General features: G+C 41.8%; 9 protein-coding genes and 1 long non-coding RNA gene across 22 annotated transcripts in view; 5 read left to right on the forward strand and 5 right to left on the reverse strand.

The window, feature by feature from the left end:
• Positions 1 to 1,184: 1,184 nt before the first annotated feature.
• On the reverse strand, positions 1,185 to 13,292 carry xkr5b (XK related 5b). 3 transcript variants are annotated; one of them, XM_030415086.1, is made up of 13 exons: positions 12,907 to 13,292; positions 10,707 to 10,796; positions 10,484 to 10,589; positions 10,177 to 10,343; positions 8,888 to 9,021; positions 8,637 to 8,715; positions 8,234 to 8,403; positions 7,767 to 7,878; positions 7,040 to 7,207; positions 6,758 to 6,948; positions 6,568 to 6,633; positions 6,275 to 6,455; positions 1,185 to 6,139 (listed from the first exon to the last, which is right to left on the reverse strand). In XM_030415086.1, the coding sequence occupies exons 1-13, from the start codon at positions 13,013 to 13,015 to the stop codon at positions 5,430 to 5,432; spliced, it is 2,283 nt and encodes a 760-aa protein (XP_030270946.1). In that variant the 5' UTR covers positions 13,016 to 13,292; the 3' UTR covers positions 1,185 to 5,429. The 3 variants fall into 3 exon arrangements, with proteins under 3 accessions (XP_030270946.1, XP_030270945.1, XP_030270947.1); XM_030415085.1 differs by having other exon boundaries at positions 6,550 to 6,633; XM_030415087.1 differs by lacking the exon at positions 12,907 to 13,292 and adding an exon at positions 12,108 to 12,560 and having other exon boundaries at positions 6,550 to 6,633.
• Positions 13,293 to 15,154: 1,862 nt separating this feature from the next.
• eva1ab (eva-1 homolog A, regulator of programmed cell death b) lies at positions 15,155 to 27,064 on the reverse strand. Of its 5 annotated transcripts, none has more exons than XM_030413395.1 (5): positions 26,651 to 27,064; positions 26,149 to 26,235; positions 18,811 to 18,974; positions 17,408 to 17,770; positions 15,155 to 16,471 (listed from the first exon to the last, which is right to left on the reverse strand). In XM_030413395.1, exons 3-5 carry the CDS (start codon positions 18,911 to 18,913, stop codon positions 16,359 to 16,361), a joined length of 579 nt encoding a protein of 192 aa, XP_030269255.1. In that variant the 5' UTR covers positions 18,914 to 18,974; positions 26,149 to 26,235; positions 26,651 to 27,064; the 3' UTR covers positions 15,155 to 16,358. The 5 variants fall into 5 exon arrangements, with proteins under 5 accessions (XP_030269255.1, XP_030269253.1, XP_030269257.1 ...); XM_030413393.1 differs by lacking the exon at positions 26,651 to 27,064 and adding an exon at positions 26,429 to 26,555; XM_030413397.1 differs by lacking the exon at positions 26,149 to 26,235.
• An 11,521-nt stretch (positions 27,065 to 38,585) lies between these two features.
• itsn2b (intersectin 2b) lies at positions 38,586 to 73,801 on the reverse strand. 3 transcript variants are annotated; one of them, XM_030413906.1, is made up of 41 exons: positions 73,456 to 73,801; positions 64,488 to 64,561; positions 63,562 to 63,654; positions 63,358 to 63,421; positions 63,064 to 63,251; positions 62,621 to 62,851; positions 61,993 to 62,050; positions 61,675 to 61,811; positions 60,099 to 60,162; positions 59,372 to 59,509; positions 59,154 to 59,236; positions 58,156 to 58,418; positions 57,907 to 58,056; positions 57,596 to 57,736; positions 56,856 to 56,943; positions 56,407 to 56,546; positions 54,412 to 54,492; positions 53,875 to 54,056; positions 52,914 to 53,728; positions 52,472 to 52,593; positions 52,121 to 52,375; positions 51,793 to 51,989; positions 51,024 to 51,079; positions 50,242 to 50,408; positions 50,071 to 50,101; positions 49,842 to 49,963; positions 49,291 to 49,387; positions 48,989 to 49,183; positions 45,933 to 46,054; positions 45,714 to 45,820; positions 45,149 to 45,332; positions 44,896 to 44,994; positions 44,684 to 44,767; positions 44,470 to 44,553; positions 43,794 to 43,856; positions 43,147 to 43,296; positions 42,939 to 43,057; positions 42,752 to 42,834; positions 42,582 to 42,665; positions 41,979 to 42,152; positions 38,586 to 40,990 (listed from the first exon to the last, which is right to left on the reverse strand). In XM_030413906.1, exons 2-41 carry the CDS (start codon positions 64,492 to 64,494, stop codon positions 40,842 to 40,844), a joined length of 5,667 nt encoding a protein of 1,888 aa, XP_030269766.1. In that variant the 5' UTR covers positions 64,495 to 64,561; positions 73,456 to 73,801; the 3' UTR covers positions 38,586 to 40,841. The 3 variants fall into 3 exon arrangements, with proteins under 3 accessions (XP_030269766.1, XP_030269765.1, XP_030269767.1); XM_030413905.1 differs by having other exon boundaries at positions 61,993 to 62,089; XM_030413907.1 differs by lacking the exon at positions 54,412 to 54,492 and having other exon boundaries at positions 61,993 to 62,089; positions 73,456 to 73,797.
• A 345-nt stretch (positions 73,802 to 74,146) lies between these two features.
• Positions 74,147 to 81,614, forward strand: gcfc2 (GC-rich sequence DNA-binding factor 2). Its single transcript, XM_030413908.1, has 18 exons — positions 74,147 to 74,695; positions 75,206 to 75,307; positions 75,659 to 75,898; positions 76,098 to 76,346; positions 76,444 to 76,541; positions 76,708 to 76,853; positions 76,980 to 77,163; positions 77,718 to 77,841; positions 77,954 to 78,005; positions 78,199 to 78,296; positions 78,495 to 78,694; positions 78,797 to 78,941; positions 79,240 to 79,361; positions 79,845 to 79,921; positions 80,238 to 80,304; positions 80,434 to 80,580; positions 80,717 to 80,853; positions 81,120 to 81,614. Exons 1-18 carry the CDS (start codon positions 74,374 to 74,376, stop codon positions 81,250 to 81,252), a joined length of 2,643 nt encoding a protein of 880 aa, XP_030269768.1. The 5' UTR covers positions 74,147 to 74,373; the 3' UTR covers positions 81,253 to 81,614.
• Positions 81,615 to 85,679: 4,065 nt separating this feature from the next.
• LOC115580819 (saccharopine dehydrogenase-like oxidoreductase) lies at positions 85,680 to 94,916 on the reverse strand. The gene is made up of 12 exons (XM_030415489.1): positions 94,428 to 94,916; positions 92,681 to 92,793; positions 91,897 to 91,977; positions 91,082 to 91,211; positions 90,888 to 90,937; positions 90,656 to 90,786; positions 89,713 to 89,830; positions 88,854 to 88,973; positions 88,688 to 88,744; positions 88,473 to 88,584; positions 88,100 to 88,181; positions 85,680 to 87,083 (listed from the first exon to the last, which is right to left on the reverse strand). The coding sequence occupies exons 1-12, from the start codon at positions 94,624 to 94,626 to the stop codon at positions 86,993 to 86,995; spliced, it is 1,284 nt and encodes a 427-aa protein (XP_030271349.1). The 5' UTR covers positions 94,627 to 94,916; the 3' UTR covers positions 85,680 to 86,992.
• A 42-nt stretch (positions 94,917 to 94,958) lies between these two features.
• Positions 94,959 to 100,425, forward strand: tfb2m (transcription factor B2, mitochondrial). The gene is made up of 10 exons (XM_030415487.1): positions 94,959 to 95,133; positions 95,687 to 96,040; positions 96,709 to 96,892; positions 97,069 to 97,160; positions 97,597 to 97,750; positions 98,130 to 98,278; positions 98,610 to 98,699; positions 99,011 to 99,061; positions 99,160 to 99,302; positions 99,431 to 100,425. The coding sequence occupies exons 2-10, from the start codon at positions 95,759 to 95,761 to the stop codon at positions 99,618 to 99,620; spliced, it is 1,335 nt and encodes a 444-aa protein (XP_030271347.1). The 5' UTR covers positions 94,959 to 95,133; positions 95,687 to 95,758; the 3' UTR covers positions 99,621 to 100,425.
• A 667-nt stretch (positions 100,426 to 101,092) lies between these two features.
• cnsta (consortin, connexin sorting protein a) lies at positions 101,093 to 123,149 on the forward strand. Of its 3 annotated transcripts, XM_030415485.1 has the most exons (14): positions 101,093 to 101,446; positions 102,441 to 102,581; positions 105,223 to 105,311; positions 105,580 to 105,966; positions 107,027 to 107,739; positions 110,671 to 110,701; positions 111,986 to 112,072; positions 112,624 to 112,705; positions 114,200 to 114,221; positions 114,484 to 114,550; positions 115,557 to 116,110; positions 116,633 to 116,818; positions 118,036 to 118,189; positions 119,874 to 123,149. In XM_030415485.1, exons 3-14 carry the CDS (start codon positions 105,299 to 105,301, stop codon positions 120,080 to 120,082), a joined length of 2,505 nt encoding a protein of 834 aa, XP_030271345.1. In that variant the 5' UTR covers positions 101,093 to 101,446; positions 102,441 to 102,581; positions 105,223 to 105,298; the 3' UTR covers positions 120,083 to 123,149. The 3 variants fall into 3 exon arrangements, with proteins under 3 accessions (XP_030271345.1, XP_030271346.1, XP_030271344.1); XM_030415484.1 differs by lacking the exon at positions 102,441 to 102,581 and having other exon boundaries at positions 101,094 to 101,446; XM_030415486.1 differs by lacking the exons at positions 102,441 to 102,581; positions 105,223 to 105,311.
• Positions 123,150 to 125,854: 2,705 nt separating this feature from the next.
• smyd3 (SET and MYND domain containing 3) lies at positions 125,855 to 207,267 on the forward strand. The gene is made up of 12 exons (XM_030413421.1): positions 125,855 to 126,082; positions 143,636 to 143,699; positions 143,780 to 143,887; positions 144,838 to 144,895; positions 145,147 to 145,298; positions 188,574 to 188,641; positions 193,161 to 193,263; positions 194,109 to 194,219; positions 196,881 to 196,968; positions 197,544 to 197,718; positions 206,592 to 206,700; positions 206,989 to 207,267. The coding sequence occupies exons 1-12, from the start codon at positions 125,922 to 125,924 to the stop codon at positions 207,097 to 207,099; spliced, it is 1,308 nt and encodes a 435-aa protein (XP_030269281.1). The 5' UTR covers positions 125,855 to 125,921; the 3' UTR covers positions 207,100 to 207,267.
• Positions 207,268 to 215,410: 8,143 nt separating this feature from the next.
• kif26ba (kinesin family member 26Ba) overlaps positions 215,411 to 279,521 on the reverse strand; it is an 88,497-nt gene continuing 24,386 nt past the window's right edge. The window contains exons 3-28 of one of the 3 annotated variants that reach the window (XM_030413910.1): positions 274,288 to 275,001; positions 263,499 to 263,689; positions 254,980 to 255,187; positions 240,773 to 240,988; positions 240,003 to 240,096; positions 235,602 to 235,747; positions 235,036 to 235,152; positions 233,318 to 233,504; positions 231,727 to 231,976; positions 227,713 to 227,884; positions 226,652 to 226,984; positions 226,383 to 226,559; positions 225,748 to 225,883; positions 225,347 to 225,581; positions 225,150 to 225,245; positions 224,833 to 224,960; positions 224,100 to 224,279; positions 223,622 to 223,929; positions 222,737 to 223,343; positions 221,698 to 222,626; positions 221,290 to 221,561; positions 220,869 to 221,027; positions 220,558 to 220,772; positions 218,385 to 218,653; positions 217,302 to 217,449; positions 215,411 to 216,730 (exon numbers count right to left, since the gene is read on the reverse strand). In XM_030413910.1, the coding sequence (XP_030269770.1) occupies positions 216,582 to 216,730; positions 217,302 to 217,449; positions 218,385 to 218,653; positions 220,558 to 220,772; positions 220,869 to 221,027; positions 221,290 to 221,561; positions 221,698 to 222,626; positions 222,737 to 223,343; positions 223,622 to 223,929; positions 224,100 to 224,279; positions 224,833 to 224,960; positions 225,150 to 225,245; positions 225,347 to 225,581; positions 225,748 to 225,883; positions 226,383 to 226,559; positions 226,652 to 226,984; positions 227,713 to 227,884; positions 231,727 to 231,976; positions 233,318 to 233,504; positions 235,036 to 235,152; positions 235,602 to 235,747; positions 240,003 to 240,096; positions 240,773 to 240,988; positions 254,980 to 255,187; positions 263,499 to 263,689; positions 274,288 to 275,001 (6,636 nt within the window). In that variant the 3' untranslated portion in view covers positions 215,411 to 216,581. Of the gene's footprint in view, positions 216,731 to 217,301; positions 217,453 to 218,384; positions 218,654 to 220,557; positions 220,773 to 220,868; positions 221,028 to 221,289; positions 221,562 to 221,697; positions 222,627 to 222,736; positions 223,344 to 223,621; positions 223,930 to 224,099; positions 224,280 to 224,832; positions 224,961 to 225,149; positions 225,246 to 225,346; positions 225,582 to 225,747; positions 225,884 to 226,382; positions 226,560 to 226,651; positions 226,985 to 227,712; positions 227,885 to 231,726; positions 231,977 to 233,317; positions 233,505 to 235,035; positions 235,153 to 235,601; positions 235,748 to 240,002; positions 240,097 to 240,772; positions 240,989 to 254,979; positions 255,188 to 263,498; positions 263,690 to 274,287; positions 275,002 to 279,521 lie in introns of all 3 variants that reach the window. The other 2 variants (XM_030413911.1, XM_030413909.1) reach the window with 2 other exon arrangements.
• Positions 226,465 to 227,587, forward strand: LOC115580066 (uncharacterized). Its single transcript, XR_003983813.1, has 2 exons — positions 226,465 to 226,583; positions 227,349 to 227,587. It is a non-coding gene; the product is annotated as an uncharacterized LOC115580066 (long non-coding RNA).

Genomic DNA, 279,521 nt, shown 5'->3' on the forward strand with positions numbered 1-279,521 from the left:
GTTTAGGGGGCATCTCGGGCCTCTGGGTGAGAGCCAAGTAGGCAAGCTAAGCAATGACAATCCATGACCCAGTGACCTTTGCTATATCTCTTTAAACTCAAGCCAGTAAGTCACTTATCTAGTAATGAAGTCGTCTAGTTATCAAGAAGGTCGCTGGTTCATATCAAAGTGTCTTTGAGCAAGATAGTGAACACCAAAGTTGGCACCTTGCATGGCAGCCATCAATGTATGAATGTGTGTGTGAACGGTGAAAGTGACAAGTGCAAGAACAGGAACTGACGGACAAGAATAATAGTTCAAAAACAAAAAAATACATTTAAAACATAGCGGACAGAAAAATAATGATTAAAGACAATGAAAAGCATAAAGCAAAATCAATTGTTTACATATTTGAAGATAGTATACATTTATTTACCCATCCCTTCCCTTCCCAGCTTCCTTAATGGTCTAAACCTACACTCTAATTAATTATCATAAACTTGTCTAAATATAATATTGATTTCTTTTTATATTTGTCACAGAAAAATGTAAATTAATTATTAACATATTTTTATCAGCCATATTAATCTTAATCATAGTGACCAGTTATCTTTTTTTCTTTATCTAAATGACATATTTTACAAGAGAGAAGAAGTAAACCCTGTCAGTCAATCATACATGTATTGCACAAGTGAATCTGCCTTTTTGATTTTATATTAATGGATTTAAATACAGGTAACGTGAATGCACGCTGGAATATAAAGCGTACAACCTTCTTTTGACTTTTATTTCTTAATTTGACAAGTAACTTGTGATTTGTAGATGATGGACAATAGATACTGCTGAGTCATGCTGTGGATCACTGACCACTGCTGCTTTCTCTTCCCTTTATTAGTCCGTCATCTGACTCTCAAAATGATGAGATGGGACAAATACTGTAAGCACAGCACACAAACATCAGTCATTGATTTGCAAAGCAAGTTGTGCAAGAGCTGATCCTCATTTTAAATTACATGTAATAGTTCAACTAGTGTAAAAAAAATAATCTGCTTGGGGTCATGTATTGTGCCATCATGGGAGTATACTATGAACAAAAGAGTCGGAGCAGAGGTGATGATTATTGCCCCTGGCCACAGTCGCAGGTTAATCCAGTCCTATGAAAAGTGCATTGTGTTTACTGCAACAAACAACACATCAATCGGAGCTTGGATCATGATTTATGACTTTATTTTGTCACATCGATAGCACAGTTAATGACTCACTAACACCGACCACAGCTGCTCTGTGGAGATCCTTGCAGAGATGAGGTGACGCATGTTGATAAATGGAGGCCGTCCTGTGACTAAGTGACGTTACACTCAATCAGCAAACTAACTCAAGTCTGTCAATGAAAACTATAAACTGTCTCTAAACAATTTCACAAGTGAAAACCTTGAAACACTGCACTGTGGCTGTCCATGTGTCTCGTAACAGCAACTGTGACCAAATATAAAAAAGAACGTTTGAAAAAATACAAAACGAGTCAAATAAGAAACACAAGCAAACGTTCTCATACACGTCAGGTACAGAAAGCAAAGCGTATACTTCTAATATAAAGCAACACACACACGGAGACAAGCTGCAGTTGTCTTTCTACAAGGCAAAGCTGATTCATGATCAAGCCAAGGCATCGTCTAAAGCGTGAGCGTGGATATTTTCTAATAACTGCACTGAGATACATTTCATTAGCTGGCTTATTGCTGCTGCATACACGTACATTCCAGCGTGTGCCCTCATGTACTGTAATGTTTATGTGTGTGTGAGTAGTTACAAGTGCTTCTTTCTCTAAAAGGAATAGATACAATTCTCTGGATGTCTGTATGAACGAGTAACATGCAGTGACTTCTTTCAGCTCAATACAGTTTGATAAAGCGGTTCTGCCGAAAGCATCTTTTTCTCTGTACTTTGTACCATGAATCCATTTATAGTCTCGAAAATGCTGCCCGTGTTTTATCACCAAACATGAGCAACACAACCATTTGACTGCTCATTACAGATAAAGACCTTACTTTATAATTATATTTGTTTAGAAAGAAAGAAAGAAAGAAAGATTAAAACATAGTTAAATAAAAACAGAAAAATTAAAGACAGACAATCCATGGAAGACATTGTTAATACCACAATCTGTAATTACAATCAGATTTCACTTCTTGAAATAAATAATATATAACATAACATAATAATGTCATTGACAATCTTGAAACTCATAGCAGCACATTATCATTTTACTTGTATGCAACATTTTTTACCCTGCAACCTCTGTAGTCTCATTCTTTCTGGTAGCTACATTGTCCAAAATGTTTCATACTGATGAACAAAGGCTCAAATACCATAAAATAAGCAGTTATAATTTCTCCCTGTCACTATAAAAGATAATAGAGCTTTGCTGGAAGGAAATTCAGTTTCACTGAGGTAGGAGGCTCAATTAATGGATCGGCTGATAGCCTGTGAGTTTGTGGACTTTACAGGAGAATATGGTCAATAGTCTTTTAGAGTTAGAGCTATTAATTTTAGATTATGTCTACATTAGATTTCCTCCAGTGATTTAGTGTTGTACTGTTGCCTGTAAAATACAAACATGGTGACACACATCAAATTTCATAGTTAGTGAATGAGGCTACCAAGGTTTGTTAAGCTTTAATGTTCTGGTGTAATGTTACATGTTTACTCTGATGGATTGTCTATATCTGATGACATTTTCCTCTACAAGAAGGAAACCAAGCCTGCATATTGTGAATTTAAAAAAAGCAGCTGGGTACACAGTCACCTTTGATGACACTGTACTACTATTACATGTTTAAAGGTGCAATATGTAAGAATTGGCTATCTGTCAGATTCGCACACCCAGCAGATTAACATATTATCACCAGAGTAACTGCTAACTGCTGCTACCTGCAGCTGTCATTAGCTAGTTAACTCAGATACAGTAACTGTGCAGCTAGCATCCTATTAGCTAACTCTGTCCTGACTGGGAGCTCGGAGCACCAGGTGACTGTTGTGTTGTTTGCACTGATAACAAAGGAGTTTTGGATTCAGAAACAGTGCTGGGAAAGCAGGCAAGGGAAGCTCAGCAATACTCAGTAAACACGACCGCACTGGAGCCGAACATGGTCTCTGAGCCCAACAGAGTCCAGTTTGATGAGATGATTTACCTCGGCTTTTACCAGGACTCTGAGGACACCATGGGTTCAGGTGGGCACAGGAAAGAGAGGGAGGTTGGACATCAGTCAGCACAATCCTCTGCAGGACTGGACTATACTACTGGACCATCCCCCTCTTGAGATTCAGGTGGTATTATGAAACAAGGTGGGCCAGAGCTAGCTTGTTAGCATGCTAACATCATTAGAGATCTCTGCAACGCAATACATAGGTGTCTTGGACATACCGTCCAAACTCTTGTTTCTTTGCATTCCCCTGATAAAATCAGCTTTTTTTTAAAGTATTAAATGAAAATCCGTACATACTGCACCTTTAACTGTCTTTACAAGGCTGGTACATAGTTTCTACATGTGCCTTTAAGCTTCACTGACAACAGCTCGCCGGCTGTGTGCTGTTCAATAAAAGTAATGAAATTAAATGGAGTGCCAGTGGTCCAAAAACAATGTTAAATGCTTATAACTAGGCTAGCAGACACGCGGTAAATCATTTATAAATCATTAAGTAAAAATCTAAAATTTAAAGCCGACTGGGACCACAGCAATTTGGGCTGAGCCAGAAAAAAACACTGCGGGTGGTGAGGTATCTTTAAAGTCCCTCCCAGCATACAGAGGTTTGTTGCCATAGCAACTCAGATCAACAGTACACACAACTGGTACCGACATACATCATACTTAATTATTATTCAAACACGTCCCTTCTTTCATCAATTGAAAAAATAGAACGTCAGAGGTGTTCAGAAAATCTTCCTCCTCTTTCCGGAGACAGGAACATCGATTTATTACGTCTGTTTGTCCATCCAGCCAAATCCTGATTACATACTTTATCAATTTCAAGAAGAGTATGAGGGTATATGGGGAATTCTGGTTATTTACATTTTAAATAAGCGATTCAAAGCATTTCTGCAGGTCATAAACAAAGTAATTAACAAACATGTAAACTTTATGTTTTGAAATCAAATATCTGATCACTAAACTTTCCTTTTTTAAAATGTCCCTTTGATAAATTCACATGTTATAATCGTAGTGTGGGCTACAGAATATCATGCTGTGATATGCTGAATAACTGAAATTACTGCAGCTACAAAAAGACAAAAGCATAACGGATCCTTTATAAAATGTTTTTTTACCTCAAACGTTTACTTTTTGTCATTTTCTTATCCGATAGTTTCATGAAAATAAAGACATCAATTAATGTTTTTGACTATTTTAAAGACTGAAAATACTGAAAATGTGTGTAAACACCAACCATGTACTGAAGTGTACACACAGTGACGGACTGACTGAGTGGATGAACGAGCGGCTTCCTGAAAACATCATCTAAAGCATTCGCTAGCTTAATAACATCAACGACTTTGAAGGTATACTATGATTTGCACAAGTGCGCATTATTTATTTATTCAATAACAGATCTTTGCCTTCATTGGGTCAGACTAATTTTAGAAAAGAGTGGCGTTACAGGAGATTCCGCTCAGCAGGCAGGCGGACACCATGTTTGATTATTGTAAACTGGTTTAATCACCTGGTTCATTTGGAAGATTCAAATGATTGTTTATGCTTCACAATTTTAAATATAATCATCATGATTATTGAAATAAATCGTTTGTTCCTTTATGTCGCTGACTCTGCTGCCTGAGATAAGCAAGAGACTTGACTGCATTCAGTTTTCTGTCAAGTGTAAAGGTTCATTTTAATGAATGAAAGTGGTGCCCCACGTTCATTAGCACCTGTGATTGTTTATCTATTATCTTTTTGATGAGTAACCCAGACCCAATCTCCTGTTAATACTGATCCATAGTGTAGTGATTTGTTTTATATCAAATGGTTTGAAAGAACTAAAAAAATACAAAAACTCCCCTCGCTCCAGATTCCTTACAGATGTTTTAGTCACTGCTAACTTCCTCTGATGGCCTCTTCGATCACCTGCCAACAGGAGCTTCACGGTACCATGCAGGGAGATTCATACTGTTACACAAGGACGAATGAATACTGCTAAATTTGTTAACTAGACTGGTTAGCAAATGTTTTGTCACTGTGCACCAATGCATCTCCATTTTTCATGTAAGGGGAAAACATTAATAAAAATCTCTACTGTAGGACTGATTCAAATGAGCTGAGCTGAAGATGTCTCCTAACTCCCCACCAAGCCTTCCCCAAGTTAGATGATGTATGAATTCATGTATATTATTAACTGCTATATTGAAAAAGATATCATTGCCCACCCAGGATTTCCCTTCCCCTGTACCCCTATCCGCCCTACACCGCCCTCTCTCGACTGTCCACAAACTGGACAATCTGTTTGCGAGCGTGAGAGATGACTGGAGTGAGTGGAACGATCTGACCACCAGGAGTAGTAGCTCCAGGAGATGAAGCACCAGGAGATGAAGCACCAGGAGTGGAAGCAGCGGGTGTCGAAGCAGCGGGTGTTGAGGCCACTGGCGTTGGAGCTGCAGATATCGAATCTCCAGGTGTCGAAGCTCCAGAAGCAGAAGCAGCAGGGGTTGAACCACCAGGGGTTCCACCTGGTGTTGTACCGGGAGTGGCAGGGATGACAACAACAGGGGCCAGGCCTGGACTCTCAGCTCCGGCCCGAGGCTCCAGTCGCGGGGTGGATGTGACAAAACGAGCCTCCCTGATCCGGTAGGGACTTCTGTAGGTGGAGATGGGCGACAACTCGGAGCCCCAGCCAAGATAGCTCCCACTGGAAGGAGATTGTGCATCTGCGCTGAAGTACAGCGTGGTGCTGGACTCTCCAGGTAATGCTGGTTTCTTCTCTGGAGAACCAATCAGGAGAGGAGAACGTCGCTCGGGAGACCAGCCTGGAGTCTTGATGTCCAGGGAGCCCACGGAGGATGACGCTTCGGTCAGGGTCCCAGCGTTGCTGTCAATGTGGCGGAGGCTTCCTTGTAGTTGCGGAGATGAGGGAGTTGGTGAGCCGTAAGCAGCACTCTGAAACTCCTCTTCACCTTTGGAATTAAATCACATTGGATTAAAAGGAAGTACCATACTTGAGGTGTGACGACTAGGGCACTAGTCATAATAAATGAACTGTTTTCTTGTCTGCAATAAGACTGTAAGTGAGGGTGAGGTGTTTTTCTAACCTCTCTCTGAGGGTGGGGCGCTGGAGTCTTCTTCTGCAGTCTCTTCAGGAATGACCTCCTGGACTGGGATGATCTCTGGAAACCGTCTCATATCCTGGATGCTTGTGGGAGGAGCTTTTCTCACTGGCCTTGCTACCACAGTGTTTAAAGGTGGCTTTGGTGGCGGCACCACCTCTTTCACCTGTGAGGTAAGACACCCAGATGAGCCCCAGACTGCAGACTTTACTGTATTTTTAGAGGAACATATTGAGGGATAAATTGAACAGAGATCTTGCCTCTGGAGTCTGGGTCACCTGCAGTGGAGCTGGTTGAGGAGCTGGCTGTGAGATCTGAAGAACCGGCGGTTGAGCAGGTGTAAACTGACAAGAAACACAAAACACAAATGCTAGGAAAAACAGGTTAATGAAGTAGATATCAGACGAGATCGAGATGTCTTCATACTAATGCCAATGAGCTTGATATAACAACAGGGACACAACAAACCCGAGGGACACGGAAGTCATCAGGGGAGTGAACTTCTTCAGACAGACCCATGAGACCAGCCAGTCCTCCCTCGCCATATGACGACCAGATCCTAGTTACATCCCCCGTCTTCATGGCCAAGCGAATCAGCAGCCAGTGGTGATGTTTCCAGCCTTCCCATTGGATAGGGAGATCCATGAGGGTCCCACCGCCTGAGTAGATTGACAAAAATGGTCAGATAGATAGATAGATAGATAGATAGATAGATAGATAGATAGATAGATAGATAGATCTTTAACAGACCAGACAGTGTCGCATGGCGATGGAAAGTGGGTGAGACTTTCTCCTCCAATGACAGTGCAGATCCACGCTCCATGCAGGCTCCACCTATCCCCCTGTGGCGAATACTTTGGAAAATCTCGAAGGACTTCGGGTGGAGGAAACGATAGTACAGCACCAACGCTATCACTCCTGGAGACAGAGAGAGAGAAGGCCTTGGAACAAAGCTGTGCACAATCGGTAAACCCACATGCTAAACACCGTAAACATCTTAATGGCTTCACATTAGCGTGTTAGCATTATTTTCTATGAACCGCTGTGCCACACTGCCTAGCTAGACTCTTAATCTAATCCCATAATGTGTGGCTGTGTTTCTCACAGTGTTGGTGTTGTTCCAACATCATAATTAATGTTGCTCGAGGAACACCATTTCAACTTAGTCTACATTGTGTCTGACTGGATAAAGTAAAGGACTTTCATCGGGAGATTGGGGTCTGTTTCACTCTCCTGTCACAGTTTGGTTAGGTTTAGGCATCAAAAATTCTTAGTTTGGGTTAAACAGACCACTCAAGGTATAAACACATGTCAACTACTCCATATGCATATTTTTCCAGTCTTTTCCCAAATCATAAAGCTGTGACATTACAAAAATCTGATTGGTCAGCTGCAGTTATTGCCCTGAAGCATCATTAATCATGATATTTCAGGCACAACACCAGCGCAGCGTTATCAAATCGTGTATGTGTCTCACCAATGAGGAAGCTGCAGAAGACCGCAGCTGGGATCCCCACAGTATCCCAGGACACCATGGTAAACAACCACGAGGACGCCAGAAGAAGAAAAGCGTTCTCTAAGAACATGGCCTGGAGAAGAATGACCAAAAACAGAGGAAGATGTTTACCCTTTCCCAAAATATTGTCCCACAGTCTTGTAGTTTTTTATTCAGCGTTTTGATTGTTATTGAACTATTGTCGTGTCAGCATCTCAGATATGTGAACGTGAAGATTTTCATCTGCAGATGAGAATATTTGGTCGTTAAAATCCAAAGGTTAGACTGTATATGTTTTATCTCATAAATTGTTTTTCTTTATTCAAAATAATTGTTTTTAGAGTCTCACATGTTGTGTGTCTGTGTTTCTGTTTTTATCAATGGTCCTGCCAACAACTGACACACAAACAAACAAACAAACACACACACACACACACACACACACATACCAGGTAGAAGCCAGCCATGCGGCATCTGGATTGTCCATACTTCACATTGAGGAAAAGGAAGATGTGAATGGCTCCCAGGACGAGGTTGAAGATCCTCCATCGACTAGTTGAGCGTATGATGTCAGTTTGCTGGGACACCATCCAGAAAGTTGCCCCCAGCCAGTGCACGCCTGGCACACACACACACACACACACAACCAGTTAAATATTTAACCTTTCATACATACATAAACATACTCTTTCAGTCGAAACTGTAAACTGAACAGTAGAGGAGGGGAATCATGACAGTGTGTCATCACCACAAGATTTGGCTGTAAACTACATTGACTAGTATTCTTCTCAGAAACTGAACTGTTTGTCAGATTCAACAGTTTGAAGATGAAACTTTGGCATCCAGACTTACCCATGACTCCCAGGATCCATTGTTTGAAGATACGTGTGAAGAGCATGAGAATGGCACATCGAGATCCCAACATACCAACCTGCAGACGGAAAAAACAGATCTGTCACACAACAGCCCCACACTATATTGATCCCGGATATATATATATATATATATATATATATATATATATATATATATATATATATATATATACATATATATATATACATGCCAGCTCCATATATAAAGGGTTGTTTAAACATGCCCACCCTCCACACCAGTCGACAGAGAATGGCAGCGGGGGTCATCTGTAGGTGTCCTGGTCTGATGAGTGAACAGGCTCTGGCATAGAGGACCAAGGCCCAGGCCAAAGACAGCAAACACACCACAAAACAAACTGAGGCTGGAGGGGAGAGAGAGCAGGAAGGAGGCGGACAAGAAAAGAAATGTGAACACTCCCATACATAGTAATGGTATACATGAACCACTGTTTACCCATGGTAAGGTGCGCTTGGCGTGTGCCTCCTCTCTTGTGTCTCGCACTGCGTGTTTCTAGCAGTTGCACCACATATTCCATCAATTTCATTTAACCGTTGGTTGCGCAGGCAGCCCTGCTCCACAGGTGCGTCACGCTGTTTGGCCAAAGACAAGCTTTTCCAAGTAATTTGTGAAGCAGCTGCACCTGTAGCAACACCACGTCTGTGTATAATCGGGGCTTAATCTGTAAAATCGAACCACACTAAGGTTAGGATGAAATACTGAGAGCTCTGCACTGAGACAATACAGACCGTTAGAGGAGCCAGCTCGCCCATTATTGTACAGTACATCTTGTGGTGTTCATGTAATGCAGGAAGTGATAAAGTGGATAAGCAGTCCAATTCCTGCCCATGTATTTTTAATCAGGGTGGAAATATTCTTTACCACGTACAGAACCAATTAAGAACTAATACAGTAGATGCCACTTTAAAAATGTAGTGCATGCTATCCTGAGGTGTGAGGACCACCGGGTGTCCCTTGAAAGCTTCCCACATGATGTAATAACTCATTCTCTGGCCACTTGGTTAAACAAAACCTTTTTAAAAAAAGTTCATATGTTAGCAAAGAGTATCATTAACATCTAAAATCTAAAGTTGAATCTTTACTCTGTTTCAGCTGTTCTGGTCTCTTCATACTCCTGAGGTAACCATCACTATGAGCTCCATAAAGCAGAGGAGAGCTGCAGAATCGGGTAATAATTATCTGGTTCATCACAACAAAAGACCCCTTTCAGACTGCAGCCTTGTTTTCACATTATTTTGTAAATAAAAAAATATTGATTTTAACAGTTTTAGATATATTTTGTTATCATTATGTTGTGCATGTTTGAGTAAGAGTCCTTCAAAATAAAATGTTTGGTAACATTCCCTCTCTGGAAAGTTGTTTCTTCATGGACTGCTGATTATTGTTGCACACGGTACATATATTTCACTACCACACACACAGATTAAGGGCGCCGTTTCAGATCTTATTGCCCTCGTACACTTTGCTTTCTACATTCCCATGTTCGGTCTCCCCGTACCTGGAGACTTGATTCCTATGTCAGTACAGATGAGCACATAGCACTGCAGCAGCGTCTGAGGGAGGGTGACCACCAAGGCCTCGAACAGACGTAAGGCGGAGCAATCGGCCTGCTGCATGATCTCAGCGTACACGTCCTCGTTGGGCAGAGTCATGCACTCCAATAGCCTGGATAGAGACACAAAAGAGAGAGAAAGAAATGCCACAGTAAACACCTTTTTTTATCATCATAAACATCAAATGTAAACAAACCTTGGCAAACTTTTACTGGAAACTGTCTTTCCTGCACACACACAAGGATTGCCCACCTTTTGAATAGCCCCAGGTGTAGTATGTGTGTCCAGGTGAGAGACTTCCTGCGTATGCCTCCATCTGACAGGTACCACAGATAACTGAGCCACTGAGGACCCCAACCTGACAGACGACAAGACAAATCTAAATAAAATATCTGTCCGTCTCTGTAACCGAGCTCCACCGACAACACGTTTCTGCTGTAAATATAGATTGATGTCTCGTTGTTGTTCGTCTCACCTGGCAGCAGGAACAGTGCAGTGAAGCCAGAGAGATAGGCATAGCAGTAGTTGTGACCCACCCACAGGTAGTACACGAAGCAGTAGATCACTGAGGAGAGAGACGGGTACAAACACAGACGTAAACTCAATGAGCAGTCAAATAAATGAGAAATGTTATGAACTCACTGACAGAGTGGACTGCTACGATTCAAATCCAGAGATCTTCTGTCTGCTCATGATGCTATAGACTGCTGTGATATCTCTCACAATCAACTGGCCGCTGATCAATCTGTATCAGGTAAATCACATTGTATATTTGGACGAGCCTCACCTGACACCTGCACAGACAACTGTATGACAATAAAGCAGATACTATAACTACAGAACAGATTGTATTTTGTATGATACTGTTTATGTTGTGATGTTAAATAAGAAGCCTTTTAGCTCGTATCTTACATAGATACTAGATTTTGGGGGCCGATGCCGACATCAGGGAGTAAAAAATTCCAATAACAATATATCAGCTGATATTCTTATACACACTTAATACATAAATAAACACATATTCTTTTTGCTGGATGATTTACAAATACATGTTCATGTCCAAACTGACATCAGTGCACTGAAACAGTAAACTTGTATATTGGACAACATACACGATACAGATATATATGAAGCTGTGTTTACATGGACCATAATAACCACGCAAATTCTTATTCTGATCAATTGTATTTGGCTGGAATAAATATATGCTTTCTCTGCATGTGTTTGTACGGAAGAGGATTAGGGCCACATGTGAATTTTTTTTGTAGTTCTGACTTCAAAGTCAGAATTCTGAGAAAAAAGTCAGAATTCTGACTTTAATCTCAGAATTCTGAGAAAAAAGTCAGAATTCTGACTTTAATCTCAGAATTCTGACTTTTTTCTCAGAATTCTGACTTTAAAGTCAGAACTACAAAAAAAATTCATGTGTGGCCCTAATCCTCTTCCGTATGTTTGCCTCTTGTGAGGGAAACATAAGAGTTGCTCAAATGCAAATTTTGTTCCCAGAACACAATCTTAATAACTGTATTAACAGGCAGAGCTCTTCTTCTGTTATATTTACAGTAGCTAAGACACTCTGCAGCATACAGAACAGACATCATGGCACAGGCCAACAAAGTTATATTCTTTCTACTTCAGGGCACTTAAAGCCACATCTCATCAGATAATTGTATTAAGCTTCCATGTAAATAGCTCAGCTGGAACCTCGATGTCTGCTGCCGGATATGTTAGTTAGGCATCTTATGAACGTCCATAATATTTCAAATGACCTCTGTTCTGCATCCTATGTAAGGTTTGTTGACAACAAGAGTGCTGCCCCCTCTCCTCTCCTTTTCCTTTTTCAGCCTTTCTTCCCCTTTCCTTTCTTCTTCATTACCTTTTTCTTCCTCTCTTCTCCTTTCCTTTCTTCTTCATTTCCTCTCCTCTCCTCCCCTCCTCTCCTCTTCTCTCCTCTCCTACAGTCTCTGCTGCCCCAGCTCTGCAGCTCTGCCCTCCTCCGTTCCTCCACTCATGTAATCTGAACCGTTAAATTGCTAAACAGGCGGGCTGTCCTGGCAGACTAGGCCTCCATCATGGGGTACGCCCATCCCCTCGTCCATTCATGCACCTCCAAAAAAAAAAGGGCGCTGAATTTGTGACAACATGGCCCCGGTTTGTTTTGAGATCCCACAGAAGGCTGAAATGCTGCAGCTGAGAAGATGGAAACTCAGGAATGAGTCTGCAGTTTCTGCTGCACGCAGGATTTCATAACATGCAGCGTGTAAAAATAGGAAAGAGGCGCACTGGTGCTGACTGCAGACTGCTCTGACTTTATAATTCATGACAACACACACACACACACACGCACACAAACAGCTGACACACAGGTACAACTTTATACGTTCGTATGATTGATGCGGATGATTGAACACAATCATCTGAAACATTCTGTCTCACCTACTGTCTCCTCCATCCCACACACACACAGACACGCACGCACACGTACGTGCGGTGGCCGCGCACATGCGCGCGCACGCCAATAAAGTCAAATAACACAAACACGCACCAGCACATTAAAATCACACTGTCAATCACACAACACTCACACTTCATTATTAAACGTGCACGGTGTGTGTTTGTGTTTGTATGTGTGTGTGTAGGTGTGAGTGTGTGTGTGTGTCCCAGGTAGGACTCACGTGCCGTCCTCTCTGCAATGATGAGAAATGCGGTAAAGGCGAACACGCAAACTTGGCAGCACGGCATGCAGGCGCCTCCATTGCTCGGAGTCGCCGAATAATCCCTCATGGCGGGTGGAGAAGCTCAGACTGGCGGTGCGTGTCTGTGTGTGCAGGTCCGCAGGCCGCTGTTGTTCTGGTCCTGGGCGGGAGTCGGTCCAGCTGCGGCAGCCTCCTCTCTCCTGCTCCGAGTCCCCGTCCCAACGTCACCGCCCGTCCCGTTAAAGCGGCAGCGGTGCAGCTGGAGGAGGAGAGACGGTCCAGACACACACAGACCTGGTGGTCAGCCCAGACATCAGACTCATATATCACAACTACAGACGATTCCTCACATGTTGTCTTTATGTGTGTGTTTGAGTGTGTGATCAGTCAATGACATCGTGGCTTTTCTTATGTTGTAGTATAACAAGAACACAATAGGCTGGAATGTAACTTAATACACCTGATTAAACAAATAGAAAAGCACACATCAGTCACACAAATGCTCATTTATGTATGTATCAGTTTATCTGACAGGGACAATACATGTATGCATTATTACATCTAATTAAAATGCAACCAATGGTCTTCTAAATGTGGCTCATCTGCAGTCCTTCCCCCTGGTTAGACCTCTGAGGAATAAGACACATGATGCATCACTGCCATACAGACAAAAACAAAAGATAAAACAGTTGGAGACGATTCTAAAATGAGAGATTTATAAAATGTCCAAAGCTTGAAAATTACTCTTTTGTTGAGGTGTTGCAATGGTGACATTTTTTCAGCCCCTGAGCTCGTTTGTATAATGACAGCATATAGTTTCACAGCTGATTGGGGTGGCCTGGCTGCAGACAGTCAGGAAACAATATTTTCAATCAAAAAAGTGAGATCAAAATGGTTTCTGTAACAAACAAAACTCATAATGACAATGTTGTGTCTTGAAAAGTACAGATGTATCTGACGCTGTGATCGAACCCTCTCAAAGAGCACATAGTGTAGAAACAAGTGATGGGGAGCCGAGTGACTGAGACAGAGACACCATTCACCGTGTTACATTACACTGTAGCAGCAACGTGATTTTGAAGCTGATATTTTAAGGTAAAAAAAAGTTACACACTGTTGCTTTAAGTGACTTAACTTATTCATTAGTGATTATATATCAGAGCATTTAACTTATTCTTATGGTGAGTACATTATTGATTATGAATAATGACGCGTATGAGGATTACTCTGTAGATTGAATGGCTGAATGAGTGAGAAAACCCATATGTTTAAATCATTCTGCCTCTGAGTCTTTACAGGTGTTATCATAATAACATGATTGGTTTTATTTGGACTATTCATTCATTTATCTATTCATTTTAATTTAATTTACCAGATTGATTATTTCCTCCTCCTTTACTGTTGCTTTTGACCTTTTACATGTAGCATCTACTGTACGGTTCACGAAGTGCAGGGGCACCTCATGGACACCAGGGGGAGTCTGACTCCAGTATTTCATAATGGTGATATTGAATAAATAATAGAGTTCATTGATAAAACAGTTTGTCGTCTGTCACTGCAGAGATGGAGTTGCTTTGTTCCAGCACATATAAAAGGTCACATTTGAGTATGTGGAAAAGTGCGACTGTAACTTCGACTGGTTGGCAGGAGCTTCGACATTGTGGTGTAAGAAATTTGCCACAATTCCTCAATGTAATTCTAACAAACATCCAACCAAACAAAGGATTGTATCTGTTTATGTGTGCTAATGCTTCCCAGTATGGATCAGTGTTACTTACTCTGGACTCTTCATCATGTCCCCAAGTGATGTTTCATGCTTCCTGCAGGGCGACTGCAGCTCAAAGGTCCATTTGGTAATATATTGTTATCATAGACGCTGAATAAAGGCAGGTTTGAGTGGAATAACTAACATGTAACATACTTAAGCTGTCTTTACCACTCTGATATGGTCCCTTGCTTGCTGGGTGTTGTACTGTGGCTCTCCTGTCTGCCACGGGGCATCACAGTATACTCCCTTACCTTGCACTCTCAGCCCACAGTACTCTGAGGTTTTGGTTCTGACTTGGTGTTCTTATTGCAATGGTGTGTAATTTATCCCAGACTGTGAACCTGGTTAACAGGAATGTCCACTTTAATGTATAGATCCATTTGTCCGGAAGGCGAGCTGTTTGTGTACAACGAACCCAAAGACTCTCCAAAACTGTTAAAAGAAACGTGAGCCACTATGTTTGATTTTAATAAGGGACTTTACTCATTCATATGTACAGAAAACAAAAGTTTATTTATGTTTTCTCTCAGCTCAAAACCTGAGCCAAATAAAGAAAGGCAGCATGATCCTGTCAGACATGATGACCTGCCGTCCTGATGAGCAACAACACCTGCAGCTGATGAGCTTCCAGCCTGCAGATGAAACCAACAGACCTGTCAACTTAAAGGGTAACACCAACAATTTTTAAAGCCGGGTCTTGAAAGGGGAAGATGAATGCGTGGAATAAAAAAAGTAGATACCTCTGAGTCTTCTGTCTGCTTTTCAGACCTGGTGCCTACATTACCCAGAATGCATCTTAGCCACTGCACGACATCACTGAAGGCATTTTATTAAAAGGCTCGATGCTACTTTTTCACACATGCAGTATCACTCCCCAGGACTTGTAAACACACTTTGAAGGGGACAAATTGGTGGAGTTACCCTTTACAAGACACATATTTAATTAACCATCAGCGACATTTTTGTGTCCTTGCTAAAAGTGCATTCACTTTATTCGGGGATGCAGAATTACAGCAGTAAAAGCACCAATATGTTTAAAGAGTGAATATCTCTCTCCTCTTCATTCTTTTGTATGATTCACGTATTCCTTTTTACTACTCGATTACATCAGTTTTACACGTTAAAAAAGGGGTGAGGAAAGTGCAACAACACCAATATTTGAACCCACCTACACATCACGAGCAGCTGCAGCAGAATGTTTCTCGTTTTTCTAAAAAGCACCTGTTTAAGATTTAAAAAGTTTAAAATCCCTTGTAGAATCTCCTACCAACAACAACTTTACACAGATGTTATATATCGCAGTGTTTGCTCTGCAGGTCCTTTGCGTTCTCACTTGTTGGGCTCTTTGGAGCGCGTGGACGTTCCTCTTGCAAACACTTCAGCGTCATCCTGTGTTGAGTGCTGCGCCGTCATAATCAGCCAACTCGCATGTTTTCCTGGTTGTTTACACACTGAGGGAGGACCGATCCAGGAGAACTGTCAGTATGAATTTGATCTGTAAACGTCTCTTTGGTGCGGTGCAGACAGCGCCCCCGAGCCCATGTTTTATGTTCCTTTCATCCAGTGTTTTTTTTTTTTTCTCTTTTGATTATCTATTCATTCTCCTTGGACTCGCCTGTTTCATCTTCATGTCCCTCTGATTATCTGCCCGGCTGATCACATGTCAGTAATATCTGTTGAGGCTCTGGGTGACTGTACTGATGTCTGGCTGTCCGTTCATCCAGATCTCGCGGAGGATCCTTTCGCGCTCTTCTAGCCGCTGGGCCCGGTCCAGCTCTGATGATACACACAGAAAAAACACACACACAAGCACAAAGAAGGGTTACAGCGCGACCACACGCTGTCCATGCATCTAACCATCAAACTTATACTGAGTAGACTTTCTGTTTCAAAGCTTGAGCTGACAGCAGTGTGTACAGTGTGCGTATATGAACGTCCACTGACACATTATTATGTATGGAAATGAAAAATTGCACCTTGTGATTCCTCTGATTTTGACACCGAGCTGTACAAATGCTTTAAAACTATCCAGTGGGCAGGATAAAGTGCCGGCAGTTAGCGTTTCTGCAAACCACGGATACGTTCACTTTTCCACTTGGCAAAGACTACGTACCTTATTGACATTTCTTCCAAACGTGGCACATCACGGTCACGTTACATGATTATTAACAGACTTTAAAATTGGGGAAGTGGAAGGGAGTGGCAGGCAAGAAGGTTTCATTTCAATATTTGTTAATGTGCAACCACTGGATACTTTTAAGGAGAGATCGGTACATCTGTCATCTTGTTTGTGGTGACCAAAACAGGTATTTTAATCCAAAACATTATCTTTTCCTGAACCTAACCAAGTGTTTTTTGCAGCTAAGCCTCACCAGACCACAAGTACTGTGTTGTCATGAGAAAAATTTTTAAAATTTAACAAAGAGAACAGTACAGTTTCATCATATCCTTGGTTTTCAGAGACATTGACTGCTAAAATGTATCCTGCTGATTGGGCTGTTCAAACTACTCTCCAAAGACAGATTTAAATACCTGTGTGGAACATTTTTTATAAAGATTTACAACTAAGATCTTGTATTTGACTCACATATTGTAGTTTTTACTGCTCTGCAATGTTCAGCTCATGGAGAAGATTAACTGGTGGCTGTTTTAATGTTTGGATCTTATGGCATTAATGTGAGTCACGGGTCTTCATGTGTGTGTGACAGATACCCTCAGCTGATGTAAACATGGTGGCGTTCAGCAGAGCTCTCTCAAAGCGCCTGCGTCTCCGTGCCGACAGGTCAGACGTGTCATCCCACTCCTCTGATTCGCTGTCCCCAGCAGGCCCGGTCCCTCCCGAGGTAACAACAGCAGTGCTGTCTGGATTACTGTCAATGGGCTGATGGACGGGACAGCCGTGATGGCGATGGTGGTGATGCCTGTTCCTGTGGCGGTGGTGAGGGTGAGCGTGTTTACTGTTGCCGTAGCGGCAGTCTGCTCGACAGTGTATCTGGAAGACGATGGCGCAGAGCGTGACAAGAAGGCCGACGCAGACACCGCCCAAAAACACCAACGCTGTCCTCTCGGGCTGGTCTGAGAGGAAGAGAGGAAGAGGAGAAAAATGATGCAAAGTTTTTAGTGAATAAAAATGGTGGCATACTTAAAGGTTCTATAAAACATTCACTGCCTCTAGATGTCGCACTGGAGCGCCAGCGTCAAAGACCGAGACCATCGGGCACGTCAGCCACACCTCCAAACCAGACACAGCCTCTATCATCATATATCACCTCTAGTCTGAGTGTTGTCAGTGTCCTCCTTTTGCGAGGTGACGTTGTCAGTTATGAATTTGCTTTTCACTGTGTGAGAAAATGAACGTTCGAAAACTGTACATTTTTACAGCTTTTGGGAATTTCTAGAGGTGGCAAACATGCTGGATGCCGAGACCTCAACATCATGCAAATAAGGAGTGGGTAACGTGTCACAATGTCTCTTGCAACACAACAATCCCAGGCCTTGCGGTGTTGAAAATCACATGTTTTTATAATTGCCTGGTACTCCAGGCACGGCTGCTTACATGGCCAATTAATAGGAAGTGTGGTAATGACTGATCCTGTGAGCCGTTTTCCCACGATACATGTATTAGTTAAGTACTGATGATACAAAGCCAATTTCTGGACCTGCTGAGTGACCTAAATCCAAGTAATATAACTTAGCTTGTTTAGATATCCTGCCAATCCTAGCTGCCTATAACACAAAGTAAAACTATGTTTTGATTAATTGTGAATGCCTTCAGCTGTGAACTGCACTCTGTCATCTTTACCTAATAAATGTAGTAGGGGCTCACAAGCACTAACATGTATTTACGTCCCAAAACAATGAACAGAGAAGCTCAGACTACAGCAAACACACACTCAGAGGGAGTCTGATGTCATTCTCTGCCCAGGATGTTATCACTCCACTACATCTTTACACAGCAGTTACTTATATGCTGCTTTATTACTGTTAAAAATGTCTAATGTTAAACCTTTTGACCCTCGACTGCTGTTCCGTCTTCCTCTCCTCGTCTCCTTGACCTCACAGAGTATAATACTGAACATACAGTCACACATGACCATTTCTCTAATTGGACCTACCTGCAATGAAGGTGTAAGCTGCCAGTAAGTTGCTAAGCAGGGCCATCTCCTGGGAGACCACCGCCACCTCCATATTTGGGCTTCCTGTCGTTGGCGCGCTCATGATTTGACAGCTTGTCGTACTCCCCCTGCAGAGGTCAGCGGAGCTTCATGACTCCCCTCGGCTGTAGGTGTGAGAAGTGGAGGAGAGAAGTGATGGAGGGTCAGAAACAGGGAAAAGAAAGAGAGAGGGAGGAAGTGGAGCAAAAATAGCAGATAAGGAGAATGGGGAAGAAACATGAGTGACAGTTTTAATTACCAAATCATCCTTCAGGTTTAATTAATAATGCAAACATGCAGGGAATCTAAAAACAGGTCAGCTTGAGCCTCCTTCCGCCTGTGACCTCTCAATAAAAACATGAAAATGTACATTTTAGTTGCATAAAAACAATGTACCTCTTAAATGAAATGATAGTGATCCTGTTATGTTGTTCTTGTGAACCAAACCTGCTCATAAAAATGATCCAGACAGGCTCTATGCTTCAGTGCTGTAGTATATCAATCATTCCTATTCATCCACAACTCAAGCATCTCTTCTTTGACAACAAGACGAGTTAATTATCGAGTACTGGAGCCTTCGACGCCTCACCCCTTAATCTATACATCACTTCTCACTTTCCCCCGCGTTACAAACATGCCTGAGCTGTGAGCCTGCAGGGTTTGGACCAGAAGACAACCATGAGGCATTCATACCTCAGACGACCTGATTTCTTCCCTTCAGTTATGTGCCAATATTTGAATTTAAGATCACACACACAGTCATTTAGTAATGTATTCACATGCAAACAAACATACTTTAATGATGTCATGTATAAAAAACTCTGAGGTTTTGTAGTATCAATACAACCAAGTTTTTTAACTTGGTTGTACTGATACTACAAAACCTCAGAGTCAACTTGACAAGGGTGTTTGAAAATACAGGGAAATTAAAATGAGATATCAAAATGAGCTGTGATCAACGTTTTACTGGGAACAGAAAACTGCCAAAGACTTGAATTATGCTGAATTCATGGAAACATTTTTTGGCTTTTGTTGGATTCATTTTTTAGTGTTTGTGTTGCTCCAGAAAATGATCAGTGGACTACACAACTTCACCCGACATTCCATCAGCATGGAGGTGACTAGATAATGACTTAATGTCCATTTTTGGGTGAACTTTTTCTTTAAGGGATTTAAAAACACTTTTTCTTTGGTGGCTGAGAACAACAACTCGTTGGTATAGCTTGCTTAGAGACTTCCTCTGGACTCTGCACACACTCTGTGCACTAAAGACAAACATACACATTTGTCACATCACATCATTCTTTCACTTTATAGCACTATACTCAATTATAGTGTGCATTGTGTGATGTTAATGTAAAGATACAAGTATGGGTGCACTCTACACTAACAGTAGGACTACCCAAACAGGAAGAGTCAATCTCTGGGACACTCTATCTCAACCACTAGGTGGCAACAAACAGCCGGCAGCCAACTTAACTCTTTACAGGTTGCAGAGTCACACAGATCAAGACAGCTTACCTTCCTGGTGGACACACACACACACACACACACACACACACACACATAACCACATATACACACAAAGTCACAATGCAGATGTGAAGCAGCTGTCAAAGACGAGCTGGTGTCATGGACCTGGAGTCGAAAAAACCCAAACAGACAGTGCTGTTTCAGAGCTTTAGAGTTTCTCCTTGCTGCTCTTTCTCACTCTGAAGGGTCTTAAGGCTCTCAGACTGTAAACTTCTGTTTTTGGCTCAAAAAAGGGGGAACAAAATCACATTAAACAAATAGAACATGAAAATGTAGTCATTTCGTCAATTCGCCCTCTTATGCTGATGGAAAGTCGGGTGAAGTCTTGTAGTCTGTAGTTTCTGGTGCGAAATAGCAAAAGTGGTTTGCAGCATTCTTGTAAACAACTGAAGTGGATGGGACAAGTTTTATAACGGAGAACAACAACGGAGAAAACACACAATGGCTGCACACAGCTTGTCTTGTGGTCAAGCTCGAGCTTACACTTTCAGCCGAGCAGCTAAGATTTGAGCTTTGGAAAGAGTGCAAATAACATCCTTTATACATCAGCTCAGATTACACCAGATGGGCTGTACTGAGCATTTTTATTAATTTTTTTTGTTTTGTTTTTAATTGTTCTATTACATTTTAAAACAAGTCCCCATCTACTTCAGGTGTTTAGGAGAATGCTACCACGCTGTTTTGCTGTGAAGCTCCAGAAATGTTTCGTGGACTACAATTTTTGGATGAATCCGTCCTTTAAATCATTGTTTTGCTTGTTTGACTCCAGCATGTTGATTTTAAATGAAGTAGTCTCTGTTTTTAGATCCATTCAGGATGAACAGTGAAATGTACTAACAAAGCTACAATCTGTACAGTTTTTATTAGGTGTGGATGTGAACACACTAAAGATGACGATACGGAGAGGGTGTTTACATCCTTTATTAATCTGCGGAGAAAAAAAAAATCTATTTCTAAGGACAAAACTAAGCCTTTAAATAGCAGGACATATATTTTTAGCCATCCTGTCAAGTTCTCATTCGGCTTTATTGAGCTGAAAACACGACAAAATAGATCATTCGCCGTGGGTGTGGACGTGAGTTATCAACTTGTTCCAGGAACAAAAACACCAAACCATTTATTGTCTACACTCGCGTGCAGCACCCAGGTTAAATGTAGAGTAGACAAATAGCTTTATACAGTATTGTGTCTAGACATGTAGCCCCACTCCCAGGCTGGAACTCCCCCATACACACTCAGGATTATACCTTTAGTGTGCACGTTACTTATTGATGGTTCTGATACTAAATGTAGAGCACCTTCAGCTCCACAGGTCCAGACTGTCTGATGGTAGAGAGAGATGTCAGAGGGGAAATGGATTTTAAGAGAGCTGAAGAACTGGAGAGGATCCAGGAAGATCCTTCATCCTCTGAAAGGAGAGGAGGTTCGGGAGGGAAACAAGATGAGCAAAGAAAGAGCTGTGTCTACTGTGCTTCTTTTACTTTTTCTAACTTGATCTGATTAGATTTAGGCCTCCACAGTCTCTTCTCTTTTATCTTATAGAACGCCTCCCTGAGCATTTTTTTGTACTCCAACTTACAAGAGTTTAAATATACAAACACATTATGTTTTGAGGAGTTTGACTCGATGGGCAGCTGTTTTAATAAGTGATGATAAAGAACATGAATGAGTGGTTCGAGACCTCGCCACACAATGAACCTGACACGATGATTGGCATGCATAAAAGTTCACCCAGATATGAAAATTCAATCATTATCCCCCATGTTGACTGAAAGTTGGGAGAAGTTTTGTCATCTACAAAACATTTCTGGAGCTTCACAGCAAAAATGAGCAGCATTCTCCTAAACACCTGAAGTGGATGGGGGGAAAAAAAATTTAAAAGGCTCCATGCAGCTTGTCCGGTATGACCCAAGTCTCCAGATACTCAGAGATTCCAAATGAAATTGAATGAAGACATTATTTACATCCTTTTTCAGATTAAGTCTTCATTGTGGTCTCAGAGCTACAAGTGTTGACACACCTCCCGTTTAAAGTGGGTGCACAAGCTCGAGACTTCATCGAGGGTGTAAAAAACACCTTTTCAAATCAATTTGGGATCTTGTGGCTTGCGGAAACTTGCGCTGGACGAGCTGTACGGAGCCATTTAATGTTTACGTTCAGTCGATTTATTACATTTTAGCAGAATGTGGCGATGCTGTTTTGCTGTGGTGCTCCAGAAATGTTTTGCGGACTACAAAATGTTGAATAGATTATGACTTCATTTTAATTTTTGAGGGAACTGTTCCTTTAATCAAAAAAACTAAACTAAGGACACATTTCTGCTACATTAAACAAAGTCATCCCTCTTACATTTGTTAAATTTGTCGGTTATTAGGTAGTTTTACCTCTTTTATACCTCTAAAAAACAGGGGAATGAGGGCTGCGCACAGTCTAAACCTTGACAAAGTGTGAGAAACTGATTTTGCTTTGTTTTATTCGTCTCAATCCAGACAGGTTGGGAATAAACTCATCTCAGCCAGTTCACCAATTTAAACACTCCCTCTTCTTATGCAAATGAGCTGCTATTGCTCAACAGGCGGGCAGAATGAGGGCGTTTATATTATCATCACTTATTGGATTAACTCAAGCATTTTCAGTCCCCTTCAAGCATTCTTAAAGATAAATGAAAATCTGCGTCCTAAATGACTTTAATGCACTTTGTCTGCAAAATTGTAACATCTGAGTTCAGCGTCATCTGCACATGTGAGTGACATCCCAAATCTGTGAGCCGTGCTCGAAGCGTGACGCTATAATTACACCGAAAAATTTGTGAAGCCCCTCGGCGAGACCTGTATCACTGACAATCCTCACTTAAGCTTTGTGACGTTCTCCTCCAAAACTTTTGAATCCCTTCTTCCAAATAAAATTACACTGTGCGGATGTGAGTGTTAATCCCGTGTGTGGAGTGTGGGTCAAAAGGGCACAGGCAATTTTTTTCACTTTTTGTACATCTTTTTAATTTCATAAATGTGGTCGTGATTTCCCCAGCTGACAGCTGTGAACACATCTCATTACGCATGAATGTATTCTCAGTGACGGCTTATGAGCTTTCTGCCACATTAGACTCTTTATTAACGATTGCAAACGGGCCTAATTACCTCATGAAGACACGGCAGACTTCGTGACAAACAACTGTGGATGTATTGTTCTGTGAAAACAGGATCTGAATGGCTTAAAAGACTAAAATTGAAGTATAAAGGAGTACTTTCCGTGCTGTGGAGCTGTGAAGACATGGCAGAAGTTTAAAACCCGAACAGATAAAAAATGGATGATGCTTTCAGAGACGATCAAACTGGCCTAATTTCTACGGATGTTTTCTGTGAAACAGAAGGCGCAGCACTCTAACTCTCACCTGTTAGTACAACCTGAGATCACACAGACGAGCAAATCTGCATTTAGCCTGTCACGGTTCTAAAAAAAAACACGCGCTTACTGAATACAAAAGTTTTCCTCATCCTTGCGTGCCCCTTAGCATAACAACTCCCCTCAGGCCTTTAATTATGTTGCAAACTTACAACACAGTCAGAAAGCAATGCATCAGCACAGGCAAGTGCGAGAGCAAACAAACAACAGATAGCATGACATCTCAACACAACCGAGCACAACACAACCTCCGAGCTATTTCTAAATCCACTGACTGTCAGGGTCATTTTGTGATGCTGTGTGTAAATCCTGCAGGACATGGCTGCCCTTCTCTCTCCACTCCCCCCATCCCACCCCCCCGCTTTACTCTTCGTTTTCTGTCCGTTGGATGTGACAATTTGGGTGACAGCAAAAAGCATGTCGTCACAAATAATTCATCGTTTTGTAAATTAAGCATCGATTCAGCACCTCTTGCAGCGGTTCTCATGAATCACGCTCCTTTTTTGTTCCACGACTGCAACCTTGTAACATCTGCAGACAAGTACAAGCAGAGGCCACGTGAAAAAAGGAGCCTGAAACAGATTTCCGTCAGTGTCACAACAGGTAAGAGGAGTGAATAATCCCGCTGCGGTTTACTATCCGGCAGCTGAACATCAGTTATATAATGACATTAGCATGAGACAGTTGGCCTGCAGCCAGCTCATTACAGCCCGTTGCACTGTGTCCAACAGTCTAGACAACAAGAGCTGTTTACTCTGATGACATGACAACTGTAGATCTATCTGTCTATCTATCTATCTATCTATCTATCTATCTATCTATCTATCTATCTATCTATCTATCTATCTATCTATCTATCTATCTATCTATCTATCTATCTAGCCAACCGTCAGCATACAGTTGGCTTAGCTGAGCATGAAGACGAAGAGAAGAAAAGGACAGCAGCTACTAAGACCGCTAAAGCTCACAAATAACGATCTGCACAAGGACCAACGAGATAAAACGATCATTTCCCAGTATACAGGGTTACGTGACGAACACGTTACGACTGAATAGTCCGGCTAATAATGCCCCTTTAAAAGTGATAAAGTTGACATTTACCGAGCTTTGGTTTTGGCGCGGCCTCAATAAACAGGGTGCATTCAGTTTATTAGGCTCGACTAGCTAAACTAATTATGTCTGATATGCAGTCAGGCAGTAAATCCCCCTTCATAAAGGTTATAATGTTTAGTTTGTGTTGGAACAATTTCAGATGTAATGAATCAATTTGATGGTTGTTCATAGGCTGTTGTTTGTGGTTTGTGGACTCAGTATTAGATAGTTAGTTTCTAGTCTTTATGCTAAGCTAAGCTTTGCTTCATACTTACCGTGCTAACGTTTAGTTTTAGCTCAGTGTACCTAATAAACTGGCACCTGAGTGAACACGTTAATTAGTGAGCGTGTCACCCTCTGTCAGGCAAGCTGTTTCCAACTGCTTCCTGTCTTTATGCTAAGCTAAGCTAACCCACTAGCAGTTGTTGCTTTGTTTTACTGTACAATCATGAGTTGTATTATACAGCATTAATTTTAGCTAGGTGTTCCCTGATAAACTGTACGAGATGTTAATCATTGAACTCCAGAAGTTATGGAATAGGTATAAGATACTTTTTTTGGCCAAAGTAATTGTGATTCGAAATATGTTTTAAACTCAGCAACACATATTGGGATAACTTTACCTTACACATTGTCATGAAAAAGAAAAATGTCCTTAGTGAGGATATTATCCTGGTAATTGAAATTCACCACAATCAACCCGATTTTCTATAAAGTCTCTGATCGTGCCAACACTACTTTGTTACCTTTGGTCAGGCTAACTGTTTCCCCCCTGTTTCCAGTCTTTATGCTAAGCTAACCTAATTAGCTGCTGGCTGTCTACCGTACAGTCATGAGAATGGTATCAATCCTCTTGTCTGATTCTCAGAAAGAAAGCAAACAAGGGCATTTTTCCAATTGAAACACGTTTTAAACTACATGATGCACTAACGCTAAAAGTCTACAGAAAATAAAGAAAAATGGATATGCACATGGCTGCTTGACCAAAGATCCAACATGTCAGCAGGAAATGCGAAGTACTTTTCCTTTCCCCCTTTTTTTCATAGAAACTGATCTTCCTCCCACTTTTCTATTCCGGGTCTGTGCAATCTGGCCAAAAATTCTTAAATGCCACAATTGCTCTTTGTCCTCCTCCATGTGGTTAAGAGGTCTATGTGGCTCCTCCGCCTGTTACAGCTCAGCTCACACACACACACACATGCACACACATGCAGGAGATACACTGTCGCTCTTCTCACACTTCATCCACACACACTCATGACGCTTCCTAACCGTATTTCTTCCTGTCTGTGATCCTAATGCAATGTGACACTACTGGCCTTTCCCCTCAGCTGCTCCACCGTTACTATCTGTCATGACCTGCAGACAGACAGGAGAGGGGGAGAAGAACACAGACTTAAAAAAATAAAATAAGAGACAGAACCGGAGCAAGAGAAAGTGAAAATGATCGAGACGGAGCAAAAGAAAGGAAGCACTTAAACATCTTTAACATCATTACTGTCTATGTGCATTCCTCACCACATGAACATGCAAACACACCGTATATACTTACATTAATGCCAAGATCCCATCTGTTTACTCCTCTTCTCTCCTCTCCTCTCCTCCTCTCCTTCCTCCTCTCTCTCCTCCCTTCTGCTCTGGTCCTCTCCTCTCTCCGCTCTGTCCTCCTCTCCTCTCTGCTCTCTCCTCCCCCTTTTCCTCTCCTGTCCTCTCTTCTATTATCTCTTCCCTGCTCTTTGCCTTCCCCTTAAAAAAGAAAAAAAGAAACACTCACGGTATAATTATATGTGTAAATCTTCCAGTTGTCAGACGAGCCTGTGCGCTCCTCTTCACTTTCTTAGACGCAAATTAAAAAATTCAGTCATTCTCGCCTTCAGTCCTCCTTCAGTCCTGCCTTCTGGAGGAGCAGCAGGAGGGTTGTTGCTCGGACTGTTTCACACAGCGCAGCTCTCGGATATTCCATTTTTTTTTTTTCAGGTTGCTTTTCAGAAAGAGAGGCAGAGGTCAGGTCTTCAGGGCAGAAACGTGACATAAAAGCCACAGACAGGTCGGCCGAATCTCTCTCAGCCAAACGTCTGCTCCTCTCCCTCTCTCAGGCTCTCACGCACACTTTAACAAGAGCGACACACACAGTCACACACGTGCACATAGTTGTAAAACGCAGATTCGCTGCCTCTGTCTCCACGGCTCCTCTCTCTCTCTCTCTCTCTTTCTTTCTTGAGTGCAGAACCGCTCAACAGCAAGAGGAGAGAGAGAACAGAGTGAAGGGAGTAGAGAGGGAGGGACGGAGCGACAGAAAAGCAAACTGAGTGCCTCACGGTTCACATGGGAAAATGTTTTTCACGTGTAAAGCTGGAAAAGAAAAAGGTTATGTAAATTAACCACATGTTAAATGATATTTTCAGCGGTGTTTCACACAGAACAGAAGCTCATCAGGGGAGCCCTTAAAACCTGTGGCTACCCAAACTGGACCTTTGTCAAAACCTCTAAAGATCCAGAGCGGACAGATTGGAAAACATGGTCATTCCTTATGTCGTGGGAATATCTGAGACACTCAAACCGACAAACAAGCCGAGGCAAAAACTTGTCCATCCTAAGGACAAAAGGCATAAACAGAGTAATGTAGTTTATGCTGTACAGATTTGTACATTGGTGAAGACAAAACAACCTCTCCATAAACAAATGGCACAACACAGGAGGGCCAGCTCCTCCCTTAAGACTCCACTGACATCCCAAGGAGAGAAATCATTCCTTTGAGGACAGCAACGCAAACATCTTGACCAGAGAAGACAGATGGTTTCTAAGAGGAGCGAAAGAATACAGCTATGTCAAACTGGAACGGACGTCTTTGAACAGAGGATGTGGCCGAAGACATGATTTATCACCCACCTACAATGCAGCACTGAGTTCTCTCCCCAGACATCTTAACAACCATTCACACCTGGACTCACCTAGCCTTAGCAACCCACACGAAGACCGGTTAAATCAACCACCCACAAGTGGCCCTAAAGACTCTGAAACTCAGAGCTCACATATGTCCTTAACGACTCTGTAAGGACACTCCCACACAGAGTTAAAAAGTCTGCAACTCTCCTCCAGGTAGTTGGAACTGAAGAAGCCTCTTGGATGAGAGGTGGAGTGTCTTCAGGAAACCGAAACAAGTCCAGTTGCCAATAGAAAGCAGTATCTGCCGATCCCGATATTGCTGATCACCGATCACAGTGTCAAATCCATAAATTCTTCTATATTGTTGTCTTGTGTAACTTTCATATATCTAATCAATGATTCTTCTTACACAACATTGACATTGTATTATTAAGTATAAAAATTAGGAGATGAGAAAGTATCATTAATTGACCACCGTTTTATTGCAGGCTGAGGCAATGTGCAATATTTCACACTCTGGAGACTCTCTTAGAGACAACTTGGACTCAGCTTACATAGAGTAACTGTAGATTACTAGTGGGCATGCATGCAGTCAGGGTGGGAATTTTGTAATTTTAGGGGCAAGTCCATTTGGCCTTCACTTTTTTTTCAGGGGCACCAAGGCCACATGACAGTCAAAGGCCACTGAGTAAAATGTGTTGATTTACCTTTCAGACTGATACCATAACATCCTACTTTATAATAAGACATGGATTGTGTATTAAAACATTGTTTTATACCAAAATCAAGTTAAAGTTACATTAGAAAGTAGTTTATGTTAAGTAGGGTTAGGGTGAGGTGATTTTTGTGACACCACACTGAATATTAGTGTTATTGAATATTTCTCCCAATAGAAATTCCCCCAAATTATGGAAAAGCAATTTTTTTCCAAACAAAAAATTGTAGAATAACCAGCAGGAGACCATTGATGTGTGGAGTGATTTTGGTGACACTACACTCTGAATAATAGTGAAGTTATTGAATATTTTTTGTAGTTTCTCTTTTCAGTGTTGCACTTTGTAGACGGTCCCTGCGCCCTCGTCTCACAGCCGGCTGACCATACAGACCAGAGTTAATGTCCAGACGCTCGTTTTGATTGACGTACGGTTGTTGCTCGTTGTCTTCCTTACTACGGTAGGAAAGAGCCGTCGTTTGTGTTTTAACAAGGTTTCACTTGTGAGTTATTGATCCGGGAAGTTCGAATCTGTGAATATATTTCCAACTTTACCGGACTAAATCCTACCACATAAGTCAGTTACGTATCATCGTTACGCTGCGCCCGCTCGCTGTGCTGTAAGTTTCGTTCTTCTGTTTTGAGACGCTGCTGCTGTTTGAGAGGCTTTCACGTGAGATCATCGTGATGATGAGACTCCACCTGCGCGAACCGCGGACTCACTGAAGTTACTGTGAGTGACTACTGTGCACTCAGGTGGCTGTAATTCAGGTCAAGCCCGCTACGCTGACCGGGCCAGGGGCACAGAGGCCACTGTGGCCGTACGATGAGATTTATTTTCAGCTGCATCAAGGCCAAAGTGAAATTCCCACCCTGCATGCAGTCAATGCACTGTCTGTCTCTATATTGAAACGTCATCTGATCGGCCTGATTTGATCTATTTTGAGAACTCCGATCAAAACCGATAGGGGCATTATCGGCCGATTGTGATCGGTTGCCGATCGATCGGTGCATCTCTAGTTGCCAACGATACAGCACCTAGAATTACCATCACCTAGAGGACTGAGAACCTTCATCAACATACTTTCACTTGAGATTCATTTTACACATGAAATATCTGAAAACCACAGTTCCCTATGTGAGTTTATCACATGTGAAACAGTTCTCAACATCTGATCAACATGTAGAAGTAAAATAATCAAGTGTATTGCGTAGCACTTTTTTAAAACCAAAGAGTTCCAAAGTGCTTTACACACAACAAATATATTAAAAAAAAAGGATTAACATCAGAATGGAAACCAGTGAAACTTACAGTCTTTGAGAAACAGATTCCAGAAGGGTTCTTCCAGATGGGTTGATGTTATACCTAGAACCATTTGCTTCTAATGAATCATTTTAAAAAAAAAAAAAAAAAGAGGCTTCTTTGTACGACTGAAGGACGTTTCCATTTCTCTGTAGAGCTTCTGTACAGGGTTCCTGGTCGGACCCTTCACAGGTGGTTTTCAGTACCACCCTTAATATATAATGCCGGGTTTACAGTTGAACCCTCTAAAAGGGTAAAAGGTCAAACCTTTATAAAAGTTTCTACTAAGAACCCATTAAATCTTTTACCTCTAAAAGCGTATGATAAAAATCTCCACTGTGCAGTTTCTATAAATAATTATATGCAGAGAGAGTGAGCTAAGTGTTGTTATGAGATTAGAGGAATTCACCTGCATGTTCACACACAGACGGATGATCACACGCCTGCTGATGTTGTTGTCTGTGTATGTGTGTTGTGTTCGCACGTCGCTCTCTCTGCGTGCTTGACTGAATTTTTATGGAAGTATGAGTTTGATGTTTCTGAGCCAGATCACCAGATTTCTAAAAATAACTTCATATAAGTTAACGCTTATGAAAGTTTTATCAGCCTACCTGTCATCTCGATGGGTTATTTTTGCGCTGATGTTACGCAACAGGAAAAGTCTGAGGGACCTTCCTGCTCCAGGTTAGCGGCTGACAGAGTTCCAGGACAACAGCTCTCAACAGAAAAAAACACGGTGTAAAGGTGTTCTTACAAATGCCAGAACTTTGCTTTTAGGTAGAATATCTTGCTGCTCTTAGTCCTGTTAGCTTGAGAGCAACTGGGGGAACTAACTGGGTTTTGCTTTTTCAGTCAGGTTCAGTTTGTCAAGGAGTTTTTTTACATTCAACTATCAGCAGCACGATGCATTTGAGTCCAAATAATAAAGTTTGGATAAAATCAACGTCAAGCTAGCAGCCATGTGACACTGTGGTGCTTTGAACAAAATGCTCTAATGTGTTTGCACGCAAACGCTTGTTAATAAGCGCTAAACATGAACTTAGGCTGCAGATGATGGGAGTGTCATATGTGTCTCAGGTAATTGAGCAAATGTCTAAAGCAAATACATCCAGGAGCTACTGAGACATTTAAGTCTGGACCAAAGTGTTGGGCCGAATAATTTTTTTAAAGTCCCCATGAAGTTAAAATCGTCGTTTAAGGTTTTTTTTCACTTATGTATCGCCCCAAATCTCACCTATACTCCAGTATCAGGCCCAACATGGCAAAGAAAGCCATTTGAAGATATTTGAATTTTATTCTAGAGTTTGTAACTTCCTGTAAAATCATAAAAAATGTCGATGACTCATCCTGCACTCGGGGGCGTATGTATGTCGCTGCCCTGGGTGTATAAAAAGCACAAAAACCCACCAATAACTTTATTGGTGAAGCGTAACACACATTTCACGCTATTGGCTGCTGCCTGTTTTTACAGGAAACGCGTAACTATGCTGAAGCAAATAGCAGTCGATTAGCCGTTTCATGGGGACTGTAATATATGAGCCCCCTGTCAAAGGTAGCTACAAAACATACCTATTAACTGCTGCTCACTATACTCTGCTGCAGCTATCTTCAGCTGTAGCAACTAGCCGCCATTAGCAAGTAGCTTGGTAAGTTGAGAAGTTTTTTGGCCCTGTTAGCTGACTGGCGTCTGCCTGGACCATGACATTAAATCATGGGGGAGACAGTGTTGGCTCAACTGGCTCCCAGTGAACACCGCTGGACCCCATACTGGGACTAAGCAAACCCCCGGGACTGACGGAGATCAGGTTGAAGATGGGATATAGTCCTAAGGCTCCAAGCACGACTGTGACTCCAGGGATGAGAAGACAAGGCAAGCAGGGACAGGGGAGGCATGAAGAGCAATATCAGAGAGCCAGGCGTCATCAGCAGTCAATACTTTAACATCTTACTCAAGTCAATTTTGCTGATGATACGTACGTACGTTTACTTGAGTAAGGTTTTGACTGCAGGACTTTAACATGTAGTGGAGTATTCATGGTTTTAATTAAGTAAAGGATCTGAAAACTTCCTCCTCCACTGTTGGTCAGCGGTGTTTCACTAAATTGTGAGCACTCTGCAATCAAACGCTTGCACAAATCACTAAATCAACATCTAGTACTAGAGCGCTCCTGTAGAGGTTATGAGTCGGTTATGAACAGATGATGCCATATTTAATATTACTCAAAAGATCAAACTGTGATACTGGGTGTGCTTTAGTCAGAGTGAAATCTCAGCACATTTTAACTCACTTACCGCAACACAATTACTGAAGAGAGAAGATTACCAGACATTACAGACATTCCCTCATGGTTGTTAAGGCCTTTATTGTGCTCTGGGTAGAAGACAAAGGTAGAAAACGGACGTGTTTCTTTATGAGATAGTTAACAGAGTACACGAGTAATCAGACACAGTCCCCAGGTCATCTGTGGAATAGTCTTCAGAGGATGCTGAACTATTTATTTTAGATTATCCATCAGTTCACTTTTCACCAACACTGACCATCTGTATCATCATTTCACTGGAGGCACCTTCACACTCACTATTTGTATTAATGTTTGTGTATAGTATGTTGAATCTAAAGTACAATGTGTACACATGTACTATACATTTTATAATATTGTATTTTTTATATTTTATGTTTATCGATCCCTCTATATTTTATTATTATTTTCTTAACTTTCATTTATTCTTCATCTATTATCAGTTAATCTCTGGAGAGCCAATCCATTGAACACTGTATTTTCTGCTCTGTATGTGACGAATAAAGAACCTCTGAACCTTTGAACCTTTGAACCGTTTGCACTTGTGAACCCAATGACTTGGGCCTTAAGATGTGTGCGAACAAAGGTATTAGTCAAATCGCAGATTATTGCAACGATGATATTCGTTTTAGTTTTTAAGGCATGAGACAAAAGATTGGAAATGATCCAAAACACTCAGACGCTTCATAACAACGACGCAAAACTCCCTCTGCCTGCCAAATCGGCCTTAAGCCGTCCTGAGGCAGGCAGCCAAATCTCCCGAATTTACCAAATTATTGTGGAATCTTCTTGGTTGGTGTCTTCAGTGTCTAAAGAAATTACAGTGGAAGACTGGCAGGATATTTGTTTACAAGCCCAGACTATAAACACTTGATTTAAATTACCTTGGTATAAATGGATAATGAGATTATACGTGTACTCTGGTTTTACTCCAAAGCATCAACTCTAATACATCTGATCTGTGTATCAGAGGCGGGATACACAAGGGCAGCTGGTTTCATTGGCTCTGGGGTCCAACTATACATCGAAGAAGATAATTATATTTTGTTTACATGGAGATCAACATAAAACATCTCTGTCAGGGAAATCTGTTAAAAGACCAAGCAAGCAGAGTGGGGTTGTTGGATTGTTGCAATGTCTCAAGTAGTAGTAGCAGTAAAGGGTAAATACTGTAAAAAAAAATAGTTTGCTTGAGCGACCACGCCTACACTGGAGACAGGAAGTGCACGACATTTCATACCATTGGCGCGGCTTATAATGGGTCATCTTCGTGATCTCTATCATATCTTTGTTGAAACCCAAGCTGAATAGTTTTGTATAGGTTGAATAAGAAGCTACAGTCACACTAGAGGCTCTGAAACCTCTAACGCTCTCACAATGATGATGCTAACATGCTAATGTTGAGCGGATATAATATTAACCGTGCCCACCATCCTCGTTTAGCACGCTAACATCTGCTAAAAGTTCAGCTGAGTGGCAGGAAATTCATTTTCCAGCTGTTTTTTTTAAAACCTCTTTATCGTCCTCACTTGTAAATAAAAATACACACACATCTAAACCCTGCTCTACATACAGAATGTACAACACACACACACACACACACACACACACACCATCCATAATGCATCGTTTTCTGCACCTCCGTCTCACTGCGATGAAATATTAAGACTGTTAACTCTGTGCAGTGTGTTCTGCGAGAAACTGTTGTCAGTCATCTCTGAAATGGCAAGGGACGGGAGTTGTGATTTTCAGGTGCTGGGTGCCTGCGTAACAGCCCAGTCTTTGCTCCACGAGCATTTCATTACATTATTCACGAGCTGAGGCTTCAGTGTGGGCAGTCCTGTCTCAATTCAATTCTCAAGTCCATCAGCAAAATAAAGGGCTAAATTCATTATATTTAACATGCATGGCAGTTAGAAATACGTGATTGGTCTTTGTTGAACACACCAACATTCTGTGGTGACATGTATGGGAATATGTTTACCCGAGAACAAAGAAAAATGCTGACATTGTTCTGTGATTTTGTAGCAACAGCTATCAGTTGATATTTTTCAACTTAAAGACCTGAAGATCCTTTAAACGGCAATAATCCATATTTCTGTGATAACTATACAACAATGTGTCAAACGCCAATGTGAAAACAATCTGATAATGTGAAAGAGTTTGTGAACGTAAAGAAAATGATCGCCTGAATCTGCAGCTCCCCCCGACAACAACAATCCTGTTTTGTTTCACTCTGACTAATCTAATAGGACTGTTTTCAGCTGCAGCAGGCAAAAAACGTTAAACAGGCAAAGAACAATATTGAGGAGCATTCAGCAGCTAAAGAGCCGGGATTCTCCTTCACAAGTTGGTAGCGACCAAACACGGAGCAAAAAGAGGTCTGCTAATCAGAAACATGACTCACAATTAACGAAAATGGTAATCTGTAAGTGCTGGATGTGTCAAACGAACGTCTCATCTCTTTATGAACAAGTTTTCACACATCAACTGAGTTTTTCCGCTGGCCGTAATTGCAGGATCAAAAATGTGTCACAAATCAAGCGTATCATTTTTATAAAGGCTCAGTCATTTTCTGATAGAGACAGGTGATGTCATTTATAGCTAAGAACACAAAATAGTGCATTTGTTGGTTCATCAGACTGAATGGCAGAAAACAATGACAGTAGCGATGAGAGAACATGTCGGTCAGTTTGGTAGTGTGGCTCCTCAATGTGTCAATGAATAAACTATACAATTTTAGTACAATTTCCAATATTTCCCCCTTACTTCACCAAACTGAGTCACTATCTTCAGTCCAGATTAAGTTTTTTCATTAAAACTTTATGATGAGGTTTAATAAAGCAGTTAATATTAGGTCCCTCAGCTTCAATCTTAAAATTCTCTCATAATAATGAGCCAGTGACCATAAATCTAATAATATAATATATTAATATGTAACACTAACAAAGGCCATTCAGCTGCACGATGACTGCTTTTATGTATGATACTTTCAGTTTGTTAAGTCGATGATAGTTTTATAGCTTTTTGAATGGTAAGGAATATTTTTGTTCTGTTTACTGAAAATATGATATTATTAGCTTTGCTTTGCTGTGGTGTTGAATGCTAGTCGGACGTGGAGCAGTGGTTTTACAGGTGGGTCGCCATTTTGTTTCTATAAAAATACATTTTTCAGATGCATTTTGGTGAGACACACGTCACACATACAAGTTTTGTTCGTCAAGCAAAGGATTTGCATGTTTCTCCCACTGCTCATATTATCATTCAGGACCTAACAGAACTTTTTTAATATCCTGATGAGCGATTGTTTCAGCAGCTACGTGTAAAAACCTCAGAGCATTTCTAATTTCTGTTTATTTCTGACAAAGGGAAGCGACCTGTCTGACCCCGTCTTTGAGAGGCACTCTCTTGTTTATTCCTCGTCTCTCTGTAGCTGCAGGCCACTCTGCTCCGTGTAGGTTTTTGTCCAAAAACACAGACCCCTCATTACTTTTGTGCTCTTTCTTTGTTTGCGTGTATGTGGGCATGTGTGCGTGTGTGTGTGTGTACGTGTGTTACATAAGACAGCTGTTCATGTGGCGGTAATCAAATCATTCCCATGACTGAGTCAAGTAGAAGTGAGGGCCTCTCAGACTCATCCTCCATGCACATGTCACTCCCTCTCCCTCTCCCTCTCTCTCTCTCTCTCTCTCTGTCTCTCTCTCTCTCTCTCTCCATATGTGTTTATTTTTCCCTCTGCCTCTGTTTTACTGCACTTTTCTTTTATACTTCATCTCACTCACCATGCCCCTTTTACCTTAACGTTTTGCTATTTCAGTTGGCTGTCTGCCTCTACACTCACTGTACATTTATTTATGAGGAAAAAAATCCTACTGGATGACCATTTATGAGTAATGATCTATTTTGACATGAGAATCATAAAGAATATATGAAGGACATATTAAAAGCAGAGCGCAAAATCAAACTTAAATTTGCAGTAAATACGAGTTTGCCTCAGTTCATCTGGTTTGTTCATTACTAAATGTTCCCCTGGTGTACAGGGAGAGTATCAGAGCTTTATTAATGAAATCAGCTGCCTGCTGTGACCCAGAACTGCTGAATCAAGTGGTGAGACGAAACCAAAACAGTTAAGTTTCTGGACAACAGAGGACAAAACAATGAGCAGCACAAACTCTCTGTGAGTTAGCCGTCGTATGAGTCATTGTTTATCAGGGCCGCTCATAAGGGTGAAGAAGGGGGCCCCAGCCGCAAGGGATAACATCCAAATTTTAGAGTTACTCACTGTTACTCATTTAAACAGTACAAATAAAACTTGCATTTATTGCTTTAGTAAAACACAAAAAAATAAAAATCAAACCGTGAGTTTTTGTGCGCGAAAGGATTTTCAGTCCAGTTCACCAACTCGTGTCAGTGCACAAGTTTGTTTGTCCAGAGTTTGTTTCTCGCTCTTCAAACCTGTTTGAAGGACAAGAGAGCGCAAACATAGAAAGAATATATTTTAAGACAGACCTGACGACGACTTTAAATCTGTTTACCGTTTTCATCTCTTCCAATTTCAGCTTTCCATTTATGAGACAAAATGAAAGCAGCACACAAAACGCAAAGCCTCTTAATTCAACTCAACCATATGTTCTCTCTTTCATTCTCTAATATGACTCTATATTTCTTTTAACTGGTTGCATGTCTCGTAGTGGTGCGACCTAACAGGTAGGAGGTCCACCATTACTCTCCTGCCTGTCAGGTCGCACTCAGGGATCGACACTTTTTGTCTGCCTTGGCGGCGGTGCGCCGGAGATCAAGCTCCAACGGTGAGTAGTTCAAAAACCTTCTTTTTAGTAAACTCTGCGTACACAAACAATGTTCTCAATGCTTGTGTTCATGTGTAGAGACCCTGGTGATACAACAAGCAAAGTTTCATGTTGTGTCGAGCCTTCTTAGAGTTAAAAAAAATTGCAATTTTGATGCTAGTGTACGAGTGCCCCTGCACCCCATTTAGCTTGCCCGAAAACGAAACTACGGTAAATCTTAAAAGTGCCTCTTTCATCATATTTATGCATTTACACAAAGGTTTGACTCATATTGAATCACAAATAAAGCCTTGGTTGCTTTTTGGCGAGAGTTTCACTTTAAGTGGATCATACTTGTGGTAGCAACACATCCCACAGATGCACAGATCAGATTGAGCTCATGTGGACACCACCTCCAACTCTTTGCTGCGTTCCTCAAACCATTCCTAGACAGTTTTTGTGCAGTGTGACAGGGTTCACGATACTGCTGTGAGAGGCCACTGCCATCAGGGATTACTGTTGCCATGAAGGAGCGAAGTGAATTTTGACCCATTTGGTGCCCCGTAAACTCAGTATGGGCACTGTGTGCTCTGACATCTGTCTATCATAGCAAGCATTGACTTTTTCAGCAATTTGTGCTACAGTAGCTCTTCAGTGAGATCAGAGGCTGGCCTTCGCTTCTCACACACATCAGTGAGCCTTGGTCCGTCGCTGTTGCTCACTGGTTGTCCTTCAGTTGAACCACTTTTGGTACCAACCACTGCATACTGGAAACACCACACCTAGACCTGCCATTCTGTTCACACTCTGCAGTCGCCCCTGTCAAAGTCACTGAGATCCTGACACATTTTTCCTGCTTCCAACACATTAACTTTAAGAACTGACTGTTCACCCTCTGGCAATTCAGTCCCACCTCTTGACAGGTGCTGTAATGACTAGATGATCAATGTCATTCACGTCACCTGACTGTGGCACGGTGTCACAGGGAGTTGAAATCGGCTGAATCGGGCGACTCGGCTATGTGTTGCTGAAGCGTTTCCAGAGCCACTCTGTGGTTACATAACCACTGTTGCTCCTGTGGACTTAGAGCCAGTGGAGGGTGAAGAAGGACTTAATGAGGTCTATTGGTGCGCACTGACAAGTCCACGCGGAGCTTTACTGACTCTGTGGCTGCTGGACATCAACAGAAACCATTGAAAAATATATTAACCGTTACATTTAATACGATGTTTTTCCTCGTTTCAGAGTTTATCTTTATCTTTCATCTAAGGTTTCATGATTTATTTACCAAATTGTGACGTTACTTAAATTACATAAAGTCACATGTTTGGTGCACCGGACAAAAGAAACAGTGTGTTCTTGTAATGTAGTGAAACAGAACCCTCTGTCCTCCCCTGGGCTCTCAAACATGTCATTTCTCCTCATTGTTGGCGACTTTCACAAAAGGACTGCATCATGATTACTGTGTTCCAACTCCACACAAAATAGAATAATAGAAAATAACAGCAAAGGACTTCTTCTGCTGTAACTGTGTTGGTAAGATGTTGTAATTAAGCACAGAAGGCTGAGGCAGTGCCTTGTGAGCCGTTTCGACGTTTTTGAAAGAAATTATAGGTTAGTCCGTTTAAGATTATATAGTCCGGCTGCTGGAGGTTTTCGCACTGATAGTTTACAGAAGTAAATGTCGCCTTTCTTTATGCAGCCAATAATTTAACAGTTTGTTCACTTTTAATGTCTTTATTTTGACTTAAGAAACCCTGATTCAGAGAGCGCCACATGGAGGCCAAAAGTGAGTACAAACAGCAGGTTACAGACTCCAGGCTGATCAGACAATGCGGGTTAGCGAGGCCATAAGCTCAGTTAGCACAGCAGCAGTCGAATGCAGAAGGCTGCGGAAAATAAAACAGTAAAACAAAAGACAAACTTTTAACATTCCTACACAGACGAGGAGGAAAGTAGTCCAGCCTATTTGCACATTTTCCACAAATTCTAAAAATAAACAAGGTTAATACAGGACTTAAAACGAGAGCTCTGTCGATTGAATAAGACAAATGAACAGAACACAAGAGAACAAAAACAGCAGGCCTAACTAAACAACTAGACACCTAGTCTACTTACAGTAAAACGCAATCATCGTAGGTGTTATATCGCCCTTCAACACATTATCGACATTGACGTCACACACACGTTCAAAACTAACCCAGTGGATACCAGCTGATTATCCAAGATGACACAGCAAGCAAAGTCGCTCCAAACCTTTGGATAGTCACACACGCATAAATTAAGAAATAAATACAACACTTGTTTTCCCCCGTTAATATCTGCTCAGAGTTTGAAAAGAGAAACAGAAAGAGTAAAAAGGAAGACACCAAAAAGTCTACCGACAACATAAATTAAAAAGCTTTTACACACCATGTCCTTGTAGAGTTTCCTCGGAGGATGTTTGTAACGGTCAACTTTTTTCGAGGCAACACAGACGGACAATATTGCCGTCAGGGAGGCGAGCGCTGGAGGATGAAGAAAAAATAAAAATCTCTCTTGCAGTGTAAAAGTGTAGAGAACCAAATATACAAGTGAGCGAATACTGTTTATTATTGCTGACAAGGTGCCAATCTGTGTTGCCTCTAAAGATTAACATCCCAAAGAACTGAAAAAAAAACAAAAAAAAAACAGAGGAAGGCAGGAGCAGCTGACTCAGCTGGTGTAGAAAGAACCGTTCATCGATACAGCTTTTCATACCTGTGCCATTTTTTTTGCACTTAATCTACTTGGCCTTGGCTAACTTTGCACACAAAAGAGAAAAAATAACCTAATAAATGTATCCCAAGAATCCCGTCAACACAAACATCATCCCAAAGAACTGGCAGATTTTAAAAGACTAAAAAAAAAAAAATGACTTGTATTAAGGCCAGAAGTTACGAGTCAACTCCAAAACTTGCAGCATAAAGAGCTCCCGAATGAAGATATCTGTACTTTATCTTAACTAAACATTAGGTCTGTTTATACTCCCAATGCATGCACACATTTGCACACACACACACACACACACAAACACATCCACATAACAGATGAAGAAAACACAGACTAACCCAGAACAATGTATCCTGAGATCTATAGTAGTAAACTGACTCCAGAACAGAGCTACTGACAAAAAAACATCTCATCTCTGTTGTCTCGAAATAATTTGTGCCGCTGTGCATCATCTACTGTTTATGATGCACTCAGAGTCGTTATGTTACAGATAAAACAGTCTGAGACAGTCGTGATCTCCTCTCCAACACATACATATTGTGTAAGCTGAGAGATAATACTTGTTACCTCAACTTTAACTTATTAAATGGCCTTGTTTGACCAGACTTGGCAAAGCTTGTCTCCATCACGGAATATTTAAAAAAAACCCTCGTTCTGAGACACAGAGCTGACAGTCTAGTTTAGTAGCATCGATAAGAATCTTTAGAATTACAGCTGTATTGCTTTATTAACAGTTTTATGATTACTGGCTTCTAAAGAGTCTTTCTCCAGTTCTTTCTGTCTAAATGTTATAAATTATTACAGCAGAGGACGCGGATTCTGCTTCACAGCACACTGCGTCTCCACTGTGGCTGTGCTCCTTCCTCTTAAGTGTACAGTACATATTGTGCAGGTGCAAACAGATGCACCAGTCATGCAACGCTTTCCCCCTCTCTCCCCTAAAGACTCCTATTGGTGGGTTGATGTGATGTCACTCAGGCCCTAATTCCTACTGGAAGATTCAGATGACATCAGACGAGGTATTATTAGTGCTGGCTGATATTAAAATATTAAGGCATGATGTGTGAGACACATTTCCGGTGTCTTGTTGCAAGGGAGCCCATCGGAGTTTCGTTAGGTGACGGAAAGCAGCTTTTCTTATTTGGTTATTCTGCATCTGGAGGAAGAGATCCTTATTTTCAATGCCTGTAGTAGACTCCATTATTATTTCAGTTCATCCTGCGTGGCTATTTGTTGCCAAAGAGCTGCAGGTCGAGGCGGACCCACACTTCCCCCGTAGGGACCTCGTGCAGCAGGAGACGACGTGTCACCGGTCCCTTGTTTTCAAACTCCTTCTTTATGGTTGCCACGGGAACCTCTGTTCGACCCAGAAAGTCTGATGTAAAAGAAGAAAGACAAAGACACATTTTAAAGGAATTATAATAAACATATACAGAGAGAGAGAGAGAGAATTAGAGATTAATTATTTTAGACATTTTATGGTGTACTAGTGATAAAACATCACACAGATTGACATGTTTTCACTCAGGATTTTTAGGTTTAGGTTAATTTAGAAAATAATCTAAGCAGACACACAAAATATTAACAGCCTCTCGTGAATGTGGTAATCTGAGCCTCTCTGTTCAGCCCTGGCATTATCGTCCGTCCTCAGTGCGTATGCCCCCACGAATTGAGGACACATTTGAGATCCGATCACTCAGACCACATTCAGAGGTGGTCTGAGCCACATGTGACCACATTCTTTAAGCAGTGTGTATGTGAATGTGCCCTGAACCACACTGAACGACCGCCTACTCAAATGACGTCCTCCGTGAAAGAAGAAGCAGCTACGAAAACAGGCAGAATGGATTACACGCTGTCTGATATCCATGTGGTTCACTGGAATATAAATTATTAGTCATACTTTTTTTGTGAATTTGGTTTTAAAAGCAAAACATTAAGTTGTGTCCAGCCTGTCTTCCTCTGTATCTTAAGTGCGTCTTACTTGCCATTTAGCAGCTGTTTGCAGCGATTCCACCATTTTCACTCAATCTATGAAAATAGCAGTAAACCTTTAAAATTTTAGAAATACAGTAAACAGTTTCAAATATAGTCTACTTCTTTGTTTCCTGTGGAGGAAGTCCCCAGACTCCCTTAATTGATCGTTACATTTCACAAGTGTTTGAGTTAGGAGAAACTTTAGAAACTTTTTGATAAGCTGTCTCTGAGAAATTCATAACTATTTGGGCCTCGTTGTTAATTCATCAATCGTGAGATCATATCACAAGAGGATCTACGACACTTGTGACTGGGCTATTCCAGGACAGATGTTGATTAGGAGAGAGGGCGGAGAAGACAAGGGAAGAGTTAAGCTGGTGACTGACCATCAGGTGAAAACTGGTCCCTTTCAAAGATGGTGATGCAGAGGACGTCCTGGTAAAGGTCTTTGATGTGAAACTGACAGTTGAAGTTCCACTTGGGGTTCAGCGTGTCGTTGAGCGTCCTGGATGTGAAGATCTGAGCTCCCATGGTCACTTCGCAGTAGGGGTTACTCTTACCTGGAGGACGACATGAAGGCAGGTGAGCAGAAGGCGCAAGTGCAGGTAGAGGAAAGGAGAGGAGGGTCGAGAAAGAGATGAAGAAGATCGAAAAGAGAACAGGAAAAGGGAGTGGGGGGATAAGAAAAATCGGAAAATGAATACAGATGAAAGGTTCAGCCACTCAAAAATGAAACAAAATTAACATTTTGCATTATGGAAGTATAACCAGCCTAGAGGTCACAGAAAGGCCTCTGACTGAGACTAATCTGATGAAAAAAGGGATGACAGGGCCTCATAATTAAATGTGGCTTCATCCCATCTTCATTAGGTATCCATGGAGCGGTGTGTTCACCATAACGCAGGGATTAAACATTTTGAGAACATGGTGTGTTTCTTAGTCCACTGAACTGTAAGGGCATCTTGTAACCTGCGTCTATCCACACTCACGGTTGGGTTTACACGCCTTGAGTTCAGTGGCCTCCAAGATGGTGACGAGGAGTCTGCCGATTCCACTAGCCTTCACAGAGCGAGCTGCAAACGCACACGCACACAAAGAGAGCAATTAACCCAGAGATCATCAAATCGGTTGCCATCGTCTTTAGAGTGCAGCGACAAACCTTGATAGGCCTTTTCCCTTTTCTTCTTTTCTGTCTCGATGAATTCTTCAGACGCAGCCTTGATCTTCTGAACCCACGCTGTCCTGGAAAACGCAAATGTAACACGGTAATCGTAAAGGCCACCAAACACACCAAAATTGTGTGTGTGTTTGTGTGTGTGTATGTGCGTGCGTCTGCATGCAGCTACCGTTCATTGATGTTGTCGGTCTTGAGTATGTAGACTCTATCGATGTGCGAGATGTGGAAGACGGGCTCATCGCTGGAGGGATCTGGCAGCTTCACCAGAACTTCATTTAGCAGCACGGGCTACCGAAAATAGACATTTTATGTTATTTTGGAAAGAAATACAAAGTACTGCCTCAAAAGAAGACATCAAAACTTTGTGTATGTCTTACCGGCTTGTACATCTTGAGCTGTACATTATTCTTGTTGCTGAACAGTTTATCAGGCCCGGACGAGGTGAACTGTTTAGACGCGTGGGTCAAAAGCAGGAAGTCATTGAAGAGGAAAGCCCAGAGTTCCTTGTTGCTCTTCACCTTGTTCATCTGAAAAGAAACAAGTGATATATACAGACATATTTTTTCTGATCAACGATAATGAAACAGTACAAGGATTTAAAAAACATGTTTTCTTGACATTTTTGCTTCTGTAAATTGTCTCTGCTCCACTTTCAGCTGCTCAGTAAAAATGGTGCCACTTTAGTTGACTGTTCAGCATCAGAAGACATTCAATTCACAAAACCCAAAAGTTTATATAACGATGTTATTCACAGTGGCGTATCAACCTTCCGTTGGGTTTCTGCTCAGATGAACTGGCTCACTGATCTCTACTGTGTAAGTTTTTACTCTCTGTAACGTGTAACCACGTCATCCTGAGATCTGACCCGCAGATGTTTCACATTTCATCTACCCTGTACTCCCCAGCCTGTCTGGTCTGTTTAACATTTAACATTTTTAAATATTCATTCAGTGAAACGAAAAAAATTATAGTCTTTTTCTGGAACAGACTCTGGTTTCCACAAACACATTGTAGTTTTACTCACCTTGCCGCTGTGGAGCAGCTTCCTTGGGCCCAAACAGTTGGTGAGAGAGTTAAAGACCAGATTCTGTTGACAGAGAGAAACTTTAGAGGGATATTTTATATGTTCTTTATATACAAAGATTCTCACTTATCAGACACGGGGTTTCTGCAGGTACAACAATTTAAATTTAAAGCCTTTTAGGACCTTTAAATTACAGATGTTGCTTTGCTTACTGGACTTGCAGGAGTGAATGTTGTTTTTGCTGAGTGGGTCACACTAATTTTGGTGATGCTCCCAATGCGAATACAAAACTTGACATAATGTTGCCAGTCATAATTTAACGTATATATTATTTTTGATGAGAGGAGATGACTCATTAGCCCAATCACCACATCGTGACACAGTAGCTGGGTATGCTTCAGTATTTAGTAGTTATTGCTTCCCTGCTGGTTTCCTTACATAGTTTTGTTAGGGCATGATCAGTACAAATTCTTCCTGTTTAAAGAGCAGACTGCAGACTAATCAAATATACAAAAGTAACATTAAATTCATAATGGAATCAATCTGAGCGATCGTTTTAAAACAAATTATATGTTGAACTTTTTAAGGAACCAGCAGAAACCCTGAAGGTAATCAAGCTGATAACTATTCAATCCACAAATAATTAACTTGATTAAATTATAAGCAAGCGTAATACCTCTGCCGCGCCATCACACTGTACGTGGTTCTGAATCCATTCCAGTCTGTCAGAGTTCTCCTTTTCTCTCACGCCCTCGTTTACCTGTTCAAAACAATTTGTCAGTAGAGAAATGATATTCAAAGACAAGACCCCGTCCACACAGAATAGAACAGAAAATAACCTCGACGTGGAGTCAAAGTAACAAATGAAGTCATAAATGAGAGAAACAAACCTGCTGACACAGTTCTTCAGCCCTCTCAAGAGCCTCTTTCAGAGGACCTCTGTCAGCGTGGCCCTCAGCCGTGCACTCCAGGATCTACACACACACACACACACACACAAACACACACACACACAAAATGTTCTTTTGTTTTAATTACACACAGTAAGGTTAGCATTTGAGGAGCTTAAAACACAGACGCGCCCATGAACACGATGGCCTACGTTTTTGATGTGCAGCGGGTAGCGTGTGATCCTCTGCATGGGTTTCAGCAGGAAGCTGGACAGCGGCATGCCTTTACACCTGTAGTCTGTGGCAATTTTCTGATGGGGATAAAAGACAAGGTTTAAACACACAGACAATCGTGTTTTCTAAATTGATTAATTGTTTAATTCTCTGCATTCATGAGATACAATCAGCAGCAATGTTAACTGTCCCCGTGGTTTCACATTTGATTTGGAGCCCTCTCCTTCCTACCTTGAGGAAGTTCTTAAAGTCCGGCTCGTTGTCGATGCGAGTCTGGAGCAGAGCGGCTCCGTTGATCTGACAGGAGCAGAAGCGGATGTAGGGCTGCATGTGGGACAGCTCCGCCGCCAGAATATCTCCGATCATCTGCACTGGCATGTTCTCCCCGCCCGTCTTCTTGCGAACACGTAGTGCCCTGCACACACATTGTGAGGAAGGTCAAATATTAAGGTAACCACTTCCCGTAAGTCTTTTTTTTTGTTACATTTATGTAATATAAAGGTTTATATAATATAATAATAAAAAAATGTTGTTCATTTTTTTTTTTTATCTGTCCTCTAACTTTTACGATGGTCGTTTAAAGAAAAAGGTGTAACATAAAAACAAATATGGCTGAAGGCTGAACTTAAAACTTCTGGAAACATCAGAGCGGTTCATTGCACAACTTGGGAATCTAAAGTCAGGCAGATGTGTATTTCCCTCACAGGCACGACATTAGAATATCTGCACTTGTATAAGATTCATACACTCATATCAGATCGACTGTCCTCTCTTAATCTCATTCAGCTCTATTTACTTGAGAAGTTTAGTGTTGCAGGCCATCAGTTCTTTCCAGTTGACGAAGATCATGGCCATCTCTGCATCCTTCACCCGGCCTGATTCTGACATAGGCTTATGGAAAACCTACACAAAAACACACACACACCAGTACAGGCATGAAGCAGTCAGATGGTTGCCTCACTGGATACTGTGTATATTCATCTATGATTTAGTCAGCAAGACACGTGTCTATCACCTCCAGCACTATCTGAAGGTCTTCCACGTATCTCTCCTCAGTCTGGATCAGCTCATGGATGTAACCCTGTCTCTTCTTCTCCTGGGGGCCCATCGAGTCCAGATTGTTCAGGTCTGCACACCCTGCAGAGGAGGAGGAACACACAAGAGGAAGGTTAGTGGTGATTGTTTTTTTTGTACAGACGCATTCAACCAAAATTCAAACCACTACTTAAACCACAGCAATACTTTAGCACAGCATTTACTGCCTCCTGCTGGACATATGGATGAAAAAACAAAACAAACATGGTGCTGCTGTTCTGGCACATAACTGACGCTTTCAGAAAGAACGAGTGAGACAACAAAGAGGAACAAGAAGACTATGTTAGTACACGCACACGCTCGCACACACACTTACCCATTACAGGGGACCCATTAGCCCATTGTGAGGGTCCCATATTCGCTGACAGTTCCCTCATCAGCCCTTCTCTTTCCTCTCCCTCATCGTCTGGCTCATCCCAAAGGTTTAGAAAGTTAAATCTGCTCTGTAAATCCATAGCTACGACTCCGATTTGTCGTCTCTTTATGTATTTTAGTTTGCCGCCTGCCTCCCTGTCTCTCCCGTCTCCTTCTCCGTCTCTGCTGTTATCTTGTCGTTGCTGTTATCCGACAAAAAATTCTCCTAGACCAAATCTGTTTGTACCAAAACAGGAAGGGGGATTCTTCCTTTTTTTCCTCACCTTTTGACACACAAAAAGCATTTGGTTTTTCCCCCTGGTTATCAGTGACTTCTGCCACTGAAATAAGTGCAGGAAATGGGGAATATTTTCAAGATACCTGTATGATCACAGCTCCTTTGAAGTAACCTGTTTTCTGAATTGAGCTGAGTGCAGGCGACTTGAAATGGTTAAAAAGGATGTTCATATACCGTATATCTGTCCATCTTAATCATTGTGTTGACAATACAAACACTACGTACGACACACACATGCACACACGTCGTTGAAGTGTAGACTGGTATTTCATTTCAGAACAATAAAACACTTTGTCATCTCAAATCAATCTTTATTTTTTTTACGTTTTACTTCAGAATCAGAAAATATATTAAGACACATCTTCAAAAATAATTACACTATCTTGTTCAGATATTGACATTATATATTGTGTCAAATCCATTGTGCTAACAGCCCCCGCTCCTGCAGTATGAACTCTTGAGGCAGCTTCCTGTCATTGTGGTTCACACCATGTTAGTGCAGCCTTTCACAGATCTGAGGCGGGTTTTTGGTAAACTGAAACCGATAAGCTTTGAATGAAATGCTCTTTAGCAGCAATTTGCTTTTTTTTTTTGCACAAAAGACAACCAAACTGTATTGTAGCATTTTGAATTCATCTTCTTGATGTCGCTGTATCTCAGTATTCATCAGACCGCGCAGCAGGACTCACAGAATCTCAAGTAAAGCTTGCATAGATTTGTTTTTTCTCCAGTTGTTGACAATGATGACTGTGATGTTATCTTTTAATCACTATGAACAGACTGCACATACAAAAACTTCGAGAGAAGCAGCAACAAATCAGCATTCAGTTAAAAGGTGCAGCAGCAGTTTGTGGCATCATCCCTGGAGGCAGAGTTTACGTCTGTCAGTGGCTTTGAAACAGTTAGCCATACGGTGAAGAGTCACTTCAAACCGTTCTTATATTCCTGATAACAGCCGACCCAATTATGGCTTTTAAACACGGAGGAAAAACTGTTAGCTTCTGTTTGTTTAATTTTCTGTCTCAATTAAGCTAAACAGAAGCTTTTCAAATGCGTAAAATCAAAGGCCCACTGCAAAATGGTTATAGTTAACAGAGTTCACATAATATAAAAGCAATAGGGAGGACTGAGATTTTAAAGCTACACCTACTGAACATCTGTTTAGTAGAGACCGACAAACTGATTTATTTTGAATATGCTCACCACTCATGTTTATGATCAATCCTGAACAGCCCTCCTGAACGTTCAGTATTCCTGATGAATGTAAAAAGTCAAATTGCCACGTCATGCCTTCATTTAAGCAGTTTTTAGTGCAGCAGTGCGGGGTCCATTTTATATCAAGATGTCCTTGTAGGCTTGCAGGTTAAAGAACGAGGCTTAAAAAGTGAAAGCAAAAGTTGCACATTGTGTCTGAATACAGACACATCTCTGAGGTGTGACAGAGAGAAATAGTGGGCTCTGTGTGAGCTTAACTCTCTAAATTGGAGAGTAAGAAGGGGGAAAAAAAGAAAAGGCAAAGAGGTGAAGAGAAAAGATGAGGAGAAATGAGGGTGACGTGGCATGAATATAATGGGGAAAATACAAAAGGGATGAAGAGACAAGCCACAGAGAGACCCACTATCCCTTTGCTTCAGATGTATTTTCTCATCAATCACATGATGATTCAGCATCAGTTCACGTCAAAAACAAAGATGGAGGAAATCACAAAAGGCACCAAAGTCTGAAACAACTCACAGAATCAGCCTTGAGAGTCATTACAAAAGTTGTTTCAGGTCCTGAGTCACACACAGGAAACACAGGACCTTCATTTTGTCAAACATACACATGTTCATTCTCTCTCTCTCTCTCTCTCACACACACGGACACAGACACAGTAATATTAGCTCAGTGGCAGAAGTTAGTAGACAGGCAGTCCAGACACTCTGCCCCTTCAGAGTAATGTGCAATAGTGCGTCTCTCTGAAGTCAGGAGTAGGAGAGGAAGAGGAGGTGGAGGAGGAGGAAGAGGACTTTCTACCACCCTAGAGGGAGAAAGAGACAGAAGCCGAGGAATGAAGGGATAGAGAGAGGGAAGAGCAGAGATCGGGTAGGGAGGGAGGAAGTGGGGAAAAAAAACAGAGGAAACAGTGAAATAGTCAGTGAGAAGAGAGGATATACAGATGACGAGATGGGCGGGTGGAGAAAACATCAATGGTGGCGGGTGGGGGTTGTATAGTTGAGCAGAGGATAAGTATTAGTAAATGGCTTAAAGCAACATGGACGAAGAGCGTCTGTTTTAAACGTGCATATTTCCCTTCATGAATGATGTTTAAGGGATTTACTTACACTGCTGGCTGGGGTCACAGTCCGCCGTGGTCATCTTTACATAATTGGTGGGGAAGAGACCGGTGGCGCCGTTGAGCTCTCCTTTCCACCAGTCGGGGTCGTTCTTGTCCAAAACGTTGATCAGCTGACCTTTGGAGAAGCTCATCTCGTCCCCGTTGGCGGCTGTGTAGTCGTAGATGGCGATCACCTGACAGACTGAGAGAGAGAAGAGGACCAGCATGTAAGTGAGAGTTGTCTCTTGCTCTACATTGCTTCACACCCCCTATCTTCACCTGACTTGCATAAAAGTGTGCGTGTGTTACCTGGTGGGGGTGCAGGTGTCGACTTGCCGCTGCTGGATCCCAGTATTTTGACATTAGAGGCAGGGAACCAGCCCTTTTGACGCTTCTTGCCACGGGCCTAGAGTCAGAAAAGATAATCACCAAAGAGTTATCTCATAATCATGGAACACGCAGTTCTCCAGCTGTGCAGGGGCTTCCATGCTTGGGGATCAGGAGGCGTAGAATAAATCTGACACGTTGCAAGCTAATAAAAAGCAGAATATACTGTTTATTTCTAAGACATTCCTCTAATTGTTCTGCTGGATTACTGACCTCAAGAGCCCCTTTAAAATGATGGAATAAATGGTTAAAATACTCATTAATAAGTAATAAGTAATTAATAAATGTTTGAAAAGGATAACAGTTATCAGTGACTCTCAGTCTAGTAGAGAAAATGTAAACTTGACCTGGCTGCTACAGTGATGTTAAAGGTAAAGATGAGTAGAGATAAACTGAATCAGTGACCCTCTGAAGTTATCTACAGTACTAAGGACCCACTGAAAATCCTCTGTGATCAGCAGCCGAACACTGACCTGCAGTTCTCCGAGCCACCAGCCAGAGGGGTTCTTGCTCAGGACGAGGATGAGCTGATTATTTTCAAGATTCAGCTGCTCGGGGCCGGTAGAGGAGTGAGCTCTGAGCACCTGGGCGATCTCTGCGCACACAAAAGACACAAATGCAACTTAAGAGTGCAGCAAATTGCAAAACCAGGCATTAGTGTTTTTATGCGAAAGTCACAGATGGTGACGGTGGTGAGCTTACCTGGCTTCTTCTTTCCAGACATGCTTGAAGTCTGAAAAAATACAAAAGCATCATCATTACAAACATGTAGAAGGACAAAAAACACAGAGTGAGAACAAAAGAACAGGAAGACCTTTCAACATAATGCAGTCCATCATAAATTGTATGTTAGTATTTGTTGAGTGGTCTTACATCAGCCTCTTTAGGTTTGACGTAGTTGCTGGGGAAGAGGCCTGTGCGGTCACCTATAGAGCCGTTCCACCACTCGCCCTCTCTCTTGCTCACCAAGATCGTATCTCCCTCTCCAAATGTCAGATCACCAGGCTCCGGAGACTCGTAGGTGTACAGCGCAACGAATTCTGGAAAGAAAAATAATTTATGAACATTAATGAGCAGTAGCTAAGGGTGCAGCTTACGCAAGGCCTGTTGCTAAGTTATGCTGACATTCACAACAAAGTCTGAATATACAGAGGATGATCAGCTACTTCATATGATTTAAAGGGAAATAAAAAAAAAATGTCATGTCTGCCCCTTGAACCACCTGAAAAATCATCTAGTTTAAAACATAAACTGGACAAACAGCTGCGAATAAGCGGATGTTGTGTGTAATAATTATTGTGATTCACTGGTTTATCGCAGACCATCTGCACAGAAGACATTCACAGATGGCAGTGGCTGACGTTTATCTGTTGTGTCACATCAATTTGTGTCTGATTTGCATCCTCTCCATTGGCCTCTAAGGCTGTGTGAGTATTGAAGTCAGTGGCTGGGTAGTTGTAAAGTGCTCTTAAAAGGTTTTTGAAGCAGTTGCTTAAAAAAGAAAATATTTTTCATGTGGAGGAAGGTTATATTTAAAGTTGCTTAATAAATTTGTAAGATTGAATTTGTGCTCTTCCAACGTTAGAGTAATTAGGAACTGAATGACTTGAATGACAGTACATTAGGCTGACATTTCAGAGGACACATTACTGTACCTTCAAGCTGCAGGCTGTCACCGGACTCTGAAGCATCAGGAGGGGGACTCTTCATGCTGCAATCACAGAAAGACCACATTACCATACACAGAATATATTACATCCACCCATTCATTTATCCAAGTGAAGTACGACCAAAACATTTTCCCTCCTGCCATGCCCTGTAGATTTGTGGTTGAAATGCCAGTAATCATACTATTCAAAAGTCCTGAAACAAGTTCTTATTTGGCCTCATCAATCTGGAATCTCATTTGTTTGGTCATCAGCCAAACTTTGTGATCAACGCAGAAGGCTGGGAAATGCGCTTGATTGACTGGAAAATCAAGAGCCTCTGTGAAACTGTTAACACAGCAGATTCCTCATTACAGAGGGGGGAAGGAAACATGTCCGTGGCCTAAATACCTCACATACTCAAATAGTTACCACACCTTTACACTCACTGACACACAGGCATTATCATGTGACCGATGCAGGTTTTCACTGATTTACCTTGAGATAAAAAGCATCCACACCGCCACATAATATATTGGTAAGGGAAGTGAACAGGTTTGTGCTTCAGGCTACAGAAGTTTACACAAGAAATATAATAGGTATGTGATGGATCATGACTTTGCGACTGTGATGAACAAGTGGTACAAAGGTAGTGTGTGGTTGGTTGTTTTTGTGTGAGGTAACGTTGCTCTACTTTAAAAATCAGTACGACTGAGTCTCCCCAGTGCCCCTACACCACTCCTCATCAGTGTGAAAGAGAATATGTGTGCAGACTCACTCTGAACTCTCTTCTTCTCCCATCAGTGTCACATATGTCTTGGGGAACCAGCCCCGTTCACCGTTTAGCTCTCCAAGCCACCAGTTTTCCTGCTGCTCTAACACCTGAATCACGTCGTCCTTATCGAAGTTCAGATGGTTGTCTGTCTTTGCTGTCCACGAACAAAGGGCCTGGGCTGACAGGTTACCAACCACCTTCTGATTAGGGCAGACATTGAGAGAGAAAGAAAGAAAACACTGTGTTCATACTGTGGTAATCAAAGGGTCGTAGATGGTAAAGCAGTAAAAGGGACAATTGTATAATCTGTTACACTATGTAAGCCTCTCACCTGTCCTTGTGTCTCAGAGGGTGCAGGGTTAGCTGAGTGCGTTGGCGTGAAGGCAGACTTCGTCCCTGCTGCCTTGGCAGCCTCGAGGGCACTGGAAAGTTGTGACTGGAGTGGCACTTTAGCAGCAGCAGCGGCAGTAATATTGGCCATGTCTGATGGGGCCACTCTCTCGACGTAGCTCTCTGGGAACCAGCCGATCTTCCCCTGCTTGCTTCCAAACAGCCAACCCTCTTCCCGCTCTGTTGTCTCATCGACCTGACAGGAAGAGACAACAAAGTAAAAGAGTGAAGAAGAGAAGAGTGAGTGGCCTGCAGTCTTTTGTCAAGCCCTTATAAAACATGATTTTCTCACCTCGATCATATCATCTGCGTTGAAGCTGAGCTCTTCGTTGTTCCGTGCAGTGAACGGGTAGAGCGCTTTGAAGGATGTGAGAGCTGCTGACTTCCTGTGTTGTGTGGCCCTGGGCTGCCCACCTAAAGAAGCACATCAGCGTTTTTAATGTGAACTGAGCTTCAAAATTTGTTTTATTACACACTGAGGACAGGACGTTTGAGGGCTTTTTTCTCAAACGACTCCCTACAGCCTCTCCCCGCCCACTCCATTTGCCCATCCACATGGAGGGTCCGCCATATCAAGTGCCATCTCAAAAATTTAGCCAGGAGTGGAAGTGGGCATCTCCAGAGAGACGAAAGTGTGTCCCAAATTTTTGCTGCTGCACCTGTGTGTGTGTGTGTGTGTGTGTGTGTGTGTGTGTGTGTGTGTGTGTGTGTGTGTGTGTGTGTGTGTGATTTACCCTTCCTCTCCTCCAGTCCTCTCAGCAGAGCCGTCAGTTTCTCCTGGATGTCCACCTTCCCTACTCCACTTGCCTGCTGCTGCTGACGAGATGCCTCCTCAGACCTCTTTTTCTCCTCCTCGGCTTTTCTCCTCTCCTCTTCCTCCTCCTTTCTCTTCCTCTCCTCCTCTATCCTCTTCCTGTCGGCGTCACGCCTCCTCCTCTCCTCCTCCTGCTGCTGCTGAAGCTTCCTCCTGTCTTCATCTCTCTTTCTCCTTTCCTCCTCCTCTTTCTTTCTCTTCTCCTCCTCTTCCCGCTTTCTCCTCTCCTCTGAATCTCGGACAGCTGCCTCGGCCGCCCTCTGTCTCCTCCTGTCCTCCTCCTCCCTCTCTCTTCTGCGCTCCTCCTCTCTCCGTTCCTCCTCTAGCCTCTTCCTCTCCTCCTCCCTTCTGCGTCGCTCTTCCTCCTCTTTCCGTCTTTTCTCCTCTTTCCTCCTCTCCTCCTCCAGTTTTCTCCTCTCTTCCTCTAGCTGCCTCCGCTCCTCCTCCAGCTTTCTCCTCTCCTCCTCCTGCCTGCGTCTCTCCGCTTGCTTCTGTCGCTCCTCCTCCTCTCTTTTCTTCCTCTCCTCTACCTCTCTTCTCTTCCGCTCTGCCTCCTCCTTGGCTCTGAGCTCTCGTTCAGCCTCTTCCTTGGCAGCCTGGATTAAAGCTTGTCTCTCTTTCTCCTCCTCCTCCCTCTTTTTGGCATCTCTCTCCTCCTGAAGTTTCCGAAGACGCTCCTCTTCATCCCTCCTCAGCTTCTCCTGCCACTGACGCTCTTTTTCCATCTTAATGCGCCTTGAGGACGGAAGGAAGACATTGACGGTATTTAGAACGTTTGTAGATTAAAATGAAAAGGTATGCTTTTGACATTTTACTTCATATTTCTTTATTTCAACATGACACTCAAATTTAAAAATAATTCTGCGTGAAAGCAAAAATACCTCTGAGCTTCCTCCTCCTCCCTCTGCCTCCTCTCTTCCTCCTGTTGTTTCCTCTCCGCTTCCCTCCTCCTCTTCTCCTCTTCCTGCTGCTTCTTCCGGACCAGCTCACGCCGTTTGTCCTCTTTGATGCTCCTTAGTTTCTCCAGTGCTGCCTGCTGTTTTCTCTGGCTCTCTCTGAGTTCCTGATACACAAATACACACAAAAACACGACTTTACTAGCAGAGTTAAAGATGTGTGATTGAACTGAAGAGTGAGTTGACTAAAGAGACATAATGGGCTGATGGAAGTACTGAACACACACATCATGCACAAACTCATAGCATGCACACAGGTGCCTAAACATTGAGCAATTTGTAGAAGGGTGTGAGAGACATAAATGAGAAAAAAACAAAGCGACATGACATACGATAAAAAGGTAAAGCCAGAGAAGTTAAAACAGCACTGACACAAGATGTGATGAAGAAATATATATAGAATAATGACCAATAACAGAGTGAAGAGGAAAGGAGAACAAAAAAGAGACCTAACGCGAAAACCTTTAGTAGGTAGAAGAGGTTACGGAGGCAGGCCAGCAGACAGAAGACAGCCTGAAGCATAGAGTCCTCAGCACCCACATACTGTAGAGTTGGGGGGAAAAGGGATGAGAGATGGGTGAGAGGGAAGAGAGAGGAAGGAGGAACAGAGGAGAGAAAGGAGGAAAGGAATCCAGCATGGGGAAAAAAGAAAGATCGTTTTCCAAAAGAAAAGAAGGGAAGAATAAAAGTTAATTACAACAAAGGGATGAAATCCGTGTCAGAAGGCAAAAAAGAAGATTATAATGGAGAGGAGTGATTAAAGGCGAAGGAGAGAAAAGATTAATCAAGGGCCAAGCTGTAGTAGTAAGTACAACCAAAAACAGGCATTACATGCTCAATTAATGCGTTAATCTTTTAAAATGTTGAAGTTCTACTCTTTCAAATTGAAAGTCATCAAAAACACAAATGTGTTACAGATAACACAGTGCCATAAAATGATTAGGCACATAAGATTTAAAGATGTGATCAATTACATTTCTGTGTAAAACAAAAGGAAAAATAATCAAAACTACAACCAGCTCTGGATTAAAGCCTCACACAAGAAGCACCGCCTTGTTCATTTTATCACAGGTGGAAGTCATTTTTATACCCTGCCTTATACTTTAAAACTTTAAATTGAGTAATTTATCCCGTTTGTATGTGATGATACTTTAAAGAATGAGTCCGGCTTCTACAGATGGAGATTTCAAAGCAAACGAGCTAGAAGTCGAATGACTACCTGCTAATAATGTGTTAAAGGAGTCATCACCTGGTTTTTTACATATCCAGTCCCTCTTGGATCACTTTGGATCAATTCTTAAAACTTATTAGAAAAAAAAAAAAAATTTAAAAATCAAACATAGAGCTTGTTCTGACACTTTTTCATACCACGACTTTCTCACGCGAGATTATGCGCGAGGTTTTGACCGGTCCGGATGTGCATTGTATTAATATGTAATGAGGCGCGCGTTGATTGGCCGCAGGAAGGACAGAGCCGGAATGGGGGGCGAGCCTGCATGCACACACAGACTCCAAAACATAAACAGCTCCCTGTCATGGCACACACACTAAATGACGAACCTTACGGAATTCAGGCATTTATGTACGAGCCAGAGTCGGAAACCGAACAGGAGAGTGAAGAGGCAGAGACGGTGGAAGAGACACGTTTACAGCAGGATGTCTCTGAATGGTAAATTCTTTTTTTTTTTTCCGTCTTACTTTTCATACTCGTGTTTTACATGTAAGACCTGAGTTTTAATGCTGGCGGTCACGATGTATGGCGTGAAAATGACAGAGAAATAAGCAGATTCGGCGTGCTCACTCTGGCTGAGGACGGCTGTGAGCCGATGCTTAATATGCAAGTAGCCTCCTGTGGTAACGTCACCACAGGAGCAGAGTCAAAATCTCGTACTTTAGGAACGCGCACTACTGTGCGCTATTCCTGTTCAGAAAAAGAGCCAAAGCGAAAAAAATAAGCCACTTTCAAACTCCAGCTTTTCAGGCAAGTTTCAACAGAGGTCCAACACCAATATGCATGATTTAACGAGAGAAATTGCGATTTCCGGGTGATGACACCTTTAATAATGTAATGTGAGGCAGCTGAAACGGCAGCAGAAATGTGGATTTGTGAAAAAAAAATGAACAGAGAAAGTGACTAATGGCCCAAACATTATGTTCCCCTGACACTGCCAGTCTCTCAACTGATACTACTACTACTACTACTACTACTACTACTACTACTACTACTACTACTACTACTACTGGTCTGTATTTCTCATACCGGATACAAAAGGAGTGTATGTATGTATACAAAATACACATAGTTCATATGAAGAGGACTTGACATAAAACTTAAAAAAAAAAATCTTTAAACTCCATGTTATACCAGGATAAAAAAGTTTCTATATGAATTTTCTATGTGAAAAGTGCCATGTAAAGCCATTTTAATCATATCAGACATGTAAACTCAGTTCTTACCTGCATGTCTTTGTTATACTGGTCCATATCAGCCAGTTTGGCAGCAGTTTCTTTCTCAAGAGCTTCCAGCTGTTCTCGCAGTTTCATACATGTCCCCTTTTTCTCCGTGGTGCCAATCTTCAGGGCGGACATGGCTGACACTAAGAACAAAATGAAACAAAGTTTGTTATGATATGAGGTAAGTTTACAAAGTGAAAGTCTTAAGAATTACAATCTCATTAATAGGTTTCCAAAACTTGTTTTAGCATACAATTTATATTTATATTATAATAATAAGGATACTTTCAACCTTTTTACATACTTGGTGTTTCTGTTTTGCAGCTTTCAATAACTGCACATTCTGTGTTACTATACTACTTAATGCAAAAGAAAACATCTATCCAACAGTCTATTCCCCAATCCATAATATATTGTTCCTGAACTCTATCATTGCATCCATCAACACTGACCAGGCATGTTATTCAGGCCCATGTTTTTGAGTTTCTCCGTCAATCTCTTCTGCTCCGGAGTCAGCTGGGACAACTTCCTCTGGAACTCCTAACCGAGAGGAAACGCATCAGAAGCAGCAAGAAATGCGTCATTGCAGGAAAATATTTGGGACAACGTGAATGTAAACAGTCTTAAGAAAGCAACAATCAATGATAACACAAAAAATTGTTCTAACCAATAAATGGCAATGCCACCAATTTTACACATTAGGGGATTTTATACAGAACGTACTGCTGCTTGTGTGAAAAAATAATATGTAGCCTTTTGTGGCTTTAGATGCAATCTGATAATATCCCTCCAAAGTTGTTATCTCTGGTTCTGCTGTATCAGTTTTGATATTTTGTTTTTGAACTGTCCATGATGAATCCAAATATGTAGACCAGTGGACTTCTTTTCTAAAACCTGGCACCTACAATACCCACAATTCAGCATGACATCACAGCAAGCAATTTATCAGATTACACGCAGCTTCCTCTGGAGCCACAAAAGGCTTTATGCCACCTCGTCACATAAGCAGTAGTTCTCCCAAAGTCCTGCAAACACACATAACTGTGTAAATGGGTGGTATTACCCTTTAATAACCATCATGGCTACTTGGGCATGAACAAAATGTGTTGAAAAACCCAGAACACACACACACACACACACACACACACACACACACACACACACACACACACACACACACACACACACACACCTCTAGCTGTTTCTGCAGGTTGATCATGTCCTGCTGTCGTGTCTCTATCCTTTGACTGGTCAGATCGAGCTCTGTCTTCTGAAGCTTCTTCTTGTTCTGAAAGTCACGAAGCCGGTCTGAGATCTGACGGTGCTTGTTACCCTGCATGAGAGAGACACAGACAGAGAGAATGGATGATTCTTTACAAACCCCCTCTTATGTGTCCTTGATGGATGAGACACAGCAGGACAGACGGAGGTAAATAGTGCATGACTACAGTTTTGTGCATGCAGCAGTGAAATAAAGCTCTACAATGTCTCTTCACCACTCACCACAGCCTCCAGCTCCATCTCCAGACTCCGTTTCTTCGCTTTTAATTTGATGATATCATCCTGCTCCTGCTCTTTCTTTATCTGGAGCTCTCCTCGCCGCCTCCTCTCCCACTCCTCCTTCCTCTGGCGCTCAAGCTCCCGCTGTGCAGCCTAGAATGAACCCACGCGGGACACTTAAGTGTAAAGAAACGACTCTATCCTGTGCCTATACAGGAAATTCATACTTCTCCATACAGCATATACCCTCACCTCTTTTCTCTCGATCTCTCTCTGCCGCTCTTCTTCTCTCTGCCTCTCCAGCTCCCTCTGTCGCTCCAGCCTCCTCTCCTCCTCTTTCCTCCTCCTCTCCTCGGCCTCCCGAGCCTCCTTCTCTCTCCTCTCTCGCTCCTCTCTCTCCTTCTGAGCACGCCGCTCCTGCTCCCTCTTCTCCGCCTCCAGCAGAGTCTGTCGTCTTTTCTCTAGCTCTGCATTTCCTCGCTCGAGGTTAGCTTTGAATTTATCCTCAAACGAGTCTGAAAATGGACAAATAAAGTTTTTATGTAGTTGGTGTGTGTTGACTTGGTCTTACAGTACATTTATAAACCTTTTATGAATGAATAAAGACCTTAAAAACTTATTTTAATCCAGTTTAGCTAAGTAATCTAAATATACCCCTAATTACTGATAAAGTATTTGAGCTTGTGTGTTTGAAAAGGATGACAATGGATAGTTTAAACACAAGCCTGTACAGACTTCTTTTAATAAATCTACCACAGATAAATAATGATAGACAGGATTAAGAGACTGGAATTGATGTTAAGGCGATGAAGGGGTTGTAAAATAGCTTCAAGCTGTGAACCTGATATTAAAAACACCTGATATATCCTTTAATTCTAGCTGCCACAACCTGCCTTGAGACTTTGTGAAAGACGATAGTGTGTACAAACCCAACACCGTAGTGCGCTGCCCCGCACTACTTACAGCCACTTCACTGGGCTTGACTAGCTGCAGTTTAGGATGTGTATGTTTATGCTATAAACACTGACAAGAGACTGACAAGATAAAACTATTATTATTATCATATTATTGCTAGTCAACTGCACAGACAAGATCCACACATTGATTGCACTTACTTGGTGATCTTACATTACTAGGTATCATTTCTGCATTACATTGTACAGAATATAGCACAAGACAAGAACTGAACATAATGCAGCAGTTAAACAGACTAAACTCTTAGGTCTAGGGTTAGTAAAGTGGGTACTTACAGTTGGGTCTGGCTTTCTGTGGAGGTTCTATTTCCAAGTCATTGATCAGAGCTGGAGAAGGGCTGGATCCATTCATTGTAGTCCTAGAGTACAGATTTTAAATAACTTGTTTGAAAGACTTGAAGTTTGAAGACTGCTGTGGTCCATGTTTAACATATTTAAATCTAAGCACTAACACGTACTGTACGGGGTAGATTGAGTCCTATGTGTCCACATACCTTTGTGAGGGTGGTACCAGCTCTGTTGGCAGTGTCAGCGGCAGTGGATGTCCACTCTTTGCCACGTCCACAAGATGCATTGCCAGAATAAACTCCTCTGCTTTCAGCTTGCCGTCCTTATCCACATCAGCTAGATTCCTGCAGGAGGGTTACAAATAGGAGGTGCAAGGTTTTTAAATTACTTTACTCTGACTCTATGACCTCTGATTGCAGTAAAATTACATACAGCATGTAAAGGTTCCTTCAGACAACTAGGACACACATTTGACCTTTAGAGAACCAAGAACTTCAGTATGATTACAACTTTCTGTCTATCAACTGTTTTCACTCCAGCTAAGTAACATTAGACTACTGAACATGCTAGTTAAGGTTAGAGACTAAATTTCTCAGTTACAGGAACAATATGAATACTACACCTTTATTTAATGAAAACAATCATTAGTTGCTGCCTGTACTGTATAAATACTGTATGAAATATTGGGAATTACAAAAAATCTTACTTCATTGTGTTCACCGATAATAGATACTAAGAGCAGGCTTTATCTGCAATCAAAGATTTCCTTAACAAAGAACTGGCTTATTGTCATACAGTGCCAGTGACAGTGGAATTAGGTTTCTTAAATATGGCTGCCAAACCTGACTTTGGCTCTTGAACACAAAAGTGTAGAAATCAAAAGGACATGTTCAGACACACACAGATACAGTACAAACACACAGATATTCCCACCAGATGGAAGCCAGCTGTGTCTGAGTCAGCATCGTGGTCGCCATGGCACCTCTCACCTGCTGACCTGGCAACAAGAGTGACAAATGTCAGACAAGCTGTACTGCACAGATGTGTGAGTGTGGTGAAGAGAGGATGAGGTCGTTGGGGTCAATGGGGTGTTTGGGTGTGTTTGGGTGTGTGTGTGTGTGTGTGTGTTATATGTAGAAAAGAACATTCATTCTGTTGGTTTGCATCTTTTTGTCCAACTTCTTTTGGCATAATAAGAGGCAATATGGGTCAGCAAAGTCTATGGGACAAATTGAAGTGCAACACATCAGGGGCAGAATGGTTTCCAAGGAGTTGTCTCTACTTCTATAAAGGCTCCATTCATTCAGCAGGAAGCGCTGAAAGTTATAGTGTTTCTGTTTGCTTCTCTTGTTGGATCTGAAAAGTCTCTTTTGAAATGTTTGGTGAAGTATTGAGGAAACATCCACAGGTAAGTTGATGTAACCACAATAAGTCACATAGAATAAAAAGTACATCCTGTCTCATGAAGCTTTATAGCGCAGTTTAAAATATTTGTTAAAAAATTAATCACAAAGTCTTATGCTATTGTATCTTATTACCGCTAGCACTTAAATCATAGCACTTATGTACTTTCAGTAGCCTTGATAAATAGCAGCTACTCTGCTCAGAAGAGGGCTTGAAAATTCTTTCTATTTTTTTCATTCAGACATTATCAAATGTAATATGTTGTGGTTTCTTTCTTGCGACAAATGTACTTATTGTAGGTTGCTTTGGACAAAAGCGTCTGCTAAATGTCCTAAATGGAAATGGAAATGTCTTCAAATGTAATAAGTAACATCACTTTGATGAAGTAACTAAAATAGTTATATTTCTTATAACATTTTTAACAGGGTAACTAGTAATCTATAACCTACTGCATAAAAACAGTTACACTATGTGTCAATATACTCTTTAAACTAAGATGTGTCTGGTGAACAGACTTTTTTTATTCTGATGTAAAGAGTAGTCTCAGGTTGAAAAGGTGAGATTTTTAACCCTCATTCATTTACCTGGATATTAGTGATGATAACCAAAGGACTTTGGTAGCTGTATGCTCTCTACTAAAGGATTAGACCAAGGGACAAAAATGGCAAAAGTCTCTGATGTAATTTATTTAATGTTCTGAACTGGTCATAATGTGCAAAGTCACACCGGGAGGAAATCATGTGCAAGTCTGGCTGAAGTGTGTGCATTGTTGTTTGACTGTATCACAGCTATTTCAAGAGAACAGGTCTAGCAAGGCTTGCAGTGACAGAACGAAAAACCAAATGCATAGTTGGCTGACTGTGTGTGTGTGTGTGTGTGTGTGAAGAAACTGCCCCATGCCTGAACACACCCACAGCCACCACTTCCTTAGAGTTAGCTAAGGCTTAACACCCGTAAAAAGAAAGAGGGAGGCAACCGTTATGAAATCATCGGTTGCTGTTGTTCATGAAGATCCACGCCTGCATTCCACACATACTTTGGTTTGATTGTTTCAAAATGACCTACACACTGACCACATACATGTACACGCTCACACATATCATACCAGTGAGGTATCCAATCATCTGTTTATCCAAGCTGTTGAACTGCTGTCTGTATTTGAGTCTGGAGGCATGTGGCACAGACCAGTCGCTGGGACCAGAAACCAGGGGGGACATCACAGAGGGGGACGAGGAAGCCGAGCTAAAAGACAAACAGCGGCGACAAAAACATGCAAGATAAGCTCACCAAGCTTCTGGAAAACAAGCGTGTTTTTGCACTTCAAAACAGCGACTGACAAGATAAATGGGGCACAGACTATGTGAAAGAGGAAACTGCTCAGTGCTTCCAAATATGTGTATGTGTGATCTTCTCCGTGTGTTACCTGATAGATCCTAGATCCAGCAGCGATGAGGCCTTGTTCATGCCACCAGTGGTTAGTCCTAGGGGAGAGGAGTAGGAGGATGCAGAGAAAGGTATGCCTGACAACATAAAGCACACACACACACGCATCCATTACACACTAAACATAAAGTCTTGATGCTGTCTTCCCCCCCAAAAAATACATATTCTTTCTTTTTTTTTTTACAGTTTTCAGAAAGGGGAGGGGAGCTCTGTAGTGGGTCAGTGATATACTGTCATTCAACCACAGCTGTAACCTTCTCAAGGACAGGGAGGCTATTTGTATGGAGATGGGGGAGAAAGTCCTGACTCTGCAAAAACAGGCCAGAAGTCATTCTTTTTACGTCCTTTTCCCATCAAACTACAGAAACATTTCATCATCGGCACTTTGCTGCAAACATAAACGAGAGCAAGGCACTGATGCTCAGTAGTTTTCATTCTAAAGGGTTAATAAGCAAAAGCAAAGTAAAAATAAGCATTTTGCAAGTGATAATGAAAGGACAGATGGATGAATTAAATCGTCTGTTTCTTTCAAAGCAGTGACAGATACACAATAGTACAGCAGAGGGAACGAAGAGGACAGAAAATAGATAAATAAAAATTGTCTGTACCAGTGGCCAGGGTTCCAGCTGGCATTGGCTGGAGAATTCCCATGGTGCCGTTTGGCAGGGTGGCGTTTCCCATGGTGGGCATCAGGGGCCTGCTGGGGGTTGTGACCATTAGAGGACTCATGCCCGTCATTGGTGTCAAAGTTGAAAGTCCAGGAGTTGCCATGGAGATAGGGGTCAACATGGAAAGGTTTGTCCCGGGCATCATGGACATGTTCGGCAGAGTACCCATACCTAGCAAACACACATAATATATCAGCCAGTTAGATGACACAGCAGTCAAAATGCATGTCTGGATCTAGTGGATAAAAAACCTTAAAGGAGCCACATGTACATCTTTTTTTACCTTATTTTTGTGTTGTGATTAAGGCTATGACACAATTTCACTTTTGGACAATTAAGTTCCTTATATTAACAGACATATAATAATAATAATAAATACACACCATAGGCTGGGTTGGTCAAGGATGAGGTGGGATTACTGAGGGTGGGAGCACGCACTGGAGGCTGCTTCATGATGATTGGCAGTGCTGATGGAAGCGATGTGCCCTGGAGTTTTAGTTTTATGAGCTTCATTGCGATAGAAAACTCCAACCTGTCCATCTTCCCATCTTTATTCATATCAGCCAGAGCCCTGAGAGACAACAGAAAGTCATCCAAGAGTGTTCAGATAATGTCCTTAATGAATACTTCCATCGCTTCAAAGTGTGTAAGAGTGTGCCTGTGTTTCCGCTTCTCACCATATCTCAGCCAACACTGAGGCAGGCAGTCCTGACTGGAGGAAAAACTTCCTAGCCTGCTCCCCTGCAGGAAGTGACAGAAAGGGAAACAGAGAAACACAAAGAGTTTCTAACAACTGAAGGATGCAAAGTCACGATGAAATTGTATTTTGATTGTGCAGGAGGAAAATCACTGTGGGCATGTGTGTGTATTAATGTGAGTACCTGAGACATAGCCCATTGATGGGGAGAGGGTCTCAAACTTCTGATCATGTTTGTCCCTCTCCTCTGGAGAGATCGCCCATACACTTGGACCACCTTAAGAAGAAATAGAAGAAGTCACATGGACATAATGATGTTAAAAGAAGAAGCAGGAGAGATAGGACAAAGCTAATACCATTAGATAAGTAGACCCAATCAATGCTGGCCACTTTTAAGAAGTGGAAGCACTTTGCTAAATAAACAGACTACATGTATTCAGGGCTGGGCAATATATTAATATTATATCCTTATCGTGATATTAGAGTATACATTGTCTTAGACTGTTATCCAGACCTACATGTATCTGTATATGAGAGACTTTTAGGTTCTCATCAGCAAACAGACTCCTTGAACAACTCGACGGCTGTTTTACCTTCACATCGTTTAAATAAATCACAGAAGTTTAAATTACACACAGACAACACTTAAATCCAAGCAAAGCAAACAAGCATACTCTTTTAATAGAAAAGTTGACCTCATCATAACAGAACATACAAGGTTCCCGCAACTTATGTCCTGCGACAGGCGCCATTAACAAAGCTGTTTTCAAAATATGGAAAGAAATGGAATAGACTTCAAAATGACCACAGAGCACAACAACAGCTAGAGGTGACCCGGTGCAGAGAAGGACCTCAGTCACACAATAACAACAATAAGATATAACTGATAAACATTGAACATTGCGTTTTCAGAGAGACACAGATTTGAGTGCACACCGCTCAAACTGCAAATTATTTTCTAGAACTCGCAAAGTGTTGGCCTTGGTACATCTGCAGGGCTGAAAAACACACGGCACTCTACACACGCACGCACATGCATACGCCGACTGTCTTCGGCCACCCCACCCCTCCTTTAGACACCAGCTCACACACAAACTGCAGTGGTCTTACCATTCATTTTTGCAGGTGGCAGAGTCAGAGAGGGGGAACTCCCGGCGGCGTCCTCAGCTACTGCTCGCAGCCATCTGCAAAACACACAGCCCAGTCATCAGTCAATACTGCAGCTAAGATGGGACAGTGGTGTCACTGAGAGGAGCGAGAGAAATCAGCAGAGAGCGAGAAACAGAGAGAGAGAGCGAGGGAGAGAGATTTTGGTCCGTCAGCAGAGTCAAACAGGGCTCCTCCTGTTCTCTTCAGGCAGGGGCACTCTGGCCACGTCCCAAAGCTTTCTAAACTACTGGGACATGTTCCAATACTATCCACACTGACTCTGTAGTGGCCAGGCACTAATACTACACAAGCTACACTGATAAACCTTCATAAGAAGACCTTTACACGTTCTTTCCATTTGAATACAACCTACTGTAAAGTGCCATGTTGGACCAGATTTAGAATCTGAAGGCAGCTGACAAAGGTTGTGTCACTAACTGGATAAAAGACCATCTGCTGTTAACAGCTTTGTAATTTTACATTTTATACTGAGGAAAAGTCATTAGATAAGTGACATGTCACCAACTTTTATCTACTATGGTTTTCCTCAAAATTTAAATATTCTGATATAGCGTTTTGTGTCGTCATTATTCATTCATTGGAAACATGTTGAGACAAACAACTTCATATAGGGGTCCCCGTCACAGCTCTGTGAGCCTGTACTTAGGCACAGTTGTGCAGGAGCTAAATGCTAAGCAAGTATAATATATACCATGTTTAGCAATTCATTGTTAGCATGGTCATTTACTAATTAGCACTAGCACAAAGTAAGACTGAGGTTGATAGGAATGCCATTAGTTTTGTGGGTATTTGGTCACAAACCAAACTACTTGACATATTAACATTATGTCCTGATAATGGCGCTACATTAATAAGTCAGGGCATCATCAAAGTGATAACAATTCATCCTGAGAGGGTTCCATCGCATAGTTAAGAAATCTAACTTAAAACAGCAAAAAGAAAACTATGGGGATAACCAGAGTAATTGCATTCCATCCTCTGTGGATCATGAACATTGGCACAAAATGTTGTCCCAGTCCATCAGAACGTTGTTGGGATATTTCACTTTGGGTTTTGGTCAGCATTGCCACCTGACTCTCTGTCACCCGTGACTTTCTTAATGTCTGTTGCTTCATGGTTTGAACCCAGTCTTGTTGAGTCATGCACACGCAAAGCCAGTGTGGAAATTGAGCTGCTGTTGCATAACAATAAAACTGCTTTCTGTAGCAGGAGGGCCCACTTCTTCTGGGTTCTATTCTTTGTTACATTTAGTGCGCAGGTGGAGATGTCTATGTCTGTATGTTTCTGGATTTTCTCAGAAAGATTTTATCAGCTGACAGCAAAAAAGATTTCTCATAACAAGGCTTTTAGCAGCGTTGTCATATGACAGAGCCAGCTTGCTCGTCAGCTTGAGAACTTTGCTGAATTATTGCTTGTAACGGCTGGTTCTGGGAGAGTTTGTGGTATGTCCAAGGGTAAATCTGCCGTCATATCACACATCGATTTGTGGACTACTGATTTGAAGCTTTGTTTGGCATCATCCTGCTATGCCTTAATTCCCCTCAAAATATTTACACTTAGTTTCTTCGCATCTCTGATCACCATCTTGTTTTTTTGGAGCCAGAAGTGACCATAATTGGAAGAGAGAGTAGAGCTGGGGAGGACATCTTCATTGGATCTGAATGAGAACCCAAGGAAAAGTCAGATCAAATGAGAAATAGGGTAAATTTCTCATAAGCTTACACACAATTGACTTCCCTTTTAAACCAGCGGTGTCGCCTCCTGCTGGCAGTGAGACAGAATAAAGGTTAAAGGCACTTTCACTTTGGCTTCACATTTCTGATCTGGAAAGCTGTGTCTGTATATTCATACAGCCTATGTACATCAACATGGTAAAAATACTAAACTGCGTGTCCACAGACTAAATGTACCATAAGGAGGCTTTGTTGTCAAAAGACCAGTATCCTAAATCATGCTGGGTTTGCCAGCATATATATAGGTCTCGTCTGTGACTGCTGCACTGTTCCAGTGTTGTTTAAATATAAAACAGTTTTTCGATGTGGGATGAATAGTGTGAAGGCCTGGATCAGCAGGTCACAGCCCAAGACAGATAAACAGAAGGCCACATCTGAAGTATTTCAGTGTGTAAGTGTATATATATGCAGCATCAAATAGTAAGCTGAATTTATTTGCATTCTCTTTTGGTCATCTTAGTTGGGGACACCATTTGTCAGATCATCATGTTGGTTCTTTAGCGTTCAAATTCACTTCATTTTTGGCGTGCTTGAGCACCTGCTTCCTCCATGATTATCTCTCTCCCATCAGCCAGTCAGACTCACATGATGTAGTTGGAGGAGGAAAAGGAGGAGAGAAATTCCAATCTTTCTGCTCAACACTTCCTGCCCGGTAACCCACAGCGACAAGCATTTCCCTGTCTAACGTCAGTTGACAGGAAGTGATCATGGATTTTGGCAGTGGGACAGCTTTGATGTCCCAGAACATATGAATCAAGAGTCAGAACAGGAGTCGGAACGGGGGCAGCACGAGAATAACAGATTGACGAGTGATTTTTGGGGAAACGAAATTACGGATCGCTGACTTGTCTGCTGATATGAGCTTTATGAAAGAGATAAAGAGGCCTGGTCAATGCTCTCACAAGGGCAGAGAACAGCGAGGGAGGGCTAATCTACTGGCTGCCATCTGTCGCTCTCCCAGACTCTCTCCTCAGTGTTTGCCTTATTCTCTTTCATTCTGCTCTTACTCCTTATGTGCTGTCTTTATCAAATATTGGAGTATGAATGTGTGTACATGGAGAATTCTTCCATTAACACTCTATTCTGTGGGAAGTAATGTTTGCAGCAGTCCTAACATACAACAAGACTGCAGTATTTGCAGTAGAAAAATAAAGGTTACCATTTAGTTTAGTACACGGCATACTTAACTAATTAGAAATACCACACTGATGATACAGTTTACATGCACATCATTAACCACGATACCGGACCTGAATTAAGAGCCATTTTTTTTATTTGTATGTCATACTGTACATAAACAATTTCAGCAAGGATCCGTCAGATTTGGTCATCAAAAAGTTTGAGCAAAATGATCAGACACATTTTTATACTTAAAGTGGAAACAAAATGGCATAAAGAAGCAAGATGGTGTCATGTGTCCATAGCCATTAGTTTGTGCAATAAACATTTACTTAATAATGACCTGCTAAAATGACAATCGTGTATATCGCCAGTTTAAATAATAAACATGTTAATCCTTACAGATACCTGCCAAGTCACATATTGTATACTACAAAAGTAAAAACAGTGGAGTTTTCAACAAACTACAGTGTGTAGTGTTAATACCGTTTCATCTAAAAGAACTTTGCTTGGATAGACAAACCATTGTATCTCGTCTTAATACTGTTTCAAGCACTTTTTTGCATATTGCTCAACATACCTATTTTCTAATACAACATTAGAGCGATAAGCTGACATTATGCTGCTGCCGTCTGGAAAAAAGATTGTGCTCCACACTCTGGTGTTGACTAATGACTAATAAATGAAACTTTAACTTATAACCTGTTTTAATCTTTATCTATCCACAGTATCAGCCATTCAGTTTTGGTCAGGCTCCAGTCATGAGAGTGTGACCTCTGGTAATGTAACACTAAAGGAATTACAATGAATAAATGAAAGACAGCACTGGATTGCTAGTTGTCAGGTTTACGGTTTCCAGAGAGACAGTGGAGTCTGACCTTTCCTAACCAACTGGACGACTGTTTGACCGACTGACCGACTGATCGACTGACTTGGCAGGCACAGGAAACTGACTTCAGTGGTGGACTCGGCTTTGTAAACCTCATGCAAATCCTTTCTGAAGGCTGCACCTACCCCTGAAAGCAAAACTACATTTTTAACTTCAGCTGTAATGCACAAGCACTAAAAGAAAGTTTGGAAAACGGACATAAGAATACAGGGAGGCCGCTGCGATTGACACCGTTTTCATAGTGTTTAAGTCCCCACCATTGACAAGGAGCCATACTACAAACATTTACAGACAATACAAAGGACTCCTTTTTTTTTTTTTTTTTTTTTTACATACAGGTTTGCATAATTTTCAAACGGGCTGGGCAATTTTCATAACTTCGGAAAAACCTTTCAAAGCACACTGTATAGACTAGACACTAGATCCTTGTAATGAATGAATGAATAAGAATGAATAGAGACTTGCAGCTGGAGGGTGTGTGTTCAAGCTTCTGTGAGAGCAAGAACTCAAGCAAGGCTTTGAGAATCATGTTACAGTGATATACCGTTTTCAAGGTATGCAGTGGAATAAAAACTGATTATCACACTGTGTACATTTGCTTTTCTTCAGTAACATATTTTTTCAAGTTACATTAAGTTTCATGTCTATCGGGACACATTTTGTGAAATTAAGGATTCATTGAACCCATTTCACTCTATTAAACATCACTGTAACTGATATTGTCCAAATCCACATACCATGACAACATAATAATTCTTCAGATGGTCATTTCATCCTGAAAATGTCATACAGTTGCAATCCTAGGTTGCGCCAATGTTGAGAACTGTGTACGCCCATCCTGGTGCCCACACACTTCCAGTAATCCCATTATTGTTGTCATCGACGAATACATAAATAGACATATGACCCATGTTAGTTCCCAACCTGTAGTTTTATGAAACAGCTTGTCCACAGTCATGCAGGTGGCGGAACACTGTGTAACCACACGGTGCATTTACCTACTAACAGCTGTCAGCAGTTAAACAGACAGTTACATTGATGTCTACCACATTAGATTGTATCACAGCACTGAAGAAATATCTATAAATATAATGACACCTTGACATTTTGGGATTTCTCTTCACCCACACAAGTCTGACTGGTCCATCCTGGGAGTGTGTTTGTGTCTGCATACATTACCCCTTTGTTCTGTGGTGTTCACTTAACCATACCTCACAAAAATCTCATTGGTGTATAAAATTAATTTCATTGGTCGCCATTTGGAACCGTTGTGCGTTTGCCTGACTTCCTCAATGCCATAGTTAGATAATGTTTTATCAACAAAACATTAGAAAAGGTCTTTGGGTTTATGTGAAGAGGCCGTATTCACACCTGATATTAACATTTAAAGTGTGTCTGCACATCCTATCTAAACAAGGAACAACCATGTAACTGCACTGTGTAAAGGTGCACATAACACATTGTGATCTAATCTCAGCACAGTGTGTGTGCAGTCTTTACAGCATGATCACATTCTTAAGGAAAAAAGTCCACCCAACAAGTTTAAAATGTCACCAACCTTGGCTCTTTCTGCAAGCTTCAGCATGCCAAAAGAAAAGCTACAAGCAGCAGCAGCAGCAGCAGCAAGCAAGCAAGTCTTCCCTCGCAAAAGATTATTCTAAACTGAATAAAACAAATGATTTAATAGTGCTACGTGATTACATCCATAGCATTGCCTTCTTGACCTGGGATGCCAAGGCCGACAAATATCAACCTACCTTGGCCATTACAGTAATTAATACTAATAACAATGACTCAGTCAGCCTAACTTCTTTAGGTCACATATTTTCACTGAACTACAAAAAATGATTGCAGTGAACATATTTTCAAGGTCAACATGAAGCGAATAAATCAATGCATGCCTGAAGCTTGGTGGTAAAAGACCCACCTCACTTCATCAGAGTCTGGTTTTGTCTTTTCACCTATGGCTTCGGCTTTATCTGTCCGACCTCACCAGCATCAGTTCTGCTTTGGTCCCCGTCTCAGAGACAGGGACATCTCCGTCTCTGCTTTAGTATATATACAACACAGAAAACTGTTGGATAAATAGCCTGGCTGTCGCTGACCGTAGCTGACTCAGTAGCAGCTTGGAACCACACGTCTTACTGTCTTTCTCTCACTCTGAGTCCATATGTCTGTGTCTGTGTCCCTACTGCTCTGTTTAGTGTGCACATGTAATACTGCACCTTGCTGCCATGTGAACTCTTTTCGTTTTTGGAGGAAATAAACACAACGAAGAACCAGACAGATGGATCAGACTGAGGAAAGGAGTCACTGATGTTTTTGATGAACCTTTCCTCCATTCTTTATCCCCCCACTTCCTCATTCCCTTGCTGTATCTATAACAGTCCTTTTTCCTCTCTGTCTCTATCTTTCTGTCTCTCCATGTGGCATCTATGTACAGTAAATCTAGCTACCCTACCAGTTGTGTGACCCTGACCTGTCCTCAACACTACTCTGTTCTGAAACAAGCACCGCCTGTTGTTCTGAGAAATGATTGATTTTCTGCCACCTCGCTCGCTGACCTCACACCAATGACATCAACTCCATCCACGACTCTCCATCTCCCCGATGACCCTCTCTGCCTCCATCTGTCTAATTGTTTCTGTATATAATAATCTGTCTCATTTATCAATTATTCTCCTCTCTACTGGTGTTGCTTTATTCCAAGTGTTATGACCATAGAGCTGAGTCTTTAGTTAGCCCTGTTAAAGTGGTATTTCAGACACAACCCTTCCACCCAGTCAGCCACAAACACCGCCCCATTCACCAGCGTTGTTCACACATTCAGAAAGTGCTGCAAAGGCCTTTTGGAGTGTTTCACATCGGGTTTGATTAACACTGGTTGCAGTGCTGGGTTTTGTTTTCTTAAGAGGCAAGGCATGCCTCTCCCTCCTTTAGTCTGCTTTGACCCACCCTGATTTGTCCATATATCAAAACGATATGACAGGACTGAATAAAGTTCTGTGATAAACTGCTATTTAATAGCATGAACTAGAGTTGAAACTAAATATCTGTAGTACTGCGTGTATATGTGCATGTGATTCCTCTGTCTGTATTTTTACTGTAGTTTTAATGAAAATATTAAGAAGGAGGAGATCAGCCTTCGAACATCTGCTGAATAAATTCTCTACCAGAGCAGCAGTGGGTCCGTCCAGAGGCTGATGTAATATTGTAAATGCTGCTCAAAGTCACGTGGCTGCACCCACAGCAGTGATGATCACTAGTAGCACGACGGCGATGAAGAAAACTGTCAACTCCAGCTAACTGTAATAATCATAATGCAAACAGCAACTCTGACCTTTCGTTCTACTGAAAGGCCTTAGGTGAGGCTCTGTACAGCTGGCACTGGCAGCCATTAATTGTTTTGCCTCGAGGATGCCTCAGCCGGGCGGAAGTTTGTGAACATGGAGGTCGAAACCCCATTGATCGGCTGAAGGGCGACCTCCCTTTTAAAAACATAATTAGAGTAAGTGAGAAACAACAAGGAAAGCCCAGGTTCAGCACTGAAATTATGAAGAGAGTCAAAGACTGTTTTACCTTACCTGCAGTGACAGAGAGCCTTCAATCTCTGTGCTAAACTGTGTACATACAACTGTGAATGTGTGTGTCAGAGCCCTGATACACAACCACACCTCTTTAACAACCAAACCCTCACCAACATTAACATCACTGTAACATTTTGCTGCCTTGAATACTTGTGGCAGCTGATCCTCCCCATCCTGTGGCAGGATAAGATAAAATCTTGAAGATTTGCCTTCCAAACTGAATCATTAGCCTGATTTCTACATCTCTCGCCTAATTGCATTTTCTAAGCAAATACTCTAATATGATTGCCTGGATGTCACAAGAATATTCAAGAGGCTTTATGGTATCAGTGTCAGGCAGCGACCACTTAACCATAAAATCTGCATCAGAATGGACGTTAAGATTAGCCTAAGCCTAATGATGTTGATAATGCATTGGTTGCTCTGTGTTTTAAATATTTAAAATAGAAGTTGACGGATATGTTTTTTTGAGGGCCGATACGATAGATTATTAGTAATCAACGAGACAGCTAACCCATATAGCTAACCAATAGTACTGTACTATGTACAATTTTGACATCGTTCACTTGAGTAATTACATTTTCTGCATCTTTATACTTCCACTCTACTTATGACTTGCAAACCAATTAGATAGTGTCGTGGTTGGGACATGGTAGGAAGCCACAGAGTGGTGACTACAGATAGAGAGAGGATGCTGCACCAAGTACAAAAATGTATTTTATCAGCAATCGGACACAAAAAACACTGATTACGTTAATCGGAATAAATTACCGGCTTCGATAATCCGTCATAGAGAACAAACTCCACTGCTGGTATTGCAACAAATTGAAAAATGTTAGACCCAGCTAAAATAAGCCAGTAAACCATAAACTATTCAAAAAAGTGGCAAAAACACTTTATTGTGGATTCCAACTCTAAGACTTCCTGGTTAACTTTCTCTCAATGATGTGAGAAGTGGTGCTTCACTTCAGTCAGAGCAAGAAAATCCATTGCGGGGCATCCCAAAATGGACTCAAAATCTCAAAATAAGGACACAAACCAAGCACTGTTACTCCATTATTGATATCAGATTCTGTTGGTCCATAATCTCAACCCAACATGAACGTCCCTGTGTGTCTGTAAGATATACTGATAGAGGAACATTCCCTGATCACTTGTCACCAGCCTGCCTGCAACCTGCATAACTAGTTTGAACCCAGAAGAGACTTTCCTGCAAATCAGCCTTTACAGCTCACTTTCCACATATAAGCTCGCCTTACTGGAGTAACTATCTATACATACCCAGCGTCCAAGTATTGATTATAACAAACATCTAATGAAGTCATGACCTAGCTAGCTAACCCTAACTCTCATCCCAGTCCCAGGTTGTGTTGATGAGGATCAGCAGAGAAGCATCACCGCCCTTCAAAGACACTTTTCTCTTCATTTCTGAATTAAATATCCAAAGAAATATTTACTGGCGGAATTACACAAAGTCATAAAGCTTACGTGAACCCCAAAAGCCATTTTTAGAAACATTACCGCGACAATATCAAACTTAACTTGCACTCATGCTTAGATAAGCAGTTTCGCTTGCCTACCTCTCTCTCCGCGGCCAAAAAAACACCCAACTTCCGAGCTTCTGAGCGGCCCGGAGTTCTCATCCAACCCCGCTGGACGCTTTTCCCGGACACACTGCGAGAGTTTATGATCCAAAGAAGGCGCCGTTTGTCTGAGAAATGCGAACGTTTCGCAGCGTTGTAACTCAGAGAACCTGTTGCTGACAGCTCGGTGTGTGTCGCAACAACAACATGGCTGACGCCGAGTGAGCGGTGGTGGCTGCGAGGCTCGGCTGCGGGGCGCTGTTAACGTCTGACCGTCCGCCGAGTGGGAGGAGAGGAGAGGGGAGGAGAGGCAGGGAGGGATACAAGTTGAACAGATGGAGAAGGAGAACAATTGATGGGAGAGCTGAGGAGGAAAAGATAAGGAAGAAGGCAACACAAGAACTACATAAACTACAGTCATTTATGTGTCGTTTGAAGCTCTGCCTTCTAACGTTAACGGCTGCCGAGGACTTAAGTTTTGTTTGTCACATGTCAGTGGAGAACAGATATTCCTCAACTCTGTAAATTCTAGCTGAAATTTTAACACACACATCGTCCGAGTCAACAACCATGTATTATTAATTTCTCCTGAATATTGTGCCTACTTAGTAGAACAGGTGGCCTTAATAAGGGTGGTCCGCTAAACTAATACATAGAAGGGCCAGCATTATAGTTTAATATTGTTTTGTGAAACAGTTTGAACTGATAATGGCGTTGAATAATCTGCTGAATATAAAATTGAAAGTTGCTAAGCTGATTTGACTTTTTTCTGGCTGTTCACTACATGGCCCATAGTGCTTTGCGGCTGATTTACGTTACATGTTTGCGCCTCTGTAAAACGTTTTCCGGCCGAACGTACAACGCTTTACTGCTAGTTTACAAACCCAGCTTCCACCTCCATGCAAGTCGGGCAAAATGTTCAAAAAGGGGCCCAGGAGGAACTTTCGACAGAGAAAACAGAACTCCAGTGACGAAGAGGACGAGCAGAAGAACAACGAAGATGGAGAGGAAAAGGAGAAAGCTCCAGTCGTGGTAAATAAGCCGTCCAACCTGAGCCAGAGCCGCGGCATCTCCTGCAGCTCCAAGCGGGAAGCGACGCCTCCCAAGGCGGACAGCAGCGACGGAGAAGACGGTGAGCTGTTGGGAGTGACAGAAGAGATAGAAGAGAGGAGGAACGACAAAGATGGGATTAAGAAGACGACAAACTCCATCCTCAGTTTCACTGACGACAAAGAAGGTAATTAAGTATAAGTATGGTGCTGTGAAGTCAATATTTGTAAAGATGGACCCAGTCAGATGTTTAGTGAACGTTGCACGAACGTTACTCAACGACAGGTGGTAACACACGTTAAATAAACGTAAGAGCCAACAGAAATATATATAGTAAGGTGATAATAAAACATTTAAAAGGATATTTTCATTGAAATTGTAAAAGATTTAAAAAATGTTGATCTGTGCACACATGTAACTGTTTGAAGTGTAAATTGACCAGCACCTAAAGTCCTGGGTCAATTTTAGATTTGTCAGGCATTTTGCAACTCTAAAGTACACAATAAGCATAGAAAAGTTAGTTTATGATGGGCCCCCTTGGGCCATATTCCTACATAAAGTCGTGTTTACCACAAAGCAGAAAACCTGTGGCCGCTAGGGAGAATTGTAGGTGACCTGAAAGGCTGCACAGAAGGTTTTAGTTGGGCTGAGGGTTACATTTTTGCTCATGGATCTGTGGTTTTCTTTTCACTCTTAGCTGACGGACCAACATTTAAACTGAAGAAGTCCTCTGATAAAGCTGTGCTGTTCCAAATTAGAAAAAAGGAGTCGTCACCTGCCAAGACCAGCCAAAGGACGGGTAGGTACCAAACTGGCTTATATTAGAATCACCTTTGAGCCAGACACTAGCAGGGCACTATGATAGATGTCGCACTGCAAACTCAAATCTTCTTGTATTGTATAAAGTATTGTAGAATTGTCGTTTCACGATGCCGTCATTAACGCGACAACATATTGTGATAATATTGTATTGAGACTTGATGCCTTGTCAGTCTACAAATTAAACATCAAAATCTTATTCATTGAAGTAATACTCAAGTAATATCGAATTATTTCAGTCATTATATCGATAAGTGGTTGATCATGCTTTCCAGTGTAGTCATACTCGATCATTTTTGACATCAGAATCTCTTCCTCTCCTGTTTCCCAGCACCAGCAGGTGAAGGTGTCCGACCATCTGTTTCGCACAGGCAGGATTATGACTGTCAGGCCTCACCACATGGTCTACACCATAGTGATGATGACAATGGTGATTCAGATGACGATGACAATGAGGATGAGGATGATGAGGTTGAGGATGATGATGGAGATGACAGTGATGAAGGTGGTGTCAGGTCTCCCTCTGTCAGCTCAGTAGCCTCAGACTCCAGCCGCTCAGCTACTAAACCAAGTATGTGTTTTTGTGGGTGTATGCTGTATGTGTGTGTCAGAGAGCAAGTGAATGTGTGTTTTAAATCCATAGATGGTTGTTGGTGTGTGCATGCTAAAGATTTTAGAGAATGGACTAGGTCAGTATTCAATTTGGAGGCTACAGCTACATAGCATTTGTGTATACCTGTATTTATGTGTCTTTCAACTTGTCTTTACAGTAGTTATCCATAATGCTAAAGCGATCGAGGCAGCCAGGAGGAAGCGTCAAGCTGCTCGAGGCCAGAAAGAGTTCATTTCCTTGGGAAGAGATGGCCATAGCTCCGCTGGTAGCACTCCGGATCACTACAGCAGGGAGGATGACGAAGACAGAGTGGATGATGATGATGATGAGCCAGATGATCATGAGAGAAGAATCGAGTTTGCCCCTCGATTAAAGAGCATCAGGGAGAGGATAGCCGAGAAGCTTGGTATGAGAGCATGGGATTGGTGGTAATTGAGTGGAGAGGCACCAAATTGTGGGAATGTGAGATGTAGTAGTTTGATTGTTTGTCTGTAATCTTCTAGGGAGTGATGGAAGTCTCTCAGGGTCTGAGGGAGAAGAGCAAGAACTTTGGGAGGAGACACAAATTGTGAAGGGAGTCAAGAGACATCCAGGAGACCAGGTAGGAAGAGATTCAGGCAGCCATCTTACTCCTTTTCCCCACATTGATCTCTTGTCCTTTAAGTGGAAAACTAGACACCTTTGAATGAAAGAATAGTCTTACCTGAAGACTTAAGTCCTCCCCTCTGTACTGAAGCTTTGACATCCTTTATTTTTCTTCTTCTCAGAGTCCATCTGGCAGTGAATCCAGCAGCTACAGCTACAGCAGCAGTAACAGCAGGCGTAGACAAAAGAAGAAATCAGCAGGGGTCAGATTCCCAAAGACTCTTCCTCCCATCAGCATCTCAATGGTCAAAAAGAGGATCACTGGAAAGTACGTTTCTTCTAGCGTTATTTGTTTTAATGTCACACCACAAGTAGTACATGTGTTGTAATCAAACACATTTAACACCTGTGTATTCCTCACTTCACATCTCTTTTGTTTTTTCTTTCTTTCTAGACTAGAATCCCTGAAGGAGGTGCACAGAGCACGGCAGGCAGAGTTGAGAAGGATGGAGGGAGATGTTGAGAGCGCTAAAACCTCCGCAGAGACTCTGGAGGAAAATGCCCCAGAGAGCCAGCTGAAGTTTTACAGAGCCATGAACCTTTACGTCCACAACCTGGTGGAGTGTCTACGGGAGAAGGTCAGAAATAAATCAGTCTGTCTAATTCATCTCCTCTGTTAACTGCCATATAAAAACAAATATACAAAATAATTACGTTGATATAACAGAAATCTTAATTGTACCTTTCCAAGGTGATGACAGTTTAATTTTCTAATGAACACACTTGGGTTGAGTTTTAGTTTATAGAGCTGGTTGGCGGGTTAAATGGTTTGGCAGTCAAGTATGATGGAACAGGTTTCTAACATTTTTTACTGATTTGTTATGTTTTGATACCACGTGTCATTATAAATGGGTAGTCTAAATTGTTAGATAGATAGATGGATGGATAGATAGATAACTTTATTTATCCCCGAGGGGAAATGAGGTCATCGTAGCAGTGGTTGATTAGCAAATATTACCTATTGCACATGTTGCTATTTTGACCTCAAATCTCTGTCCCAATCTCACAGTTTCGTCAGACAGAACCAGGTTGCCTTGAACAGTTTCGCTCAGTTTCTCTACAAAGTTACTCCCTCTTCTGAAGATAAATAAAAGTAAATGAAAATGAATGATAATTTGTTGACTGTTCACAGGTTGTTGAGATCAACTCACTGGAACTGGAGTTGCATTCTATGCTGTCTGACCAGATGGAGGCACTGTTGGATCAGAGACGCCAGAGGATCAAAGAGCAGGCAGGCCGCCTGCAGCAGCTCAGCTGTGAGTAACATCTGTGTTTCCATGGGTCTGTTTCTGCATTTGTGAGCAAACTGTATCTAAAATACTCTATGGAGGCAATATTAAATTAATTTTTTCTCCACACCCTTAATAGATGGCACAGATGAGCTCAGCAAAAACTCAGCCAATGGAACAGAAACTCAAGGGTGAGTGTGATAAATCTGTCAAGATAAAAGTTTTTACTCTGAGTTTTTTTCCATGTATTATATCATCGTATTCACAAACAACATGGCGTAGTAGTAAATGGGAAATGCTTACAAAAACAAATTTTAAATATCAAAAATAGGTTTATACAATGTCTGTCAAAATAGGTACTTATGTTTCTCTGACATGTTACAGCGAGGCAGGTGCTGGTATTAAAGCTGAGGAATATTTGGATATACCTGAAGACACACAGCTTTCAGCAGAAGAGGACGGGCAGCTGCAGAAGATGACAGGTGCGGAAGTAAATCTGTTCAACTCTCTCTCTGTTTAACAAAAAGCTTCAGCCTATAGACCAGGGTTTATTTTATCTGAACACATTTTGTAGTATAAAGTGTGATACAGTATTTTTCTGCAAGGCTGCAATAAAAATCTCTGCTCTGATCATTCTGTTGCTTTTGTCTGTCTCTCCTCTCTTTCTGCCCCCTCTTCAGATGATATCCTGTCGAGGTCCAAGGCAGTGTTCTGTGACGTCCAGGACGAGTTCTGTGACGTTAAGAAGATTCTTTCCCACTTTGAAGAATGGAGAGGATCCTACTCTGACTCCTACCACAGTGCTTACATCTCTCTATGTCTGCCCAAGTTGTTGAACCCCATCATAAGACATCAGCTACTGGCATGGAACCCACTAAAGGTACATGTGGACACAAACACAGAAACTAGCTCATGCATACACACATTTATTATCACACAACATGTGCCTTTATGTGTCCAATGTAATTTGTGTATGTTTCAGGGTGCTAGTGGGGACTTTGAAAACTTTCCGTGGTTCTCAGCTGTAGAGACCTTTTGTCACGGTCATGGCCACGAGGAGCTGGAGCACACAGACAGACAGACACTGTCTGCCATCGTAGAAAAGACTGTCCTGCCCAAGATGACAGGTAATACATTGTGTTTGATGAAGGCTTTGCCCAGGAACATGTACATGTACAAAAAGAGAAAAATAGTTTCATTTTCACATTTTCTGTAGAAAAACCTTGTAAGCCAGGCGAGAAATGTCAATTTACTTATTGTAGACTGGAAAGGCTGAACAACAAGGCTGTACGTGATTTCCTTATTCATTTATTTGTTTTACCAGTTGCTGTACTGTTGACACGCTGTCTTTCACTTTGTTAGTTGTAGATCACATATTTGTGGACCTATGTAAACATCACTTTCTCCTTGTCTTTCTTTGTTTAGCCTATGTGGAGCTTGCATGGGATCCCCTATCTCACCAACAGTCAGTCTGTCTGTCTGACGTTTGTCACAGACTGAAGGAGGACTATTCTATCTTTGAAGGGGAGCGGAGTAAACCGGTCAAGGTAAAGCCAACACAGACATACATACTACATATATGGCATACTTCAAGGTACTTCTAACTGTTTCCAAAACGGTTTCAATTTAATACTGATATATTACTACTATATGACCTACATAAGCAAACACTTGAGTTGTTCTTCATTCCTGTCACCAGGTCAGAGTCCAGCTTATCTAGGTTTGGTCATAAAATGAAAACTCCTTTGCATGGCGAGAGACTGAATTGAGGATTCTCACAGTTTGAGAAAAGAAGCTGCTCTGTAGTCTGGTGGTACGGCACTAAAAGAAAGTTTACTTTATGACACTATCGTCATCTTTGTCCACAGAGGCCACCAGAATCAACAAAAGTGAAAGTTCTCTTGTAGTGTTCAGCTTTTATAAGTAAATAAAAAAAAATAATGAAATGTCAACATACAATACATATAAATATACAGTAAACCGTGTATGAACATGTTTGTGTTAACAATGTGTTTTCATGTCTCACACAGGCATTTGTAGAGGCTGTGATCGGTCGACTGAGGAGCTCTGTCGATGAAGATGTCTTCATCCCTCTGTACCCCAAAAAGTCAGTTTCTTTTCTTGTTTCTTTCACTTCAAATATTAAGTGACCATCTAGATGACTAGCAGAAAGTAGAAAGCAGGTGTAACTTCCCATCAGAGTCATTATTGTGAATCAAGTGCGATACAATGATTTCTCTAACCATTAGGCCGTGCTCTCATCCATGCTTACAACAAAGAAGTCTCTTCTTTTCTTTGTCCAGCATACAGTACAGACTCAAATATGTCTTCGCTCAGTCACTGGATAAAATTGCAGATCGAAGACCTGAAGCTTGTATTAAGATCAGGTCAATCAAGAATACTGTATTTTTTTTTTTATTCAGGGTCCTGGAAGACGAGTCGTCTCCTCAGTGTCGCTTCAGAGATCAACAGTTCTGGACGGCCATAAAAGTAATGCTCTCCAACAAATGATTCTTTGAATCCATGTGTGCACCTCATATTGTCTCAGCCTTTTCAATTAAGGTGATATGTTTTTCTCAGGCTGCTGTTTGTTAATCAGTTGTATTGTGTTCATATTAGCTACTAGGTAACATGGGGAAATGGGAGTTGCTGCTTCCGGAGTCTGTGTTGAAGGAGCTGATGTTGGACAAACTGCTGAACCGATACCTGATGATCACCCTCTGCAGTCAGACACTGCACAACAGCGCTGTCCATTCATGCAGAAAGGTGTTTAAATTTATAATTTACACACTGAATATTTGTATTGTTAATGTCTGTGTACTTGATCTTGAAAATGGGAGGTGGTTTCTCTTGATCAACACTGCTAATACCACTACTGCTTTCCCTCTCTCTCTTTCTCCAGATAGCAGATAGTTTGCCACTGTCCTGGCTGAAAGGACAGACCGTCTGTTTGCCTCAGCTCCAGAATTTCAGAAACCACCTAGTTGAGAAAGTACATACCATTTGCAAACGGCAGCCTCCTGAAGACACAAACACCAGGTACAAGAAACTACACTAGCTACTATAAGGTTAAGTTAGTTTCAGTGAAATGTATTTAGCAGCAGTTAGACATAACATTGCCTCCCATTCCCAATCATGTCTTTATTTGTAGTTCACAACTTTCCAAGTGACAAAATGTGACTTAAATCTTAAGTTTATTTAGCAATTATGCTTATAAATTCTTGCAGATATCATAACTTTTCTTAATACATCTAGAGCTTAAACGTCACTTAAATAATTCTCTTGTGTGTCCCGGTCTACTGTAGGTCTGCTGTGGTTGAAGTGCTGCACATTTTAAGCAGAATCAGGTGCAACGACTCCATCATGAATATAGCACAAAAATACCACTATGAAGATGTCATCTACTCTCACCAGCTGTTGAACCAAGAGGAAGTGTGAGCTAAAAACGCTGTGGAATGGAAAGTGGATCAAAGTATGCTGTTAGGGGGGCTCAGCCTCGTGTCAAACGTAGCTGAACTGGATCAAGCATGGCAAGTAAAATGCCAAGAGCCGTGAGGCCAATGATGTCTTGTAATGGTGGATAGCCACAGTTAGTCAGACAAAGACTTTGACCAAACTGCATATATATTGGAGTGTGTGAGGTGGTGCAAAAGTATATGGCAACAAATGGATCAAAGTACTGAAATATTGTGAGGGGAAAATAATTCATCTGTTATTTTTAGATATGATCATTATGTTGTCTTTTTTGTACAAGAGATCGCTGTATTTTTAAGAATAAATATGTGAAATTTGTTAATTAATCCAGGGTTTTATTTAGATTTTATTTCCATTTTGTATCTTATTTATTTAAGTGACTTGCTGATACCTATAATCCCACCTTGAAATAGGACACAAAAACAAGGTTATGGCACAACCAATTTTTTAAAGTCTTCCTTTATTGGATAGCAACAGCTGAAGAAAGTCAGGAAAGGAGGTAGAGAGAAATTGACATGCAGCAACGGATGAAGTCTTCAATTGAACCGAGGATGCTGTGGTGAGGGACACGCTCTACCAGATGACCTAGACTTCTTTTTATATACAAGTCAGCCATTATGGCAGTTTACACCATAGACAACAATCTGAATTACATTAAGTTGAGAGTAAACATCATGAACCAGTGTCATATTTCGGTCAGCTCTGACATGGCACAAGGGGAGGGTGGCGTAATTGGCAACTAAGGACAGGATCATATCATATATCATCATATCATTGTCTGGATAGTATATAGATAAAACAAGTTTTGGAAAAACACATTGTCTCAAAACATCTTTTCAAATATAGCAAGAAATCAAGTCGAAAAAATTATTCTGCTTTGACTAGACACCATCAAAAAATAATATTCTATTACATACACATATTACATGCAAGGGTCTAAAATACAGGTTACCCAATCAGCATTCTGTGACTTAACAGTGACAGATGGAAATCATTTTACTACCCATTACAAAGGCAAATTATCCCCAGGGACACCTGTGTTGGTGGTTGTATTTTCCTCACGCTTGCTTGCCCCTGTGTGTACTGCACACCACACGGCTCATTATCAATCTTCAACCGTCAATCATCAAGCCTCAAATAAGTGTTCCCATCAGCAAATACAGGGTTATTCATGTCGGGGTTTAAGTCTAACAGTAGTTTTTTTTTTAAGAAGTTTGCAGAATTATGGTTTCACTGTACATAGATAACAAGTTAAAAGTAATTTCCGTACATTTAAAGGGTGAAGCAATTTTACACATTTAAGGGTGTTTACATGTCTCGGAGAGACAGAGTTAAAAAGTCTGTGAATAAAGTCTTTGTGGCTCCAGAAGAAGCTGTATGTAGTATTATAAATTGCTTCCAGTGATCTCAGCTAGTGGGTAAGTGGGTGATGTAGGCACCAGTTTTTGAACAGGAGGGAGAATCAATAGAATTAAAGCAATATTTCTGGTTCTGTTTTTATCAGTTATGACAATCAATTATTAATCTGTCTATAACGAGGGTTAACAGTGTCATAGAAGTATTATGCTAGACCAGTTGAATACCTTTTAAAGACTACATTACCTACATTACCCGCAATCCAATTCAGCCTCACATGGCATCACTGGAGGCGATTTATCAGGTCACATGCAGCTTCCCCTGGAGCCACAAAAGGCTTTATATTAGTGTTTTGTTTTGTTTTTTGTTTTTTTACTACATGTGTAGCAGAACTCCGCAAGACCTACAGACATGCTTTAATTTGTAAAATTGGCGGAGTTACCCTTTAACTTTCAGGTCAGTGCTCTCTCGAGACACGGTAGCTTCCCAGCCCTGTGCAGGTAGAGGAAGGGTTGGACGAGCCCACAGACTATGCCCAGACTTGTGGCCACATCATAAGCTATAGTTGGAACAGTAACTACCCTCGCCAAATAGTAAATTGTCAGTGGTGGTAGATAATTGACCACATAACTCACCATGTTAACCAAAATGATGCTGATGGCTTTTCTTTTCATCCTGTCTCCTCTTCCCCTCTCCTCCCCCTGCCTCTCTCCTGGACCAGGCTGCTTCAAGGAAAACAGTACTGCGAAGTAGCAGTAAAGAAACATGCAGACTATGGGGAAAAACCACACCAATCCAATCTCCGATGGTCTTTGTAACATAAGGAAAAGAAGCAAAAAGGCGACACACCAGGCCAGGGCACACTGTGTCACTGTGTACCTCATGGGCTTTAGCCTGGGAAATAGAAACACAGCACAGTGTTCAGTAAATATTTCTTATTATCGCAGGTCTGACTTAAAGTCTGTAGAAAATCAATTAAAACACCAACCTGATGAAGGTTAATGGGTGGACCACTGCAATGTAACGCTCCACACAGATGCAGCTCTGGAAAATAGGCCGGCCGGTCCACACCAGAAACATCTGCACACTCAACAGGAGTGGGAGACCATCTATGACACGTTCAAAGCCGTACATACAGTACAGCTGGGCTGGCAGTCCCAGGCAGAAGAGAATCTCACAGAAGGCCAGGCTTAGGAGGTAGGTGTCTGAAGCCAGCAGCTCTTTGGTTCCATGACAAATCAGCCAAAACATCCACATGTTTGCTGGGACACCCACCGCAAAGTTACAGAGCAGGGTGATGGACTAAATAGAAAGACCAGCAACGGTACCAGCTTGCGGAGTGGGCATACATTTTGTCGAGATATTGTGGAAAAGAGAATCATTCAGTTGAGTTGCAGACATTTTCGCAGGGGTTCCTCAAGATGGTGAAGGCCCTCCGATGTCCACAGTGGTCACAAGTTTAGTAAAAACTTCAGCTTGTTAATCTTTGTGTGAAAACGCTTCAGGTCTCAAGGTGTGTTTTCAAGATCTCTCCGTCACCTGCATATGTTCGCTTTGTAGCTGAACTCGTGACACAGACTTTCCATACAAACTGTCCTCATAGCAAAACAAACGCTTCGCAAGCAAATAGCTTGATTTGCATCAATGATGCATGAACACTCAGAGATATATATATATCTCATAAATTATATATTACACAGCCCAAAATCACAATCACATTGCCTCAAAGGACTTCACAATCTGTACAGTAAATGACATCCTCTGTCCTTAGACCCTCGATTCGGGCGAGGAAAAACTTGTCATGTTGATCAGATTTCACAAAGCTCAAAATTCTGTATTTATTTTATTATTTAATTCTACAGCCATTCATGACCCATTCATCATATTTGCAACCTTATAAATAACCACTTTTATTAATGCTCTTAATTTAACATTACAACATTGTATTTATTATGATGCTGCCACTCATTCAACGGAGGGAACAGTCACTGAAGATACTCACGTCAGATGATCCTAAATCAAGGACCGACATCGCAGTGCTATACATTTTGAAGGTACTACAAATAGCAATTATTGCCATATTAATTATCCAAATTTTGTTTAAATTGTTTTCATATTCTGGGAAATTTTCATGCCTTTTATTATGGTAAGTAAGTAACTTTATTTATATTGCACCTTGAAGAGCATAGACGTCACACATTTCTCGCCTTTGCTTCCCTGAAGGATGGAAAAAGGTAAGCCTAAACAAATTGTTTTATTCAAGTTTTTTCATTCAAAGGGGTCCACAGATCTTAAGTCAAAAGGGTGAGAGGTCCAAACCTAAGTACCCACAACTTCAAAAGCACAGTCTCCTTAAATTTAAGGAAAAAAAATTTAAGCCTCAAAGAACTACCAGCACACCCTGGTTGGACGAGGCATAGGAGTGCAAAAGATCTCTGATGAAGGCAGGTGTCTTGACATGCAGTGATCACAAGAACTTTAAATTGGATTCTGTGTTTGATGGAGAGCCAGTGGAAAGCAATAAAAAAAAAAACATCTGTGTCACATGAGACCTTTAGGACTAAGGTCAACAGTTTCCCAGCAGCATTTTGGACCACTTGTAAACAATCCAGGGAATGACAGGCTGGACTTGAACCAGGGACTTCATTATTCATGCTCATCACGTTTAGGCTGTTAGGGCATAATTCAGTTGAAGTTGTAAGACAAAACCATATTGGAGTAAACTGAGGGCCTCCTCTGACTGCATTTTATATTGTGCCACTGTGTAGGATTTTTTACTTCAAGTTTTTGAATCAACCTATAAAATAGGACACTTTGATGTATGAAATGACTTCAGTTGTGCTGTAGGTCACAAACTAACCTTTAGATGTCAAATAACTGTTTTCTTTTTTCCCTTTTTTTTTTTTTTCAAAATATGCCATTGTAAATATAAACTACTGATCTTGAAAACCTCTTCCACGTGACAGAAAAATGTATTATGGGCATCACTGATGAGTTTCTATGAAGCTTTGTGAGAAAGACACAAGACGTATATATCCATTAGCAGAGTTGACTTTATTCATGATGCCCATACAAAGCAAAACACACCAAAACAAAACCCCAAAACAGCTCTTCACGTGCACAAAATGCTCCAACACTCAAATGTGGAAAACTGACATCAACATCACTTTGTGGCTGAGACTGTTCCAGTCAATATGAAAGAGACAGATTTAAAAAAAAAACTTGTCTGCTAAACAGCGGAGAGAATCTGTTCAGTTTCATACTGTAACACATGCTGTTTTATGCACAAACAACTTGACAAGGCTCTAAAGCAAACACTTGTTTTGCTGAATTGCTGCAACATTCATCTACAAAAATTAAAGATTGAAGAGAGGAGGATGACTTAGTGATAGTCCACCTATAAACTGTCAAAAACACGAAGCAATCAGGAGTTTTAGCTGACAGGCCAGGACAGGAAAGACAAGCATGTACGTGCACACACACACACACACACACACACACCAAACACCTTTGCTTTCCCTACTTGGACTTGCTTTCATTTCCAAGAGACTTAACCTATCCATAACCAATACTTTCCTAACCCAATCCATAACCTAAGTCTTCACTCTGAAATATAATGAATTACGTTATGGAGTCCGGCATTTTGGTCCCCATAAAGCTGTCAGACCCCACAAGGAGAGTGTGGTTCCACTTTTGGGACCCAACAAATATAGAAAATCAAATTCGAACTCACACACAGCAGGTTTCTAACAGCTTTCTGACAGCTTTACCCCACTGAACCAGAACAACACATGTACATCAACTATATTAGTGCTACTTACAGAGTAATGTCCTTGTGCATTTAACTGTATGTTACATGGACAACACTTTACTGAAGATTGTAGATGTTTTCTTACAGCTGACAGTATTTTCAGGAAACAGTCTACGATTCTATCTAAACACGAGTTTACATTTTTTTTTGTGTGTGTGTTGAAAAACATAAACTGAACCGAATCCTGATCAAAATGCCTCCTTCATTAGCAGTAGTCATGTTAGTGTAGGCCATGTTAAACCCATTAATGCACAATGGTTCTCATACCATCCTTGTCTGCTACAGCTGTTGCTATTTGTCCTACAAGCAGAGGGTTAATTGTATATTCAAGCTAAAGGAAGACTGGCAAGTTTCTGACGAGTTTTGGGGATAACTGCCAAAAGTACCATCAAAAATGAAAGTGCAATTCATCTCTAGTCCCGGTTTTCGAGGTGAAATGGCCCTCATCTACAGTCGGAAACTTCCCAGTTGTTATTATGCGTATTAGTAAGTGCTGAGAGAAACCTGGAGTAATGACATCAGGGAGGGGGACAAACTTTAAATGACAGAGAACTGGATGCCGTGTTTGTTGAGGCGGTCGATCAGGGTGGTTTTCGCAAAAGCAGCTCCTGGAGTGTACACTCCTCCCCTGGAAATGAAGCGGAGTAAAAAGAATTGAATTACAACCTAAATTAATGTCATACCCAAGTCTCAGGATCAAGTTATATTCATGTGATTTATGAATGTTAAATCATTAAAAAGGGATGGCCGTTTCAAGCAAAACACGCTATTCAATTGTAGCCAAGGAGTATTTGGCTATGACTTTTTAGACCTGCTGTATCATACAGAGGCACATGCTTATACTGACATAATAACCGAGTTCTTCCAAGGCCTTTAATAATCTCCGGGGGCAAGTAAAAACAAGGTAAAAAAAAAAAAATTCAAATCTGTTTTCTCAGACAAATCCATGGTTGCATGAACCATTTTAGACACTTAATGAACGCCCCCATTTTAAGGTTCTTTTTCCAAAATGACATACCGAAATTAAAAACATGACAGCCCCCACATAGTTTGACACTCAGGGATGTGGTGCCATTAGAAAGGTAACACCCTCAAGTTTTTTCTGGAAGTGTAAGTGTGATTCTATGACATACTGACACAGAGTCACAGAGGTTGGAACACAGGTTTTGGTTTCCGTCCAAAAACAAGGGTGTTCCTATGTTGGAACGGTGTTCCTTAAGGGGTTAATATCTATAAATCATGAGCCATCCTTCATCATTATACTGTGAAAAAAATTTAAGAAATACTTTTTCTGGCTTGTGCATTCACTGACAAAACACATTACATCTCAAGAGGAAGAAAAAACACTGTTCAGTGCAATACTGCCACATCTGTCTGTGATGATCAAAAATATAAGTTCACTCTCACTTCCTAAAATAACTTTTGTGTTGTTTCACACTTTCTTGTTTCCCACTTTTAGTCTTTCTATTAAAATAAACAGCACAAACACATTCCATTACTGTCTGGTTTATCATAGATTAACAATCAACCAGTTCTATTCCTTTGAAACCATTTTACACATACGGGTCGGACGGATTGAAAAACATCATTTTAAATAAACACAAACACTGGTGGTATGGTTTATCGTGCATGATGATAACTCACGCTTTGGGCAGGTCCGCGGGCTCGTTGAGAATTGTTAGAGCAGCCTGTACCATGGCGATGGGCGTGGCCACATATCCACACTCTGATTAATAACAGAGACACAATTAAAATAACCATTAGACATATCAAGGAAGGTGGCAAACAGTCTGACTTACTAACTGCCTCAATATCCAGCCAGTGCAGAACTGACAAATGAGCATTTAACATAATTAACATGGTTTAAGTTTGTTTTACTCCACATCTATGTTTTGAAAATGTGACATAGTCTGCATTTGGAACAAGCTGTTGTGGCTCAATGGGTCGAGTACAGGACTTTAACCCAGGAGACTGGTGTTTGTTTCCTGTTTGGAACATATTATAATAACCCAGTTACCTGGTCCCTGAACCAGTGTGCGGATCTTGCTGTTAGGTTTCCCCTGTGAGGGGTCCTGTCCCTCTGAGTAGCCCTCTCCATAGAGGGCAAACTGGAAGGATGAACCCTCCATCTAAAAACACACACAACACAGAAAACAGAGCATCATCTCATTTCCTTTTCTTATTTATAAACAAGAAATTCTGGATATATTTTATGTTCTGTCAGCACTTTACCTGCTTCCTACTCGGTCCAGCCTTGGAGAAGAGTCCAAAGGAGAAGAACTCTGGGTGCTGAGAGAGTGGGCGGATAAAAAGCATTCACATTTACCAGCATGCTTATGGATTAATATTCAGTTATAGTCAGTGGTGACATGTGAACTGTACTCTGCCGTGTGTTTACCTTGATGAGCAGATTACGTCCAAAACTGAACTTGACCAAGAACCAGAACATCATGCCTGCAAACATCAGCTTGATAACGCTCCCGATTCCTCCGATTCCTGCATACGCTCCATACTGAACCTATAGTTTAACAATTACAGATTGTAGTAGACAAGGATGGAAACAGTCTAGTCAAAATGTCCAACAGAAATTACAGAGCATCTTTGACAAAAGCAGCATGCACACATTTTTCATAGTCTGCCATTAAGCCCAATTTTTTCAAAATAACTGGATAAATCACGATCAACAAAACAAAAGTTCACAACCAGCTTTGCACCAAAAAAGCCTTTGATCACAAATCACATCTTTCATACTAAAATTGAAATTAGACACACGGGGCAGATTATTCAACTAGCATCATGTGGGCCGCATTCCACCTTTTGACAACTCTATCGTGGTCTTTTGATCATTTCATTAGAACACCAATTTGCCAATTTTTGAATTTTGTCTGTTGCCAAGCACAAAAATATTTTTATTTCATTGGAAAGTTTTAACCCAGGCTCTTTAAGCAGGGGGATTCCAGGATTTTCACACTGACAACCTACTGTTAGGAGGTGCATTGTGTTTTCCTTCACTTTTATATACATAAGGATTATTTTTCAATCGTAAAAACTAATAAATCGGAAAGAAGGTGTGTTGTTTTAGTTGTTTTTCACATTCAAATTCCGAACTTAACAGGTCAGACACACAGGATGTAGGAGACCTGAACTATGGCCGTCAAACATGATGTTCTTGTAGAAGTTTTTTATGAATGACTCAATGGAGGGAATTCAACACAAAGACAGAGTGGGCAAACAAAACGCAGAATGTGAAGCCTGACCGGTGTGGCCTGATGTTCCTCCACCAGGAAGCGTTGACTTCTCTTCACAACGGAGGGATCAGAGCCCATGAAGGGCACCGTGTACTGCTGGATCTCATTGCTGAAGAACAACGTTCCCCTATAAATGCACAAACACACGTGGAGAAACACATGACGTGAAAATGTGTGGCGGAAACTGTAGTACATGCTTGTATGTGTGCTGAGGGATTGTGGGATATAACCCTGATTTAACTCTAACATTTAGAGCCAGTCAGCAGCCACGACACCACCACTACATGGTTCGTCCAGCAGATAGCACTGACAAGATTGTTTTTCCAACCGTAGAATGTCCTGCTTAATGCCTTGACTCGTCAATGACTAAATGTCAGAGATCCTAATAAAACAAATTTCTTAATCCTATTTATCCATTTTAAAAAAGCAATACTAGCCCTGTCATATCACAGATCATACAAACATGTTTTATGGCTGATGCCAACTACTGTTTTTCTTTATAAAATTGCTGTCAGCCTGACAAAATACACAGAAAAACAAAAGAAGAACTCTCAGCTGGATGGTCAGGGTTTGTGTTTTCATTCCACTTGTTCATTCTGTTCAATAAAATATAAAATGTGACAGGTCCAATAATGTCCACAGCTGTCCAATTGTTTTCATGAAAACTTATGTTCCAAAGTTTATCTGAAGTTACTGTGAGGCTTCATCCGTGTTAGTCAGCCAAATCAAGAGGATATCTTTCCAGGTTAGTCTTTTTCGTACAAAATGTTCCCTCTCTGACTGACAAGAAAAATTGTGAACCTCTAAGCATAGGAACTTTGCTCTGTGCACATCACTGTATAATATTGATTTACTGAGTTTTGCAAACTAGTTGTGTAACTGCCACTGAGAAAAAGTTAAAGGATCTGATTTATTTTGAAGAAAGATAACAGGGGATTACTACTGTACGTACCTGCGTTTAAGCTTGGAGCCCACAGCAGGGAGAGGTTTGTGATTAAACTTCCTCCTGAGACTCTGGAGCTTATGGCCGTCAGCAAAACCGTAGACGGCAGATTGCCACGTGCCATCGTGGATACATCCGCCCTGACGGAGAAAAAGAAGCAAGAAAGCTTTGAGATAAGCATTGACATGTGATACCACATACATATGACAAATGAATGTACATAATAATAAAGTTGACTTACATCAGATCCTGCACTGACAGTCAGGAAGCTCTCCACAGCCGTCAGCGTACCTGTGGATAAATACACAAAATGTTTTAACAGAAGCTAATATAACAATAAATAAATCTTAAATAAAAAAAGTACAGGGAGTTAAGCAGTGTGTCTGTATTTTTGTGTTTATATAAGTGTATGTGTGCGTGTCAATGCGTGCATACCCTTGAACTGGTCCCTGGTGTAGATGACTCCCATGTCTGCAGGTATGGAGTCGAATCCACAGCTCCCTATGATGTACACACCTTTTTCAGCTGCCTCGCTGTTGTAGTTCAACTGCATTCCCTCCAGAAACTGCATGCAGCAAGACACACAAAAATGTGTAGGAGCACAAACAGGAACGCATACACAAACGTGTGCCTGTGACATGATGAATGATTGTTCTATACTGTACCAATATCCACATATTTATGGAGCTTTATCAACAACGAGCGTTTAGGTAGGCAGAGAGGTGCTTTTAAGTTCCGTCCTGATACGGTGAAGGTGGTGGAGTGTTTTGTGCAGCTTTTGGTCAACATTCAAACCTCAAGTTAGGTTGTCAGAGTTCTGCTGACTCGTGAGACATGCTGCATTACAGAGAGCAGCACCTGACAGCGAGAGAAATCTGCTGTCAAGCAGCCAAGTGACAGATAATTTAGTCTAACAAGCTACATCATGAAAGGCAGCATGTCTCCTATTTAATCCAAACCCAAACAACAGCAACGCAGAAAAATATGTCCACTCACAACATGCAGGTCAAGAAAGAAGATCTATCTATCTATCTATCTATCTATCTATCTATCTATCTATCTATCTATCTATCTATCTATCTATCTATCTATCTATCATATTTTGTGTAAGATTTAGGTCGCTCCAAAGAAAAGAGGAAAAAACTCCATTTGATTCTCATATGTAATATATGTGATGACTGATGTTGATGGAGTGACTTACAGTATCCACACATTAGAAATTCAAAGTGCAGCACTGTGCACAGACGTACCTGAGGCTCTCCACTGATGTCAATATGGTGGGCTCCATTCTCCACACAGGCTTTGACCACTGGCTCGCCGTAGAACCTGTACTATACACACACAAAGACACAAATTAGTTAATCTAATGTTCCATATCAGCTCCTTTCTCTCCTGACTTAGTTGATGGCTAATTCCCCATCAGCTTTGGTTCTTATCACTGCTCAATCCATGCCTTATTTTTTTGCCTGCTGGTATCTTTGGTCACCATATCTCCCCCAGATTCTATCTTGACCTGGACAGGCCCCATATGTTGATACTGCAGCAACAAGACATGACACCTTTGCTCTTTGAACAAAAGACTAAGAAATACTTTACTTTACCCTGGTTATACCAGATTTACTACATTTATGCTCACACAGGTTTATCTCCTTTTGTCTTTAACTGTATGCCTCAGTTCTAACCAACAGTAGTGGTCACTGCAGTGGAAGGACAATGACACACAAGACGCAAAGCAGTGGTGGAAGCCTACTTTCCATTCTGACTTTCATACAATACGACTTATTGTGTGCTTCAAGTCAGTGGTATTCATTGTGTAAATGAAGGCTGCTCTGTGACAGAGAGAGAAACAGAGAGAGAGAAGAGATCGACGGGGCAAAGTTGAGCTACAGTGATGCCAAACGGAGATGCCAACATGCCAATGTTGTGAGATGATGTGAGGAAAAAGTGTTTTGTGCCATGTGATGGAGCTAGAAAGTTCTGTGTTAGAGAAAAATAAACAGGGGGGCACACGTGTCAGTGGAATTGTCTACTTACAGGCCCGACACAGTTGAGAACAATCACAGCCTGTTTGCACATAGCTGCCAGGGAGTCTGGTTCTCCTACATCGGCCACGATGATGTCCACCTCTGACCTCAGCTCAGGCTTACCTTCACACACAGACACAAACTTTGAAAAGACAGGTGGTATAATATATTTTGATCCAAATGGCCGTTAAACAGTCTTTCTTAATCATTCCCAGATGTAAATATATGAGTACTATATAACCTTGTTGAAGGTTGAATAGATGAATATAGTGAAAATGAAGGAGGAGCGGCAGAAACTGGACTACGAGAACATAGATCATGTATATGTTGGATGACATTACATTTATGTGCTGGACAGAACTTGTAACAACGCTTTAAATGTGTCACTGTAACTATTTGGTGCTTGGTGGAGAAAACACACTGATCTGTCTGAACAGACAAATTGTATTTTTTAGTGCTAACCAGCTGTGTGTATGTGGTGTCATGGATGGGGACTGCACAGCAAGCAGCTATGTTCCATCAGCTGTTGCGCCTCTAATCCTCTGGAAACTCACATTACCGTCATAACAGCAGAATAGCTCCCTGGTGTTGATCCAGTTATGGACTTCATTTCCATGTTTAGAGCATTGCACCAATAAAAAGGATCGTAAACCTGAACAAATTACCAGAATACGTAAATATTTATTACCCTTTCCACATAATAGTTGCCTTTAGGTGAATTATACTTCTATTTTTGTTGGAGCTGAAAAGATTAGTCAATTCTTGGATGAGTAGTCACAATTTTTTTTTTTTTTCTAAATTGATGACTAATGAAGTTTTATCCAGCAAATGGTTTGCTGAATAAAACTTCTCCAGAAAAAGGGGGGACAGTTTTTCTCTTTCACTGAAAATGGAAATCTTGAGCTATGTATCCTCTATAGATATCTTCTATATCTTCACAATACATGACGATGTCACCGTGGCTAACACACGCCAGTGGTAACTGTGATGAACATGTTTGCCAGTTTCTGACATCATATAGGTACATTTATTAACTCATGAGATTCTTTTATTCATTAGAATCCATTATGAAACTCATTGCATTTCTGTCTTTGAAGTAAACAAATAGAGTTATTGCTGTTGGATTAATGCTGAAATCATCAGAAAACATGTTGACTAAAAGTTTGACTGAGTAATCATTTACGGAATCAAGTAGAACTTTAAATAATTTGCTTAATCATCTGGTGCGACTTCTGTGTCATCACACCACATAAGTTACACAAGTTTTTTTTTTTACAGCTTAGACTGACTTGGCAGATGTATACTTACATCCTTGCAGATGTGCAGCGTCCAACAATGATTGATTGAATAAAATATCACCAGCTGAGGGAACTGCAACATTGCAACATTAGTTTTCTTAATAATAATGATTATATTTGCTTTAATGAAATCGTTAACTCCTGGTTGCAACGTCGCTTGGACTTTGAGAGACAGAGTTTAGGGTCATGGACATGTAAAATCACTATCAGTGAGCTCCACTTGGGTGTGCAGATAAGACATCCTGAGTCGGAGTTAAGCAACTTCCCTTTGTCTAGGGAATGGACCGTATTCTTGGCAAATCGGATTAAAATCGCAGCTCACCAACTACAACACCATTGCATTTCACATTACCTCAGATGAGCAACTTATTTCGGAAGCTAACCCTGTCGAAGGGCTGACAGTTCTACAGACACTCTGCTTTAACACAGATAACTTCCTAGGGTTGACCAGATACATACTGAGGACTCCGGCGGCCTGCTCCAGAACTTTTTCCAGCTTCTGCTTGCTCCTGCCAGCCACGGCCCACTTCAGGTTCCCCTTCGGTCCCTCGGATATAGTCCGGGCCACCTCCTCCACCACAAACTGCCCGGTGAACCCAGAAGCTCCGAAGATAACCAGGTGGTAAGGCCTGCTAGATGTAGTTTCAACACGAGCCATAGTGACAGCAGACAGACTGGAGGAGCTCACCGCCGCACCTTCACCTCTCTGACAGACTGACAGGACTGAGCCAGGGCTGCGTGCAGTTTTGACAGCGCTTCTTTGTCTACTTCCGTAGCAGCATTATGCTAACATGCTAAAGCATGAACCACTGTGGTAGTTTTTAGCTATTAAAACAATAACAGGCGTCATGTTGCGTTAACTGTGTATCTTCTAAACAATGTATATATTTCTAGTAAGGCGTGGCATATAATACATTTAGTTTATTTTAGCATTCGCATGTTAGCATGACAACTTCCTCGACATTCTGATTGGTCCCTGCGGCTGTCGCCTGTCAATGACGAATATTACGTGCGCCTGCGACACCACGAGAATTGCAAAACAAGTGTGGGGTCGCGATGCGAAGGGCTCAATGTCACGGAGTTTTACCAGCGAAAAGACCAAAAAGAAACAACATTGAACCACTGGTGTAGTCTGATTTGGATATAAAGCAGAATTTGCAATAAGGTATGTGTTTGTTTCTCATGACGTAACGACACTGGTTGCGATTTAGTTCTAAGTGACGTTAGCATAGCGTCTTTAGCTAGTCGGCTAACAACTTCGATATTGTCAGTATCATCAAGCTGACCTACGCCTTCGTGTATTAGATCGCCTGCTAAATCAATTTGTGCATCTTTAACGAGGGGATGACCAAAGTCCGTGGGCTTGACGGGTGAAGGACAGTGATAACCTCTCCAGTGAGGCCGATTAGGAAGTTTACCTCCCCACGTGCGACAAGAACCTATTATGCTCACTTTCAGACAACTGTGTCAAATATATTTTTGTATAACGATAGTAACTGAATCATATTAAACATGTACACCTTGTCATTTACAATTTCATGCACTGTATGGCCCCTTTACATAGTAGAGTAAAACTGAGGTAGCTACTACAATTAGATTCCAGCACGTGTCATTTAAGAATGACATTGTTTAATAATGATGTTTAAATGTTATTTAATGTCATTTAAATGTCTGTTATTCATTTTAACATTCCTTCTCTCCCCACCCCCTCTTGGCAGTGCCCTCTTGAAGGGGTCACCCTATCCCCATCCTCTCTTCTTCCTCTGTAGTCACAGGTCCACTGGTCCATCATGTCTACCCAGATTTGTAGGGTTGTGGAGGTGTTGATGCGCTCTGCTTGCTGCCAGACCATCAGAAGTAGATCCTGTCTGCACAAGGCTGTGCTGGCCCCTGGCGCTGTATCCGGCCTCTGTGCTCCTGGGGCTCCTATGCTTCATAGAAGGGCCTACAGCCTTGACACTCTCTCTTCGGGTCCTGGTCGACCCAGTCCAAACTTACAACAGCCTTCTGCAGAGAGGACATCCCCAAGTTCATCGCTCACACACAGGAACCTGTCTGCTGTGGCTGTACAGGTAGGCAGCTATCTTTGGCTTTGTTTCTGGACACTAGTCTTCCACTGCTGCTTGGAATATGTGAATTTCTAATCAAATGCATAACCTGTCTGCTAAGGTATAACATATGTCTGTTTATCTGTACTTTCCCCCTGTAATGGGATATAAAATTATGGGAAATGTCTTTCATATAAGAAGTAAGAAAGAAATTTTGGTCCATCAGCAAATCTTTTTGTGGTATTTACACCAGTGATCACACACCTGGCCCATGATCCTCCAACTGTTTTCACGCCATTTGTTTCGGTTGCTGCAGTGACAAAAGGGCAAGCACAACAGGGTAGGGGGAATCATAAAGGGCCTACAGGCTAGATGAAAGAAGTAAAACCTCCAGCATGTCTTGGGTCTGCTCTATGATCTGCCTTCTTATCAAAACTATGCCCTAGCTTGTACAGCTGGTTCTCCTTGATTGTTGAGGTGCAAAACACATATAACACATAAACACATAATTCTTCCCTTAACCACTTTGTGTGTGGAGAAGATGAAGGTATTGTTTGATAACTTGCTTTTGTGCAGTAAAATGAAAAACTGACGTAGAAAAAGATTATCAGGGTTTGACAATATAATGTGAGCTTTTTCACATCTTTTGCTGATTGCTTTCAATCTGTATGTGCACTCATGTCCTTCTCCAGGGCCAGCGTCGTCCTCTGTGCCGCTATGACTTCCTGGACGTCGGGGAGGTCGAGGAGAATATACGACGTGCTCATGCATGTAAAAAGCTGCGACACTTCATAGTGGATCCAGACCTGGCTAAACTGGTAGCACAGCATCTTGAACCTGAGGATGCTAAAACGGTTATATTAGAATGTGAACCAGGTATGTATTTGTGTTTAAGTCAAAAACTTATTGTATGAATTGCTGTTCTTATTTTTTGCACAAATATTTTCAGGCTAAACAGTTCTCTTTTGACTGTAGTGGCATAGTGAAAAATGTGAAACATTCAGTGAAACAACACAGAATTGATTGGTTGTGTTTGTGCCTGGCTTTCTTAGGTCCTGGGGTGTTGACTAGGACACTGCTAAATGCTGGAGCTCAGAGAGTTGTGGCTCTTGTAGGGGATGGAGCCTTCTTAAAAGACCTACAGGTAACAGAAACATCTGCATCAAATTACTTTTTGTAGACTTATGTGTAGGGCTGAAAACAAGTGTCCGGCACAGATAATCTACTAGATAAATGAGTGTGTCTGCTGAGTAAAATATGTCAGTATTTGTAGTTGTGATGAAGGTAAATAGTCATTGGGTAGCTGACTGAAGTTTATTTATTCACATTTAGACAAAAAAAAAACTTGTTCTGCAAGTAGTTCTTTTACTATTGTGATCAAAAACATTTATCTGAAGATCAGTTTTGAGGCTGTTCTGTAACTAGTTTCTACAGAAACGGATAATGGTACACTGGCTAATTTCTACTCACGTATAGATCTTTGTTGTGACCCAACTCAATCTAATTGGCAATGGTTATTTGTTTAATTAATCTTGACTCCCTTGTGTCACAATAAACTAAATTATGTCCTCATGCCGTAGGAGTTGGAAAATCGCCTTGATGGTCAGCTGGAAGTGGTTCACTGTGACTTCTTCAAACTCGACCCCATGGGCACTGGAATTCTTAAAGCCCCGACCATGTACTCTGACAAACTGTTCAATGACCTGGGGATATCAGAGGCTAGCTGGACTGATGGTGAGAAAACTAAACCATGCATACACACACAAACTTGAGGCACTGCTATGTTGACAAATCTGTCATTCACACACACAGGCACACAGACAGGGGTTTTGTTTAGTTGGGCCTCTCCCACTACAAAAAATAAATAAATAAATGAACTCCTTTTATACAGTTGGTAATATCCTAACACTTGGCAAGCTATTAATCCTTGAACAAGTGTACTTAAAACATTTGATTGATAGAACTTTTTCTGCAACTCACATTGCATCAGTATAATGACTTGCATCTTTCACACACTCACACACTTCATTGAATGATGACTGTGCATTGTATACTCGACCATCCCTTGAAGTCAGTCTTTTGGTAATGTAGTTTTGTGTATGTCTCTCTCTAGACATCCAGGTGAAGGTGGTGGGAATCCTGCCCCACTCTGAAGAACGTAGCAAGATGCTGAAAATGGTTTACGCTTTGTTTGAACGGCTGTCTGTCTACAGATATGGAAGAGTAGAGCTCAACCTCTTCATAAGCGAGAAGGAATACCTGGTAAAAGAACAAGAGCATTACCAGTATCTCAATCTGTAGAAAAGGAGTACCAGTAAATCCAATTATCATAGAGTTATAACCTAGAGTGTGTTTGTCTGTCTTCATGAGTATGGCGAAGGTCACATCCATGCTCACAGAGCTTTAAACTAATTCAGATCTGTACTTAGTTACTGCTGCACCTGTCAGTATAATTATCCACTTTGGTGATCTGCAAAAAAAAATAACCCATTCACCATATTCATGTTGACATCTCGATCAATAGTTTGTGCTGAGGCAGACTTTCTGCCTGGTAACTTAAATGAATCAATAATCTGATTATTTCTCCCATCAGAAACTGGCGGCTCGTCCAGGTGACATGATGAACTACAGAGCATATGGCGTCCTCTGGCAGATGGCCTGTGATATTGAACTGCTGCACAAGGTACAGTAATGAAGGAGGGGGATTATGCTTATGTATGAAAAACCAGCAAAGACGGAGAATCAAGCATGTTTAGAGGTGTTGAAGTAATGATTTTTCTCAAAAAAAAAACAACAAAACACTTGCGTAAAAGCGAAACTGCCGCATTAAATCTACTCTGGCAAATATAATTTGCTCACAAAAAAGTATGTTACAGTGGTTTGTTTTATGATGCTTGGTCCGTGAAGTGAATGCTTGGGATCAACCCACTTAAATTTCCAAAGACTCTGATGGAAAAGTATCCTAGTCGTCAACCTTCCCCTCTTTCTGTACAGGAGCCCTGGGACTCTTTTGTGCTGTCAAGAAAGTGTACACGTAGAGTCAAGGTAAGAAAGAGAGCAGACTCGATAACGATGCAGTGTAAAGTCGGGTTTGTCAATTACAATCTCCCCTCATCCTCTACCTCTTTGTCATCGTCCCCCAGCCTTCCAACCTGTGCCTTGTGCGCCTCCGTCCACGCGCTGATCTGTTCTCTGGTGGCCTCACTCCTTCTAATGCTCCGACTCTGATGATGATGGTCAAACAGTTGCTGGCGAAGAGGAAGGCCAAGCTCATTGATAGACTGAAGTGAGCAATGCACACACATAGCTATTGAGACAGGTTGCAGAATAGATTGTTTCAGATTACACATGTTCTGGTCGCATCTTCCTCTGGTTTATTATCTCTCTTTTGTGTGCGTGTGTTTTTTTCAATAGTCTCTGGTGTCCAGACAGTGGGAGTAAGCTGATATCGGAGATGGGCATGCAGGAAGACATACTCATAGGCCATGTATACCCAGAGGAGTATCTTCGACTGTTCCAGCTGATGGACAAGAGCCAGGAGTTCACCCAGAGCTGGCTTTATGAGGAGATTTTGGAGAACACACAGAGGGATGGTTGGGCCTAAAATATAGACATACAGGCCATGTGTATAGTTTTTTTTTAGAACTCAAAGAGAAAAGTAAACGAAAACACGTGTATAATATAATGCTAATTTAATATAAATGACTGTAACAAACCGTATATTTAATGAAATAAAGACACGTAGCAGAAACATACATGTATACCTTCAGAAACACAAAAGATTCCAATAATTGAAATGCTTATGCAGAATAAATTAACAGAATAAACATTTATGTTACCTGACATGAGACGCTTGTGAGAGAGCGGAATGGTGAGAATGTTTTTGCCTGCACATCAAATGACTGTCTGTGTTGTCCTGAACTGGGATTCCCATGAATTTAAAATTTAAGACAAAATCTACGTAGCAGAAATGGCTATTTTGAGGATTGGTTTTCTTTTGAGATTTGTTTGTGGGAGAAAACAAATATTTCTGCAATGGAGCGTTGCAAGAAAAAAAACAACCTAAAAGTCTCATGGATGCACCATGTCATGCAAATGGCACAATTATAACTCAGAAATGTGCAAGTATCATTTTTGAACGATTGATTTGATACAGCTGCAGTTTTGCTGATGCGGTATTGGTGAGGGCAGTTTCACATAACACAGCCCTGCATGTATCCTTTATATTGCGACATGTGGAGTAATGGTGTGGGGAGAAGGAGGTTTTTCAATGTGAAGCGCCATAGCTTGTATATTTTGTATATTCATTGTGAGCGCATAAGCTTGTCAATATGTCTGACGGTTGAACGTATAAGCTGCGTGACTGATTTGAAAGAAATCATTAAATCTGAATTTTGGTATAAATGTAATGTCTTGATTTCAGCCTTTGTTTTAGTAAGCAGTTGTATCATCTGTGCTCTTATATTGATGAGTCTGCATGTTTTGGCCAGACTATAAATCCAAAACTTTTCGTCATGGTGATTGTATCTGATGTGATAAATGATGAATTTTGTTTTAGTTTGAATTGTGTAGCCATGTGTCATGAAAGTATGAGTTCATCTCATACATGCTAAGCAACAACACATCTGCAAAAGAAATATAATTCTTAAACACATAATTTTTTACTGTAAAGGCAATTTCGGTAGACCTGATTGTCTGCTCCTCTTAAAGTGTGCGACCAATTTTAAACTTTAAAGTGTATTCACAGGTCTTGGGAAGTACTATTGCAGATGTGAAAAAAGTAGTTTAAAGCCAGTTGTGTCTCCAGAGGAAGCTGCATGTTAATCTTATAAATTTCCTCCAGTGATGTCACTCAGTGGCTAAATTGCATTGTGGGTAATGCAGGTGGCAGGTTTTGAAAGCTGTCCACTGGTCCAGCATTGCATGGCTGTAACATTGCTGAAGTCAACATTGACAGTTTTAAAACAAATGAACAAAATCGATACAGCAGTAACAGAGGTATCGCCTCTTTTATGCCAGCCATTCTTCCTTTTCAAAACCAGGTGACAACATTACCCACAATGCAACTAGAACACTGAGTGACATCACCGAAGGCAATTCATCAGATTACAGCTGAATGTGCTATAACAAGTGAAAATAGGTCATCTTGGAGGAAAGGCACTGGATTTAATTGTTTGCACTATTAATACATCCCCTGTAGGAAAAAGAAAGGTCCTACGTACTGACAGTATGGAGACACAAGATGGCGACAGAGCGTGCTGCGCCAGTAGCTTCACCACCCGCAGCAGCAGCAGCAGCAGCAGCACAGGCCTGATGACAGCGGCAGCAACAACCCTGGCTGTCGGTAACACCTACACTCATTACAGCGACAACATCTCCAGCAAAGTGTCTGATGCTCGAGCCATTACCATTCACCCAACCTTTTCAGCCGTAAGTACCATTTGGCTGCGTTGTGTCGCAGAAGCTGTAAAGCTATAACCATGTGAAAGCTAGGACACAAATGTTAATGGTAAGGTGTGTAACATTTTTGAGGGTTTCTCTGCGGTGAGGAGCCCAGATGTGTCTACTGTAATCAGCTAGCTGTGGTTAGCTAGCAACAACAGCATAGCGTTACATTACGCCGCCGTTCCATACGTTAACGCTAACGGAAACATCGCTGTACCTTTTGGTTTTATGTTAGCTAGCTTTATCAATGTAAAGCCAAGCAACTCTACTCGGACATTTTCTACCATTTTAATGAAGCAGTACCAGCCTGTCAAGCAAGGTGACGATAAATCAACACAGTGCTTGCAAACGTTACAACAGCGAGAAAGCCACGTATTTTTACTGTCAACATAACGTCATGCTAGCTAGCCTTTTTAATCAAAACCTTGCTTGGTTAATTAGCTGAGTAGCTTCTAAAGTCAGTGAACGACCACGGAGTCAGTGGGAGAAATGACAGCCAGTCTGCTGTCACTGCATGTGTGTTTTCTGTCACTGCCTGTCGCTTTCCTGTGGGGTCATCACGTTAGCTAACATTAGCTTACGTTAAAGGTGATTATGTATGGACATAAACATCAAGTCAAACTTGTAGGACAACTAGCTAGGTTAAACATATTTTTGCTGGCCCAGTTTGATGATTCCAGTCCGACGCCCCACCTCTTTGAATGTCTTTGGTGCAGTTAACGTTGCTGCAACACTCACTGGCAGACTGGCAACATTTTGTAGTTTAGCTGTTTAAAATGCACATGTAAACACAGTGTGACGCTGTCAGGTTACCTCGCATGTTTCTGACTGACAGTAGCTCTGCTGTCTCCTTGCAGTGGCCTCTCACAGGACAGATTCAAACACAAAGGTGGAAAAAAACTTCTACCTTTGTCCCTCTGGCTAAAAAACCCCTCACTGTTTGTCCCTTCTTCTGTCTTTCATTATTTATGGTCCCCAGTGGTGTAGGTCAGGACAAAAAGAGGAGTGGATGGATGGTTGTATGGACAGATGGCTCTGTGGGAGAGGCACGCTAAAGGATTGTGTTGATGGATACAAGAAAAAAAACCAAATCCACAAGCTTAAGGAACATAAAGGACAGGTATAATTGTAATCTAAAGGTTGTTGTTGCGTAAGCCTCCATGTCACCGTTGTTTTTCATGGTCTGGGACTGTTTTACCAATCCACAGGGACAATTAAAGATTGATGTAATTAGACTCCAAAACAGCCTCTTATCACGTACTCCGTTCTATTTAAAATCTCAAAGCCGTGTTCATATCTGTCCGTGAGGATTTAACATGTATCCAGAATGTGTCGTCTCTTAAGATATATAAAGCTTATGCAACCAAAATGCAAGGTAGTTACATCATCCCATAGGTTCTTACCTCCCTTTGGAGACAACAGCCACTCAGTGCTGGTTCGTTCATGGACTCGTCTCCAGAGGGATTCCTCTCCGACACATGTGTATTTGTTACCATAATTGTCATGAGGATTTTAATGAGAATATGGATGCAACTAAAGCTGCGTTAGGAGCGTTTGCCCCGCCTTTCATTTCTCTTTCTAAGTGTTTTGGATTGAGTCTCACACGGGATAAAACGGAGTTACAGGAAGAACAATTAGCTAAGTGCAGGAAACCAGGGCAGCCTTATTCCACTGAGGTGGGCCTTCATTAGCCTGGATGTGTGTGTTTGTGGAGGTTTTAACATGAAAATATCACCAAAATTAATAAAACAGTTTTGTATGTTTATATGGTTGTTGCTGTAGGATACGGTCATGCATATTGTAACTAGGCATAGGAGGCGAAGCCAGCGCACTCGAAGTTGTGAGTCATTTGTATGTTTGTATTAGAAGCTTTGGAATGTCTGCTCCATGTGTATTTGGTGAAAGTTAGCAGGACCAGGCAGACTTGGCAAGAATTACTGCGCTGAACAACATTATTTTTGTTTGAAGACCATCTCACGCTACTGATATAATGATAATGTAATTGTAGCATTATTACACAAGAACCCTTTCAAAGAGCAATTGATTTTTAATTCTTAGTATTCAGACATTGGAATGTGGGAATATAAAACCACACGACCAAAACAGAAAATGAAATGTGCAAACATGTTTAGGAATAAAATAATAAATAAATACCCAGCTTGTTATTCTGGCATCATTTCAGCCAAACTGTTGGTGTACAAACAGAACGGGCAATACTGAATTCTGGAAAAAAATCCATTTACATCAAGTCGATAAGATATAGAGCTGGAATGATTAATCTAGCAGGGGTAAACCATTAGATTATTCTACTACTATTTTGATAATCAATTAACTGATTTGAGTAACACAACTATCTTAAATGTGAGTATTTTCTGCTTTCTCTACTCCTCTGTGACAGTAAACTGAATATCTTTGACTTGTGGACAGAACCAAACATTTGAAGATGCCATCTTGGGCTTTGGGAAACACAGATTGACATTTTTCCCCATTTACTGATATTTTATAAGACCAACAGTTAATCAGTTAATTTATGAAAAAAATCAACAGACTAATTGACAATGAAAACGACAATGTTATGTACCATGTACAATAATTAGATAATGTTATTATCACGACAGGCCTGCTTTTGTATGCCGTCTGGAAACTCAGACTTTGTTTTAATGCCATAGTAGTTTACCAGTACATTCCCTCAGTAATTGTTGTCTTACACACTTGAATGTGTATGTTTACTTTGGGTAGTCCAGGGATTGGTTGCAAGGAGCAACAGTGACAAACCAAACTAACAGTTTTCGTACCTGTGTGCGTTTGTGTTCAGACTGTTGCTTAGTCACCTGTGAACACAAGTAAGGCAGTTAAATTAAGTGCAGCAGCTCTGCAATAAATCCTATTGTTTTTACAAGCTTATACTTTATATTCGTTTTGGAGGCTGTACTGTATTTTGCAGTATTGTTGTTTGGATTACACTGGTTAGTGGTTAGTAATATTCTTTCTTCCTAAGGTATGCCTGAATGTATTTTGCCATGTATCACTTTGCCAGTTGTCACCCTCTTATTTTTAATTTTTTTATGTGTGTTGTAAATGGTCAGTGTTACAGCTCTTCTTAATCCTTCCACAATAACTTAACAGCACTATAGCCAACTTGTAAATATTTAGTGTTGCCATCTCTCTTTTATCTCTCAGACTTGATATCTTCATGTAATGTTTTATGTTTCAGTGCTGGTTTCGCGAAACGGATTATTATTTGAAATGTTAAACCTGAATCCTAAGTATTTGACATTTGAATGACTATTTGAGCTTCAGTCTTGTGAGTAAATGGACAATGTGTGGATATCGTTATTTAAAGTAAAGTTGCAGGACAATCCTCTTTAGCCGTAATGCTCAGTGTTCAGCTTGTCACTGGTTTCTGAAAGGTTTAGGACTTGTGCTGCATTTTCATTCAATTAATATGTGTGTTTCTCTGTTATGCCATGTCAGTTTGTATCTTAAGAGTTAGTGAAAATCTTCTGAAATATCCATAATGTAAAATAAGTAGCAGCACACGGTGTTGTAGGACCGTTGCACTCTGGAGGTTTCTTCCAAATCTCTTTAAGCCCAAGGCTTTGTTTGACAACTGGGGAATGATGCTAAACTTGTTTCGTATCGCTCCCTTTCTAACTCAATCACTCACTCACTCACTCACTTAGTTTCTAACTGTCGTCTCTGAGTGGAGTCCAACTTTAACTGTTTCTCTCATACTTTTGGTCACTTATATATCTCTGCAGGGTTGAAGAAGGGCTTGTCTAACAGGTGGCACTGACCTTCAGGCTGAAAGGGCAAACATTGTGAGGGCAGTGCCAGATGGATCATGGTGGTGAGTGTTTAAATCCAAAAGAGTAAAACAAAATCAAGATCAACATATTTAGCAACCTCAAAACCACAATATTGATACAATATGGGTTTGATAAATTTAATAAATCAGGTGCGGTTTCTTTCCTATGCTGTGGCCTTGAGTTGCAGCTGACCTATTAATATAAAGTAAAAATCAACAGAATGACATTTGTACTGTTTAGGAATATTTGATTTTCTTAGGTTTTTTTTTTATTAATGTAATGTTAACTGGTCATTTGTTTTATCTCCAGGTCAGTTTGAGAGTGAGGGCAGAGTAATGTCCCAAGTTCAGGTGGGTGGGGTTGACCTCTGTGATAACCTACCGAGCCCTGAGGCTCTCACTGCCCAAACTCGAAACCTCAACGAGACAAACGCGCTCGCACAGAGTCAAAATCTCTCTGGAGGGCGTGGGCTCATCCAAAAAGCCTCTCTCAGCAACAATGGGAAGGACACGGGGGAAGAGGAGGAACAGGAAAAGGAGGGACGTAGGGGAGGGGGCAGAGAGGAGGATGAGGAAGAAGACATTGATGAGGTGATGAAGGAAGAAGAGGAGGAGGAAGTTTCAGAGGGATCAAGCTCTCAAATTCGCTGCCAGTCTCCAGACACCCCCATGACTGATTCCTCCTATTCTGAAACAGGTAGGGAACTTAGACACATGATAGAGAAATTCACAATATACATGCACATGGACACAGATTTTCAAACAGCAGTACTCGGATCCCCCTACAACATATTTTAGAAATATATATGCCCTCAAGTCATTTAGAATTAGCTTTCACTGATTAACTGTGATAGTTCAAGAAGCGACCACCACTCTGGTCAGGGTTGGGTTTGCTCACTGTTGTTATGCCTTTTGAATGTTTTTTAACGAGTCAGCATTTGTGGATTGAGTTCAGGCTGGTTGGGAGGTAATGATGTCATTGTGATCACATGACTGACAGGGAACTATGGGTGTGAAAATGGACCAGACGAAAAGGAGTAGAGAGTAAACTACTACAGTAGACACACACACACACACACACACACACACATGCACGCGTGTGCACAAACTTGCTGTAGTGGTAAGCCTGTGTTTTTGTGTATATTGTCCATATGTTTGTCTATGGATTACAGTTAGAGCTGCATTGATTAGTCAGTTAATGGATTAGAGGATCCAAAGAAAATTACTTAACAACTATTTTGAATATCGATTGATCTTTGAAGTCATTTTTCTTTCAAACAAAACTGTGCTGGTACCAGACACTTAAATGTAAAGATTTACTGCTTTTCTTGGTCATTTATGACAGTACATGTGGAGTTTTAAAGGTTTGGCTGTTGGTTGAATAAAAAAAGAAACCTGAAAACGTACCTTTGGTATCTGGGAAATAATCTGCTGATTTATCAATAATTTTAAAAAGCATCAGTCTCCGGCCTGATGACAATTAATACTTATTCCCTTACTTATACAAGTCCTATATTACTACTAATAAGCCAAAGAGGTTCGGTTCTTTTCTTTTCATGTAAATCTTCTGACTTTTGTCCAAAAGATAATTCTTAGCATGGTATAGGAGATGTGCTCCATTCTAACAGTATGTTATACACCTGTCTTCTCAGGAGTTTTAGATAAAGGTTTGCAAGTCTGCTTGTTACAGCATGTTCACCATGTTCATCCTAATTATTCCTTGTCTTGCTCTCATCATTCTTTCTTTCCCTCTGTAGGCAGTCTGTTGGAGACTCCGTACCCCTTTAGCCCCGGTACCAGTCCAGAGCCGACTTCCCCTGTCATTCCAGTGGCAAGTCCAGAAACTGCATATCCTGTCAGTCAAGGCGCACTGAGCCAGAGTGATGTCAAAGCAGAGTCTGGTACCGCCACAGCTGAATCAGTTGCCTCCAACACAGGGTCCATTCTACAGGGACCCACCTTCACCAAGGGGCCTATAGATTCTACTACACTAACTATGACCTCAGAAACCAGGCCTACCAGCCCATCTGAGCCTACATATGTCACAGAAGCTACAGACAGGATAGCAAAAAATAGTAACTTTATTACAGAACATTTTACCTCATCCACAGAGCCCGTCTTCAAAGGAATTCCCACTTCAAATGCAGGACCTGTCGCCTCAATTGCAGAGACTTTTACAGTAACTGCTTGCACTACAAGACTCAATACTTCCACTGATTCCACTGCTATGAGTGCAACAACAGGATCCCTTACATTGACCACAGGACCTGCGACTACTGGTACGGACTCCACTTCCACCACAGGACCTGTAACCTCAAATTGGGAACAAATTACCTCCACTCCAGTGCCCTCTTGTCTCTCTGTCTCCACCTGCGCCACAGGGCCTATTCCAAGCCCTGCTCTGCAGGAGTCTCTTGAGCAGTTGGCACAAAGAGGAGATGACACTCACCTGCCACAATACCTTCACCAGGTAACCCCATTATCTTACTTCTGGCATATGTTAAATACTGAGAGCTGTATATCAGCTTTCACTTATTTGAAAAGACACTTTCCCTGTAATGATTTCTTAAAGTTTATTTGTGCTGTCTTTCTGTCATTTTCGTTTCTAAACTTTTGCTCTCACGCTAGTCATTAAATCACTGTTATCCACTCAACCCCATAATTGCATTGGCACTTTGTACCCTGAGGCATGGGCGTCAGGCATTCAGTATCTGTACTCACAGACACAAACACAGACATTCACACAAGTGTCCACATTAGCCACACTACACAAGAAACATACATGAGCAGTCTTCTCTGCTTGTTTCTCTCTCACATGCAGATCTGCATGACTGGACATGTTTTGTCATGAGGTGTGTGATTGTTTCTGTCAGTTTGATTTACAAGTGCCTTGCTATGCACACCTGGGCTATGCCTTCTTTACTTTAACTTTAACTCTGTGTGTGTGTGTGTGTGTGTGTGTGTGTATGTGTGTGTGTGTGTGTGTGTGTGTCCGTGTTCGTCCATGTCCTCTTTAGAGTGAGAGCCTATGCTAATGATTTCCCAAAAAAGTGTATTGTGGAAACTCACAAGTCAAATATAAGGCTTTACCAGTTAAATCATAGTTCGGGCAGTGTGTGTGGATAAAAGTGTGTACTCTGAATTAACAGCACTACAACAGTAGACATAGCTTTAAGCAAGAAGCAAACCACAATGTTTTGTTATTCATCCAAAGTTTTGCTCCTGCATCACTATACCATTGTAGAAAAAATTTTAATTTTCTAAAATATTACAGCTTGTTTAAAGCCTCATGTCTGTCATGTGTGTCTATATTGGCGTACATGTGTATACACACGCATACAAAAAACAAAAAAAAACAAAAAAAATGGTCTCATGGCACAAGTCTCCTTGTGTGTAAGAAGTACTTCTAAATGAATTATTAGTTAATTAGTGACTTTGGAAGATATGAACAAAGCAGAACCAGCAACTTCAGTCTTTCGACTGTCATCAGTCAATAACCTTTGAAACGTGATTAGAGAAAATTTGTTTTACGACAGGTCTAATCTCAACCCATCAATCAAAAGCAGTTATTTGCTGGTCTGAAAGTTCAATATTTGGCGTATTGTTTACAATGGATGACGAAGTTCACTGAAAAGTCATTAAGCATTAATAGGTCATTCTGACTGACCAAATATTGCAAAATTATTATTTTGTTGCCAAAAAAAAAACTTGAACGTTTTTTTGCTCACTTTCTTTGGACTGAAAGTCCACAATCGCTACATTAATAATGGTGAGTAGGGCTGCTTAGTTCAAAACTTAATTCATAATGTTGACATTTGAATTCTGAAGCAACATTTGGATGCTGCAAAGTTTTATTAATATTGATAGTGATAATTATGATAATAACAACAAAAATAATTATAATATTTTTGTTAAACCACAGTATTTCTGCATAGTTACAGATAATTATTGGGCATCACTATTATTAGTATTGGTCTACTTGTAGATTTAAAGTCCAGTGGGGACTTGATTGGATTGTTTCCAACTAATGTGATCCAGATATTTTCTGTAACTGCCAGCTGTTGGAAAGTCCAAAAGTCAGCATTCAAAGTTTAAGAGAAAAACCTCAATAACCCTGATATGACATTAAATTTGATGAGCACCTATTGGTAAATCTTACAATGCAACAATAACAATCAGGTTAAAAATGTAATTCAGTGTGTGCTTTACTATTTTTAGATTCAGACATCTGTGAAAATTTTGGATGCCTCTTGAATGAGTTAAAAAAAAAAAAAATCATACAGTAATTTAACATGGTCAGTGGTTTCCGAAAATCAAAGTAAGCTATAATATGATGCCCAAACTAAGTGATAAAAATAAACTGCAGATTGGTAGAAGGAAAGGGAGAGGAAGAGAGAGAGGCAGGGATCGCACATGACTGGAGGTATTGAAGCCGCACCATTAGCATAAATATGAATTGTTGGACAACCAACAGAGAAAGCCTGCGTGGAGGGCCAAAGAATGGACAAATTGTTCAGGCTTCATCGGGACACTGTCCAGAAAAATGACTAATAGATTTGCATAACATTTAATTAAATCAGGCTAATTCATTCTGTTTAGTTTAACATTGTTTTAAGTCACCACTATGATCCAACGTCACAAGCATTCTCATTAAAGGTTGGAGAAACACATTTTCCGTGAATGTATATTTATTTGACATATTTTGGGGGAAAAATCCTGAATCTTAAAGTAATGCTCGGTGGTTTATTCAACTTTGTATTTGAAACAGTTACCTATAGAGGTCATTCAGTCGTCACCTCCCCTCACTTCAGTTGAAATGCGAGAGCCTTTTGTGCCCTCCTTTCCTCCTCCCCTCTTTCTCCCTCTCTTTCTCTCTCTCTCTCTCTCTCTCGCTCTGCCTCTCTGCCACAGACACACAACACACACATACACACACACACTTCTCTTGTTCTGTGATCAGCTGAGCAGCATGAAAGCGACACTCGCTGAGGAGAGGTAGAGTGTCTTCCTTGGTCTCTTGTTTTTCTGGCTTGCTTTTCACTCTCACTCTCATTTTCACTCTTTCTAACCTGTTTAACAAATGTATTTTGTTCCTCGGATCAGATTATGTATTTAATTGTCCTCGTTAATGATTAGAGAAGTCATTGCAACAGTTGCAGTACGGTCACAGCTCTGTATGGTGTGGTGTTTCCATACCTGTTTTTTTGGACTTTGCCAGATCACATTTTTGGGGTCTTCTGTCGTGTTCAAGAACAAGCCTGGGGAATAGTTTTAGTCTGGTGTCAAAACCTTGTTGAGACAATTTACTTGATAGATTACGTGACAAAACTGAATTGATAAAAGTTTGGAAAAAGCATGCACTGTATTAAAACTTATAGTCTCTCTTTTTCCGTCTCTGCAGATTGCTGAGGCCTTTGTCCTTCATGAAGACTGTATCCTTATCATTATATCTGTGTGTATCTGGGTTGGGCGGTGGGGCGCAGCTTTTATTTTAATTTATGCTAAGCATGTCATGAATTTCTCCTGTGAACTTAACCTGCTGCTTGCCTGCTTGTCCATACATGTTTTTATTATGCACTCTCCCTTTGGCTAAATACTGCTCTATTTTAATCTGTATTATTTCACACACTGCGCTGAGATCCTAAGGATTTGGATGGACTTGTTACAGCTAGGTTACAGTGGATTACTTGTGGCCTCACTAACTTTACAGACAGAGAGATTTCTAAGAGAGCAAGAGAAAGGGCAGACCGAGCGGACAGGAACTTGTGTAAAGAGAAGGAGATAAGAGAAAATGCTGAAACATAAAGACAAAACAGAGCAAGAGAAAGTGAAGTGAAGTGAAGAGAATATGAAGACGGGTAATTACAGAAGATCAAATAGATTTTAAAAAACTATTACAGTTTGTTGCCAAAACAAGACACTTGATGAGAAAAGATTGCTGCATTTACCGCTAATCTATGAGAAAACAATGATTATCAACGCTTAATTATCCCAAGATCTCTTTTAGTGAATTAAAATCAAACTAACCAGTTGAACTTTATGGCTGTTTACAAATCAAAAGGTTCTTTTATCGTCATGATTACTTATGGGTCATTATGTAGACCCTCATCCTTAAACAAAGAACCCTCTATTCTTAAATTAAAATGTTTATTGTCACTGTACAGTGCACACACACGGTGAATACAAGAACGAGATACCCTCATACTAATGCACTCAAAGTGTTACAGACACTAAAGTATAAAACTAAGTAGGATATGAACAAGAGAGGCAGGAGAGTGAGCCTGATGAATACATGGACATTTGACAATTTTTAATCAGCGGAAAGAGATGCAGTGGAAGGGAAGACATGAGAGAGTCAGAGAGAAAGGAGATCTAGCTTAGCTTTGTCAGGCATGTATAGAGAGTTAGTTAGACAGGCAGAGAGAGAGAGAAAGCATTGAGCCATGTCAAAGAAGGATTGTGTTTTGGCTCCTCATATCCATAAACATGAGACACTGCATCCTGAACGCTTTCTCCCTCTATCTCTTTTGGCCTGACTCGGTTTCCTCCTCTTTCTGTCTCAGTTTGTCCCCGTATTTTCACATTCACAGTTTCTTTTCTCCATTTACCTTTGTCCGCTGCAATGGATGGCTCGAGTTTTAGAGTTGACAGCAGTTATCTAGAGGGCCTGTTATGTATTGTGCGTGTAAATGTGTTTCTTAACCTGTGATGTTCAGACCAGCGGGCATTATGGTGCATCCAACTAGAGAGACTCTACCACCAGAGAGTATTGGACAACCTGAATGCATTACAAAAACAGTGGGGTAATGCTTTCACACACATGAATCTGATTCACACATACACAAATGTATTGAATATTTTTGTCTATGTAACAAAATGCTAATAATAATATTTGTAATACAGAATGAATATGTTAAACATCTTAAGTGTTTCTTTCTCTGGATGCCGTCTTAAGCAGGAGGGTTCAAACTTTGAATCTGTTTTGGGGCATCTCTAAAAATAGACGCTACAGAAGTAGGAGTTGAAGTTCATATGATAATTTTATATAGACTCACTCACTTTGAGCCTTTGAGGTTTCTTTAAATATGAGTGAATATCATCTTTGTCATTTTGTCTGCCCACATGCACAGCTATGAAGCCTAAGACTACTCAAAATTATAACTGCAGCCTCTGTGTCTCCCAGTAATGTATTTTGATGTAGCTTTACTGATCACAGGATGGAAATTCCATCATGAAACATTTAAGATTATGGACCCAGATAATATTTATATTTTTATTACTTACAGGGCATCTCAGCTAATAGTCGTAACCATGCTCTTAACTGTATTGCTCTGTCTCTCTCCGTCTCTCTTAGAGAGCCAGTGTAGAAGGACCTCCCCGGACCTGGCAACCCAACATCTGGACACTCTTAAACACATCTGCCAGACGCACAGTCGGTCAGTCTGCATGCATCTGTGTGTGTTTGTGTGTCTCCGTGTCCTCCTTAGATTGACATGTCTTTTCTTTTTATTGTTTGTAGTACCTGAACCACTATATTTTTTGAAAGGTACAGCTTTTTGTGGTCTCAAGAATGCTCTAAGACCCGCAGTAGGAATGAGGAAAAATGTGGTTTTTTGTTCTGTTGAAGTCCAGATGACCCTAAAAATAGTATAAACCAGAAATCACTCCAATATTTTGAGAAATACTATTTTTAACTGTTTTAAGTAGAGTCAGACAGTAGTGGTGATCAGTTAGCCTAGCTTCATCAAAAGTTTGAAAATACACCTTCCTATGGTGAACAAGATATGAAAGATTATTTCAGCATTGTGTCTTGTTAATTAACAAACTACTCACCAGGTACATGCAAGATTGCATGAGTTTTCTTGAGAACTATAATTGTGTACAACTTTGACAAATCCTCTTTGAGATGCTGTACATCCACTTAGCAACTTGTGGTCAAGAAACCCTTACAACAGCTTATTTTTGATCTCAAACAAATGAGATAATAGTAAATAAGACAGTTTGGGATTTATAGGAATACATATTTTTTCACTTAAAAATGAGCAGAGTTGTTTTGCCACTTTATGTCTTAATACACTTTTCCACAACTGGTCTATATAAGAGAGGCACAGAGATCAAAACTTATAGTGATCGTCTCATACATTATGTTTAACTACACTATGTGTGGTATTTGAATGTTTTAGCAATATTCCAAATGTTGATTTCACAACATGATAATCTGTTGGCTGCAAATTTGCATATTAACTAATATTGTGCTCTGTAATACGTGTGTGTGTGTGTGTGTGTGTGTGTGTGTGTGTGTGTGTGTGTGTGTGTGTGTGTGTGTGTGTGTGTGTGTGTGTGTGTGTGTGTGTGTGTGTGTGTGTGTGTGTGTGTGTTGATTGCAGGGGAGTGTGGGATGTGTGTCTGTTGTGGTGTATGCTCATGCAAGTGTAACAAATCAGTCAGGTGAAGCCCACCTCAGCGTTTTTCAATATTTAATAGGAAGTCCTCAGTGTAATACAGCTACCAGACACACACCCATTCACACTATAAACACATACACTGTATGTATGTGGCTAGACAAGTGTGTGTCTGTGTGTCCATTTGTATGTATATCTGTGTGTGTGGTGTGGTACTGCAGTGATAGTTTAAACATATGTCCCTTTGCTGCTGCTGCACTTTAAGACACTTGAGCCATCACACTGCTAGGGTTTCATTCGCCTAACTCAGACACACACACACACACACACACACACACACACACACACACACACACACACACACACACACACACACGTTGTAATAGCCAGGGAAATGTGTTTGGGCTAATATTAGATGGGGAGAGTAGAGAAGGGTCAACCATCTTTCACGTCTTCATTTACTAAGACCAAGAACAACCAACACACTCACCATCTCACTCTGTCTCCCTTTCTCTCTTCTGTTCATAGACCGATAGCTAAAGATGATGTGGTAAGACTTTTATCTTTTTTATTGTCTGTTTTTGAGAATGATTGTGCATAAATATATATATACAAGGCAGAATGAGTATGCATTTTGTATTTTGAGTGATTCATGTTACATGTAGAATATTGATGTGTTGAGTGTGCATGCATTCATGATTTAGATATGATTATGATTTTTTTAAGAAGTGTAACTTGCAAATGACTAAACTGTGTAGTGTACGTAAATGTAATAATGTATCTCTGTTCTGACTGTGCTTGTGTTTGCACAGTCTGCATCTCTGGATGTTTTGAGGCCTACATTAGAAGAAGGTGGTGCACTGTTTCCATGTACCACAGGTGAGTCAGCGGGTGCATATGTGTCGCTGTGTGTGTACTGTTGGTTGGATGTGCACGATTTATATCATTAACTTCAAACCATGAGAACTTTACATTATGGCCAAGCAAGGAAGATTTACAAGGAAGACCGCTGGAAAATGTAATGTGTTGAAAAGTTGGAATGTCATACGTCGAGGTCCAACTTTTTCCGGAGCTTTCAACTCAAACGAGAATGAACTCTCAGCTGCAGTTGAAAGTTTGGGGTAAAAAGAAATAGTAAGTAAGAACAATGAACTTTCACAATTATGTTACGAAATTCCTTGAAAAGGCCATGGAAAGCAAAACAATTGGTAAGTCGAGGAAACGCTCAGATTTAAAGGGACAGTTCACCTCGGAATCAAAAGTAAACATGTTTTCTCTTGCCTGTGCTGCTATTATCTTATTATCTTATTATCTGCTACCATCTAGATTGTTAGTGAGTTACTGAGTTTTGGAGATATTGAGTGTGGAAAATTCTGCCTTTTCTTGGGTATAATGGAACTAGAAAACCTTGTTGTTAGAAGTATGATGTAGGAACTAATTTTCTTTTTACTGCAATACACTAAATCAGAGCCCAGAAGGAAGCGTGCATCTACTTCTGGACGAGCAGCTCGTGACAGCGCGGGATGTTAACAATGGTGTTCTCCTCTGCCGAGCTGTAATGTTAGCTAGCCTCTCGTCCATGAGTAGATGCATGTTTCCCTCTACGCATTGATATGGTCGTTGGATGTAGTTTGGTGGAAAGAAAATAGGTCTTAGACACACACAAACACACACGCACACACAGGAATGTGATGGACTTGTTATCAGATCAAGAAAACCTGTTTTTTTTACAGTAGTGCTCAAGCTGCTTCCCAGCATGTTTTTTAAGAGGTTTTATTTCTGTGTAGGTTCTCTGGTTTATATCTGAGAGCAGTTCTCTGTGCCTATGGTAAACAAATCACTGCTTTTACTGACATAAAGCTCCGCTCTCCTTTTCTTCATGCAGCCCATCAGGTCGACGATGGCATGGAGCAGAGAGCTGAAGACTCCTCCCATTCTCAGAGCGGCCGTCTAGTCGTACCTCCCATTAGTTTAACTGATGGGCTCATTTCCCCTGAGATCTCTGAGAAGGACAGGGAAGACCCTGACAGAGAATTAGAGGGAAGGGACGGTTTCCATAGATCTCAGCTGACTGACAGGCAGGGCAGCAACAAAGGGGGTGGAGAGACAGAAGGAGGGGTAGGAAACACCATTCCAGTCACAGGAAATGTACTGCACCCCTCGTCATCTGGAGAAATGGATCAGTCCAAACCCGCAGAGCAGCAGGGAGGAGATTTAGGTCTAGCACAGGAAAAGGAGGCAAGAAAAGAAGAGGAGGGGGACGTGGAGGAAGCAGCCGAGGCTCTGGAGATGGAAGAGGAGGGAGAGGATGAAGAGGAGGAGAAGCAGAAGAAAAGAGGTTCCCCTCTTTGTCAGGAGGCTCTCCCTGTGGAGACTCTGGTCAGTGGGGCAGAGGTGGAGGCACAACAGCTGCACCAAGAAACCCTCACTGAAGAGAAGGTATATTTATCAGAATTGCTCTGAATATAGCTTTAAAGATATTTTTACCAAATATTTAAAAAATAAATCAAAGCACTATAAATGTAGAGAAATCCAGTCATTATGTTAAGTCTGTCATCTCTGTTATCTATGAGTTTTTTGTTATGGCAGTAATTTTACACTGTAGTTCCCAGTAACTGTGTCTGGAACAGGAACAGTATTATACTTGTTTACTTCTGTTTAATGAGGTTTGAGTTGTGTTTCTTTTAGTCATGGCGGTGATTGCAGCTCAGCCTAACTACCCATTTCCTCTCTTAGTCTCTTAAAAAAACATTGTTGCTATTCCTGGAAATGTGAAAAGGATCACTTCCTCTATTTCAGATCATTCCTGTGATTACCTTACCTAACTCGCATATGTTTCAATGGCTTCAATCAGAATTGTGTTGTCGTTCTTCAACAGAAAGTAGAACAACAACAAGGTTTTCTGTCTCCATAACATTCGCTTGGTATTTAAGTTATGACTGAATTCCATTATCACTTTAGGAGAGCACTGAAACCTGTCTGCACCAGGAGGCCTACCTTCCTCAAGAGGCTCATATGAAGCAGCAGGAGCAGGGTGAGGAGGAGGAAGAAGATGAGTATGAGTATGAGTACGAAGTAGAACAGGCTGACATCATCAGAGAGGCTGCCTCGCTGGACGACATGGCTAAGCTCATCACTGTAGAAGAGGTTTGTACATCGTCATGCTTCTCTGTCACTCTGCCTTACTCATCCACAGTGGAAGAGTAAGCTCATCCTTCTTTACGTGTGTTAAGTGCAACTCATATTAAATTTAATTAGATGTGCATGTATGTGTTGTTAGGATTATTTTGTACAGGTATGCTTATACCCTGCCTTGATTTGTTGCATTCTATCTTCCTGAAACCCTCAAAAATAAAACGGTGGAAGAACCAAAACATTTTAACTTTAAACTGGGGATTTGATGACTATTTATAGAAATAGACTATAAAGGATGTAGATTTAATCGTCAGCAAAGGGCCTGGTTCAGCCCTAATGTTATTACTGATCCATTACCATGTCAGCCAGGCAGTGGATTTGGAAGCAAATGTAACCTTAACTCTGGTATGCTGAGAGAAGTAGACTTTGAGAGAAAGGTAGGAGAACTAGATATGTATGCATTGTGTCATGCACTTGGAGGCGCTAGGTAATTTTGGTTCTCTGTTTGAGATCCTTTCAAGGGGTTCACTCAAGGTGCAAAATTTAAACAGCATCTTATTGGAAGTTTCATTTATTTCAACAAATAAGGAAGATCTTTTTGGTCCCACACTCTTTCATATATGTTAAATGTTTCTATCTATGAGGAATCAAACTCTTAACTGATTATAAACATGCAGTAGAATGGTGTCTGTGGTGTTTATTTCACTAGGGATAAGGTGTGCTTTGACATTTTACCAAACAGATTTTTGAGGATTTAGACTCATAGCACGTTGTGTCAGGACCCACCAGGTTGATGATGAAATTATGACTACATGATGATAAGCAGAGCAATTGCTAAATATAACAGGTACACTAACAGCACTCAGCCAAAGTTCATTTTTAGCTGTATTATGTGTTTTTAACCCTTTTGTTTTCGAGCCTTGGATGATCATCCGGTCCAATGTGCATAAATTGTCTCACTGGAAAGCAGTGTATATTACTGTAAGACTGACTAAATCTGACAGGGAGCAGTTAGTGAGGTTTAAAGTTTGTTGCTGCGGACCGGGTGATGTACTGACACCTGCTGGACATGGCTGATGAGGGACACCCTTTCTTAGTTCTTAGTTCTTCCTCATAGCCAATTTTGCCAGTGTATTAAGATTGTAAATGTGAATTTTGCTTTTGTTAAAACATGTGTCCATGCCTTCTTATATCTCTTTGTTTATGTTTTTTTTTTTTTCACTTCTAAGCTGTCTCCTGCCTCTGGCCTGGTCTCCATTCTGAAGAGAAGGAGTGTTGGCGTGGACAATGTGAGTGTGTCTGCCACCTCAGAGCCCCGATCTGAAAAAGCCCCTGCCAAAAGACGCGTCCGCTTCAGAGTCCCTGATGACGGTTATGAGCAAGGTGAGTTTGTGTGTTTTTTGTAACATTGAATGAGTTAAAGGTCCAGTGTGTAGGATTTAAGGGGATTGAATAACAGAAATGGAATATATTATATTCTAGGGATAGGTTAGGGTTAGGATCTGTAGGATCTGGGCATTTTTCCGCTGATCGGATTCGGCAATTTTGAATGTGGACCCAAGCCCTTTTTTTATTTATTTATTTATTTTTATTTTTATTTTTTAAAATAAAACATCAGAGCACAATTTGTGGCAGAATGCAGACGCGCGCGTAGCGTTACTCTGGCGAACCTTTGGATAAAATGTCTGCAGTGTGGAAAGAACTTAAATTAGAAAGCGAAAGCAGTCCAACTGCAACATGTAACATCTGCTATATGGCCGTTTCGCGGAGCTGCATTTAATACTACTCGTTTGATACGGCATATACAAAACAAACACTCAAAGAATACAACGTGTTCACTCGAGAGTACAGGCAAAGACACCGAAGCAGCAAACAGTGGCGGATACTTTCAAAAGGACAGAGAAATATCCTCGAGACAGCGACATGGCTACAAATATTACAGAGAGGGTCATCAAATTAATCGCTCTGGATAACCAGCTCATCTCCGTGGTAGAGGATCAGGGGTTTTCTTCGTCACCTGGAGTTTTTGGATCCCCGGTATGCCCTACTATCTCTGCATTACATTAACTCCACTTTCGAGTTACAACGTGCCGGTATGCGCACTAGTTCTGTGGGTCTCATACAGCAGAACATGTAAAACACGCAATCGAGGAGATGCTGAATGTGTTTGAAATTGTCCACGTCATTTTATGTGACAACGTAAAAAATGTGAAAAAAGCAAAGGATGATATGGAGGTACCAAGCGTGGGCTGCGTCTCACACACACTTCCGCTGGCTGCACACGAGGGTCTGCTGTCACAGTGCAGTGTCACACACTCACCTGCTAACACAAGGAAGGTGGAGGCCAATGTTGCAATAGTATATGCAGAATAAGAAAGAGCCATATGAAAGTATATACTTTGTTTCAACAAAATAAAAAAACCTATTAAGGAACAGCTTGGATGCAGATACTTTTTTTTCTTAATGCAGCTGTATTATCCAGGAAAATATTAGTTAAAACTAAGTATCGTATCGGGACTCGGTATCGGCAGATACTAAATATTAAAGGACTCGGATCGGGGTAAAAAAAACCTGATCGGGAAATCCCTATTATTTACTAGTTTATAATGATCTGAAACTAAGATTTTTTTGTGTTTTGTTTACCTGGAATGAGCTTTTTAATATGTACAGAGTAGAGCCTTCATTGAAACTGCAATGTCCAATTTAAATGACAGCGCACTAAAACAGTAAACTAAATCCTAAATAGATAAGTAACTATAAGTAAAAAGAACAACAAATGGAATACATTTATATAAACATAATGTATATATGACAACATTTATACTTTCCCTCTTGCAATAGTTCTCTACATTATGTTCTGGAAAAAAAAAAAAAAGAGGAGAGGGGTGTTCAGTTAGATTCAATCTGCAACCTCACCACTAGATGCCACTAAATCCTATATACTGGACATTTTGTGTAGGCAAGGTAACCTACACCAAATTTACAAATCCGCTGCAACAAAAAAATGTCTAAAAAGTATTGATGAACTCCAACGCCCTGCCTCCTTCCCTTTGTCCCTCCTCTATAGATGTTGGCGGTGGGGACTCCTGCCTTCTTCTTTTCCTGCTGTGTCTGGTAACCGTAGTGATCAGTGTGGGTGGCACTGCCCTTTACTGCGCTCTGGGCGATGCCCACTCCTCAGTCTGTCAGGACTTCTCCAGAAATGCAGACTTCTACATTGGCCAGATACAGCGCGGAATATCTCACATCCAGCACTGGTTCGGTCCCGGGTCATAGCAGCAAACAGTTTATCAACATTGTGGAGCCACCGGCCTGACCGTTCATCATCACAGGGCCCAGCAGTTCCTGCTACTTCCTCGGACAATGTCTTCTGAGGTAATGGTGCCAGGCAGCTGCTACAGTCCCTGTCGCTGTGCTGAGCGAGTGGCTATTATGCTGGGTAATTGGCTAAACAATTATATCAGCCCACTCTCTTGCATTTTTAATGCTCTTTGAATTCAAAAGCAGGGTTCACTGAGATTAAGAGTCAATAGTTTGAAAGGAAAAGCAGAGCAGAGAGGGAAAGATAATAACTGGAAAATGGAGACTGCATAAGAGAAGAGGAAGAATGAACCTTTCTCAACCCTGCCCAGATTAAAAAATGTAGATGTTTTCAAACTAAGTTTTTAAGAGTCCTGTTGAACACAAGTTCACTGTCAGACACTGACACTCAAGTTTCAAAAATCACTGGTAAATAAATCAATCATGGCTGGATACAAACTCTCACTGACTCACACTGGACTACAAGACTGCAGTTATGAATAAGAGCTAAGTAATTACAGCTACAACCAGCTGAGATGTAAAAAATTATATATAATGTATAGTTTATTAACTGGGGGGACAGATATGCTCTCTCCACCCACACTGCACAAATGGGAAGTGCCGCAATGGGCATTTTACAAACCGCTGCAACCACTAGTGTTGCTTTTATTGTTGACTTTTTTAAATCGCAAATGAAATTTTAACATAAGCAAACTGTTCTAATGTCTACTACTTGGAATGAAATCATCATGTCTTAATCATGTCTTAATCAACATCTGAATGAATGTTTGGAGTTTAATGTTTGCTTCCAGTCATCTGTTGGGCATTTATATATTATTAAAAAAAAGGGGGGGTTGAAAGGGTTATTTTGGTAATGATCAATATTGAGCTGCTAATGGACAACAGGCACATCAAATATGTCCCATGGGGGAAAATTATCATTATTTTATTGCAATGAGCAGATGATTTAAGACCTAAATCAGCTGCACAGTACTCTTATGTGTTCTTTCCCCCCTGTACACATTTGACTGAGTGTCCTGTCGCTGCGCTTTTCTGTCTAACTACCAACAATGCATTTGCAGTCAGCTGACATGGCTGCCACTGGAGACGAAAAGTCAAAACGATCCGTTTATTGGTTTCAATGAGCTAGATTTAGCTTTGTGTAGCATATGCAACATGTACAGCAACACAGTGCACCTCTGTATATTGTCTAAAGAATGTTTAACATGTTGCACACAGAACTGGTACGATTTTTCTTTTTTTTTCTTTGTATATTGCAATATTTCTACAGGCATTGTTGTGTTGGTTCTAGGCTGAACACAGGCTTTACATGATTTTACATGATTTGATCAGAAACAAAATATTTCCATAGCCACAAGCTGTTAAAGTTAAATGGTAAATGGACATGTATTTGTAAAGCTCAAGTGCTTTACAGCCTTTGCCACATTCACCCATTCACACACTGATGGCAGAGGCTGCCATGCACGGTGTCTACCTGCAATTTAGAGCTTCCTAACCAAAGTGCCCCACAATATTTCTATGCTCAGCATTCACACAGCCACTCTCACATGAATGGAACAGCCGTCTGGGACAGTTTGAGGTTCAGTACAGCCAGTAAACTTTATTTATGTAAGGATAACTCAAAAAGAGAATACCCCACACTTAAGCTGGTCCAGCAAGGTTTGGACCATTTCAGTCAGAGAAACTGATAAATGGTAATTTCACAATTAATGCTGAAACAATAATTACACAGTGTGCTTCATCGGTACAGGCCTCACTGTTGATGAGATCATTTGAAGCTCTGTGTCAGTCCAGCTCTGCCTGCCTGTGTTTGCTGTTCTTATTCTGGGCATCATCCTAAGTGTGTGATTGTTAATGTTTCCATTGCCTTTTACATTTTTTTCCCCCAACTGAATAATTTCTGCCTTCTTAAAGAGTAATCTACTTAACATTTTCCAATGTTGTAGAACATTTTGTCTAATGTGATTTGGAAAAAGACTTAAACTTGAAACCAAGCTTTCATCGTCACACCAGTGCTTTTAATCATTTTAAAGCAGATCTAAGTCTTACTGGGCTGATTTTCACTGCCTTCATAGATTGTATCTCTAATTTCAAAATAATGCAGTGTTTCGTGTCCCGTCAAATAGTTTTCCTTTTATTTGCTGTAGTAGTGGATGCCATAGAAAAAGCCCTAGTAAAACCACATATCTCACAAAGGTCTCAGTTGCCAGGATGTAAAGAAAAAAACTAATCTATAAAAAAAGGAGTCATTTTTGTGTCTTACCTATGCATTTATAGCAACATAAGGCTGTATAATCTTTTTTCTCATGACTTGTCACTCACACTCAAACTGATCATTTGTTTGAGATATGAGGTTTTAACAGGACGAAACAAATAGATTGAGTCTTGTTTTTATTTGCACATGTTGTCTGGCTGGTTCAGATGACGATCGTTCAGAAAACCTCTTATTTAATCTTCTGGATGTTTTTAATTATTTATAATGAGAAGGTTGTCAAGTTTAGGTGGTTAAGGAAAAAAAAGAGATGCATCTGTTTTCTTTAGTTGATTACATTCAGGTCTTTAAATTTTTTTTTTTGTAATCACCATGTTTTCTTAAGGAGGCCTCAACAGAAAATGTAATTTCTTATATTATGTCTGAATACCATCATCATGGCCATCATTATATGTTATATTTTCATTAATTTCCCCTCATCAGTTCCTGAAAATGATTTGAGACGTGTGGATTGTTGCTGTCATTATGATCTTCCTCACACAGATTGTTAAAAGGTTCATCTGTAACCTTAGAATACATTTTCATTTGTTTTAGCTAGCTGGTTTTTAACAGACAAGTAGAAATGAATGAATGAAAAGTTGTAATTTTTTTTATGTGTGAATCAGCACCTGATGTGTTTTATGAATTGGTCAATGAACTCTTTCACTTTGTTCGTACAGATTGTAATAAGAAGATGAGGTTTTTATTTTTTCCTTGTTAAAATACACCTCCTTCCTCGTATGTCTCCTGTTAAAGCCGTTGGAAAAAAAAGTTGTTGTGAGCCTCCATTTTGTCTTTTCTGCAACAATTCTTACCAATGTTCTTGTTCACACAGTTGGAAGTTAATGGGCCAAACTTGGTATTTAGACATTTTGAAGCTGAACCCTGCCTGGTTTCAGAGTGGAGAGCTCAGCAATGAAACTGCTGCAAGATGAGTCCAAGTAGCCTGTCTGTAAGTCATACTGCGGGTGTGATTGTCTCAGACATGTAGCCATACATTCAGTCCCCTCTTGTAGCAACATGTGGACAACATAATGAATAGTCTCAAACGCAGAAGGGCTATGGTCACAAACTTTTATATGGTCACTTTTAAAAAGTCTTGCATTGCGTTTCCATGTATCTTTTTATTGTAGAACAAGTCAGGCTTCTCCGCCACCTGATGCATGTTTACATTTGCTAAAAAATGAACCTCATGAGTCTGAGCTGTATTACATTTAGATCTGATGCATTTATCAAGTGAAACATAAGCCCAGTGTTTGTTCAATCTTCTGTAAATCACAAACTTAACTGCAGTTTACTCTTTGCCATGGACGATGGCACCTGACAGAAATATTTCATCTTCATTAAAATGTACTGCTCATTTTGCCTGAAGTAAAGTCTGTGGGTTCAGAAGCTGTTCTATTACTGTGGTGTGTTGTGTAGTTGCAATTATATGCTGCATACTGAGGTAACCTTGGTAACGATCTAGGATGGGGGTCATCAACCTGCAGCTCTTCTGCCCCTCTGCCTCGGCAACCGTCATAGAAACGGATCATGGTTATTTTTCAACATTATAATTTTTTCCAGGCACCAAAACATGGTATTATTGTAATGGAAATGCAAAGATCTAGTTACTAATAAGCATAAGCAGCCCACTGTAGTGTAGCCACATGTGAAAATGCTCATTTAGGCCCTTTAATAATCTTGGTAGACTAACAATGATACTTTTTGGTGAGGGAGGGAGATATAAATATCTTTTGATAGTAAAGGTTGCTGACCCCTGATCTAGGAGGATACACTGGTCCTCTGTAAAACTTCAAAATGTTCTCTCCTGGAAAGCAACATGATAAATTATTGAATCTCGCATTGAATTCCTTCAAGTAAGGGAGGATCAAATGTAAAGAGGCAAGCACGAAGCTCGTCTGTGTCATGTAAGCTTCATTATAGTGCAGTCAGTCCCAGCTCAGGATTTCAGGATGAGAGAAGGTGTTTTAATTGTGTGTATTTATTGCTGATTTCTAAATGTCACTGAGCTGCTAATGGTTATCACACATTTTAAAATATGGCCCATGGGCAACTTTATTATTAGTTTATTTCAAAACTGTTAGATTTCATTTTGGGTGAATAGACTTTATCTTTATCTTTATTCAATCTTTATCTAATCCTTATTACCAAAACCAATTTACAACAATCAGACATCACACATAAACAAGTGAAATTATTAATTTAAAAAAACATTCAAGCTAGTTCTATCAGGAGACGTAAATTGTATATCTACACTTAACAGATTATGACATGTTCCTAAAACTAATGCTATCTTTTTTTGGGTGCCAACCCTGGTTCAATTAATTCATGACTCATCATTTATTTATTATTGGTGCTAAAGTTTACCAAGCAAACTAGAGCAGACAGGACAACAAAAGCAAGAAGGCAAGCAAACAAGCAAACAAAAACACAAAAACAAACAAAAAGAAAAGACACTAAACAACAATTAGGAAGACAAAATGGCTGATGATGGTCAGAAAATACAGACAACAACAAACAGTTAAACATGATGTGTTCAGTCTCCAGCGGGAGTGGTTATAGTGATTAGATAGAGAATACAGTATGTGTTTAAGTATGTTTGGGTATTTGTATGTGTGGCACTGTCATGTATTAATGTGTGCAGTAGGGAGTACGACGTCTGAGTGGCGGGAAGAGTGAAGGAGGTGAAGAGAAAGAGAGAGACATCAAGAGAGGGTGAGAGAGGGAGAAAAAGAGAGAGAGCAAAAATACATATAGACATAAACATATATATACACACACGTGTGTACATGCATATACACATGCACACACATACATGCATATATGCACATAAACACATATGTAGGGACTGGGGTGATTATAGTCATATTCAGTCTTTTTATACTGTAGTAATATCAATAATAAACTGAAAAGAGACAATGAGTCTTATTTACGTTTAGCAGATGCTTTTGTCCAAAGCAACTTAGAGTAAATCATACATACATACATGCACTGATGGCGGTGGCTGCCATGCAAGGTGACATCAGGAGCAATTTAGCTTTCAGTATCTTTCCCAAGGACACTTTGACATGCAGACCAGGGAATCAAACCAGCGACCATGCGATATCAAGACACTGTCTCTACCCCTGAGCCAGAGCCACCCCATAGGTAAAATAATATAGTATCTATAATGATGATGATGATGATAAAAAAAAACGTATGCTTTGTAATTCAATAGTCCAACAATAAATTCTACATTCATTTTCCATTGTTTTCTGTGTTGTTGTACATAATAATAATCTGGAACCTGTGTGTACATTCAAAAAACTGACCCATGTGTTTCAGATTTGAACCTTTTTTGTTGGAATTTATTAATAGTAGATTTTTTATACGTGAAATGTGCCCAGAAATAACATGAAACGAATCCTCTACGAAGAAGAAGAAATTAAAGAATGTTACCAGGCAGGGGGGGTGTGTACGTGCTCGTGACGTCACGACGCACCGTCGGCTTCCATAACGGATGTAAACACTGGCCGGTTCACGTGGAGGCAGAAACCGACTATGGCACCGAAGCTGGAGCGTTTTGTCAGTCCGGGGAAGGGTAACGGTTTGCGGGCGACAGCTCGGATCAAGAGAGGAGAGCTGGTGTACTCCTGCGAGCCGCTGGCGTGCTGTGTGTCCAACAAACTGTCCAGAGAAGTCTGCCATCACTGCTTCACACGGTGAGACAGGCGACGGTCCTCTCCGTCACCAGCGTCCTGCTTTGAAAAGGAAGCTGCTCGGTTGTTGAATTCCTGTGTAACGGCCGGCTACAGCTATGACTTCCACACCCCCATGTCGCTTGATATTTTTAGTCTCCATTTTTACCAGCTTGTATGCGTCAGGTACACTTTTTATACCTTATATAGCCTACAGCTGATGGTTTATTAGTGTTGGTGACTGTGTGTGTTTACGTGCAGCTGAGAGGTTTATTCCTCTTGATTGTTAGCCCCCTACATTGACATTAGCACATGCAGCTAGCTTCTCAACTGATCACAAGATGGCGCCATTGCTCTGTCACGGTTTCAGAGGTAGTGTTAGGGTGCTGCTTAAAGTGACTCTTCAAGTCGAAGTTGGTTGCAGTCAAAATGATACACTCATGAAAACCTATTTGTATGCTTGCTTATGCTTATACATAATTTCCTCCGCAGAGACTTTGGTGGAAGGCTTTTTGCTGTAGAGTCGCTGTTAGGAAAACTCAGTGTCATCATTATTAATGTGGAAAATTGCTGCTCTGTTTGGCTGATTTGTAAGTAGAGGAGCTAAGTGCAAGGTCAGTTCCATCAGGCTTGGTTATGTGATTAACTTTAACATCAATTCGGTATATAGGGTTAATTCAAACACAACATAAGCTGTTGTCAGGGTTGGTCCTGTTTTATAGCCTTATTTTAAGGTCTTGTCTTGAGGATTGGCCCGATGTCAAAATCTTGCTTTAAAGACTATGTTTGTTTTTTTTCCACTAATCTTACGGTTTGAAGTTTTGACTCATATCATGATGTACAGTGAGATGATTGTCTTGCAATGTGTTGCAGATGTCATGTATGGCGAGACTATATCATTATTGTGGGCATAATGTGAATTTTATTGTATGGTGAGTTACTCCTACTGATATAGTGCATATTCCAACCTGATAATCTGCATATGTTAGATTACCAGACAGAACACCTGAGACCATGTAATGCTTTTCCTACAGGAAACAGTAAACTGCACAGAGAGGAGATGGACAGGTTAAGTAATGAGGGCCCAGGAGCAAATTTCTAATAGATAACTGATCTGCTGTAACAGATATTGCTGTACCATTTATACCATGCCATGGTGCTATCTCTTTAATATCTCTGGTTATATTAAGCCAGTAAGGGGTTTCATACAATTTTCTTTTTTTTTGTTCTTTTTTTTCTTTTTTATACATATTTTATATTTGATAATAACTTGATAAGTTCACGTGTCAGATATTTATTTTGTTTGATTGAAACACTCTTATGGTTATTTTATGTGTCAGTTTCTTGATTTTTTTTTATGGTCTACACAATATTGACTTGATGTGAAATATAATCATAATAATAATGAATGAATATGGCAGAGATGTACGTTATATCCTTCATCGGCCTCGATATGATGATTTGTCCTCTATTTCATCTGATCTTGTGTTATTAGTCCATCTGGATGCTTGATGGCGGCACTGTAGCGCTGCTTCCTCGACTGCAGCCAAACCTGCTTCATCAACCTAGACAGATGTATGCGGACTTAATGAGGCTGGAACAGCAGAGGGACAAGTTACAGAATATGTACGGGCACTGCAAGGTGAATGAAGGGTAAATTATTGTGGGCAATATACAGTATGTATATGAGCCTCAGTAGCAAATGGAAGATGATGAATTAGAGCAATTAATGCAGATAACCTCTGGGACAATATAAAGATGTAGCTCATGTCCAGTTTTTGATTTCCATATGAAGGTAAAATTTATTAGAGAGCACTATCAGTTCCAGCAGCAACCGTTCTCTCTTTAATGTCTCTTCTTGCTCCATTTGAAAGGATTATCCCTCTGCCACACGGTGTGATCATGTGCAGTTTGGTGTGCGTTGTGTGAACACTGGAAAAACGACTCAGACCTGAAAATATATGCAGTACTGAGTATCTGACGCTATCAGTGGTCTCCACTATGATCTATCTGCCCTTGATTCAGTATGTTTTCATGTTGGACTCTGGCTCAGAGTTGTAGAGGATTTGGAGGTTTTCTGCAGATAGACACCCCCTGATCTGAAAAGATATGACAGAAACAAGAAATTAAAGATGAGAGATGAGTGTGACGATACTAAAAAATGGATTTACTGTTTGTCCAGGCGAAGTAACATCATGACGATGTTTGAAACTTTCATAAAACCTGCATAACCTCTCCTCAAATAAAAAAAAAAACAAACAAAAAAAACCCTCTCTTACTATTGCTCAAAAGATTTGACTTGTATCAAGGAAAGATATCACACATTCTGTGGTTACGGCTTTGCAGATATCCCTATATTTATGTTACTATTGCACATTTAAAAAACAGTTATAAATAAGATGTTACTTTGAATTTGTCACTTTCAACACGGACAAAACAGTTAAAGAATTAATCAGTTATTAATAAAAATAATTGATATAGTACTGTCTTACTTGTCAGTTATCAGCAGTTCTGGACAAAATAGCAAATTCAGCTCTGTGTATGTTGCTGGAGGATGGCTCATTCTGTTTTATTTACTGCATGTGTCTATATGTTTTGTTGGGACTTATTGAATATTCATAAGGTTGAAGCAGATTGTGTACTGGGTGCATAAAAAACAAACACGTCAACACACTCTTATTTGGCTGGCAGCACAGAACTGTATGCGGTCCATCATAGATACATGAAGACTGATCCCTGCATTTGGTTTCTGTTGCCTCATTCAGAAGGCAAACAGCATGTCTCTGATCAAAGTGAAGTTTGGAGTCATTAAGCAGCATCCTCACTCAGTCAGTAAGCAGTTGATGTAGCTTTGAAGAACATCCACTTTATCCACTGATAATGAAGTTAATAACTATTTACCTTCGACAGTCCAAATACCCCTGAGACAGATGCTTCTCCCTCAGCTGCGTGTTGGACAGCATCAGAGGACTGTAGTTATGTGAACTTAAGCTTAGTCATTTTGTCTGGCTAAAGAACAGCTAACAAACCCTGCAGGAATGTAAATGTGGAGGATTGTTGCTCCATGAACTGACAGCAGGGCAGTATTGTTTATTTTACATAATTTTAATTAATTCCTCCAGCTGCACTTTTCACAGCCTGTTTGTCATTTAAGACTGCGAGTGTGTGGCAAGATAAACATTCATCAGTCAGCAGATGTCTGCTTGGGCTTGCAGTGTAATTTCATATAGATATTAAAACAATTCCAATTTTGAGAATCAATTAATAATAATAATGATTCAAGTATTTTATTTTAATGAAAAAAGATCTTAATTAGTGGAATGACAAAGATACTTGAGGGCGTCATCTTGGTATCTGGGAAACAATGATCAGGTTTTTTCATAATTTTCTGCCATTTTAGAAAACAATCAGCTAATCGTTATTATCGCTATAAATTGAGTAAAGGGGAAGGGGAACAAACATCAGTTTTGATTGGGCTGATATAGAGCTAATGGAGCGTTTCCATGACCACAATTTGTACCTTTACAATTGGATTCCTGTCCAAATAAAGCTATGAGTAGGTGTTGGTTCTCCATAATACATACGGACATCATGTCTGAACATGATACAGACATGTTCAGCCAGAGCCTTGCGAACTGGTCAGCTTCAGTTTGAGCAGATGTTTTATGTTCCTCCATTATTGTTAACCTTTATCTTTGTGCCAAATTGTCTTTTACAACAACCAAAAGATGACAGAATGATCTCACAAGGTGTCTAATGTTTCTACAAAACAGGAGAAAAGGCAGGCTCATATCCTGCTTTATGATTAAGTCCACATATCTCCGTGGTAGGTTATGTTCACAAACACACTGGCACACAAACACAGTTTTTAGGACGGCTCTGTACAAGTCTTTACATTATACCTTGACATTTGTTCAATATCTATAAAACATATTCACCCTCTCACACAGGAGGAGAGAGTTATAACAACAGAAATCAATAATAAATTACAATGATTGTGCCTCAGCTGAATTCCATTATGTTTCTATATGCCCGGGGGGGGGGAGAACAGGTATGTGTGTCTCTCTCTCTGTGTGTGTGTGTGTGTGTGTGTGTGTGTGTGTGTGTGTGTGTGTGTGTGTGTGTGTGTGTGTGTGTGTGTGTGTGTGTGGGGGGGGGGGGGGGGGGGGGGATGTTTGTGGAATTAGACTGAGGCCAAGTTGTGTAGAGTATGATCATGTTTTTTGATGTATTGAATAAGTGTCACGACTACATCTGCTTGGCTTGTTGCCGACTTTCATCAACCTGCGTGTTAAAATGTCTGCGGCACATCTTTTATTGATTTGATATCAGTGACAGATTTGTTCGTGTCACAGAAAACTGTTGTCAAATGTCAAACATAGGACACACACACACACACACACACACACACACACATGCCCAAGGTTGAGATTGGTCTCAGAGATGTAAAGTGTGTTTTCCTGTTTTCACTATAACACAATTAGTCTCACAGCATGACTGAGTGTTGAAGATTGTGTGTAAATCTTTGTGTGTGTGTGTGCGTGTGCATTTAGTTTATTTTTTTTGTGTCTGTATCTTATTACAAGAGCAACAAAGGCATTTACTTTATGTTTGAATGCATTTGTGTGCGTGCGTGCGTGTGTTTGTGTGTGTGTGTGTGTGTGTGCAGGAAATGAGCAGGTGGGGGGGCATCAAAGCTGAAGTTAATTACAGGCCTTGAAGGCTGTATGTAAGTAATGAGTGATAAACGCTGAGAGAGTACACACAAACACACACACACACACAGATTTCTCAGCAGGATTCAAATCGCCAGAGGTCAACAAACAAACAACTATTCGAGGTTCTCAGACTCGCAGAAAGCAGAGGGGGGTTTGAGGAGAGATAATGGAGGAACAAAGACAGAGAAAGAAGAAAAATATTTACCAGGGTAGATTTCCTCGCCATTTCAAAAGGCACAAATGCAGTAAATCATTATTTGAAATGCATCTACTTTACTTGCTAATTAATTTAGAAAACAAGGATCGTGTTTCCCTGAAGTCCGTTTGAAGTTGATCAGCAGCAGATTGTTATTGTTGGATGTCTCATCCCTCTAGAGCACCGTGTCATAAATGTTTTTATCTTCATATCTAATGATGTTAATCCTGTTGCACTGCCCACCTGTTGGATGATGTCAGTTGTTTTTCATGTTGTGGTCGTAAAGTGTTTTGTGGCCCGGCAGGATGTGTGGTCAGTGAGGTGTCAGTGACCTGAACATTTGAGCTTAATTTATGGCTGAAACATGTTGCACACGACACATTAATGCAGCTGAAGTGAAATAAAGAGAGATAAAAAGTAATACGTCAGAGCTGTAAATCAATTTAGGGTGATGAGCAGGCCCCCCTGAAGAGAAGCCACTTTTCATAGTGGGCAAACTGTGGAATTACGATGTGTTGAAATGCACTGGGGCCCAATAAGACTTTCCCTTAAGCTTTTATTTGAGTGTCACAACGACCACGAAATGACTTGTTTCACTGTCATGATTTGAGCCATTCTGTCCGATAACTTTTGGAATGTGTAGAAGAGCCACGTGATTAAACCATCACTTTTAAGTTAGACGGGCGCAACAAGCAATAGTTAGCTGGCTCGGCCGTCAGAAGTCTCTGGTGCTCACATTCTTTGGGCCACCCAACACAGAAGATCTCGGTAATTTGGCACTCGGGAAGCCGAGCTTCTTTGGCTTCATGCACCACTGACCAGCTTTCTAAGGAATGAGCGCCTTCTCTGTCTCTGCGGCTGTATCCAGATTTACCTCGTTTGATCCATGGTGATGGAAGGATTGAATTCTCCCCCCGCCTCTCTCATTTTCTGGCTATGATTGGTCAGCTGTTCTGCTGCAGCACCACGAAGAAAACAACATTCATCATCAGGCATAACTGCTATCCGAGCATGTTGTTTTCCACAATTCAGCTGACAGTCGTTGATTAACTTGCAGTTTGGAAACATTTTTTGTAAACAAGCCTGAGGAGACTGAATCCTTTTCAGAGTGTCAGTCAAAAGATTTGCCTTGAAACGGTGACAGGAAAGAGAGGAATTTCCAGAGAAAGATGGAGGTAGAAGAGAGGCGACACACAGTCTCTGTTGGTCAGATAACACATCAAACACACACACACACACACACACACACACACACACACACACACACACACACCAAAGAAGAACTAAGAAGTGTTCCGCTCTTTTGTCAGGTCGTGTGTGTGTGTGTGTGTGTGTGTGTGTGTGTGTGTGTGTGTGTGTGTGTGTGTGTTTGTGTGTGCGGGTTTGTGTGTGCAACCGGGGCAGGGCAACATTATCTCTGTCAGATGAAGTCTTTATATTTGACACCAATCTTTCACTCACTGTCTCTTTGGACCACACACACAAACAGACACACGCACACATACACCACCGATCAGCTCAAACAACAAAAACAAGACATCAAGACGTCTTGAACTTTCTGTCATATTTATAGCGGGAAAGTTTTGATTGAAAGTTAGATCAACCAATTTCCAAGGGATCCTCATTATTCCGAAAGAACATAGAAAATATTGACAGGCTTCGACGTGAGAGTTCTGTTCTAATTTCAGGGAGATGAATGCGCCTGTTAGAGAGGAGCTGAACTCGTTCCAGACAACATAAAGTAAAAAACGCGGCAGCATCTGATGAGGCGAACGACACAAATGATGACACAGCCTTTTGAGCCACTTACTAAAAATACATGACGGTTATGTTGTGTTATAGTCAGTACTATAACCCAACAAGCGGGTGGAGACTGAGATTATGTCACAGCCATTTTCCTCAAAACTGAAAATTGGGTCCAACTGTGTTATGTAAAACAAACGGTGATGATCTAAAATTCAGACTGAACTTGCTCCCAACCGCAAAATTGTCGAGACAGTCAGTGTTCATTCGCCACAAACAGCCAAAGTATCGACTCAACAGAGGTTTGCTGTGGCTAGCTAGCAATGTGTAAATATTCAGCATTATTACCGACTGTTCTAGTCTAATCCATGCTCTTTACCCACATTTATGAGGAATGTATTTGGTTTCTGGCCCTTTTCCTTCATTGGATAGTGTAGACATTATGGAGGTGTATGTGGACTGATTCGCTCTCAGATCCAGCTTCAAGTGGCCATTTGAGGAACTGCAGTTTTTGGCACACTGCTCTCGCTTAATTTTTCAGTCTCAGAGGTTTTGCTTGTTTATTTGGGCTAATGACTGGTTGCCAGCCTAAAAGTCAAACTCTGTGAGCATTATTGGAGGCAATTGTATCAACACCTACTCCAAAAGACTTTGCTTGGCACTGGAGCACAGAGCAGCGATTGCTTTTGATCCCTCATGCTACATTTTCATCAGTTAGTTTTGTTTGGAAGTTTCTCGATTATAAGAGCCATTGTTTCAAGTTTTGACTGAGTGCACCTTTGGAGAGCTCTTCGTTTTTTTGTAACACACATAATCCGCACACATGCACGTGCGCGCACACACACACGCACCCCCCCCCCCCCCCCCCCCCACACACACACACACACACACGCACACACACACAGTAGATTGCGTTTGAATACAATCCCTTTCTTGGTTCACTCTTTGTCTTTATCTTTTGGCACAAACTGTATGACTCTCTGTCAGACATCCACCTCATCTGTCTCACCCAGCACCACTCTTCCTCACATATTTATACACACACACACACACACACACACACACACACACACACACACACACTCCAATCAGGCACGCATATACTGATAAAAGTGTGTGCCGGTGCAGTAGTGTATGAGGCATGCAGATTGCTACTTCGGTTGCAGTTAGATGAGCCTACAGAAGGAGGAGTGGGAGCAGATGAGAGGAGGGGAGCAGTTCAAAAGGCAAGTCAGCACTCCTCCTCCACCTCCTCCACCTTCTCCTCCTCCTCCTCCTTTCACTTGTTCCCTCCTCTCGATTTATCCTCCCATCTGCTACTTCTGACATCTCTGTCTTCCTCCCCTCCCCCCCCCCCTTTCCATCTGCTTCACTTCTCTTTTCGTAAGCCCTGTTTTACCTCACCCTTCTTCTCCCCCACCAGCTCCTCATCTCTCATCATCCAGACACACTTTTTTTTTCCCGTCCCACCTGGCTCTGCTGTTTCACCCTGCCTCATTCCTGATGTAGATTATTTTGCTTGCATCTGCTTCACTTCCCTCCTCCTCCTCCTGTTCTCCACGTCCCTTTAGTTTTCTGTGCCTGCTGCATTTAGATACCCAAGACATATTGGTGTTGGGGAAACACACACACACACACACACACACGCGCGCGCGCGCACATACACGCACACACATGCACGCACACACACACAGCTGTTTTGTTTGCCAACCAAGTAATTCACTGTAAACTGTGTGTGTATATAGCTTGGTATTCATCAAGCAGCAAAACATCTGTGTATATTGTTTTTATCTTCTGATTGGTCCTTGTATGGTTAAACATTTTTCTGGGGTGGTCAGGCTTAGTGCTGCATTATTAATGAAAGTCAATTGATACAAGTGCAGAATTTAAGTATCGACCAATATCGTTTTTTCAGGGCTTATAACGATACGATAATTAGTAATTGAGAAGACTGTTAACTGATATTTAGAACCAATTTCTATATCTCCACTATTTGTCTCTTTGTGTGTTTGTTCCCTGTGGACTCACATTACTCCGCTGATCTCAGACAGTGCATCTGTTATTTGTAAATGCTCATGTCTCTCTCAAACCTAGAGGCAAAAAGCGAAAAAGCCAAAATAATTAAACATAATTTTTTAAGCCCTTTTCCAAACTTATGAGGTCAAATCACTAACATGTGATTTCTTTCTCTCATTTGCTCATTTGGGAAATACTCACATGGTTGTTGTCCATGACCAATGTCGATGAGGTTTATTCCTTCAGGGAAAAATCAATATAACAGAAAATGAAATTTTCGGGTGTGATGTCAATCCCGGAGTTCTTTGACATTCACTTGGAGCAGGGTTGTGCTTGCAGCCTTGTTTCGGATCTACCGTTTCATCTTCCTTCACCAAGAAAGTTACTCATGTTTTTATTACAGCCCACTCAGAAGAGTAATTCTCTTTTTACTTACAAGTCAAATTTAAATTCTCGGGGTTTGAAATTCAGCTGTCAGGGCTTTTAACTGAGATCAAACCACATCTGCTCATATTTCTCCTGGTTTATTCTCTTTACACTGGGTTCTGGTATGTCTTAGAATAGCCTTGAAAAATCTTGTGATCAGGTCTGAAACACTGCATGGAAGAACTCCGACACATATCAGTACCTGCTAATATCAAGTCCCTTCATTTGTCCAACAAACTTGAACTCCTGTTCATCAACCTGACCGCAGCAGCGATCCATAGAATTGACCTTCATTGTTGGGTGTTTACGTACTGTAATGCTGATTGCTGCCTGAAACTGGAGTGCGCATAAAGTGTCTGGCTGTTTGGGGCAGATAGACACTCTGTGAGTAACGTGAATAAACACAACTGATCCTGCGGTCAGACTGGCGTCAGCGGTGGTGACTACTGCACAAGCACCTTTGCTGATGAAAATCTATCTGATGTGACTCAACAAATGAAAAGCACCGTTAACTTGAGAACACTTGTGGTGCATAAGCACACAACTCAACAACTCAATTCAATATATAACAAAGGTCTAGTCATTCTAAAACATTTTAATCCAGAATCCCTACGTATTATATCTTTAAAATAGCGTTACAAATAAAGCTTATTACCAAAGAAACGACCTGGAGACACTAATGCCTTCTGAAAAGGGGCTTTAGACGGAACAAAAAACAAAATGTACTTTTCTTTTCAAGGGTAGATGTTCCCCCTAAGCCATATATTGTGTGTATGCATATGTACTCCAATCATCACGATAATACAGCCACGAGGAGACTCGTCCCATGTGAGTCCCCTCAGGTGTCAATGAATCATCCTCTAAACAACCATTAAGAACTCAGCAAGGGGTTCAAGTATGGCTGTGGATGCAACACAGCTGGCATCTCTCTCTCTCTCTCTCTCTCTCTCTCTCTCTCTCTCTCTCTCTCTCTCTCTCTCTCTCTCTCTCTCTCTCTCTCTCTCTCTCTCTCTCTCTCTCTCTCTCATACTCACACACACACACAGTCAACCACACACACACCCACATGCTGGCAGCGGTGCTTTACATGCCAGTCACTAATCTACACTAAACTGAAGTGTTGATGTGTTGCTGAAGTCGTGGATGCCGGCAGCGTACTGAGTGACTCGGTTGAGTGGAGGCTTCACCGTCGTAGCACAGATGCAACACTAGATGGCAGTAGTGTCCCTTTAGGAAGTGTTGATCATGTGTTGAATACCCATTTCTTACATTCTCTCACATTGACTTTGTGAGACACGGCAGTGGCAGAGTTGGCAAAGAGAGAGAGAGAGAGTCTGTGTAGGAATTGGCTTTCTGCCAAGCAGTTTTTACAAGGGCCTGCTTCACAATCAACAGAAACATGAAGTGGCTCAAGCACCAGGCACAGGTTTCTGTATAACCTGCGAAGAGCATATTTTTCTAGTATTACAACCATTTTAAAGGCATCAGGAAAGCAGTTGATTTATGTTAATGTTTATCAGTTATTTACTTTACAGACATATACTCGTACAACATTACCTGTCATATGGGAGTGAGTCGTACCATGCTGTGTTGGCCACTCATCCTGGAAATGAGAAAATTCACTCAGGCACGACCGGACAGCCCAGAAAGGAGGACCCCGTTAATTATTAACATACACAAACACACACACACACATACACACTCATGCGACTGTAGAACTAAATCTCTCTCTCTTGGCCAATACTCATGGGAAATTAATTACCATGCTACACACACACACCAACAGAGACATGCTGAGGTAGGCCTAATTAGGTGTCTGATAGCATAGACTCCACAAAATTGACCACATATACACACATGAGGGTGCACAAATCTATGCTCTTGCATATCAATGTGAAAAACCAGCGTCTTTCAGTCACTTCCTCTGCTGCCTGGTGACAGTTTTATGCCCTTATTTCTTTTCCTCTTTTTGTGTTTCCTCCAGGTTTCTGTCTTCTCCACTCATTTCTGTCACGTCGTCTATGTCCTTGTGCCTGACTTTTATCTTTAAAAATATCTCCTTTTCAGAAGTTGATCATGACTAGTGGTGTTTATTAAGTCAGTAGAGGTCAGAAATGTGAAATTGAAAAAAGCCCCATGAAGTGTCTCAAGGAAACATGTTTATGTTGCTTATTTTCCTCCACCCACCAATTATTTCAGAAGAAAATCAATTTAAAATGTATCTATAAAGCAAAGAATTACTCGCTGTCTGTCTGTCCCTTGCGTATTTCAAGAACCGTTCATCTGATTTATTTTACACGAAGCAGGTTTATAACTGAAAACCCAACAAACTGTATTGCAGTGTTGAATTTTGTGCAATTGGGACACGGACATATTCAATATGAAAACATTTTGAATTAAAGGAAAGCACCACTCTGTTCAGCAGTGGCGGGCAGGCTTCGGTGTTCTGCCTTTATGGCTCCGCAGAATAAAGCTGGGCACGCACGTGGGGAAGCAGACGTAAACAAAATGGAGATTAGCAACAACTTGCTGAATTAACACATTGCAGTGAAAAAAACAAAACAAAAGCAGAAGGTGACAAGTCTGGGTGAGGTGTGTTGAGACATTGTCAATGCAGGTTTTTTGTTGTTCAGGGAGAACTGGGGGTGAGATGTGAAGTTTCTGTCAACAGTAGCATGCTTGCTAACATCAGCCTAAACGCTACAATGTTAGCAGTGCTTTGCAACACCATCAGCTGCAAGGGGATGCCTCTCTCATTGGTTGTTGTCCAGCTTGGAAATTACTGATGTGACCATTCAGAATTTAAATCATAAATATCAAACAGCTTTGATATTATCAGTGCAGCCTTGAACTTCTGTGAACAGTTCAGGGTGCTTAAGACTGGATATGTGAACCCTCACATGACCAGATTATCAGTGCGGAACAGCTTGTCTTGAAGGGGCACTGCTCCAGTGATGTAAAAGAGAAAAAAAGCTGTCAATTAAAGATTTATACAGGAAACGTTTAACTGTTGCATTTTTAAACAAGACATTGATAATCCAAATTGTTGGTTGGTGGTTTTAATCAAGATATTTCCATAAATTGATTGTTATCCCACCCCTGCTGTTCAAGGAGGGCAGGAAAACGAACGATCATGGCTAAACGATCATGTTAGTGGGGAAAAAAGAGGGAAAAGTCCAGAATAAGAAAGAGAGCATGACAGGAAGAGGAGGGGTTGCAGAGAAAAAGAGAGAGAGAGAATGTGTTTTCTTTTAATTCAGCCTTCTGCCTGTTCCTAATGAAAGCCATCTAATGTTATTCATGAGTTTTTCTACTGTGCCTGCAGTCCAACCATGGACCTGCCATCGAGAAGACCGTCACTTCACACAACATCTGACAGAGGAAGAAGAGGAACAGAAAAAAGGGAGAGGGAAAGAAAGGGCATAATAAGAGAAACATGACTGAAGATGAGACAGATGTGCTTCATGGGAGGAATGATAATGTCCGTATGAAAATGAGTAGTCTTATTAAACAAGAAAGTATGGTTCTGCTGCATACTAATGAAGCCACAAAGACTAAGGAAGACGATTTGTCTTGGTTTCTCTCTTTTCTTGTTTATTCTGCTCTATTGTTTTTGTCCACATCTATATTTGGACAGTGTGTGTGTATCATACTGTATGTCCTGTACGTAGCAGTGTATGTTCCTGGACTGTTGTTGGTTATTGCCCGGAGGCCAGAGCACAGTCGAATCTGTGTGTTTGAATCAAGAAATAACGTGTGTGAATCATACATATTGTGCGTGGGTGTGTGTTTCTTCCTGAACCCAGTGATAAAAAAAAAGTGAGCAGTCAGTTGAAAGGACAGGACTGAACTGTTGAACCTCATGGTGCTGCTATAAAAAAAACTTTTTTTGTTGTTGCTCTGGAGCTATAGTTAGAGATCTCAAATGGCCTTGAAATGAGGTTGCTCGTTGGAAAAGAGTTCACCAATCGTCAGCGTGAGTGAGTCACGTTCACACCGTCAGGTTCTCTCACCTGCAACGGGCAAAAATATTTGTTTTCATGAGTGCCGTGCAGCCCTTACAGAGAGGAAATATTCAATTACTTTCAGCAGAGATATGAGGTCTGCAACCCCGCTGGAATACTTGAATCATGTGACCGATATCTATACAGTCATGCGCTCATACTGTATATACTGTGTGTGTGTGTGTGTGTATACTTGCTGAGAGTATATAAGCCTGGAGGCAGTCACCATAACAACAGTTGCTGTGGTGCAACTGTGCATTATTGAGGCTTAGTAACTACATCTACAGTGTTGGGCTATTCACTTATCGTTTCTCTTTGTATGTCACCTCCACGGTGTTTCTCTCACAGTAGCAATCTTTTATCACAGTATATGTACATTTCTTCAATTTGGGTTTTCATTATTGGCCAATCTAGTGAATAACCTGGTGAGTCAGCCTACTTGATTGCACTGATGCAAAAGTCCAATATTGCCATAAAACTGTTGTGCAAAATTGCCCTCTATGTCGGCCAGGACGTCTCTGCAGCACTGCAACACTTCATTATTATGCTGCTTGTCACACATGTTACCTGTTATCAAAAAATTGCGTCCTTCTGAATTTGACCATGCAGTTTCAATAATATTTAAATTAACTGTGCAGCCCTAGTTTCACACATTGGTATGCATCTCCATTCAGTCATTAGAGTAAGCCATTAGAATAACCGATTTTCCTCCTCCTTCATCCTCAACATCTCTGAGTTGTTTTATGTTGTGTAAAACATTGGATTACTTACACCTACTATCTCAGGATGGATCCCCACAGACATGATGCTCGGGCATGTTGAAGCCAAGGATCATTGCTGTTGCTGGGAATTGTAACTGCCTGATATATTTAAAGATAGTCAGTCACAATAATTACATTTGCATGTTACTGATGTAATTTATATTTAAACAGATCGAGAAGTTACACAGAACTCTTCCAGGGTGTTATTACCTGCTGCGCAGCAACATTTCCCACAGAGTATAGCTACAGGCCACAAGTATATAAGATAAATTTAAGATAAAAAAGGGGGTCGTGGTCAGCATCACGCTTCATGTCTGGGTTCATGGAAGATGGATGGACTTCCTGCGGCTGGCAGCTCGTGATATGACCAAACTCTTAGCGTCTGAGTTATGTTCCCAGTTCGTGTGTTGAGGCTGCACAGAACCTGACTGTGTTTAGTTCTGGCCTGCTCCTAATCTGTTGCTAGCGCTTTGTGTCTCACACTGCAGGCATGTGTTTCTTAAATCTGTGGGTGGCTTCCCTGTTTCTGGTTGGTCTCAACATGACAAGAATAGCTGTGTTTTCATGAACCTCTGTCCCGGGGTGAGACTATAAATTTAAGCACCGGGTCTCGAGCTGGAAAGGTCGTCTCAAATAAGACACAGCCGCACAACGAGAGGGGGGGGAGTGAGAAGAAGCATGGGAGGAAAAGAGGAGAGGAAAGTTATAGATTACAGAAGCTAAGAGGCTGAGGAGGAGGAAGAGTGTGTTTTGGAAAATTGTCAAAACTTGTGGGAGCGTCGCGCCAAACACAACAGTCCGGTCTGGTTACGCACAGAAAACACTCTACTTCTGTCACTCGCGTTAACATGCAGCAGCCTTCTGTCAAACCAACAGTGTGTGTGTGTGTGTGTGCGCGCGTTCATACAAGACGTCTGCCTTTGCCTTTAAGCTTCTCATAATGTCATCTGCATCGCTCATAAGCATGTCCAATCTAATCAAACGTCCCATATTCAGTGCGATAAGCCCAAAGATAATGCGTTTACATCCATCTTAACATGTTCTCCATTACCTCATTTGTGTGTGTGTGTGTGTGTGTGTGTGTAAGCTCATAATGCCATCCAATGTCAGGTTTAATCAGCACTGTTCTGTCATTTTCTCTCTCCCTCTCTCTCGTCACATGACAAACCACACAGATAAGTGACTTCTGACAGTATGTGAACTCACGCCAAACAAGCCTTGGGCTCCTCTGCTAACCCCGACTCCCCTGCATTTATGCTCTGATGTTGGAATGACACAAGTAACGCAGAGCAATCCTCAACACACACACACGTACTACACAAAATTGAATTCAAGATTCTCAACATTCTGGGCTTGCAAGTCATTAGTGCTCGTGCATCTAAGCCGCCGACACTTTTAATATGAGCATGTTTAATAAGATGAAATTGAAGTTGTGAGTGTGAGCAGCTGGCAGATGTGCCTCACTGAAGCCCAGAAATACTTTGATGAGCCGCAAATGCCCACATGGTCCGACAATCTGTCGTGCCACTGAGCTGAGATTCAAAGTTAAAGACTTAAAAAAACAAACACCTCCTGTAGGGTGTCCCTGTCGTCTTGTGATCACAGGCACAGACCATGTAATCACAACGTCTCACAGTTTGATTTCAGATCGGGACGTTGTGGATGTTTCAGCTTCCGTGGTTGCATTTTGTCCCCCTCACTCTTCTGTCTATTTTCTTTTTCTGTTAAATTAAAAGGTGAGAAAAAAAAGAGAATAACTCAAGGCTAGAATGGACAGCGATGAGAAAGGTCAAAGGGAGGAAGTGAAAAGCAAAATATGTCCCATTAGAGGAGAACTTACAAAATAAAACAGGAAATAACTAACCCCAAAACTCAAACCATGCTATAAAACATCTCCTTTAAGTTTTTAATGAACTTTTTTGTGTTGCCATGTATTTATTGAGTTTTATTGAATAAACGCCCCTCCCCCTCCCTGAGGGAAAAAGACAACAAAACACACAGCAATGAATTCTTCATATAGCGTCCTGTTAGCAAACCGTTGCTTATCTACACATCAAGCAGGTAGAGAGCACTATTATATTTAATCAGTTGGGTTTATGTCCAATATTCACTCCCTTTTAGCTCCATCTCTCCAACTCCTGAGGGAAATATTTAGCTCTTTAGCTGCTAAATGTTCCATTATCTTCCACAGCTCTTCTCTAATTGTGTCTGTCTTGTGTTTCGTGTCAGCAGGTGGGCAGCTGTTGGTTCTTTTGTTTGACTGAAATTGACTAAAGAACGGTCAAAACTTACTTTAAATAATGGGTACATGTGTCATCATGACTTTTTTTCTCCGTTCATATCCATGAAATTCAACAAAGCTCTCTTCTTAAGTAATTTCAGAATTTTTAGCTGTAATCCCTGGTGTCTAGACACTTCTGCGTCATTCATTCTTCTCTGTCCTGCTGTTATTGTGAATGGTCTGAACTCATCAAGACCCCATGACTCGACGATGGACTCACCTCTTCTGTTGAGTACATTTTGTGGAGCCAGTGGACATGATGGGAAAGTCCACAAAAAAATGTCTGTTTCTATGTATTTACGCGTAACGTGATGTTTATTTTATAGCTTCTTGCAGTCAACGCCTTCTAACTCTTCACCATAATCTCTTTTCTATATTTATTGTTTTGTGAGTCCTTGGATTTTTTGACTTTTTTGACCATACAAGATCAAACAATCAATCAATCCATCTCTACTGTCACCCCTACCATCAATAAACCCAAAAATATCCACAAAAATGCCTTTGAATATAATCTGTATATTATCTAAGTATATAATCTGTATGGATCATATTGGTCTATGCACGAAAAACTGAGTTCCTGTGACTGCCATCTTGTCGTGTGTGTGTGTGTGTGTGTGTGTGTGTGTGTGTGTGTGTGTGTGTGTGTGTGTGTGTGGCTGATGCCCTCTGTACTGGCTGTAATTGGCTGCGTGGAGCAGACCGACACTGCTCTCTAGCTTGTTATCAGACTGACGGCAAACCGGAGAGGATAGCAGTGTCACTCTGAGAGACACAGCAGACCCGTGAGGCAGGAAACAACACAAACAGACGTGAACGCCACATGTGGACACACACACATGCGCGCTCAGACACATGCAACTGCTGTGACACTAACGGGCTGTGACAGTGAGGAGAGTGTATCTAATGTTTTGCTCTTAGACAGTCTGAAAGACGATGGGTAGGTAGATAAACCAAGATAATGGATGCACACGGTCAGCCTAATATAGCAAATAGATAAAGATAAGACAAGGTTGTTACATGGGGAAAGGTCAAGACAATGACAGGAATGTGAAGGGTGCCTGAGTGGACATGTGCATATGTTTGGCCACGCAGCGGCTTAACTACGACAAAGTGTTTCGTATGGTGAACAGTTCTTATTCAGACGAATAAGACTATTGCAACAAAATGTTGCAACAGATATGAAAGTCTGACATCAGTGATTTCTGAAAACTAAAGTGCTGGTCTCATTCCAGCTCACTGAGTCCTTCGTTTCTTGAGAAATGTTGTAATGCTTTTCTACCTCCTGGCCTTGAGAGCCTTTCTGATAAAAGTAAATCAGCCTTCGAATCAGTTTGTTTTTACTGAACGCTGGAATGACAGATCTGTCCTCGCAGGGGCTCAGTTGACAATCTGCTCAGACTAAACTAATCCTCTCCTCTCTCCTTCTGTCCAGACGGGAGACCTTGTTGAGGTGTTCCCAGTGCAAGACAGCTCGCTACTGCAACATCACCTGCCAGGTATAATCTGTGTGCATGAACATGAGAGTGTGTACGTTTCTGTGTGTGTCAGTTTGTTGAAATATGCCCCTCTCCTGCAGCGACAAGCATGGTCTGGGCATAAGAGAGAGTGTAAATGTCTGCGAAGCCTCCTACCCAGAATTCCCACTGACTCAGTCCGTCTGGCTGCCAGACTCATCTTTGCTGTGGTATGTTTCTGCACCTTCTCACTGTTAGAGACTCAAAATAACATGCAAAATTAACACGACCGTTAATACCTTTCCTTCTGCTTAAGGGAGTGCGATACATAATGTGTAGAAACAGCAGACAAACTACAGTGGCACTGAGTAGAGCGCATACCTCCGCCAAGGCCCAACTGTCCCCTTTTTTTAATCAAGCATAAAAACTGCATGATCTGAGGTGCACATTTGTGGTAGTTCCCAATTTCTGTCTAGAAAGAAGACTACCCTCTATGAAATCATATTCATCTAATCATATCTGCTACATCAGGATTTTTGTTTGGAACCATGTCGAATTCTACTCACTCACAGATGCCAACTACCTTAAGAAAGCAGAATTTTTTTTTCATCAAGATCCAGGCATTATTCCCTGAGAAGAAAAAGCCCTATTTTGCAATTTTAAAGAAAGTGAAAAATTAAATTCCCTTAATCGAGATCCACATCATAAGTTAAGGGTTAGGTCCACTCTGGGTTGAGACCCATCCGAGTTTCATGGAAATCTGTTCAGTAGTTTTTGTGTAATCCTGCTTACAAACTAACCAACCAACAAACAAAGGACATGGATGGTAGCATAACCTCCTTTGACGGAGGTAATAAATCTGTGGAACTATAATGACATGCTAATTAGAGCAGCAACAATTAGTTGATTAATTGTTTGAAAGAAAATTAGTTGCCAGCTATTTTGATAATCAATTACCGCTTTCCTTTGTCATTCATGACAGTAAATGAAGAGTCTTTAGGTTTGTGCCTGTTGATTAGACAAAAGAAGCGATTTGAAGACATCACTTTTAGCTTGGGGAAATCCTGACCAAGCATTTTTCACAATTTTTTGACATTTCTATTAAATCAGTTATTCTTAATGAATAATTCTCGTTATTTGCAGCTTTAATTCTCATGCCCCCTTCTTCATTTCCTTCTAGTTAAGTCCATCTCAGAACAGTAGTGAGGAGCTGTACACTTTGGAGGAGCATGAATCACGTAAGTCTCTCCTCCAAGAGTGTGTGCAGGTGTATGTGTGTGTATGTGTGTGTGTGTATGAGTTTAACGCTGGTGCAGTAAAAAGGAATCAAACGGTTGCTTTCATATTTAAGCTCTCTCCAGATATGTTGGGAGCTTTAAGAGATGAGTGTAGCTCTGTGTCTGTCAGAGCTAAATCTCTGTCCAGACATTGTCAGAAGTTCACAGGTAGAAACAGATTATTTCTTTTAATTTAATCCTTTTTTTTTCAGACCTCAGTTCTGTGTCTGAGCAGAAAAAACAAGGTCTGTCTCAGCTGGCATCCATGTTGGAGCTGTACCTACAACAGGAGGCACCTGACCTGGTGCGGGAAATGACATCACTGCCGCCCTCCTGCAGAGAACCCCTCAGCCTTATTGCAAAGGTAGGCTTAATGCATTATAACACATGATAAATATGTATATGTATGCATGTTTTGCTTTTTTGAATAATGCATAGACACATAAACTCTTCAGTACAATCTGAATCTACAAACTCAGGCACAAACATGCCAACCTGTGCACAAAAAGACAAACAGACAAAAGAAACTGTTTATTGCTTTAAGCGTCCCCTGCTGCTTTTGGATGGACCCCAACATATGTCTTAAGATCTTTCCAGCATCTGTGATTAGGTCCCCGTGTGTGTGTGTGTGTGTGTGTGTGTGTGTTTGTGTGGGTGTATGTTTGTGTGTGTGTGTGTATTCCCAGAACAACCTCAGGTCTCATTCTCTTAAAACACACCAGCTGCCTTCGCTAGAATTTAAACCGCATGACGTTCGTTCGATTTTTGGCTCTGCCTCTGTTATCTGTTAGCTCGTGTGTCTCCTTCATGGCTCCAGGTGTTCCAACAAGTGTGCGTGTATGTCTGTGTGTGTGTGTTTGTGTGTGTGCGTTGTGGTCGTCCGTCATAATGATTGCATGAGTGTGTGTTTGTATTAATTGAAAGCAGCCGGGCGAATGAGCTCAGTGTTTCCAGAAAACAAACAAGAAAGTCACAAATGCGCAGTACAGAGCTCATCACAGTACTGCTGGTTTAGTTTTGGTGGAGAGACGAAACAAAATGTACAGAGTGCTGAGGTGTGTTTCTGGGACTGATGGTCGCTCTAACATTTTGATCCATAAAACACGAACATTTTTGATACATGATATTCAACATCCCCAAAGGATGAAACCTAATGATTTAGGTGATCCATAGAGTTTTCCTCTAGCGCCACCTTGAGGTTGTCCTTTTTGTCTTCTGGGTAAATTATCTACAGAACCATCTCACGGATTGCCGTGAAATTTCGCACAGACAATAGGAGTGTAACCTATTTTGAGATATTGGACGGATGAAGGATGTTCCCTTTTTGGAAAAGAGTTACTGCACTTTTAGGCGAGATGGGAACACCTTTTGCAAACAAGTTCTAACGCAATGAGCATTCACTGATCAGCTGTTTCTGCTCCGAGGGAAGCGGAAGACTGCTGCCTTCTTCTTCTTGGGTAATCCCATTGATTTTCCATTCACACATAAATTCCTACATTTGCTCAAAGATTGCCAAGGTGACAGGTTCTTTTTTCCTCCTCTTCGGCTTCTTTGAGGTTTATTGGCGGCTGGTAAACAGCTGGTTCTGTTTCCTGTTTGTGCCCTCATATTCTTCTACTCTATTTATTACAATCATGTCTTTGTTTCCCATGCCGCCGACCGCGACAGAACCATGCTTTGCATTTTTCTACATAACATATCAAGAAGTATGGATGATGAATTAGAAAGTCCGAGAGAGTGTTTAATCTGATGAGATATGGATATGTGTTTGTTTTTGTGTGTGCGTGAGTGAGTTTGTGAGAGCTGGACTGGATTGTAAAGCTGGGAAAACTGGAAAGCTGCTGATTATATGTGGTTCAAGATTCCGATGGGAATCCGGCTCCGATCCTAGGGAGATGAAGAGCGAACAACACTTGGTGGATTAAAGAGAAGAAGAAAGGGAGGAGGAGTGTGTGTGAAAGGAGAACAGAGGGGAGATGAGTGAGGCAGAAGAGAGGAGGAAATGTACGAAGTGTGTCACAACATGAAATTTAAACAGAAAGAGGAAGACTAGGATAGCAACTTTAAGAAAGACACTCGCTGAAAATAAACCTGTGAGGTAACATAGACTGTCACCTTTCAGAAACAAGAGCCATGGGAATGAGACAGACGGGGCTGGGAGCCAAACTGAAAATAAGGAAAGGAAGGAAATGTAAGAACAGGATCTGGATGTGCTTTAAGTTAAATATGTCAAAGTAAACAAAAGACCTGTGTGGATTCCTGATGTTTGTCTTTATGTGTATAGGGGCGCTTACTTGCAAGTATATATGTTTAGCCGAGCTATCACCGAAAATACCCAGAACGTTTTAGTCCCTGGAACTACTTTTATGAGAACGTATGAGAAAGTGACTGTTTCTGAGCGACTACACAACATTGATGAACTTTGTCCTGGGTCCATCTGTCACATGCTTTCTTCTGTCTCTCCAAGTTTTTGTGTCGAAGAGCAATGCTTCACCCAAATAGAGACTTTGTGGAGGGAAATGTTCACAGAACTTCCCCCAAAGTTTGCTAGAACCTGGCACAAGTTCCTGCAGTGGAACGGTGACTTTTGTGTGTAGCTTCTTCCTGAAAAACAACCACATACTGACATATAGCTTCTTATGGACAGTCAGGGCAAATCCCCTCTCACTCACACCTCACTGAGGCTATAACACCATATAATGCCATTACTGAAGCAGTAAAGCTTAGACTGATAGATAAACTTCAGTCATTTACTGCTGGTAGACTTGTAGTGTATTAGTGTAGTGACTCAGAATTCATATAGAAGCTGACGGATCACCATAGGTTGCTTTGTTAGTGTGCTTTAAAAGTATTGCTACATTAACAGGCTCCCTAGATCAGTTTGAGCTGTTGTGTAAATCCTTGAAAATGCAACTTGAGGCGCATTTGCAACAAACATGGAGGCAACAAGAGCTGTCATTGGTATCTTGTGAAACTATAACTGGCAACTGGTCCATCTTCATAACTGGTCACAGCAGATTATAAAAGACTTCTGGGGCTCTTAGCCTTTTATTTTGACAGGACAGCTTTATTGAGTCAGATGAGAAATGGGGTTGGGCCACCAGCTGGAATCGAGCTTGATCCACTTCCAAGGTCTCAGCCTTCGTACATAGTCCCTCCGCGCAACCTGGTGAGCTACCTGGGAGCCCCACAGCTCATCTTAAAATGTGTTCAAGGTAAAAACTGACAGTTGTAAGTGATGCAAACTAATCCCACTGCTGAAACCATTTTTCTGATCTCCCGTGTTGGAAATTACGCATTTTTGTAGCAGCACGGGGTCTTTAAAACATTCCGTATCACGCGTATTGGGAACTTGGAGATGCAGCTGGGGTGTGTAATGATCTAGTTAACACACACCTATAGAATTGGCAACCGGCAACCTAACGCCAGCAGCACAAAAACTGTGTATCAAACAGGACAAAGAGGTGACACAGAAAACAGTGTTTACAGGTATCTGATAATGTGGCACACACACACACACACACACACATACACACACACACACACACACACAAACACAAACACAGAGCCAACTGGCAGTTTGTAGAGATTACTGAAGATAGTTTGGCTAAAATACTATCCCCAAATTGCTTTGCTGTGTAAGTGACAAAAACAAGCTCCCATTGTCTCAACCTACCAGTTAAATCAGAGTACACAGGTATTCAGAGCTGGGACATTTACTGGATCAATTTAAAACACATGCTCTTTCTTGAATGTGTATAGACATGATGTTAAACCAACTATAAAATCCTGGAAAGGATTGAAAGGAAATTACTTTTAAACCACCTGTGATGCACTTGGACGTTCGGGAAAATAGTATTTAAAGCAAACAACAAAACAAGTTCACAAGAACTAGTACCTGTATCTAATTTCCCATCACCCATTTATCAGCCACTCATCAGAGAACCCCAGTCACTTCACCGCTAAGTGAACAGTGTAGAGACAGACACAACCAAAAATGTAAAACAAAGCACAACGACATGCGGGGAACTTCAGTCTCCAGAGTGTCATTCTATAGGCTGGCTGTAGGGGGCACTGTGATTGCATGGACAGCATCTTGTATCCAAGGAGTGGTGAAGTCTTTCATTTCACTCTCTCTCCGTCTATCCTCTTGGACATCTCCTCTGCTTCTCCAGACTATTTTCTGCGTCTCTCATCTGATTTAACTGTCCGTGTGTCTCTCTGTCTCTGTCCTTCCGTCCCTTACATCTCTCTCCACATCTCGCTCCTCATTATTCCTACTTACCATTGCGACCCTTTTCTCTTCTTTCCCCCCTCATGCTCTCTCGCTCTCTCTCTCTCTCTCTCTCTCTCTCTCTCTCTCTCTCTCTTTAATGGCTCAAGAACAAAAAACAAACGAGGAGTTTATTATTGTGTACTTGGATTGTGCAGTGTGCTTAACAAAATACCAAAATAGGTCATTACTGTGAGTATGTGTCGTGTGTGCGTGTGTGTGTATGTTGGGGGTCCAGTGTTTTACAGTGTGGGAGTGTTTTGTGCTATAAAACCATTCTTTACGCTAATAGCCGCTCCCTCCACGGCGCCCTAATGGTGTCTCACAAACACACACGTGCATGCACACTAACACACACAATGAAGTCATGCCACAGCATCATTACTGCTCTTAATATACCCAAGAGAAGCAAGACGAGAGGGAGTGTGTGTTTTGTGTGTATAATGTGCTATATTTGTGTTGCTGTGTGTGTGTGTGTGTGTGTGTGTGTGTGTGTGTGCAGCCCTGTGCAGCTATGTGATGCAGATAGACTGCAGTGTGTTGTGTGTGTGTTCGCCTAAATCAGGTTCTCTTCCATTCCTATGTTGCTTCAGACTACAGTAGTGCATGTGTGTGTGTTGTGTGTGTGTTGGTCAGACTGCGGCGGTGCAATAAGCAATGACAGATGAGATGTGGCTGCAGCACGTTTTACTGCCTCCCTCGAGCAACTTACCGTCTCCCCATTGTGTGTGTGTGTGTGTGTGTGAATGCGTCTGTGTGCATCTGTGTGTGTGTATATGTGGGTTAAACTAGCGTATATGTGTAGCATAGCATACGTATATGTGTTCCTGCATTTTTCTGTGTTTCTGTGCGTGTGTGTGTGTGCGCTTTACATTGTGTCTATGTGCCTTTGAGTGCTGTGTGAACTTATTGTTATGCTGCATCAGCCCTTGCTGCATTGAGACCCATTTCCCACACACACCCCTTACATGACCGAGATGTTACCCCATAAAACACACACACACACACACACACACACACACACAAACACACACACACACACACACACAGACACAGACATCTCTATCTGCTCTGAACCTGCTCCTCTGCGTCTTGTTCTCGCTCTCTCAGCCTCATTCATTCTCACTCCGCTGCCTGACGATCACTTCTCCACTTCACTGACAAACCCCACTTCTCATTCGCTCTCGATCTCGAGGCCAAGTCTCTTAAACTGCAGCTTTGGAAAGGAGAGTTATATATAGCTGTTGAAAGACACCTCACAGGCCTAGTTTCGTGCCAGCATTTGAATTTTATAATCTTGAATTACAGGACCTTACATGAAAAACGCATAAACGAAAAGTCTCAGTCTTTAAAAGCACAGTTAAACTATTTGCTTGAGGTTGATGATATACCGTTTCATGAGATCCATACTGTAGGAGGCTCCTGCATACATTAATGCTAAGCATACTTGGTTCACAGAATTGTGTGGGAGGTCTGCTCTGCAGTCTGACGAGATGATTATTAGTTGATATGCAGTAAGGGCATAAACACAATATAATTTTTCTGCAAAATAAGGGGCCGATCACACAGTGATGCATCCTAGAAACGGTTCGAAAACAAAACCATTGTTTGTCCGATAGCAAGTCACGTTTTTTTTTGTGCAGTTTTTATAGGTCAGAATGTGTTCCATTTTTCGGAGCAAGGTGTTGGTTCACACAGCTTTTCCTATTATAACCTGATAGTCGAATACACACACAGCCCAACTCCACAGGCGCATCACACTGTTTTGTTCAAAACATGCTTTCTAAAGTGATTATACCTGTAGTGACAAGTCTGTGTGTCTGGATTTACCAGGACGTGTAAAGTGGTTTCAGATAATGGTTGTGATGAAACAAAGATATTTTTATTGCAGTAAGACAACAACAGACAAAATACAGTAATTAAGTAGTTTTGGACAATAACTGTCTCGTTGAGTTTTATCTCAGTAGGGTTCATCTCCAGTAGGGTTTTGGGAGTGTGGGCTGGCTCGTGAAGTTGAACTCTACAAACATTTATCAACAGAGGCTTCATTTAACAGTCCAAATATAACTCTCAACACTATCCACAGCTCATTTATTTCTTTTTAATTTGTTTGCAGAACATTTTACTTGGTGATGGAAATAGATGCAGGATGGAAGGATGCAGAGAGACTCTCTGCATCCTTCCATCCTGCAAGAAAGAATGACAAAAAAGACGTAATATGAAGGATTTTCCTAACAATCATACTTTTCCTAAACTCATACAAAAGTATTCCCTCAATAGCCACTTAGGACCCTTTAGATCAGGTGTTACCACCATTTTTGACAAAAAAAAACCCCAAAGTTAAATCACACAATAAAATGTTTTCATCGTCATATTTATCATTTAAAAAAAACAGTTTTGGCAACGTTTTTACTGTTAAATGGAAATTATTAATAAGTAATAATCCAGTAATCCAGGAAAATAATCAACCATAAGTGGAAATTACATCACCCCCCTTAGTTCCTACTGGGTTTTTGCAGCTCGGTACTGAATTACCTGAGACCTGGTGCTGTTCCGCAGCCCAGTGGTTGGATGACCTCTGCTCTAGAATGTGTGGTGGTGTCTGTATCTGCAGAATCCCTACCCTCTGCCGTTTATTTTCTTATTTTGCTGTGTTCAGGTTGTTTCTGAGTGTAAGTCTTTGGGCAGCGAGTGTGTAGCCCCCCAACCACTAACAGTGTTGGACTATGAGAGCGGGACTGTAGAGACCAATTGCCAGAGATTGTGAGTACACTTCCAAGAGGACCGTTTGAGCCTGAGAGGAGGGGATAGTTGTGAATGTTGTGTTTCCAAACTGCTACCAACAATTCCAACTTATTCTGCCTTTAACCTCGCTGCCACTCTATAAATAAAAAAAGGGCTTGACAGACAATGACAGAGTGCTGGGGAAGGAAGAGGTTTGGATTTGAAGTTACAAGAAAAGGTGAATGAAAAAGATGGGGGGAAGAGGAGAGTGAGGAAAAGAGACAAACGGGCAAGTGAATGCAGAGGCAGAGAGTCTTACAAAGGACGAATGAAGGCAAAACCACAGAGACATGGAGGGTTATGAGAAGAATAAAAGATGGAAAATAGGCAAGAACAGAGGAGTGGAGGATAACGTTAAACGAGTGAGAGAAAGAATGAAGGAAGTGAAGAGGTGTAGATGACGGATTGGAACAGGGAGTACATACTCTGCCCGATAAAAGGTCTGAAGTAGCTGTATTTATGGTTCTGTGTGTATGAGGCTATAACTGGGGCTCTTGGGACACACACACACACACACACACACACACACACACACACACACACACACACACAGATCTCATCTGACCATGCTGGAAGCAAGGCGAGTCCCTATGGAAGAGTATGTCATATTGTTTATTACCTATGTATGGAGACGATTTATCACAGGCGACACACACACACACACACACACACACACACACACACACACACACCTACCTGATGTCATGTGTGAGTGTGGAGCCAATATATTTACACCCCTGCTGAAAACCCCTGTTTTTGCTTCAATTACACAAGCAGAAATGTGTGTGTGTGTGTGGGTGTGTGTGTGTGTGTGTGTGTGTGTGTGTGTGTGTGTGTGTGTGTGTGTGTGTGTGGGGGGGGGGGGGGGGGGGGGGGGGGATTGTCATAATATAACTTGTGTACATCTGTGTGTAGGTGTAATTCTTGGCGTGTACAGGTGTGTGTTGTAGATGCGTGCGTGTAAGTTGTTGTTTGTGTGTAGGAGTAATTTATTCTCGTGGCTTTCCTTTATATTTATTGGCCATCTGTTGAGCAGCTAAATGGGATGCAGAATCCGTCAAACTAGAGCACCTTAACAAATGGAAAAGTTATCACTATCCAAACTAGCATGAAGTACAACTTCCTTCCTTTCTTAGGTCATTTAATCTGAGAAAAGGGAAGGAAGGAAATGAGGAAGGATGGAAGAAGGTAAGGAAAGAGGGTGGGAGGAAGTCAAAGACCAAGTTTTGAAGGATTTAAAAAGGAGAAATGACAAAAAAAGATGTTACATGTTTTCCACCTCCTACATGAGCAGGTTCCTGTGTCTCTGTGCATGTATGTTTGCCTGTTTGTTGTGTGTGTGTGTGTGTGTGTGTGTGTGTGTGTGTGTGCATGTGTGTGTTTATGTGTGTTTGAAGTCATTACAATAATCCTTGTGTGTATGTGTTAGTATGTTCAGCATTATCTCTCTAACATTTCCCTGGCCTGCCGTTGTAGCTGGCAGTGCCATGGGTGCTACCTAATTAGCTTAGGATTTGAAAAAAAAATCACACACACACACACACACAGAGAGAGAGAGCTTAGTGTAATGACTTTAAGTCCATCATGAATGCAGCCGCAGACAGTATAATAGGACGAGAGAATAAAAACCATTTGTTTAATTGACTAAGATTGGCTGCCTGTGTGTGGGCTCATGGGGAGACGAGGAAGGGAGGAGAGGAAGAAGGGAAGAGTGAAGAAGAAGGATGGAAAATGAGAGAACTGGACCAACAGAGGGAGGGAGTGAAGGGAGCAAAAGAGATGGAAACAGTCAAAGAGGGGATGATGGAAGACAACGAAGAGTGTGGACATGGAGGGTGTTAATATTTGGAGTGAGGGGAAAAAAGACAAAATTAGGAAGGGTTGTTACATGGAAATCAATATGAGACTGGACAAGAAGCGACTGAAATTTGAATAATTGTGAATACAATCTGGATGTTGTCTTTTAATTCTGCAAAGTGACTTAAGCAGCATTGTGTTGCAGGAGATAGGCGTGTGTGTTGGCATGTTCTAATGTATGTTGCAGTGTTGTGTGTGTGTGTGTGAGTTGGGGGTGGGGTTGGCTTAATGAACAGCTTTTGGCTCCAGCTGCAACAGCCACTATCTCTCTTGTCTCCTTTATCCTCCCTCACACTCTCCTCTGTCGCTCCAACATTTACAGTAATTACTGTTCCTCGGAGGTTCAGAGGGATGGAAGCAGGAGTTGAGGCAGATAACGTGCCAAAGTGTGAGTGTTTATGTATTTTGTCTAATTTCCTGGTTGTCCTCCAGAGGGATGTTCTTGAAAGTGAGATTCCTAAGCCAGGTTTATCTCACCGAATCCCCCTGTTATGGCATCATGACCTGTGGAAAGGTCTGTGTCCTGCAGTGGGGGTGAAACATGTGGTCCAACATGGGATCATGATCCTTCTCCTGACCTTTAACAAGGTTCTTAAAGCCTCTTAGCTTGGCAATAAATGGTTAAACACGGCTCTTTTGGCAAAAGGAGGATTTTTAGACATTTATTACGGTGATAGTAGAAAGTGATGGTGACTTCTGCTTCTGCTTCTCCTTCATGAATTACACAGTGCATTAAATTATGCTAATTTTTAGGTTAATTATTTTATTTTGGATTACTGCTAAAATAGATTTTTATGCTATAATGCTCAAAAAACATGTACATTTTCTCACACTGTCCATTGCTGTAGCACTGTATTCCCCTTTTGTCTGAAACGCTCTGTTTTAGCTCCCGTCTCTTAAAGAACCCACCTCCTAAATACCTAGTCTGCTCTAATTGGTCAGCTCACACACGCCTGAGTTAGAAGCGCTAACAACAACAGAGCAGCTGTGCTAAATTAATTCTTACATAACAAATTAGCCGCTCTGCATTAATCATGTCATATGATGTCACAAAGTCAAAGAATTAAAAGCGAGACTACTGATGAGGAGTTTGAGGAGCAGTGTTTTCTGTGGGAGAGAGGAGCATTTGTCTGACACAGTGCAAAGTTGAGATTCATGACAGTTTCAACCGGTTTCGTGCAGGTGGAGAAGGACTTAAAATTGATGTAGAAGAGGAGGATATTACACTAATTACCGGTATTACCAAGAAAAGTCAGGTTATTCAAGCATTAGACACTAATATAGATGTCACTTTTTCCAAAAATCAAGGTTGAACCAATTTGAAATGACAAGCAATTTGCTAGAACAAATTTGAATACCCTCCTCCTGCACACATCATCATCATTTCCGTGTTCGTCCCATTGTGCATTAACTCTTTATTTCATATATGCCGGTCACTTCTACCTTGCCTTACCTTCTATCCTATTCGCGATGGCCCTTTTTAGGAGCTTCTGGCAGAGGGCCTGCTGAAGCTGCTTGTGCCAAATAATATGATGTCAAACCAAGATTATACACTTGGCACTGCTCGCTTGCTCAGTAGAAGTATAACCTGTGGGGAAAATGGGCAGTTTAGACCAAACCTTTAAAGCACCTTTTATCAGAATTGACTGCTGGCAGTGACTTTATGGCTATCTCCCCATTCATTTAGATAAGGACCTGGTCTTGTTAGACTGAATTAACTGCATGTGGGCTTTGCCAAGATGGGCTACAGAGTGGTGAGACTTGCCTAAAGGGACTTTGGTTGAATCTCCAGTGTAGTTTTAAACAATGTGGTTTTAATAATTTTAATATAATTAATAATTTAATCTGTGTTTTGGTAAAGAGTTCAGCAGTGAGGACGGCGTAATCGTACTGTAAATGTGCTGGCAGTTTTGCTTGGTCACTCACCTGCCATATCAGCCCTCGAGTTTATAATTATTCAGCCCAGCGAGTTATCAGCTCAGTCCTCATGATCCCTTTATCCAACCCTTTCTCACAGGACAAATAAAAGCTGGGTGTTTAATAAAGGCTCGGGCTATCAGTGGAAGGAGAACCTTATTACCTTCTCCACTGCAAATATTGTAATAGGCTAATTGCTTCATTCACATATGACACCTTCAATGTTAATGGGGTAGAAAAGGGTCCATAAGACATAGATCCAGCCTGTCGCTGACGTATTTCTGTACTGTTGTCTAACGTTAAAAAGACACAGTTTATAAATTCACAATTACTCATGCGAGAAGAGAGATAGAAACAATAAATAGGACAATCTATTAGAACAGCTTACCTAAAATCCTACCTTATGCACTGTTCACGTTATTATGTCTAGTACCTGTATTTAAAATAAATGATAAGTGATAAAATGCCTTCTTGGAACATTTAGAATATAGCGTTGCTGCTGTCTGTGGCCACATTTACATCATATTTCAAATTGTAATTCTAGTGTTTCCAACAGACATGAGGTAAATCTGGATCAGGTGGAGAGAAGGACTCATGAGATGTAATGGATTTATGTCGCTGCCACACACACACACAAACACACACACCTGTCTGGAGCCGGCTGGCCAGACTAATGCAAGATCAAACAGCATAAGACATTTTTTTTTATCTTTTCATAACAGTTCGACTGGCCCACTGGGAAAAGTGCAGGTACTCCAGATGGCCAGCCTGCCACTGATAGCAGAACTTATTTGTTTTATTTAACAGCGTATGTTTTGCTATGTTACTGTTTCCCATCTAATGTTGATTTTGCATAGAAATATTGGGGGTGTTTACAGCAAACTGGCAGAGATATGTGTGGGTCATTTCATACCAACTCCCCCGGGCCCTCCTAGCTCATTTCATGGATTTCCTTGAAAAATGTTATGTAAGAACTCTGATTAAATAGCTGTACCCCAAATACTTTTTTTTAGCTATGCATTTTTAAAGTTTGGTCTTTTGATTCCTTGTGTGCTTATTGAACTCACCGATTGCTTGCCATTTTTCACTGGATTTGGTTGAAATTTGTCAGTGTTTTACACAACTAGAAGATTTATGTGCAAATCCATGGCATGAGTTTGGAAAAGTTCTGAAGTCTGGATGAGTTTGCCATGAAATGACCTATTTAATTTGTATTTTTTTTTATAATCGACCTAAAACCATGCTCTGCATGATCTGTCCCCCTCTGCTTCTGATTCGCTACAACCTGCCCATTCAGTAATGTGCATGTGATTGAACAGGGGCGAGATGTCTCATTCTGTGGTTAAAATGGACGGTTTAAGACACAGTGTGAAAAGGGATGCTGCAGCAATGCAAAAATTATATACTGTATATAAGTATATAAACCTTTTCTACCCCAAATAAAAGTATGAACCTGAAAATAAGCATAATATGGCCCCTCTATACAGTTGCAGAAATCTCTGCATCGCTGCAGGATGCCTAGGTATTATTGTCAGTTTAAATCCTTTGACCTCAAGGAAAGTAGAGATTTGTTTGTCAATTTCTTCGGCCTTATGAGCCTCAAAAACTCAGTTTGTGCAGTAATCTATAGTGGAAATGTTCAGGTTTTTCATAATTTGTGGGAAAAAAACTCTTGGCATCCATACTAATTGAGAGAATGGCCCTTGCATAAAACTGGGATGTCTATGCAGTAAATAGACACAAATATTTCTAAAATTGGTTCTACATGACCAGAGAACTGTAAAGGTAAAAAATCCTACAACAACCAGAATGCACTGCACAGCACCTATAAGCTCTTCCACTGATGGGAAGAGTTTGGGCGGTGGTTGGTTTTGGCTCGGAGTCCGTTTTGATTCAGAAAACAGTTTCCCGGCCAGCTACTTACAAACAAGCAATACAATAAAATAAATTTTTATACAGGATTGAACAGGATTGTGGTTCACATTTGATCAGCGCGACCTTGTTTTACATTGTGATCAGTTTTATCAGTCTTAGTTTTCACAGTACTGCCACCTCCGGTTCACGATGTTTCTCTGTTGGCAAGAAATTGGCAGTGTAGTGACAGAAGCTTGGTTCATAGTCTTTACAATGTTTGTAAACTTTTGAACAGGACTGTAGTTTATCAGCACGGTCTAGTTCAGACAGTTTGATGAGACAACCCTCACTCACAAACTCAAGAGAGGGAGCAGGCGGCTTTATCTCCCAAGATCTGACTGTCCAACTAAGGATTGTGAAAATAGGTTTTTCAGCAGCTGGCAGAAAGACTCGAAGTTGTAAGGTAACCTGCTTTGTATGTCCCCAGGTTTCCATATCCCACAGATTGCAGGTGGCACTTTTGTTCAGTGATATTATGGAGACTGTCATTCTCACACCAAAGATGGTTCAATAATGTTTTTGCTGTTTATTATAATAACAGATGCTGTAGCTCACTTTCTAGAGGAACAGCAGCTGTTTCTTTTATGTAGCATAAAGCAATTAAGCAAATTTCCCCAGAAATCTGACCCTCGTGACAGAAAATGAAATCTACTGCAGAGACACTGGAGGAGACTTCCACTCTGTCAGTGTTCTGTTTGTTTATGTTAATTATGTCTCACGATTAATTTGTTTTTAATACATGCAGAAATGCTATATGTGACACTTAATAATCTGAGTGGAGCCTAATTATGAGTGTTTTTGCATGTAACTGTAAAATACACAAGAACACAGTGAGAGTTTGGCATTTTGAGCATGTGCAAGTAACTTCATTGTGCAACATACACAACTGGGATATTTTGAGTGTTTACAGTTAATTCACATGATAACGAGGAACAAAGATACACTGTGCTTAACGGAAACAGTAGATTTCTGCTCAAATAAGCCAAATATGCTACATAAAATATCAGTGACTGTCATATCATGTATCCTTGACAATAGAAAACGCAGTGTTGTGATTCTTTATTGAGGTGAGAACACAGCATCAGCCTTAACTGTGCTGAACACAATAGCAGCTGATTATAAATCAGTGTTTTGTTTCTTGAGCCTCAATGCGGTAAAGGTCTCCAGGTTCAGGTGTGGTAACAAGTTTAAGTACGCTCTCATCCACCCACCCATGCTCTCTCCCTGTTTTCCTGTCTGTCTCTGTGGGTCATTAACAAGTTATGTAAAGCTCCCACGAAGGCTGTCTTGTGAAACAAAGAAGCTGAAGCCCGTAAAGTATCCCGGTGAAGAGTGCTTAACCATCAATCCTTTTATTCCGTCCTGAATATAGATGAGTTTCCTCGGGGTTGATTCCCTTGTTCTCCCTCTCGTCTGTCTCTCATCTTCCTCTCTCTGCCTCCTCTTCTTCAACCACAGCCAAATGCTCAAACCCTCAGTTCTATTCAGGGACATGAAGACACACCTCGGCGGCTTTCAAGTCGTCTACGTGCGTTCGCGTCATTTGTGTTTTCACCAGCTTTTAAAGTGCAAATGTGCGTACAAAACTTTGGAAACCCTAAAAGCCTATTTGAAGCACTTACTATGTGGAGGAATATTTTTAGACCAGAGAAGAAACGTGTGTCTTCCTGTGTTTTATGTACGTCGCATTGCTGTCCGACACCAGAGCTCAGTAATATTTTGTAGCTGTGGTTTTCTGCTGCCTCTCTTTTTTTTTAATGGGCATTCATGCTGTGCTTCCTCTTGTTAAACATCAGCAGCTCATCAGGAACACAAATAAGATGGTGTGAGTGTGGATGCAGACACACACACACGCACACACAAACAGATGCACACTTGCAATTTATTCTGCTCATTGTCTCATGTTCCCGCTTCCTGCACACTAATAGAAAAAAGAAATTAGACTTACCCTTGCAAGAAGTGTTACTATAAAGTGTAATTTCAGTCACATACTGAGCACAATGTCAAATAACTAACTTATTGAAAGATAAAATGCTTTGTATGTCCCCATGTTTGCCCTCATATCCCACAGATTGCAGGTGGCACTTTTGTTCAGTGATATTCTGACGACTGGCACTCTCACACCCAAGACCTTTTAATCAGTTCCTTGCCGCTCTATACATTACACATCATACATTTCCTGCCTTTTTTCATCCCCCCGCTTTTCCATACACAAACACACAAGTGAGGCCAAGGGTAATTAACATTCGTCCACTGTGCTGCCTAGTGATAACTACAGAGATTATTGGGGCCAGGAGCGAGAAAAAGAGACAATGGACAAGGATGTTTTTTAAAAAAATGTTTTTGTAGTTGTCAGTATTTGGACTTTGAGGAGATTGTCACACTACACACAGAACGTTACATTCCAAGGATGAAGTATTGGCAGAGACTATAGGCTCACTGTCTGTCGCTTCCCTAACTGGATTTAATGGACCAGAAGAGTTGACTTTATTCTCTCCATTATCACTTCATTCACAAAAATGTATTTCAACTTTATTCTCGATGTTTCAACTTTATTGATGACGTGCATAATGACCCCCTGGCCCTAATACTCTTCCGTAGATAACCGATAAACAAGGGGAAAAACATTTTAAAAACCAAATAAGTCACTTTCCTGCTGAGTTAGTTGAATGAGAAGATCGTGCCATGCTTGCCTCTGTGCACTAAATGCCTAGTAAGCTTACTTAAGCACAAAGGGTGGAAACGGAAAGACTCAGCTCATCTGGTTCTGTCAAAAGGTGACAAAAATAACCATCACCTCTACAGCTATTACATGTAATACCTTGTTTCTCGTAATTTGGTTTTACTGGGGAGTCGTGGGCTTGCCAAGTTATTTTTTGGTTGAGAACTGTGACTTTCTGAAGTTGCTGCTGGTTGCCTGGCAACCCCACAGCGACATCAAAACTCCAGGAAGTCATGGCACCTTTTTTAACACACGTTAATTAGTGAGCTTTATAATTGCTGGCTGGTTGATTGTGTTACTGTTGGACAAAAACCAGCATGAGCTAAATTAAGGCTACTGGCAGTGGCTTTGTGATTAGCAAAGACACACGTCTCGTCAATCATCTGGTGACTAAATATATTTCTTAAATAAACTATTCCACCGATGTTATGGTGTAAAGCGAACAAGCGAGAGAAAGCAGACACACATACAGCACACTTGTTCAGCCTCAGTGTGGAATCTGCACGTTTGCTGTTTTCCTGTAATGTCACACAATTTGTCATCCTCACTGCTCACAACCCTCACTATCTCCTCTCCTCTCCTCTCCTCTCCCTCTCTGAAAAGCTGAAGTTAATGCTGTAATACTTTGTGAATACGACCTAATTTACTGAACTTGCTAATATTCAGACACAAAATTATTTGTCACTGTTCAAGAACTAATAGCTCTCATGAGATATCGACAGCTCCCTTCTGTCAAAGACTCGTGGGAGCTGTAGCTGTTGAATAAAATTGAACTCAATATAATCACATCATTGTGAAAAAGATTGTTAATTACTCATTCAGATTAAAGTATGAGCAGAATACTCGTTAACAGCATCATGTTTCAGCTTTTATGGCAGATTCATGGGTGATAACAAAAAACATCAGAGAAAAAAAGATTTGTCTGAAAAGTTTGTTTATTATTTTGCGGTTTTCATCTTTGAGTGAACTTTTGTTTTTGTCATGCGGACTTTTGTAATTCTGTCTGTGTGCAAATTGAACGGCTGTATATGAATAAATAACCTGTTTATATACAGGTTTGTTTACAGTAGTACGTGCACAGTATTGCGTTCAAACAATGGCGCAGATGAAGGTCGTACAGACGTGATCTCTCACACATACACACATACATGTATACCTCTCTACTTGGCTCATCTCCACTTGGCTGTTGGCAGGTGTTACCATGGAGATGAAAAGTGAGTGTTAACCATCACACTTCATTTCAGGTTGTGCCAAAGTCTTTTGTACGGACATTTTTTTTTCATGAATTAATACCTAATGAGTGAATGGGGCAGAGACGGTCTGTTAAAACATTAAACGTTAGCAATGAATTAACAGTGAAACTTGAACCTTATCCTGATATTTCAGTTCAAAAGTAAACCCAAGTGACCCATTTTGATTGTCCATGACCTCATTAATTCCAACTAATATTCCAATACTTACTTTGGAAAATGTATCCTGAGTCTCGAAACAAACAACGTAATGCAGCATTAGCTTCAAAACTGAATAAGAAAGAAAGTCGAGTGACATTACGTGATGAATGGGATGAATTGATGCTTTAAATCTGAAGGATTTCATATTCTCTTTAATTGTCCCAACTTGAATTTCTGCTTGGGTACCAAAGCTTAACACATTAAATTGTCCATGTCAATCAGCACACTCCTTAAAAAAAAGTGTCCATGTGTTCCTCTGTTTGTGTGAGATAGTGTCTTTGTATTGATTGAATCAGAATTGAGCAGGTTTGGTCATGTCAGCAGTTTTTCTGACCCACGGTGAGCAGGATAAGAAAGGTGAAGACACAAACAGGGGAGAAGGAGAGGAGGAGGAGGTGGTGGTGGTGCATGGTTAGGTTTTTTTTTTCCTTTCTTCATGTTTGGGAGGACAAATGATAACCATAATTGGTAAACAGAGATAAGTACTAAAATTAGCTCTACTACAGTAGTAGGGCTGTCATCTAAAATGAGTCCACTTCAGTGATTTTCTTTTCCTCTGTTCTGCGCTCATTATTTTTACGTTCCACCTCACTTGAAAGGATCATAGATAGAACGACCGCCTTATTTTAACTGTTACTTTGGGAGTGCAAAGAGGAATTTAGGATGTAATGAGCCCTGCTCTGTGAAACACCCCCAGGTGGAGATGAAGAGAGAGCAAAAGAATGGGAGGGGAGGATGACAGGAGGAGGAAGGACAAACACACAAACGCTTGTGTCCCAATGGGCCAGTATATCTAACATAGTGTAATTACAATGGGGAGCTCCTTTAATTGACTCCTCCTGCAAACCCCCCTGAGCCTGCAGTGTGTGTGTGTGTGTGTGTGTGTGTGTGTGTGTGTGTGTGTGTGTGTGTGTGTGTGTGTGTGTGTGTGTGTGTGTGTGTGTGTGTGTGTGTGTGTGTTTGAGAGAGAATCCCATATGAAATGCTTTAATAAACAACTTCAGGTTTATTGGTATGAAAGTATATTTTCTGAATTTTAATTCAGCTTTCCTTTCCTTAAAGGTATTTTATGTTTGGCCTCATTAGTTGACTGTATTTTAACTGAATACAAGTGAGAATAGAAAAGCTGTGTTAATTTGCTTGTTGCTTCTATCTTGTTGCAATTAACACAGTGCATATGTGTAACTGTGAGGCTGCTGCACACCACGCGAATTAAATCTCATTCTTTGCCCATGTCCACAAACCATTGACTGTATCAAAATATCAAGGGAGCTAATAAGTAAAGCCGATGCAGAAGTGCCTTAAACCTCATAATGACCAGCAGGAGGTGACTCCACTGGTTTCATTTTCTGACAACACTTAATGGAGAATATGTCCTATAAAAAGTTGGCGAAGAGGTGAAGGAGAAAAGTAAGAAGAAACGCGCTGAATTGGTGAAATCATGAATACTACAGCGACGGGCTCAAGGGGCTTTTCCCTTTCTTTTTCTGGTTTCATGCACTGATCCGCTTGTCTGAACAGCCAATCGAGTGATCTCTCTCACTCAAGGCTAGACTAGAGCCACGGACGCTCACTGACTGCAAACAGGCCGACATCGCTGAGGTGTGTTGGGGCATTTAGAGCGAGTGTGTCTACCTTGTGTTTGCCAATTCACCTCCACAGCGTGTCTGCGGGTTCTCAGTCAGATTACATCAGAATATCCTCCCTAGCCATGTCACCGTGGTTTTACACTTCACACAAGCCATATGCACTATGTATCTGTTGTACATGTGCACAAGTCTTTGTGGCATCAAGTTAAATTAAGTAACCACAAGGTTTAGGTATGCATGCAAATATAATACACGGTACGGGCAGATAGAGCCATGGGGGACCATCAATATGGCCACCGAGACGTAAGAAAAATGAAAAATACAGACCTTTATTTTGTTAAGACACTGAACAGCACTTTTCACTTCCTGTACACTTTAATAACCATTTCTATCAAGTGTGCACTGACGCACCAGTCCTCACATTGTGATTAAAGGAAGGAAGAGGTTGATGAATGGTCAGCCCTACAGGCAAAGGTTGTTTGTGTGTGTATTTGGGAGATAATGTGTGTGCATCAGCTGTATGGAAACGCTTGTTGTGAGTATTCAGGGGCATTCATCAGTCGTGTAAATGTCATTAGCTTCAGGCTACATGTAAACCCATTTGAGCACATGGCAGAGATGTCTCATAATCATGATCACACGGATGTTGACCGACTGGACTGAGAGGGTGTGAGTGACAAGACAGATGGAGGCAATGGAGTGTTGTATACTGTTTTTCATATAATGTCCTACTTTGTATAGAGCACACACACGCACACACACACACACACACACACACAGTGCAGTACTGTCCTTGAAAGTCAAGGACGTCGCCTAGTTTCACAGGTGAGGGAGCACAGACTATTTCTGCCAGGGATGAGAACGGAGGATGAGGATGGTAAGTGAAAAGAGAGAGAGGGGAGAAAATAATGGGCAACATTAAACAAGAATTCTCCCGTAAACGATAATTCCTCTGTGGGCCAATCACTGATAAATATGCCACCTTGTTGACCTGAATTTGCAGTGTCCTACTTTCAGCTTTAACAGATGGGCGAACAACCAGCGTAACTCCCGCTCGGGCCAATCAAGGTAATTTTCAAAATGTTGTAGAGCGTAGAGATGCATCAATCCTTCAAAATCTGTCAAATCATACCTTTTTACACCAACATTGCTGCGTAAATGCATGTTTTTTTTTCGACGCGGGTACAAATTCTCATTGTCTTTTTATTTCTGCTGCGTCACATTCTACAGGATCCTACCAGTAAATAAGAAACAGCAGGAAGAAGCATGGATGTTACGGTGGTTACTTTTTCTTATCTTTTACTTCCGTCTCGCCTTCAGACTGAGCGATAAATGATGTCCGCCCACAGCTTGAACGGAGATGGATGGGAAAGTATTTACACACCAACATCCAGGACTCCAACGCTCGTCATAGTATAGCAGCGGAAAATTAGCTTGTCAACCCCGGTGTCATGTTTTATCACAGCCGATCAGACCGTGACTTCCTGGAATGAATGCCAATGGTGCCGTCTCCTTCTGAAGACAAAAGCCAGATGTTGGTGTGTGTTAGTGGGTTTTTTTGCCCAGAACCAAAGGGGTTAGGAGTTCATCATATGCTCATCCCGTCTCATTCCTGATTGAAACGTCTGTAACCCTGGACTTCATTAAAAGCTGCTTTAAACTTGTGGTATAAAATTTTCCTGATCATCAATATGAAAGTCTCCCTTGCCTCGCCATGTCTGCGGGGTTTTTTCCCCCCTCAGTTAGCTGACATTTCAGAGATTACAGGTTTTTGATCTGTTATTCCACATCACAATCTCTGCTCACCACACCCCTTTTTTTTCTGCCTTCACCCCTCTATCCCCCCACCCCATCTTCACTCCCTCATCCTTTCATCATCCTTTTGCCATCAGTTGGTGCTCGCTGTGGGCCCTACACCTCTCTGAAGGAATGGGCAATGAGCTGATGAAGAGGAGGAGGGGAAAGGGGGATGGGGAGAGGAGGAGGAGGAGGAGGAGGAGGAGGAGGAGGAGGAGGAGGAGGAGGAGGAGGAGGAGGAGGAGGAGGAGGAGGAGGAGGAGGAGGAGGAGGAGGAGGAGGAGGAATGGGGAAGGCGAGAGAAATGTAAGATTTGGGAAAGAGTTGTACAATTCATTTTGGATTCCAGGTCCCACACTGTACCTTTATCTACCAACACTTCTCAAATGAATTTTCATGCTGCCTTTCCTTTTTCTGCTTCATATGTTTGTTTCTTTCAGGCAGTGTAAGATGCTACAGAGGCACAATTCAGTCGGTCAGGTACTGACGTGGTTATTCTAAGATGGTTTGATCGTGTTTTTAGTTGTTATGGTTGGTATTCAAGTCCATGTGGAAGCTCTTGTTGATAAAAGGTTTTTTTTCCCCATATGAATGCCTTCTCCCTCTCTTCATTCATCTCTTCATTTGCAACTTTTGAGCTAGAAACAGAAGAAATGCATAAAATGAAAAGCTTTTCGTTTCTCGTAGTTTAGTTTCTTTCATTCATAGATGAAATGTGGATTATAGTTGTGGGCAACTTGTGATTGTGGCGGCATTATTCTGTTTCCTGACCAGCCATAGAATCTGTATTTGAATTGAATTTCTAGTCATTGTGGATGTTGTGAAGTCGTGGTGCTTTATACCAGTCGCATTGGGATTCAAATTAGAAATATTAGGTGTGTGTGTGTGTGTGTGTGTGTGTGTGTGTGTGTGTGTGTGTGTGTGTGTGTGTGTGTGTGTGTGTGTCTGAACCTCTCATCATATATCAAGCTATATCTCCTTAGCTCTCTCTATATAAATATCCCTTCATCCCTTCATCTCTTTGGCACTATTTTTTTCTTTTCCTGTAGAGGTCACCATTAATATCCCATTCCTTTAGGGGATCTATGAATCAATAACTCTGAATGACATGCACACACACACACACACCACACACCACACACAGAGCAAAGCAGTGAAGCAGAGCGAGCAGTTCTATGCAGAGGGGACATTGACATTCTCTTCATTTCATCATTTTTCAGTCTGAATTTCTTTGTGCCACATTTCTTTCTCTGACTTCTTTACTTCTTTCTTCTCTCTCCCCCCCTCACCATCAGACTGACAATCAGTCTGTGATTGTCTCTGTCTAAAGTTTTAAAAAGCATCAGAGATAACATTACAATACTGTCTCATACACAGATAAGTAAATATAGTAAAGGATGGAAAATACAAAACACAGAAGACAAAAAAGCGAAACATAAGACCTTAGAAACATTCAAAAGACAGAGAAAACATGGATCCTAATTTTGAAAAAGAGAAGTTCTGGTGTTTTTTAAATCTGGACCCTAAATTTCCATGTTTGGGAACATGTTTGGAGTGTGACTCCTTCTTCAGAGAGACTTTTGTTTGTGGTTACAAAAGGATGTTATTATTTCACTTTGAGGTGATCTACTGGACTGTTTCCAAAATGTCTTGGTCCTCAATTAACAAAAATAAACTAACAAATGAATCTTCAGTTCAAATGTCACTAAAGTCAAAGTGGTTCTCACAATGATAACTGTACAAGCTGCACACACACACATTTTCCCAACATTCCTGGTGATGACGGGGTGAGTGAGGGCAGCTACCTCAGTGTGCCATGTACAGCTGGTGAGTGTGAGCTCCACTGAGCAGACAAAATGCTCTTCCAGTACACTGCGCTAAACACACACACACACACACACACACACACACACACACACACACACACACACACACACACACACACACACACACTAGTTGATTTTGTGCTGACAGGCTTTCTAGTCTTGTATTTCGAGGATCTGTATATCTATGATACTGTGTGCTTAACGAACCAAGTATTCAGTAACATGCTAACATGCAAATCTGAGTCATCAGTTGAGTTTAATTTCTGACTGAGTCGACCTCTACACACCTAATGAATACCTCTCTCCATGCTAGAGTCATGTGAGCACTTTGAGGGCTTTGTTCTTCTGGGTAAAAGCTTCTGCCAACTGGCAGGTAGTTTCATTATGTGGCGAGAGGCAGCTGATAAAAAGAGAGATGTATCGGCCCATTTTTTGTAAGAGGATGGAGGCTGCTGCTCTGATGCTGAAACTGAGGGGTTGTTAGTCTGTGTGTGTGTGTGTGTGCGTGTGTGCCTGTGTGTGCCTGTGTGTTTGTGCGTGTGTGTTTTGTGTGTGTGTGTGTGTCATATTTCCATCATGCTGTTTGAAGCTGCTGGTAGAAGCTAGCCTCCAGACAGTCACCTGCTGTTGTTGACTTCAACCCCGAGACCTTTGTGTATGTGTATTTGTATTTGTGTGCATGTGTGTGTTCACACTTTGATTTCCTCTTTGTCTTTCCCCTATCACTCCCTGTCTCTGTCTCTGGTCCCTCTGTCCTCTTTCTCTGCCTCCTTTAGCTCTCCCACTGGCGATGCCTACTTTTCTGGGGCTGCCTTTATGATTGGATAGACTCATAAAACCTTAAGTCAGTGTGCAGGAGAGCAGGTAGCTGGCTCTTCCAGCATGTATGTTTGATACGTCGTGTGTTTGTGTGTGTGTGTGTGTGTGTGTGTGTGTGTGTGTGTGTTGGTACAGAGCAAAACTTCTTTGAGTCATGTACACATGCGACTAATGACGGGCAGTTTGGAAATGCATTGATAAGACGTAAGAATATTGGATGGGGTTTAAGGAAACGGAAAATTAAAGGTGTTAACTGTGTGGCAACTCCTTGCTATGGACCAGGGTTGCCCAAACTGGGGCTCGCGGGCCAAAGCCGGCCTGCCTTAAAGTTCTGTTTGGCCCTCTAGATGCTTCTTGTAAAAAAAAAACATATTGCCATGCAGAGTCACACTTGGAAAGGGATCCCAGTTAGTTAAGGGAATGTGGGGTCCTAACACTGTTTGCAGTTTGTAGGTCTGTAAATGTTTAACAAGCAGAAAAGAGTCTTGCAAGTTCATTGAAATGGTAGTTAAAAGTAAACATAGAAAACCCTGTGAGAAGTGGGTGAGAAGAAGACACAGGATGAAATAAGCAGGATGAGTTTATAATTTACATTTCTTGATGTGGCTAGATAAGTATCTGCTAAAGCAGGCTTTCAAAGAGCAAATGCTAACAAAACATTGATTAAAAATGCAAAAACCTTCAATGGGACGTGTTGTCCTGGTTAAACTCAGCAGTAAATCCCTGGTTAAAGATATCCAGTGTGATTTCAACGCAAATTGAATACTTCTGCTGTTTATCATTCCCTACCTCTTTAATCTTCCTCCTCCTTTTTTCTTTCCTTGATTATTGTGTTTTTTTCTCTCTCCAGCTCCTTCTGCATCCTTCGTCATGTTCCTGTTTTGTTTGTCCTGGTCTGTATCTATTTTCTCTCTGCTCTCTGTCATCCTCCGTCCTTGCTTTCTCCTTCTTTCTCCTCATCTTTCTTTTTGTAATATTCTCTGTCTACCCCAACTCTCTTCTCTGCCCCTGGGGCTTGTGGTTTGTTCCTGAGACAAAAATATCATCCATGGAGTTTCACTAATTAACTACTTCAAATGTGCGTGTGTGTGTGTGTGTGTTGTGCTGACATGAGAATCTCTCTCCCAGGGTAACAATCAGTAAGAGGTTAGTTCTATTTGTTGTATTTGTTCTGGGGAGTTTAATAAATAAATGGGAATAAATAAATGAATTATTGAACAGTATGAATAATAAATGGTGTAGCGTTTCTATAGAGAACACACACTGTGAATGAATAATGAACTGTTGCTTAGCTTCTTAGTTACACAATCATAAAGGCGCTGTGTCTGTTGGAAAATGGAAAACAAACAGGCCTGTAGGTCAGAAGTAAAAAAACGAAGTATTTCTTTCTGCTTTGACTTTGTGGAAAATTAAGGGACAATTATGGACTGTTTACTGGACTGTATGTTAAAAACAGTGGCCACGCTGGGCTGTAGTGCAACTTAAAGGAAGAGTTCACCAAATGATAACCAGGTTCTCATAACCTACTCCCCTACTTCTTCCTCCTCCTGTTTGTGTTTTAGTTTAACCCACAGAAGGTTTTTATAAGGTTACTTTGTGACGGCATAAACAATTTGGGTTAATTACTAGAGCTGTAACAATCAGTCAACCAAAGCAGAATATATTGGCAGCTAATTTGAAAACGGCTTGTTTAGAATTAAGTTCTCAAGCAACAAAGAGAGATTCCAGTTTCTGAAATGGGGATATGTGGGGTTTTTCTTTGTCTTCTCAAAGATAAAATATATAACATTTTCACATTTAAAATGTCTGAAAACAACTACACCTTCTCTACTGACTTCATCATAAACATTTCCAACAATGTTCAAACCCGAACAACTCCACAGTTTAACTTAAGGGGACAGTGCTTTTCATTTGGTCCACCATCACTATGAGTCTCAGGAAAACATCAGATGATTGAAGGAGAAAGTCTGTAAACGTGAACATAAACTTAATGTGAATAAAGTTTTAAAACATTAACTCATCTGTTAACATTTCTGCCTGTGTCACATTTTAGATTTTCACTCGCAAAAGGGGTTGTTTAACAATGAAGACAACAACTCCCATGATCATCCTTTGTTTACATGGTTTTGACTGAGAACCCATGTGGCAATAGATTAGATACTGTGGGTTTAAGTGAAATACCTGAAATAAAACTGAAGACAAACAGTGAAGGACACAGAATAAATACAAAAATTACCCCTTGCCAAACTGCTACAAAACAATTACAGAGCAAATACTGTCTTTATATTTTCAAAAGGGACAAAATGACCATTTTTCAAATGACTTACACATCGTAAAACAGTCGCTCAGTTACTCAACATCTGCTCTGTGTTTTGAAAAAAACATTGCCTTCAGGAATGTCAGTTCTTGTTTTACACTGCACGTCACAAATACAACTGCAGGTGCTACTCTCAAGTTAAATGAATGAGTGAATGAATGCTGAAGGGATGGGGTGAATGTTCTTGACCAATCCAATAAATTGTCAGTAACTTCTGGCCTAATTTCTCCCTAAAGTTGTTTCCTTCTTTCTTCGTTTGCTTCACTCCAGTGACCTGGTACCTTTAATTATGTAAAATGTTTCTTTGTTGTGTTGCGTTCTATCTTAATTAGTATGAAGGTGAGTTTTTTTTTACTATTAGTTCAACATGAGAGCTCCTGTGACTCAGGTTTAAATGTTCTGTCATTTAGCTTCATTAGTGTTTGAGTTGATGGCCTAAAGTCATGAGGCCTGCAGTGCTGTGCATGTTGTTTCTAACTGGCTGTACTGGGACCAGTGAATACCATTATATCAGTGTCTGCTCGTTGTCTGTCTTCTCCAGTGTGTGTGTGTGTGTGTGTGTGTGTGTGTGTGTGTGTGTGTGTGTGTGAAACACATGAATGTGCTGTACTGTACGAGATGGATGAGAGTAATTTCCATTGGCCCGGGCTCTACTTTATCACTATAGTGTGTACAGACATACGCATGCTGCACGTGCACACACACACACACACACACACGCACACACACACACACACACACACGCACACACACACACACACACACACACACACACACACACACACACACACACACTGCCCAAGGCTCTACTTTATCAATATAAGAAACAAACATGGGGTTTTAAATCAAAAGCAGATTACATTACACCTCTATACATGTTTCACTCAGGTATACACACACACACACACACACACACACACACACAATTACATAGTCCAGCATCCATATGTACAAACACACTTTCGCAACCACAAGGGCAAACACACCGCTTACACAAGGTCGCAGTGAAGAAAAGTGTATGTGGACACACAAGTGCACACACAGCAACACACATGCAAATAGTTTCAGTAGATGTTTGGATTTTATATATTAAAGAATATGTTTGAGATTCATTGAGGGATTTCTTTGCCCTTCTTTAGGCCCATTCATATTCACACAAAATCACTGTTATGCTAATTCCCTGATTGCATATCTCTATGCTAATGACACCATTTAAATTAGGACTCTCTCTTCTGTGAAGGACACACAGATGGGAGTGTGTGAGAGTAGAGAGAATGAGCATGTAAGTATAAGACAGTGAGCTGTAGATGACAGAATACCTGTTTTGTTATTCTACATAAATGTTCTCTTGGTGGTAATTGTTTTTTTTTTTATGTGATTTACTCAGTGTCACAATCATGGCTCACAGAAATCAGTATAAAGGTCAAGACAATCACTTAAGTTACAATAATAATACCGCTTGCATGCTAAAAAACAAACCATTTCAAATTCTCATTTGTTGTCATTTAAATTGTGCTATCTGGAAGTCAGCTGTTGGAAATTAAAACGGGTCTTTGACTCAACATGATCTGCTTCTGTATCTCAACAGCCAAGTGACTCCCTCACTCACTGGTAAAACTATCCTCAAAACTGCCATCTGCAAATTTAGGATTAACCGCTTTCAGTACCAGAGGAACCCCTGATTTCTTAGACCTACACAACCTGAATCTTTAGTTCTGTTGATGGCGCATTTATCCAGCATAGATGTTTTTCTTTTTCTTTTTTTTTTTGGAAGGAGACATATTGTGCTGATTTTCAGGCTCTTTATTTAATTTTGGGCTTACTACTAGAATAGGTTTACATACTTTAATGCTCAAAAACTCCACTGCTGCAGCCCTGTGTTCCCCCTGTATTGGTCAGTTCACATTAGGGATGGGCATTCGATTAAATTGTCTTGATCGATCGTCGGGAGAATTGACGATCGATTTTCGATTAATCATTAATATTTTTATATTAAAATTCACTATTTATAGGCTATATTCAAAAGCCGCTAGCCGCTGATATTACCCGATATAGATACAGTGCAAATCCGTCATTTATGGCCAACTGGAGTGTGTGTGCAAAGCAGGCAACGGAAATCCAGTTTACTCTGGTGGGACTGTTGGCAGCAAAGCATGCAATAATGCGGTCTTCAAGTCCCCATTGCTCTACAGCTTCATTTATTTTATCAGCGAGGTGGTCAGCCGTATGCCGGCCTGGAAGGCTTTCTGTGAGCAGGGCCGCTGAGTTCATTTGCCAGTCATCGCTGATGTAGCGGCAGGTGATGGTGATGTAGCTCTCAGCTGTTAAAGCGGTCCAGCAGTCTGTGGTAAGAGCAACTTTTACAGCTCCTCCGTGTCCATGCTAACACTGAGTTTATGCTAGGTTGAGACTGAGAGCAGGATGCACCACCACTAACCAGGGTCGGATACGCGTCGTTCAAGTGGTACATCATTTTGAGTCGTGGACGAGTTGTACTTACACACAGCTTCGCAGTGTTGGCAGTGAACTAAGTCATTTTTTAAATCAAAATGGTCCCACGACACACTTCGCCGTGAACTTTTCATGATTAACCTTACTTTTGAAATACACGGAAACTCGCAGGTAACTGAGTAGGCCTGTGGCATTTTTTTCAAACATTGCCCTATGTGATAAAATGTTGGATTGCTGCCACATAGCGACATTCATTGCATTCCTCAAGACTCACACTACGCAATAGAACCTGCATTAGTTTTATCGATAAAAAAATAACGTCATCGATGAAATTCTTAATGATCGATTAATCAATCGTCGATTAATCATGCCCATCCCTAGTTCACATATACCTGAGCCGGCACTGCTAACAACAACAGAGAAACTGTGCTAAATCAATTCTTACATGCTAAACGAGCTGAGAGGCATTAATGATGCATATATTACTATGTTACTCTGTGAGGTAGTGTGATGTCACAAAATCACAAAATTAAAGGTGAAACTACTGATTAGGCGTTTTAGGAGTGTTTTCTGTGGGAGAGAGGGCCTTCTGTTGGTGCGGACTTTGACCTTTTCAACTTTCAAGGTTTTTAATACGAGCAAGAACTTGAATGAAACCCTGAGAGAAAGGAACAAAAACAAAAAAGCATAATAGGTTTCCTTTTAAAATATTTTTATCAAAGCAAAATGGCCATTTACAAATACAAACCAGAAAGACAAGCAGAGAAACAATCAATTTACCCCTGCCCAAATTTTTATTTATCCATTGACAGTCAAAGCAGAGAAAATCAGTGGGCACAGAAGAAATATAGCTGAAGAGGCAGGAAGAAAGAGGAAGCTGTTGATTATAAGAAACAAAAAAACATGAGGAGGTCACCATCATAACACTGGAGATGCAACATGGAGGCATTTACTCAATGCACACACACACACACACACACTCTCTCACTCTCTCTCTCTCTCTCTCTCTCTCTCTCTCTCTCTCTCTCTCTCTCTCTTTCTTGCTATTAAACACAGCTGTAATGGACCTGACTGTCATTATGAGGATGACTATTGATTAAACACTATTTTGTGCCATAAAAACACCATTATCATTACGACCAGGTCCGCTCAAAACATGCAGGAACACACATGTAATGTATAAATGCATGAGCATTTGTTGGTGCGATTGTGATGTGTGAGCACGTACAAATGCCTGAACACATAAACACACGCAGAGACGCACACATGCAGAGGTGTACACAGATAATTGGATGACGCATTTGACCTGTAACCTGCCGGTCAACCTGGAGTGGGAGATAATTGAAGTTTTACAACCTCAGGGATTATGAGTGTGTGTGTTTGTGTGTGAGAGCGAGAGACACACACAGAGAGAGAACACAAAGCCAGTAATAGAAGAGGTTTGTATCTATGTAAAACATACTGTACATCCTTTAATGATACTGAGTTACGTAGAGAGGAGACATTGTTAACGGATATAAATCATGTTTTTCTCTATAGGAAATGTTCGGCCATTGAATTGTATAAGGTGAATGAAAACTGCTTAAGACATTTTTTCTATTTCTTTTATGGCATTACAGTCTAAATAAAACATTTCTTTTACACCATTGGTACGGTCAATCTTCAAATCTAGCCCTTAAAACAACCAATTAATAAACAGACTACAGCTTTAAAAGATTGCCACAGAGAGGCAATCTTGACATGAAGGAGCAGTGGCTTCACTCTGAGCTCTCTCCGGATGTCCGAGTTCTTTAACCAATAAGGTCCACTCGGACAAAGTCAAAACATTAAAGTGATCCAGGTTGTTATTTTCAACAGCAACTTTCAGCAAAAACTGTTGTTGTACCAAGCCGCACCGTTCCAGTGCACCATGTCGTGATAAAATGCCCAGAAGTTGACAGTTAATTGGGATGAGATCAGCAGTTGACTCCCTGCAACCCTGGATGTGGTAATAATGAAAATGGATGAGGGGCAGCTCACCAGTTAACTTGGCAACCGCAGCAGTGTTAACATGTTTGCCCCCAAAAAATGTGTCCAGACTCAGTATTTGTATGCCTTGGGGCTTTCTCTCTAATGCATACAGCCGATGGCCTGATCCCAGTGCACTGCTGACATCTCTGTGAGCCTCCTGTGGTCGACACATGCCAATCAAACATCCAGCAGTACCAGCACTAATGTATTCAGCCATGTACCAGCTTCAGCAGAGATAGGGAAGTCAAATGAAGGACAAGAAAGGACAGAGAATTAAATAATTCAAACCTCATCCAACTAAATGTTGGTTCCATCACATTTGAACATCTGGGCTGTGTTAACAATGTCTCAGATCATAAGGAAATATGTTTAAGGGTTTAAATACATATCAGTGAGGACAGTCTGACTTCATTGCTACATCCATTAAGAGTGTTTTTAGTAGTGTAACACAGCAAAATAGTGACCTGCTGTATGACCTATTGAGGGCTAGGTGTGTTTTTAATATGCTCATGACGACCACTGAAACAGCCAGCTTAGTCACTTGTCAGTGACCGTGTCCATTTCAGCTGGACAGTATTCATACTTGACTCAAAACTTGCTAGAAAAAGAAGAACTAGAAATATTTACCAATATATGGATTTATTTCCAGTTTGACATGCGTTGTGAATCCCACACTACTATTTCTGGCAGCAGTCTCTGTTGATTTTCGATTCCTTTGTTATTGGACAATTGTCTTGATTGACAAAATAAACACCTTTCTCTCAGCCTCGCAACTGATTTGAGTCGTGAATGTTGGAGCTAAACTTTCTCTGCTTATGAGTCTGCTTATCACCACTGCATTACAAAGCACCCAAACACACACCACCAAATCACTGCTTCTGTCCTCGCCAATGTATTGATGGGATTCTTTGTAGACCTATAATTACAGTTGCCGTTCCTCCTGTGAATATACAGCGTATTTCTCTTGCTCTTCCTGAAGTTTGAGTGTGTGTGTGTGATTTTAGTTTTTTGTTGTTTTTTCGAATACCCCTCATCATTTCTGTATTTGCACTTTCTCCCACTGGAGGTATTTTGGGCTGTTGCAGCATTTTTGTATTGTCAAATCGATGAAGTTTTCGTAATTCGCTTGCTTTTTGTCTTTTTGCCTGTCTTTCTTTAAGTTGCAGGCCGCTGTATATAGTTATTCATGAACACCTATATTTTTTGTTCATTCATTCATCATTCAAGATGGAATTTTGATGATAGGAATCTGTAATTACTGATTTTCCATTTCTGATAATTGTGAGATAGATAAATGACTACGTGAGTCCAGAGCTTCGCACTCAAGGTGTTAAACATAAAAGTAGAATCGGACACAGTTCAGCACAGCAGTCCAGACGCTGGGGCAGATGAGTGACGTTTCTATATCTGGGGTATATCTGCGTTCACTCAGGGTTAAGGATGAAAAGGATGCTGTAGCTGTGGGTTGAAAGTTAGGGTGCAGCAAACGCACAGAGAGAAACCCCATTCAAGGCCGACTGACTGCTGCCTTCAGAGTGGAAGGAGGAATAACTATTCCCCCGTGAAACACCCTTTGATTCAGACTACGGCAGAGCAGCCAAGCAGTAAAAAACGATTTCCTGCAAAGAATACTGCTCTGAAAACAATAACTAGCTCTTTTTATCTTCACCCTCCCCTATTCTCCCGGTTTAACCTGCACATGGACCGCCTGCTCCGCTAAACCTCGCTCTTTTCTCTTCATGTTTTCTTCATCTCTTGATTACTTGTTTCACGTAACTGGTTTCCGTGCTTCTTTTCTTTCTTTACTATGCCAGAAAATTAGAAGACGGTGGCAAGCAATGGTGTGTGAAACAAAAAACGAAACTAGCCCGATCTCTTGGGTCAGGTCTGTAAGCAAGCAGCAGTAATGCTTTAGAAGTGCTGCCGCAGCACTGATCAAAGAACTGCTTTGTGGACAGGAGCTGCCAGGAAGGTGGTGATTCTAACCGGCTGAAAACCACCTACACCCACAGAAATGCTTAAAGAAATTATCATAAAACACGGAGAGAATGTGGTTCCACGAACAAGCTTGTACACATTGACTGATTATCTCAAAGATGGATAATGGATACTTATGTCTCTGTCATGTAATACCTGTTACATGTTGAAAAGGCTTACCAATAAGTAGGACTGTATGTATGCGTGGATGCTTTACAAGATATTAAAATTTTGACCTTTGCAGCAGGAGGCACTGTGTGTTATGAAGGAATGTGTTTATTAAAAAAAAGAAAACTAGAAAGAAAATAGCCAAGAGATTTCAGGGAAATGGGGGAAGATTTAGTGGCAATGTTTGGGAGGCTGATATTACACCAACTGTATGTTTCTACAGTAATATACAGTATAAAATATGTATGTGTGTGTGTGTGGGAGCGATACACAGTATGTTCCGTAAATATGCTTCTTCCATATATGCTCGCTCTGGTGTGTTTGTGTGGGCAGAGCATACTGTGTGTGGGTGTTTTTTCTTTGTGCGTCTGTGTGTGTGCGTGTGTGTGTGTATGTGTGTGTGTGTGTGTTAGTGCGCATATGAGTGCAGCGGCTCTGTAACTCATCAGCTGAAAATGTGCCAAGTTGACAAAAAAACACATGTCGACTTTCTTTTCTCATTTCTCCCGGAGATGATTGGGTATCAGCATGGAAATGAGTCATTAGCGGGCAAGAGGCAATCTCGTGTTCGATTACACACAGCCCGGGGCTAACGGTGTGTGTGTCTGTGTGTTTTGTGTGCACGGACCACGTATTTGCAGTAATATACACTCACACGTATGCGTTACTGTTTGGGTAGATGATTGTGTTCAGTCACATCGGTGCTATTCCAACGAGTGTGTCCACTACTTCTACACCTGCTTAGTTTCGTAGGTACACACTGGATCAGATGTCTCGTTTCAGGAACTTCTCTGTACACTTTAAAGCAGAATTTACACGTTAACATGGAGCATTGAAGCAATCAGTCTACAACAGATTTTGATGTCTGTGTTCTCATGACTGATTTTGTGGTAATTTTTCAGTATCCTGACGTCCTCCCTGACAGATTAAGGTCTAAAACTTCTTGGTTTCATGGCCCCACTTCTCTAAGTTGGAGCTTACAGCTGTTCTTTTTTCTTCTGGCCTTCCGCTCGATATTCTGCTCAATGTTTTCCCAGGGTGCACCACTTTAATTCAGCCCGCCTGCTCTCGTTCACGCTCTGCAACTTCACTAACAAGTTTACTAACGAGTTTAAACACATTTCTGCTCCTCCCTCCCCTCTCCTGTATCAAGCCTTTTCTCACCCCTCCATCTTTTACCCTGTCCCGCCTCCCTCCATCCCTCCTGACTTTCTGCTGCTTCTTAACTCTCTCCTTCCACCTGTCTCCGCCCGTCTCATCTCTTCCACCTCCTCCCCTCCCTCTGCACTCCGCTCATCCCTTTTCTCTCACGCGCTCGCTCCTATCCCCTCCTGAGGTGGTTCGGCTGCTTTATGCTTGTTTAAACAGAGACGGACTCTTGGGGGTGGTTGTGTTCTGATTTTGAGAAAGTTAGTGGAGCAATTGGCAAAAAGGGAATGAATTAAAAACATGGAAGCACAGACCCTTTACATCACAGTTTCTTTTTCAGATAAACCATAAAAACATTGACATAATATACATCCTCACATTTCAGAACTTCCAGGATTTCATTTCCTCTCTTCCACCTCTTCTGTATTTCTATTTCACCACTTTTATTAAAGATTGATTGGCAATTTCTGTTTAACATTTTCCTAATTTGAAGGATGCTTGATTTAAAGAGCAGTTGCTTGACCAAGGGTGCCCAAACCTTTTCTCTTGGAGGGCTAAAGCTAAAAGCACACATCCATTGTTTTGTTTTGTTTAGTTTGGTGGTTAAAATTGTATTCAATTTTGTAAAGACATATGGATTAATATAATCATACAACAAAGGGAAAGGAACAGAATAGGAATATACAAATCAAAACAGAAGACAATAATTGTATTGAATTGTTTAAGTATAAGATGGAAAATGGTACCAGGATCTCAAGTTCCCTTAATTGATCTGTTTACCTTGCAAACAATTAAAAAACATCAACATAATTATAATTTGTCATTTTTATGTGTTCGAAACATCTGGTCGGCAAGTTTCAACCTTTTGACAGGCCAACTTTAACCTGCGCGCCAAATTTTGGCGAGCCCTGATCTTGACAGCTAGATCGAGATCTGAACTTGAAAAGAGCCAGGACTGGGTAGAAAGGAGCCTTCAAAGATCAATGTGAAAAGTCCACGCAGAGAAGACCAAAAAGAATCATTTCATGAAAGTTTATAGGAGATCGATAAAAAGACAGGACATGAAGGGAGAAATAGATGCAAAATGACAACAACAATAAAGGTCCCAGCCTTCCATGACACAAACACCTTGAGGTTTATAGTCACTGCCCGGAGCACCAGACACCAGAGCAACCTGAACCCAGTGTTTCAGTATAAATTGCAGTGAAAGCACTCATTCAAGGAAAAGACCTCATTGTTAAATATTTAGTTGCTGATTTTGTTGTATCTAACATATAGTCCTTCAATGATTTTAAGAAGAAATACATTGATTTAATTTTTTTAAAAAGCCCTAATCCAAGATCCATGTGGAGGGTGCTGAACTAATAATAAAGTGTACCGTCAGCTGTCCAGTCAGCAGTGAAACTTGAGACGGCTTTCATCGATGGTTCTGTGGCTCAAGCTCAGACCTCAGGATTATAAAATAATGTTGTGGATTTTTACTGCAGCTCTGATGGGGGTTTTCTTCCTGCAGAGTCCAAACATAACAACAGTTATGTACACACACACACACACACACACACACACACACACACACACACACACACACACACACACACACACACACACAAACAAACAAACATGCAAACAAACATGCAAACACACACACACACACACACACACACACCATGAACTCTATGGCAGCTGGTGCACACAGGACAGTTACTGAGCTAACTGTTAGCTGTTTCTGATCTCATCTGAGCATCACCTCAGTTACCTGAAGTCACACCAGTCTGCAGGCGGGCACTCTGATATTTAGCCTCCATTCAGTGGAGCAGGTACTTCAACAGTGAAACCAGCAGGTTGAGAGACACATCCACCCACACTGCAGCTCTCTGGTTACCTCATTTAAAGAGATTTAGATTCACATTACAGATAAATTAAATTTTTATGGAGTGTTCGTGCATGCATGTTAATTACAGAGAGCGTTTTTTGGGGCTGTGGTTTAATGCACAGATATGCATGTACGTGCGCTGCGTTTATGTTCAGCACGTCAGGCTGCCATCAGCAGAAACTCCTGTGAAGTCCCTAATGTGACGAGTGTGATTATTCTGTTCAAGTGATGATATATCATGATGGGAGGTCTCTTACTGTATGAACAGACTGCTTGTGAAGTAGGAATCGTTGTGTCACCCTCTCTACTGTGCCCTGACACACACTTTTTTACACATACAGTTGATTGTGAGGGAACTAAAGAATGAATCAGGTCAAAAATAAAGGATGGACACTGAGATCTTTGTGAGAATAAAACAGACTCACAGCATCGTCTCCTCCATTTTGGCATTTATATATTATTTCTATCTGTATTTGTGAAACAAGAGCTGATAAGACGAAGCCAAATTGCTTTCATAGACTTAACAAGTGCAACATTTACAGGCTCCAATATAGTAGATGGTGGTGGACATTTTTGAAATCTGAAAGAGGAAGGAGAATCAAAACAGTTGCAGTATGCTGTCGTCAAACTCGCTATGTCATGCATTGTAGACTAGAGAGCCTGAGACTGTCCATAAACTACAGGTTATGAACTTTATTGAGTGTGCCACAGCAGTTGCCGGGGGTATTACACAAAAGAGGGAATACAAAAGGACTCATGGTGTCCTGTTGCCTAGCTGGCTTCTGGAGGACCGTTTAGTTCCAACATACAGATTTAGGAAGTCTAAAGCTGTAAAAGGAATCAGCAAAAAACTACAAACTGCATTGTAAATGATCTACAATGATACAGTGGCATGAGGGTGTATTTACATACAGTCATGTTCCATACATGGTAAATTTAATCGGTAGACTTTCTTGCAAACGATTCTGCCTTTCATTACATTTATTGCAATGAATAACTGCCTTGTTTTTGTTCATTAAAGTTTATATATTCCAATACAAAAATGTGGAATTATGGATTATCCACTGCAATCACCCCCTTTCAAATATAATTGGCAAACCTGTGAGCAAAGATTTGCCCTATTGATGTGTGCCGCAAATATGAAGCAACGTTAGCATTCATTTGGAGTATTGTTTCTGGCCACTTGATGAATTTTAGACTAATAAAGTTCTCCTTTTAGCTCTAGTTTTGTCTCCACTAACCCCTGAGCGACATATCAGGCTCTTCTGCCCCCGAGTGTTGTTTGATAACTTTGTCTATGTGTTGCATACTTGATTTTTTTTTTTTGTCGAACATTTACGCACAAAACAACAGATCCATTGTTGATATAGAAATAGTGCTTACACAGTAGCCACTTTTAATGTGAACAGCAACAATGTTTTGTGCTCATTTTGCAAACATGATCCAATTAGAACGACAGTAATGTAACAAAAATGATCACTGAGACTTGGAGATAGGTTAAAAATGAAGGTGAAAACTGTGTATGCGTGCAACAGAGTACGAGTAGATGATGCGTGGCCTCATTTATTTTTCATATTTTTCTCTGTAATTCTGTCTATGTTTGTCTGCATGTCTTTTGAGAGATGAAAGAACCATGATTAGGTCATAAATACTTTATCAAAGCATTAATGGCGCACACACACACACAAACACACACACACACACACACACACACACACACACACACACAAGCGGCCTTTGATTGTGTCTGATGGCCTTTGTAGTTTTTCCAGATTGACAGTAATTGAACCGATTCCAGCAACATTAAAGACTTAAACCATCCAGTCACAAGTTTTTGAACTGACATGACAGGACAAAGCAAACCAATCCAGTGCCTCCGATATGAGCTGACAGGACCTCCCGCTCCCAACCGTCCCAGACCCCCACACCCATCCACTTAGAAACGTGCCAGCCGTATACGTTTCCAAAATGTCACTGGAATCATTTTGATCCGCCCCTCCCTCCCTGAATACCTAATGTCGGCACAGGCATTCAAAGAGCACAGAGTTTACTTTGAGCGAGTTAGCGTCTCCGTCTCAGTGTTTTTTTCTAGGCTTGGTCTCTTAGCAGTGATGGATGGACAAGTGTCAGTTTTGATTTAATCACATCCATTCTCATTTCATTCCAGCAGTAAATCTAGTGCATGTTGCATTCTCCTGGATGCTTCTCATATCCATATTTTCACTGTGAGTGACAAACATCAGCAATGAGAGAATGATTGAGAATGACAGTTTTTTGATTAAGTCTGGTCAGCAGATAACAAAATAAGCAGTAAACACTCCAGCAGTGCGCAGTAGTGTTGCTGATAAGTTTAGACTTACCATTTGTTCGTTGATGAAGATAGTCTGCTCAAACAAGTTCTCCAAATTAAAACAACAAAAAATGTCCATAACTTGTGGAGGCATTTTCTAAACTGACTGCTAGAAATATTCGTCTATGCCTTTGAAAACTGTCACAAATCACTGTTGAAAATAAATCCCATGTACATTATGGGGAAAACACACAAAAGCATAGATATGCACAAGGAGATTTGATCCCCAAACTCCAGTTTGTTTGACTAGTGTGAGCACTCCATACTGTGCAAGCACGGTACACTTCCTTGGCTCTGGCACGGCTGGAGAATGTGTGCTTCGGCATGGTACGGTTGCTCATGCACGAGCACAAGCACGGCTGCGCAATGTGGACTTGAAGTATAATCATGCTTATTACGGCGGCCCTGCATAATCAAGAAATCCAGGAATGTGAGAGGGCCGTCTACGAGCAAAAGCACACAAAATAAGTAAAAAAAGTCAGTAAGTCATGTTCTCTGTATTGTTCTCCGCTACAACGTGATGATATATGCACAAGAGGTAACTGTGCTCAGGCTCAGCTGCAATGTGAGTGAAGCGCAGCGGGGCGCTGGGGAGGAGGGACTATTGTGCTTCGGCATAGCACCGAGCAACCGTGCCAAGTGTGAGCGCGCCCTTTATTCTCTATGCTCTTTAATATTTTCTCTATTTATTTGTTTTTGTGGCAGAATTTAACATTTGAGTGACTTATCTCTACCTGCAGCTATTTGGTGTTTTCAGAACCAGTCGAACAAGTCCAGATCCAACAGTATGAAGTCAGGAACATGTGTATATATATATAACTGCCGGCGTGAAAAAGTTCTTTGTTTTCCTGTTCCTCCTGAGAATTTGACATTTTGGAGACGGGGCGCTCTTTTTGTTTTTTAATCTTATTTTCTATTTTCCACATCACAGGCAGCTCCCCGCACCCTTCACTCACTCCCTTGTCTTTGCCTCCGTTCCTCTATCTCACATTCATCATTTGTACAAGTTTCATCCAAATCTAATCAGCTGAAATATTGAGTGTGACAGGCAGAATAACGAATGAGCAAAACAAATGAATGGATGCGGGGACTGACATTTTCTGCACCATTCTGAAGAAAACCCTTCCAGACAAAACGCACGCTTTGGTGTCTTTTTTTGGAAAGCCACAGTAATTGTGTGATTCTCCACAGTGGGTATGGTAGAATCTCAATCATATCAGGCCTGTAATCCCCATTAAGAACCTGCTGTTAAGAATCTCTGCCTTATTATTTGCTGAAGAGCTCCTTTCATTTCAATTTGTGGAATACAATTCATTCACTCAAGATGGATAGAAAGTAGCCCTCAAGACCCTGTGGCATTCCCTCTAATGGTCTATCCTCACTGGCACTTCACCACAGAGCATTACCCCACATGAACCCACATTTGCAGCTGTGGAGGGCTCTCCTTATTAATTTGGGAGGTTATAAATGAACAGGGGTGAACGGTGGGGGGGCTCTTCCAATCTCTCTTCATATGATGAAAACAGCCATCACTATGGTTACTGATGAATGACATGCGTGTCCAGCTGTGGCGTTATTATCATGTTCTGTTCCCGCAGAGAGCTTTTCACATTGACGAGAGTTAGATCCATTTTTCATAAAATACATACAGTAGATCAGTCATGTTAGTTGCGAAGTGATATAACTGGTTCATGTACATGTGTAAAAAGTAGGGCTGAAACTGATGATAATTTTGATAATTCAATTAATCTACCAATTTTGATATCTCTTTTCATCTTTGATTTTAGAATATTATAGTATCACCCAAGGCAACATTTTCGAATTGCTATTTTTTTTTTTTTCCAACTGGCAGTCCAACAGATAACCCAGTAGCCTCTTCAAGGTCTGTTTCCAGGACAAGCAGCTGTGTGCAACAACAGCAGACCACAGCAAAGTGTGGAATCATGGCCGTTTCTCCAATAGCCTTCACTGTGGCCATGGAGGTGATCATTAGCACAGCTCGGTGGGCGGTCAGAGGACAGTGGATAAGACCTGGCAGGAGGCTCACAGCACTCCCAACAAACAAAGGCTTGTACTGTACGGCTGTTGGGAGGGAACGTCGAGCTGGCTCGCATGAAAATCATGCCAAGCCAAGCACAGAGGCATCTCCATCACCAAGGGGAAGCTGTCGGACCAGCCCTTCAACATTGGCCATGAAACGATAACAAGGACCTTAAGAACAGAAAGAAAATCTTGTAAAACCCCGCTGTGATCACTTCAACCAACTTCGGTCTGGACTTACAAGTCCAGTCAGCCTCATTCCACCTCATTTACTTCATAGCACTCACTGTGCCTGTAAAGGTTACATTTGAGGAGGCGTGAACAGTTGATGTAGGCAGCAGAGGGGTTCACAGCCGTATCATATCAAGGCTGTGGAAGGAGAAGGGAGTAAGGGGCAGGAGCGGCCGGCAAGCGGTCAAAGAACTCTCCAGTGCTGGTGAAAATTGCAGTCAGTGGGTTTTGATGAAGAGTAAGAACTCTAGCAGGGCCCCCAAATAGGCAGATGGTTTCTCGAGGGTGAGCCTGGGACACCGGGAATCAATGCTGGACCTCTACAGTGAACCCATTTCCTAAGTGAAACCTTCTGCTGAACCTCTTTCCCAGCAAAATACTGAGAAAAGCGGACGTCCATTTGATAACCCAGAAGACGGCATCATTCTCTTGATCACCCTGCTGGTTCTAAGCAGGATGCTAAAGGAGCAATGTAAAGGATACCGACAAATACTCCGAACAGAAAAGATATGTTTATAGACATAAAAGACCAGGAAAACCAGTAGATATTAACATTTAAGAAGCTGGAGCCAGTTCAGAAATGTTCTTGTGTTCTTGTTGATAAACTCTTTAAATCCACTTCCAGTCCTCACAAACCATTTTCTGGAAATATCTGCAGTGGGATTGAATCAGGCTAAGTTCATGTTTGTCAAAGTTTATCTCAATATGATGCCAGCCGTCAAACAAACAGTGACGCAGTGTTTGTTGAGCAGTTTAAGGTGTCTGTTGACGATTTATAGGTGCATTTTTCAGTGTGGTGACACCAGCTGCAACTGATGAAGTTCAAAGTGTGCTGATGCGAGTGTGTTTGTCCGTAGAAGGATTTTTGATACTGTTGCTGTATTTTTTACTTTCATCCAGCCAGGAAAGAAGCACAAAGAAAAAGGAAGTGAAGAGACAGGAAGAGAGGTAGGGGGTCGGTAAGAGAGGAGAAGAAGCTGTGGGAGGCTGATGGAAACACAGGAATTGATTCATAAGATGCCTTTCTGTGCACACACACACACAAACACAGATGCATAAAGCAGGCGGACCTTTTTCATACAGTATATGTGTGTTTGTATGTGTTTGAGCGTGCGTGTGTGTATTTGGGATGCATAAGGCGTCCACCAGCCGGCTCTGCAGATGTGGATGTTCTGCTAGATTGATTCTCATCCCCAGTGAAAGAGTTGGGGTGTGTGTGTGTGTGTGTGTGTGTGTGTGTGTGTGTGTGTGTGTGTGTGTGTGTGTGTGTGTGTGTGTGTGTGTGTGTGTGTGTGTGTGTGTGTGTGTGTGTGTGTGTGTGTGTGACAGAGAGATCTATGTCCAGCTGAGTGCCCTGACACTGTTTGTTTAAATTTTCTCTGCACTTCATCACCCCCCGCCCCCCTCCCTCTTTTTAAAACCATCCTTTATTTTCTCTCTGCATGGCCGATCCTCCGTCCTGCCACTGCCGCTTACAAATGCCACCTTCTCCTCACAGGGTGAAAACCCTTGGGGGGCTCAAATATCTCTTTTCATACAGGTGTACACGTGTGGTATGGTCAAAAAAACATACAGTTTCAGTTGGTTTCCTTTGCCCGCCCTCTTTCGCTCAACAAACCTGTGTGATTGCGGGTAATGTGTTACATAAAATGACGACGCTGTGGTCAGGATCTTGTTATGTGAGGCATAAAAACACTTAGTTAGGGTAAAGGAAAGATCGTGGTCTATGTATTAATCATCTCTCTTGTGTAATCTTCCATCAGTCTGGGGCTGAACCTGAATGAGTCAAAGCACGTCACTGCGCTTCTGGCCCTCGTCTTTTGCTCGATTCATTTGGTATGTGGGTGTCTTTATTAGTTTCGTAATAATGTGTTGACACTAAGTTGCAGGCTGAATGGTAATGCCCCCAAATTAACATGTGTCAGCACCCCTATGAATGGGTCCCATGTGAATTCAGTAGCTGACAGAGTTGCAGCAGTCGGACGCTGAATTGATGAGTTGATCTGCTGCAAGCCAGATGTGAGATCTCTCTCCCTTTTTTTGCAAATTCATTTTTGGGTTTTAGACTGTTGGTACGCCCAAGATATTTTAATCCTCTATTCCCAGAGCTGCATTTTTTTAATTTGAAAAATTGTTTAAACATGTAACCGATAGCCCAATTACTCGTTCAGCTCTGATTCATTGATGACAGCAGGAATCTTCTTCACTCTAGATCTTCTCGGGGCCAAGTTTCCCATAAGATAAAGAAAATGTTGAGCCTACACTAATCGCCTCCGTCTGTGTGTCGCCGCTGCTCGCGACAACTCCTGAAAATCACACGACGGCTCTTAACTGTTACTCCATCTTGATGTATTGTAGTTCATATATAACATATTGCCGTATTATATGATGTATCTGTCTCCCCCACTTTAACACATGCTTTATGGCACAGATGATGGATGTGTGTGAGAGCAACTGCATAACAAGGAAGTGTCTGTAAATGTGTGTGCGCGCGTGTGTGTGTGTGTGTGTGTGAGAGAGATGAAGAACGAACCGCGTGTGTGTGTTTGTCAGGAAGATTAAGTCGTACATTTTGCATATTCATATATACAATCTATGTGTGTGTGCGAATGTTTTTTTCCCCGTGTAATCACGTTCCCTCCTGTCGGCCTCCAGAGTAAATAAGTTGAGTAAAAACCCTCATTTCCCATGAGGCCCCGGCTCTGATGGCGTTTATTACAGCTGCAGATTAAAATCCAATCATTTTGCTGGGTTCTGATTCTGGTGTGAATATCAGCACGATGGTGGAAAAGCGTCTGTCTGCGGCTCGCTTTAAATCTCACCCTCCCTCTCTCTGCACGCCTCTGTCTGCATCTTCATCTGACAGTCTGAATACTAATGTTAGTAGAAGTTACATTTATTTATCTTCTGTCTGCATGGGGCAGGAACCACGACCACCAACACACACACACACACACACACACACACACACACACAGACACGCACACACACAACCGCACACACACGCACACACACATTTGTTTACCAGCGCTAGCTCAGTAATTGACACATCAAACGCTGTTGTTTTTTTGTTAACTTACTTTGTGTTTTGCTGTTTATTGCTGTTTCTCCCTTCATCGTCTCCATCTGTCTCTCTCTCTCTTTTAAACAACTTTTTCAAGCGCTTTATTATTCAAAACAATCTCCGTGCCAGCTCTCTTAGTTGAAAGAAACAAACCATCTCTCTCCCTCGTTTGAAATCCTCCCCCCCCCCCTCTCCATAAAACCCAGACTCTTTCATTAATTTGTTCCTGAAATGTGTCCTCTAAATCGTGCAGACCACCCCGGTGCATTGTGGGAGGTGTTTAAGTGTCAGAGCATCCAATATTTAGATTCATGACAAAGCTAAATGGAAGTTTTAGTAGCGGTTTATAGATTCAGGAGGAAAGCTTCACTGACTTTACTGTTGATTATTTCTGTTGGATGAGATCGGATACGTGATTGGAAAGGGTTTCGTTTGTGCCTCTATTCTCTTCTCTTCCTCTGTTTTGTCTCTTGTCATCCATCTCTCCATGTTGAAGGTGGAAAATTACTTTCATATCAACTTTATTGCAAAAGAATTGCGTGGTATTTTTTTTGTTAAGTCTTATCTTTTTTTCATTAGTCTCTTTGGTGCAATTTTTGGGGGAAAATATTGTCTTAAAATTCAAATTTGTTCCACTTTCTCACTTTCACGGAGCCTCGGGGAAAACAAAAAAAAAACATTTCACGAGCTCCCTTTGTGATCACCGATGCAGTCTTTCATTAACTTTGCTGATGAAAAATATTACACGCGTGTCTTTTTTTCCCCCCTCAAAAACGTTTATATTCTATTTAAAGACAGATTTTTTTCCCTGGCTCAAAAAAATCACCAGGTGGTAATTTTACACAATCAGATCCCTCTGCATCTCAAAGCAAAGACTTTGCACGTCATGTTTTACGTTTCCGTGCCAGCGGGGTTTTCGCAGGTGCCAAAGACATGTAAAAGAAATGTTCAGAACATACGATGAAAGGTGTTGTTGGTTCCCTGAAGCGATTTAACAAAACAATATCTATCTCACTCTCTTGTCTTGACTCTTTTCATCTCTTTTTTTTTTCTCCTTTAGGTGACGTGTAATTGTTTTACCATCAGTGACGGAGAGCTGCAGGAGATTGGCGTTGGGCTGTATCCTAGGTAACACACACACACACACACACACACACAGAAAAACATCTTAAAAGCATCATTAATTTCAATTTGGCTCATAATCTTTGTCAGATGGTGTCTCTCTCTTTCTCCAACTTCCACAATAAAAACGCCACAAAATTTAAATATGCTCTTGCGTTACCTGCCACAGCACACCGCGCCCCGACCAACCCCGCCCGCTCACTTTCAGAGCCCTCCCCAGCCTCCCTCACCCTCTACCCGCTCGCTACATTTCCCTGACAGTTCTTTGAAGTACGGGGGAGAGAATCAATGAATTTTGCTGTTGTGAGGCGAAAACTTGAAAATGAATGTTGACAGAATATTATAACGCTGTTTGGGGAAAGACGGCGGGGAAGAGAGGGAGAGAGGTGAGAACGCGTGGAGAAACGCACGGTTTGACTCCAAACTGATATGTGATTCTTGTCTGGCGTGTGTGAGTGAGAGACGCACACACACACACACACGCACACACACACACATAACTCACACAGAGGAAGGCGATATGCACTGTAATCCCCGTATTGAGTCCAGGGTGAATGGGGAGGGATTTGGCCTGTCGTTGCACATGTTGTTAGAGTTGTTACACACACACACACACACACACACACACACACACACACACACACACACACATACAAACACACACTGCAGGTATCCCAGCCAGTTTATCTGGCCGGTGTTGAGATGTCAGATGGTCACAGTGGCTTTACCAGAGCTCAGCCAAGCCATGTGTGTCTGTGTCAGTGTGTGTCTGCGATTTGTGTCGTAACTCATCCATAAATGATGGGACCGTTCACAGGATGGTCCCCTGCCTATTCATATTTTGGGTTGCCTAGCAACCGCAGGGTTTGCTGAAGAGAGGGGGATTACTCTGGTGGGTTCACCCCCCCATCCCCTTTCTGTTCATTTTCCTGTCTCCGCTGTATGTTTCCCATTTGGTGACTATTTTTCATCCCCTCTCAGTCTCCACAAGGCTCGTCTTTGTCCGTCCCCTTCTTCCTCTCAGTCACAGCTAATTGGAAAAGATGAGGTGAAAACCCATTGACTGAGTTCTTAATCAGGATGGAGATGGAGATCATTAACAGAGACCTTTGTTCACTTGTTGTAATCCACCCTGATGCTGTACCTCATGTCAGCTCAGAGTATTGTTACATAAACTCACATGTAGCAGGTGCCAAATCCTCACCAAGATATACTGAACTGAAAACAGGAAGAGGAGATGAGCTGACGATATAACACAGAGACGGGAGACATGTTTAAACCGTTCAAAGGTGTCATTCAAGAGCGTTTGTACATCTTCAGGCTCATTTATGCTCCCTTCTCAAAAATAGTTTCAAATTATATAACCGTACTTTCATGCTTCTTTTGCATTGACATACATGTTAAGCGAGAGAGGGCAGCGCTCTGAGTCAAATTGGTCCTGCAGGGACCTCCAGTTTTCCTTTGCCACCATCCAACTCACATTCAATTCCCATCCAGTCTCTCTGCCCAGATGAAGTTTCATCACACAGATGTCTAAAACGTCTCACCAGCTCGCATAACCACTCCTCAAAAAACTCCCAGATTTTAAAAACCTCTTCCTCTTGTTCTGCGGTTGTGTCTGTTTTGAACTATTGACTACACTGTAAGACTTCCCCTCACGACTGCCAGAGGTTACAGCATGTCGGTCCATATCCGTAAGCTTTAGAAAACCTGCAGAAATACAAATGAAATGAGCACAGAGTACAGACAGAAGGCTCTGTCCACTTTAGATGTGTATCTACCATGGAGCAATTTGGGTTGAATTCCGTTTCAGAGGTTTGACAATACAAAATGATGTAGTATGTGAACCAAAGCTCATGAAAGTGATCATATTCAAATACACTGAATATCAGTATATTGATTTTATCTTTTAAAATTGTCCGATCAAAAATGTTAAGTATTGATCTTCTTCATATTTAGAGGAGTATTAATCTGACATAATAACTGTCTTTTTCATAAATGGCAACCTTTTTTATGCTTTACTGTTACAAGATAATTAATGCCCAAAAACTGTGAAGCCATCAAAATGCAAAGTCAGGAAGTCAAGGAGTGCTGAGAGAATAATTTAGGGAAATGAGCAGGTCTTGATCCCAATCCTGGAACGTAAAAAATGACATTAATTAAAGGTTATTCCACTTTAAAACTTTTAAGGTCTCCATGAAACGCATTAGATTAGCCATTAGATAAAAAAAAAAAAAAAGATGTTGTCATTGTCATTGAATTATAAGAGTTGTGACCCTGAACAATCATAAAACAAATCACACACTGAGTGCACACAGGTGAGTTTCGACGCGTTACCTGTTCGTTCTGTAATGTATCACGCACAAGCTTTGCACTACATTCAGTGCCATCTAATTGATGTCTGCTGCATCAGTGCAGAGTTGAACCACTTCTGCACGCCAACGCATGAAAAGTAAAGACACAGGAAACGGTAACAAAGAGAAGAGGGAAGTATTTCACCCCCTCTCTCTCTCATTAAGTATCAATTAATAGCACCGTGCTGTCTCTACTCTCAAACCCTTATGATGCCTCGCTCCCCATCCTGCTGCATTCAGCAACAGTTAGTTTCAGCAGATATTTTTAATGCGAGATGCCGTTTAGTTAATTAATCTAATTAGCATGCTAATGAGCAGCTCTCCATCAGATAAAAGCATTGTTTCGAGGGCCTGATTTCTAGTTGATATTCAACGGGCAACTTCTCCACCGTGGAACAATGCCAGGGGGTTACTGATGGTTTTACAAAGGCTTAACACACACGTGCACTCACACACACACACACACACACACACACACACACACACACACACACACACACACACACACACACACACACACACACAGTCTCCTGCACCCATTGTTTTGCTCCATGAATATGATAAACGAGAGCAGCTGTAATGGAGGGGGTCATAAAAACACACAAACCTCTGCAGTATTTTTCTCTCAACCATGTGTGCCGTGACAGTAAATGTCTTTTTACGGGTTAAGGAGGTCTTAAAAACTTTTGGAAAAGAAAAACAAAACACAACTTTCATAGCTTTTGCATAGCAGTCATTAAGCACAGGAAAAATGCATCACGTACAGACTTAGACCGACACGTATGCACTTTTAGTGAAGGGGGCAACTTTTTTTTTTCAAGCTTTGTCTGAGGGGAGGCCCCCAGTGTCAGACTGTGATACCCTGTGGTTCAGTCTACCTGATACCTGATGACTTGTGTTGTGAGATTTTCCAACATTATCTCATAAAGCTGTTTCATTATGACAGTTGCGGCTCATCCTGCTTCAGCATGCCTGATTCAAATGAACGGATGGGGAATCGAGCTCTGCTGAAGCCTGATGACGAGCTGATCATTTGAAGCAGGTGTGTTTGAGCAGGGAAACATCTAAAACATGCACGACAGTCGGCACCGAGGAACAGGATTGAAAAACACCACATTATGATTTTAAAGGTGTTATTTATAAGAAAAGTTGAGTCTCGTGCCCCGACAGCGTTTTGGGATGGCAGCCGACCTGTCCTACAGTCCTTAAAGCATCCGTTTGTGACGAGTTAGGAGCGAGACTCAAAAATAAACATTTCTTAAGAACACCACCTTTACATAAAAACCATGTGAGATATACTTGCTAGTGATATTAATCTTCAGGGGAAAAAAACCCCTCCATGCATTCAATGAGAGTGTAAATAAAAACCATCCTTTTCGGCATCATGCATTTTGATGCTGCCAGTGTGCGTGTCGATGAGTGGGATGGTTGCTTGTATATATAGCCAATTTGGGAAATGAGTCAAAAGCCTTTGTTGTAGTGACAGAAGTGGAGTATCTGTCTCTTCCTGATTTATTTGTGTCTGAGAGAGAGAGAGAGAGAGAGAGAGAGGCTGATAGAGCGACATGGAAGGAAATGAAGAGTGACATTTGTTATGACAGCGGCAGAGAGCTCATTTTGTCACGCCGTGTCGGGAATTATCTGCGTATATGTGTGTTCGAACACTTCGTCTGAGTGTTTGGTTCATTTGGGCACTCAGTCTTAACTTATATGTACAGAATGAGATGTCAGATGATATTTAACCCCCCAGCAGCATGTTGGATTCAAGGTTCAAAGACACAGCTGTCACACGCTCTCAACTGGCTGATGGATGGATGGATGGCGATCTGGAGGGAGATGTGTCACTCGCCATTTGTTTTTCTTCTCTCACGAGTATGTCGGCACAAATTAACATTTCAGTGAACATTGGTGCCGGGGACTCGAGAAGCCCCAAACAGTCGGACACATGGCAGTTGGTGGCTCAGCAGGACGAGGCTCCGGCTGATTTGCCTCAGCGCTCTTTGCAAAACACTGTTTGCTTTTGCTTTATTGAGTGTGCTGCAGATGATGAACATTTTAGATTCACCGGAAAGTAAAACATTTAATCATAGATACATTTCTCTCTCTTCCTCCTCCCACCCTCTGGTGCTCTCCCCCTCCTGCCCCTCATCATCTCGTTTGCTCCCTCACAGTTTATCTCTGCTCAACCATGACTGTAGGCCAAACTGTGTGATGGTGTTTAAGGGTACAAAGCTGCAGCTGAGAGCCGTTCGGGATATCAACCCTGAAGAGGAGGTATGTGACGAGAGAGTGCTCACAGCATTATGGAATGCGACTCGTTATATCGACTGTGATGTCGCCACTGCTTTTTACGATCGTCTTCTTTTATGAGCAGTATTTATTGAATGTTTTTTCATTTGCTGTTGTTATTGACGAAGGAGCCGATGCCCGAGGCTGTTTTACTAATCTGAAACTAAGGAATCATAATTCCCATGAGTATAACATCACTGTGGTTATTGCCTGAATTTTAGTGGTGTGATAATAAATGTTGATGGAGGTACAATTAACTTAATGTCATTAAAGTGATCCTTAAATTGTAGCGAAGTGAAGTATCGCTGCAGCACGAGCGGGATGACACCTCGTAACTTGGCAGCGTCTTCCCTCATTTTCCATACTTCACCATTTCTCAGGTCCTCAGTCATCCGGGTCATGGTAATTATAAGTGCTAAATCGTAGGCAACTGGACGGGTTTCAGTTTCTTGAAGACGTTTCACCTCTCATCCAAGAGGCTTCTTCAGTTCTGACTATCTGTAAGGGGAGTCGCAGGCTTTTAAACTCTGTGTGGGAGTGTCCTTACAGTGTCATTGAGGACACTTGTGGGTTGTTGACCCAACCGCCCTTTATGTGGATTGCTAGGGCTAGGTGACTGTATGTAATGAGAGGCGTTTGTGCAATCCGGAAGAAACATACACACTTTGCCCCGACAGCAACCATACTCAATCAACGCAATTTAAATTCCAAATTATTCACCACGCTGCCTTGAACTGCTTTTAATTCTGATATGTATTGTAGCAAATATAGCAGAGTACTGCAGCAAAGTATAAAAAATATTGACAATTCACTGTCCTCTTTGTTTTTAGCTAACTATCAGTTACATCGAGACACTGTCATTGACTGAAGATGGACAGAAGCAGCTGGAGGACCAGTACCACTTCACCTGCCGCTGTCAGCGCTGTGACTCCCAAGACAAAGTAAGACACAAATACACAAACTACGTTGTCAGATTCACTGCTGATGTTTTCAGTGTTCACAACTGTCATTCAACATACATACTTACATACTGACCCAACAAGGCTTATTTCCCAGAATTAGGTATTTATCGAATAAAAGTTGGAGTGGTGTGTTAAATGTGAATATAAAACCGAATACAACTATTTCTAAGCTAAATAAAAACGCTCTGACGAAGCGTTCCTGAGCCCATGAACTAATATCCTTTATACATGTTTCATAAATTCCTATTTATTCTTATTTCCCTGTTATGGAGCACAAGTCCAAAGATATCTGAAGACACCCTTCAGATGATCTCACAATATGAGATTTTACTTCAGGTCTTCCACATCATACCTGACATTTCACTCCATATTCTACTGAGGTATTTTCATATTCACTACTTTGACGTGTTGTTTGTACCGTAGTCTGAACATAGAACAAAGGCATTTTTTTCCAGAAGTAGTTGCATCATTTAGAAAAATCTCTGACAGGAACTTAACGGAGAACCTAGAGAGTGGTTGTGCATGACGAAACAATAGAAGTGACACAGTGGAGCAGCGAGCTGTATTGAAAGAAAAAGCTTGTTGGCATGCTGCTAAATCACAGTGTGTCAGTGGTGTGTCGAAATATCTGAAACTGCGATAAAAACACCTGCAGAGAGGTTAAAATGGCTAAAAGTCCTCCTTCAGTAATCCCATTAAAGTAGAGGAGTGCTCCACTTATCTTCACTGACTCTGATTCTTACTGCCTGAGCCTATGTTTAGATCTGTTGTGTGCAAGTGAACGTGACCATGGTTGTTTTTAAAGCCACACACACACACACACACACACACACGCACTCCCATGTACTTTGTCTGTATGAAGTTCCTCTAATCTAAACATAACCAGGATTACTTCATCTCTAAACTCTGCAAAAACTGCTCTTGCTTGAAAAACGTGCTGAAAACTTGTGCTTTTCACATGACCTGATGTCAAACACACACATGCATGCACTCTCTCTCGTCCTCCCTCCCTCCCTCACACACACACACACACACCCCCACACACACACCTGCCATGCGGCTGTTGGCTTAGTCATCTGTGCAGAACATGTTTCGGTGTACACTCTCCTGTCCTCTCCTCCTTTTCCTCCTTCACTCTCACTTTCTGTCTTATCTCCTGCTGTCCTCCTCTTCCTCTCCGTCGCTCTGTCACGGTCCACCTCTTCGCACCTCTTTCTCTCTCTTTTTCTGGCTCTCTCTCTCTCCGACCACCCCCTGAAAAATGAGAAAAATTATCTTGTCTTTCGGCTGCAGTTTTATTTTCCATCCATCTTAATCCACTTGATCTTTTCGTTCCGGTGTCTCTCTTTCTCTCTCTCTCTCTCTCTCTCTCTTTGTCCCTGTGTTTTCATTTCCCCATCTCCCTCTCTCTACCTTCTCTTCTTCCCCTCTGCCTTCCTTCGCTTGTGCCTCCGGCTTTGTACTCAACATGCCATTCATGACACTTCAGGACTTACTCTTCCACAACACAGCAGCACTCAAAAATGTGTCTGTGTGTGTTTGAGATAAGGTGGGAGAGAGAGCACTCAGTTGATTCTGCGGGACAAAAGCATTCATTTTGTTCAACTCACCTTTGTTCTGCTTACGACAAACACACACACATGCACACACGGTCTCTGTCATCGCCCATCTTTCTTTTTAATCTTCAGATGATGACGACGGGCTGCTGCTGGGTTGTGACCCAAAGTTGTCATAGCGACAGATGACATGAAACCTAGTAGATGGTGTTTGTGTTTTCTTTTTCTCTGTCTGCATATGTGTGTGCAGTGTGCGTGTGTGTGTGTGTGTATGTGTGTGTGTAAATGAAAAAGGGTTTTCTATTAATACTACAGTTTATTTAGATTTCACTTTTAAATTGTAGTCGTTCGTGTAAAGCCTTGTGACCATCTTCCCTTTACATTCTGGTTGGGACAAACCCTCCCGACTCCCTCTGTCTCCTGTCTTCCTCTCTTTCCCTTTATCTTTATTTTTTAACCCTTTTCCTTCCTGACCAGTCGAGATTACAATCAAAGACAACTAAGATGCGATGCAAGATGGGCACTCTTTTAAATCACCGCTACTTAAGCAGCAGCTCCACAGCAGCACTCTGTAAATCCGTCAGACAAATGCACACCCACACGCAGCAGTACGTAAGTGCAGTGAGATCTATTGTCAGTTAGCTGAGGTGAGATGTACATAACACTTGGGTACGGGCCATAAATCTTTAATAAACTCACTACATTCTATCTGTTTTTGTGTGCGTGTGTGCGTGTGTGTGTGTGTGTGTGTGTGTGTGTGTTTCACTACATCTGCTCCTCATAATGGTACTATATGTGCCTCTGTGTGAGCCCGTATATAAGAGTGTTCGTTCAGACGTTAACGACTGCTTGGATGAAGGGTTGCACCAGTATGAGATTTTCAGGATATATTAACCGTCTAAGAACATATGAGGGTTTAAGGGGGGTGGTTGAAAAGCACTGAAATGACCGTTACATGACTAAAAGATTGCTCAGTAAATTCAGTATGGTATATAAGCGATTGTGCATGGTACAATAACCGTTGATTTTTCTTGATTGCAACCCCGTGTGGTTATTCAGGTGGTCCCTCTCCTCTCTTTCGCAGGACGGACTCATGCTCTCAGGTGGAGAATCAACATGGCGCCCACTGAAGGAGGCTCTGCCCAGACTGGAAGGACTGAAAGCAGAGTCGAGTATCCTTTACCTTCAAGACCAAACACAGCCAGTGAACACCGAGCCTTGTCATCATCCATCATCTGCTGCATCGTGGGATGATGATTAAATCAGTCGGTGCCTCTGCACTGCCGACATTTCATCGCCACTCTGTTGTGACTGTTCCACATTTCAGAGATTCAGGTCCTCGGGGCTGAAATGCTTTTACCCTAATAGGTTACATTAGGTTGTAGATGTAAATCAAGTTACCAGCGAATTACGATCAGTAAATGATTTAATTGGAATACAACAAAAACAAATTATAAGTGGAAGGAGTCTTGTATAACAATTTAATGTGCAAATATACGAAGTCGACGTCTTTAGAAGTATTAATGTTTCTACTCAGAGGTAAGCTCAGACCAGGAGGAGGACCTGATTTAATAAGTCAATTAAACTCACATTAAATGCGGATTGAGAGACGGCGACAGACATTACATAATTATGGGTCTTAACATAATCCTCAGAGCTTAGCAACCTAAGTAGAGCCTTTGCACAAAATAATATCAATATGTGTGCATCCAGTATAAATGTTGCTTTTCCTTAAGTGACCCTTCAGATTGGCAAACACTACTGGAGAGCTGCAGCCGTCTGTTATCAACTGTTGGCTGTGACGTGCCTGAAGAAAACCTGTATAAACTCAGAGTGACAGACATGGCTCTGGATGCTTCAGTTCACCTGGGGCACTGGGAGGAGGCTGTGGGATACGGGGAGAAGACACTCCCAGTATACAGGTGAGTCTCTGTGTGTGTTTCCGAGGTGGGATGTTACAACATGGGGAAAACTGAAAGTTTTAGCCATGGGATGGCTTAAATGTTCTAAATTGATTTAAACTTCATCTGCCTTTTAAATCTGGACGTGAGCTTGGATTGAGTGATCCGAGTACAGAAAATCAATGTGAGGAAAAGGACGTTCAGAGTGCATCAGAAGTGCAACTCCTTAGTTAAGGAATACTTGCAACTGTCTTAACCAGAGTGGATTATTACTTCAAAGATTTGGGCTACTCCTCAATCCTGATTCCTTAATAGTCGCACCAAGGCTTCAACATGGCATTTCATCTTATTTCAGGCCGAGCTCCATCCTTTTCTCACCCTCCAAAGATATGAGAGGATTCCCAGAGAGACAGGAAAACTTATAGAAAGAATCGACTATGTGAAAACACTTGGTATGTCATCTGGTAGTAATCTGTTAAGATAATATAAAATGAATAGATTGCTTGCTGAATTAGCGCTAAAGCCATTTCACAATATGTAGGATTCGGCCTGATAAAGGAGACACAGATTTCCGTCTGTTATCCCTGCAGAGGAGAATAAAGCTCAACAGGACTGGTGTATAAATTTAGTATAAAGTAGATGTGATTTAGAGGAAACGACAGAAAAGAAAATGCCCAAGTTTATCATTATAATCAGCAGTGACTGAAAGAGCTCAACAAATTGCAACTTCAGAAATTGCCGTCAGATGTGCAAAACACCAGCAACGGGAAAACATCTCTATCTCTATGGAGACACGAACATCAAATAAGGGGGGAAGAAACCTTCAAATGAATGAAACGCAAGCACATTCACTAACACAAGCATGGACAATAGAGGAAACCCAAGCAACTACCGCTCTAAAAGTCTTAAAGAACATAATGGAAGAGTGTGGGGGACCGTGACAATTGCTGCAGAGTGCTGATCTCCCTCAGCCGCCACATTAATCTGTTGTCGCGTTGGGGTTTCTGGTTTCTGATCATAATTTTTTGTGGACAGGCTTCATAGTTGTTTATTTATAAAAAATCCTATTGAATGTTTTAGGGGAAAATCATGATCCTTAGGTCACAAAATCTAATCCGCAGACTGGTATTTAGAAAAATATTTTGCTAGCTGCCCAGCGTAATGTGTTTGAACATCTAGATGTGATGTGGTATCTGGGTTGACAAGCTACCATAATCTTTATGTTTTAAACATAGAAGATTTGATCATGATGCAGCGAGAAAGGATATAAATACCAGGGGCGTCTAAATCCGAAATCGATCGCGATGAGCTTTCAGTTACAATCATCGAAGCAGGATGTGAAATTCCTCCAGTATTTTTATTCCCTTCACCCGAGTCTACTTGAGCTCGTCTGGTGCACGTCCAAATAGGACAGAAACAAACACCTAAAAGACGGCACAGCTAGTCCACTGGTCGAGGCGATCAACTGATCGGTAACCGAGCTTATTCTGACAGTATCAGAGATCCTTTATTGATTTGTTTGGGAGGGGGGTTTACTCTGGATGGATGTGAGAAACCCAACTTCTTAACAAACTGAGTTTCTATCTTTTGTTCCCCAAAAAGTGGTAGCTTGTGTTGAACTCTAAAATGTTTAACTTTTTGCAGGTTAGGGCTGGACAAGTTCGAATAATATTCACCCCAAGAAAGTCACCAAGACAAGATGTCGTCTTCAAGTTTTTTAAAGGAAAAATTGTACATTTGAATGACAGTTGTCGGGGCATGAAATCAATAATTTGTTTACCTTTTCAAATCCAAGTGTGGGTCTCAGAAAAAGGCAGGGCTGGAAACGAAAGCAAACAAAAAAATTCAAATAAACAGAAGACAAGATTATACATGGGAACAGGAGTAAATTGACAACACAATGCACTTCTCCTAATAAAGGGAACATCGCTGAAAGGAATGTGTGATATATCTATATAAGTCCAAAGTTGTAGCTCGATCTTCATGTCAGATTGGAAATTACGTCCCAATTTTTCCAATGGAGGAACACCTCCAGCTCTCACATATCCCCACCTCCTTCTGTGTGTGTGTCTGTGTGAGTGTGAGTGTGAGTGTGAGAGTGTCGGACTGATCGATATGGTGCGAAGGGCAGCGCTCTTGTGGTGTAGCCGTGCTCAGTCACTCTCACTCTCACTGTCTCGCACACACATACACACACACACACACACAAATCACCAGATCCACAAGAGAGAAACAGTAATAGAGCCTATCAATAAATAACCAGGACCCGGAGCAGCAAAGAAAAAGAGAGATGTTGATGAGGAGAAGGGGATGAAGAGATTGGTGTCAGCCAAAAGAAACTGAGAAAAATGTGTCTCGAGGTGGCAGAGTCATGGAGGGTAGTAGGAGTTTTAGTTTTTAGAGAGTGGAGAGAAGGGTCGGGCGAGGATGGAAAGTGAGAGAGGGGATGTAAGCAGGTGAGAAATTAGGAATGAGGGAGGGACAGAGGAGTGCAGACAGTAAAATGAAGGTGACAGATAAGATAGGAGGAGGGTCAAAAACTGCTTTAAAATAGGGATGTCGGAAAAAAGTGAGGTATAAATTTGACAAAAAGAGGACCAGAGGAATTCGCTGGGGAGACGAGGATGAAAGAAAGAGAATGAAAGAGAAAGAGAGAAAAGCATTCAAGAGAAAAGAGAGAGAGAGAAAGAGAGAGAGAGTGGGAGGAGGATCTTCCATATTCATCTCCTATCTTCCTCTGGGCTCTTCAGATGGCAGAGAAGAAAGATAGCTGCAGGAGTTCTCTATCGCTCTCCTTCTCCTGTCCTTCCCCTCATTCTGTATTCCTTTCTTCTTCCACTCTCCACTTTTTTTTTTTTTTCAGCTGCTCCGTTCAGTCTGTGATGTATAGAGCGGGCTTCTCCTCCACGCCTGTGTGCGGAATAATGCGCACCTGCTGCAGGCTGTACACGCCAGGCTTATTGAATGCCTCCATGCTGCACATACTTTTACTGCTGTCGACACGCTCACACACATGTGCACACACACATACACACACACACACACACACACACTCATGAATACATGAAGGGGCATGAAGTAAATCTTCAACCTGAAACAGTCTAACGCTAGTGAAAGGATTTTTGGATTCATCCTGCTTCTCCACTCAGAGAGAAAAACAGCTTTATTCATTTGTGGCCCAGTACGGACCATTTTCTGTAAATGCACTGTTTGCAGTGGGATTCAGCAGAGAGGAGTGTTTTGCATGAGTTTTTATGCATCAACAGCAGCCTCGGTAGAGCGGTGGAGTGCACTCACGTCGTCAAGTCTTGTGGATGTGTTGGTGGTAGCATTTGAAATACAAATGTCCTTTGAAAACAGCTGCCATAACAGCGCTGTTCTGATCATATTCTGGTGAAGACTCAAGTTTTTAAGTCAAACTGACTGAAGTAGAAGAGGACAAGTTGAAGTAAGAATGTAGACAATATATGTACCAGCACGTCACAAAATCAGTCTTGCATTTCTTTGAAAACCGTCAACTGATCCGAGCACTTCAAGTGTTTTTAGTGGCAGATTTTCTTCCTTCACTTAATTCAGAATCTGGTTGCAGAACGCAGCTGTTGTCTTATCTGCCTTTATTTGGATTTTAAAATCTTTATATATCTTATACCTTTCTGTACAGTATGATCAATATGAGGGGTCAGAAGATAGATTTCCACTGATGAAAATATTGACTTCTTAACTCCTTTCCTGATGTGAGTGGTGTGCATGTGCGTACTACCAGCCACTGTTCAGGATCAGCTGGTTCTTGGAATTAGGTGTTCCTCTTTTTAATGTGCGGTTCCAGTGGATCCAACTGGACCACCGACTTCCTGAATGGCACCTGGAAGCGACTGGGATGACTCTGCAGTTTTTCCAACTGTCCTTGGTTGTGTCTTCTTTTCGGGATCGGGATGGACTCAGTAATTTCTTCTTCATTGTCAAGAAGTGAGACCTCATATTGTGAACTTTTGCAATGAATATATTAATTAACGCCTCTGACTCAGTGTGCGAGGTTTCTGTGCGTAACCTTTGTTTTCAGGTGATGGATTTTATTGTCACACCTGTAATTATTCTCAGCACATGGTACATTAAACAAAGGTTTATTCATAATATGCTCACTGAATAGAAACCAGTATGTCCTTTTATGCCTTGCAGCCTTCTTGTCTTGTTTCTCTGCCCTGTGTTTACTTTCTCTGACCAGGCTGTCTCCCTGTGTCACCGTCTGTCCTGACCTTTATGGCTGTCGCCACCTTCCCTTGTCTTCTCATGGGCTCTTCTCTGTCACACACACAAACACACAGAGGCAGGCGGGTCGAAAAACAAAAAGCGATCTTTAAAAACAAACTCAAGCCCCCAAATTCAAAATCCATGTAACAAAAAGGCAGGCGACCAAACAAAAGGCAACAAGGAGAATCCAAAACCACTAAAGAACAATAAAGTAACGGGGAACAAATCAGGAAACGCATACAAAATTGACGAAGAGTAAGTGAAAAACAAAGGCTTCAATACACAGGATTGATTAACCAATCGAACACAGGTTGGCTGGAGAAAGAGCCAGAAAAAAGACAAAGACAGGAAGTGGAAAGTAAACATGACACATGAGGATATGATTTACAAAATAAAACGTAACCCAAAACCATGACGAGCTAGTTCTTTCTGCAAACATTATCACAGACATTTTACAGCACTCCACTAGTTCACTCGAGTAGAGGTCGAGGTTGCATTTACAAGACTTAGAATAATCAAACTGAACAGGAGATAAACATGGTGACATCAAACATCAGTTAGACAGTGAAACATGATTACAGATACACGTGCAGTAAAGATATGGAAACATGATTATTCGTATATCTGTAATTTCCCTCGCTGAAGCCTCTCTTTTTGAAGTGCTCACATCTCATACACGTACGAGGCATGACACGTGGTGAGCAGGCTTTATTTTAAGCAAACCACAGAGACAGAAGCCGCTGCTGAAGATTACTGACGTATGGTGGCCTCGCAGCCTGAGGCTCTCATTTGGGATGTAAATGCTTTTATCAGGTTGTCAGCATCAGTTTTACGTGTCTAAGTAAGAAAGGTCAGTCAAACAGTTAAACTGTGATTTAAACCTGATCTGATTGTTTCTTTGTGTTGGTAGCAGATGCACGGCGGTGCTACGTTTGCTGAATAGAGCTGAAACTGCTGTTGCATTGGACAGAAGACAAAATACAATTAAGGAAGATACTCTCAGCTAATCTTCCTCCATGTTTTCGTTCTCCTTCTTGGGTTTTCTACTTAGTAAGATAATCCATGTCTCCCTCTCACTAACAACGGGCCGTGGATCTTTTGTTCCAAACAAGAGCCTCATTAGTTCCACTGCATTTGCCTGGAAATGCTACACTTTTCCACAACTATTAATTTCTCCTCCTTGCCCCCTCTCTTACTCATCGCCGAGAGCTATGGCTTTCTAACTAGCTGCATGCGACGAGACCGCGTTCCCCTTCAATTTACTCTCCCGGGGAAAAAAGAGGAGGCTAGAAATCAGGAGACGGCACGTTAATGAAATTATTTTAATTGCCGCGTGGTTCTGTATGCAAAGAGGAAAATATAATTGGAGATTGGTGTTGATGCGTGTGTTTGCATGTCATGGCGGCTCGAATCAGCCACTTGGTAATTAAATCAATGTTGTAACGTGTTATTATTCATGGAGGAGTAATGTTGTTGGTTCAGTCTTTGAACTTAATGATTCAATTTTAACCACAGGATCCGAGACCACCTCTGTAATTGGTAGGCCTGTCAGTTTGTAGTTTAGTTCGGCTTGAAGGTACGAACAAATGGGCTATTAGCCCTGTGAGTGAAAACTCTGCTGGAAAATCATCAAAGAAGCCGTAGAGTTTTTTTTTAAATGACTCTGGCTGTGGCCACTACAAGTTAATTAACTTTGATTCCACCCGCTTCAGAAAACACATTTTCATTTGTGATCGGGTCAAAAAAACTTTTAGCACAACAACCATACGGATACAATTACGATTAATGCAGTGAGTGCAGTTTCTGTGTGTGTGTGATTCGTCTGAGAGCAAGCTGAAGCCTCTTGTGTTGTGTTTACTGTGGAGAGAAGTGAAATCAGGCAAATGCAGCACGTTACAGAGGGTGAAGTGCATTCAAATTGACCTCATCTTCGGCTGGTGTGCATGTGTGTGTTCATGCGTCCGTGTTTACTTACAGCCCGTTTTGTTTGTTTGTGTATGTGTGTGTGAGCGTCGGAGGCAGTGAATGAGCCAGACAAGAATTTTGAATGGAGCAGGCTTTCTTTTCGTCAGCCAACATTTAAATATAATCTTTTTGTGGTTACATAAGATGAAGAGAAATACTAAAAAAAAAACACAAAAAAAAAACATTTGTACGTGTAATCATGAGAAAACAGAGAGAGAGAGAGAGAAAGAAGGACAGAGGAAAGTCTTACGAGGGCAGCAGAGAAGAGAAGGAAATCGACCGACCGGCATCACAAACTTTAATCCCTGCAGCTAGCGGGGCGAAAAGCACAAACATAAACAGGTAGGAGCGGAGCGGACGAGATGTGAAATAGGAAAAGGAAGGAGGGATTAGAGGGGGGGGGGGGGGGGTGGAGAAGAAAAGAGGATAAATGACAAGTAGATTCAGCTAAATGAGCATTTTGAGAACTCCAGTGTTTACCAACAACAAAGCTGCTTCCTCAAAGTCCCTGCTGTGTATTAACTTTGTAACTTTATAGGACGACGAATGTCCCAGTTCTTGTTTTGTGTGTGTGTGTGTTGTGTGTGAACTGTCTCTATACAGCATGCATGTCGATACATGTATGTTGGGTCTACTTACTGTACACACCAAGGTCATTAAGCATCAGTGTGTATCCATGTGCATAGAAATGGTTACAAATTGAGTTTTCTCATAATTATTTACATTTAAGATGAACGCGAATTTCACGTTGGCTAAACACATTAGAGACAGATGAGATAGAAATGTTGTGTGTGTGTGTGTGTGTGTGTGTGTGTTTATGTGTGTGTGTGTGTGTTTGTGTCCCTAATGCGAGGGTTGTGGGAGTCTCTAAATGTCAACATCATTGATCAGGCTGATCAGGACCCCGGCGCTGTCACCATGGAAACGCATCACTGATCAGAACATCGGCGTTCAGAGATGTCAAGGACACTCGCTCTTTTCTTTATCTTTCTCACATGTTTGTTTTGCGGATGGCAAACAGTATATTCACGCACAGATCCACTGAGCACATTAGTATGTGTGGACGCACAGTAGTGTGAGTATATGTGCAGCGTGCCTCACTGTTGTCACTACATTTATCATGGGAATATGTGCAGGATGAGCTCTGCTTGTCTGTCTGATGCACAAACATGTAAAAATGATCCCAGGGATCCCTCATGGGAGTCAAATCGTGAAAAACAACTTTTCTTTAAGGACCCTTACTTTGAATTGCCAAATAAACCTATTCCAGTGCTTCGTTTGCAGACACAATTCTCAAACATAGAACAATGGCAGCAAAAGCTGAATGAGCTGCACATAATGGATTAGGTCCTGGTTAAAATGTACACTTTTTTGGATATATGGTCACCGTGGATATCAACCATATCAAACAAAAAGACATGAAGTACTAAAAATCGCGATTTCCCATTTGCTATTTTGTGTATTTGTTAAGGATTTTTGTTTGTTTATTGTTTAGTTTTTTCCCTTTGGGTCTTTGCCTCTTCCTCACATTACTTCAATCCATGAACTTCATATGTAGGTTATTTAAAAGATTGTAGTGATGTTTTCTTACTAAACTGCTGACTGAAAAACAAGAGACATGTTCATGCGGGTATATTCAGACAACAAAAGTAAAGACATGCATGATGCACACGCTGCAATTCTTCTCTCTATTTTACAAACTCCTATTTGTAGATGCACACTTTCATGCAGATGCCAAAAGCATATTAGGTTGGTCTTTTTTCGTCAATTTAATCATCAGTCTTCCTGTCTGATGCCCGGGGGGGTCCCTCAAGCTTCAGAGCAAACTGTCAAAATAAAGTGATAGTCAAAGTGTAAGTTTGTTTGGTGTGACCACTTCTAGTCTACATTTCTATTTAAAAGTGAACTTGATCAAACTTCACCACAAAGTGCATCATTATGCTTTAACTATCTTTTTTATGGCTGCCTAGCAACAGTTACAGATGTCAACAAAAAACCTGTATCTCTTCTTTATCCATTAATGATATTCACAGACACTGCATCACTTCTTTCTCTTTGTTCCGTTTCATTTGTCCACAAATATATAAATACAACATTTTAAAAGTGAGATATCAACATAACTCATTGTTAAATGCTCAAGCTGCACAGAAGAATATCCTCACTGCCAATCCAACTTCTTTCCAAAATGTCATCTTGTCATTTTCATGTCTTTTGGAATTCAAGGACACTTCCTGTGCTGGTTCCCATGTTTAAAAAATGGGACCACCTGGTGTTGTGCAATTATCTGGGTGTCACACTGCTCACCTTCTTTGGGGAGGCTTCTGCCATGGTGCAAAAGAGGAGATTGGGGACGATTGTTGAACCTCTGGTTCATGCAGAGGGTAATGTGGGATCCAGCCTGGTCGGGCCACACTGGGCCAGCTCTTTACTCTTGCACAGAAACTGGAGGGATGAAGGGAGTTTTATTTCTTTTACAATGTCCCTTTGAGGGGTCCTTAACAGGACTGTTGGTTTCTGAGATGAAATGTTAACAGCTACTCCATGACACAGAGGAAATTAGCGGTACATAAGTTGTACATAAAGGATGCAAAATCGATAATATTGAGACAAATTGATTGATCATTAATCTCTCTTGGTCTCTCCTCAGTCTCTGATTGTCTCTTTCTCTCTCATTTCTAAAGACAATACTACCCTGATCCCCATCCGGTCCATGGAGTCCAGCTGATGAGAGTCGGAAAGCTGCAGCATTACCTGGTGCACATTGAGGATGCTCTGGAAACATTCAAACAGGTGTGAGGCAGGAATTATGAATGTAAACACTGTCCTGGTGTTGGTATGATAACATAGTTTTGTCAGTAAAACATTCACATACAAAGGTAATCACAGAGGTCTGTAACAGCGATCAGACAGAATATAAACACAAAATACATTCAAATTACGCCAAGTTTCCTTCTACAGGTTTATTACATTTATATACTGGTTCATTTACAATATGGTACCATCCCACACAGATCCAGATACATTGTGAGTAAAAGCTGCTGTAAGACGCTCTTTAATCCTGTTCATGTCACCTTCCAGGCCTATCAGATCATAAAGGTCACCCACGGTGACGATCACCCCATGACCACCGATCTGCTGATGAAGATGGAGGAATGTCGCACCGAGATGGATCAACACTCATCCAGCTGAGACACGGATTCTTTTTTTTTTTTATTCTAGTCATAATGTTAGCAGTGTATTAATCAATCCCAATCATCAATTCTACAGAGATTTGTAATATCAACACGAATTGGAGAGTTTTGATGACTGTATATTACATCTGATGAACTGTCATGAATTAAAATCTTTTTGTCGACAGTTTGGTGCTTCATTTTCTCACACAGTCCGTCAAAAAAAGTTGACCTTAATGTCTCATTCTGTCAGAACTGAATGGACTTACTACAGACATGCAGGCGGCTCTGTGAGGCTGCACTTAGGCACACTGGTTATTTGAGCGACAGGCTAGTTTTGAGTGTTAAAATGTTAATATTAATGAACTTGCAGTGAACACAAATTAAAGCTGAGGCTGATGGGAATGTCATTGGTTTTGCAGGTTTTATAAACCCGTGGTGGTGCTAAATGACAAGTTAAAGTAGCATTCTGTAACTTTTTGACCTTAAAATAACACCTACATTACATCTGACAAGTTGTTACAGAGGTGGGATTTGTATTGACCGCAGTGGTGTCGCGCTCAGAAACTGTTGGAGGCGTCAAATGGCACAAAATTGCCAATATCTACATAATGTGGCTTTAAAAAATCACTGACATTATCGCAATCTGTCCTGTTGTGTGTGCCAAAAATAAAACTTTCCAACAGTTGTTAACACATGCAAATATGAAAACACAAATGTCAACTTCACGGTGGTGTCCCAGAGAGTCAGGAATATCAAAGTCAACAGCATTCATCCTCTGGGAACCATGAAAATCTATACAAGAACTGAATGGCAAACCTGGAACAGAGTGGTGACACAGGGGTGTCATGATCATATTGTCCTTTTCATATTACGTATTACAAAATATCCCGGTCCAGGCACAGTAACAGAGAGTGTTATCTTCCTCATCCACTAGCAAATCATTTAAAGGAATAGTGGAACATTTTGTAAGATGTGTTTCCTTTCAGGAGTGAGATTGAATAAATCTAATGTCTGTGTATTAATATTGATCTCGAGCTGGGAGGTGATTAGCCGAGTTTAGAAAGAAACAAAAAACACCCATTACTGTTTGATTAGCAAAATGTATTTTGTTTATCAAGTTCACTGACATACAGAGTGAGATGTGTGTGTTTGTGTGTGTCTGTGTGTGTGTCTGTGTGGGAGAGAGAGTGTGAGGACCTGTAGGCCTCTGCCTCCTGTGTTTAATCTGCACATACCATCTGGATGAGTGATGAGCGTGTGTGTTCATGTGTGTGTTGTTTTAGCAAAGTCAAGTTTTCAAAACATCCATCTTTCCTCCATACATATACATCACACACACTTCCCATGTTAATCCCTGGTGTTGTGTGTTGCTCTGTCAGTGTGTGACTTCCAAGATAAGCCCAGAGTGTGTCTGCGATGGAATGTGGTAATGTGTTTCTCTCTCTCTCTCATTTACACACACACACACACACACTTCCCATGTTAATCCCAAAATTCTACCTTTTGCAAACTGATGACAGCATTTCCTCTGAGAGGGAAAACGTGTGTGTGTGTGTGTGTGTGTGTGTGTGTGTGTGTGTGTTTCTGTGGGTTATAGGATGGTTAGAGTGATAATGTCTTTCCTTTAAAGTTACAAATGAAATGTTTTGCTCTCCTGACGATTTTGCTCTCTCAGTGCTGAGACAGCTGACATGTTCAAAACCCCCAAATCCTTTATCCATCATGGATTTGTCACATGTACTATTATCTGTTCAGTGTTATTCTGACAAAGAATCCGAATCATTGACAAAGTATATTTTCCTTTTTTAATTATCAACAATAATTACAGGAACTAAGGCTGTAATAACAGTTTTCATTTTTTTGTGTGTGTGTTTTCTTTGTCGGAGGTCAAACACATTTTCTAGTGGGTGTTGTCGGGATTGTCCCTCGATCCTGGAGAAGATTGTGTTTGGTTTAGGGGACCTGATCATTTCTTCTCTGCTCTTTGCAGATGATGTGGTTCTGCAACCTTCATCAGATCCTGACCTCCAGAGCACACTGAAATGGTTTAAAGTCCGGGGTTGAGTGGGATAGATGAGGGTCAGGACGTCCAAGTCTAAAAAGTTAAACCAAAGCAAAGACGCAGTTTGATGATGTCGTGAAATGGCATGGAATCATAGAGGTTGTTTTATTTAAAAAAATTTCTTCGGGCATCTGATCCAGACGCCTTCTGAATATCTTCTATTGGAGGTTTTTTTGCGGCACATTCAACCAGGAGGAGATCCCCTGGTTAGACCTCGAGCACACTGGAGAGATTATAGATCTCATCTGTTTTGGGAACGCCTCTAGATCCCCCCAGGAGGAGCTGGAAAATGAGGGTGATGTCTGGACTACCTTACTGCCACCCCGACCCAGATCAGTGGCATAAAATGGACGGATGTGAGGAAGAGACTTGTTAATTGTATCTTTTTGTGGATGAGGTTAATGTGACGATTGAATGGAGTAATGCGGTAATAACACCAGTGGGCTGAATGGTCTGTGGGAGAGTCGGTCCTTCTCTCTGCCTCTATTACTCACTTCATCGGCTCTGTTGCTTTCCGTCTCTCGCTCTCCCCCCTCTCACCTCTTAACGGCCATCAAATTCGATTTACTATCGCTTAACCATAACCCTCTGTTCCTCCCTCTCTGTCACTCACTGTCTCTCTCTCCCCCATTTTGTTCTGTCTCCCTCACTCCCCCAAAGGCTTTTAAAATTGAATTCACTATTCGTCCACAGCTCCTCTCTCTCTTTCTCTCTCTCTCTTGTTCATTCTCTCTTTCTCTCTCTCTCTCTCTCTCATTCGCTGCTCCTCTCTGCAGGCAGCCTGGGCCAATCAAAAAGTGGATACGAGTGGTTTTAACCCATCTCCATTCACTCACCCTTCTGCCATTTACTCTCCCCCATTTTTCAATTTTCGCTCTTGTTTCGGGGACACTCCCCCTTCTGTGTGTCTCCCTCTCACCACCTCACCCATACACTCTCTCTTCACTCCCCTCCTTTGATCATTTCTCCCTCTCTCACCCGTTTTCTCCTCACACCTTCCCTCTCCCTACTTCAGAACTAGACTCTGTAATCCTCATGTAAACCCACCACCAAACATTCAAGGATTGACGTCTGATGGCTGCTAAATCGAATTCTTCTAATTCTGTTTCAGACTTTATGCACGAGGATCCCACTACATTATGAATTGCAAATCGAGCCCTTAAGAGGTCCAAATCACCCGGTTGATAAGAATCTGTCTCAGCTGCTTGTTCCTGAGAGGGAAGCTGCTGTTTTCAGGGTGTAATAACAGCCAGAGATGGTAGATTGCATCCCGCATATCATTTCTCCATTATCTCCCTGCGCGTGAGGGTTTCGGTGATAAGGAGTTGATGGATGTTACCATATGCTCATGAGTAATCTCGCTTTGGAATGAAAGAGCGAGGTTTCTCCGTGATGGGCTCGCAACTCCACCACGTCCTCAGCACCCCTCCACCTTTCATTCATCTTCGACTGAGCTGCTTCATAATCAGAGCCGCTCTCATGAACCAAAGGACTGTTGAGCTGAAGAGCAACTGCCTCCACTGGCACACACTGAAACTTCACCATCATCACCGATACATTTGTTGCCTAAGTACATTAAATATGGCATACTTTAAGACTTTTACTCAAGTACTATTTGTATAGATGACTCTATGACTGTTTTTTTAGAGTTGCTCCAAATTAATTAACTTCTTTTCTTAGTTACAATGACTGTAACATATTTCTGTAGGACAGCATTTACTCACCATATTAGCTGTAGTTCTAAGAAGTCTGATGAAATCCTAGCTTATAATCGAAGTCAGTGAGGAAAACAAATATATTTCCATTATGAAAGTTGTTGTTTTCAGGCATTTTCCTCTCACCGGCAGATGTTACATCACAAATGACTTTTTTAGGCAGTTAGAGAGGGAAACGGATGATTTAGGAGAAGGAAGAGTGGACCGGCCAATTTTCAAATTATCTACCAATCTCAGGAACAGATCAGTACAGAAATGCTTTAAGCAGAGATGAGTTCAGAAAAGAGAGTAAAAACCCACCTACTGAGAGATGATTGCATACTGTTTGCTACAAAACGTACCCAGGAGATCATCCTCTTGCTATTTTTTACCGAATGAATCCATTTGTCTCCATTTTTTTTGTCCTCCCATAACCTCAACCGCCGTTTTTCTTGCGCACCGGTTCAGCTCTTCCACATCTCATTTCGCTCTTTCCTCGTATTTCCCTTTCGCTCTCTTTGTTCTCCTCTCTTCTCTCATCTATTCTCCCATCCTTCCTGTTCCCCGCTGAGCATGGGTGATCAAAGCGGGCTCAACAGGGCAATATGTCACCGAGAAAGCTGCCTACAGGCTAGTAAAGGTACAAAAACACACACACACACACACACACACACACACACACACACACACACACTAACTAAGTGATATCTAGTACAAAACAGACGCGGGATCTAAAAGTCGAGCACCTTCCCTCGAGGCAACACATGTAAAATGTCATTATGTATGTTAACAGTGTGTTTTTTAAGGGGTAAAGACGGACTTCATTTCCTCTTTCATCCATTTAAAATCTAAGGAAATGAAAAAGCTCTATCTAAAGCTGACATTAGTGTTTGGAAGTGAATCCCCCCCCCCCCCCCAAAAAAAGAGAGAAAAGCTCTGCTATAGTTCTCTTATAGAAAAGCTGCGTAGAATGCATCAGCCAATGAGATGTTTTGTCCTAAGGGTTAATACCAGCACTCCTTGTGAGAGAGTCTGAGTTTTTTTCTCCATGGATATGTATTTTTTTGGAAAGAAAATGTGAAACAGTGACATGTGACAGATATCTCACTTGTTATCTGTCACGGGATCATAACTGAGACGCTGCAGAGGAAACAGAATACAGACAGGGGTTGGTAGGTATGACTGAACATATACTTTCAGTCCTCATGTCTCCATTAATAGTAGGTATTAAAATCTGGAATAACTGCCTGCGGCTTCATTTCCAGTAGCCTTTTATGATGCGTTTGTGAGTCAGAATGCAAAATGATGGCAACACATTGAGACTGACAGAGACCACACGCCAGATGTCTGGCTGCCACTCTGTTGATCATTGTGTGTTCAAAGATTAAAGAATCAGATGTGAAACTCTTTCAATACATTTCTTTATTTACATCCCTCCATCTTGCTCTTCCATCAACACAATGTGTCAGGCCACATTTCTCAAAAACAGGAAATCGTGACGGCAGGCTTGAATCGCAGAGGCGAAACTCTCACATCACATTCTCTTGCGTGCTCTGACCATCGTGACCCCGGGTAATTCTCAAAGAAATTAACTGGTTTCAATCAGTTCTGTAGTTTTCCAACAGTTGAGCCACTGTCTTATAACTGGTCTCAGTGCAGCTGTGGAATTTGTTTTTGGAAAATGTGGCCTGACTCAGACGTTTACACACAAAAGTCATTGAAGATGCCGTGTGTCAGATTTCCAGATAACACATTATAATTCTTGAACTCTCCATTAAAAACGTACAACATCAGAATATGTCAAATTTGTTTATTAGACAGTGGGGTTCTTTTTTTTTTTTTGGCCCTCAAAACCTGATATGTAAAGCACCAGACAGTGAGTGCATCCCTTATTCCTGAAAGGTTTACGTGGACTGTTTATGAACAATATGTGGCCGACCGACCCCTCAAGTGTTTGTCACAGTTATTGCTAGAATTATAAAGCGCTACCACAGCAGATTTGGCAGTGACACATCAAGGAAAGAAATCTCACACACAGCATCTTAAATCTGGAAACAAGTACAGGCCGTTTAGCTCATCCAGAGGTTTTGGGGTTTCCGAAACATCCACAGCTAATTGATACTGATACTTTTCCCCTCACCCGCAGAACTTCTTATCCATCTAGATTGTGTCAGTGTGACTTGCTGAACTTTGGAGATATCCGCCACAGAGATGTCTGCCTTCTCTCACATACAATGGAACCTGATGGCACTCAGCTCGCGGTGCTCGTGCTACACCTGCAAACCATGTCAGCGTGAGAAGAGGGAAGCATGCACCATCTTTCAAGCCAGCTACACCCACAGCTCAGCCGAGGACGACATCGATGTTTAAAATCTCGTGCTGTCATGAGCACGAGCCTGACATCCACGCGTAGCTGCTCGCTTCCCTCAGCGCACGGATACGGTCGGCTGGTGAGGTTCAGCAGAAAGAAAACAGTTCCTATGCGAAACTGCTCACAACAAGGTGTGTGGATTATCTTCAGTTACCGGCTCATGATTTCTGTAACGAGGCTGTTGAGATGTTCGAATGTCATTTTCTTGGCACTTTGAGCACCAGTGAGTGAGGGCCATTTAGTTCCGTTGTATTCCTGCTTACACCGAAACAATATAGATGGATAAAAAGCACTACAGGCGAGAGGAAACCTGATTTTGATTTGGAATGAACTGTTCCTTTAACAACCAAGAATGTTCAAGGAAACCCAAACCCTTTACAATCTCTAAAAGTAACAACAGGAGCAACTGAAAACCCCAAACCGAAAATATATGAAATAAAAATGAGCGTATATATGATATGTGTATAGTATATATATTTATATGTGACATGGGCTCAGCAAAGTATGTACAGTTTATTTTTTTTCTTTTCCTTGAATGCATAGTAACTTTTAAGATCATAAGGTGTAAATAAATAAGAAGATAATAATAATAATAATAATGAGCGACTCTGCTCTCCTGAGCTCAAATAAATAAAAACCTTCATTCATGACTGGCTCGGTGAACTGAAACGACTGGAGGTTGACACAGGGCGACATCGCTCGCCTCCTGCGGAGACGCTTCATGGGTCCGCTCTGTCAAAAGCATCTTAGCTGCTCGGGTAATTTCCCACTAGATTATCTCGCGGCTGTCACTTCAGGTGTACGCCACACAAAGAGAAAGAGTTTTACCTCGTTACACAGCCGAGAGAGGATCAAAAGTCATTTCCTGTTTCTACGTCACTCACTTTGGAAATGATAAAGACTGAGTTTGTTCCATTAGGAGAAAGATACATTTTGCGGTAGGACGCTTTTGACGGATCCCACCAACATCACTGCAGTCGGCGGCATCTCGTTCTTTAACCTCTCACACAACAAACAGGATCTCCCAGAATGCTCTCTGTTTGCTGGGCCAAAAAGGCGTTCAGAGAAAAGAGGGTGGCAATGGTTGAAAACAAACGCGATGACAGCGATGCAGAAGAAGCGTTTGAAGGGTTATTGTTCTGTATTTCAGAGGGAAACAGGCTCTTTCATATATTTATATTTGTACAAACATTTAGATCATAAACATCTCAAGCACCATAGATAATAATATTAACAAATCATAAGTGTTGCTATCCGTCCAAAAAAAAAATGGAACCAGGCAGAGATGTTCGCCCCTTAATTTGGTCATCATCCTTTTCTTTCCTTAGCTCTCCTTCATTCCTTTAAATATATACTTTTAGTCGTTCATTTATAACGTCTGTGTGCTTTCAGTAAAAGACAATACTGAAACTTTTTAAACAGCCCATTTGTAACCACAATTAAAGTCCCAAATTAAGGATTTCCAGTCTAAATTCACTAGTTTGTTCCAATAATACAAACCTTAAAGAAGGCCTTTAACGCTGTATATTAATAGGCTTATCCTGAACTTTCCTCACAATTGACTCTTAAATATCTCTTCAACCTATTTCCTGCTATGATACATCGTCTCTACGTGGTCCCATTGCACTCAAATAAAAAAAGGATACCTTATTATAAAACACGCACATTGACGAATCATTCAGTTTTCTTTTTAGAATAGCGCAGAACAACACAGATACAAACAACAGACAGTCTGTCAGTCAGTCGGTCTGACAGTCAGTCAATCAATGGATGTACTTCACACTGGATCAGAGAGAAAACGCTTCCACTCCTATGTGACTCAGACGTTTCATTGCTTTGTGAACATGAAAAAGCCATTGCATGTGTATCAGGGGGGGGACAAACTGTAAGTATGCCCTGGAGGGTCAAAAACTCAAGATGTGCTTTTGTCTGCGAGTGAAGTCGAGGTTAAGACAAGAAACTAGCATTAGTGTTTTTTGTTTTCTTTGTTTAAACACACATAATTCTGTGTCCTGGAAAAATCGCTTTTTTTTTTTTTTAATTTGACTTTTGGTCCTTGCAACAATTTTACAGAAGACTTGGTGTTATTCTCCATGATACAGAAGAGGCCACAGTAATATATATATATATATATATATATATATATATATATATATATATATATATATATATATATTATATTATTATTTTATTTTTTCACAATTAATCACACAGATTTTTTTCTCATAATTCTGACTTTAACTTGGAAATCCAACTTTTTTCTGTCTTCAATTCTGAGTCAGAATTCAAATTAATTTTTTTTTTATACAGTGGCCCTTATCTTCCTCCGTACCATGTGCAGTAGGTCTTCTCTGACTTTTTTAAGGGATCTTGTTTACATTTGGTCTCCTCTCATAAGTATTGATTCAAACACAAAGTATTAATTTGTCCATGATATAATGAAACATTGACCCACAGCAAAAAACATCACATTTAAGAAATGGCTATAAATTCAAAGATTTTCCAAGGACACTGATCTTCTGTGTTGTTGTTTTTTTTTATTTCTATGCTAGCACCATACTTTACTGCATGTTCACAAATTTCAGAGAGAAGAGAGAACTGGTCTTGGTATTGTTGATATGTTCACAAGGCACTTATCTAAATCGTCTTTTTTCTTTGTCCTCCTGTCTTTCTCTTGGTCAGTCTCTTTTTTTATTCACCGCACAACAATACCAGGCCGTTCTGTAGTCAGCACTCGACTGTGTAAACTCCAAAAAGTGCTCTTCTGAAACGAGGGGAGACGGGAAACTCTTCTTTTCCTCATGCACCTCTTCTTTGTCCGTCTTTGTTTGAAAAATGGCAGTTTTTGTTTCCACTCTTTCTTCAATCCTTCCCTCTGCATACATTCCTAAATGTTCAGTCTGAGAGGTGTCTCAGCAGTCCAATTATTCACTTCTATGAAAACTGTGTGGTGTGTTTGATGTGTCTTTTCAGACTCAGAACCGTCTGTCTACCCCTTCGGGCAGCCATATTTATCTGATTCAAAGTTGCCCGTCCATTAGATGCTGTTTAATGTCTCCTTCTGAGGTTGTTTCCAAAGCCCAGAGAAAAAAAAACATCTATGGACTCATCTGTCTGCTGGCCTGTCAGATGTCTCTATATATCTCTTTTATTCATCCATTCATCTCTCCATCCATCTGTCCTTCTGTCAACGTACATCCACAGGAGACATTAGGATGTCCCTAACTATCCAGTTATCCGATGAGATGCAGAAGTGTAGGAGAAACATTCTATAGGTGTTTGTTTGATCGACTTTTTTGAGGGCAAAGGGTCTAAATGTGGACATCTGGTTGCGTCCAGTGGCGTGTCTGCTTCTCCGTCCTTCCGTCTGTCTACCGATGTCTTGAGGACACATCGAAGCAGGTGATCATCATAAGGTGAGCTTTGCAGAAGTTGACTCTGGTCTCCAGTTTGTCCGTCACAGTCTCCAGAGCTTCCAGATACTCCAGAGAGTCCACCTCGTAGACCTGCTGTAGCTCAACTGGACATGGACAGACAGGTAGAGAAAACATTTCATATAGAAGTCATATTAATAGATAAGTGTGGTGATATTTTTAAAATCTAACAAAACAGAGTGACCACGAACAGAATACGACATGATACGTTACAGTTCGTTACGTTACGTTATGTTACGTCACAATACAATACGATACGATACGATACAATACGATACGATACGATACGATATGATACATTACCATACGTTATGTTACATCATGACACGACACGACACGATATAATTCATTGTCCCCGTAGGGAACTTTGTCTTGGACTCAAATGCTGCATACGTAAATGCCTCCAAGTTAATAAAGAGAAATGTGCAATATAGCTTACTGATACTGAAAATATTCCCAATCAGAATCAGAATCAGAATCAGAAATACTTTAATAATCCCAGGGGGAAATTATTTGAATTCATTCATTGATTGATTCAATCAATCATCGCATAAAAATCATTTTATAACCTGTTGTGAATTACCATCATTGAATATCTGAAATGACAAACACACTCACACAGACACACACTCCTGGATGCGTCAGAGTCCTACTTACACTCGGTGGTCCATTTGTGTGGCTCCAGCATCAGGTGCTGTTTGGTTTGTTCCAGCTCCTTCTTCAGACACTGGTACTTGGCTCTCACCTCGCTGATTCTCTGCTGACGGTGCTCCAGCAGTCGGAGCTTGGCACTGACGTACACCACCTCCTGACACGCAGACAGAGGACAGACTGATTTTATGCACCTTTATTTATCTGGAGAAATGTGCTGTGAAACACATGTGGCTCTGTGTCAGCGGCAGCCTGATTAAAGTTCGCACAGTTACATACATTCACAGCTCATCAGCTCTTGGTGTGACCGCAGTCGAGTGCCTTCGGACACCGAGCAGCCACACTGAAGCAGTCGGGGGTTAAGTGGCTTTCTTAAGGCGCTGCGGGGAAAATCTATATTTCATGCTTTTCTCTCCCACCGTCTTTCCCAAAGCTTACAATGCTCCCTCCTCTGAATACATAAAGGTTTAAGAGGGGAACGGAAAAAACCTGCATTCATTTGCATTTGGGTTTTACAGTAGCACTCTGTATTCTGTATTCTGCTAAATCTTCAGAATTTTAAATAATCTCTAAACTAATACTTTTAAAAGTAACACAGAGGGAAGAGGAATGTAGATTTATTTGAGAGAAAAAAAGGCGCACGATTCACACAGAACATGTTGATTAATTCATCCTGTGAAAGTCCTTACGGTTTTATTTTTGAACTTAAGATTTTTCTCTTTCCTCACTGACACATACATTCGCTCAGGTCCTTCAGCCTCTTGTCTCTCCTCTTGTTCTTCTCCATCAACAGCGTCCAGCTGAACACTTATTGCTTTTTAATGTCTCCCACAACTATTATTCATCAAATCAATTTCATTGACATAAGTGCAATATGTCTCCTTCCCTCTGGGCCTCCTTCCCTGCTCTTTGGCTCGGCAGCTTCTATTTCTCCCCACCTCCATTCCTCATGCTCCACCAGCCTAACACCGTACAATAAATTGTCCTCACACACTATTTCCTTTCTTTAACCCTTTCCTGTAACACTCCTCTCTTCTCGAACACTTCAGCCCTACATGCACGCAGATGAGTTTCCTCTCTCCCTCTCACCTTGCTCCCTCCTTTGTCTCTCCTCTTCTGCAGTCGCTCAACGTCATCGATCTCGTAAACCTTGATCTCGAAGGTTTCGGTCGTCGCAGTCGCACCCCGGAGGTTTGAGGGAGCTGGGGGCCCCAGTGGGCCATCTACCCAGCATGCACCTGGGCTGGAGGAGGAGGAGGAAGAGGACGTAATGGCCTGTTTGGAGGAACGATGAGATGGTGAGGAGGAGGAGGAAGAGTCCAAGGTCAGCGCTGGGATCAGACGACGACGCTGGAGGCCTGAAAGAACAACAAATGATGATGATTTAACAAAGTCTGATGTGTTTTGGCAATAAACATTCATCAGGGAGTCGAACATGACCATGCCGTGACAATGAAGGCGTCTTCTTGTGTACAAAGCAGAGCCTTTATATGTTTACATGTGTCTCTATCCAAAGAGCACCTCTAACAAACTCAATGTGAGTCCAGGGAGCAGTCCGACCCTACCCATGGTATTGATCCTCTCATGGAACGCTCCCAAAATGTCCCAAAATGCTAAAATATACCTTTAATCTAACATATCTGACATATGACATATCGGCTTGCAGTTGCCCCAGTTCTGTCTTCTTACCACTGAGTTTCACAAGAGCATTTAAGATGAGAAGGTAAAGACAGGAAAAAACAAGTTTTCATACAGTAGATACAATACAAAGCAAGTGTCCATGCTCCTAACAGGAAACCGATAGAATAGATATATTACAGGGGATATTGTGAGCCGAGGACAGAGATGATGGGAAGGAGAGAAGAGAGAGGGAGACGGATGAATCACGGTGCAGACGCAGACAGGACAGAACAAAAGAAAGGTACTGAGTGATTGAAAAAGCAGAAAGGGAACTAGAAACAGATAATGGAGTGTGAAGCGAGATAAAAAGTTTAGTCTCTGTCCAGGGAGCTCGCAGATAACAGCAGCAGGTCACTTCTCTAATCTGCCCAATGCGCTGGAACGAACACACACACACACTCGCACACTCACACATACACATGGTTTGCATAGAAATTGCCAGCCGTGTCGACAGGAACGAGAGTTATCAGATTCACCAGGAACTGGGAGATAAGGCACGTAAGAGAGAGAGAAAGTGGTGATTTTAATAAGGTTGCAGCTGTCTTTTGGTCTCGGGGCTGCGCCGCGAGGTCAAGCAGAGACATTTGTATTTCATTACGTAGCAGGAAGCGGAATATAAGGGGAACGGACGGAGAATGAGGGTCTGCGGGAAGGGGGGAGAGAGTTGGACAAATGAGGTAGGAAATGTGTGAGGGGAATAGATGAGCAGAGGTAGAGCCTGTGAATCCAATCTAATGGAAATCAAGCAGAAAGAGAGACTCAGCTGGAGATGTGATTAACATTTCACACGCTTCAGTCTGTGGCACATCTGCCCTTTCTTCCTCTTACTATTTCTGTCTTCCCGGACAGGGTGTACATTGTTGTATCTGAACAACAAGCACAGAGTCATCTTTTCTGTTATTCTGTGGACAGCTCGGCAGTGGACGCTCTCTTTGAAGCGAAGAATCGGCCGCGGTCAAAGGAAAATGAGAGTGAACCAAGACTTGTTGAGACTGCACCCCACACACATGGATTTGAAAGGGTTACACGGGGAAGAGCTGCCTCCATCCAGTCTGATTTCATGCACATATCCATCCTCATGGTAAACCCGCGGACTGTAATTCGGCGGGCACATTAGCAGCCTCCCCGTGTGGTATTCTGCTGAATATATATTCATTACAGCTCACACCAGCAGATTCGCTTCACCATTTCACAGATGGGTGGCCAGGGTCACCTTTCCTACCTGGCTCCTTCTGCAACCACAGCCTTCTTCACTTCACTTTCTTTCACCTCCCCTGATCATTGCTTTTTCATAGAGCTCTTCCTTTCTACCAGTTCTCCCTTGCTCTCTTTTACTTTTAAAGATTTAGCAGTCTTCTAATCACATTTCGTCAAGGATTTGACCTATAAATGTCATAATAAAAGAATACTTTTATCTAATACTACTATTTCATCTGCTCCTCAGCTCAGAAAGCTAAGTGCTAAAGTGCTAATATAATGACAATAATAACAGTAGTCTTTCGTGTCGCCCTCCATGATCTAATGCAATAATAATGTAACTAAAGAAATGGTCATAAAATAGGTTTCAATGCTTAATTGTGACCTGTGTTGCTCCTGTTCTTCTTGCTGCTCTTGGAGCTCCGTCTAGAGGAGGTGGTGGCTGAGCTGTGCTCGCTGAGGGAGTCCTGAGCGGAGGAGGTACTTCCTGTGTTCTCGCTGCTGTCTCTCAGCATGCTCTCATAGCCACTGCTGCCTCCGCTGTGGTAAAACAAGGCCGTCTTACCCATGGCGGGGGGGAGCTCGCCACTCAGTACACTGCTGTTGGAGGCAAAATGAGATCGCAGTTAAAGAGAACATTTCAAATGATTTAAGCTGCATCAGAAGTGTTTTGTGAAGTAGAACTTGAGTTTATACCTGTTGTCACTTGCATGGCCGCTGCTGCAGCGGTGTGGTTTTCTGGGAGCTGTGATCTTGCTGTAAGGAGAAGGAAGTGTTTGGACCACTGCTGCCCTCTCCTCTCCCAGGCCTGCTCCACCTCCACCACCTCCTGCTCCTGCTCCAGCTCCCCCTCCACTGAGAACAGGAAAAAAAGCATCAAGTGATTAGCTTTTTTAAGTGAATAGCTGAAAATAGAGATCAGAGGGAATGTCATGCAACAAAGGTCCCTGATGCAAGTTGAGCTCTATGTTTTGGATCAGGACCCCCCCAAAACATTTTGAAATTGTTATCCATGTGGGTAATTGATGACATTGTGAATAGTACATAAATGATTCTTGCACTTTAATTTGAAGTAGAAGTTTGAAATGTAAAACACAATAAAATAAAACTCCCCAACCTTGCCCCTCCAGCTCCTCTCTCCTCTCCTGGATCAGTGCCGCCTCCCTGGGCATGACCCCTGGAACGGGAGCCTGCACTTCCCTGGAGGAGCTCTGAGATCCGGCTGTTTACAGCCCGGAGAGGCAGTTTGGCAGCAAGGCTTCCCCCTCGACTGCGACTCAAAGATTGGGTAGACCAAGATCCAGGGGAAGGTCCCTGTTGCTGCTGCTGCTGCTGTTGCTGCTGCTGTTGTTGCTGCTGCTGCAGAGGGCTCTGGACTGAGCTCTGGGGCTGAGGAAGCAGAAACATGGCTTAGGCGAGTGAAAGGAGAAACTAAGCACCTCAAAAACTCAAAATCTTATCAAGTATTTTTGGTAAGATTATACTTAAGTGTTTTCATTCACAGTGGATAAATATTCCTTCCTACCTTTCCATTAGGGGGAAGGCTGGAGCTGCGGCTGCCGGTCTGGCTTAAAGACTTGGTGGAGAAGCTCAGAGTCTTGGTGCTGGAGGCAGACAGACTCCTGGACTTGGGACTGCTGGTCATCAGCAGCTTACTGACTGCTGAGATCTTTGACTGGCCGCTGGTTTTGGCTGGTGACTGAGGAGCGCTGCTTGGTCCAGAGCTGGCACTGAAACTGCTGCTGTTGTTTCCAGTAGGAGACGATACAGATCCAGCACGGGTGAGGCTGCGCCCTGTGCGAGGCATGGTGCTGTCCCCCCTCACTCCGCCTCCTGCCCCCTTCAGGCTTCCACCCCTCTCCAGAGAGAAGCAGTCATAGTGGTGGGAACCACTGTGGGAGCTGTGGACCCGACCCAGAGAGTTGGTTCTGTTCGCGAGCTGTTCCAACTTGGCACTGAAGAGTCTGCTGCTGTCGATGCTGGAGCCTCGTTCCCTGCTGAACCCTGCGGGGCCAGATATCCCTGCATCATCTGCTGAGCTGCCCAGTAATGAGTGGCTGAGTTGGTGGAGAGGGCTGGCTGCTCTGTTCCGCTGGTCCAGGCTAGACTTCCGTACTGGTGGCAGAGGTGGGATTCCCCCCTTCTTGTGGGAGAAAAAGCCCTGTTTTCCGTTGGATCCCCGGCGGTCAAGAGTGGAGCGTGGACTGCAGGGAGTCGAGTTGGTGACGCCGAGATTGCGGTACTCGACCCCAGTGTCTAAGCCGTCGTGGCGGTTGAGACGGTGCCAGCCGCGGGGGAGACTGGCAGTGCGGTGGATATCTGGGCTGTAGATACCAGTCAGGCATTCGCCATGAGCTACAACAGCAACCATCTCACAGCCATCCACCACTCTCTTAAAGGAATCTGGAGACGACGCAACCTCACCGCCTGAACTAGAGCTGCCATGATCCCCACCTGGTGATGAAGGAATAGCAAATAACAAATTTAGAATTACGTCAGATATGTTATTGTACCAACAAACTGTTTCAACAAAGCCATCACAGTATACATGGGCTGATGCTTACCATCCCTGCAGAGGCTCCTGGGGTCTCTGGTCCTGGATCTCCCCTCCTCCATGCCGCGCTTCAACCAGGGGTCTTCAAAACTCATCTCACTGGAAATAGAAGCTAATAGCGGTGCATTAAATCTGCCTGAGTCTTTCATTAAGCCGGTCTTGGTAGGTGAAGAGAGGATGGTCGGCTCCTGTAAAGCCATGGGTTTGACAGCCACGCATGGGTGCACGCTGATGGTGGTCTTGAAGGGGGAGAAGCTGCCAGGTCCTGTCAGAATCTGGATGTTAGTTTTAGCCATAGAGGGAGGCATTTTCCTCAGCTTGTCTTTGGTTGGAGTTCCCTTATCACTCCCGTTCGCTGACAGCACCACCTCTCCTTCCAAGCTACCTCTTCTAGGGCTGCCGCAGCTTTCGTAGGCGCCCAGCGACTCCACTCCGAAGGGCTCGGGCTCAGCCAGGGCCTCCCCTTGCTGGCTCTGGGACTGACTGAAGCTGTGGAGGGACTGGTCTGCCTCACTGCCCACGCTCAGGTCACTCATCCAGGAGGAGATGGGTGACCCATTGTTAGACATCGCTGTGGCTAAGGCTTCACCTTCTATCCGCAGCTTGGCCATGGCCACCTACGTCAGGACACAATTACATTTGGTATGATATCTTGAAACCAAAAAAACATTGTTTTTCACAGAATCTGGAGTAAATCAATCTGCTTTATATGTGAATTTTAACATGAAAAAAGGTATAAATTGACATGACAAGAGAGACTTTCTAATCAGTGCTCATTGGTAGCCACAAACATGGTCTATGGCCTTTGTTGCTATCATTCTGTGTTTTGCTTCAAGCGTCCATGCGCCAAATGATCTTAGTCACTGTAAATAGAAAGCAAGCCAGTCACACATACCTCTGCCATGGCAACAACCCCAGAGGTTGTTGCAGCACCTGGATGCATGTGATAATCCTCCACTGCTCCATCCTCAGCCATGCCGCTGATGATGCTGACGGCCTGAGTGCCCGAGGCGAGGGCAGTGACACAGCAATGGTCGCTGTTGAAGCTGATGATGCTCGTTGGATGACAGGTAAGGCCCTGAGTCTCCATGAGAGCTGTGATATCAAGGTTCTCCACCCCTGCAGAAGCCACAGTGTATACCAGCTCATCCTCCCCAAGTGAGAGAGGTCCAACTGTTCCTACAGACACTGGAAGTCCTGAGGCTGCAAGGGAGGAGAGTGTGAGAACCAAATATATACATTTCCGTTTTTGAGCAGTGTGACAAATATTTGTGTCGTAATTCTGAGGGTCTGCATACGATGACTCATAGGACTTATTTTGCATCTCCCCCCCATTTCTCGTGTAAAAATAACAGTGTATTACTGCAACTCACCCTCCCTGTGTGTGTCCAAGGGTATGGGCGGGACGTCGTCGTCACAGAGCGTCTCAGCTGAGCCCAGGCTGGCAGACAGAGATGGAGTTGGCTCTCGGATTTGTGGGCTCATGCCCACTGGAGAAGTCCTGGATAACACGGACTCTGTGGAGGACCGGCCACTGTCTGCAGCCAAGCTGTCTGCAGATTCACAAACACAGATTTGGCGTTGAAATTAATATTATTGTCCAAGAGCAAGACGCAAGAAAATTGGCATCACACTATGATGCCATTTGAGAGACACGTATATTGTGCAAATTAACTGTGCTGTGTTCAGGTGACCCAGCGTGCGACTGTATTTTTATGCCTTAAGACAGTTACACAAACTCGTAAAGTTGCTGGCATTAAACAGGAGGGAGTTGAAGAATGGAGGGATTCATGTAAGGATGCCCAGTTACAGTTTGTTTATACATTATCAAAATGTATGCAGTGCTATTGGCTGACGACAGCATGTGTTTCGACTGGAAAACTAATGACAGAATATGAAAAAAACTCAAAATTAATTTAATAAATAGAAAAATGATATATGAGGATATGAGTCCCTCTTTATACTAAGAGTGGCAATAGTTTTGGACAAACATAAGACTAATAAGAGGAAAAGGAAGCTAAACATTGAATGTAAACAAAGATTAAAATATCAATCAACATCAAACATCCACAATCCTAATCCTTAAACACATTTAAAGATACATACTATCTGAGGTCAAAGCGTCGGTGGCCTGGCCGTCTTGCGCCAGAGTGTGTGAGGACAGAGGGGGTGTTGCCGGCATCACACCCTTCTGGGTATACACTTTACACCGCTGGGATGGAGAGGACGGAGGCCTGAACAGGGATACAAGGATCAAATGTTATGGAGCCAGTCTTAATGCTGCTGTCGTCTTACATATTTACTGTTTATCCACCCATATGCACCTCCGCTGTCACCGCTTATGGATTTATTTTCCAAATGTAGTTAGCATGAAAGGAAATAGACCAGACTTAACATCACTGCACATTTGTCTGCATGTGTACCTGTAGTCTGAGGTCTTGGTCAGGCTGGCGATGCCGAGGCGCGGTGATCCTAGTGGGCGTGCCTTCCCATCAGCACCCGCATTCAGAGCCTCACGGCTGCTCGAAGAGACAATCAACAGACATCTCGTCAGTTAAAGTCAAATACTTCCCACTAGCTAATACAAGAAAAAAGTACTACCCATGACTAAAAATGTCACCTGTCATTCAGGTGGGAGCTCTTGGCCCTTTGCAGTGGGTTGGAGGTGATGCTGCTGCTTCCTGTAACACTCCTAGTGCTTGTCACTATGGGGGAACCAGAACTTTGAGCCAGGTTGTGGATCATTGTGTGGGCCAGCTCTGCCTCTTCTACCACCTCCTTGATCTCCTGCAGCTGCTGGTCATTGGTCCTCCTCCTGGATGCTGCTGCTGCTCCTCCTACAGCACACGCAGACCCTGGACATGTCAGACAGGACAATGTTTTCCAAAACTGCCAAATGGGACCTGACTTGATGCTGAATTACAGAACTACATTTATCACATTGGTCTACAGAAGCCTTAAAAGGGCAGTTTTTGGTCACAGATTACAAGACGCTGTCGTATAAAATCTTAACAATCTAACCTGTTTTGGTGTCTGTCTCCAACACAGGAGCAGACCCTGGAGCAGAAGGAGCTGAGGCCGGGGCGCCTGAAGGACATGGCTCTTGTTTGGCACCCTGTTTGCTCGCTGGAACCTCTTCAAAGGGGAACTTTGCCACCTGAACAAATGGAAAAGACAGGTGGATGAAAAAGAGAAAGTCTCCGTTGTTCATATGAAAATACCTGAGACACTTTGATTTAATTGTTGACGGAGAAAAAAGCTCCCCACTTATGGCGCCCTCCGTGTTTGTTGGATGAGAATAAACAAGATCACATGAGCTCCTAACAACATGAAAACCTGCATTAGAGACATGAAAATAATGGCTTCCTATACAATTATTTTGGACAATAACAAAGCGATGCCTTTTTCCAACGCGCTTTGTCACACAATTGACAAAGCGACATATGCTTATTGAAAGGGGCAGGAAAGTGCCACTGCAAACACCCGCTGTGACAGGAATACATTTGAAAACATTTTAAGCACAACCAAACAAACCCCCCCTTTTTTTTTCATTCCAATAACTTGTCAAAAAAGCCTGTGAAATATGCCACCACACCAACAGAACGATTTTTCTTTTAAATAACAACAACAAAAGACGGGCAGAAAGCTCTCATCACCTCCTCGCTGCCATCGATGCAGTCCAGTCTCTCCTGCAGCTCGGCGAAGGTGTTGCACTTCAGGCACTCGGCTCCTTCCTCTGGGACGGGCGCCAGCGGCTGCCCGAGCAGGGACTGAGAGGGCTGAGGGAGGGGCTGAGAGGGGCCACTGGGCTGCTCCTCTGGCTGACACTGCACCTGTTAGGCAGGAATCACAGAGAGGTAAATCTTAATGTTTGTCTGATTACAGTTGATTGTCTTGACTCTAAATGTAAATATATTTAAATTACCTTGTTCTGAGCTCCAGCTGCCTGACTTTGTGTCTGCTGCGGCTCCGGCGCTTTACCTCGAAGCAGAGCGGGAATAATCGGTACAAACTCTGGCGGCCCCTCATTGTCCGTCAGCTCTCTATCCGACACCGCGGCCCCATTCGGACCCACGTAGATCACCGTGTCACATGACTGCTCGCTGCTCGAGTACTCGTCAGGGTCACTGGACAGTCGCAGCAGTGGGAGGTCTGAGTCAGCGTCACCGCGGTGATGGAAGGGCCGCAGGTGGGTCGGACGACGCATGCGACCCTCCTCGCAGGAACTCTCTCCTCCAGAGGAGCTCGAGGTGTATTGCTGAGGAGAGAGAGAGGCAGGAGAGAAGGACGTAAAGGAGGGCGGCGAGAGAGAGAGAGAATATTCCCTTTTTAGATTTGCAGACTGCAATGTTTTTTTAGGCTTTAATTGGCAGTTCACACCGAAGAGAGACAGGGAAGATAGAGGAGAGTGAAAGCATGACGTCCACACAGATCCTGGCCAACATGAAGTCCAGCCAAGTAACATACCAGATTTAAATTAAGAACACAAAATAAGAATTCAATTCAATTACTGAATTACTGTTAGAGAACTGCACTTTAAGGTATCTCGTGACTTCAGTTTTCTCCAGCTGGAGGTCTATTTTTGGAGCTCTGACGCCTTCACCCCCTTTTTTTTTCTTCAGCTGAACAGTGAGCTCGAGAAGAGAAAGGTGAGAGAGGGCATCAGCAACACTGCAGGCACACGTGATGGAGAGGGAGAGGAGGTGATGAAGGGCACGACGTTTGGAAATCAACTAAAGTCATTTCAGCGTGTTGTTAGTAACACAAAGATTTCACACAGAATTACACAAATGAAACATGCAGTTCAATGTCAGGATTATGAGCACGATGTAAATGTTTTATAAATTCATCTTACCAGTGATTACAGCTGTCTTTACCTTTTAACTTCATGTACCTGAAGTTTTAGTTCTGTGTCATGAAGAGAGATGACCACCCCCCCCCCCCCCCCCGGTGATTAAGAAGTATCGAGGTTTGATTCAAACTCACCACGGTCACTTTAGTTTTCTTCTTTTTCATGCGGAGGACACGGGAAGCAATCTGGACGGTGGAAAGGGTTTCTGAGAAATCTCTGGGTGAGGCGGAGATGTGAGCAATCATGGTGGTCCGGCAGTTCATGTTGCCTAGCGACTCCCTTAGCAACATGGTCAGCTTGCTATCCCTAGTAATACACACATACAGCGAGATGTGAGCACGACGTGCACACAGTCACTCAAACATGTGACAAAACTGGTCGATTTGCCGCCACACGCCCACACATATCTGGCAGAGGAGTATTAATAGCTCGTCACTAGGCCACTGAACATTTCCTACAAGTTGCAGAGAAAAGCTAGCAGTCATACGAATGAAGCTAAATGATTCAGAAGGTGGTGGCTGTTATTGATTATGTTTATGGATTTATGCTGCCAAAACAGATGAAGGTTACCAATCAAGACTAAAGCTTAGAATGTGTTTAAAGAAGCACTCTGGGTATTATGCAGTCTAATATTGGGAGACGATCTACGTCCCAGAGAGATTATACCAGCAGATGGGAGAGTAAAAGTAGGCTGTGTGTTTAAGAAAAGACTTTCTCCTGGGTGGGCTACTGCAATCATTCATAGCTGTGTGTGTGTGTGTGTGTGTGTGTGTGTGTGTGTGTGTGTGTGTGTGTGTGTGTGTGTGTTGAGGCCTGCAGGCTGACAGTGAGTACAGCTCCTCTGTGGCCCGATACCTCACGCTGCTGTCCCCCTTTTCTAAAAACACAGCCTGCAGGCATGTCTCACACGTATGTGTACATTTACATGCACATGCACACGAGTATGTACATACTCCTATCTTGACCTCGTCTTCCTCAGCGATGCTCTACTCCTCTCCTCTCGTCTTCTCTCATTTCTTCTTTCTGTTTGCTGCCTCCGGCTTCAACAAACCCTCCTCTCTCTCCCTCAGTCCATCTCTATCTCTCTGTATCTCCCTCAGAATAATGTAGGTAGATTCATGACTCATGAAGTATTCATTTGCATGTTAATTCAAGTGCTTTCTGTGCTAGATTTAATATTTTCCTCTACCAGGGAGGACTACTGTATGTCATTTGATGCTCTCTATGATTTAAACTAGCCTGTAATTAATGCAGCATCTAAATCCTTGATCGCTATTATTACAAGACACTAACATTACAGAGCACACATTAAAAAACACATTATTGTTGTACATATGTGTGACTTAGCTAATAAATGACGACAATCTACATTTTCCTGGAGTGCGCTGGAATTTCTCTTTTGCTAGAATTAAGAATTGCAACTGTCAGGATTTGGAGTATAGCACGACTGACATCTTGTATGACAGACAGACTCCAGTGTAGAGAGGGTGAGGGAGAGTATGAATGAAGGAAGACAATGCCAGGAGAGAGACTCAGCAAACCAGATGGCAAGGTCTGATTTTGGACAAGAAGCTGTATAAGTCCCCGATAAGAAAGGTTGATGTTTGGTGAATATGGGCAGATCTATATGAGCATGTTGTGGCTGAAAAGTGCATCTTGCAAGACTGTCGTCTGTCTGGCACAGCGCTTGAGATGATTGGATTCTTATCTTGGCAAGAGCCAAATGGTTGACTTTGTGGTGACAGACGACTGTCTGCCCTCTTTTACTTGAACCGGGAAGCTACAAACACATGATAATGTCCAATATTCTGCTAATCAACTGGCATAAAATCACTGGTTACCTAGCAACAGCACTGGAGCAGGATGGGACCCTATCCCAAAAGTAATGAAGCACTCGGAGACAGGCTCAGCCGTAAATGTGACACTAATGAAGCAGAGTTCTTGGATTAAAACTGGATTTCATCATGTTTGGTTTTGTCATTGCTTTGAATATTTTCCTGTAACAGAAGAGTCAGTTAGTCTGTCAGTCCATCACTTTGGTCCACACTGAAACATATCAACAACTAACTGCATGGATTGCCATGAAACCTACAAACATCCGTGGTCCCCAGTTAATGAAACCTGATGTCTTTAGTGATCCTGTGATTTTTCCAGTCCAGCTAAAATGAGGTTTACATTATAAAGCTCTTAATAAAGTAAAGCAACAACTTTTAGATTGATTTAAATATCATTTGATACAGATGTCCATGATGCTCTGACAATGTACCGTTTTGGCTTTGTGATTCCCTGACTCACTTTTTCTCTCGCACAAATAGCAGAGAAAGTTGCTGACTTATCCAATCGATCAAATAGCTCAACATCTTCAAAATTTTGGACATTTTGGACATTCCTGATCCCCGTCGGATGAACTGTAATAATTAAGTTATCCTCAATATTTCAATTTGTCCAGTGCTTTGCATTTGAAAAGTAAAAATCTGGAGGGACATCAGGACATATTTCAAGGTAAAACAACATTTTTGACAATCTGTCGGCTTCCATTGGACAACAGCTACAGTCGAACTCAATCACTTTCTATCTGACATTATCATATGATAGTGCTTTACAATATGATAGGAAAAGCATACACCAATCCTATAACATCAACAAACATATTTATTTAAACCTGGAGGTGAAACTCATTGGACGTGATCAAAAGGTCCTGTTAACTAAGAAGTGGTTGAATGCTAACTTTAGCTAATGGATTATCAAATACATTGTTTCAAATTTGGCACAGCTTTTCACTATCCATCATCTCCTCAGTTGCTGGTCAATCGAGAGGCAGTGAAATGATAATAAGTTGTTTTTGTGACTTTCATCTTGGAACACAGCGTCATGACATCATCCTGGCATTTGAGCTTCCTGCCCTGAGCGTGACATCAGAGGAAAATGGCCGCCGTATGGATATGATATGTCAACATTATCTGCTCATTATCTGCCTAACAATGTCATTGCTATCATGTCAGGATACTGATGTTGCATTTAGCTCAAAGCAAAGGTGTGCTACTGTATGTTGCTAACTATTTGTACCTTTGCTTTATCATTATTGTATCGACCATTGCTAATTTTGTAGATGCTGTTTAGCTCGTACCTTGTGTGGAAATGCTAGCTACCTTCACAGTCATGTGATAACACATCCCCTGTCTTTTTATATTCAAAGGAAGAAGATAATTGAGGTAATGGCTACCTGCTGCTCTAAAACACCAACAACCATTTTTTTAATTAAAAGCTATTAGCGAGTCTTCCGTGTCCTGCTGACTACAGCCCTGCAGTGACACACACCAACCCTCTCCTCTGACATGTTGTGCTCCATAGCCTCTCCTCAGTCTGATTCTGTCACTGTGTTCTCTGTCTCTGGTTTTACAGTAGTGGCAGTCACACGGTTTACACTGTTAAACCAGTCCAAATCCCAATCACACAATCCAACAGCGCTCTGAGTCACCAGTGCCAAACCAGACACAGCACAGCTTTGCTTGCAGCTCCAGTGTTAGTTAGCAGGTTGTTTTGCAATGTAAATGCAAAAGCTGGTGATTAAATTAACCCGGCGAGGAGCACAGAGCTGCACAGCCTTAAGGAGAGTGGAAGAGCAGGGAGGAAGGGAGGAAGAGAAGAGGAATTGTGTAGCGGGAAAGGGAAAATGAGGACAATTATAGTACATTTCGTACTTAACACTCCAAACTAAATGTTGCTAAAGCAATTATGGTTGATTTTCCATCACATGTATCTTTATTTTCTTTTAGTTTCTGCAGTTTCTAGCTCTGTTATCTCTCCATCTCTCTGCATCCCTCTCCCCTTTGCTCTCCTTGCCAGTCTGTTAACCAGCAAAATGGATGTGATGAATATGTAACAGCAGCTGTTGTTGTTTATGACATTAAGTCTGAAGTAACTTTAGAGATCTCTCATCTGCTTTCCTCTCCTGCCTCCCTGTTCATTCCTCTTCTTTCTCCGAATCGTTAACTTCCTCTTTCCATTTCTTCTTCCTACTTTATTCCCGTTTCCTATCTCCTCTCCTCTCCTCTCCTCTCCTCTCCACTCCACTCCACTCCACTCCACTCCTCTCCTCTCCTCCCCTTTCCTCACACATACGTACCCTTGCACACATGACACCTTACTTGTATGGGATGTGCTTGCTCCCGTTGACCAGGGCCAGGATCACGTTGCCGAGGGCAGACAGAGAAAGGCATAGAGGTGCTGAGCTAGGTGAAGAGTTCTCCCTGCTTTTACCACCACCTCCTCCTGCTGCTGCTGCTGCTGCTGCTCCTCCTCCTCCTCCTCCTCCTCCTCCTCCTACTCCTCCTCCAAGCACTTTGACATCACAGCTGCCTAGGTCCAACAGGTGGAGACGACTGCGTCCTCCCGACACTGGCAAAATGAAAACGTGTCAAAAATGGAGCAGGATGGTGAAAGATGAAGATTCCTCAAAAAACGAATTAATCTTTCAGCCTTCATGATTTCTGTAATCAACGTTCTTCAGTTTTAAATTATTAAAACAAAAGCCTGATCAGCCTAAAGGGCAATTAATTTTTTGAGGGAAAAATCTGAATGTAATACAATATAATAATATAGAGTCTAATAAACAATCAAAGCAGCAGTATATGAACTGTGGTTGTATTTTCAGGAGTATAGACCAGAGTGTTGAATGTAGCCCTCTGTCTATAGTGAGAGATACTTTTAGTTGTGTTTCTGAATTCTGTAGCAACGTAATGGGAAACATAGTTCTCTTAAGGTTAAAACTGTTGCAATAATGTAATTATGTGAGCCAGAAATAGCTGAAGGCATGCTGTGAAACACGCCACCCTTGCGTCGTCACACAGTTATCTATGTGGACGTGTGTGCATGTGTGAATTAATCTCAACACAGAATCACACAGGGATCAAACAGCATGTGATATGTACGTACAAGTCTGTCACGAATTCTGATGCGTGAGCGCCCTATTTATCCATAGTGGCTACGGGTAAATAGATTGATCCGTCTATCATTGTTCTGTACACTCACTCCTTGCTTTATCTTCAATGCGGTGAAGGTATATTTTAATAGTAAACAGCATGTTTGTGTCTGCTTTTATTCTACTGTGATTATCAGATGGAATCACAGCAAACATGCTTTTGTAAGGAAAAACAAATTGACTAGTGTGGTGGTGCACATACATACATACATATATAGAAGGGGTGCCCAAACTTTGTCCCTTGAAGAGGCCAAAAGTGAATTTTACTGGGGGACCAGGGGCCTAAAGTAAACATCCGCTGTATTATATTGTATTGGTAGAATAAAAAATAGCACTAGGATGCCAAGTTCCTTTAATTGACTGACCTCCATGCTCCAATTAGGGATCTTACCGATTTAAATAAAGTTTTTTATTTCCCACAAAATCAAACGACATGATTAAAAAAAAAAAAAAAAAGTTGTCACTAGAAACATCTGGTTGGACAAAATTAACCTTATGGCTGGCCAACTTTGAACGGCCCTCATATATAACATCCTTATACATGCATGTAGAACATAAACACATGCCATCTGAATGTACCTACACAACAATGTGTGATATTATAGTAATAAAGCTAATAGTGTAGTATCTGCTGCGGTATAACTAGCTGCAATTAATTCATTTGCTGTTGTTGTATTACTTTTAATAATCACATTATATCAAATGGCACCAATTACGACAGTAATAATAGTGTAGTGTACAGTGTGTTTATTACTTACTCCCTCCTTTGCCGGTCTTTTCCATGCGGTACTGATATATGTGTAATGTAAACAGCATGTGCGAGTTCCTGTGTTCTTCTTCAGTGGTGTTGGGGCGTTGGCTGCTGTGGCGAGCTGCTATGGCCGCATCCAGAAACCAGGCCGCTTTCTCTGGGGTCGGAGCACGCAGTTCAGACTGATTCTGGAGCTGGAGAATGTTGTGCAAAGAGAGTAATTGTGTGAATATTTCCCAATTGCGGACGGACGGACAGCCCGGCAGGCGCCATTTAATCTTAGCTGAGGGTCCTCGGTTTACCTAACAAGAAGTGTCCAAATACTGATAACGCTGTGTACTATGAGGATTTCTGAAACTGCTGGAGTGATTGGCATATTCAAATAAAGCTTCTTCTTTTTTTTTCTAATTTACCTGCAGGAATGGGAGGCAGAGATAGAGAGAGAGGAGGAGAGAGCGGGAGAGAGAGAGAGTGTGTGGTACTGCAGGATATCATTACTGATGAGATTATGTCAGATTAGTTAAGGATTACACAGATGTTCTTGTATCAGACCCTGTAATCCTATAAACATATAACTGCAGCCACACACACACACACACACACACACACACACACACACACACACACACACTCTAGCTCACCCTCTGTCACTCAGTTGTTTTTGGCACTCTTCTACTTACACACACTATTCAGACTGCCATGCTTTACAAAGACTGATGATGATAATAGTAATTATAACACTGATGAGAGTGGGCTTTTTCACAGTCAGTTATTTTAGATAGTAGTATGTCACCGTAAGCAAAACATCTTGAATTTAAGTGAAGAAAAATACTTTTATCCTAGATATTTTGTATAATTATTTTTTGTTTGTGTATTCAAGCCTTTCATAGCGTGGAATCGCCAGACACTTTTTTTTAAATGTGTATTAGCCCCGAAACCTTTTAGTTTACTTAAAAACAACAAAATGTGTAACTAAGCAACACGTTTTCAAGCGGGAAAGAAAATCCCAGCCTGGTCACAAATTTTCTCAATTAAGCTTAACAGTAAAATTAAATGTGTTTCTGAAAAGACGAATCTTGATTTATATTTGGTCAGCAATGCCTCGTTTGACAGTTTGGTCTGAGGTTTGTGAGCCTGGTGCGCTGCAGACTGGATGGAATTGGATAAACCTACAACTAATCAGCAAAGGTGTTATGTGTTACTTTTTGAATCTAAACCAGTGACGCTCTTCTTACAGTCTTTTGTCTGCCAGAGGGTGGCCAGACATATTAACCAGAGCAAGTTGAACATAAGCTTCCAGATTGGACTGTTTTTTAATTTGGACTCAGTAGATCAGAGGCAGTTAACACGAATAAATGAACCTGGTGTTTTAAAAAAAAAACACTTGTTTATTTTGGAAGAAAAGTGACTCTTTTAACACACAAAATCTTATATTATATCAGCTGCTCTAAAGTGAGTGTGTCTGTGCGTGCAAGTGCAAGCATGCACATCCCACAATAGCTGAGACAACAGAGAATGGCCTGAGGCTGAAAAAAGCAAAGGTAAAGCATATAGACACAAGTCCTGAGGCAGTTCATACACACAGAATTGAATCAGCAGCAGCCACATTTGATAAAGTAATGCCTCCATCAGCTGCAGTGTGATTAAATGTGAGTGTGTGTGTGTGTGTGTGTGTGTGTGTGTGTGTGTGTGTGTGTGTGTGTGTGTGTGTGTGTCTGTATGTACCTGCATGCCACAGATGGGGTCCTCACACAGGTAGACTCCAGGTGACTGACCATCCTGTAGGCTGCCGGTAGCGACATCAGACAGCAGGTCCTTAAGGTTCTCCTCTTTCCCCCAAACCTGTAAGATGATTGTTGAACTAGGTTGAAGACTGACTGAAATCATCGTTTTCGTACTCAAGCATCGAAGCTAAGAATAAACATATGTAGTATGTCCTGTGTGGTCCTGTGCAGAGATAGATTATGTAGGAATTGTTACAGTGAGTTAGCTTAGGTTGTGCCAACAGTAGGTTTTAAAGATTTGGAACATCAAAACTGTGGACTTAAACGCGAAAGAGTTTGACTCATTCTGACGAAAATACATTTAAAAAATGGATAAATTAAAAGAGATTAAATGTCTGTGGCAATTAAGGCCTCACAAATCCAAATTTCAGACTCTCACAAGCACCTGGTAACACTGATACTACAGCTACCGCCACTACCACTCAGCAGCTTCCTTTCTCATTTATCAGTAATGGCACCTGTTCAACTCTACAGGGAACGTTTCAAAATGAGGTCGGTAACACTGACCTCGACTGCAGAGACACGAACGGAGAAGCGTGCTCCTGTTTTCTCCTTCCTCTCGTTGATGAGTTTAAACAACCAGGAGATGGCACAGGGGATTATACCCAGAGTCTGAAGAGAGTCGTCGCGGCCGATCATTGTGAAGGATTTACCTGCAAGAGACAGACAGAGAGATGGAATAAGAAAAGGTTGAACAGAGTGAGATGGAGAGACACTGTGAATCAAACAGATCGTCATCAAAAAGAAGTGCTTTGCATGAGTAGACGAGTGTGTTTGAGTCTCCAGATCTGTCCCTTTGAGCCACAACCCCCCCTTCACACACACACACACACACACACACACACATACCTGCACCGGCTGTCAGGAGCTGGAGATCAAACACACACCGCATGTCAGACCTTACAATCACATCGACAGGAACATTTACACAGAACCAGGAGACATCAAAAGCCCAACTCCTGTGATGCAGGGTGGAGAAATGTGTTCAGATTTGTTCAGAGATGGGACGGAGGGGAGGTTGTCACCTACACTGTAATTTTACATTGTTCTCCCCTCAGTGTTTCCTGGAGCATCCAGACTTACTGTCAAAACGACGATGCATTTCATGATTTGTCTCAAAACGTATAATGAAAACTGGAGAAACGGTAAACGTGTTAAACAAAGCGAGTTGTTTTTGGCGTCGGGAAAGATTTACAGCATTATTATATTGCTTTATATGGTCCAGTGGGCAGGATTCAGTGGGATCGAGCGGTAAGGTTGCAGATTGTCACTGACAGAACATCCCTCTTCTCAGCCTCCCCAACTGTGGCTAAAACACAACAAAACCTCTTTCTAGGGCCATTCGTCCATTCTGGTCTACTGTAGAAACATGGTGGTGCAACATGGTGGAAAATACGCACAGAGAAGGGTCCAGCAGCAGGCAACACACCCACTTTACTTCATTACACCACACGTCCCCTTCTATCTTTCCCCTAAACCAAATAAAGCTTCAATGCCCAAACCTCACCATCTCAGGGTTGTGTCATGTAGTAGGGGTGTTTTGTAGCTACTGTGAGCACACAGTACTGTGCTGGTGTTTTGCCCTATCTCTTCGTTGGTTCATCTGTGTATTTAGGTCCTGTCTCCCTGTCATGCTTTACCTGTGTTTGCTGCTTATGACAGATTTACTACTTCAGTGTTACTGATTTGTTTCCCATGGCTTTCCATCTTTTCTTCAGTTTTTGTATCGGTCTATAGTTTATTTTTTTGGACTTTACTTTGGAGTTTGGAGTTTGAATTTTGGACATTGGATTTCAGCTTTACTTTAGTTTTTCAACCTCCCCGTCTGTCTTTTTATGCATTTGGGTCCCTTTTGACACACTATGACAATTATATTCAATTTTCTGCCTCTAAATCCCACTAAATCCAACACACTGGACCTCTAAGCTCCTCTAAAGCACAGTTATCTGTTCTAGATAAAACCACAAAATGGTGTAAAAGAATGCATTACATTTTGCAATCAGCTGTAAAATAACTTTTTTTTTTAAGTCATTCACTGTGACTGAACTGATTTGCCAGTTAATTTCTTTTTTATTTAACAAATCAGATGGATTTCAGACACAGTGGCTCTGTGTAGTATCACTACCCTAACCACAGAGCACTTTAACAACCCTCCTATCTCTTGCCTTTCCGTGAATCCATGACAGAGAGTCTTAAATTACACTTCTATGTGAGTGTGTGTGTAGCTCAGCAATGTTTCCTTCTGTTCTGACTACCTCAGGCGGTCAAGACATAGTCAGCCAGCCGACTGCTCCGCTGACTAACAATGCAACACAGTGATGCTACGCTCGAGGCTATAAAGCTGTGTGTGTTTGTGTGTGTGTGTGTCCATGTCTGTGTAGTTGATGTATATTCCCGGTAATTGGTCGCATCAAGCAGAGCTGCTGATGCTGTCAGAGAGGATGTGAAGGGGGCGAGAAAGTGTGAGAGAACAAGGCGGCATTGTATCATCAGTTCAAAGACGTGCACATATGAGCTCTCACACACACACAAACACACACACACACACACACATACACACACACACACACACACACACACACACGTCATTACTATAAGATTGATCCATCAAAGGCCAATAATCCTGATTACTGAACTGATAACAATATGAGGCATGACTTGACAGAGGATTCATCCGTTCATTTTCAGTATTTTCAAGGTAAACCTGCGTATTCCTTGTATTAGTGTATGTGTGTGTGTGTGTGTGTGAGAGAGAGTGTGTGTGTACGTGAGAAGACCGGTGTGCGTCCCCATATGTGTCTACAGCCGAAGGCGCACAGGGACGAAGATAAATGCACCTTGCGTTACTTTCCCCCATTTTAATTAGGGAAAGGTAATGCCGTGATAATGCAGCCTCATTAAGATCCATGGCCTTAGGTGAGCTATATCATAAAGAATGATCTCATCTGCTGCAGCCATTTAAAACTGAAGCCAGCAAGGTCAGCAGCGCTCCACGGCATTAATAAAACAGTAAAATTGATTGAAAGAGCAAACTCTCTTTGATGAATTTCTCAGTCGTATAAAAAGCGCTTGCAGCATTAAAAGACAGAACATTCGGTAATGTCCACCGTCCGACACAATCAGACAAGTCGGTAAGAGGTCTGTTTTAGGGGCATGTTGGGCATATCGGTTCCAGTCACAGTCGCATTACACAATATGACTCGCCATAATGAATCCTAACAGTTGGAGTTTTCATGTGTCAATATCAGAAAGCTGAATGAAAACATGTAAACATGGCGAGGTATTCAACAATGATCTAGACAGGCTGTCGGATGTGGACGCCATGTTGGGTGACTGTCTTGGGAGAGCTGTGGTGATTATATGTGCATCTGCTCGTCTGAACCCTCCTATGTGGGCCTGTTTGAGGGATTAGTGGGCAAGTTCTGCTTTCTGCCCATTCTCTTTAATGATTTATTTTCCTTTCTGGCCATCTTCATCATTCATACTGAAACTTCAGACGGTCATGCTTGCAAAAGTTGTTCGGACTGTGCAATGCTTTATGCCTTTTTAGAGGTTCTATCAAGCTGCCAGTGCTGGGCTGTGAAGTGACTTTGGAGTAGTGGCCGCCCGAAATCCAGTAAAATCCAGTATATACTGTATACAGCACTGAGATAAAAGGAGAGAGATGGTGAATGACGATGGTCCCAATTGCCGGAGACACCAGACAAGAATATCATTGGACAACGTTTCATTCAGGATCAATGGCAGGAGCTGCCAAACACAGCAGGGTTGGGGGAAACTCAACGGATGACTCGACAAAGACTGAACTAAAGACTGAAATACAAACTCAACTAACGAGGGGATGCGGTGCAGGAGGAGTGAGGTGGAGAAACACAGGTGAGGGTACAGAGTGGAAAAACACTGGGAACGGGGATGGTGAAAAAAACAGGCTGAAACACACCACAAAAACCTAGAAAACACAAATAAAATGAAACTGAAATGACGGGAAGTGGGCCACGACTGCTGAATTCTCCCACAACCTGTCTGATTGCCTGTCTGCTCGTGTTTCCTGCCCAATTGGACTTTGGTTGTGGCAACGTTGCCTTGTTCCCACTCTCAGCAATTACTCTAATGACCTAACTGAGGGTAATGACAGCAAAAAAACTCATAATGCGTTCATTATAGAGTTAACGTTTACTACAGATTTGGCGAGGGACAGATTCCCGGCAGCGCCACAAGCAAACTCAGTAGTTAGCATGTTTCTTACATAAAACTTAATTACTGTTTGTTCCAGTAAAGAGCTGAGCCATTAACACAGAAATGTTCCCTGCTGAACTGCAGCATTGAAATTCTCCGATTTTGTCCTCTGCCAGCAGTTCAAGGGGACTCGCAAACTCCGACTGGATGTTTGAAGATCACAAGCCAAGACGGATAATTCTGCTTGCATGTACAGGGATGAACACAACAGGGGATGACCCAACGGTTGAGTGTGTGTGTGTGTGTGTGTGTGTGTGTGTGTGTGTGTGTGTGTGTGTGTGTGTGTGTGTGTGTGTGTGTGTGTGTGTGTGTGTGGCTGTCAATCGTGCCAGTGCCATGCGTGTGGGTTCAGGCGTGTTGCAGTGTGCAGTAAGGGGTCCTGACCCTTTTTAAGACAGCCTCTCTAAAACCAGCTTCAGAAGGATTAGAGAGAGAGAAAAGGGAAGACAGAAACACAGACGGAGCAGACTGAGAATGCTTTCAGCATCGCCAGACACTAATCCTCTTCTTTCGTTCTCTGATAGACGAGCGCCAGTGGAGAGACGGCCAAGTGAGAGACTGACACACTGACGCTCAGACACAAACACATCGCACATGGAAGCCGATGCACAAGCCACATTCGCTCGGATTGTTGGAAGTCTGCGCGCATGTGTGTGTGTGTGTGACTGTTACCAAGCTTGGAGTGTCCAAAACAGAAGACACAGCCATCTGCTCCATTCACCACCGACTGGATCACCTCCGCAACCGTTCCCGCGCACACCTCCGCCTAGCAACAAGCAGAAGAGAGAGAGCAGGATGAATAGAGATGTAGGAAGAAGGGTCAAAGCAAGCACAATACCTGAATGTATAGATACACTGGGTCTGTTCGAGAATTTGTGCAGTGTTTTTACCTTTCAGTGTTCAAAGGATAGCCCACTGCTGGCTGAGGCTTCATAATGAGTGGACAAACATGAGCTCCTCATCTAATTCTATTCAAATTCTAAGAAGTTGAATACCAGTAGTGTATTTCCCAAAATGTCAAACTATTCCTTCAAAACCAGGCTTTATTGACGTGTTAGCTGAGTGCCATCAGTGGTGGCTTTGCAGACAGTTTGTCACCAGCGTGTTGACACTTCTGCAGAATTCTTTATCTAGTGAGATATTTTAGCTGTGTTTCAATTCTCTCCAACTCAGAATAACAACTTGGAGACTGATCCACTCATCTGCTGACTACATGACTGTGGCCAAAGTCCAGCCAGACTTTGTGTATATCTGTTATATTTAAATACAATTTTTGTCTTGCAGTGTCATTTTTGTATTAAAATCACATGTCCTTTGTTTTCTAAATGCTTGGGTTTTGTCCAAAATTTACCAACACATTCACTACGGGCAAACTATCTATATAGTCTGTTATTCAGTGGGTAGTGAGTGATTTAGGACACAGCCACAATATTGTCTCGTACCTGTGATGCATCGGGAGGGAATGCAGCATCAAAGGTGAACATCTTCGGAGGGACCTGATTGGCTGCTGCCCGCTTCTGGGAGGGAGTGCTTGGCGTCTGATTGGCTGAGGGGTCCATGATGGTGATCTGTTTCTTCCTGGGATCCACTTTGAGGAAGGAGCTGGACTCAGCTGCGTCCGACTGAGACACCGGGCACACACGTACCATCACTTTCACCTGGAGGGAAGGACAAAGGAAACTGATATTCAGATATGGGTGAAACAACTGAGCATTATAGAGAAGAACTGACAAGGAACACCTGCAGCTTCATCCATCCACAAAAATACAATCCAGGTTAAATTGAAATTACCTTTGAAACTTTAAAAACTATTTCTTTTACTGTGGTACTTTTGTTTGGGGTGTTGTCTTTGTCACTACTTACTCACTACAATACTTTTTACAATACAATACTTCTAAGAAAACCTGCCTTCCTCAAAACTGCGAACACATTTGATAATCCCTCAGGACCGTTGCTAGAAGGCATCTGAACTCATTTGCACTTTGGCCGCGACGAAAGACTCCCAAAGAGTCTCGACATTCAGCTTTTTAGTTCTTTAAAGACTTACATGCTCTCCCTCCCTCTCTCTCTCTGTCTTATCACCTTACTCACCCGTCTTCTCCCTCCCTCCTCCCTCCTCCCTCCTCCCTTCCCCTCCTTCATCTGTCACTCTTTCCTTATCTCTCCCTCCCTCTATCCTAAATCCCTTTTTTTTCTCTCCTCACCCTTCCTCTCTACCTTAAGCTCTCTGTCATGTATCGAAAGCCTGAAGTGCAGGAATCCTGTTTCAGCTCTCCATCCTCCTCTCTCTCCTCTTTTCCTCCCACTCCTGTCACAAACTGTTAGCAGCCGCAATTTAGCGCCTGACAGCTGCCGTTGTTTTCTTTGATATCAGAGGGGAGCAAAGCGCTGCGTCATCGAATCTGAGCGAGTTCCAGAACATTTTAACATAAACAACCCTTTTCTCTGTTAGTTAAAGATGTTTTCCAACTTTGAGGTGCTTCCCAGCTCTCTTTTCTCCTCTCCTGGCTCACCTTTTGTCTCTCTCATTCTTTTGATCTCTCACTTTATCAGTCTCTGACTCGGTCCATCTGTCTTCCTCCCGTCGTGTTTGTCCCTAAATCTTTCTTCCTGCTGCATGCAGCGTGCTAATCCACAAGATTTAACACACATTCTTCTGACAACTGGGAGAGAGGCTCGGGTAAAGCAGATGAGTCAGGTGCAATGAGTGCTTTGTGGATTCAGTCTTAACTGCACCAACTGTCTCACACACTGATCTGAGCCAGCACATGCATATATGGAAGTTACACTGTGATATTTGATGTATTCGGACAAGTGTGGGGAAAGTCATGAAGTTAATAGAGTTAATCCTACTGTCTTCCTCGTTATCTCGTTAGCTAGTTGTAGTTAGAGCTGAGAGGCATGTAAATGTGCTCCTCTGATCAGACCTCCCGGAGAGCTGTGAGCAGTCAGTTAGGCTGAGCTGCTCGCTGCTGGATGGTCAGTAAACCCCACCGAATAGCAGGGCCGCCTGCCTGCCTGTTAACCACAACGTCGCATTCTCTGTTTCAGCATGTGTTAACAGCAAAACAAGGAGTTTTCATTACTGGTTATGAAACAAGCTCAATTTAAGGCCTATGCCTCTACACAACCTTCATGGGAAAATGAGACAATCAGCGAGAAAACTAGCTGTTTCAATATTCGTGGTGCCTTCACAGGGTTGGATTATGCATGAAATCAGGCAACACATATCTGAAGAGCCTACATTTATATTCCCAGGCAGTTTTTCAGGTTAAAAGCAGGAAGAGATTTTATTCAAAGTTATATTTTGGGGTTATGTAAGATACTGCGGCAGGATCAGCATAGAGAAAAAGAAAAAAAGTGATAAAAGAACGAAAAAACACGTAAGAGGGACATGACAGATCACCGCCGAAAACACAAGTCGAGCTGTCATTCAGCAGCTGGAGAGAACTGCAGGAGTTGAAATGATCGACCCACAGGGGCCGCCAGAATCAGCACAAGATGAAAGTTCCTTGTAGGTCCTTTATAAAATGCTCTCCACATCGAGCTCTTGCTGAGGACTACACTTCTTCCCAACCCACCTCATCTGCACATACAAAAAAAACTAAAAACTGTAACAGCTGACGTCACAACTCACGTCATTTTTCAACACTGTGTTCTCTCGAAAGCGGACTGGTGCAGAGTGTCAGGTCACGTAAATGTGTATCTGCAAAGTTAAAATATAAAAATGCATATTGAACCAGCTGAGCAGACTGACGAGCAGACTGTGAAATCTGAATCAGCCAAAATTCACGTTAAATTTGCGACAGCGCAGAACGTTGACGTCACAAAACACAGAGATTGTTTTGGACAAGTCATTTTAAGGCCTGATAGATGCAGAGCGCTGAATGTCTTCTACACAGCGAAGCAGCAGACAGCGTTCATACACAGGCTGACAGGCAGACGACATGCAATTTCTCAGCCTTACATCCTCGGCAGAAACTGCATGACTGCCTCATTAGTTTTAGCCTCGTTGAGACTTGACTGTCTCGTCTGAGGAGGATTTTCAGGTTCAGCCTGGCCTTACCCCTCAAAAGCACACGAACGTATGAACCACATCCTTTAATAGATCCAAACTGTCTCTCCACAGAGCAGAGAATCAAAAAAATGGATGGATAACTCTTCCTGACAGTGTACTGTGAGAAAAAATATATTTTTTTTTAAATCTGTGAAATGTATTTTGTATTTGATTTTACCATGTGTTTTCTGAACTGGGTAGGATTTTGTCAACGGGGCTCAGAGGTGCAGGGCAGATGAAAAGACTTCTGTGTTTACGAGGCTCCGGTGAGGGAAGGGGAGAGAGGAGGAGTGATATTTTGTCTGTTTGCGCTTGTTAGCGCAGATGAATCATATTCTGAAGTGTGATTCCACACCGCGCTTCCAGTTAAACACCACCGTGGGATTATGGATCGCGCAGTAATCCCAAAACACTCCAAACCCCCGCTGCATTCAGAGATAGAGCTTTCACAGAATAAAAGCATGGCTGGATATTTATTTACAGACCCCTTAGCTTTGAACCAGGATGTGATCATATACACAAATGGAGAAACAATGAGTCAGTGACAAGAAAGAAAACTAATCTTTAGATCATATATTGTCTGTCACAGCTTATTTATGTTTCAGCTTGGCTTTGTTTATCAAGTAAACTGGATTAGTAGTTGATTATCCTCCACCGCATTACTGTGTTGCTTGATAAGATCAATAACATACGTATATAAAGCAATTTTCAACTTAAGACATACAAAAAAATCTGTGTCCTTTTTGATAAAAATTATTTGGAATTAATTATTTAATGGCCCTGAGGCAAAGAACCAAAGGCAACCAGAACAAGGTCACGTTACATGGAACGAACTCACCTAGAATGATAAGTGATGTATAAAAAAATAAAAGTATGAAAGCCCGCTGCCACGTAAAGCACAAAGGCAAATAACATTCGAAGAGCTCATACTACACTGCTGTTTATATACAGACCTCTTTATCAGCCACACACACACACACACACACACACACACACACACACACACACACACACACACACACACACACACACACACACACACACACACACACACACACACACCTAATACATCACATTAACAGGCTTTCCTTTGGTTGCATCATTAAATGACCATAGGCCATTTAAGAGAGGTGGTTCAATAAAGTCTGTGTGTGAGAGAGAATGTTAAAGTCTTTCTCAGATGAGTGTGTGTGTGTTTAATCTTAGTGTGTTCATAGATGAGGGTGTGGGATAAACTGAGATTGTAGTTGAAAACAATAAAAATGCAACCTAGGAAACCTGTAATGCCAAGGTTTAATGTCAGGTCAAGAGTTTCAGAGCACCACATACACACACACACACACACACACACACACACACACACTTAGTTTCAGTGCTAAGCCCTCTCCTGACCCCAATAAAAGAGCCCATCAGATCAGTAAGAGCCTGGGGGGAAGGATTTTGCCGTTGCACACTTTACAAGGCGTAACTCATAAAGTCTTCCCCCCTTGAGAGCCCATTTCCTTCTCATGTCTGAGAGTGTGAAAGGTAAGAGGGTTGCATGTGTGTGTGTGTGAGAGAGGTATAAATGGAGTCATAATGTGATTCCATTTCCGTTTCTCAAAATATTGAGGGTTTGTGAAATGGCAGGAGCCATACACGGGGTCATTAACCTCAATTCCTTTTTTTTTTTTTTTTTCTCAATAAGACTATCAACACTCTGTGATGATGACCAGCAAACAACATCAGGGAAACTGATGCATCAGCACAATTGCTCCAGCTTTAAGAGATGACATTTTTGTTTTAGCCTTTCCTCACAGGTTATCAGTTCTAGAATTGATTTTGAGATTTCACTGATCATCTTTAAAGCACTTTATGGTTTAGCTCCGAGCTACATCGCTCACATTCTGCTCCCCCTACGATGCTGGGTGCAGCCTCAGATCCTCAGCCAGGGCTCTGTGGGATGATCCCGAATCCAGGACCAACTGTGGCAAGGATCTGAGGGTTGCGGAAACAGTGGAGTGGCCGGTCATATGCATAGAAAAACAAAAAAAGACACTTTCTCCATGCCACACAAGCTTATCAAAGACAACGCCTCAATCACACTTAGATCTTCATCACTTCAAATAGTTTGAACATATATTTATACATTATATAAAATACACAGGATGCTTTAGATGTTTATTAGTCAGGGCAGTTTGGATGATTAACACTACTTGCCGTCGTTGAGCTGGTCAGCTTATTGGTTTGCATGGTGTATAAATATGTTTTTTTCTTTTTCTCAACCAGTTTGATCTGATGAAGATCAAGGTGGGATTGGAACGTTGTCGTTATTAAACTTCTGCAGCACGGAGGATGTGTGCCAGCAGAAACAGTGACATCTTTAAAATCACTTCTCAAAATGTATCTCTTCTAAAAGGCCTTTTATCAATTCTCGCACACCGTCCTCGCGCCAACATGTCTTTTCTGCTTCATTCATTGAAAGTCACGAGAGGTTCTGATCCTTTTTAAGGTTGTCAAAAGTTACTCTAAGTGCAATGTCGTAGGTGAAGATGTTGTCAAAAGTAGTAATACTGAAAAACATTTTCAATGCTACGCGTTTAAAATGAGACGATATCCACATACGCTACAAATAAAGTTCATTTTTAATTAGTTTTTCAGTGTGATTTTGGATAGTCATGCTCGACCCTCAGCTGGAAGTTCAGCTCATTTGTGTGCCTCTATTTCTAATCTAACCCAAGCCCCTGATACTCTCAGATCATCCTTGGCCTAGTTCCACTGAGTCGATCAATACATGTGCCGCAGCCATGATGACATACAGGTGCACATAAGCAGGGAAAACACGGAGCTAATGGACCCTTTGCTCTTCTAATGAGCGGAAGAAAGAGGACAAAGTGTAAGCATTGCTTGTTTTCAGAAAGGAGAGATGACAGAAAGTAGGTCACTAATAACTCTCACGGTGATCTCACCTCTCTTGATCCCCTCCTCTCTTTCTTTCCCTCCCACTTCCACAACACCTACAGACCCTTTCCCACTTCAATCTCTCTGTATGTTTGAGAAACATCGCATTTGCTCGATAGCACTGTCCACCCACTCGTCTCCCTCCGTTCCCTCCGCTCTCTGTTTCGCCTCATCTCCCCGTCTCACTCGCTCTCTCCTCTCCTCCTCTGAACAAATGACAGGACGTATCACAGCCTCTTCCTATTATCCGTTCTATACTTCGCTCTTCTCTCTCACGCTTCATGCTGCAGTGAATGCTGATGCAAGGTGGTGAGCTGCAGAAATGGAAGACCAAGTAGAGAAGAAGACAATGAGGAAGGGATGCTAGTGAAGTGAGTGTTTCCTTGACTTTTTTTCCCGGAACCAATGAAACATTTCCCTTCTTCATGCTGCTTTGGAGGACAATTGAGATCTGTGTTCTGCTGTAATGTCTTCAAAGCATGGACGAATATTATGTTCAACGTAAAGAGGTGTACGCTTTGTGTGCTTTAAACTACAGTACCGCTGTGTCTAACATGTAGGTCTGCTGATGGCGCCTGGAACAGCTTGCGGGTTCATTTCCATGCTAAAGGGTACATGCTATGACAGATGTCAGGGGCGACGAGGCACATTTTTCCCCTGAGAAACTGACCTGACCCTCGGTTCACTCTCTTGGATGTAAAGCTTCCTGTTCCTCCGCTTTACACACCACACTCAGGCACAATGAAGCCTTTGAGCCAATTTGAGTAAAGGAATTCAGCTAAACAGCAACAAACAACTCCTGAGCGGAGAGAAGATTGTTCAATAGGCCCCTCACAGCAGTGCTTCATTACTATTGGCTGGAAAATCAATAAGAGACCGAGACCGAGCTCTAATTGGTTCCCAAAGACTGCAGAAACACACATTTTGAGGCAACACATGTACAGAGAGATAGATACAAATACCATATGGGAATAGCAAGTTCAGGCTTCGGATCAATTCTAATTTTATCTAATTTATTCATTCCAGCTCAGCTCACAGTGTCGTAAGATCCATGTCGGCTGCTCTCAGCTGGGAGCACTGCAGAGACCTTCCAACTGTGAGGTTTGAATTTGTGTGTAGCTTGAAGAGGATGAGTCACTATATTACCTTATAGAATTATTCTTTATACCAGAAATAACATAAGCATTGTACTTTGAGGTAACAAATGGCTGAATCTGCAGTTTGACACCAGTAAGGTAAATTTTCTCTCTGCTAATTTAAGATCTGATTTTAAGGGGCGGGCCTACGAGTTTGCAAGCCAATGTGTGATGTGAAAACTTGAAGCCTCCAGTCAAAATGGACGTAGTTAAACATGGATGAGAAGCATATTTGCATAAATGTTGATTACACATAAGATTTCTTCACGAGGGAGAATCAGCAGACATGATTTGAAGGAATTTAACAAGACAAAAGTGCTTTTATTTTGGAAAAACCAAACCAGACACACATTTATCTCAAAGTTCAGTGATTTATATACTTCTTAAAAATATGTCTTGTGGGAATCTTTAAAGGCTATTATTTTCAGTTTCATAAAAGTACCAATGCCCGATAAAGCTCATTCCTTTTTACTACAGGCTTCAATTGTTGAGCCAAACCATGGTTCAAAACACTTACAAATAATATGTCGCACTGTTGCTTCTTTTATCATTTTATGTTATTATTTATTTTGAGCCAATTCCATATACACCCTTTTATATAAACTCATCATTTTCTGCACCAAATGTGTATTTATATTGTTTGTTTTTTCTAATGTGCAACGCGACGCCTGCCTTCTGAATCCAAAACGACGTCCTTGCAGTCATTTGATTTAGTGACTGAGAGAATAACTTCTTGCAAATTGATTTAAATTACATGGCTCACATATCTATTGCCAAATCACTTAATTCAAGTCCTGTAAATGTAATTTATATAGTCACAAATCACATATTAACGTCAGAAGGCTCCACAATTTGATCATTTCAAGCAGCATAAGTCTACAGACTCACACGGCAAAGAAAACACCCACGCAAACACAACACTGTAGGGAAGAGCTGTGTGTGTGTGTGTGTGTGTTTGTGTGTATGTGTGTGTGTGTGTGTGTGTGTTTGTCATGCTCCAGCCCTGACAATGCTGACAGCATTAATATTTCAGCTACAAGGTGGAACAAAGTGGCTACTGGATTCCCATAACGGACTCGCTCACTCATTTAGATACAAGACACACAGACACCCTGATAGGCATGAAAACACACAAATGCCCGTGGAAAATACACTCGCACATGCTCACTCATGACACAGACACACACACAGCTTGTGGCCTGAGAGGGATCGTAGCTGCTATTAAAAATTGATTAGCTGTCATGGTATCATTTTCCCCCCAAGGTCAAGTCGCAATCTGTGAGTGTGCATGAATGTGTGTGTGCGACATGCTGGCTGCAGATGAAGCTGAGATGAAAGAGGTAGAAAAAAAACTCCCACAGTCCTTCATTGTCATTCAGATATGGAGACGAGCAGAGAGGGAAGGGATGAAGGGATGGAAGGGCAGAGGACGAGACTTATCCATAGACTAGATAAGAGATATAGTGAAGATAGAGGAGGAAATAGTAGATAAAGCTCCCCATATGAGCTTTCACAACATTTTAAGTAATATTTCTGATCCATCTTCAGATGTTAAACTGTATGTAGATCAGTTATGATACAGAACTGTTGGTGCAGCTTAAGGAAGACAATGTAAGCGCTGGGGCAACTGTGACATGGCTCATGCAGCAGCTCTGTGAGGCTGTGCTTTATCTGCGGACTTGATGTTGATGTTAGCATGCTAACTACCCACAATCATAATGGTTTCAATCCCGGGTGGACTCAATAGTGCTGAATCATGTTTAAAGAAAACGCTTCAAACGTGCTATCTTGGATGACCTTTTAGTGGAGAAAACACAATAAAGTGCCCCCTCGGGTGTCTCTCCAGTGGGGAAAATGAGATAAAGTGACTTCTCCATTAGAGAAAAGGTGAAAACGTGACTTGAGAAAGAAACCAACAAGATCTATCTAATTTCTGTATTATTAAGTATAAAACCAAAAAAAAGCTGCCCTTCAGGCCTCCTTCCAATGCAACAAGACCAAATAACATGAATGTACACTGCTGTGCAACAGCCACAGATGCATGTTTTTCATTATTTTTGTCAGAGCATTTAATCTATGTTTTTTTTCTGTAAGGATGTTAAGAAATTCTATATTATATAACAAAACATGCTTCGGAAATGAATTACCAACCGTAGCTTTAACAAGCTAATTTGTAGCAGGTAGGCTAATATTTACCATGTTCAACATCTTAGTTTAGTGGGTTTAGATGCCAATTTTTGTTAAATAGCACAAAATTCAAAGTCTGACTGAGACTGATTTGGGGTTTCAGTACTTTTTGCAGTTATTTAGTCATAAACCAAAGTCCTGGATCACCTGAAATATTCCTGATGATGTAGTAAAAATCAAGATATTGATTTTAATCAATCTATTACATTTATTTGTAGGGAGCACATATGTATCTCTCAAACTGTATTGGACCAATTAAGAAGTTGAACTAATCATGGTGCAAGATGAATTAAGGGATCACCAGAGTTACTACAGGTAATCCTGGTGGAAACATAAATGCCTGAGCAAACTTTCATGACAGTCCATGCAGTAGATGTTGAGTTGCTGGGTTTTGAGACTGAGATTCAGTCTGGAGTGTGTAGTGGTAGACTGACAGGCAGTGTACACAGATAAGGAGGGAAAATCATAATTCCATAATTTAGCTGTCATACAATTATTAGTCAACTGCTGCTGAATGACACTCACTAATATCTCTTTCGTGAGGTCCATAGCTTATAAAACCAATTTCGGACCCAATCATTTTAAATGCATGAAATAAATCAGAAAATAAGCTGTCTTATTAAGATATGACAATCTGTTTTATTCAGATCCTCGGTATTTGGCATATCTTTAGTTTTCATCAGAGATCAAGTCTGATGTGACTGTGTCACTCTGCAGTTGGTTTTCTAAGTGATAATACATACACAGCTTGATTTCCTCGACTGATACGCATCTCCCCCTGCAGTCAGGGGTCTGAATGGAGGCTCCCAGCTGGCTGATTTGATTAAAGTGAGACGGAGCTTACCACCAACATGTACAGAAGCCCTTCTATAGAAATAACAGAGGGGAGTTTGAGGTACAGACGCCAGTCAGACAGATTCATTGAGGGATCCTATTTAATTTGACATCCCTAGATGGAAGGAGGCTGAGCTCCCTCTCCCTCTCTCTTTCTCTGTGCAACACTCATGCAAACACACAACACACACACACACACACAGGACATCTGACCTGTGCAGGTTGATTTCCCCTGGCTTTAGCTGTGATGTCTCAATCTGTTTTGTGCCATATTAACATCGGGGAGAACACTAACCCCCCATCACTCTGGCAGACAAGCCTGTGTATTCTGCAGGATGTAATGTATCGTACACACTTCCACCGGGGGCTTTGCTGCTTCCTTGACATCCTTCATTGTAGACCATAATCCCATGAATTTGTGAGCATGCAATTCTGTGTGCACGTGTGTGTGAGTGTGAAAGTGTGCAAATGCCATTCCAGCATGGGGCCGACCCCCACTGCAGGTGACATTTTTACTGGAGAAATGTCACCACAGCCATTTTCTTTCCATATGTTTGCGTGAGTGAGTGAGTGTGTGTGTGTGTGTGTGTGTGTGTGTGCGTGTGTGTAGGGTGTGAGTGTGTGTTTGATTAGGTCTTGGCAAGCCTCAATTGATTTCACAGGAGAGGCTGGTTATGTTCCAAATACCAGAATATCTTGCTGCACTGTTACCGTGTATTCTCTCTTTCCCTCCTTCCCATAAAGGCAATGACCACTAATTAGAGAACATGTTGGAGAGACTAATTAAACGGTGAAATGAAAAATTGGCATTCAGAATTCATGAAGTTAAAGCCAGGCGACAGTAAGCTTGGTTACCTTGGCATAAAGACTGGAAACGAGAAACAGGCTGGTATGGTTTCGTCCAAGGTTAGCAAACTCCCAAAGTTCACTAAGTTAACACTTCATATCACGTTTGTTGAATCCACATGAAAAATTTGGTTTGGTTTAACAGATGGTTATGTTTTAGCCATCTTTTAAACCAAATGTCAACCCACTGTGATGTCACCCTTTAGTTTGTGTGCTACTGTTCTGAATGAAGCCTCCAGTTTGGCTTTACAGCCCTCGCCATCTTGTTTCTTTGGACCCAGAAATTACCATATTTGGATCAGAGAGTTGACCTGGTAAAGTCATGCATTGCTATACCTCTATCCTGATTGGACCTGACCAAGGGCTCAAGGACACACTGTGGTAGCAACTTGTCAAATACAAGATATTCAGGCACTAAAGCATACTTTGCTTTTCCATCTGTTTTACTCTAAGCGGGACCATAATTTATCAAATAGACATCGAGCTGTATTAAGGAGGATTTGAACAGTTGGGACCATACACTCATTTGGAAACTACTTACTGAGGTAATAAATCAAGTGAGATGTAGGGTCATTTTCTCATAAGCTCACATACAATAGGACTTCTCTGTGAAACCAGAGGAGTCGCCCCCTGACTTCACTTTTCAGACCCTGCAGCTCTGTACCTGTTTTACAGTCAAATTATTTAACGGACAGACATGAGAAAGTATTGATCTATGAACTTGTGGCAAGAAAGTGAATGCACATTTCTATGGCGGTAAAACTATTACTTTAACAATTAAATAAAAGATATATGTGTCCATTTGACACAGTGGAACTCGGGATGGGCAGCCTGCCAGCAGGGCTACAAGACGTTATGTTCTGTACAATCTGTACGGAGCTAAAAAAGACTGGACACCTTCATCAAAGGTCCCCCATAACACAGATCACACCAGGATGATTACTGTGACAGGTCCACATTGCTGTGAAAAGAGAGTTGTCTGACAGTTGTAATGAAAGAGTAGGAGCAGCAGGCATTTGTACACAGCCAGGCGGGCCAGACAGGCTAATCACTTCCTTCACAAGATCACACAAGATCATAGTGAGATGAAACAGAAGCCAGATTGCTCTAATGAGACAGACGGGCCATGTGAAGAAGATGCCTGTGTATGTGGTTTATAATGTGAGCTGTATATGTGTAGGGGGGTTATAATCTAGGTATTTTCTGGCTGTTGGTTGTGTGAGTGCGCTTGTAAATACGTGAGTGTGAATCAGTCTCCCTGACAACTGAGGGGACATCTGTCACCTCCATATGGAGGGAGACGGAGATAGAGGCTCAGAGGAGGGACTCAAACACAACACAAAAACTAGTCAGTTGCACAAAACGACAAATAAAATATGAAACCCAACAATGTGATACATGAACTTTTAAAATAGCAGTACCTAAAGTGAATAGGTATAGTCACAGTTCTGTGCATGATGGTTGCTTTGTCTTTGCAGCTTTAACCGTTGATTTCCTATAAATATTCCTCTAAATAACTTCATGTCGCCTGAGATAAGCTTTGTTTAACAGCAGGGAAGGAAGAGTTACAAAAAAAGAGTTGTAAAGAGTAGTACATTTTTATGGAGTATTGGAGTATTTTCTCAGTTTTTTTTTTTTCTTACCAAAAGTTTGGAGTGAGTAACATTACTATATCTCAGTGAGTGGGTGGGTTAAGGCCCTTAACTAGTCCGACACTGGGGCATTTTCAGGGCCGACAACCAGCATTTGTCAGCTGCTTTTCGGCTGATTGAAAATGTAGCATCGTTGGCAGCTCATTGGCAAGAAAATTCACTATGATTGGCTGTTCAGGTAAGCTGATCAATGAACAAAAAGCCCCTTGAGCCCCCTCTTAAGCTGTAATTTCCATGATTTCACCAATTTAGCGTGGTTTCTCCTCATTCAGTATTTCGCCTCTTCATCACTGCCATTGATTTTTGTTCATTTGCAACCTTTATCAGACACATTCTCAATTAGAAGTAGCTATATTAGCAATAGTGGTGTCAAAGAATGCTGCTTTATCATGACAACAGTTTGTATATCGGCAAAGAGGTATTTCCTCTCACGCAGGTGAAGAACGAAAGAGCTCGCTGGCCACCGGCTGTAGTCTTTGTGCTGTGTTCAAGTGCAGCCCTTTGGCCGAGGCACAGGAGACATGAGATGACACCTTGCCCCTCCACACAGCTTGTTCTTGATGTCAGATTGGTGTATCTAATATAGATGTCACACAACATACACAAATACATTTTCACACATATTTGTAACTACACAGTGACGGAGAGTGCATGTCATGAGATGCAGGTTTTCTGGTTGATTTCAGCCTTTGTTGCATGTCTTGCCCCTCTCACTCCCACCCCCATTTTCTGTCTGCCTCTTCACTATCGGCTGTCCAATAAAGGCGAAAAGGAAAAAAAAGACAACATAATATCATCACACACGCATGGACACGGACATGAACACACAGACACAGTATGCACACCTTTGTGCACAAAGACACAACAGGACGTGTGGGGTCCCTTCCCCTCTCTGTGTTCGGTAATGGACAGTGCTGTCTGATGTCTGTTTGATTTTGTCCTCCATAGTCATTCATTTTCTATCAGTGTGGACACACACACACACACACACACACGCGCGCACACACACACACACACACAGGGAGAGAGAGAGAGAGAGAGTCAGTGAGCCTCTCACTCAAACTGTGGAGGAGGGGGCACTAAAAACTCATTACATGGACGATCAATATTGCACACACTTGAGAAGCATGAGCCCCCCCTCTGCATCCACAACACACACACACACGTTTCACCAACGGTGACAGATGACTTTTGTCAGCCTGAGATGTGTTACCGTGGTAACCATTAGGCTGCATTCCGATATGGTGCAGCAGGGGTGACACACACACACCCACATACCAGTGCACACATTCAGATAAACTGGTGAAGGTCATGAGAACAGACCACAGCTAAATATTTTAGTATTTTTTTTGCGCACAAAAACAATTGAGTTTAAAATATAAATCAGTTCTGTCTATATATATTTCAAATAAAATATAACACAGGCCACAAAATTGATCTGTACTGCAATCAAGTCACAAAAATGAAACAAAAACCTCAGTGCACTAATGACAAATTGTAATTGACTTAATGACTTAATTTAATTCATAGTACTACTATTCATAGTCATAGTAGTAATTCAGGTGTTATGATAGTTTGTCTTTACGCATGTGCTTAAATCAAGAAGAGGAAGTTGAGTAAGAGATAATATATGAAATAAACTTTTGAACATACAAAATGTGTCAACTGAGCTGAGACGTTTGCTGAACACTGGTAAAATTCGATAAATCGCAAACAATCTGCCAGATCAACTTCCAGCCAATGGAAAAACAACAGAAATTCACTCTGTTGAGACAAAACAAAGCAACGAGTGAGGCACCACAACCAGGCATCCAGCTACTAAACTGAGACATCAAGATGAATGAATATCCAAAATAGTTGGAGGTTAATCTACGTTGCTCAAGCGAGCACATTACTCTGTGGACTGTGGCCAGTCTATTTGCATGAATCAGAAAACTCTTTAGGTAGAGTTTGTGGAATTGGACCCTACAGCCAAATAGAAGACATCCTCTCTTTACCTTTCCAAGCCCAGGGGTGTCTTTGATTTTGTTGGCTGCACGGAGAAGGCAGGGTGGAGCCGGGGGAGGGGCCATCAACAGGGCGGAGCTGAAATTGGTGGGGAACAGAGGCGGGTCGCATGACGGCGATGATGATGTCACTGGGGCTGTGACTGCGGCAGTTTTCTGCTTCTTCTTCTTAGACGCTAAGTTCAACTTTTGTGCAGCTCTGAGAGAGAAAAGTCAGGAGAAACAAGAGAGGACAAGGAACAAATTCATATGTTAAAACTACTGTATATACTTTATTTCATCCCTGTTAGAAAACATCATAAACACTGAATAGTTTAAAGGAGATGAAGAAGGACAGGAAGGATTGGTGGCACATGTGCATGCACACATGGGACTATAATTATAGTTGTAGTTAGCCACAGTACAACCATGGCAAATATGCTAATTGCAGAATAGAACTCGATTACACACCCCTCAACACACACACGCAGACACTGCTGTTTACACATGTAGCAACATCTGGATGGGGAGTGGTTCATTTGCTTTCTTGCTGCACAATTCCCTGAAGCTTTCGGCTGAAAAGGAGCCACCAGATTTTATATTTATTTATACTCCGTCTCCTCTGCACTCAGATTCTCTTCACTCGTTCTCTCCTTTTAACTTCAACGTTTCTAAATCTCACTCCTTTCTCCCTCTGTTCTCGTCGCGCTCTCCTTTCTCACTCCGACACAGCAGGTTGTTCCTGTCTGCCTCTCACTGCACAACGCTACTTCACATAATTTCTTAAGTGTCAAACTTTTTCTCCTCCCTTTTCTAACTCCTTCTCTTTGTTCCCCAGCAGAAATACCGCATATCCAAATAAACAGGCTGAACTCCTGCCGCAGCTGACACGAAAGTAATTTATAGCAAAGAGGAGACAGTCAGGACCAAACCGGTGGCGGAAAGTGGAACTTTTACTTGAATATTGGCCCTTAATACAACTTTATAGTTATACTCGCCTTCACTTTAGAGGCAAATGTCATACGTTTTAGTCCACTACATTTATCCGACAATATTACTTTTCAGATGAAGACTTTTACATTAAAAGACATCCAAGTTCATAAAATACTATGCATTATTTAACATTACACTACCGGTTCCCCGGTGTTTAAGGGCTTGTGACCCTTTATAAAGAAGGAGTGTCTAGTCAGGGCCCTTATGTCATATTTTAGTTCCACAAAAAGAGACATTTCATCTCTAAACTTTAGATTTTAATAGTTGTTAAAGGCGAGAAGAGGTAAAATTCTCCATTTTAAAATTTTTTATTTGTGTACAAGAACTTTCTTCGCTCTCCTCAATTAGTCCTCTCACAACCCTCACATTACTCGAGTCTTGTGACACTTCAGAGAGGCCCGACCCCTCGACTAAACTAAACTGTATATAAGGTGGCTCCACCTTGAGGTCCAACAACAATAAAATGGTGCAAATATGTAGATGCAACAGTATTATAGATGCAATATGTAAGAATTCTAGTTGGAAACATTCAAACGAAACCTCTCAACAGAATGTGAAGAAATTACAGTTTTGACGTTATGATGTCTATGTATTATGTTACAGAAACATCTATTGAGGTTAGCATGCTAACCAGCTAGCCCCTTCCTGTCCCGGTCCACAGCACCAGTGCCCTGTTCTTCTAGTATAATTTCGACAGGTGGCCTATTCTTGAATATTGCATGTTTAACAAGTACTTTTGATACTTTTATGTAAATTTTGCCAACAAAACATCTGTACATTTATATATGTAGAGTTTTAAATGCGCAAGTATTTTTACATTCTGTATAGGTGTGTATGGTCTGAGTACCACCGCTGCCAAGGGCTATAATTTACCTTGTCTGTCATGGTAAAACTGAAGTGTTTTGTCTACATGATTTTAGCCCACTCAAATGTAGGTTTGCTATCTTATTGTGGGCTTTCTTGTGTTATCATTGATCACCACTTGTGACCATCAACCTGTCTGTCAGGTAGAAAGCCATTTATGCTTGGTAACAGAGCCTGACAAAAAATCCAATGACAGGCTGCGTAGTTTATCATATATACATAACAAATTATGCAGATGTATAGGTAATAATGCATTATTTTAATTCTAATAAAAGGTCAATAGAATACACACTGACCATGGCTGAGCAGAAAGACAGAGAGAGGTTAAGAGCAATCTTAGGGGAAACCCAGAGACAGTAAATCTGCAGACAGTAATTCACCCCCAGTAAGGACATTTATTGTCATTGGTACAAAATATTCGCATGTGTCGGTGTGATTCCCTCTCTGGGATTTATGCAACCGCAATTCAAACCAGCAGATTCCCTGACAATCTGAGTTACGCGCGGCAGCAGCATTAACAATACGATGAAATAAAAGAGCTCTAAAACGGCTCCGGCAGGGATTCCTGGTCTGCTCCGCTTTAATCTATCCTCACATATATTTCTATGATTTTAAAAGAGAAAGAGAAAAGACCTTGCGCCCTGACACGCTCTCTGTCAAAGAGCCATATTCTCACACCATTGGCTTTCAATTAACTGCAGCAGGTTACAGAAATGAGAGTGAGGATAGGTGGGGGGTGGGGTGAAAGAGAGAGAAATAGAGGAGAGGGAGGGACAGTGAGAAAGGAGGGAGGGGAGGCGAGAGAGATGTGGATTCAGTGACCCATAGAACGACGAAGCGATTCACCGTTTGACTGGCTCTCCCTGGAGATTTGTGCGTGAATCTGTGTGTGTAGGGTGCGTGTGTGTGTGTGTGTGTGTGTGTGTGAGTGTATACTGTATGAAACATAGAAAATCACTAATTGGTTTTTCACTGTGTTCGAGCTGAGCCTACCTTCTTATTGCAGCACAGTCCATCAAAAGTACAGGTTAAACGTATCATCAAAATAATAATAATGGTATGATTCATGACTGTGGGTGGATTTTTACAAATAGGGACGATATGTGAATTAAAATCTGCAAATTGGTTTCTATGTAACAATGGAAACAACAGGCTGCTGCAGTGATGATTCTTGAACAGTGTGACGTGGCTGTGATGGATTCACAAGCAGCGACTCTCTTGCTGGAGATTCCTACTTGCTCCCCGGGGCAAAAACATGTATTATTTATTTGTGTGTGTTATTGTTTTGAAAATGCATCCTTCTTTTTCCTGTGTATGCATTCCTACTATTACCCTCTTCTTATGCTCGCTCACTCTGCCCGGTTTAATCTATGGCACAACTCAAGCATGGCAGACACACACAAAAACACACACAAAAACACACACACACACACACACGCCACCTAATTGGTAGCGTTTAATGACAAGTGGCCTGGGATTTGGCCAAGTGGATCTATTCCAATCTAACCCTAAAGTGAAGGACACTTGTTTGCCATCCATCTCCTCTATCCCACCATCCATCAGCTCTTCATCTGCCTCCACTGTGCTTTTATTTGCCTTCCACCCCTTCATTCCTCTCCTATTCTCTCCATTTTAAATCCCCCCTCTACAATCATCCCTTAGTCTTTCCCTATATTTATCCCTGTCTGCCTCGTTATTTTTATCCCTTCATCCATCCTTCCCCCTCTTCATATATCCACCCATCCATCCCTCCAGCCTTCCTTACATGTATTGATTCCTCCATCCATCCGTGCTTCTCTTCCCCCTCGGTCCCTCGATGTGTCTCTCTCTTGTTAAAAAGCAGCACGGGTCATAAAATAGTCCAGCAACTCACATGCTGATGCTTTGTTTTTCCTCTTCCCTCCACACGACGACACTTTCACCTGCGCAGGCTGGACTCACTTTGAAACACACAGAGCTGATTTATGACTGGTGTCTCTGGTCTGTGTTGTTGGCCCACTAGCTAATTACATTCTATTTAACAGGCTATCAGTGGAGGGAGATATAGGCCGAGACTGAGAGTGATGGTGTGTGTTTGTGTGAGTGAGTGAGTGTGTGTTGGGGGGGTCAGTAAGACTGCCATGGAGCACTGGCTTAACTGACACTATCTGATCGGCATGTACACATCGACTCCAATTTAGACACTTCCTGCTCCTTATTAAGACCCCATCTAACATGCTGCTCTGCAATAGGGCACACTAGCCTGAACTATGAAATATTCATACATGGCTGTGCTCGACATGGAGTCAAGATGGCCACATGATACTTCCTGCTCATGTGTATTAAAACATAGATATCACATGCTGCTCTGTGCTGACTGAGATTAAAATATAGAATGGCTAGAGCAAGGGCTATACGATATGTTGGTGTTGTTCCTTTCCTGAAGCGTGTTGAAGAGGTTCTTGTGCTTAAAAGGTCTTAGGTGTTAAAAATCCCAAAGTCAACGCCACTGAGGGCTGCTTTCACACCGAAAACACTGCTAATAAAGTGCTTTTAAACACCTCGTTAGTAGTCCTGGCTTTAAGTCTATGACTTTGACATCACCATGTCACACATTTGCATAATATATGCCTGTATTAACAGTTGATTGATACTAACTAGAAGCTAAAAACATGACAGAGCTGACCACTGATACGATGAGCAGTGCTGGCTCAGGTGTGCGAGAGCTGACCAATCAGAGCGGACTGGGTATTGGGGGGGGGGCTTAAAGAGACAGGAGCTAAATCATTGATTCACACAGAGAGGAAATATCCTGCTGCACTGGAGAGTCTGAGAAAACCGATGTGTTGTTTGAGCACCAAAACATGTAAACCTATTGTTGTAGTAACTAAAATTAACGTTGTTTCGTCACACATTTTACCTTTCAAAAAAAAAAAACTGCAGCTCTGCAGCACTAGATGTAAAAGTCCCAGTAACTCAAAAACAGTTGGGCAGCAAATATGCTTCTTCTTCTCTGTCAAAATAAAAGACAACCACTTTCAAAAACTATTAAAGGACACATGAGCAAAGAAAAAACAGGAGAAATCCTGATGTGATCAGGCAGCTGATGTGGTAATTTGTTTACCATCAGCCATCAGTCAACCATTATGATTGCTGCCTAATTAGTGGCTGATTATCATTTGATGGACTATTTCTTTTAAAGGAAAGAAGAAGAGAAGCAGCAAGAGGTAAACAGAGCCAGAGAAAGAGGCGGCATTCTCCCTGTCTCACTTCCATGCTCTATCCAAAATAACAACGCCTTCCCAATTCACTGAAATCACTTGGGACCTATTCATTTACTCTGCTGCACACACACACATACACACACACAATGCCAAATCCCCAAAGATCCAATCCTCGGAGCATGCAGTAAAAAAAATTCCTTCACTGATAGAAACTCCCTTCCCCCAGTGAAGGAGTGCGTCCACACACACAGGCTCATACACACCCACACCCCGGCATGTACAGCATGTCTCTATCCTCTACCCTAAATCCCCAGAGGGCCACTGCAGCACGGGGAAGATCGAGCGCTACTGTGCCAGTGTGACATATTCACAGACAGATCTGTACTAATGAAAGATATTACTCTCCTGCACATTAGTGGAGGTAAAGCAAAGGTCAGTGTGAAGACTTTGTGTGGTGAGAAGAGAGGTATAACAGAACAGAGGGGAAGGAGGAAAGGAGTGGAAGAGTGAAAGAGAAAGCAATTACAGACGAGAGGAGGATGAAGGAACGAGAGCGAGGGGATAGAAAGAGGAAGGGATCAGGTGAGAGGAGAAGTGCTGGACACAGGGATTTTGTTGTGTGCAGACAGTGAGCAAGATGGAGATTTGTGTATGTGTGTGTGTGTGTGTGTGTGTGTGTGTGTGTGTGTGCGTGCGTGTAATAAGAATGTCTGTATGCAGGCCACGTCTGAGACTAAAGACCAAGACAGCCATGGGATTTACCAGCGCTGCATGGCTGCATCCATCGACCATGAACACACACACACACACACACGCATTGCCATTACCGGAGTCAAAAATAAAAGGTGACAGAGTGTACATTGCTAATTAAACTGAAACCCAGCACACACTCCCAAACACACACACGCACAATGACAGAGACAAATTGTGCATGTTAAGTTTTTAGCTGCGAACGAAACAGAACACACTGATTTTAAGGTAAGAATTACACATCGAGCTTCAGTAATTGTACAGCCTGACACAGGAGAGAAAGACTGACAGCTAGACACACACACACACACACACACTCACAAACGTTGAAACACACACACACATGCCTGCACACACATCCACAGACAGTGACACCTGCACCATTAAACCAACCATGCTCTTTCACTTGAAAGGTTAATGCTAATAAATCAGCCTGAAGACAGCTGGCTGTATGTTTGCAGTGTCAACCAGATGTGTGTATGCGTGTGTGTGTGTTTGTGTAAAATGGCCTTGTTACCTGACAGTTCAGGGGGTCAGAGAAAGAAAGCTAAAGACAGAGTGTGTTCATGCACATGTGTTCGTGGGTGCTCCCATATAATTTACGAGTTGCGCCCGGTCACAGGTGCTGTGAGAGACGGACAGCACTGTGTCTGCTGCACTGAAGCACGTCACTCATACATCATACACAGGCAAACACACATTGCATTAGCTGCAGATTTTGAGAACACACGCTCATTCGCAAAAGGCAAGAACGTGCACAACAGGGAGGAGAGAGGGGAGACGTGTGAAAGTCATCCGTATCATTTAAAATGTGATTTAAAGCAGCTCATTAGATACGACATCTCAGCAATACTTCAGACACTGTGACACACTCATAGTCTTGTGTTACCCATGAATAATTTACTCATTCATTTTCAGCCTGCCATGTTTATTCATCAATAATTTACCCGTATTACCCGGGTCTTATTTATGTCGTGTCGCTCTGCATTTCTCTAGATTTGATTACACAGCTCATCGACGACTGCTGACTGGATAGATTTATTGATAAACACAACAAAAGAACACTTATGCGCAATAATATAATAGCGCTCCATTTTCCGACCATCGTCATCTTTCAGCATCTTACAATGCAGTTGTTTGCATGCATGTCCTGTCATTCTTCCTGTTGTATTAGATAACTTCAGAGACTTCAGCGTGACAGTCAGAACTTGGGATGTCTGGCCTAAAACCCAGGATTAACTTAACCCAGAATTAATTAAACCCAGGATTAACTAACCCAAGGATTAACCTTCCACAAATGGACAAGTAAAATGCAGCTATAATCCTTGTTATTACTGAAATTACCATGCTCAACATCCTCTGTAATACTGATTATTCTAGTTCCTATAATGCTGCTAAATCCTAAAAATGCAATCCTAGTGGGATTAAACAAAATGCAGTACCACTGTGTTAATGTCAGTTTTGTATGATTCATTGGCTTTCACATTGTCTATAGATCTCAATTGACTATATGAGTCCTCTTCACATTTGGAATCAACATGTATCCAATCACAAGTGGACAGCTCTAAGCACATATAAACCACGCATACACCCGAAAAATGTACTTTCCACGCATGTTTCCAGATGTGGTGAGAATGTGCGTACAACAAGGCAAGGTAAATAGTTTTTAAGGTGAAATATAATGGTAAAATCAAAAATAGTCAAAATGGCCAATTATACCCTGGACTGCATAAAGTCCCAGTAACACACCCAATCAAAACTCTCTATAATCCAAATTGAAACATATTTCTTGGTCCACATTTAAATTCATTAAGCCATTTATTACCATCTGGTCGTGTGTGTGTTTGTGTGTGATACACCTGATGACACAAAAAGGAAGAAATGTATCTATATACATTGTAAAACTAGGAGAATATAGCTGTTGTTTATTTTTGCAAATAAAAGTTTGTAATTAACCACTTTATTCTTTTAGTGTATGCGGGTTAGGGGGGCCTGGCTTGTCTTGGACACAGGCAAGGGGGGCTTCAAGGAAAAAAGGTTGGGAACCACTGCTTTAGACGGCACTATTTAAGTGCTGTAGCCGTGTGTAATGGCTGTGCCACCTGACACAACGGCTACTTTAATGTTGCTAGAGGGCACTTTAAATGCACAAATTACAATACAGCTAAATTCTCAGGGATCGTACTGATGTTCTGACCCATTATGACCGCTCGTCTTTATCAAGCGGAGAGAGTGCGGGGATCCTCTCTTCTCCAGTAGCTCACACTTTCTCATTGTGTGCAGAGATGCACCTCTTGGCCTCTTGCTTGAATTCAGAGATTGTGTCACTTTCTGCCATTTCACTTACTTCATTTTGTTGCTAAAGCCAGAAATAATACTCTTTCTTCATAGATCTGTTTGATCAACCATTACTTCAAGTTCGCAGTCTATAAAATTGCAGTTCCTGTTCTTTAACTGCTTCTTCGCTTATGACATTTCTCCTCACCGCTTAACTAAATTCTGGGCTTTTATATGAAAACCAGGTAATTGGGGGCATGTTTAGAGTCTTTGTAGTGAATTGTTGGGATGGTCAGGGACAGGGACATGCCTAAAACTTCAGCATGACTCAGATTTATGAGGAAACAGATTTCTACACCTGAATATACACAGAGTTTTATACATTTGGCCCCAGGTATGTACGGCGCGTTCTGAATGCGCAGCTCTTATGGTATTGCACCTTACCTGGCAAAGAAGGAGGCGGCAGCAGAGGTGGTGGTGGTGGGGGGTGCCGTCGTGGTCGCGGCCGGAGTGTGTGAAGGAGAGTTTGTGTGAGACGGTGACGAGTTTGTGTGTGAAGGAGAGTGTGTGTTGTAGCGGTTCAGGGCGGCCTCGGTCAAACCTTCTCTGGAAGCCTCAGAGACCATCTGGGAGATCTGATGAGAGACAGAGAGAGTCAAAATGTTTATTAGTGAATATAAGTGTCATGTTTTCAGCGTGTTGTAGTTTGTTTTTTTAGAGAAACTAAAGAAAGAAAGACTGATGACTTCCATCACTCCTCCTTTTTTTCTCATTTCCACCAGGACAGCTGTTACAGGAGGTTTTTTCTGATGACTTATATTGTGCCAAATGTCCTTCATGACACACACACAGGCACACACCCACACACACACACACACACACACACACACACACACACACACACACACACAGTATGTATGTGTAGCATGTAGTATGCTGCAGTATATCTCTTCCTTTGTCTTTCCCACACCCCTTTGGTTTCCTGCTGAGGAATATGAACCATTAATTTGTGTATTCTGATGGATTTTGGCCTTCAAAATATATTTCTAAAAACTTGTAGCACATTAAAATACTCCCTTTCTGTCTTGATATTTATATTTATTATTTGAAATAAACACAACCTTTGTAAAGGAAATGATTAACAGAACCAAATGTTGTTTTTAATATATGTTACCAATGTAAATTGAGTGTTACAGGATGTTCTGTTAACAGATAACAGAACATGAGAATATGTTCCCTCCAAGTGTGTCTGTGTGTGTGTGTGTGTGTGTGTGTGTGTGTGTGTGTGTGTGTGTGTGTGTGTGTGTGTGTGTGTGTGTGTTTTGGCAGACTGTCAGAAGATAAGCTCTCCAGCGCTCACAGTGAACCAGCAGCAGAATGTTGTCTGGGTCCCTATTAGACAGAAACTAATAAACAAACACACCCTCCTGTCTTCTACTTCACCCTCCTCTTCTCTTCCATCTCACTCTCTCCACCCGTTTATATTATTGCCTCTAACCAATTCAATTTCATCCTCTCCGTCCTTTTGCTCTGCCATCTTAAGCTATTCACATTCGTCCTTTATTATTGGATCATCTTTCCTGGCATTTGTCCTTTATTAGATCGTATGCAGGGTTGAAAGGACAGTGAGGACGGAGAGAGAGAGAGACTTTTGAACTTTAAGAAATAAAAATGACTTTTTCATCAGATTTACTGCAACAACTTTTGCCGTTATTACACAGTTGATAGTGTTGATATGGTAATTTGGAGACAGAAAGAAAGAAAGAAGAAAGAAAGAAAGAAAGAAAGAAAGAAAGAAAGAAAGAAAGAAAGAAAGAAGGTCCCTGGGCGGACTTGAACAATCCAATTATATGGAATGTGCCTTAACCACTGGGTCACTGGATGCCCCCCATCTATCTACATGTGACTGTGTAGGAATCTGACGGCGTAACCACAAATGTAAAATTTGTATGTTTCCATGGTGCAACCACTTTCAATAGAAAGCACATTTCAGCATTTCCTGTCCGACACTTCCTATCTTGTCTTCTTGTCCATATGAACAAAGATGTAAACATTTAGTCGCTCACAGACTGTGTGTGTATTTGTGTGTCTTTGTTATGTGTGGTGTCTGCCGTTGACAATATGAGCCTGTTTGTGGGTTGTGTTTGGAGTTAGATTCATAGGATGCTTGAAACCTACACACACACAGAGAAACACATGTATATAACACATACATCTGCTTCGTGTAAGTGTGTGTTGTGTTAGTTTGTCGCTGTGTGCAGATGTGTGTGAATTGGTGTGTGTGCGTAGGCGTGGGTGTGTGTGTGTGTGTGTGTGTGTGTGTGTTTGTAGCTGACCCATTTGTGAAATAGATATGGATTATTGATTATAGTTCTTTATGTGCTGCCAGCAGCCAGACAGCAGAGCACCTATATCATTACCCCACAAAAGCCTGTGTGAGAGTAAATCTGCGAGCATGTATATCTATTGTGAGAATGTCCACGCCTATGTCTGCACCTCTCTGCACCTGTGTGTATCTGTGTGTAAATCAGCTGCATTGTGCGTATATTTACTGCTGAGGGCTCCTGCGGTCCAAGCACGCAACCCAGCGCCTTGATAAATCACCTATTATAAATAAGACGCCTCTATAGTTTATCCACCATTCTCCCTGTGCATTTACAATTATTTCCAACATGCCAGTGTAGCTTGCTGCCCCTGCGTTACTAAAGGAGTCGTGAACATATGGAGTAAAGGTTCAGCGAGCTACATGGAATACCTGTGCATTTGTGCTGGTTACTCATTCATCCTGATAATGGGAAGAGGGACAACTACCTGCACAGTGAAGGAGAGGGTTATTATGCGAGCTGAAAAGTGAAGGTGGTTGAATAATATGTGCAGGCCGGCAGAATAGACCACAAGGGCTGAATTGTAACCAAGGGCTGAAATGCAAATCAAATAAATCTGACATCTGTAAATGTGTAAAAAGGACGGTAGCAGTTGTGTACTCGCTCTTGTTGTGTGGTTATTCAGGCACAACAGTCACTTTTTGGCTCCGAACAGCTGTTTATGCTGATAACAACAGATTGATATCATTCCTCTAACAGCCAACTTCTAAGTCTTAATGAAATTTGCTAAAACACTGAAAGAAATAATTTAGGCGTCATTTAGCAAGACACAAGTCATAACATCGCTAAAAGCAACACTTTCACCAAGAAAAGCAAAACATATTAGAGTATTTTAGCAGAGATTATTACGAACAAAATGCTCTTTGAACACACGACATCCTGACAGGATCCCCCAAGTTTTTCATTTTCTTCCAGCTGGTGGCTTTTGCCCATATCCACATTTGTCTTCTTAAAGGTTCAGTTTTTTGGTTCCGCTTGGTGTCTTTACCCAAATGGCAGTGCATCCCACTGCACAGCAGCTCTTAGGCTTTTTGTCTGTTGTTTGCTAGCAGGCTGAAATGACAAGGAGATGTAGCACCAAACTCAACACACACCAAAACCCAAAAGTGCAAACAACAGAAAACAGCAACAAAAGGCAGGCAAAGGAAAAACACCAAAGTAAAACAAAGTCTAAGGACAAACTACGAGGAACAAATCAGGAACAAAGGGAACACACGAGGACCGGGGAACGGGCACCGGAGACACATGGATGAAAACAGACGAACCAACAAAGAGTAACAACACAGGCTTAAATACAAAAACTGAATTAACAAGGGGACTAGGTGGAGAGACGCTGGGGACAGGACAGTGCTAACAAGGCTGATGTGAGTAAGGTGTGTGGGGCGGGGAAATGAGGCTGGGGAGGAGCACAGGAACACAGGGGGGGAACCAGAACACAGATGAGCAGGAAGTAGAACGTGACAACAAGACACGAGAGGAAATAACTACAAAATAAAATCAAAAAAAGACCCAAACCATCAAAGGAGACACCTTCATGCAATAAGAAATTAAAAGTGATGTATTGTTTTACCCATTTCTCTGATACAGACTCCATATATTACTCGGCTGCACTGTCTATTGTCACCAAAAAAGTGCAATAATCATATCCTCATCAATATCAGACTATCCCGAGATTCCAAAAGGTTCTCTTGGCTTCTCTGCAACCGAAACAGCGCTGGAAAGCTGTGCTTCATGTATCTCATTAAATCTGTCTCATTAGTTCTTCGTCTGAACAAAGACAAAGAACAAAGATGGATAGTGAGATAATATTAATTTAAAACAACATTCCTGCATGTTCATCTGGGCTAATGCATTTACGTGGTTGGCACTTTGGGTAATGTAGTCATCGAAAATAAAAAAGATGGTTTTGTTGTTTCAGTTTGTCGGTTCCACTCAGATTCTCCCACGGGATATAAAGGCTGAGTTGCTGTCTCCACATTTCAGCATAAATTAGGTTAAATTACACTGGATGAAACTTTAATGATCCCTATGAGGATATTAGGTCATCGCAGCAAGAGAGGAAAGGGATGTAGATAATACCAGGACATAGAGAGTACTGAGGATGATACAACAGGCAAATATGTTCCAAATGATGCAGCAAATCAATAAAAACTCGGAATCTGGCCGTGTTTTCACAGAACACCTGTTTGTGAGATTGTACTCGTCATCGTGGGACTTTGATGAATGTGATATCAGATTTCTCCAGGAAGACTGGATAAAGAAAAACACTTACACACTTATTCTGTCACTCTCACTCTTCCTCCTTCTCAGACTGCAGCACTTACCAACATCCACTCTTCCGCCGCTCTCAGAAAAAAAGGTAAAAGCTGCCGCATTCATCTTCATTACAACGCAAACGCCATTTCCCCGGCACCCACCTCACTCATCTGTCTCTCTTACCCATATTTTATTTCTCCATCCTTTTCCAACCACATGCCACGAGCAGCTGACACAGAAAATGCGCATTAAAAATGTCAGGTTTGTGTGAGGGGGAATGGAAAAAGAGGCTCGCCGTGTATGTGTGTGGTCCGGCCTGCTTGTATCAGGCGGTTAGACACAATCTGTAAAACAATCTAAATGCGTACTGCAGCGGAGTGGAGGAAGAGAGGGAGAGACACAGGAAAGTAAGTGAATGAGTGAGTGAGTGAGTGTTTATTTATTCTACATTACAGATTCACAGAACCAAGGAGAGAGTGTATGAGACAGAGAGGGAAGGAAACGACTCCAATTAAGTGCAGAAGACTCAGAAAAACAGTCATGACAAGTAGACAACACACATAATGAAATGAAATGTCGGGAGGGTGGAGAAAGTAAATGAAGGAAATGGTTTATTTCATATTATTATATTACATAAAATAAATATTATATACAGCATATATAGAGAGAGCAACAGTGAGGCTGAGGAGGGTGAAACTGAATGTACGATGCTCCATATCAGCATGCATGCAGTATATTGTGTAATCAAATCAGAAACAGCCCGAAGACATGAAAAGACAAACAATAGAAGAGAAAACAATGTCAGGAAGAAAATGAGTTTTATGCACATTCACTTCAGTAAGATATGCTCACTCCTGATGAGCAGCTCGAGAGTAAATCTGGGTGCAGATCAAACTACTGACCCTCAGATTAGTGGACGACCCGCCCTCCCCCTGAGCCACCGCCGCCACTGCTTTCTAGTGAAGGGACTCAAGGGGACCTTTGCTGGATTAATTAATGGATCACACTTTTTATTTTTGGGCTTGTCAACTTCTATTTCAGCTGATGAGACGAGAGACTGTTCTGTGATCACCGCTGGCTGGTGAGCCGCTGGGTGGTCAGAGTACTCAGCTGATTCAGAGCTGTCGGCTCATAGTAGTATTTTCAAAAAAGGTATCAAAAACTTCAGGGCAGAGATATCATCTTTTAATTCCATGCCAAAAAAACTGGTGCCTAAATTACCCATAATGCAACTCGACTGCCTCGCCTGGAGCCACACCTCGTTTTTTTTATGCATATTCTTTCTAAAGATGCAGTAGTGCCAGTAAACACACTCTGATGTGTAAAATTGGTGGAGTTCCCCTTTAAGGGTCACGCTCTGGGCTGCCACAGTTGTGGTAGCCGAATAAGGGTGGGGCAAGCGCTGCTCTTTCACATTCCCCACCCAGATTTATCCTGCAGGGAATTGAACCGGCGACCTTCTGGTCACAAGCTTCTCTAACCTTTAGACCATGACCGCAGCCTAATTAATCCTAGAGGATATCCAGCTAAGTCTGACCGTGTTTGGCACAACAAACGGAAACACTGTAAATGAGAAAAGCTAATCTAACCATTGTTGAAATTAGTACACACACACACACACACACACACACGCACACACACGCACACACACACATGCACACACACACACACACACACACTCGCTCACACACAAACACACACACACACACACACACACACACACACACACACACACTCACTCAGACTGCACTGCATAAACCTGTTCTCAATTAGCTGCTTGAAGGACAGAGTGAGGGCAGAGAGACAATGTTAGGTTTGTTTTCTCATGCCAGAGAGAGACGAGGAGTGAGAGAGAGACCACTCTTGTCACCAATTATATAAGCCAAACAATACAAGAGTAGTTCACACAGACCTGATTATACCTGATTTATCTTTAGTTTCTCTCAATAAAGGTAAGCAATGTCAAATGTGACGCAGTTCAGTGTCTTACAAAGGGACTGATGGGTTTCTGTGTTGTTTCTTTGAGCAGATTAAAGGACCAAACACCGCCAAGCTCAGTGCTGTCTGACTTCACCCACTGGCTTTGAAGCCTTGACCTTTACTTTACGTTCACCAGCACCTTGGTCCGTCACTGAAGCCTGGACATCAACACCTGTCAACCTGCTGGATCCTTAACAAGTTCTAATAGAGCATTTGTCTGAAAATGCAGACTAACATTTCCACCTCTGCTAAGCCACTTACATCTATGGGCCCTTATGATGTGCATTTGAGCGTATCTGTGGCCTTCACTGACTCACTGATCCCAGTGAGGTACCTGAGAGATTCACACTCGGTCCGTTACAATCCGTCTTCCCTGTTCTGACTGAATCAGCAGTTTCCATTTGTCCCAGGCTTCTTGTGGGACTAAAAAGAAAAGTCCTAATAAATATGAAATGTGGAGGCTGTCACCGCTTAGATTGCTGACCCTGCAGGATTTTAATGTCAGCTACGCTGGAGGCAGACTGAAGTTGCTCTGGCTCTGTCTGCCTCTGCGTCTTTCCTTTCTTCTCTGTCGCTTGTTGTACAACGTCTGAAGGTGACTTTAATGGGGATTTTACTCATCAAAAATAATCCTCGAGGGGGAAGTCAGGTGTGCCAGCTAAGTATCTGCATTTTGCATTTTGAGACATGTTCGTTTTTCAGCTGCAAACTTGAAAAAGGTAGAGATAGTGAGTATTCATTTGTGACCAAGAAAATGGCTGCAGTGGATTTGGAGAAACATGATGTCCGAGCCAAACTTCAGGCACCCATTTTCCAGAGCCAAGGTGCCCCCAGGCAGGGGCGGTTCTAGGGAGGGGCCAACAGGGGCCAGTGCCCCTGTAACACTGAGTCCGGACCCCCCTGTGGCCCCCCCTGACAGGGAGTCTGCATCAATAACACAATGACAGATTTCTTGCAATGATTTTGAACTGAAGGGAAAGAGAGAAATAAAGTGTATCAGCAGTTTTCTACCCAATCAAAATTGTTGAAACTGCAGACACTGTTTTAAGTTCCATTTATCCCTTGTCTGAATGAGGGATTTGTCTTTTTTTCCTGGGTTGTATGTGCCCCCCAACAAAAAAGCCGGCCCAACCTGGCCCCCCTATTAAAACTGGTCTAGAACTGCCACTGCCTCCAGGTATATTTGATAAGGGGGGGCTTGAAGGGGCTACGAGGTGGTCAAAATTGGCTGACTGGCTATGCATTTCTTGTTTTCACCTTGTCTGCAGTACATGCGTCAATCTGATATTTAACAATAGGTATTATTAATTTGCAGTAAATAAATAACATTTATTCAAAACATTTTTTCTTGTGTTGACTGGCAACTTAGCTAACGTCACCCTGCCTAGTTACAAAGTTACAAATGCTGACAGGACATTTTTACATATGAAGGTGTAGAAAGTTATGTGGTATGTGAGCACATCCACCAGTATTTTATGTAAGCAGTCGCTCCTGGCACGTTTGTTTCCTCTTCGCTGAAGAACTTGAACATGTTGGAAGAGATTCCTCATTTGACCGGATTAAATCATCCGCCTTTGCGAGACCTTCTGAGAGCTCCACTGATGCTAGAACATCAATAATAGCAGTCTCTTATGCTTTTTTTTTCGCTGTACAGCAGTAAAGCAGATCTACAACAAGAACTGCAGTGTAGCGGTTGCTCGTCATCTCAGCAATGCGTCTGCATGCACTGATGTCACCTCTCTCTACATTTTACTCTAATTTCTCTTCATTTCCTCCTTTCTACTTCCATTCCCATTTTTTGATCACCTCTCTCCCTCTCAGCTCCTCCCCCTTTTTCCCTTCCCCTCTCAGGGGTGAGTCTAAACGAGGGTGATTTATTATCCCGCTCTGTTTTCTCCTTTCCTGCTGAAACACCATTAATGTCAGAGTCACAGCGAGAACACTCAGAATCACTAACACCCACCAACACCAGACACTGACTCAAACACTGAGCACAGAACTGCAGCATGGAGAGACTTTCATTACACGCACCTGCAATCATGGACCAAGCATTTGTACACACAGGACACTCTGAAACACACTCTTGCACGCTGATATAGATGCTGTGTAGACAAATTCACACACAAATACAAGCAGCATCTTATCAGGGTAAGTGTGGTCAGAAAATGAATGAATGTTGCGGACCAACTCCACAAAACAACTTACGCATTTCCACTTTCCACAGAGACGGGCGAGAATACATAACATGCCTAATTTATTTCTGACCAGCAGGACAAGATAACAAAACCGTTCCAGAGATGTTACCAAGTAATTCCCACCTACGACTCCATATCTCTGCATCTGAGTCAAGTCACGGGCTGAATAGAGAGAGATCTGGAGCTGCAAAGACAGACGAGGGAGTGAATATGAAACAGACAAAGTGTGCGAAAGACAGGAGAAATAATGGGGAGGAAGGAAAGAAAGAGGCAAGAGGAATAAGTACAGAGGGTGTGTGTGTGTGTGTGTGTGTGTGAGATAGAGAGAGCGAGTGAATGAGGGTGAAAGAGTGAAGGGGTACTGGGGGTGTGTGACATAGAGTCCCCAGAGTCTTAATTATCACTGTATGAATTATTACATCTGTAGAACACGTTCATACACACATGTTAATGCACACACACATGCACACACACACACACACACACACACACACACACACACACACACACACACACACACACACACCTCTGGATCTCCCCCCAGAGTCTCAGCTCTCCTGCCTCCCTCCATACACCTCTAGACCACACGTCACCTGAGGCGTTCTCTCCCTCCCACCATCTTCCTCTCTTGTCGCTCCTTCTCTTCCTGTCTCCTTCCTAAAAAAAACGCCTTTATTATCTTCATTTTCACTTTGCATCGCCTCAACAAAATGCTTTACGTCCTGACTCGATTCCAGTCGGAGAGGATGTTTTGTTTCCCTCTTGATAAGAGATGGTTATCAAATCCAAGAAGTCGATTATTGTGTCCTCATGGGGAGCTCTTTTAGGGGAAAATAGACTTCAAACCCTCTCTTTGCAATTTGAGATTATAACTGACACCCGCGAGCGATACTAAGTGGCTCAAATGAAATACAATAAATGTTGTATAAAGCACTCCAGACTATGAAGCCGAGTTTGTCCTTGGTGGTCTGGACATGATGTCTGGTCCTTTTGAAAGCTGGGCTTTTCAAAGTCCAACACTGTGGGCCGCATTCTAATTTTGATTTGGGCGGTCATCATAATACATTTTTCTTTTTTCCTAATTTCTGTACATTTTGTCAAACTGGGACCATTAAAAGTATGCCAAATTAACAATTAGCAGTTCCTGCTTGTTTTATATGTATGGATGTAAAGATAACTATCACTGGATTACTATGATACAGAGAACAACAAAAAAATGTGACAATTCTCAGGCTAGTTCTGCAGGTCAAAGAAGCATATTTTTCAAAGATTTCTAAGCAAATACATGGATGCATAGTGATAATAAACACTGGAGCACTAAGAGTTTTAACAAACCTTAAATTACACTCATTAAACCTCAACTTTAGTTCATACTGAGCCACACACTCCTATTCACCAAGTTAACAAGCTTAAAGAAAACTCACTTTTTTGTAGATTTCCCAAAATACAGTGTCTACCATTTGTGGCAATTCAAATTTGTGTCGGAGGACACGCTGCAGTTCTAAAAGCGACCTCAAGTTCAGTTTGCTACTCAACCCATACTTTGGATACTTTCTCTGTTCCAGAAGTTTCATGTTATTCTCTCTGTTATAAATGATAGTTGGGTTTTATATTTAAGTAGCCTGAAGTACGTGTCGACAGGGGCATCTTTTGACACAAGGGTATTTGAAGCCGGCCAGAATTGGACTCTAAACTAAACACCACGCAAGTAATTACTGGCTGCACCTGTTTGGACGAATGCCACTCGTGGGCAATTGCTCCGGGGATTTTCAAACTGAACAGTGGCTCGTTTGGGAACTTTCTCTAACATGACAAAAAATAGCTCAGTGAGATGTGTGTCTGAAGTCATTTTAGGTGAGAAATAAACCTTGAACTGCTGAATCTGTATTAATTCTAACTTGACAGTCGTCAGTCTTTATGGTTTACAGAATCGGCGCTGCGAGTGGGCAATGCGACGCCCCATCTCTGGAAACACACTGCAACCCTACCATAATGGACCATAAATGGGAAGCTTGTCTACCTTGCAGCCTTTGTTCTGTAAGAAGTGTCCTTGTCTTAGTAAGGACACACAGACATACACACATGGCAACTCACAGACACACACTTTGCCTTGGGTAGATGCAGCAAAGACTGACTTTGTACGAGCTGAGGAAAGAAGTAAGAAAGTGGAGAGCAAAAGAGAAATAATGGAAGTAATTAAATGAACACAGAGGGAACAAAAGCGGAGCCTGTATGTTAATGTAGAGCACATTATCTCGAAAGACAGGTATTGTTATTGGCTAATACCAAAAAAAGGTCACACTACAGTATGTATATAATATGTTCTTGTGTGGGAAATACCTATACAGTTTTTCCGGTGTGACTGCAAGGCACACACACGCACACACTGACACACACAAACATGCACAGGTAGCTTACCTGGTACGGATAGAGTGTAACTCCTCCATTAGTTCTGTTCAGGTGCTGATGGGCCTGCAGAGCTGCTGCACTCAGTACTGCTCCACCCCCATTATTACTGCTGTTAGCACCATTATTGCCAGGGCTGCTTACTCCAGTCATTGGTTGCTGTTGGGCACCAGCTTTTCCTGAACTGGGCGACCCATTCCTCCTGTCCACCCCACCTCCCAGCCCCAGGGAGCTGGGCTTGGACCCAAGTCTGTGCCCTGGGCCTTGGGGTTGTGCGTTTGTGGCAGCACCGCTGGATGTTTGCCCCGCTGAGGGACTCCCATGGCCGGTGTTGGATGGTCCGTGGCTCGGGCTGGGCGTTGGGGTCTGGCTGGGGCTCGGGGAAGGTGACTGGGAGGACTGGTGAGGAGGATGTGAAATGGCGGCAGCAGCCGAGGAGGAAGAGGAAGGAAGGAAAGGCGGAGGCCACTCTCGAGATCCAGCTCCAGATGCTCCCATTGGACCCGGAGGTCCTAGAGATCCATATCGTCCGATCAGGGCTGTCGGGGAAGAGGTGGGAGACAAGTCCCACTGGTCGAGAGTGAGGACCATGCGCACGGCTTCCTGTTTGAGCTGAGTGAGGTGAGTGGCGCAGACATCACAGCGGCTGTCGCGTTCGTTCCACGCACGGCGGGAACTGTTTGGCACCTGGAGCTTATCGTGAAGGAGGAGAGAGAAGGATGGATCCTGTAGGGAGAGAGAGAGGGAGAGAAAAAATGGGATTAGGTGTGGTGTCTGGAGGAATAAACAGGAAGCTAAATGATGCAGGAACAGCATGTCTGGAGCTGGACTTGAGAATGTAACTTAAGGAAAAACTTGGAGGAGAGGAGGGGAGAAGAAATGATAAGCATGTTGCACAAATCATGACTATGAATATTTATAGAAAAGCCAAGAAACATCGTAGCCTGGGGGAAGATATGTAGAGAGGCATGCACACCAAGCGAAGGATATGTAAAAGCAAGCACACACACACACACACACACACACACACACACACTCGTGCAGACTAATACCAAAGGTCTAAAGGGTGAAAGTGTCACAAAAGCTGGCAGCAAGGAGAGTCCTCTAATACAGAAATGACAGCCTCTTGCCTCCAGCCTTCCTCTCCCTTCTCTCGTTGTCAGCATGAATTTTGCTACAGAGCAGCTTGACATTATGTTCACCTTTGCATCATCTGTAAAGCATCTCGGTGCCATAGACACTGAAAATAATAGGGATAAAACAGCAGCCACTTTTTTTTCCTGCATACAAGAGGGTAATTCCGATGAGAAATTACCAGATCAGATTTATCTCCCGTAAAAAGGTAATAAAATCTACACAATGCAGAGGGAGCGGCACGGGCATGCTTTACAAAGAGGTTCAAAATATCAAAGAGCGAGTCTTTGAAAATGTCAGACGCGCATTAAATCATATCCTCGTTGTTGTAATTACATGTATTGACATCTAAGCTAACTGAAATTGCACTCAACAAGTAAACAGTCCCTGACAATTTGAGTATTTTCATCTTCTCAATTTAAAAAAACCCATTTTTCTATTCTTCTGGAGCTGAAATTGGTGAGGCATACCACAAAGTGCTAAAAACAACAAAAACAAAACACCACATTGGTTTCAGACATGGGCTCTCTTTAAGCGCAATGACAAGTTCAAGGCAGTAGATCTGGAGCGCACAGACTGTGTGGGCGCCTTTAAGCACACTCGCTATTTCGGTTCATGTTTGTGCAGCGGCGGAAAGTGCAAAAGGGCTCTGTGAAGTGGAATATAAATCTGAGGGCACGGCGATCGCTGGTCTCAGCACTGTGAAAGCACAGAGCCTATAACGGTGATGCATGACAACAACAGCTCAACAGCTAAAGAAGCGACTCCTCCAGGAAATCCCATTGTTGTCCGGACGACAATAACTGGTCAACTTGGGTTGTGAAAGGTGACATCACAGCGATGGCACCGTTACACAAAACAAGAAACTGGTGCTCTTCTTTTGTCTATAAACATTTAATGATCAACTTTAATAAGGCTCAGGATTCAGAGGTTGTTCAAGAATATCTTTACTTGTGTTAGGCCGCGTCTTTTCTTTCCCTATGTCGGTCCACTGTATGTTTCTTTTCATCCTTCACCCTGCATTGTGACTGTGTGTGCATGCGTGTGTGTGAACAATCAGAGTGTGCTTTCTTGAAAGCGGAAATCCGGATATTTGTCCAATTTGTTTTGCGCAGTTATCTGTGCCTGTGTGCATGAGCGAATGTGCGTGTACAGGTATGTGTTATGTGTGTGTGTGTGTGTGTGTTTGTGTGTGTGTTTACGTGCGCACATGGTTTTTTCCCAGACTAATTGGAGCCACTCGCACCGAGCAAATCCACCCTAAATCTCCTGCCACGACTCTCTGGTCCAAATATCAAAGTTAACGAGCAAAACACACGCACACCCCGATACAGATCTGTGTCTAAACCCTGCTTGACCCCGCTGAGAATATTCTTTCTAATTTTATCCAAACTATTAAACACGTTATCTGACAAAGGGTCGTTAAATAGAAACAGTTTTTTCCTTATAAAAGTCTGGCTTTACTGAAGGTTCTGCCTTGATGGTGGGATTAAAATCGGCCGAGCGTGACGCTGTGAGCTAATTGTTAGCTAAGTGTAGGTGTATTGTCAGTGTATTATCAGAGAGTGTATGTCCGCTCTGGAGCCCCTTTAATCCAACAAAACATCTGTGGTAGGTGGTGCCAACTCACTTAATAACTGTAATTACCTTCCCACTTACATCCAGCCCACCTCTTCCGTAACAATAAAGTCAGGTATCTGTGTAGGCCGTCGTCCTTCTCTGCACAAGTGGTAGTTACAGCAAACCGGGTGTATGGCCACATGTAAAAACCATCCCCTGCTAATCCAACCTTTTCCAAACATGTGCCGTCTCCACAAGAATGAAATGTGGTACTTACTGTATCTAATGCTAATCGGTGCACATTCATCCACACAGATGACATGAAACATTTTCTCCGAAACAGCTTTATCCTGAATGACTGCTATCGCCATCTGCATCGCGGAACAGAGCCATTACAATCAGACTCACTCATTAAAAATGTTATCCTGGTTGATAGCCCACATTTGCAGCCGCATTTTCTATCCACTTGACTTCACAACAGAAACAAAATGGCCTAAAGTGTAACAGCTAATGTGTGATGTAGTGTCAGAATAGTAAGAAAAATCACTAATTAATTACAATTAATGTTGATCCAAACTAAGGTTGTCAAAAGCATCAATACGTTTCGGATACCACATGTTTACAGCAACAAAATCTCTGTTGATTATACACTGGAAAGTACCAAAGCTGTAAAAAAAAAACAAAAAAAAACATGGCTGCACAGATGAAACGAAGTTCAGCTGGTCCTCAACATGTGGCTGTTACAGCATTCTCTCCTGCATCGAATCAACCACCTGACTGGAGGCAAAAGCACGAGGCACAGCACAAGAGGAGGCCGGGACAGCTACCGAGCAACCTGTCACTGTTAAGCAAGCGTTATCCTTGAGTTATCCCCGGCAGACAGTCCAGAATGTTAGTCGAAAACAAGGATTGTAGTAGTGCAATATTTTGCCAATTAGGCAGATGCAGAGGGAAAGGCAAGAGATTTCTAAAAGATGCTTCAGAATGGTGACAACAAAAAGAACATTTGGTGAAACATTTAAAGGACTGGCACCCTGAGCTCTTCATAGAGGGAGAGGCTATGTTGCGTCAGTATAATTATTTTCCCACAGAGGTGATTTTCCTCCAAAGTTGCGCCCTGGGTGGGAAATGTGAATGTTGGGGTAATCTTATGCTGTTGTGTTCCAGGTTGCAAGTTGCATAAATGTAGGTAATCTGACAAATTGGTCCAATTAGTTAATTTTACAGCCTCCCAATTGATGAGCAGCTGAAAGATGATGGAATGGGAAAATTTAGAGGCACATTTGGCTATAATTAATGGTAAAACAACATATCTGATAACTCAGCTTCCTCGCTAATGTTACAGTTTGATTACATCCTGTGTGTTTCACTTCCAGGTTTAGGCAATCGTCTCCAAGGTATGAGTTGATATCTAAATAACACATTTCCTAATCATTTGCTAAACAATTGGCTGTTGTCGATGGAAGCTGATCATTCTCATCATCTCGTCGGCAATAACAAGCTATTTGCTCAAAGCATTACTGTCCCACAAACGACAGTTTTCTCCTATCTAGCATCAGGAGCTGTCGTAGTAATGAAAGAGTACCGTCTTTGTAATAGCATTGTATCTAAGTTTGGAATTCTGCTATCATGACATAATTAATCCAAAACAGCAACAACATCACTCTTATTATCAAACTTTTATTTGAATATCTCAGCACAACATGCGAGGAAGGAGGCTGTGCATGCACGGTATTAATCAAAGTGATGTGTAGGCACGCCGTGGTTAGTGAAGCTTAATCAATACACGAGTTATGGAGATGCAGCAATTGTATGTGTGCCCAATCAATAGGCACGTGATGGGCACAGGTTATCTATCAGCTGATTTAGACAATGGGACATTAAGATAGAGAGACAGATGATTGATGGAGGAGACGGAAAACATGGAGGGACGTGGGTAAAGAAGGAGTGACTGACGGGTAGTGCAGCATATATATAAGAACAGGCAGATTTCTTGCTAACTTAAATAGTTATTGACAAAACAGCTTAACAACTATCAAAAAAACAATATATTAAAATGTTCACAGTCGATCTAACTGTATATTGCCTGCATCTGTGTGTGTGTGGTCAGCCTCCTTGGTGGCCTATCTACTAATGTCATGAGAGGCTGTTAGCAAAAAAAACAGAGTGAATGTAACACACTGTCTGCTACACACAAATATGCCTCTATTACCTTTCCTCAATCAATACACTGTCTGTATGAGTGTGTGTGTGTGTGTGTGTCTGTGTGATTGTGTGTCCTCACAAAGCAACATTTCATCTAATGGTAAAATGCGCCCTCTCAATGTGAGAGCTGCCCGCCAGGCTATGTCAACAAACCACAAGACCACAAGATACACACACACACACACACACACACTCACGCGCACATGCATGGCAGGAGCTCCTTGGCGAGCATCTCAGTGGTGTGTGTTAGTGTCTGTGTGTGTGTGTGGATAAAGGCTACCTTGTTACTTAAAGTAGCATGGCGAATAGGACGTTGTTTTGAAACACATACATACTGTACACACATG

This window comes from Sparus aurata, chromosome 4 (genome assembly GCF_900880675.1).
Source record: "Sparus aurata chromosome 4, fSpaAur1.1, whole genome shotgun sequence".
Classification (NCBI taxonomy): Eukaryota; Metazoa; Chordata; class Actinopteri; order Spariformes; family Sparidae; genus Sparus; species Sparus aurata.

What these genes read in the sequence shown, in the direction of transcription:
- xkr5b (XM_030415085.1), bottom strand. Translation starts at nt 13,015, where the DNA reads ATGAGGGATTATTCGGCGACTCCGAGCAATGGAGGCGCCTGCATGCCG. An exon ending in CATTGCAGAGAGGACGGCAC is followed by an intron (nt 10,797 to 12,906) that starts GTGAGTCCTACC and finishes CTCTCTCCTCAG; the next exon opens with TGATCTACTGCTTCGTGTAC. An exon ending in GCATGGCTGGCTTCTACCTG is followed by an intron (nt 7,879 to 8,233) that starts GTATGTGTGTGT and finishes ATTCTTCTCCAG; the next exon opens with GCCATGTTCTTAGAGAACGC.
- eva1ab (XM_030413397.1), bottom strand. Translation starts at nt 18,913, where the DNA reads ATGAGCGCGCCAACGACAGGAAGCCCAAATATGGAGGTGGCGGTGGTC. An exon ending in AGCTTACACCTTCATTGCAG is followed by an intron (nt 17,771 to 18,810) that starts GTAGGTCCAATT and finishes TCTTCCTCTCAG; the next exon opens with ACCAGCCCGAGAGGACAGCG. An exon ending in CATGTTTACATCAGCTGAGG is followed by an intron (nt 16,472 to 17,407) that starts GTATCTGTCACA and finishes GTGTATCATCAG; the next exon opens with AGCTGGACCGGGCCCAGCGG.
- itsn2b (XM_030413905.1), bottom strand. An exon ending in ACCGACAACATCAATGAACG is followed by an intron (nt 42,835 to 42,938) that starts GTAGCTGCATGC and finishes TGCGTTTTCCAG; the next exon opens with GACAGCGTGGGTTCAGAAGA. An exon ending in GGACCAGTTTTCACCTGATG is followed by an intron (nt 40,991 to 41,978) that starts GTCAGTCACCAG and finishes CTTTTACATCAG; the next exon opens with ACTTTCTGGGTCGAACAGAG.
- gcfc2 (XM_030413908.1), top strand. Translation starts at nt 74,374, where the DNA reads ATGTTCAAAAAGGGGCCCAGGAGGAACTTTCGACAGAGAAAACAGAAC. An exon ending in CAAGACCAGCCAAAGGACGG is followed by an intron (nt 75,308 to 75,658) that starts GTAGGTACCAAA and finishes CCTGTTTCCCAG; the next exon opens with CACCAGCAGGTGAAGGTGTC. An exon ending in GCAGCTGCAGAAGATGACAG is followed by an intron (nt 78,297 to 78,494) that starts GTGCGGAAGTAA and finishes CCCCCTCTTCAG; the next exon opens with ATGATATCCTGTCGAGGTCC.
- LOC115580819 (XM_030415489.1), bottom strand. Translation starts at nt 94,626, where the DNA reads ATGGCTCGTGTTGAAACTACATCTAGCAGGCCTTACCACCTGGTTATC. An exon ending in GGCTCCAAGCTTAAACGCAG is followed by an intron (nt 89,831 to 90,655) that starts GTACGTACAGTA and finishes GTGCATTTATAG; the next exon opens with GGGAACGTTGTTCTTCAGCA. An exon ending in GACGTAATCTGCTCATCAAG is followed by an intron (nt 88,745 to 88,853) that starts GTAAACACACGG and finishes CCACTCTCTCAG; the next exon opens with CACCCAGAGTTCTTCTCCTT.
- tfb2m (XM_030415487.1), top strand. Translation starts at nt 95,759, where the DNA reads ATGTCTACCCAGATTTGTAGGGTTGTGGAGGTGTTGATGCGCTCTGCT. An exon ending in CCTTCTTAAAAGACCTACAG is followed by an intron (nt 97,161 to 97,596) that starts GTAACAGAAACA and finishes CTCATGCCGTAG; the next exon opens with GAGTTGGAAAATCGCCTTGA. An exon ending in AGTGTACACGTAGAGTCAAG is followed by an intron (nt 99,062 to 99,159) that starts GTAAGAAAGAGA and finishes ATCGTCCCCCAG; the next exon opens with CCTTCCAACCTGTGCCTTGT.
- cnsta (XM_030415485.1), top strand. An exon ending in AAACCCTCACTGAAGAGAAG is followed by an intron (nt 116,111 to 116,632) that starts GTATATTTATCA and finishes TTATCACTTTAG; the next exon opens with GAGAGCACTGAAACCTGTCT. An exon ending in TGATGACGGTTATGAGCAAG is followed by an intron (nt 118,190 to 119,873) that starts GTGAGTTTGTGT and finishes CCTCCTCTATAG; the next exon opens with ATGTTGGCGGTGGGGACTCC.
- smyd3 (XM_030413421.1), top strand. Translation starts at nt 125,922, where the DNA reads ATGGCACCGAAGCTGGAGCGTTTTGTCAGTCCGGGGAAGGGTAACGGT. An exon ending in ATATCAACCCTGAAGAGGAG is followed by an intron (nt 193,264 to 194,108) that starts GTATGTGACGAG and finishes CTTTGTTTTTAG; the next exon opens with CTAACTATCAGTTACATCGA. An exon ending in GCTGTGACTCCCAAGACAAA is followed by an intron (nt 194,220 to 196,880) that starts GTAAGACACAAA and finishes TCTCTTTCGCAG; the next exon opens with GACGGACTCATGCTCTCAGG.